The sequence below is a fragment of the Apteryx mantelli genome, chromosome 17, assembly GCF_036417845.1.
Source record: "Apteryx mantelli isolate bAptMan1 chromosome 17, bAptMan1.hap1, whole genome shotgun sequence".
NCBI lineage: Eukaryota > Metazoa > Chordata > Aves > Apterygiformes > Apterygidae > Apteryx > Apteryx mantelli.
In genome coordinates, this window is record NC_089994.1 from 3,810,906 (window position 1) to 4,033,420 (window position 222,515).

The 222,515-nt window shown below is 51.2% G+C and overlaps 8 protein-coding genes and 1 long non-coding RNA gene across 17 annotated transcripts in view; 5 read left to right on the top strand and 4 right to left on the bottom strand.

The window, feature by feature from the left end:
- PRODH (proline dehydrogenase 1) overlaps positions 1–13,557 on the top strand; it is a 14,698-nt gene extending 1,141 nt beyond the window's left edge. The window contains exons 3-14 of the mRNA XM_067307186.1: positions 5,790–5,824; positions 6,202–6,351; positions 6,547–6,611; positions 7,063–7,179; positions 7,594–7,673; positions 7,986–8,067; positions 9,271–9,363; positions 9,470–9,616; positions 9,827–10,002; positions 10,090–10,188; positions 10,594–10,682; positions 12,278–13,557. Coding sequence (XP_067163287.1) covers positions 5,790–5,824; positions 6,202–6,351; positions 6,547–6,611; positions 7,063–7,179; positions 7,594–7,673; positions 7,986–8,067; positions 9,271–9,363; positions 9,470–9,616; positions 9,827–10,002; positions 10,090–10,188; positions 10,594–10,682; positions 12,278–12,465 — 1,321 coding nt within the window. The 3' untranslated portion in view covers positions 12,466–13,557. The remainder of the gene's footprint in view (positions 1–5,789; positions 5,825–6,201; positions 6,352–6,546; positions 6,612–7,062; positions 7,180–7,593; positions 7,674–7,985; positions 8,068–9,270; positions 9,364–9,469; positions 9,617–9,826; positions 10,003–10,089; positions 10,189–10,593; positions 10,683–12,277) is intronic.
- A 6,965-nt stretch (positions 13,558–20,522) lies between these two features.
- SCARF2 (scavenger receptor class F member 2) lies at positions 20,523–59,286 on the top strand. 2 transcript variants are annotated; one of them, XM_067307011.1, is made up of 11 exons: positions 20,523–20,908; positions 32,461–32,519; positions 35,067–35,168; positions 35,846–36,365; positions 36,738–36,956; positions 37,602–37,730; positions 42,549–42,652; positions 42,895–43,012; positions 46,566–46,687; positions 56,307–56,459; positions 57,027–59,286. In XM_067307011.1, exons 1-11 carry the CDS (start codon positions 20,685–20,687, stop codon positions 58,259–58,261), a joined length of 2,985 nt encoding a protein of 994 aa, XP_067163112.1. In that variant the 5' UTR covers positions 20,523–20,684; the 3' UTR covers positions 58,262–59,286. The 2 variants fall into 2 exon arrangements, with proteins under 2 accessions (XP_067163112.1, XP_067163113.1); XM_067307012.1 differs by lacking the exons at positions 20,523–20,908; positions 32,461–32,519 and adding an exon at positions 33,895–33,911.
- A 15,149-nt stretch (positions 59,287–74,435) lies between these two features.
- Positions 74,436–76,320, bottom strand: LOC106494525 (uncharacterized). The gene is made up of 2 exons (XR_001294322.2): positions 75,854–76,320; positions 74,436–75,610 (listed from the first exon to the last, which is right to left on the bottom strand). It is a non-coding gene; the product is annotated as an uncharacterized lncRNA (long non-coding RNA).
- A 96-nt stretch (positions 76,321–76,416) lies between these two features.
- LOC136993558 (protein DGCR6) lies at positions 76,417–84,839 on the top strand. The gene is made up of 5 exons (XM_067307072.1): positions 76,417–76,581; positions 76,656–76,816; positions 77,434–77,534; positions 81,667–81,807; positions 83,674–84,839. Exons 1-5 carry the CDS (start codon positions 76,460–76,462, stop codon positions 83,755–83,757), a joined length of 609 nt encoding a protein of 202 aa, XP_067163173.1. The 5' UTR covers positions 76,417–76,459; the 3' UTR covers positions 83,758–84,839.
- A 4,556-nt stretch (positions 84,840–89,395) lies between these two features.
- Positions 89,396–98,717, top strand: SLC7A4 (solute carrier family 7 member 4). Of its 3 annotated transcripts, none has more exons than XM_067307080.1 (5): positions 89,396–89,443; positions 91,618–92,681; positions 92,860–93,536; positions 94,783–94,891; positions 96,557–98,717. In XM_067307080.1, the coding sequence occupies exons 2-5, from the start codon at positions 91,700–91,702 to the stop codon at positions 96,748–96,750; spliced, it is 1,962 nt and encodes a 653-aa protein (XP_067163181.1). In that variant the 5' UTR covers positions 89,396–89,443; positions 91,618–91,699; the 3' UTR covers positions 96,751–98,717. The 3 variants fall into 3 exon arrangements, with proteins under 3 accessions (XP_067163181.1, XP_013810273.2, XP_067163182.1); XM_013954819.2 differs by lacking the exon at positions 89,396–89,443 and adding an exon at positions 90,447–90,563; XM_067307081.1 differs by lacking the exon at positions 89,396–89,443 and having other exon boundaries at positions 91,615–92,681.
- Positions 98,718–105,528: 6,811 nt separating this feature from the next.
- On the bottom strand, positions 105,529–121,084 carry LRRC74B (leucine rich repeat containing 74B). Its single transcript, XM_067306967.1, has 9 exons — positions 121,004–121,084; positions 120,570–120,712; positions 119,463–119,595; positions 117,457–117,663; positions 115,278–115,387; positions 111,698–111,813; positions 109,186–109,264; positions 107,669–107,764; positions 105,529–106,435 (listed from the first exon to the last, which is right to left on the bottom strand). The coding sequence occupies exons 1-9, from the start codon at positions 121,044–121,046 to the stop codon at positions 106,301–106,303; spliced, it is 1,062 nt and encodes a 353-aa protein (XP_067163068.1). The 5' UTR covers positions 121,047–121,084; the 3' UTR covers positions 105,529–106,300.
- A 104-nt stretch (positions 121,085–121,188) lies between these two features.
- Positions 121,189–140,921, top strand: P2RX6 (purinergic receptor P2X 6). Of its 6 annotated transcripts, none has more exons than XM_067306753.1 (12): positions 121,189–121,388; positions 121,551–121,701; positions 123,417–123,488; positions 127,205–127,280; positions 127,999–128,092; positions 128,417–128,497; positions 129,668–129,809; positions 130,019–130,128; positions 130,700–130,793; positions 131,910–131,975; positions 132,924–133,001; positions 134,003–134,564. In XM_067306753.1, the coding sequence occupies exons 1-12, from the start codon at positions 121,207–121,209 to the stop codon at positions 134,039–134,041; spliced, it is 1,185 nt and encodes a 394-aa protein (XP_067162854.1). In that variant the 5' UTR covers positions 121,189–121,206; the 3' UTR covers positions 134,042–134,564. The 6 variants fall into 6 exon arrangements, with proteins under 6 accessions (XP_067162854.1, XP_067162856.1, XP_067162855.1 ...); XM_067306755.1 differs by having other exon boundaries at positions 129,734–129,809; XM_067306754.1 differs by lacking the exons at positions 132,924–133,001; positions 134,003–134,564 and adding an exon at positions 139,049–140,921.
- Positions 135,757–139,032, bottom strand: LOC106494505 (transmembrane protein 17B-like). The gene is made up of 3 exons (XM_067307061.1): positions 137,943–139,032; positions 136,931–137,073; positions 135,757–136,065 (listed from the first exon to the last, which is right to left on the bottom strand). The coding sequence occupies exons 1-3, from the start codon at positions 138,058–138,060 to the stop codon at positions 135,757–135,759; spliced, it is 570 nt and encodes a 189-aa protein (XP_067163162.1). The 5' UTR covers positions 138,061–139,032.
- On the bottom strand, positions 139,247–202,533 carry AIFM3 (apoptosis inducing factor mitochondria associated 3). The gene is made up of 20 exons (XM_067307321.1): positions 202,503–202,533; positions 188,012–188,225; positions 183,027–183,136; positions 180,439–180,548; positions 179,843–179,887; positions 179,501–179,597; positions 176,006–176,118; positions 173,302–173,388; positions 169,783–169,874; positions 166,565–166,695; positions 163,522–163,637; positions 163,073–163,144; positions 162,245–162,308; positions 160,596–160,672; positions 159,158–159,275; positions 157,842–157,940; positions 155,729–155,804; positions 153,142–153,201; positions 148,529–148,633; positions 139,247–145,808 (listed from the first exon to the last, which is right to left on the bottom strand). The coding sequence occupies exons 1-20, from the start codon at positions 202,531–202,533 to the stop codon at positions 145,769–145,771; spliced, it is 1,857 nt and encodes a 618-aa protein (XP_067163422.1). The 3' UTR covers positions 139,247–145,768.
- Between the last annotated feature and the right edge of the window lie 19,982 nt (positions 202,534–222,515).

A 222,515-nucleotide genomic window follows, 5' to 3' on the forward strand; every position in this document is an offset into this window, starting at 1 on the left:
CCGCTCCCTTCCCCCCCCCATCGCCCGTTGCAGGGTGCTGCCCCCCCGTCGCAGGGTGCTGCTTTCCTTCCCTTTCCCCTCCCTTCCCCCCGCTCCTATCGCCCGTCGCGGGGCGCTGCCCCCCCTCCACTCCTCTTTCCCCCCATCGCCCGTCGCGGGACGCTGCCCCCCCCGCTTCCTTCCCTTCTCCCCCCATCACCTGTCGCAGGGTGCTGCTCTCCCTCCCCCCCCCCGCTCCTTTCCCCCCCTATCGCCCGTCGCAGGGTGCTGCTCTCCCTCCCCCCCCCCCGCTCCTTTCCCCCCCTATCGCCCGTCGCAGGGTGCTGCTTTCCTTCCCCTCCCCTCCCCCCCCCCCCCCCAGTCTCAGGGCGCTGGTGCTGGCAGACTGCTGTGGTAGACGGTGACAGGTTACAATCTCGTTGCCTAGTGTTAAAAATAGACTAGGAAAAAGCATCGGCCTGATTTGCAAACAACCGGTTTCGGGTTAGGGGAGCGATGCAGGTGGCGGTGCCAGGTGTTGGCATAGCTGCTGCCGGGACTGCTGCTCTCCCGGCCCGCAGCCCGCTCCGCCCGAGCACGCGACGCCTGCGGCCGCGCTCCTCCCGGCAAGGCCGTTATCTCTCCTTTCCACTTGGCTGCTGTTTATCCGTATCCCCTTGCTTGTCACGAGCTCAGAGGTGGCTCTGCCCGCTGCGTAAGTCAGTCGCCATATAAGCGCTGCCTCTCCGGGACCTGCCTTATAGTGCTGCAGCTGCATGGGGGGAATGTGATCCGAGCCCCTCCTCAGGCCTTGGAGATAAAGCTGTTAACTTTTTTTTATGTAAAAACTTCAAAATGCACCACTTGTAACCTGGGGGAAAAGGAGGGTGGCTCTTTTCGAGACACCGAGCAGTGGCGTTTTCAAGAGCAGCTGCATTGTGACTGCTTCCCCAGACCTGCGGCAGCGGAGGCAATGGGCACAGTATGTGCAGAAACTGCTGTTCCAGCCCTGCTCAGCATCCAAATGGGATCTGACTCCCCCAGCGTGACCCAGGGTGCCGGCTGGCTGGTAACGTCGATGCTGCCTGCATGTGGAATGAGGGAGTCCTGTTTGTCCTTGGTGCCTGGCTGGCTTTGCTGCAGTCTCTCGGTCTTGCCATGCCTGCGTTTAGCACTTTGTTGGTGATCACCAAGGGCTTTCACAGGCACAAGCTCAGCCTGCACCTGTGCCTTGGACTACTCCACAAGGGTGCTGGTGTGTGAGCAGTGTATCTGGGCTGTGCTGGGCCCCTGGAGCAGATCCAGGATGGGCATGTGCTGGGAACAGTTGATAGTACAGCTGGGCTTGGCAGGTCAGCTCTGCCTGCACCATGTGGGTGTTTCAGTCTGTGTCCCAAGCAGGAGAGCTCTGCAGAGCCATGCACTGAATCAGCAACTCCTTCTGCGCTTGCTCCCTGCATGCCCCAATGTCGCCCTCCCTCAGCCCCAGCAGGATTCACTCAAACTAATATCTCATAAATAGACAGGAAAAAAAATTCCGTCCTGTTGGTCCTCCAGGGATGTCGTGGAGTGGGGACGAAGCCCAGGGTGAGGTGTTTGTGGCACTGCAACAGCTGTGTTGGGCCCTGGCCTGTGTCAAGCACAGCTCTGTGTCTGGTGTGTTCAGAGGCAGAAACCCAAACTGCTGATGCTTTTGGCGGTGAAGCTACTGAACTTGGCTGCATGTGGTTGGGAGGGTGTGAGCTGTCCAGGACTTGCAGCTTTTAAACATGAGGATTCTGCTTCAGCTCTAATGTGAATGCTTCAGGGCTTTACCCCCACCCCCAGTCCAGGATGCAATAGGGTAGAAACCACGTACAGCAGGTTTTTGGCCTCCTGGTGCTGTGTGCTGTTTCTTGAGGCAGAGCTCATGCAGGTAGAGCCTTGCTGGGCTACCAGTGTCAACCTGCTCCTCCAGAGCAAGCTGGAGACAGCAGCATGGAAATGCCTTTTCCCCAGTAATAGGCTGTGGTTGCTCCTCACCAAACCCTCTGGCTGGGAACGTTAATGCAAGGCAGGCACTGGCTTACCTGGTGTTTGCGCACCCTGGTGCCCCGGGGTGCTTTCTACCTGCTGCAGACTGGTCTCTGCTGCCCTGCTTTGGCTGGCACCCAGCGCTCCGACTTGTCCCGGGAGTCCTTGACAATGGCCTCAAGGTGCAAGGACCAGAACTGCAGTGAAGTTGTGGTGACGTGGCTGGGAAAAAGACTCTCCTGCAGGCAGCAGGGCCCTGGCAGGGGTGGCTGCTTGCTCCCTTGGCAGGGAGCTGGGGTGGGCTGGGGTGTGTTAGGGGCTTGGCAGCAGCCCCAGACGGCTGCTGTGGAGGCAGTGCTACCAGAGTGGTGGTGGTGGGGGGGGGCTGGCTGACCTTCTAGGCCTCTGCTGGGCAGATGGAAAGGTGACAGCATGCACGCTTGCAGGGGAAGAGGCAGGGCAGCTGGGAAGGGGCTTCTGCCCCCGTGGGGTGAATGGAAGAAACCCCCACAGCAGGGTCGATCGTGCAGCCTCTGAGCTGTCGCTGGCCTAGGGGCTTCCTGAGTCAGAAGCTGTGTTGGGATTGTGACAGCTGAAAGATCTCTTCAGGAATCTGTGGTCTTTCAGAGCCTGCTTGTGTCTCGGCCTCTGGCAGCATGTTTCACAGCGTGGGTACCGTCCTCCCCACCAGCACTTGCTCCCATTTCAAACCTGCTGAACACTGTCACAGACGCTCTGTGAATGGCTCCACCAAGCAGCACCTGGACTTTGAGCACGCTTTGCTTCCTCTAGAGACTTCTTGTGTGGACACCAGATATCTGCTCCACCACAAGAATTCGTTTGGCTAATCCAGCCTCACAGAGCAGCCCCTGGGGCTCAGAGCAGCCTCCTCCCCTTCCCTCCACCTGCCTCAGTGCTCTTGCCACCTGGAGAGATGGCTGCACAGAGGTGCCCTGTGCTCTGCCTGGCTGTGCTGTGGATGCAGGATGGTTTCTCTTCAGTCTTGATAGCAGGTTGTGTAAAGAGTTGCTGCAGCATTGGACTGGTGTGCGCAAAAAAAATTGCTGTGGGAGGGGTGAGGTTGAGGGACTGTTCCTGCCAAATGCTTTGCTTTATTTTTGCATATATGATTTTATCCACTGTCCATAGTTTAGACCTGAGCTTCCTGTGACCATTATATTTGCCTTGGATGTGATAATTTGGAACAACTTTTCCCTGATGGTTGCTCGCCCCCTCTCTCGGACCCATCTGCTGATGGGCAAAGCAAATACACTGTTCTTGTAAAATAGATTGTTACCTACTTCTGACAAGAGAACTTTGCTTCTCCTGAAACAGCTTATTTGAGCCCGATCAAAGCTTCCTGAGAACCCAAGTCTGCTGTGTCAGCTGAATTAGTCTTTCACAGCAATCCAACAGACTTGTTTTTCCCTCACTGCTGCAGTGATTCTTCCCCACCAAAGCAGAATTGTGCCAACTCACTTTAACACTTTCTCTGGTTAGGTACTGGGAACTTCTAAAGGTGAATGTCTTATTTGCTAGGCTGTGAGACTGAAGTGAGTTATATGCTGCAGTTTGCAGCTCAGCAAGCCTGCTGTTACATCCTGTTACAGCTTTGTTCATCACCTGCTCTGCAGCACCTGGAGGGCCTGATTTGTGCTGTGCTCAACAGCATAGGGCTTTTGCATGTCGTGATACCTGCATGCTTTGCTGTGTGGGTATCAGTTCCCATGCCCTGACAAGACCTGATCATGTCTTGCAGCCTACTAGAAGTTTTAGGGTAGGGCATGGAGCTGCTTCCTGCTCTGGGACATTTGCTGTCTGCTGGCAAAAGGGGTGGCCAGGTATAAGCTGACTTCAGCTGGTCTGGGTTAAGTGGCATATGGATGCTGTAGGAATGGCTTTGCTAGCCAAGACTAATATTACAAATAAAACAGATAATATCCAGGAAGATCTATTTCTTCAGCTGGAAGAAGGAGTCTCCTTTATTTTGCTTGATGCAGAATAATAAAGTGAACACCATGGCATTGCTTTATATGCCCCCTCAGGGAACAAAGGACTCGTTACAGTCATGCAGCAGGAATGCTGCTGGAAAGGGTGTGTTTATCTTCAGGAACACAAAATGCTTCAAGTTCAAGGGTGTTTTTTTGCTAGTTCAGTTACATGCATTTACTCTGCGTAGTTCTGGGAAAGCTTTGCTTCCTGCCACTTGTCTCTAGCATCTCAGATGCTGGATGCAGGGACTCTGCACTTGGTGCGCTCTGTGGTTACAGAGCTGTCCTGCTGTGCTGCACCTGGGACCTGCCTGCAGGGCACATCTCTCCTGACATATCCTCAGAGTCCCAGCAGTGTGTCCGGCTGACGTCTTCCACTGTGACATGCTGCTTGCTCCAAGGGGACCTTCTATTTGTTAGGGCCTCTGCTTCTGCATCTTATCCCTGGATATATAATGTATCCTCTCCTTCCTTTCTTCCACTCTTTGTATTCAGAGGCAGAAAGTTTCTTGACCTGTCCTGGGGGTAGCAAAATCATGAAGAAAACACTGCAGAACATGATAGGTTATGGCACAGTGCCTGCTGCTACTGATGAGCTCTGTCTGCTTCTGCCCTGGTTCAGGCTTTGCTGTGCTGTGAGCAGTGCAGGACAGTTCCTGGCTCTGGGGACCCTCAGCAGGAGGAAGGGCTTGGCTCCGCTTGTTTATGCTTCCAGCGGCCCCTAATCCCTGTCACAGGGTTTCCATGTGGGTGAATTTGTTCCGTGACAGGGTCGCATGCCTCTCTGATCTCCTGCGAGAGGCCCTCTGGCTCCTGCTGGACGGGTTTCCTGCTCTGCTCACGCTGTGCTTCCCTTTAAGGCCCTGTTCTGCGTGTCCTAAGGGAAGGCCAGTTTTGGGACACTGACTCTGGAGTTGCGCCAGATAGATCTCCTGGGAGCAGACAGATCTTCAGCTGCTAGGGGTCGCTTTCTAGGGGCTGGCAGTGTTCCCGTGCCTTGCTCTGTGAGATCCGTATCCGTGGGCTGGATTTAAGGTGTCAGTGAGGAGGCTTAGCTGCTTGAGCTTGAGGAGGAAATCATGACTTGGCCAGCGGCGGCCTGCTGGGACTGTCAGAGCCCTGTTATCTCTGTGGCGCAAAGTTTGGGCTTGAAATGACATGCAAGGTCAGCTGGAGTTGAAGCTGAGTCTTGTTTTGTTTGTAAATTGACTAATGCTTAGGTGAGGAGTAGCAGGAGAGCTGAACTGCTGGCAGGAGATCCTACAGCTTGACAGTCTGGAAAAGCCTTTCGCTTGGTGAATGGCACCTGGTACCCTTCTAGGGTGTGGAGGTGATGGGCCAAGGTTTGGTGTGACTGGTGCTCCACTGCGGCAAGGAACGCAGGCTGCCGTGGTCAGAGACAGGGCACCCAGCTCCGCTAGGGCTGACCTTGTCCTTGCTTTGGGGTGGACATCCTTAACTGCAGCTGGCCTGGGGTTCACCAGCTCTCTGGATCCCTTGCCAGTGTTGTTCTGAGAGCAGCTCTTACCTGCAGGAAGGAGCACCTTCCCTGTGCTGTCACAGGTCCCTGAGTAAAGTTTGCTCAGGACATTGAAAGCCCTCTGCTTCCACAGGAGCATTTGGGGCATCTGACCTGCCAGTGAAGGTTGAAATGACCAGAGTTTAATGTGTTAGTGCTAGGATTGCAAGGGAAGAGCAGCCCTGCTGTGTGGGCTGGCAGCGGGGGAGCCCGGGGAGCTGCCCTGCTCACCGGCATGGTGTTCAGAGGGTTGCTGATGTGGCCCTTGTTTCTGTTTCTTTTCCTAGCTCCTGCACCTCTGCATCTGAGAAGGAGATGGGAGGTGAGTGAACCAGCCTCTCCTGCTCACAGTAGATAGTTCCTGCCTGAAGGTCCAGCCAGTCTGGATGCCAGGGGCTTGGCATGGGGGAAGGACCCAGCTCCCACAGGCTCAAAACACAAGTTGGTTGAGAAATGTTGAGGCTCTTGGCTTTTTGTGCCAACACTATTCCTCAGCAATGGCTGAGCCCCTGCTCGGGCAACAGAGTAGGAAGGACCCATTTTACGACCCACTTTGACTCTTGTATGGTCCAAGCCAGAGCCTCTCTCCCCCAACGCCTGCCCTGAGCCTGTGGATGGGAAGCAGGAACTCGCTGAGGAGGCTTGTAAGAGCTCAGAGCTCTGCAGAGGTGCACAGCCCATTTCTGGCTCCTTCCGCAGGAGCAGAGCAGAGGGAGAAGCAGTACCGGGTGCATCGCGGATTTGGAGATCGCCGTGGCGGAGTCATCAGTGCCCGCACATACTTCTATGCTGATGAGTCAAAGTGTGACCAGCACATGGAGACCTTCCTCCGTTGCATCGATGCCTCAAGTGCGTGCTTGACATGACCTGAGCAGCTCCACTGTGCCTTGGTACTCGAGGGAGCCCACAGGCAGCTGTCCTTGTCCTTTGCAGCCCCTGCCTAGCTGGCCTGTCTGCACAGCCTGTGCCCATATCTCAGATGTCTTTCTCCTGCCTGGGAGCTCCTCTTGTCTGATCAGCTTTGTGCTTTGTGGCTCTGTCCAGGTGGTAGCTCCGAGGACGGCTTCTCGGCCATCAAGCTGACAGCACTGGGCAGACCCCAGTTCCTGGTGAGTGCCCGGGGGTGCCAGGGCTGTATGGTGGTGAGGTGGGGAGAATGCCAGGCCACAGATGACATATCTGCAGGGACAGGTGCCCCAGCTCTGCCTTGGCATGCTTGGTGCAGGTGGTGTCTCTACTGGTGGCAGAGTGGAACTGGCTCCAATAGGCTGTTCCCTCTGTGCCTGAGACCTTCTGGGAGGTTCTACCTCAACCTTTGGGAGCACATGATACAAGAGTTTAGAAATTTAGAAGTCCCAACACGAGGCTGCTAGTGGTCTGTACTAATAGGCTTCTTGTCCAGAGGTGAGGATCCCCTTGACAGAGGCAATATATGGTCTGGGTCTGCTTGTGGGGCCTGCCTCAGGCTGGGCAGGGTCCTGCAAAGCCCTGACACCACAACAGACTCTGAGCTGCCTGTGCCCCAGCGTGGGCAGCTCACACCAAGCTCTGATCCTGCAGCTGCAGTTCTCAGAGGTGCTGGTGAAGTGGCGGAGGTTTTTCCACCAAATGGCTGCTGAACAGGGCCAGGCTGGGCAAGCAGCACTGGAAACAAAGCTGGAGGTGGAGAAGCTGCAGGTGAGCTGGGTGATGTCTGAGGGACAAGGCTGTGCTGCCTGAGGGCTGGAGGGGACCTACCACCAGGCATGAACTGCTGGAGGTGGCTGGTTTCCGTAGGGCTCCTGGAGCAGCTCTGACCTGTGATGCCTCAGATCTGGACTGGTCCCTTCATATCTGGCTTTGTAGCCCAGTGTGGTGCTGTTACCTCCAGACTTGTCCTTGCCCTAACTTTCCCCTGTTGGTTTATTACCATCCTCAGTTGATGGGCTCCCACTCTTCCCTTTTGCCATGATTCCAGTCCTGTCATGCTCCTCCTTGGACCCATTGCCATGTTGGAATGGGCTGCTCCCTGTGCTGGCATAGCTCCCTACACACTGGCTCTGGGTGTCTTCCTACCCCCAGCATTGGTACTGACACTCCTCTTGCTGGCAGGAGGCCCTGGCCAACCTTGGCATTGCGACCAGAGCAGAGAGTCAGCACTGGTTCACGGGCGAGAACCTGGGTGTGACCGGGTAAGCTCTCTGGGTCCTCAAGGTGCTGTGGGATGGGCCCTGGGGGACTTCATTCAGCCTCCCCCAGTTCTTGAGGTGCAGTCAGTGCAGCAGCAGGGGGAATTCTCTGAAGGCCAGCACTGGCTTGGCATGGGGCCAGGGTCTCTCCAAGCAGAGGAGGTTCTGGTGGAGGTGACTAGATGGGTCAGTGGTGCTGTGTGTGGCAGTGGCAGATTGTACACCCTGCATGCTGGTGGGTGGTGGGAGCTGGTAGAGACCTCCTCCCTCTGCCCCAAGTACCCCATGGGTCCTGACCTGGCACTCTGCTCACAGCACTGTGGACCTGCTGGACTGGAACAGCCTGATCGACAGCCACACCAAACTCTCCAAGCTGCTCCTGGTCCCTAACGTGCAGGTGGGTAACCGCTTTGGCTAGGCTCAGTCCCCTGAGCAGCCCTGCGGGCAGGGCAGTGCCAACGCAAGGCAGCTGCTCCCTGTCCCTCTCTGGTCCCTGGCTGCTGCTTCAAGGTCAGGGTGCTGTGAGGACTCTTCCTCATTAGGAATTTACTTTCTTCTGTCTTTGGTCTCCAACCTGTGCCTGGGGCAGGAGCTTGTCCCCCTCCCCATGGGAAGAGGGGGTCCTCCATTTTCCACAGGGACCAGAGAGTGGGTCCAAGCATGGAGAGCTGCTGCAGAGCTTTCTGTGAGCCTTGTGCTAAGGAATGTGAATGAGCCAGCCAGGAGCTAGGCAATCACATACCAAGAGAGGCCTGGGCAGGGCTGGCTGGGTGCTCTTGCATGGTCCTGCATGCACAGCCTGTCCCTCCTGCAGTGCCCTGGTTAAGACAGAGCCAGGACTGGTGCAGATCTGGTGGCTGCAGGCCAGCACTGGAGAGGAGCACAGGAGAGAGGGGAAGCTGGACAGAGGGGCAGCAATGGTATCTATGCTGGCCAACAGCTCTTGAAGGTCTGGGGAGGCATTTTGAGGGGACAGGTTGTAGGTCTGCTGGCCCTGCCTGGCAGCTTGCTCACAGCTGTGACTGCAGCCCTGGCTGGCATCGGTGCTGCTGGAAGCCAGCCATGCTCTAATCTGCAGTTCACAGGCAGCTCTGGGGCACGTGAGCACCTGTCACCTCCCTGTGCGGCTTGTGCCAGCTGCCTCTCCTGGTTGGCCACGTCGGCTGCCACACCAGGCCTGCAGGATGGCCCCTTGCCTAATGGTGCCCCATCAGTGTGGGTGTACATCGGTGTGCTCAGCACTGCTCGCGGCTGCCCTGGGGCAGCACTGTCATTGGGAACCCGCAGCTCGCTTAGGAGGTCAGACTTGCTTAGGCACCTATGTCCAGGCGTCTACCCCAGCTTGGGAAGGGTCTGTCCTGGTCTTTCTGTGCCTTGCCGAGCAGCAGCCAGGCCTGTGGGGTGGGCATCCTTTGCATGCTGTGCTGATTGCTGGGTGCTGAGGAGTTGGGGCAAGCAGCAGTTCTTCAGATGAGTGGCAAGTGTCTTCCTGTGGGGCTTTTCTGCTTCCAGGCGGGCCTGGCCATAGGCAGCAGCTTCCTGCAGCACTTTTTCCCCAGGCGGGGAAAGTGCCATGAGCCCATGGATGTTCTCATTTCAGACTGGTCAGCTTGAACCTCTGCTCTCACGCTTCACTGAGGAGGAGGATCTGCAGATGAAACGGATGCTGCAAAGGATGGATGTCCTTGCAAAGGTCAGGAGGTGCTGGGCTGAGAGGGCTGGGAGCAGGCCCTGCTGCAGAGGGTGACGCATTGGCAGGCAATCTCAGCAGTCCAACCCCTATGGTGTTTGCCTTCCAGAGGGCTGCAGAGACTGGTGTGAGGCTCATGGTGGACGCAGAACAGACCTACTTCCAGCCAGCCATCAGCAGACTCACCCTGGAGATGCAACGCCGTTTCAACAAGGACCGGGCAATCATCTTCAACACCTACCAGTGCTACTTGAAGGTGAAGCCCTGCAGGAGGCTGCACAGGGTCCAGGGTGCGCAGTAGGGGAAAGGACCTGCTGGAGCAGCTGGATCCCATGGAGACCTTGACTCCTGAAACCATGGCAATGCAATGAGCCATTTGTCATTACTCCAGGGCTGGTTCCTGGAGGTGCAGGGCAATGTGGCACTGATATGATGACAATGCACTGTCTCTTCCACCTGGTGGCAGGAGGCTTATGACAATGTGACTGTGGATGTGGAGCTGTCACGCCGGGAGGGCTGGCACTTTGGCACCAAGCTGGTCCGTGGTGCCTACATGGAGCAGGAACGGAATAGAGCTGCCCAGATTGGCTATGAGGATCCCATCAACCCCACCTATGAGAAGACCAATGAGATGTACCACAGGTAGGGGATAGTCCCAGCTATACTCCTCCCATCCTACGGGGCACAGACTTGGGCAGTCTCCCCACAGAGCCCTGTACTGCCCTGCAGGTGCCTGGACTATATCCTGGAAGAGATCAAGCACAGCCGGAAAGCCAATGTGATGGTAGCATCTCACAATGAGGACACAGTCAAGTTCACCCTGCGCAGGTGGGAGCTGGGAAGGTGGTAGAGACACAGGCATGTGCCAAGCCTTGGGCCTGAGGACCTGGGGTAGGTGGGGCTTGGCAGAGCTATGGTGAAACTTGCTGCGTTTCAGGTCTATGCTCAGGTACTGAGATCCTACCTTGGATCTGGTGCTCAGAGACTTGGTGTGGGGCTGGAGCTGGGGCACAGTACAGTAGCCCACAACAATTGCAGAATGAGCCCCATGGCACAACCCAGAGGCTCTTAAAATTCCTTGAATCTTTGGAGCACATCATCTGGCTGGGATATGGTCAGTGCCTTGCTGTTGTGTTCAGAAGCAGTCCCTGTTTTGTGCATGGGATGCATGGGATGCACTACTCCTGCCTGCTCTGTCTCTGCTTTTCCCTAACACTGAGGCATGGCTTGCAGGATGACGGAGCTTGGGATCCATCCCTCAGAGAAGAAGGTGTGCTTCGGGCAGCTGCTGGGCATGTGCGACCAGATCACTTTCCCACTAGGTGAGTGCTGCAGCTCCAGCACCTGGAAGTGGGGGGGCTCAGCAGGCATGCTCCTGTTCTGTTCTCTGAGCTCAGAGACCCCTGAGATCTTACTGAGCAGCTGCTGAGAACTAGAGCCATTGTGGGGTGAGTGGGACTTGAAGGGCTGATGGAGCAGGGCTATGGGTCTGTCCTGACGAAAGCAGTGCTGCCAGGGAGCAGACAGTGGGACTGCCTGAGGATGCTGCTTTGTTGCCTGGACAGAGAAATGGTGAAGCTCAGGGGGAGGCTGGCACTGGGTGAGGGGGATGCCCTGTGTTGGAAAATGCTGGGTGCCATGGGGAGTGGTGAGGGGGAGGCTGAGCAATGGCTTTTGAAGCTCTTGCATGCAGCTACTAGTAAACAGAAAGGCTGTGATATCTGGAGCTGGATGATCCTGTTCAGTAAGCACTTCTGCTCTTCCTTTCCTCACCTGGGCTGGTGGTTCTTGGCAATTGGACCCCGTTGCCCATTGTTTTGTGCTGTCAGCAGGCCCCAGGAAGGCAGGGAGATGGATCCTGGCAGATAGCAAGCACTTTGCTGTGCATCACTCCTTGGTCCAGGAGTGTTACTTTGCTCCTCTGGAGGAGTGTCAGTGCAATGCACAGCTGAGTTCTGGGCTCTCTGCTCTCCTGTAGCCGGATGGGGACCCCAGCCTAGTCCTCTCCTCTCCAGTTCTGTTCCTGGCCCAGGCAGTAGATTAGGCATATTAAGGGACCAGCCTCAGCCCAGACAGACTGAGGCATGTGCAAAGATCCAAATAGCCCAGCCTAGACACATTCAGGTCACTGACTGATCTCCCTCCCTGCACAGGTCTCCAGAGTGGAGACCCCAAGGCCAGGATAGCAGCATGAGGTTGACTGGGCAATTGTCCAGCATGGATACTGCTCTGTCCTGGAGTTCCCCTAGCAAGCTGGGTTTGGCTGTGTGTCTGCAGTCTCCTCTGGTCATGCTGGAAAAATGTGTTAACTTGATGTTTCTGGTTGAATGCTTCTTGAATTGGCTGGGCCCTGGCTGCTGACATTCCCAGGGCTCCCAGTGACCTTGGCCCTCTCCTCTCCGGCTTGTTCCCAAGCTTCCAGTGCTGAGCAGGAGGAGGGACTTGCTTTTGCTTCCCTCTACCCTGGCCAGGCTCATCCACATCTGTCTGGGCTGCTCTCAGACTTCCCCTCTTGATTGCTTGGCTGTGTCTTCCAGCCAGTGAAATCAGCTGCTGCCTGCCCTGCTGCAAAGGACTTGCTCCTGATTCGCTGAGCCCTTCAGAGCTGGGGAGCTGGTCTCACATGTTGTCACTGCCCTGTTCCCCACGAGGTCACATCTCCGTGATCTGTCTGGCAGCAGGCAATATGGAGTGGTCTGGGCCCTTTTGTCTAGGAATGAGTCAAATGGCTCAGTCCCCAGTGCCCAGCTCCTCTTCCCCAGCTGCCTGTCCCACTGGCTTGTTGCCTTTACCCAGGAGGGAGAGATGTCTAGACCTGTGCTCCCATTGCAGCAGAGCCCAAGGAGGATGGGAGAGCAGGGAATTAGGGAGGCTCTCTTTGGCTCAGGGCATTTTCATGACCAGCCTCTCTCTTCAGGTCAGGCGGGCTTCCCTGTCTACAAGTATGTGCCTTACGGCCCGGTGAATGAGGTGCTCCCCTACCTGTCCAGGAGGGCCCAGGAGAACAGAGGCTTTATGAAGAGAGCGAACAGAGAGCGGGACCTCCTCTGGAGCGAGTTCAAGAGACGTTTTTTTGCAGGCAGCCTCTTTGGCCCAAACGACTAACCTTCCTGTCCAGTGGGATCCAGATGCAGCACTTGGCTCAGCCTGGGCCCATGGAGAAGGGTTATTGTGCCTTTGTGTGTAACCACTATTGCAGTTCCCTTTCCTAGTTCTATTGCAGTTTTTCACCCAGAGGCCTTTGCTCTGGGCAGAGATGTGCTCTTGTTGCTGTTTGAACCACATATGCCTTATGGAGGTCACTGGTGTAGGGCTGCCCTGACTGCTAGCTGGAAATGCCCAGAGGCATGTGCATTCTGCCATGTGCCTGGCCTGGGCTGCAGCCCCAGGCCTGGGCTGGGGCTGGAGAGTGCAACTCAGATGCTGAAGATCCCCTGCCTTGGTGAAAGTTGTCCTGGTGCTTTGCTATGGTGAGCTTGAGGGTGGAGGAGCAGCCCCCTGCTTTGCCGCATGTGCTTAGGGCCAAGGGCTCAGCTGTCCCCAGCCCTCTCTGAGCCAGCAGCATGGGATGACGAGGGCCAGGTCCTCCAGCCAGAGCTGTAGCTTGACCTGTCTTCCAGCTACATCAATGCAGATGTAGAAACTGAGGCTGGTGAGATGACCCAGTGGAAGGTCACAGGTGGGGCTGGCAGTGCAGGGCAGGGACAGGGTGCAGGTGCCTCCTGCCTGTCTGGGGGCAGCTGATCCCTGGATACTCACCAGCTTTGCACAAACCTGAGCCAAGCTTGTCCTGGGCAGGGCCAGACTCTTAATGCTATCGTGCTGGGCTGAGCAGAGCTAAAGCTTCCCAGGGCTGTAGGTATCTGCATCCTCCACCCACAGCCTGAGCTGTGCCCTGTTGGCCCTCAGGCATGTGACTGGGGCAGAGCGGGTAGCAGAGCTGGCTTGCAGTAGTCACCACACTGTTCCTGTCCTGCCAGCGGGGGCAGACCCTGGCTGTAGGTGCTGCTGCTCTGATGTGGGGTGCGCACAGTGCTGCAAGAGCAGGTGCTGTGCCAAACCTGTATGTGGGCAGGGGAAGACTAGGGAGGCTGCCTGCTTCCCTGGGGAGCACTTGGGAGCCAGTCTGCATCTGGCTGGCTCTGCCATACACTGGATTTGTGGAGAATAGTGATGATTAAATCACAACTGTTCCCAGCCTGTCTCCTGGATTTATTGGGTGGCCACCCCTGCCTTCTGCCTTGCTCCCCGGATCTCCAAGGTGAGGATTAGTGCTTGTTCCTCAGCCCCCACAAGCTGCGTGCCTTGGCCTGAGCCAGTGGCCAGGGCTTGTGGAACAGAGGCTGAGCTGGACTGGACCAAGTGACTGTGGCCTGCTACAGCCAGGCCAAACTTGCCTGGCCCTGGAAAGGGTGGGGGCTGCAGAGCTCTCTGGGAACCACTTTGGATACTAGCAGGGGACTGGGAGCCCAGGTGCTTCCTCAACCCAGACCTTTGAGGGCTGCTTTCAGTGGTTGGAGGGGTGAGAGCTGTGCTGGGGCTGCTCAGAGTTCCCCACTGCTGGGGGAGGAGGGAAGGCAGCTGTGTGTGCAGCTGGGAGGAGAGACAGTGCCCATTCTCCTTGCACCTGGCTTTTGGGGGCCATGCACCCTGCTTCTTCTCACTGCCATGGGAGGGATGCTGCCTGTACCCCAGGATACACACTGGCTGGCGTATAGTTGCATGCTCATTCCTGCAGTGTTTTCCCAGCCTGGCCAACCTCCATCTGTGCCCTTCAACAAGCGTCCCCTTGGGGTGCTTCTCCGCCACTCCAGTTGTAGGGCAGTTTCTCCTCATCCCTCCTGGACTTGCATTTGGCTCTGTGAGGCCATGAGCACCTCTGGGCTTCCCTCCCTGGCAGCTGAGACACAGTCTGCTTCTCCCCCCAGTATTCTCCACTTCCCCCTGTGAGCAATGGCCTTGGCAGGGCTTACTGAAAGCCAAAGGGGGGAAGTTTGGGCCTCCCAGACATACTTCCCTGCTGCCTTTTCTCTAGCTGACACTTCTATTTAACTCTCCTGTCTTATAAAATACATGGAGGGGCAGGAAGCATGGCTGCAGAGTAGCCAGGACATGGAGCCAGTGGTGTTTGTGCTGGTACAGGCAGCAGCAGGACTCCTGGTATTTCTGGGAGGAGAGTAGATGTGGTCCACACGCTGCATTGCCTCTCCAGCCCCTTCCAGCCATTTCTTGTGGAGTGTCCCTGCAGCCTGTGTTGTGTGGAGAGATGGCTTGGGATGCCAAGTCCTGGACTCAGAAGCTCCTCACGTCCTCAATGCCTGGAGCCTGGGGATCTGGATACGTGGAGGGAGGACTTCTTTGAGTTGTTAAAGGAAGGTGAGTCTGGGTGACTCAAGCTCCACTTCCTCGCCAGTGGGGAGCTGGGGGGTCTGCACCTTCAGCTCTGCAATCCTGATCCTCCACTCCCTATGTGCAGCACTCACTGGGGGAGCAGGAGACCCTAATGCTCTCCCCAGCCAAACTCACAGGGGAATTGGTTTCCCCTCCCTGTGAGCTGATTGTTGGCTCCTGGGTGCTGCAGCAGTGACCGTGGGGACACAGTGCCCAGGAAGCTGCTGAAGGTGTCCACACTGTGTACAGCAAAAGGGAGGAATTGGCATGGAGCGCGCTGCTGCCACAAGGCCTGTTTTTGGCCAACAGTGCTGGACCTAGGATGGGTCCAGTGCCTGAGCAGCCTTTGCCTACTGCAAAGCTTGCGTGGGCCTGTGCGAAGACCAATGCTCGCCTGCCCAGCAGCTAGAATTATTTGTGCACCTCTAGGCAGCTCCACAAGATGTCTGTAACATGCTTGTGTGCTGCTATTTCCAGGGGTTGTCTGTGGGATCGGGATGGAGGTTGCTGCTTGCTGTGTACCCAAAGTACTGTATGGCCTTGCAAGCCTGGGTGCCAACATAACACCCCAGTCCCAGTGCTTCCAGCAGCTTTTATCCATGCTCAGCCAGAAGCAGCAGCCATTCCTCTTATTTGTAGGCATGTTGTCCATACTAAGCCCTCCCTATAGGTCAGGCTTTCCCACCCTGTCCGGTTTTAACTCTTGCTGCTGGAAGCTGTGACTTGCCTACCTGGAGATGCAGGAAGGTGAGGCATGAAATGGCTGGGCTATGCTGTGAGCTGTGCTGCAGCGTGCTTGCTTGCAAGGATGCTGGTTACGGCAGCAGGGGGAGTTGCAAGGGAACAGAGCGCGTGTCTTTGCAGAAATGATCTCTGCAGACTTTCGTGAGCGCCCCAAGCACACGTGAGCTGAGGCTTCTTCCAAGGACCAGAGCCTGGCTGCGTCCCGGCAGGATGGTGATGAGCACCTCATATCAAATGTCTCCCCTACTGACCCATTGTGCAGTTCTTCTCAGTGAAACAGCTGCAGGGATTTTTGAAACATCTACAAAACAGCATATTTTTCCTTAATTTTTTGTTTGGAAATGCTTCAGTGTTTTTTTTTTCCCTTCTCTTTTGCTGAAATTTTCCAAAACACAGTTCAATGGGAGGCAGGCACCTGGCAGAGCAGTTTCAGCCCAAACAGCTGAAGTTTGAAAAAGAAACTGCAAACATTGCTGTAATGGAAAGTGTCGAGACAAGCTTATGGAGAGCTAGCACGGTCCACTCTGCCTCTAGTCATGTTCAAAGGCAGAGGCAAAAACCTTGCTGCTGCTAGAGGGAGAAGCTCCCTCTGCCAGCCGCCAACCCTGCAAGACCTGGGTCTGCTCTGGCAGGTGGACAGCATCCCGCTTCAGGCAAGATGTGTGTGTGCACACGTGTCTCCTCTATAAAGAGTGTGGCTGTGCATGCAGAAGAGGGTGTGCAGATGTAGCTGGCTGTGGTTGCGTTCATAGCTGCGTGGGGTGTGTTGTGTGTGGGCAGGCACGTGTGGAGGTGGATACATGTGTGTGGGCCTGCGACAGGGGAAGTTGAGCCACATTAGAAGGACAAACTAGGGGAGAAGCGTAGCAAGCCAGCCCAGACCAAGCTATTCTCCAAGACACTGTAAATCCTCCCTACACCTCCTTTCCACAGCATCCTCAGCAGCTTCTCCAGCCAGTTGCATCTGCAGAAGGACTGGCTTATCTCCTCATCACAGGCTGTGCAGAGGCACAGCCAGGTGAGCCACATGCTCACCCAGCTATAGCACAGACCCTGCTCTGGCTTCGGTTAGCCCTGGGAAAATGGAGCAGCGCAGGATATACTGCCTGCCGTCCTTGAATCATAAGAAAAGATAAAGCTGTTTATGGAAGCCAAGGTAACAGCCAAAAGGAAATGCATCTTCGCACAAAACAACAGAGCATGGAAAATGTGTGGAGGTGAGAACTTGCTCTGGCAAGGAAACAAGAAAGCATGGAGAAGTGGGAAGAGAGTGAGGCAGAAGAGCACCAGACATGCTCGGCACAGCAGAAGGGTAATGGAGAGAACAGATAGGAAGGGAATCCCGGTCATGGAAACAGGCCGGAGCGAGGCCGGCAGCTCCAGGCTGGGCAGGGCTGCCAGGGGAGGCACGGGGATGTGACCGCCAAGCGTGTCAGGGGCCTGCGAGCCCGGCTTCCTGCTAGAGCAGAGCTGGCAAGGCCATGAGGCCGGCGATGCTCTCGCTGCAGCAGGGCCACGGCTGGGAGTGACTCACCGGCAATCCCTGCCACCGCGAGCCGGAGCCGCACGGGGCGCTGGGCTCGCAGGGAGCAAGGCTGCCTCGAGAGCCGGCCTGGGGCAGACGGCGGCGGGCAGCCCACCAGCCCGGAGCCCCGCTGCGCTCTTCGGGAAACAGGGCATCCGCCCTGGTACCGGGGCTGCTCGCCGAGCCGTGAGCCTTCCTCGCTCCCCCGGAGTCTCACCAGAGGGGGAGAAGCGGAAGAACAGATGTCACAGCCTCTGTGCCAGTGGCTTAATGTATCTGTACCCGGCCTCTCCTGACCACCCTTTTTTGGAGTTAACCCCCTCCCCAGCCCTCTTTCCCAGACAGAAAGTTATGTTAAGTTCAGCTCCGGGCTGAGCAATTGTCCTGAGGGAATTCCTCACGCCTCGGCATGGCCCAAGCCGGCACGGTCTCAGCATTCCTGCCCCAGGTCCTGGGAGCTGAGCAGGGCCACCCTGGTGTTTCTGGGCACGTGCCAGACAAGCCCTCTGAGGAGGACAAGGGTGCACAGGGGGAGAGACACGGAGGCAGAAGAAGCCACGCAAGGGCAGCTGCTCCATGACATGGCAGATACTACAGCCAAGGGTGGGGAAGGAGGCCAGGGGCACGCGAGAGGTGCTGGCTGCAGTCTGGTTGGCTTCAGAGAGGGAAAAGGGGGTGATACCAGACAGTCACAAGCCAAGAGGGAAGCTAAGTCTGAAAAACAAAGTCAGTGAGTTGCATGGGTAAAGATCAGGGAGATGAGAGCTAGTTTCTGGACAGAAAGATGAAGAGAGCAGGAGAGAGCTGAGCGCAGCTCAGGAATTGTGCCCCCCTGCCCCTCCGGCATTTTAGGGCAGTGAGATTTTTTCCCTGCCAGCCACCATCCACAGGAGCACTGCTCTGTACCAAGGGTCCTGCCAGCAGCTGCTCATGTGTGAGACACTGGCCACAATCTGGATATACCTGTGGCACAGGGAATGGGAAAAGGGCAACTCTGTCATGTGCAGTCACCACTATCTGAGTCTCCATCAGTGGCTCAATGACAATATTGCTCAGTGGGAAGGAGGAACATGTTCAGCTTTGCCTTCCTGGCTTCACTGTGCCACAGAGGGGTCCTGATTGCTCCCTGCTGTGGCATCACTGATATGCAAAGGCCACAGGGAGACTGGTCTTACTGCACCTTGGGAGACAAGACATCGGACCAGAACGTTATAAGCCTGGACTGTAAAAACTGCAGCTTGTCAGTGGCTTCTAGGATGGTCTCTGAAAGAGCTAACACAGGGAATGGATTTTTTTCAAGGGACAGTTTTTTAGATTCTGAACCATTTGTGCTCTTTTCACAAGCCACTGCCTATGTTTGGGCATTAGGAGGTAGGCAATACTCCTGCAGACATATTTATTAGGATGCAACTGCAAAAGAGAACTCCCGCCAGTAAGTCCACCAGGGAGTTCCCTGTTGGGAACCTCTTTTCTGTCTGGGCTTGAGCAGGATAGAAACCTTCTGTGCACATCAGCCCCATGTTCTGGAAACACCGGAGGAAGTTGGTGTTGAGAGTTCACCAAACTTCTCATTTATTCTTTGTTCAGTGAAGGAATCCCAAGACTGGGAAGGTGCTTGGGAGACCACCCAGGACTGCCTAATCCACTCCTAAGGGATGCTGTCTAACCTACACTTAGCATGATGGAGACTCCACTCCCTCCACTGGAAACCCACAAAGGTGACTGTGACCCTCAGACATAGCTCTGTATGAGATACACACTGTCCATATGCCATTGCCAGCTTTCAGCAGAAGAGTGAAGCAGTGATTAAAATGGAAATGGGTTCACTTGACTCTGAGAAAGCTGAGCCTGCAGAGAGAGATGATGCTCCACAGTTTTCAAAAGACAATGAGTAGCAAGGGTTATCTTGCTACTTAGCTTCATGGTTGCTACCACATGGCCGATGGTTAGGGTGTCCTCCATGCATGCTTTAAACTCACAGCTAAAGCATGTCCTTGAAGCTCAGACAAGCTTGGCTTTCTAGTCTATTGCAGTGATCATCAAAGTTGAAAAGCCAGCTGGTCTGGGGAGTCTAGGCTTTCTGACCCATACGGTACTGGTGTTGGCTCCAAAGAGGTAGGGGAGGATGGCACTGACTGCCCATTGCATGCTGGGCTCAGTGTGATCCCATACCCTGAAAAATGGGCGACACTCTTCCCCTTGCCCACCTGAGGAGAGGGTGGCCAGCTCAACCCAGTAGCTGCACCGTAGCAAGTGTACGCAAGGCCAGTTAGCCAGGCCTACGGGAGCCTCATCAGCACTAGGAGTTAGCTTGCTCAGCAGCCCTTTTCCCAGTGACAGCCAGCTCAGCCACACTTGCTTGTCTTGAGGACAGGTGTTCTCTGTCACAAGCTGGGCTGGAGGCCACTCCTTGCTGAGCTGTCCCCTCCCAGAAGTGCAGGCACTGGGTCCACAGTCACATTCTACCTTGGGGGGACATTTGGCACTTTAGAGGCTTCAGGTTTCCTGCAGAGCTTCTGCCTTCCTCTTGCCTCCACCTCCCTGGGAGCCCTGGCAACCCAATGGCCCAAATGAGCCCTCCAACCCTGCCTGCAGAGGCTGCACCACTGCCTGCCCTACTTGCTGCCCAGCTGAGGAGGCCTGGTGCCCAGGCTGCCCCGCTGGGCTAGTGGTGTGGGACTGCTCTGGGTGTCCAACACGTCTCTCCAGTTCCTAGCTGTGTCATTACAGCGGGCTAATGAGTGGCTGCCCTGGAGTTCTTCTGTCCCTGCTCCAGCTCCTGCTCCCACAGATTCGCCTGCTGCAGGCACCACTCAGCTCCTACGGGTCCCTGAGAGGGCATGGAGCTCCCAACAGGCTGGCTCTGCCGGTCACTCGAGGCTCTTGGGGACCGGGGCTTCTGGCACCTGGAGCTGCCAGACCCCAGGACTGCTGGACCCCTGGGGCTGCTGGGCACCCGGGGCTCTGCCAGCTCCCCCGGGGTGCTGGGCACCCGGCAACGTCCAGCACCTGGAGCTGCCAGACCCCGGGACTGCTGGACCCCTGGGGCCGCTGGGCACCCGGGGCTCTGCCAGCTCCCCTGGGGCTGCTGGGCACCTGGCAACGTCCAGCACCTGGAGCTGCCAGACCCCTGGGGACAGCGGGACGCCCGGGGGCTCTGCTGGACGCCGGGGTGAGCTGGGGGCCGGGACTTCGCAGCTTCGCCCCCTCGAGGACCTGCCTCTGCCTCCGCAGGGCTCGTCGCCCGCAGAGGCCCCGCAGCCGCCTCCCGCGCTGCCCCGGTGCCCCCGGCCCCGGGCGCAAGCGCCTTCCCGCGGGCAGGATCCGCGGCCGGGGCCGCTCGGCGCGGCGCCGTCGGGGAGCGGGGCCGCGGCGGCGGCGCGGGCCGCGGCAGCGGCGGCGGCGCGGGGAGGCGGCGGCGGCGGCGCGGGGAGGCGGCGGCCCCGCGGCCCCCGGAGCCTGGCCCGCCGTCAGGGGAACCAATGCGGAATTTCTTGGCTGGCGGCGGGCCCCTCCCGCCGCCGCCGAGAGGGGCGCGGGGGAGGCGGCGGCGGCAGCGCGGCGCTCGCACTGCAGCTTCCGCCCGCCGTGCGGCAGCCAGGGCAGGGCAGAGCAGGGCGGGCACCGGGGAGCCGCGGAGCCGGGGCGCCGCGCCCCGCATGGGATGGGCCGGGCCGGGCCGGGCCCCGCGGCACCGACGGCCATGGCGGCCCGCGGGCTGCGGCAGCCCCGCCGCGCCCGAGCCGCAGCCGGAGCGGGAGCCGGAGCCGGAGCGGGAGCGGGAGCCGCGCTGCTGCTGCGGCTGCTGCTGCTGCTGCTGCTGCTGCTGAGCTGCGGAGCCGCGCAGGAGCTGAGCCCCCGCGGCAGGAACGTCTGCAGAGCCGCCGGGTAGGAGCGGCGGGGGGGCGCGGCGGGGGGCGGGCAGGTGAGCCCCGGCCGGGCCGCCGAGGGGCAGCGCGTCCCCCCGCTACGCGGCTCGGCGCTCGCCGGCCACGGGGCAGGCGGCGGGGCTCCGCGGCGCGGCGGGCTCGCCGCTCCCCTCCCCCGTGCGAGCCGCGGCCCTGGGCTCCTTCCAAGACAAAGTCCGTCTTGTGCGGGGTTGAGGTGGGGGGAGCTGGGGGCGTCGGGCCGGGCGCCGGGGAAGGGGCGAGGAGCCCAAGCTGAGCGGGACCGGGGCCGGGGAGCCGGTCCTGCTCCTCTTGGGGGGCCGGTCGTGCTGCCGGAAGCCGATTCTGGGTGCCCTGGCGGGTCGGTCCTGCTCCCCTCGGGGCCGGTCGTGCTGCGGAGAGCCTATCCTGCTCCCCCCGGGACGGTCCTGCTGCGGGGAACCGGTCCTGGGCGCCCCGAGGGGGAGCCGGTCGTGCTGTGGGGAACCAGTCCTGTTCCCCCTCGGACCGGTCCTGCAGCAGGACATCGGTCCTGGGTGACCCGGGGGAGCTGATCATGCTGCAGCGCATCGGTCTGGGGGACCTCAGAGGCTGATCCTGTTGTGGGGAGCCGGTACAGGGCTGACTCTGCTGCCGGGAACCGGTCCTGTTTCCCTCAGGACCGGTCCTGCTGCAGGAGAAGCCTGGGATCCTGGGCTGGCAGGGTTTGGGATGCTCTGGGTATCCTGGTGGAGCTGCCCCAGGCTGCTCAGGATGACAGAGCCGGCAGCTTTGGGACACTTGGGTTTGGTTTCAAAAAGGGAGTGCTGGCACAGCCTGGCTCTCCCAGGGGGCCTGGTGCAGCTGGGGGGCCCCATCCTGCCTGCCTAGCTGGGGGAAGGGCTCTGGGAGCTGGCACAGCCTCGTCACCGCTCCCTCTGCTCTCCTTGTGCCGCTGACACTGCTGATCGCTATGCAGAGCATCACCTCAGGCCAAGCCCAGCTTCTCCACAGCACTCGGGCGTAGTGCTAGCCAAGATCTCCTGGCCAGGCTGGCTCCTGCAAAGCACGGAGCACCCAGAGCTGCTCCAGCTCCTTCCCAGTTGGAAGGGCAAGTTCCCCAGGCCATTGCTTTTGTGGGAGGCCCAGGCCATAAATGCACCTTTACGTTGTGCCCATGAGGTCAGGCAAGTCCACAAGGAAAACATGTGCTGCAAGCTAGAGGGGCCCACATAATGGCTCCATTCAGCAGGGCCGCAGGGCGCTGGTGCCCCCTCCTCAAATTACAGGCTGTTTCCTAAGGAGGCATTTCATGAGCCAGAGCGGCCCGCGGTTCCCAGCCGTGTGCTAGCTGAGCCGCTGTGCTCACAGCCTTGAGCCATTACTGGATGGGGGAGGATGCACCGGGAGAGGATGCACCCGGGGAGGATGCACCGGTTCTCTCACCAGCTGCCTGGTGACCTACAGGGCTGGTTCCTGGCCCAGCTGCCATCCCCTCCCAGTGGAGACAAAGGAAGTTCAGGTCTGTGAGCAGCCGTCCCACCGTTCCCCATGTCCTGGGACTATTCAAGGCCCTGGGCAGGCAGGGAGAGGGCACCTGGTTGTTTCTCCCTCTGTACAGGGAGCATCTGTCTGTCTGAGAACCCACCCAGCTCTGCTGGGTAGAGGTGGGGGAAGATGGTGAGCTCCTACTGATGTTGGGAGAATTGGGCACTAAAAAGCTTTTCTAGGCCTATGGAAGCAAAGGTGAGCCGGGTGAACTGGATTTCGACAGTGAACAAAAGCCTGGGAGAGGTGCTGGAAGGTCCCGCTCTGGGCATGGGGTCTGGGCGCAGCTGGGTTGGATATCCATAGGAGAGGAGGTGCAGGCGTCCCCCTCACACATGCAAGCCACCAGCCAATCTTTGGTTTTCCAGTTCCCCCCTCCCCCAGTTCTGCAGCTTTCCTAAACATTTGAGCTCATTAAAGCTGCTGGTTTTACTCTTTGCCACATGTTTCGCTAGATGGTTGTACAAGCGCTGGGCTCCGCTGTGTGCGTCTAGGCACGATCTGGGTACGAGAGATCCCAGAATGAGTTTGCTCCTTTTCCTGCAAGACTAAAAATGCAGTTGGTTTGGAAATCTGCATGCTTTTCCACCGTAGTGGGGGCTGCAAACCCGGGCTCACCAGCCCACAGCCGGAGGAGCTGTGTCCTGCTCCTGCAGCTCCCCTCGGCTGTGCCGTCCAGGTGGGTGTCTGCAGCTCCGTCAGTCACCCTGTCCTCATCGCTGCAGCGTGGCTCTGAACGGCTTCCATGCTTCTAGAGATGATACAAGCCCTGATGCAGGCGAGAGACCCCTGTCTAAGGGGGAGTGGGAAAGGGTTCAGTGATGCGGGCCACGATTTTTAAGAGTGTTTGAAAGGAGGATTCTCTTTTGCTTCATCGTCTTGTTATGAGCTTCCGAGACCTGGGTAGCGGGCAGAATTTCAAACAATTTAAGGGAGGAGAAAGGGACATATTTGGAGCCGCTTGGTGTTACAGTTTTGTGTACAAAATAGAACTGCACTTCTCAAATTTGATGTTCTTTTGTAATCAGTTAAAAGTTAACAAGACCCTCTCTGAAGCTGCAATTTGAAAATCAGGGATGAAGGTTGGTGAAAGCAAGCCCTACGTGCATGGGAACTGGGAATTGTTTTGTCCTCAGCCTTTTCTCACTAAAACTCTCCTTCAGTAATCTTTTCTTTTTCTTCTTCTTCTTCTTCTTTTCTTTCTCTGCCTGAAGGTTTTCTTTCGAGTGTGCAGTTCTACACTGCACTGAGGAAACTGTCTTTGTCTAGATCCCTAGGCTAGTGGTTTCTAATGGGTTTCAGGTTGGGGAATTACAGCTAACTTAGGATGGGGATACATCCCAGTTTCCAGTCCTGTGTGGGAGGAAGCTGTCTGGGGCCCGGTGGTCCTGAGAGGTCTGCGTGTCAATGGTGTGCAGCATGCTACCAGTCACCAAGGGGGAGCATGGACGGCACCAAGTGATGGGTGAGACAGAGAAAGAAGGAGCTCGGTGTCGGGATAATGCCCCTCTCCAGTTTGGGTAGCACTCTGTGGTACATGGTTTGCGGAGAACTGAAAACTGGGAGAGATGCGTGACTGGGGAAGGTGGCAGTGTTGCACTGGGCTTAGGGGATGCGCTGTGCATCCATAAGGTTCCTCTGCAGCTCCCTTCTGCAAGGTGGATTAGCAGAGAGCTTTTAACTTGAATCTTCTGGCAGCAACTCCCATCTGAACCATGGGTTTTCCCCTTCTGCAAGAGAAGCTCTTTAGGTGTGTGGCCTACTGCTCTTTCGTTGTGGAGGATTGTGTTGGTCCAGATGGGGAACAGTCTCTCCTGTGTCAGGAAACCTATCTGTAGCAGTAGCTCAAGTAGAACCACTTCAAGAAACTGGCACTAAAACAAAGATTATTTTGATTCTGCAAGAAAAAAATATCTGCCTCTCTACTAGAATAAACTGTTGAAAACCTGCAAATTTCTGCAGCTCCTAAGTCCTGCTGTTGGTTATCATAAGTGGGATACAGCATTGTGTCAGAAGCAGTGGGAAGAGTTGGCATGCCTCCCTGCAGGTCACAGCTCCACCTCTGCCCACATCCATGCTCCTTTTCTTCTGGATCCTTAAAATTCCTGAGACCTAGTCACATCCCAGAGACAGTTTCTTCTCTCCTCTTTTTTTCCTGCACTTTGAAGAAAAGAAAAATCAAATGAAGCCTGGAGCCCTTGTTCGTACAGGACATGTCTATGTTAGCATGTTAGTTTGATTGCGGAGAGAGATTTTTAAACAAATCTCCCGACTGTCCCACTTGCAGTGCTTCAGTGTGTGTTGCAGAGGAGTCACGGAGGACGCAAACTGAATCCCCTTTGAAGGGAAGGACAACAAGAGGTGCATTTCAGAAATGGACCTATCGCTCTCCGACTATTGGGTTCAGTCCGCAGGTTCAATCCCTCTCTGCAGCCAGCACCGCTTCTCTGTGGGTCTGACACTGCCCCAAAGCCAGCTCTGCTCTGGCTCTGGTCCAGGCGCTGCTGTGGGACAAGGCACGAAGGCATGTATGTGCCGTTTGGTGGAAAGGCCCTGGCAGGGTGGAATAACCTCTGGGAGGATGTGGGGGCTGAGCCCCATTCTTGGCACAGTCCTGTCTGTCCAGGGTTGACCAGAGTGGGGCACTTTCTGGCCAAAGCGACGAGGAGCACTTGCACTTTGCAATGAGTTGCTGGGAGAAGAGGCCTTTCCTACCTTGCTGGCAGCTCCAGCAGTTGGGCGTAGTGGATAGATAAGTTGAGCTTTGAAGTACAAGTGAGTTTATTAGCTGTCAGAGCAGCTGATAAATGAGAGAAGGACTGAGCAAAGAGGTGTTGGAAACCATCGGCTGGCATAGTTAAATAGAGATTAGATATCTCTTAAAAGATATGCCCTAATCCTGTTTCCAGGAGAGGCGCTGTGTGTGGGCTGGGGACGAGGCTAGATTGTGGTTAATGTCCTGCTCGGCCTCAGCACCTGCAGACCTTCGGTCTTTTTTTTTTATCTTTGGAGCAGCTTGTCTGCATCATCCTCCACATGCCCAAAGGGCCAGGATCTCTCTGTCTGCGGGTGGGTTCAAAGCACATATGCTTCAGGCAGCTAGTGGGCCTGCAAGGCTCAGAAAGGAGCTTTCGTTCCCTCTCCCTGTGCTCTGTCCTGCAGAAATTTGTGGTGCAGTCCGAATTTCCCCCCTTTTTTGGAGAACAAGGAGGTTGGTCACACTGGGGATTGGGTGGATAAGGGCTCTGAGATGATGCCCTTGGCATCTCCTAGGCACTCGGTTCTCAGATGCGTACTTGGGTTTATTCTCAGGGTACGGTTAGTTTTCCTTCCTGATGCTGTGTTTTCATGCCGTGATGGAGGGCCGTAGCGTGACGGACCTCACAGTCGGCCGGTGCTTGGGACTTCTGGAGCAGCGACTCCCAGGACTTTTGGTGCATCTGAGATGGTCCTTTTCCCTCCTGGGCTGTGCTGTTTCGGTGTGCCTGGATGCCTGCAGGTATCTTGGAGGTGCCTCCCTGCAAGGGGAGGGAGAAAAAGAGGAGATCTGTGGTTTGCACTGGAAAGGGACAGGCTAAGAGACCAGATGAGATTTTTCTAGTGAAGTGTTTCCCATTGCAAACGTGTGACTGTTTCCTTTGGGGCATTTAAAAACATCAGGCACTGAATTTCTAACGATAGGAAAAAAAAAGTAGAGGAATGAAAGTAATCCCATGTAAAATAACGGGCGCTTTTGATCCGCCGCGGGAGCGTCAAGGAGCCAGAGTCCCCACCCCAGCTCCTCGCCGAGGCTGTGGGAGGTGAACTTTCCCCGCCAGTGTCTGAGCATCCCAACAGAGGTAATCCAGGGCTTTCCTCTGCCCCGGGCGCCGCTCAGCAGACATGCGTGGCAGAGCCCTCGCGGCTGGGGGGGAACCGCGCGGGTGGCCAGGCCTGGGCCGGGTGCCCACACGGGGCAGGGGGCTGCCGCGGCACGCGGCCGTCCCCCGGGGGAGCGTGCTGGGGCAAAAGGCTTTTGTCAGAAAATTCCCGACCGGCTCCCCTCCCGTCTGTCACAGCCCGTTAAACTTCATCCCGTTCTCCTGGACGGAGCCCAATAACTTGTGTTGGACTAACGTGTCTTGCAGAGAGGAATCTCGCCTGGGTTTGAAGAGCCTCTGGCCCGCCCCATCCCCAGGGCGTTGGTTTTAATGGTTAATCCCCCCTCGCTGCTAACAGAGTGCATCTCCTCGCATGCTCGACCCTTCTGGCTCGGCTCCCAGCCACCGGGTCCTGCAGCACCTTTTCTGCTGGATCAGAGACCCCGCTCGAACCGTGGGTTCCCTCCGTGGAGGTACTCGCACACTGCAATCACGTCGTCTCATAATCTTCTTTTTGATTGACTAAATAGATTGAGCTATTTTGGTCTCTGACTGTAAGGCATTTTTTCCAGGCCTTGAATCATTTTTGTGGTTCTTTTCTGCCTCCCTTCCAATTTTTCAACATCCTTTATGAAATGTAGATGCAGCGTTTCAGTATCAGCCTTGCTGGTGCTGCCTGAGGAAGTGCTGTTGTCTCAGTGCTCCCCTGTTTACATGGCTTTGAAATTTGATTTTGGTCTCCTCATTGACCACATTTTGCCTGCAGCTGCTGTCAGTGCCCCCCCCTCCACCCCCCAAACCCAGGACAAGTCATTCTGGCAGTCAGACATGATCCTGTGACTGTGCTTGGTTTAGACCGAATATTTTCTTGCTGTCTCCTCCTCCTTTTTTGCGTTTGTTACGTTTAAAGAAAAAAAAATGCATTCCAAGCTCTGTCTTTCACTGCTGAACCAGCCTGTGCTAAAGTTTTCCTCGACTACAGTGTCCTTTGGGCCGGTTAATAAACCTCTAAAGTAGCTCCCATCTCCAGCGGTGACCACATAGTTCATGTTGAATGTGTGTTTTCCCTGGGGCTGGCCCTGCCCCTCTGCTGAGGAGATGTGGGACCCTGGTGGGATGTGCCACCAGGCTTTGGCAGGGCAAGTTGGATTCCCACTGGGGTTGCTCATTGCATGCATCTCTGGTTGCTTCCTGGGATGGTGGGCCCTGGGCTGCTGCTGTGCCTTTCTGCTTTGCTGGAACACCCCGGGCAGGGCCGTGTGCTGTTTCCCTGGGAGAGGGCATACATTTTCCATGCGTCCTTCCCAGCACCTGGGTTGCATGAGGACATAGCAGGCTACCTGGCCAGGCACCCTCCACTGCACAAAGGGTTGGAAATAGCAACCGGAGTGGCAAAAATCTCCATCAAGGACGGTGAAGGACAGCTAAGAAGGTGGGGGCTTGGGGGTCTGGGAGGCACCCCCAATCTTGGACTATCGTGGAACCATGGTGGGAGTGATGAACCAGGCCTGGCTTGGAAATGCTGGTGGAGCAGCAGGTGCTGGAGGCTGTCGTCGGTCACTGGGTGGTGGACGCTGGCGCGGGCAGTGGGACCTCATGGAGAGGAGCGCAGGGCAGCTGAGTTCTGGAGAGCAGCATCCCCGCGGCAGGGAGTTGTGTGTGAGAGCTGGGGAGGAAAAGGGAGACAGGTTGGAGCCCGGTGTAGGAGAAAGGACGCTGGAAGGCGGGTGGCAGACGGACAACGTTGGAGGAAGGCCAGGGGCTGCCTGGGCTTAGGAAGTGAGAGGAGCTCTGGTCGGCAGAAGGGCACGGAGATGGTGTGGGAGGGAGGCTCAGCAGGAAGCTGACCCGTGCCGTATGTGTTTGGGGAGAGCAGAGCTGAGGTTACGAGCTGGAGAGAAAAGGAAGCTGGCAGCTGAGATGAGGGAGTTTGGCCGTGCAGAGCTTGGGAGAGGGCAGGCCAAGAGCTAGTTTGGATGGTGGGCCGGAGGCCTGGAGTGCAGCGCGAGCTGCATTTGTGGATGCGTGCCCAGAAGGGGAAGGGGAGAGGGCTGAGGGTGGAAGGGAGGAGGGTCCTGGGGGCCAGACTGTGGCCTCCCACGAGCAGAGGTGAAGGAGAGCCGGGGAGGGTGCGGGGGAAAGAGAAGCAGAGCCGACAGGCTGGGAGGCAAGGGAGGATGAGGATGGAGGGCTGATCCTGGTGTTGCTCACAGTGGAAACCGGTGTGAATCAGCCCTGCTGTGCTGCCGGGAGAGGGTTGTGCTGCTCCCTCTGCATGCAGCCAGCCTCCCAGCTCCTTACGCAGAAGGTCAGCTGGTGCGGGACCGTCCCTGCAATGCTGCTGGGAGGGCCCATGAGGCTACCCCAAGCCTCTTATTGGCGGGGGGGATCATTAAATGAGCGTGTCCCAAGAGTCCCTGCTGAGTCCCCACGTGTCCCACCTGGGGACATGAGCAGGGAGCCAGGTATCCCAGTGCTGCGTCTCCGAGGGAGCCCTGGGCGCCTTGTCCCTGTGTTGGCTGGGCACAGACCTGTCTCAAGAGCGACCTGGCTGACGGCAAATTTTCCAGTCTGTGCATGGTGCTCCCAGGACCTGGGGTCACCAGGAGTCTGACACATGGGCCCTGTCCCAGGACCCCGAAGGGCTCGAGGACCCCGTCCCAGCCACCTGCAGTCAGCAGAGCATGTGGAGGGTATTGCCGAGCCCCTTTGGGAGTCTGGGCAAGCGACATTAGAAGAGATCCACGAAGAAATCCTTCCTGATGTTTCCCAGTGATACGGCAATGCTGGAAGAGCAGGCAGGCCAGAGGAACGCTTTCCTCCCCAGATCTGTTGGGGCAATCCTGAGCTTGGGTCCCCACGTGCTTCCCCCAGCCTCCTCCTCCCCAACCCCAGCCCTACGGGCTCTTCTTGTTGGGGCCATAGCTGCCAAGACATGGCACAGGCAGGGAGGGATGCTCAGGCCGCCCTGCTCTCGTGCTGGCAGGCGCTTTGCCTCACACCTAGGGAGGGAGCAGAGGTGCTGCGAGGTTGCCGCCAGCCCGGGGTGGCTGCAGGTGCATCACTCAGCTGACACTGAGGTTGCAAGCACAGCAGGTCTCTTCTCCTAGCAGACACTGCTGTCTGCTCATTGCTATTGTGGCGTGCCAGGCATCCTGCCGTGATCCAGAGCGCGGGAGAGTCCCTCTCGCTTCCTCTTCTTCTCCAGGGACTCACTGGTCTCTGCCCCAGTTGTGTTTGGACCCGAGAGGTCCTGCTTTCCCTTGCTGAGTGTCATGCACAGGCCTGGAGCTGGGGGCAGCTGGGAAATGTTAGAAAACCCAAAATATCCAGAGAAAATCCTTTTCCTGTTCTGAAGCACTCTCCATTTTCCAAGTGGCTCCACTGGGGACTTGGTCTTGGCATGAGCCTCTTGTCCAAAGGACTCGGGGTGCAGGATGGAAAAAGCCCAGCATTGCTCCGGCCCTGCTCCTGGCGTTCATCCCTGGAAGTGCTTTGGAGAGTGCAAGAAACCCTGCAAACAGCCTCCTGCTTGTGCTGGCTGGGCCGCTGCGTCTAACTGGGTGGCAAAACAAGATGGGGAAGAGAAACTTAGAAAATGTCACTTCAGTCACTTAGAAAACACACTGTTGGCCAGTCTGTGCATTTGGTGGGCTCTCCTTGGGGTCCCAGCAAGGATAGTTGTGGACCTATAAGCTTGCAAGTGCTGCAAATGTTCCCAGCCTTGTGTTGCTATAATATTTCACTGCTATTGTAAAACATTAGTAAACAGGAAAAGCCAGCAGGCTGGAAAAGATATGTTAGTCAAAGAATGCAGTAGAAATGTGCTTGCAGAATGGCCGGAGTGGGTAGAGGGTGTCCCCTTGCCCGCCTCACCACGTGGTGTACCTGCCCCCCATCCCGGCTCGTGGGAGTGATTGCAAACAAGGCGCAGGTCAGAAAGGCCAGGATGCTCCCTGTGAGCTGGAGAAGGAGCTGGTTGTGCAGGGCAGTTGTACGGGGGGGCTGGCAGCCCACTTCCACCTGGGTGGCAAGAGAAGCCCAAGCTCCAGGATGGCTTTGGGGTGGCCCAGCCCTGGGCTGGAGCTGGGGAGCAGAGCTGCCATCCCCCAGGGCTGTCGAGACATGGAGGCCGCTGAGCAACAAACCCAGATTTAGCTCTTCATTAAAGTTCCCTGCTTTGTCTGTGCTCTTCTTTTGTAACTTAATTTCTAAATATTATTTTCTGACGCCTCGATCACGGAATACGTTCAGTTTATTCTATCCTTAAACATTAGCTGGCAGTAACATGAGCTGAGCCATTTCCTGAGAGCAGGGCACTCTTGTTTCTTCGGGAGAGGCAGATCGTAATGCACTGTGAGCCGGTGAACGGCACTCGTTTCACCTCGTGCTAGCTATGAGGTTCCCCACAACCATGCTTCACCTCGTGTGGGTCAATGTGGAGGTCCTCAGGGCCCAGATCCCCTTGCCTGCGTGACTTGCCTCCTTGTGCGGGCCATGACGGGCAGGATCTGAGACCTTCCAGTGCTGGTGGTTTTCATCTGCACTGAGCCTGTCGGCTGTTTTTGGATTACGTTTATTCTTTTGCATCCTGCGGCAATGAGTTCCACAGTGAAACGGGGCAGTGCAAGAAGTGGTCCCATTTAACCGTGCCATCCAGTGGTCTCAGGGAAAGCCTGGGCCAAATGGTGACCCACTGTCCTTGCGCCAGCTGGAGGGGTACAGGTCGTCCCTGAGCTTTGTGGGACATTCCCTGTCTGATCTGCAGGTGGCACGTGGCCCCCATGGGCCTGCAGCCACATGGGGCAGCTGGCACACAGGGCAGCGGGGTACTTGTGCCAGCCTGCGAGAGCCACTGTGGGCTGCAGACCCTGGGAGGAAGGGTCTCCTCCAGGAAGGGGAGCCTACTGCTATTTTTACCCCAAAGTGCCCAAAACATGCTGAGCAGGAACAAATTTTCCCAGACTGAAGGATGCAGAACAAGGAGACATGCAGAAGCTGCTCGTTTTCCCACTCTCAGCCTTGCTGCCAAATTTGGGTGGGGAGAAAGGAGCAGAATAGAAATGGGAGGATCTATGGGTGTGGGACTGGGCAAAACGCCCCGCTTGCGTATCTGTCCCGGCGTAGCCACTTGCAGCTCCCACTCCCAGCGCTGCTTCTGTAACAGAAAGTGGAAGCTGCGAGCGGGGCTGGGGCCGCGATCTGCAGCAGGAGATTCGTCTGGTCTCCGCTTTGTGCCAAAGGCCTGGGTCACTGCAGCGCAGTCCAAGGGAAAGCGAGCCAGGCGTCTCGCTGCGCCGAGCCCGAGCCCAAGCCCGAGCCCTCGCTCCGCGGTGGGCCGGCAGGGCTTTCGCGCAGCCCCGGCGCCGGAGCGGCCGAGGTGAGCCGGGGCCCCCCGCTGCTGCCCGCGCCCCGATCCCGGCTCGCTCGGGAACAGGACGCTTTGCTGGACGCGCAGGGGCAAAGCCATTGTTTCTGCCCTGGGACATTTACAGACTTCCCACGTCTTCAGGTGTTGTTTTGGGGGGTTTTTTGTTTGTTTTTTATTGGGGGGGGTAGACTATAATATTTGAAAATGAAATTTTCATTTGCTTTGTTGCTCCTACTTTGTTTAGGAAGAGACACCAGTATTGAACTGTCCAGACAGAATTAATAACATAGGAAAACTGACAATCTGTGATGTTTCTGAGGGGCAGATAAGATTTTTCTCATCACGCTTGCCCTGGATTTTTCAGAAGGAATGTGTAGACAGTCGTGAGGAAATTGCGTGTGTTTTCAAAAGGCAAATTGGTGCTAATTAGTGATTTTGGGAGGAACTTTTCTGATTCTCGCTTCCTACCTCCTTCCCAGTACTCAAAGTGCCGCCTCAGCTTGCTGGTGTGGCCTTTTGAGCCGGTGCCCGCATGGGTCCCACTGTGCACCCACGTGGGCCACTCTGTGCGCCCACGTGGGCCCCCCAGCAGCTGATCTCTGGCTCAGGTGCCCCATGCAAAGAGGGGGAAGAGTCCGGTGTGGAGGAAGAGTTGGCAGCCCCTCATGCCGGGCTTGATGAGCTGGGAGGCATGTGCCTCACCATCGTGGTGCCACGTGTGGGCTCTTGGCAGGTTTTTGGGAGGGACCGAGGGCTTCTGAGGATTGTAAACCATTTGTGTTTTCTTTCGTGCAGCTTCTCAGTGCTTGTGTGCTGCCCAGGATGGAGGCAACAAGGAAATGAGTGTTTAATAGGTAAGCGTTGGCATTTTGCTTTGATAGACGTTGCTCTTCTGTTCTCCCTTTACTGAGCTCTCTTTGCCTTGCCAAAGGCTGCTCTTCCCGCTGCCGGAGGCCTCCCTGACTTGCTCAGCAACGAAAAGCCTTTACCGAGGGATCTCTGTGCACAGCCGGGCTCAGACGCTCCCCTGAGAGTCTAGAGACTTTCCTGCCTTTCTTCCAGCGCTCAGAGCAAGCTCGGCGTGCGGAAAGCAGATGGAGAGGGTGCTTCCCATGGCTCCTCCGGCAGCGAGTGCTGGGGTCCCCCACATCCTGGGGCCCCCGTCGCAGAGCCAGGCCCCTGCCCTGCCTCCTTCGGCAATGCCGGCTGCCCCGACGGCTCCCTGCTCCCTGCTCTTTGGGGTCTGCAGGAGTCTGAGCCCTGCTCCCAGGCCGGGGCGTTCTCCTCCATGCTGGGGTGTCCCTGCCAACTGCCCCGGGTTCAAAGAGCGAAGGGAGCCGTTGAGGTCGTGGGGACCCTGCTCTCAGACCAGGGGACGGCGAGGTGTCCTCCGGGGCCAGGCAAAGCCGGGGGCATGGATGGGGTGTAAAGGCGAGGGAGAGGGCGGCTGCAGGGACGGGACCCGGAGGCTCCCGCGGATGTTGCTCCAGCGCTCGGAGTCGAGCCCGAGCCTGCCAGCAGTGAGCGGAAGGAAAAAACGCCAGGAACAGGCATGTGTCAGCTGTGGCCCATGAAGGCGAGTCCAGACAGCCGGGCCGGCCTGGAGGGAGCCAGGCTGCGAGCCGAGGGCCGCCGAGCAGGCCGGCAGGAGCAGCGGCAGCGGGCCGGGAGCTCGTGCTGGCCGTCATGGCGCTCCAGCCGGGACTTCTCGCATCCTGCAGCGCCCCAGCGTGCGGGAGGCTGTTTTTAGGTCGCTGCGAAATCCCCCGCAGTTTCGGCCGGCCATGCTGTCTCTCGCTCCCCGCTGCGGTCCTGGGGGCCGCGATCTCGGGGCTGCCCCGGCGGGAGGAGAGGCTCGCTGCGTTCGTGCCGGCGCGGAGCTTCCCTGCCCCGCCAGAGCCGGAGGAGCGCCGCAGCAGCTCCGGCGCCATGCAGCCAGGGCGAGGGCCACGTAACAAACTAACTCACCACGCATGAGCCCCCATAACTGCTCTCTGCATGTGTTTGTGCCCCGAAAATAGGATGTGGCCCCTTCATCTCTCCGCCAGGGAGCAGGAAGGACAGGTCTCCAAGGAGTCGGGGGGGAACAGGCCCGGTAGGAAGAAACCGCAAGCTGTCCCTGTCTCCGCTCTCCCCCTGCCCCACAACCCTGCTCTAACCGTTAGGCTCACTGCTCCTAACCTGTTTAATCTGTCTATTTTAGGGTTTTCTATAGTATCCATCACCGTAGGTCTAAGAACTCCCAGGTAAGGTGGATTGTACGAGTCGGCCGCCCTTCCTCTCGCTGTGGCTCAGGAGGCTCTGCTGGGGGAGCCGCGGGCACCGGCCCCCGCGTGGCCTCGCTGCGGTGGTTTCGGGGGGCCGGCGCTGCCGCCCGCGCGGGGAGGCCGTGCAGCGTGTCCCCGGCGCTCGGCCCTCCCGCCGCGCCGGCAGCTCGCCCTGCCCCGGCGCCCCTCGGCAGGAGGCGGGCGGGGGGCTTCGGCCGGCTGCTGGCCCGGCCCGGCCCGGCCCGGGGACCCAGGTGCGGCGCGAGACGTGGTGTCTGGGGGGGCGGCGAGGCCGCTGCGGCCTGCGGTGAGCGTGGGGAGGGGGACAGGGCTCGTGGCCGCCTGCAAGGTCCCCCCCAGCGCCTCCATCCCGCCCTGGGGCTGGAGACAGCCCCTGCCCACAGCTGCCTCTGCTGGGGAAGAGGAGCTGCCTGGGGAGCCAGGGAGAAGCTGTCCCGTTCCTGGAGCGAGAGCTGCTGCCGCGGGCTGCAGGCTGGTGGCACGGACGGGGCTGAGCGGGGTGGCAGGAAGCTTGTGGCAGGGATGGGGCTGAGCGGGGCGGCAGGAGCCTGGTGGCAGGGATGGAGCTGAGCAGGGTGGCAGGAGGCTGGTGGCAGGGACAGGGCTAAGCAGGGCGGCAGGGATGGAGCTGAGCAGGGTGGCAGGAAGCTGGTGGCAGGGACAGGGCTAAGCAGGGCGGCAGAGATGGAGCTGAGCAGGGTGGCAGAAGGCTGGTGGCAGGGACAGGGCTGAGCAGGTCGGCTGGTGGCATCTTTCTGGTGAGGCCCCCATCCAGTCTGCTAGGCTGGGCTGGGCGAGCACCTCTCTGCTTGCAGGGAACAGGCACTGTGCCAGGGCTCAGCAGCACCCTGAGCATGCCCACACTCCCCTTCCCATGCCCAGGGCCAGCTGTGGCCATCTCAGGTACCTGGGGACCGGCAGAGCTGGTGTCCGCACTCTGCAAGGCAGGGTGGGCTGGGAGGGCAAGGCCAGTGTGGGGCTCATCTCCTTGGGCACCAGGAGATGTATGCGGTGGTACCTGGTGCCCCCAGGCTGGCAGGGGCCAGGCCACGCAAGCCAGCCTTGCCCTGCCCATGCTGCACAGTCACGAGTGCTGTCTGTCCATCTGTCCAGCTGTGTGCGAGGGGAACTTCACCTGCAAGGAGAACGAGGTGTGCGTGAGGCCCGGCGAGTGCCGCTGCCGCCATGGGTACTTTGGCGCCAACTGCGACACCAGTGAGTACCAGTGGGCCCCACGTGGCATGGCATGGCATGGCCCCCTCTCCCGCACCGCTTGCGAGCGAGCGCAGTGCCCGGTCCGGTCTGTGCAAATGTGAGCTGCTCTCCAGGGCTGCCCCGCTAACAGCAGCCCCGGGCTGAGATGTCCCCACAGAGGCACCAGTCCAGCTCCAACGGGGCACGGTCTGCCCCAGGCCCTGGTTATTTTCACCATATAGCCTGCTCTAGCGCCCTGTCCTTGTCCCAGCTCGGGAGCAGCAGTGCCTGCTCAGGGTAGGCAGCTCCCAGGACCCTGTGTGTCCTCAGCGCAGTTAGCTGGGGTGGCCCCAGGGCCAACGCTCTGGATCATTGTGAGATGATGTTACAGAGAAGAGCATTAGAGAAAGGTGCCTGCAAACCCTGCAATGTTCCTTGCCGGCCCCCGGTTTTATGCCCAGGTCGTCATCGCTTAGGAGGGGTCTCCTCTCTGATCCAGTCCTCTAGATGTGGACCAGGAGGGGAGGGGAGGATGCACTGGGTGGTGGGGACCATGGCCAAGAGATCCAGTGTGGGATGGGGGTCTCCATGGCGTGGGGGTTGGTTAGTGGCCAGGATGTGAGGGGTCATGGGGAGGTGCCACGTGCCGTGGCCGGGGTTGCCCACCACTACCTGCTGGTGCGTCGGTTGTTCCGCAGAGTGTCCCCGCCAGTTCTGGGGTCCCGACTGCAAGGAGATGTGCAGCTGCCACCCAAACGGACAGTGCGAGGACGTGACAGGCCAGTGCACCTGCAACCCCAACCGCTGGGGGCCCAAGTGCGAGAACGGCTGCCTCTGCAAGCATGGCAAGTGCGACCAGAAGACAGGCAAGTGCACCTGCGAGCCCAATTGGTGGGGTCCCCAGTGCTCCAGCTCCTGCTACTGCAGCCACAACTCGCAGTGCGACCAGCAGACAGGCAACTGCCTGTGCCAGCCGGGCTGGTGGGGCCGCGGCTGCAACAACCAGTGCTCCTGCAACAACTCACCCTGCGAGCAGTTCACGGGGCGCTGCCAGTGCCGTGAGCGGACGTTCGGGCCACGCTGCGACCGCTACTGCCAGTGCTACAAGGGCAAGTGCAACCAGGTGGATGGGACCTGCACTTGTGAGCCAGGATACCGGGGCAAATACTGCCGCGAGCCCTGCCCAGCCGGCTTCTACGGCCAAGGTTGCAGGAGGCGGTAAGTGTTCAGACCTCGCTGTGCCAGACTGGGCCCTGCTCCAGCCTTTGGCACTGCCTGACCCACGGTCTGATAGGCTGCACTCGTCTCACGTACTGGGGAGGACAGAGAGGAGGGAAAGGGCCAGCATGGGTGTCCTGCCTGCTGGGTCTCTGGGAGGGGAGATGGAGCACCCCGTGCCAGGGTGTGCAGGGTGGCATCTGATTTTGGCAGATGTGAATGATGGAGCGCTAAGCACAGGAGATGGGGCTGGTCAGGGGAAAGGTGGAAGATAGATAACTTAGGGGCCGTGCTCATGCTCCACACGGCTGGGAACGCAGAGCCACCACAGGGATGTTGCAACATGTGACGTTTCCTCCTCGGCCATCGTAGCTGTGGACAGTGCAAGAGTCTGCAGCCTTGCACTGTTGCTGATGGGCGCTGCCTGACGTGCGAGGCTGGCTGGAACGGCACCAAGTGTGACCAACCCTGCTCACCCGGCTTCTATGGAGAGGGCTGCGAGAAAATCTGTCCCCCATGCAAGGACGGTCACACCTGCAACCACATCAATGGCAAGTGCTCGCACTGCAACCCTGGCTGGATTGGAGACCGGTGAGTCCGGCCAAGGGCTGAGGCTACATCTGGGACCCGACTGGCCCAGGCCCCTTAACACCGGTGGGCCTGCCATGAGGCAGCATAGCTGGTCCCCCGCCGGGCTCTGGCATCTTGGCGGAGCGGTGTCACAGCCTCTCTGCTAGTCCATGACCAGGGCCCAGAGGCAGACTTTTGGCTATGGCCCATGTCTCTGCAGCCAGGAGGGGAGGCCAGAGGTGGGTTGAGCCTGCTGACATGGCTGTGGGACCATAGAAAGCCTGCTAGACCCCTTCCCCGTGACCTGGTATACCTGTTTGTTGATCCTAGGGTAACCTTAGGAGATCACAACAGGACTCAGAGCAGTCCTGGCACCACACAGCCCCATTTCCCTCCCTGGCAGCTCCGCTGAGCAGGCAGGAGGGCTGGGTGCCGACCAGCAGCTCTTGGCGAGCAGCAGCCTGCAGCACGGGGCAGCACGGCTGGAAGGGATGCTGCTGGGGAGCTGGCTTTATCCACCACCTGCTGCTGCGCTCAGGACCTCTTGTCCCCTTCCCCAGAGAGGAAAGCTTGTGAAATAGTGGCAGGCGTCCCATTTGCCAAGGAAAGCCCGGTCCCCGTGGGCTCCCAGGATGCTCTAGCTGCCTCTTTTTGCATGCTCCCTAGGTGCGAAACCAAGTGTCGAAACGGGACGTATGGCGAGAACTGCGCCTTCGTGTGCAGCGACTGCGTCAATGGCGAGTGCCACTTCGAGACAGGCAGATGCCTCTGCCGGGCAGGCTCCCATGGCACCTAGTAAGTGAGCAGCACCCGGGCGCGCTTTGGGACAGACCCTGGGCACGCGCACCTCTCCAGTGAGTTCAGAGCAATCTGCCAGGTGCCAGCCAGGCCCGGAGGAGCGGAGGGGTGCTGCCATTCTGCAAGCCCCACTGAGTTCCCAGGGTGGGTGCAGAGCTGGGGGATGCACTGTGTGTCTGCACTGGATAAAGCCCACCATGTACCTGCACAGAGCTCATCTTCACTTCTTGCATGTCAGGAGTGAAAGCTTTCGAGGCCTATTTGGGCAGGTTTCAGAGCCCAGACCCACTGAGCAGATCCATGAATTGTTCTGTGTCTCCAGGGCAGTGCTTCCTAGCAGGGGGCGGTTATCAAAGCAATGGAGCTGCAGCATTTGGTGTCACTTTCAGACCCTACATCAGGGCTTGAGGAGAGGAAGTCTGGCACACTGGTGGCTTGGGTCCTATGCAGTTCGTAGAAAACAGGCTTCTTGCATTAAAAGTTCTTGTATGACAATTCTTGGGAGGTTTGTGGAGCACAATGCAAGATGTTTGCTCCCTGAGTTGTGGTACCTTCATCCTCAAGCATGATAAATCTGCAATTCAGGAAGTAAAATAGGGGATTGCTGGGAATCTGGTCCTATCCCCTGATTGTGACAGATGAAAACATGTTTACAGTGGTGGGGGTGGTGGCATCTTATGCCATTCAAAGTTCTTTGGGCTCTTTGGAGAGCAGGTGCCCTCCTGCAGAGCCCCTGGCTGGGAAGGCAATGCCCTCAGGGCTTTTGGTCAAATACCACCAAGTTGTGGTATAGATCTTGCTCTCCCAGTAATAGTTGGATGGGCCAGAGTTAGTGAGGAATTCTTGACAAAGGGATTTTGCTTTAGGAAATGTCAGCTTGGCAAAAACAAATGCCTTCATCAAAAAGTGTTTTCAAGTTCAAGATGGAATTTCTAGTCAAAAAGAGAGTGAGGGAAAGCAAGAGAAAACCACATCCCAGAATAGCAAATAGCCTCACGGTTATGGCATTCGCGTGTTGTTCCTACTCCGAACTACAGCCCAAACCTGGACGTTCCACATCGCAGGGATGAGCCCTAACCCTGGCCCCTTCCCTTTTCCCCCCTCCCCAAAGAAAGGAAAAGATGGCCCTTTGCTCACGCGCTCGCTTGCTTGCTCCGCGTCCGTTCCTTCCACTGCCTCCGAGCTGGGGAAGGGGATGGCCAAATGCGGTCTCATTCCTTCTCTCTTTTTTTCCAATGTGGAACAGAAACATCTTTTGAAAACGTGAGGAAACTGTTTCCCATCCAGCTCAGGCATGGAAATGAGCTTCCCCAGGGTCCCACCGTGTGTCATTCTGCTTTTCCCGGCAATTAACTGTGAGGCTGATGGCAGCTGAAGAAGCATTTTGGGGCCTGCCTGGCTGACTTCCAGCCCGTGCCAGCAGTTCTCTCAGGGAGCAGAAATGGGGAGCATTTCTATTTGAGAATTTTTCTCACTTTTTTTCTTGGGACTCACTGTTGAGAACCATGATGAAGCAAGGAGGCCGTTCCTGACCTCCAGCCTCCAAAATAACACCCTGCTGCACAGGCAGCTATGCTCAGCCAGGCGAATGGTGGCTTGGTGTTAGGTGAAAGTGCCACTTAACCTCCAAATGCACAGAAAAGCCCATGTTTTGGAGAGGCCTATCATGAGCTCTGAGACCTTTCTGTGCTGACCTGAAGCCAGCAGCCCATGGAGGGGGATTGCTAAGTCCCTGCCTTAGCTTTTCTGTTGGTTTTTTTGGATTTGTGCAATATTTGTGCTCTTCTGCACATGGTGAAAGAACTGCACAGATGATAGTGGAAGCTGCCTGGCTGGAAAATAGCGTTACGGAAACAAAACCAACCTAGAAAGCCCATGCTTAACATCTGTGCTTTTCTTCGGTGCTTTGGTAGAAAAGTAGAAAGTAAGAGATTCCCAGTGCAGCAGGAGCTTTTTTGTGGGGGGACATTGCATGGTGCCACTTTTGGCACAGTGATTGAGGGCAGAACCCAACTTAAACTCTTAAAACCACCCCTGGGGCATGAGAGCTAAAGGCCCCTCCGCAGCACCATGTGGTGTAGGGACTGGGGGTGCTCAGGATGCAGATGTGCATATGCTGCTCTCGTCCTTGCTGGGACTGGCCTCAAGGTGCAGGTGGGGAGAGAAGGGGCAGAAAGCAGGCAGGGAGAGAGAGGTGGCCAGGGCCCTGCCACAGCAGTATCCCAGAGCTGTAATCACAGGGAAACTTGTGCTAAAAGAGGACATGCCTAGTGGGCATGGACACTGGGGGATTTTCTTGGTGGTCAGGCAAATCTCTGTGACTATGTGCAAACTACTGTTTTTTTCAGAAGCTTGTAATTTGGCCAAATATAGGAAGGCTTTTGAAAGGATGGCAAAAGGGATGTCTTCACCATGTAGGGGTGTCCTCTCAGCTGTGTGTCACAAGGACGCTAAAGGGAAGGCTGGTAACATGTTTGTAATGTGCACAAAGCAATTTATTTCCTCAGCATCATTCCCAGAGATGTCTGGACCTGCTTGGAAAAAAATTGCCCCCCTCTTTTTTCCCCCAAAATCTGTTAGCCTGGGACAGACATTTGGATCAAACTGATGGGACAGCTGCAAGCCTAAGAAATGTTGGGTAACTGAAGTAACGAATGGTGTTTTGGACTGCCTAGAAAATATCACTGCTTCCACCCCTCTGTCCTGCCACGTGTTTGCTATCCCAGCACAGCTGCTTTGAGCGGCTGGGGCATCTGCACGGGCTCTGCACCAATCTCCCGTCCACGACTGGCACGTGGCGGCGCGTGGGCACGGGGCTGTGCAAGGGTGAAACTTTGAAAGCCGAAGCAGCATGAAATGTCTTTAGTCGAGCCAGCCCAGCTGTACATCCCGCAGTGCCTGAGGGCAACTGGAGGTGGCTGGACTGTGTCAGATGGAGCAGATGTGTCTGCCGGTGCTCCTGGGGGAGCAGGGTTTGGACTGGGGCCTGGCTGGCTCCTGTGGCATGCAGTGTCTCTCTTTGGGTCGATGCCGCCCAGGAGAGGCTGGCAAGGGGTTCGGCATCCAGCAGTGCCTCTGGTCCCCTTGCGGGTGGAGCTTGTTGTTGCTGCCATCTCTGGGCTGCTGCAGAGCTTTGGAGCAGCACCCCTTAAATCCATCCAAGTCCTCTGTCGCAGTACCTGTCCCACTGCTAGTGAGGTGAGCTTCACCCGTTGGTCTCGCACACCTCATTCTGTGCTCGGCTCTTCCTGCAATTTGAGCCATTGGCAGTGATTTCTGAACACAGGAGAGCTCCTCGGGCAGCGTTCAGGACGAGCTGGCAGAGGCAGGCTGGAGGAGGTGAGCTCCAGGCTGCTCTGCCCCCCCATTTCTGGCAGTGCTGGCTTTGGCTGTGACTTGACTCCGATTCTGCAGCCCTTGGATCATGACGCAGGCTGGTTTTGTTTTGCTTAGTGCTTGATTTGATCCTTTCAAATTATGTCTGAATTCCTTTAATTAAAGCCCTTGGCTACATCTTCTGTGGCTGTTGTAGACACTTAGTTTCAAAGAAAAAAAATGAAAACGTTTTCTTTAAAATCCCAGAGGCTATGGATGTGTAGTTGTGTGTGCAGTCTCTGCTCTGCATGGGCAGCAAACCTGCAGGTTGCTGTTTGCTTTCAAGAGCGTCTTTGCCATGAGGTGACAGGTTTGCTCGTGAGGCGGCATCCCAGCTCAGCCGCGTTTTGGAATATCAACCCAACCACTGTTGAATAAAGCGTGTTAGAAAAGAAAGGTGTTTTGTGTCTCTCAGAGCTGTCGTTGTCCCCCAGAACTGTCCCCTGTCCACAGCAACCCTGGTGGAGGGCCTGCTGGGGTGGAGGCTGGTGCTGCAGGTCTCATCTTACCCAAGAGCAAAATGCCACCAGCAGAGACCAAGAGCCTTGAGTGCTTTCACATGTGTTTAGCACATATTTTCCATGCTCAAGCACTGATATCTGTGGGTAGCTGCCCTGTTTCTGCACAAGCCCCTCACCTAGGTGGAGCAGAGAGCAGATGCTGGCTTCTCCCAGGAGCAGTCATTTTGTCTGAGGAGAACCGATGCCGGGCTCAGCTGAAGCAAGATTTGGCTTGACAGAGCCTCAGCCGTCTCTGCTAGGGGCTGGTCAGTTGTTTTCCCTTCTGGAAGAAAAATTTGGGAGTCTTCCAAGATCGTGGGCTGCAGTGGAAGGGCTCTGCTCAGCACGTGCTTCGGGAGATGCGTAGAGCCAGCCCAGCAGGGTACTGAGACCACGTCACCCGTGAAATAGCTGAGTTAGAAACCATGCACGTGACTCTCGGGACCAAAAGCTGCTGCTCTCTGGGGCATCTTTAAATGTGACTGATGGGCTAATGACCTTTCATAGCTACTATGCCGTGAACCTAATTGCGCAGCCTTGCAAAGTAAGCAGGAGTGGAGGAGGAATCTCCAGCCATGTGGAGAACAGACAGGGCGAGCGTCTGAGCCAGATGCCCCGAGCAGGCAGGGGACTAGAAAAGCCCCTTGGCAGGCGGCCGAGTCGTGCGGGATCGCGATGAGCAGGGTCCCAAAGGAGGAAACCTGCATTGGAGAGCAGCCAGGAGAAGTGTGACCCCAGCTTGGGGGACCTGGGGGGGCAAAGCGGGTGGACAGCAAGGCAATCCTGCTCTTTCCAAGAGCGCAGAGGTTTTAGGAGGGAAAAGTAGCCAGTCAGAGAGGTGAAGGCAGAGCAGCCCCCCAGTGATGCTGCCACCGCCGAGCGGGCAGCGTGGGCTTGGCGGGAGCCCGGACTGCTCCGACGTGGCCCCTTCCCTCCCCAGCTGCAACCTGACGTGCCCGCCGGGCCACTACGGAGCCAACTGCGCTGAGGCCTGCAGCTGCCACGACGACACCTGCGACCCGCTGACGGGCGCCTGCCACATGGGTGAGTGCTGCCAGGCACGGACCGGGTGTCCCCCGAGCCCCGGGGGCCTCCCCAGCCTCCGGGCACCAACGAGAACGCAAAGCTCGCAGCGGGCTTGCGCGTTATCCCTGCGTTAACGGCTGGGCTCTCCCCACGGTTGCATTTGCAGCTCCTGTTTGCATGCACCCCTTGCCTCTTCCTCCCTCCTTCCGCAGCCCCGGGGCCGCGGCGCCGCGGCTAACGGCACCTGGTCTGTCTTGCAGAGGCCAACCAGCGGATGGGGGTGATCGGGGCAGGAGCCCTCCTGGCGTTGCTGCTCATCCTGCTGCTCTCGCTGCTCTGCTGCTGCTGCGTCTGTCGCAAGAAGGACGAAGCCCACGGGTGAGTGCTGGGATCCGGCCGCACAGTGTGGCATTCCCAGAGCTTTCCAGGGCTCGGACCCAGTCCAGCCAGTTTCTGCTGCAGCCCCCGAGGCAGCGGGGAGCAGCTAGGTCCTGCAGATCCGGGGGAAGCTGGGGACATCGCTGCGACCGGCGGGGGACAGCCTCCGTGTGCTGCTGCCCTCGGCTCTCCATGGGGCTTCACAGGTTGGGTGGAAAACACAGTTTCCTTCTAACTTCCCGAAGCTGAACACAGCCGTTGCTCCGGGCTGGCCTCCTTGGCGCACGGTGGGGTCACGGTCTCACCAGGCTGCAGCAGAGCCCGCAAGGCTGGGAGATGCGGTGCGGCCGGGCCGTTGGGGGCTCGACGGTGCTGCGGGGACCAGGGCGGGCAGCCGCGATGTGTCACAGCGAGGACAGGAGGTGTTGCAGCCGGCGAGCAAAGCCAGCCCAGGACGGGGGACCGCAGCACGGTGCGCTGGTGCTTGGGAAGAGCAGAGTCGCGGCAGCTCGCACCCGCCGGGACCGGGGTGCCGGCAGCGGGACCCCGAGGTGTGAGCGGGTTCCCTGGCAAGAGGCTCTCCGAGGGCAGCTTTGGGGAAGGCACACGGCCTGCTCTACCCCAAGGACTGCTTGCCCAGTCTCTTTGGAGCACTGCTTTTTTCCCCCACTGCATGGGAACGTTCGGGCAGGGGAACAACGAACCTGGACCAGCAAAAGGGGTCAAGTGAGTATAACTTAGGAGAAAAAGGGGCAGTTTTACTGCATGCTGTGGAGAGCTAATGCCTGTATCCTGCCATGCGGCCGCATGGCTCCTACTAAACCCACAGGAAAGAAATATTTGCTAAGCTCAGGGAAATTCAGTTGAACGCTCTCTCCCAAACTCACCCAGGAGCGCAGAGTATTTCCAATTGTACAGATTTAATCAAAAAGAAAATTGACCAATTTCTGTGTTTCTTGGCCAAACTGAGGCAATCCAGAGGATGCTGCTGGCACAGAGGTTGTTCGAGCAGTCCTTCAAGGCAGAAGTTCTCAAATCGGTGCCTGCAGCAAAGTCAAGATGTCTGCACTTTTGACAGCACTGCAGAGTGCACTTTGCAGGGTGGTCGGACACAAAATCATTCATTCTGTGGGGTAAAATGAGACCCCCCCGGCTTCCCTAAAATGCTGCTAGTCGAGGCTGTTTTGGCAGTAGGATGCTCAACAGAAATTGCTGTCGCTGGAGGCAGCCCCGCAGACACCGAAGAGCTGTGAACACCGGGCAACCTGCTTGGGCAAATTAAGCCTCCTGCAATGCTGCAACGCTGCAACGCCGCATGGCCCTGCTGCACCGTTACCTCCGGCTGCGGGGAGCATGTGCCACCACGCTGGTGGCCCGCCAGGTTGCCAGCCGCTCCGCTTGTGCCACGTCTCTGCGCGGGGCCGGCACAGGTGCCCGGTGTGGGGACATCACCCGCCGCTCGGGCTCCGAGCTCGGGAGCGACGCGGGAATCGCAGCCCGCCAGCGTGGGAAGCCACCTTGCGGCACCTCCGGCCGCCGTCATCTGAACGGGGACGGGGCCCGGCGGCCCTCGAAGGCTCTCGCTCCGGGTCCGCCGAAGCCCATGACGCAGGTCCGACGGCGCTGGGGGCTCGCCGGAGGCAGAAGGCAGCCGTGCTGCTGGGGGAAGCTTGGTGCTGTCCTGCAAGGCAGGAGGGGGCTGGGAGCGCTCTTGCAGCTCGAATAGCTGCGGAAAAAAACCCTCCCCGCACTGCGGCTGCGCCTCATGCCGTCGGCCGCTGCATGGGAATTTTCCGGAAGCCTCCATTTGGCAGCTGGGCCAATTAAATTCCAATCCGGTACATCTGGTTTGGAGAGCCTGTGGTCTGCATGTAATTATCCTGCAGATAAAAGAAGCCACTTCACAAACACAGGCGCGCTTTAAGAAGTATTTCGTGGGAAATCGCTCAAAATAGTTTCCTTTGTCCGTGGCGTGCTGGGCTCCCCGGCTCCGCGGGGCTGGCACGGCTCCGCGCGGGGCCCCTTGCGCCCAGCGCGGGGCTCGGGCGGCAAATGCCCCCGCCGGGCTGGGAGAGCCCCGCTCCCACTGCCAGAGCCATGGAGCATCAAAACGGAGCTGCCGGCGGAGCACTGCACACGGGACGCGACGCCGGGGCAGCGCTGCAAAGCGACTGCTGTCACCTCCCAGCACAGCGGCCGTGACCCCCTCGTCTGCTTTTTTGGGGTTTGGGGTTGGGTGGTTTTTTTGCATGCTCTGCTCCAGGAGCAGCTTCATCTCCTGCTGCCATCAGAGCAGAGCCTTGTGCTCCTGGTCGGGCCGCATATGGACCTGGCAGGGTGGCCTCGTCCAAGGCTGTCGTGCTTCCGGGAGCTCGGAGCAGATCCGTGCCGCCCGGGTGTGTATTGGCAACTTGCCCCATGTCGCGCCGTGGCCGTGCCGGGCTGCTGGGCAGCCCCAGCTCTGCTCCCGGAGGCTGGGCACCTTCCCTCTTCCATCACCTAGCGCCTTTCCCATCTCCCGCCCGCGGCTTCCCCCGTGTCCTGCTGCACGAGAAGCCGCGGAGCTGGGGCTCGCAGCCAGCATCTGGGCTTACCCCAGACATTAGTGCTAAGCCCCACAGCGTTGTAGGGCAGGAACGTATCGGAGAGGGATTGCCTTCTCCTTCTGCTCCTCCCCGTCCCAAAACATCTCCGCAGCCCCCGGCGCTGCTCGTGCGGCAGAGGATCGTCGGGAAGGCGCGCGATGGCTGCTGCACTGCCGGCCGGCTGCTGCAGCCTCCCTGGCTCTCGAGCAAGCCACCGCTTGGGGCCCCGCGCGGGCGAGCAGTGAGCCGGGCCAGCCGGCAGGCCTGCACCTCCCGCTGCATGAGCAGCCGTGCCTCCCATGGCCGGAGGGGAAAGGCGGCCGGCCCCAGCCCGCGCAGCGTGGTGGAGATGAGAGCATTTTCAGGTTGAATTTAATAAACACGTTAAGCCTCTAGCTCTTGTGGCTGCAGATAATTGCTTGAAAGCTCGACCTCAAGAAGCTTCAAAACCAGAGAGCAAATAAAGAGAGGCCACGTGTGTGTTTGTTTTTTTCTTAATCATATGATTCAGGGTCTTGGCTGGGCCCTGCGGGTGTTTCGGGACAGGACTGCTGGTGTCCTGCCCTCCACGAGGCACTCGGCTCTTGGGCTGCTCCAGGTCCCGGCATGACGTGCCTGGCAGGTGCCTGCTGATACTTCGGGCTGGAAGCAATGAGCGTGTGTATCCTGGGCACGTTCCTGCCTTGAGCCACCGCTGTGCTCGAGTTTAAAGCTCCCCTGGGGAAAAGCAATGTGGATGGTGCTCCTGGGGTCCCTCGCTGCAGCTTGTGTTTTCTGATCTCTCAGTCCCTGTGCTGGCTCTTCTCTGCAGCCTCTGAATTTGCAACAGCCCCGAACCCCTGGCACCAGGACTTGGTATATTATTCCATAAACAATGTTATGGCCTTGCCACCCCCAGCAGAGCAGGTACGGTTTCCCTGGCTTACGTCCTGCCATCTTTCTGATGGAGGTGCTGTCTTGTCTTGCAGTGCAAACCAGGACCCAGCAGCAGCCAAGAAAACGCCAAGACGCTTATGTGGGCGTTTCAGTCGCATCAGCATGAAGCTCCCGCGAATCCCCCTGCGCCGCCAGAAGTTGCCCAAGGTTGTAGGTAAGGTGCTGATGTTTGGAGAGGACATCTAGGCTGGGGCAGAGAGCCAAAGCCGTATATGACACGGAAAGGCAGAAGGTCTAACCCAGGCAGGACAGATTATGCAACTTGCAATGCTCATTCCAGCCCCAAACCCACTGTGGGAATCTTCTCAATGCGGAAGCAAGTTGTGTGCAGTGCTGTGAGCACAGTCTGTGCACGTGGCCATGGCATGAACCTGCTGTGTAGCATGCCGTTGCTGATGAGCAGGCAATGTGCACTGTAGTAGGGCTGTGTTTAATGTGCTGTAGGCTGTTCCACTCCTGTGTAGTGCGTGGCAGATCCCAGCAGTACTGCAGCGCTTGGGGCAGAGCATCACCTCCCTGGCAGCGTTGTAATTTTCGGGGAGGGTGAGAATCAGGTCTCCAGAAATACTCTCCAGTGCTTGGGTAGGTGTAGGTTCCCAGGAGCACTGCAGTGATTGGATGGCTGTCTGGGTCCCAGATGATACTGTAGCCCTCCAGGTGGAGGTGTGGGGCCCCAGCAATACGGCAGTGCTTGGGGTGGAGATGCGGGTCCCTGGCAGAACCTCAGTGCTCTTGCCAGTGGGGATGCCAGTCCCCAGCAGCATTACAGAGTGGTGTTTCCACAGCATGACTGGTCCCCTTGGAGACTCCTGCTTGCAGGAGCCTCGCTGTGCTCTGCCAGCTGGTGGTACCTGCTGGGGTTTGAGCCTTTCCGCTCTCAGCCTGGGGTGTCTGAATCTTGATGGGTATCACTTTGCTTTGCAAGTGCTTCAGTGGTTTGCACGGGTGCCTGGAGCTCTGCTGAGCTGTTTTGTGCATGCTGCTTCAATTTCAGTCCCCCACGTAAAGGAATGGTCCCCATCACAGCAGTGAAACACCTCATTTGTGCGTTGATCTTGGCCTTGCCCTGCCCCAGCTTTGCACACTGGAGTCAGAGCAAGGTGCAGAAGCACATGCCTGAACACAGCACCCAAGTCAGGGCCGGAGCCCACCCCAGTGCCAGGTACAGCAGGGACAAGGACAGAGAGGCAGACCCAGTGCAGAGAATTCATCATCTTATCTCCCCACACTGCCCAAGCACAAACCCCGCGCTACCAGGCTCATAGTGGTCCAGTTGCACTTTATCATCAGTTCCCAGCAAAGACCTTCTGACATGGGCTGTCAGGGACAAATCCAGGTAGCTGGGAAGTCTGCTGGCTCCTGGAAACGCAAGTAGTCTCTTGTTTGCTCCAAAAATCTCCCTCCATTCTCAAAAAAACCAGCTTTCTTTTAGGAGAGCAGGGAGAAGCCCTGCAAAGATCACCGCTCTCCACTTGTCCCGTTGTGAGGAGTGAGGGATTAGCTGGGGAGAGCCTAGCAGTATCTGCTTCATGCTGCCTCTGAGCAGGCCCTTTCCAACAAATCGGGGGTATAAAGCAGTGGTCCCCACCCTGTGCTGGCGTGTCAGACCAGCACTGTATCATGGCAAGCCCATCAGCCCCCTGATGAAGTGTGCACAGGGCCAGTGTGGATGCCACGGAAGACTAGCTGGTGGTCCAGCCTGATGCCAGCATCCTCTGTCCCTGAATCCTGTTGTCACGTTGCTTGGGATTTCATGGCCACGTGTGAACTGTGCGCAGAGTAACTTGTGCTCAAAGCAGGGGGATGTGGAGGAGGGAGGATGGCCCTTGGTAGCCTGTGCAGTGCTTCTTGCAGCCCCCCGTCTGAGGCTGCGAACCCAGCATAGGGGACGTGCCAGTGGTGCTGCTTGGAGCTCCCGGGCAAGCTGGCTCCAGGCATGGAGCAGCAGTGTGTGCACTGCACGGGGCTTGCGCATGGCCTCCTCTCCCTGTCCAGGTTGCAGAAGGGCCTGAGCACCCACAGGGGCAGGCAGGGAGATGTCGCCAGCCTCTCTGCAAGCCATGTGTGAGCTCCAGCAGCCTGTGGCAGGGGCTGCTCCAAAGGTGGCCTCTCTGGAGATGGTTTCTTCTCCAGCAGGACATGGCAGAGCTCTGCCCCAGAGCAGAGTGCACCGAGGCTGGAGAAACATTCCTGCTGCAACGATAACAGAGGCCGTGTTTATGGAAGCAGCCGGGCAGGGCTCGGGGAGGATAGAGGGTCCCTGTGTGCGGCAGGACTGGCCAGGGGTAGTGCCGGCTGGGGCTGAATGGGGCTGTGTGCACGCGTTTCCTGGCACGGCCCGAAGGCAGCTGGCTCCCACCCAGCTGTTCTGTGTAAACAGCGAGATGGGCAACAAGGGCCCCCGCAGCCCCGGCCCCGGCCCTGTGAAATGCTGCCCCTCACAGCTAAGCCTCAGCCTCCCCCGGGCTGAGGAGCCTGCGCCGGCGCGGTGCGGTGCGGTGCGGTGCGGGGGGAGACGCTCAAGACGCTCTCCAAGCCCAACGCAGATGCTCGGCGGGAGGCCGGGCAGAGTTGGGGGCCGGGGTGCCGGTCGGCCGAGGCTCCTGGGGCAGGGGAGGCAGGCTACGACGCGCGCGCCGGGCTGGGTGAGCGGCCCTGCAGCCTGTTTGCGTTGCCAGGGCTGGGGACTGTTATTTCACCGGAATGAAATGCTTTGGTCACAGGCTGCTTTTGTTTGCCTTGGCCCGTGCAGCACCGTGTGTCCTTATTATTACCCAGAGCGAGAGGCAGGCTGGAGGCTGGCCCCCACCCCGTGCGGCATGCAGGGTGCCCTGTCCCTGGCAACGCCGGGATGGATGTGCAGAACCAGAGCCAGCTCTGGGAGCTCCTGGTCCCTCCAGCAGGCACACTGGGTGATATATCCACCCGCCTCCTCCTGAGAGTGTCTGGGGATCCCCAGGGCAAGGGAGACATGCTGGGATGGTGTCAGCGGCTTCTGTGTCCCTTTGACACCTGGTGACCAAGGTGCCGCTGCATGACTCCACCTGGAAATCCAGTGCAAGACTGGCCATTAGGAAGCCAAAGCAGGTGTTACTCCATAGCAAAGTCCTCACGTTCTTTGTGGGTCCTTGACCCTGAAATGGCCCTAGAGGGAAACACAGGACAGGAAGGTCTGTAGGGTCGCTGGAATGCTTTGTCCCACACCCTCCCATGAGCACCAGGTCAGCACTGGAGGAGCCCAGGATGCTGTGGGGATTCTGGAGTGAAATCAGTGCTGTTTGAAGCCAATGAAGTCTGGCAGGTGGAGGCCCTTTGCTCTGCTCACATGCTTGGAGAGCACTGTTGTTACCTTGCAATTGCTAGCACTGAGCCAGACAGGTTTTCCTGTTCTGGGGTTGAATGCAATTGCTCTGCTAATTACCATCTGCAACCACAAACGCACGTGTGAAAGAACTGCCTCAGGAGCAGTAATGTTTTTCTAAGCCCCGCTGAAGCTAGTCCTGTGGCTGTAGGTGACTCACTGGACAGCAGAAAGACCAGGTTGGGAATACCGCTTAGTCGGCTCACCAGACATTGCTCTTATTATCTCCAAATCATATAATTCACTTCCTGTCATGAAAAGCAGGGCTTACACCCTTGCCACAGTAGTCAGAAAGCTGCTTCACAACTTCAGCACTAGCTTCAGATTTGCAGCAGGTCTCTGGCCATTTTGCACCGTTTTAATTTGTGCCAGCAGTCAGTGTAGCTAGGTCCTCTCCCCCAGTAGTGTTGACGCAGCATGCTAATAAAGACTGGTCAGATCCCTTTTTGCCTGGGTTTTTTGAACTAATTCCTTGCTCTCAGTTGCATTAAAACCCACTTTTGGGTTCTAGCTGTTAGTCAGGTAATTCAGATCACCGTGAACAAATTTCTACCTGCTCTGTAATCGCCAGAGGTGGCTCCCAACTCAGCACAGCCTGGTTTTGCTGGGTTCAGAGCAGGGAAAGCAAGACTTGCTGCAGAAAAAGTTGTTTGTGGTGACTCTCAGGTTTGAGAAGGTGCACGCAGGAGGAGTAGGGCCAGGACCAGCTGCTCTGTCCCATCAGATAGAACTAGAGGGGGAGACCGGAGGGAACCAGCATCGCCATAGGAGCACATCCGCTCTCCAAAGCCCGGTATCAGATCATCTTAGTGCAGTTACATCCTGCTTCCCCATGCACCCACCTCCAGCTATTCCTAGCTGCCAGCAGAGAAAAGCCTCTTGCCTGCTTGCGGCCACAGCACCAGGTGCTTGGGATCTCCTTGTGTGCATGGGCTTCAAAGGGCTCGCTTGTCAGGGATGTGAGTGGTACTGGCACTGGGATGCCCGTGTGGGTCTTGGTTGTGTGTAGTCCTGCAGATGCCTGGGCTAGTCTGAGCTCTGCTCCTCGTAGGCCTTTGCATGCTCCTGCACCACACCTCAGTGTCTCTTTTCCAAGCTGCAAAGATCAAACACCCCAAGGTTAACAACGACCATTATGAACTGTCATTTGCTTGGGATGAGCAGGATGGGAATGACCAGAAAGTAAGAGGACCTAAAACTCCCCCAGTCTTGGTTGGTGACTTCTCTATCTCAGTGCTGTGGCCCTGCTGGGGGAGACCGCTCCCTGCCTAAGGAGGAGGAAGTTTTTGAGGAATTCAGTTCCCTAGCTGCCAGGAAAATGGGTCTGTGTCCTCAGATCATCCACTGGTTTTTGTGCACATCAGCCCTCTGAAACAGGACCTTTGAGGACCTCAGAGATGGAGATCTGGGAGAAATAAGGGGATGATAACAGCAGTGGTTCTTCTGCACCCTGAAGGCATGCTTGGAGCAAAATGGAGCTGGGCTGCCCTGCACTGGGGAAGCAGGCCAAGACCTGTGCATGGCAGTGATCCAAGCCACACGGGGTTGGCCTCAAGCAACAACCTGTGCCTCCCTTCCAGTCCCAGTGCTGGGCTGGCCTCTGCCCAGGGAGCACTGGAACCCAGGGTCAACAGCCTCTCCTGGCCATAACTCTGACCGAGCAGGTCAGGAAATCCCAAAACCTCATCTTCCCTGCCAAAATGTCCTGCCATAAATAGCAGAAGCAGGATCTGGTATCAAAGTGCACGAGGAACCTGCCTCTCCTCGGTGTGCACACAGTGTCCCTCCAGGCATAAGCACTTGCTCACCCAGTGGGGTCCCCCATGCTGCTCTCAGGGCTTTGGTGCAACCAGGCCAGCCCTTGCCCAGTCCTTCTCATGCTTCTCAGTGCTTTGTCCCACTCTTGAGACCAAATGTCAATGTCCCTGGATACACGTAAGAAGTATATTTAGAGCTAATATCACCTGCCACTCACATGTGGCCATTTGAGAGGCGTGTAAGGCAATACTGCTGTTCGGTTGATACTGCAGAAGTTTACAGCAGACCGCCTGGGTGAGTTCTTGGCAGAGATGCTGTGTGGCACCCTGAGTCCGGCTGCTCCCTGGACCAGCCCCAAGCTGGCTGCTGCAAAACCTCTGTGTGTTTCTGCGACATGCAAGCAGAGGAGTTTCGTGCACTGGGTGCTGTCAGAGACAGGAGCGTGTAGCAGGACTAGTGCCCCTTGGTCAGATCCATGCTCTGGACTTGCTCTGAGCGGTGGCAGTTGGGTGTCCCATCTTCTGTCTTCTGCCCCGTGCATGTGGCATCTGCACTGCCCCGAGTGGGGACGTTTCCGCCAGCGGGGAAAGAGTGCAGGCGGCTGGGCTCTTTGTTCGGCAAAGGGAGTTCAGCTGGCGTTCGGCAGCTCCGGCGGCGGGGAAGAGGCCCACAGGAAGCGGCCAGATTTCTCCCAGCCCCTGTCAGCTTGTGATTTATCTGCCGAGTCCCCCGAGCCAGATGTTGGAGCTGAACAGGAAACGCCGTCCCTCGGGGCTCTGCTCCGCACAGCAGCCTCCTGTTCTCGGAGCTGGCACCGCTCAGCCCGCGCTCCCTCCCAGGGCTCAGCCTCGCTCTCCTGCACGCTGCGCTCGGCTCAGCCCGCTCCGGACAGGCTCCTGCCTGCCTGCCGGGGGCTCTCGGCAGCGATTCCCTCCTTGGTCCGTCTGGCCTGCCCCAGTGCTTGGTGTTCCTTGCATGGGCTGGGGCAACGTGCTGTTTCTGGCCTGTTGCAGCAGCCATGCTCCTGGGGGTGTGGAAAGCTGGCAGGGCTCAGGTGGAAGTGGCAGAGAAATGCTCGGGGCTCTGCTGGCCCCAAGCCTTGCCCCTAACGGCTTCTCTGCTTTCTTGCTCCAACTGTATTTTTAACACCAGTGAGCCCCACTTTCCAACAAGGTCATGTAGGAGCCTGGTTGCACAAAGACAGAGCCCCCGAGCCCCGACCCACAGCTCCTGACAGCATAAAAACCCAGCAAAGTCCTCTGCAGCTGGCAGTCCTGCGCTGACCATCCCCTGTCCCACGCCGTCCCCTCCTCGCCTGCCAGGTCTGCTGGGCTTTCCCCTGGAGCAGGAGGACTCGCTCTTTCCTGAGTCCACGTGGGGGCTGTGTTGCTTTCCCCCTTGCTGTTGGTGTTCTGGAGATCCTTTTTCTTCCTAAGACACATCCATATATTCTTTAGTCTTTTCTGAATCCTGTCATCCTCTCAGAGATGCCTCATGGCTGTGAGTCCCAGAACCCTGTCATGCCTTCTCTTAGGAAGCATCTCGCTTCATCTGCTTCCAATGGTCTGCTTTTGATTTTCCCTTTTTGGTTTTTATTGCAAGAAAAGTCATGTTGAAGCTGCTGCTTCCCCCACTCTGAATGCCAATTGCTCTTTAAATATTGGAGCCACTTTTGTTCCAGTGTTTCTCCTCTGAAGTTCATTATCTCCACTATTTTAGCATCCTTCCCCATTCCTTTAGCCATCCATGGTACCCAGCTCAATCTCTTCTGTTCTGTGATGCCCCTGCAAGGCAGGGTACTTGGAGCTAAGCAGGCATTGGCTGATGAAGCTCCCTCATTTCAGGCCATCCCAGTTTCAGTTTCATTCTCTTACGCATTCAGTCATCTCCTTTGTCCTCTTGCTCACCTTCAGACACGGAAGAGTCCCTGTGAGGACAGCAGGTCTCTCTCCTGAGCAAGATGGCTCACTGAGATGCGAGTGAGGAGTGTGGGTGGTTTAAATCATTGTTCTTGCTATGCATCCCTAGCGTTTATCTAGTCTGCATTTATATATCTGGTATTTGAGACGTCTGCTATTTCTCACACTCTTGTCTTCTCTTAAGAGCCTGAACTATGTAGGCCAAGCATACATCACTGCTGTAGTTTCAATGAACCATTTGCCGTCCTATAGTTCTTCTGGTTGTTTACATTTATGAAGTTATGCTTTCCAATCAACAGTAAATGTTATGATGCCACTGGGGATCCTACCTGGACAACTGGCAGCGCTTGAAGAATTTATTTATTATAAAACATTAAATTGTTGCAAGAGTTAAAACGTCCAACCAACTGCTCAGTAAATTACAGCACAACTTACCACATGGTGATAAGCAGTTGTTCTGCCCTGTCCGGGAGAGGTGATATCCTTGGGAAGAGTCTGGTGTCTCACAATCCGGCATTCGGCCAGCTCCTGGGCCAGTTGCTAGCTATAGGCCTTGGCTGGACCGAATAAAGACAGAATTTGTGCATGCTGGCAGAGACTACAAACAACTGGAAATACTGACTTAATATAAAGCTATCTGCCAGCGAAAACCTGCTGGTTGCTTCCTTTCCCACCCGCGCACTGTGCAGTGCCCTGCGTAGTAAGGGATGGTGCTTTCTTGGTGTCTTTGTTGCAAAAGGACACAGTTCTGCATGCACTCGGGGCCATGTTTAATGAGTTACTGAGCCGAAGGAGAAAAATGACCATGCAGAGGTCTGTACATCAGGAGAGGAGCACAAAAAGCATCTCTGTTTCTGCAGCTGGTAGTGCCGGGCTCTCCAGGAAAAGTCAGTTCAGGTCTGCCCCGCGGCTGCCACCAAAGCTTTCCGTCCCCTTCGCCCAGCTGCGTCACTCTAAGCGCACATTGGCAGTGCCCTGGGGGGCAGCGACCCTGACCAGCAAATTCCTCCCGGCTCGGTCAGCCCGGTGGTGATGCCGCTCTCCCAGCGGCCCCTCACACCCCAGGCGTGGGGCTCGTGCCAGCAGTAGGGCAGGGAAGCGCCCTGCATCCCGTGCCCCGCGGGAAGGGGGCTTGCGTGCCCGCACCCTCCCACCGCTGCTCGCTGCAGCCCTCGGTGGCTTGGCCTCAGGCCCCGGCGGACAGCGCAGGGCTTCAGGGTGTTGCACTGGCTGCTGGTGTTTCCAAACCTGCTGGGGTCCCAGCGTGGGGCGTGTGTGAGGGGTGATGGCAGCATTTCTGGCAGCAGCTCTGAGGCGGTGCCAGCGCACTGGGAAGCACTGCGTGGGGGCTGTGTTTAGCGTTGGCAGAGCAGGATTTCATTGCTGGTCATTCTCAGGTTTTTTTCTGACTTAAACTTTTTCAGTGAAAATACTTAAAAATGATCAAACAAAAATCCCAGCCCTCCTACCCCCCAGACCAGACAGCTGTCATTTTTTTTTACTGTTGAAAATGAAAAAATATTTTTAACAGCACGTTTTTCTTCTCTGGTGGTTTTCCCTTGTCTTTTTCTTTTCTGTGTTTTGCCACCAAGTGCAGAGGAAACAGTCCCTTGGCCAGCAGGGATGTGCTCCTCCTTGTCATTGTTTCTGGAGAAGCTGGTGAAGGGATTGAAAAGTGGCAGAATTGGTAAAAGATGACGCTGAAAGACCTAACCGCAGGCATTTCTCCCTTTACCTCCTTTTGTGGAAGAAGAAAGAAAATAAAAATACAGATCATAAAGTTAAAATTAAAACTACTGCAATTAAAACTGGAAACTCATTTCTTTCCCTGGGAGGAAAATTGTGCCTCCAGGCACAGTTCAAACTATGAGACTTTCTTTGCAGGATTGTTGTGCTGGGCTTGTCAGCTCGCTGTTGTCTGAGCCTGGGTAAATCCCAGGGCTGCTGCTGTGTCCTTGCGGGACCTGGTGATGTCCTCTCTTGCTCAATACCAGATGTGAGACCTGCAGATACAGGCCAGCCATTTGCACCCAGGCTTTTTGATAGCTTGTTTCTCCACACTGTACATCCTCGATTCTGGCACCTGGAGACCTGCCACGGAGGTCCAGCGTGGGAGGAGAGGGAGATGGTTGTAAGGCTCGCACCAGCTCTGGTGGCCACTGGCATTTCTCCTCAGGCATGGGGGGCTTTGTCACTGCCTGCCTGCCTTTGCTGCGAGCCCATCCCAGGAGTGTGGGCACTCGGCGAGGGCTCCCGGAGAGGCTTGGAGACTGGGCAGGGCTGTGCAGTGAGTCTTGCCCCACACCCGGGAACCTAGCTCCATCCTCCTGGTGTGTCACACCATGCTGCATGGGGAAGCACTGCGTGGGGGGCTTCCAGATGGTCCTGGGTTGGATCAGGTGCCAGAGCCCACCTTTTGTCCGCCTTGCGCAGCTCCAGTGGGGACGATGCCAGAGCGCCTGGGGCAGCAGTGGCAGGCGGAGTGGTGTCCCCTTCCAGGGGCTTAACACAGCCTTTCTGTGGACTTGGTCCAGCTTGCATCCAAGGGCTGTGCAGGCTCCCGAAACCCGCAGGCAAGACGGGCAGAGGGCCTGTCTGGCACCCATATCCCTTCCAGCAGGATGAGGAGGCAGGAGCGGGGGCAGGGGCGAAGCGGAGGTGGGGGTCCTGGGAGGGAAGGCGGAGCAGGCAGGGCAGGCAGCAGCTTGCTGACAGCCAGTTCTCTGCCCTTGCAGTGGCTCACCACGACCTGGAGAACACCATGAACTGCAGCTTCATCGAGCCACCCTCTGTGGTGGAGCAGCCCTCCCCATCCTGGTCTTCCCGTGGCTCCTTCTCCTCATTTGACACCACGGACGAGGGGCCGGTGTACTGTGTCCCCCATGAGGGTAAGCAGGGGGACAAGGCACTTTCCAACGTGGCCATGGGGCTCCTGGAGCATTTTCTGCTCTGTGGAGGGATAGAGGGAGGAGAGGTGTCACCCTTGCATGGAGAGGGCCATACACGTCAGTCCTGCTCCTCAGGAGCATGCCTTAGTGCCCTGGCTCCAGGAAGGGGAACTCGAGCCTAGTCTGTCCCCATCCCTGTGCCCCAGGCTCTGCAGTTGCTTCCTGTGGGGTTTCAGAGCTTCCTTCTTCCAGAGACACCGGTATTGTTTTAAGGTTTCTTGTCCGCCGGGGCCCCTGAACAAGCTCCCAGAAGATTAGCTGCAAGGATGGGTGGACCAGAAGGTAAAGCAGGCCAAAATGAGCCTCTTGGAAGGCAGAGACAGACTGGGTGGGACAGCCTGGTCTCTGCCCCACCATCCTGCACGTCCCCCACTCTGCTTTGAGAGCAGTTCAGTCTTTCCCTTCCCCTCCTCTCTTCTCCTGCCCTCTCCTCAGGGACATCCTGGCAAGCCCCTCATGGTGCCCAGCCTCCTGCCCGTGTAACAGCTCCATGCTCTCCTTTTGCAGAGAGCGTGGGTGACAGCAAGGACAGGGGAACATCCTGCAGCCTAGGGGAGAAGCTGGTGCCCCCAATCGGTGCGGAAGAGGCCGGCGAATACACCTTCCTGAAGGAGACGGGCTCCGTCAAAGCTTTCCAGGCCGACAGCAGCGAAACACCCCTGCTTAAGTCCTCTGACAGCGAGCGCTCATCCTGCGGGTCAGGCTCCGCCAGCGCAGCACTCTACGCCAGGATCGCCCGCCTCTCCAAGCAGTCCAAGGATGAGGAAGAAACCACCGCAGAGCCCAGGAGCCCTGGGGCGGGTGGGAAGCCACCCTCCCCTGAGAGAACCAAGCCCCGTCCCCCCGACCCATCCACAAAGCCCAAAGTGTCCTGGATCCACGGCAGGTACAATTCCAACCAGTCCAACTCGCTGCCTGCACCCAGCCGGTCCCCGGAGAGAGCCGCCACCCAGCTCAGCAGCCCTGAGCATGGCCAGGGCTTGGCCAAGAGGAAGAGGAGTCCGAGCGAGACTTCGGCCAGCGTGCACGGTAAAACAGACGAGAAGGGGAGCGCAAGGAGCAAGGAGAAAGCGCAGAAGCATCCGAAGGAGCCAAGCTTCCCTGAGGGCAAAGCCTCCCTCCCTGCAGAGCCCCAGTCACCATCCAAGCCCAAGCAGAGGAGCAAGGCCAGCACGGAGCAGATAGAGAATATCAACGGGGCAGTCCAGAACGCCTTCAAAAAGATGGGCGGTTTCCACCCGGAGAGGCGTGCTGGGGACAGCAAGGAGGCTCCCCGCAGCCCCAGCGCGAGCAAGCCGCGCTCCGAGGCCCTCCACCCCCACCTGACCTCAGAGGCAGCCACGCTGCTGGCTGCCCAGCTGAAGGAAAAGACTCAGAGCCTCAACAAGGGAGACGGCAGCGCCCGGCAGAATGGGGTGAGCGCCCTGCAGCCCCAGCGGGAGAAGCCCACCCCGCCCCAGAAAGCCAAGCGCTCGGTGGCCGCCAGCAGCCAGAAGGCCAGCAAGCCTATGCTGCCCACCTCTCCCAACCTGCAGAAACTGATCTCCCCCGTGGCAGAGCCCACGGCCGGGGAGCCAAAGCGGGCAGAGCAGCAAAACTCCAGCAGCAGCCAGGAGCAGGCTCCCCCGAGCGACCAAGCCACAAAGAAAACGCCCATTAAAAAGCCTCCCAGAAAGAAAAGCCGAGAAGCCACCCTGGAGCAGCCCAAAGCAGCCCTAGTGCCCTCTCAGACAGTGCAGTAATGAGGACCTGGGGGGCCCGGCCTGGCGCTGGCCTGCCGCGCATCAGACATTTGGGCAGGAGGAAGGAAGTTTGCAGGCATGACCAGTGGAAATGGAGGCCTGAACTGGGCAGGGGGCACTGGAAGAGCCTCCGAGCCACCTCTTTCCCTCTCTCTCTCATTCCCCTCTTCTTTTTTTCATCTCTCTCTCCCCTGCCCCGGGACCTGGTGCTCCCCATCCACCAGAGATGCCCTCCCCATGGCCGTGCCCTGCTCCCTGCTTCTCCTCTGCGCGGTTCTGGCAGCTCACCTTCCCTGCCAGGAGAAGGACCTCACAGAGCCATCCCAGTGTGGCCCAGCAGCACCACCCTCGCCAAAAACCTGGGGCCATGCGCGGCTCTGACCCACGGGTCGCCCCTTTTGTAGCAGTATTATCAATCGCATAAGCAGTGCTTGTTGTACTAGACGTGCCCATGTTATATTCTGCAGTAACGGAGTCACTTGCTTCCTGCATCCTAGTCTGGTCTATCAAGTTTTCGTTGCATGGGAAATGGCAGCTGGAGGGCAGGCTCGCCGCTCAGCCTGCGAGGGGGCAAGCCAGGCCATGCCTGCGCCGGTGCCCGCATCCTCGGCGGTGGCAGGGCCGTGCCCCCGCACCGGCGCAGCGTGCGGAGCAGCGTGCCGCGGGGCGGTTGCGCTCTCCCAGCGCTGCGCGGTGCCCCGGCTCCATGCATGTCTCCTGCCATTTCAGCTTTTCCCCTCCTGGAGATGTAGCCGCCCCAGGCGCCACCGTCCCTCCACAGCCACGCTGCTCCAGTCAGTGTGAGGTCGAGCTGGTTTCGACTGATGCCCCCTCCGCACCTGAGGCTGTTTCTGCCAGGGGTGGCTGGGAGGAAAGCACTATTTATGGCCTGAGCCTGGACGCTGTTCAGAGAGGCTGTCCCGGCTACGAGGTCCCATCCGGCGGAGTTGGACGGATTCGTTTGGTACGACAGAGCCTGGCATCTCTGCAGAAAGCTTTCCTAATAAAAGTGTATTTCTCCTGTATCTAGGTGCCGTCTCTCCATGTCACAGGCCACATGCTGGGCATCGCCTGCCCTCGCTTGGGTACTCAGCAGCATGAACCCCCTGAGGGTCCGAGCTTTCCTGGAGGCACAGGGAGGGAGATGGTAGGGCCTCATTTTGGCACAGAGCCTTTCTTCATGCTCCTGGTGTAGGTGGGCGTGGGTGAGCCCACCCCTAGCACCACTGCGGGTGCATTTGGTAACTGCTCCTCCCCAGAAATGATGATGATGATGCTGCTGTAATGCACCAGCCCTAAAGCCACTAGGACAAGGATTGCAAAGGCATCTGCACTGCCGGGCAGGTCAAGCACAGCCCTGCTGTGGCTGCTGTTAGCGCTGTCCTTTGCTGGGGATGTGGCTTTACACCTGGCAGCAGAGACCAGCTTTGGGGGCAAGATTAGGAGCACTGCTCCCCCCGGCATCCCAGCATCTTCTCCCTGGCCAGGCAAGAGCCCTGGTGGGACCAGGGATGTGGGTGCTCCCAGTCAGACCTTCTCCAGCACAGTCAGGATTTGAAGCTTTGGCCACTGAGGAGAACAGAATCACAGTCCCTGGCCAGGTGCTCTGGGGAACCTGAGTCACAAACTCATGGAAAGATCCATCCCGTCTTCAGGCAAGGGGCAGGAGGGCCTAGGAGCACATCCTAACGGCACACAGCCCCAAGGATTCCAAGGATAGGCATTCCCGCTCTAGGGACCTAGTGGAGATGGTGGGTCCAAGGTAGCTCCAGAGCAAAGGCAGTGCTCTACTGACCAGGGAAAGGGGCTGGTCCTGGATTACAGGGGTCTGACCCCAGCTTTCGAAGCCCTGTCATGACCACTGAGCCATCTTGCTGCTGCCAGCACCCACCAAGCATGCCAGCCTGCAGCACACCTTGGCTGTGCTACCTGGCCCCCCAGCAAGGTCTACCATGCTGCTGCATCCTGCAGGCTCCTCTCTCCAGGGAGCAGAGACAGCAGGATGCTGAGGAGATGGAGCACTGCAGCATGGCATGTCTGGGCATACCCCATACCCTCCTTGCCAACTGCAAGCTGTGCACATTTCGGCCATCTGCATGGGCTGCAGGAACCTGCACATGACCAGGCTGGTAACCGTCCTCTGGACCTCTCCAGTTTCTTCACATCCCTCTTGAACTGGAAGGCCCACATCCAAACGCTGCTGAGGTGCAGCAGTTAGTGGAGGGGGTAGCAGCTGCCGTCAGTCTGCTGCCCATGCTCTTCCTAATATAGCCCACTACGTGTTTTGCCTTATTCATGATGAAAGCAACTGCAAACTAATGAAAAGGTTGAAACCTGACATCCACCTCCACGTCCTTTACAGCTGGGTCTGTCCAGTGTGGACAGGTCAGGTGCATCTCAAGGAAATCTCCTGTGACGCCACAGGACATGAAGGCCATTACCAGTGTAATGAATGAGGCACTGTCACACCACAGCATTAGAAAGGACCAGTCTTTCCTCATAATGTGACTGAATCTCTTTTCCAAGTCTGCTGCCAGGGGCCTGCAAGCTTTCCTCCCACAGCTGCACTTTGGTTTGTCTCTAACAGACAATGCCATGTAATAGCCACAGTGTGTGGACTTAGTTTTATGGTTTTCAACCTCGATTTGTGGACCCCTAAACAACTTCCCCTGCAGTTGTGAACCCCACTAGAAAGTTCATACACAGCATAAATAAACTTGCTTTTCTTAGTCCTTCTTCACTGATCTCTTAGCCAGCTGTGTTAGATCACAGGAGGAACTCCTAATGTGGACAGGTTTTCTGCTCCCATGAGCCATCTTTCCTGATAGACGAGTCAGGGATTGGTTTCAGCAGCAACACGAAGGCTTGTGTATGTTGCACGGCCTCTCTCTGACTGAAGACTTAGTGGCTCAGGCTGGAGGGAATTTCAGTGATGGAGAAGAACCTGCCCAGCTGCCGCCAGCCCTCCTCTTCCGTGCTGGGCCTGGCTCACCGGTCTGGGGACCAGGTGTCACTTGTGTCCTGAATGGCGTTGATGGGCTTGGTGCTCAGCAGGCTGCACAAGTGCTGGTGCTAGATAAGGAGAGGCAGGACTAACTGAACCTGCGACCAGGCAGCTGCAAGCCACGTTTCAGGCTGGGTGGTCTAAGCACACCACTACCCCCAGCCCAGGAGCTCTTCTCCCCTCCATCAAACCTGTAAAATTAATATTCTTCCCATTTCTTCCTAATTTTCAGAACTGAAAAAAGGAGTTGGTGGGTTGGAAAGCAGCACATTTGTTTTGGCTTGGCCAGATAGCTGCGATAAAAATGAATCTGTTGCCAACAATTCGTTTCCTATTTCAGGCCCTACCAAAAATAAACTCTAAAGGGAAATTCAAATAAGAATGAAATATGCATGAGACAATGAGCTCCCAAGATTATATAAGAAAATTCTCTCTAAACATTCTCTGGAAGGGGGAACGGCAGTGCCAATGGTATTTAATATTGTGGGGGAGAAGTTAATATTGCTAGGGGTTCAGGGAACTCCAGCAAAGCAGAAACCAGAGTAACTAGATACAGAGATATATATAAGCAGCCTGCATTTCATGTAGCAATGCACGTGTCCTTATACTTCACGTGGATATATGCTACACATGGGGATATGACCCCCTCTTCCTTTCCTCCTTTACCCCCCAAAATAGATGTAATGGCTCAAGCAAGCAAATTTGGACACACCAGTTCCAGGGGAAATAAGCCAGAGAAATGTGTGCTTTCATCCATTGGCTACTTCCAAATCAGGATCAGCCATGAAAGGGAACGGGGCACACCGAAGGCCACTTCTATGCCCTTGGAGAGTCTGTCCAGCCATTCTGCAATGCCAGAAGAAGAGGCAGTGGCCGGAGGAAAGCACATGGCCTGGGGAGAGCCTGCCTGGGCTTCAGGAGGCTGAAGCCCAGCAGAAGCTGAGGGGTAGATGCCTGGCTGCCTTCCCCAAGGACACTCTGCTCCTGGGATATCCAGAGCCTAGGGGCTCAGAAATGACCCCCAGCCACATAAGTGTCCTCCTTGCACAGACAGTATTTGGCTCATAAGTGACTCCCTGCAGCCAGGGTCAGCGGATCACCCTGCGGGGAGTCATCCCAAAGAGGATTTGTCACAGCGACGTCACCAGTTTCATTTCACATTCATCACCATAGCGATTGGTGACCTCAGCAAGGTCCCTGGAGGATGCCCCATGCATTTGAGTCTAAATAAACAGCCACAGAGAAGCCCTTCTTGCAGGCCTTTGCCTCATGCATGCGCTTCCACGCTTTGCTCTGCAGAAACACCGGGGCGCTGCCGCCAGCACCCACCAGCTCAGCTCCCCACGAGGGGTTTCGGCGGGCAGCAGCCGGACTGCCAGCCCCAAGCACGAAGGAGCCCGTGCCACCGTGAGCGCAAGCAATGCTTTCCTTTGGGGTCGCCCCACATCAGCATCAGCCCCATCTTCCCCAGAGGAAAGAAGCAAAGTGTGTGCGGTGCTCGGGGGTAGGAGAAGCTCCTCGGGGGTCCTGGCGTCCCCATGAGGATGGGCTGCGGTTCCGGGACCTGCTGCCTCGAGCCCTGGAGCTGCGTGAACACCTTTAACCAGCACGTACAGCGTTCTCCTGGGAGGTGGCAGAGCCTTTTTCTGGCTGTTTACACCCAGTCCTGTGTTCTCCCTACGTGGAGAACTGCTGAGGGGTTGATTTTGTTCCTGCAGTCCTTCCCCACGAACTGCATTCAAACAGGAGGCACGGGGAGGGTTCAAGTTTCCCATTTTCCCTTTTCCTGCTCCTCAGCATTCTGAAGTCAGAGGAGGTTTCTCAGAGCTCCAGGGTAGGAAAAGTGAAAACAAACCCAAACACCACTGAAGAATCTTTCTGCGGCACTTGGTAGAGAAAAGGAGAAATGAGAAAATGCACAATTCAAAAATCTTGAAATCTGAAACGAGGAGGGGAGGTCCAGCTTGAGAAGAAATATCTACCACACTCCTCAGCAGGAGAATATTGTCTGCCGTGCTCCTTTCCTTAGCTCCCAAGTCCTTGTTCTGTTAACTCCCCACTCCAGCTGACAACCGAAAGGGGCCATTTTTCCACCTCACACTGCTCTCGGGACTAAAATACGGGATCTGAAGGTGAGTGTAAGCAGGCCAGGGTGGCCAGAGCGCGTGCGGGGCTGCCCTGCCGTCCACTGGGGCTGGTCACTGCAGGATGGGGCTGAGCCCACCCCAAATCCGCAGCACCCAGGCTGCTTTTCTGTGCAAACCTGGCCACTGCCAGCCGTGCCAGCAGAAATATCCAGCTGACGCGCTCCCAAGCGCCTCCTGACTCTATGCCGACGGACTGAGTCTTTTTGGCATTTCATCCAACCAACAGAGTGTTGTTTAGCTCACTGGGAGCTCTGCAGGGACTGGGAACCACAGGTACCGGGAGAGCACAGGGGTCCCACCACCACGAAGCCAGCAGGTTCCCGTGCCCTCCCGAGTTCACCAGCAGCCCCACACCACGCAAGGGAGACCTGGCAGCAGACTAAAGTTGTTTCGTCCTTGCTGACGGCTACCCGGCGCCGGGTAAAGGCTGGCTGGTTCTCGGGACCACCTAGGGCAGCCTGTTGGTCACATGCATTTGATCCATCCATTCACCTCTTCGCTTTAGTGCAACATATTAGCGCCATTGGGGCTGAGCTGAGGGAAGCACTTTGAGTCTGAGACACGTGCTTTGCTCATCAGGTCTAGAGGGTGCCTCCAACCTGCTGCTGTGGCAGCCAAAGGGCAGGGTGTGTGTGGATGTGGCGTCCTGGGGGGGACGGTACTGTGCCCTGAGCAGCCGGGTACCCTCCTGGGGCACTCAGGGGCAACACTGGGCTCCAGCCACTGCTGGAGCATAGCTGCTCGGCAAAATCTGGGCCCATGTGTCCACCTCCCCCAAAGGGCGCAGGCAGACAGTCCACCTACCAAACCCACTTCAGCTCAGCTTTAAAAATGTCACTCACCCAATGGAGCACTGGAAGTGTTTCCATGTGATCTAGGTGACCAGTTACTCCCTGCCCACAGCAAACGGCAAATAGCAAATGCACAAAGCATGGCAGCTATGGTGTTTCTGGGCTGAAAATGCATTTTTAGTGCAAACCGTGGGGAGCCAAAGGCATCTCTGAACGGATCCAAGTGCCTGAATACAGTTTCTTGAAGTTCTGTTCAAAACTGTGTAGGAACCCCCTGATTCTGCCTCAGAGAAAGCACGAGTACGTTTGCGTCCAAGCCCTTGAAGCAGGAGAGGAAGAACAATTAGAAAGAACAAGGGCAGGCAGAGGCATCTGCACTGCCGCTACCTGATTTATCCTTGTGTCTGTGCTGGCCTGGCTGCAGCGCTGCACGTTATAAAGTGCCTGTGCTTGTTTAGTCTGTATGGGAGCACAAATCACAGCGCTATGTCATCACTCTGCCAGGGTCTGGATTTCATTAGGAGCCACATGATCAGCCTCGGCTGCTGCTCACGGCTGGCCGCGCGCTCTCCGCAGAGCACAAACATGCTGCACAGGATACAGGGGCGACGGGGCCCTGGCGGCAGCACTGAATAGGCTCCTTGTCCGCAGGTGAGGACCAGCGGTGGCCCCCAGCTCCAGCCGGCTGCTCCGAGCTCCAGCAAGGAGGAGTGCTGGGGGAATGCCAAGACAAGAGCCTGACGACCCTGCCCCCAAGATGGGCTCCATAGGGCTGATTGGTGAGAAGCTGCTGGGACACACCAGGAGGATTTGTCCCCCTTCAATTTTTGAAGACCCTGAAAATACCCTTAGGGCAGGGCAGCCTGCACTGTCCACACAAAGCAGAAGCTGAGGACAGAGCAGGATGTGGCCTAAAGCTGTCTCCTGCTAGTATGGCAATTGCTGGGCCCAGATGATAGGACCCACAAGTTAAGGCTGACCATCCCCTCCCCAGCTATCCCCAGATGCCAGGCTGCCTAAAGAGAGAGGCACAGCTAGCAAACAGGCAGCCCCGGGCCAAGGAGTTGGAAGGGGATGGCTGCAGAGCCTGCTGCATCCCTTGCAGCCCACTGCATCCCTTGCGTCCTGCTGCATCCCTTGAGTCCTGCTGCATCCCTTGCAGTCCTCAGCTGCTATGCATAACTCCCAGTCAGGATCATATACTTCCCTCACACCCCCGTTCCCTCCCAGGTATGAAGTGCCATGCAGTGACCCAAGAGCATCTGCGTAAGCTGGCTGGGAAAGCAGAACCACTCTAGGAGAATGCAAGGGAACTGGCTCCCATTTCTTGCTCAGAGCAAGCCCGGGCTCTCCAGGCAGCGCTGTGCAGGCTATAGGCTCACCTGCAGTGTACACAGTGTCCCCAGCATGTCTGGGGTTGTATAAACCTATCATCCAGTGTCAAAACGGACCTTCTGACAACTCTTCTACTCTGTAGGGAACAGAGACACAAGTTGCTCCTGGGCCTGGAGCACCATGTTGGGCTGCTGAGTCACAGCTAACATGAATTTCATCCTGGCCATGCGTCCTCATCTCCTCCCTTGGAAGCAAGCATCTGGAGGGAAGTCAGGATGCATGCGTGTAAAAGGCATCACATCCAAGTTCTGATGGTTGCTCAACTCAGAAAAATCAAAGCATGAGCATGTTTTCTGACAAGCTTCTGATGACATGTTGCTCCTTCCTACAGGTCAAATCCAGCTTTTCCAGGCCTGATGTTTGGCAGCCCAGACGATCTCTGCAGTGAGGGAGTCCTTGCTCTGCATACTCCATCAGCTTCCTCTTCACCTCCTGCACCAGTCAAGGCTGGGCTGTGGCCTCCAGCTGAGTTCACAGCAGGTCAGGAAGGAAGCGAGGAAATTTCACATTCACAAATCATTCACAGAGCTCATCCTGGGAGAGCTGGATGGGAGATCTCTGCCGTGAAGACTTTTTGCTGTCTTCCAGTCACACTTAGACATAGTGAGTGGGACCACCTGAATCCAGATCTTATCTTAGCTACAGCTCATGGGTGAAATTCCTGTTCAGATGTTTAGCTCCTGAGGCCATAGTGGGGGAACAGATTTACTACATGATGTTTGTTAAGTCTGAATAAATCTGGATGAGTCTGATGAGCCAGACTCCCTCTCCTGCCTGGATACACACTCCTCTTGCCTGGTTTCTTGCATTTCTGTGGCATGGAGTGAACTCATCCAGTGTTTGATTTGGTCATTTCCCATTTTCGGATGACCGTCAGGTTTCATTCCTGAATCAGTTTGCTGGGAAGCAGTCTTCACTTGGTCCAAAACTAATGTTTCCAAATTTGCTACATGCCTAGGAACCCTTTCTTGCAGAAGCTCTCAGGCTGCTGGCTCCATGGCAGCACCTGGAAGCAGATGCAGACAAACTAAGGAGAAAAGGCTTCTTCCTGCGATGTGCTCAATACCCAAATCACATGGCTGGAGCTCTGTGCAAAGCTGAGACCCTCCCAGGGCACACTTGCTAGGATTTGGGAGAGAAGGCAGGAGCGAGGAAGGGTTTGGCTTGGCCGTGTCAGGAGCAAGGAGACGAGTGTTCATGCAGGCACAAGGAGAGGCCGAGGCTAGACAAAAGGTGAAAGTGAATCCACCGAACTGGGGCTTGTAGGACAGTGCTGTGCAGAGGAAGGGGCAGAAGGAGGAGGGAAGGAGCCCTGCGAAGCCACTACGGACAGATGAGCGGGTGAGTGCATCCTTGGAGGAAGGAGTGGGAGGAGCGTCCAGCACATGACTGGGAAAGCAGGAAGGCAGCGATCACAGGAGCTGCAGAGGATGGGGACGAAGGGCTGCTGCCAGAGCTGTTTCCACAGGGCGCAGCGGGCCGGCGCCACTTACTCAGGGTCTGAGGAGAAGCTGGAAGAGAGCAACTCTGGGAAGTCATCACAGACATCAAACCCTTTTTAAAAAGATGAGCCATTGTTTTTGAAGAAAGCCTCCACTTTCCCACTTCCCGTCTGGCACTGCCTTCACTCCGAATCTCTGCGTCCAATTATTCCCATGACCGTCTCTCTTGCTGCAAACCAACGTGCTCAAGTGTGCCCGCACGTGAGACGAGATCCGCCGAGATCGTGGGGCCAGGCTGGGAGGGCAGGTCCCGAGGAGACGGGCCACCCTAAGACCCGGCCCCGCAGCAGCTCAGCCCTCCCGGCCCGGCCCGCTGGGGGTTCCCTGCTCCGGCGAGCACCTTGGCTCCATCCCCAGCACGGGGCAGCCGGGATAAACTGAACCACCAGTGGCAGGCGAGCACCTCAGGCGGAGCTGAGTGCCAAATCCATGCCTCTGGCACGGCAGACCGAGTGCGTAGCTGTTCAGCCACGCTGCCAGGACCAGACCCACGGATTCTGCGTTTGACCACTCTCCTGGCTCCTGGTCCAAGCACCAGCCCGCACCGCGCTCGCAGGCCCGTGGGGAGGGACCCGGCTCCGCTCCCCGAGGTGCTGCGGGAGGCAAAGCCCGTCGCAGGCTTCCCCCTAGTGGGTAACGTGCTCCGAGGACACCGGCTCCACGCCAGAGGTGAAGGGCTCCAGGTACAGCTCTGCACAGCATTACACCAGGCCTCCCCGTTCTCTACCCATTTAATATATTTGATGTTGTGGGAAAACATCCCCCTGAGGGTGCTTGCCAATGACAGCCACCGTAAGCGTTCTGCTGCATGCTGGCTCGTAGCAGAGCTGGTGGCCCCCGCACCAGGCTGGAGGAGCACCGCAGTCCAGCCACAGCCCCTGTCCAGGTCCTTCGGTGGGACACATGTCTGCAGCACTGCACATCAGCCCCTCGTCCTTTAATGTGCCATCGGCCGGTGGACAGAAAGTCAGGCTTCTCGTTTACAGCTCCAAAGCCACATTTTGTGCAAAAGCTGCAATGCATCAGCCTCTTTTGGCGCTTGCTGGCTGCCTGGTAAAACCGCACGCCCTGAGCGCTGGGCTGCTGCGCAGAGAGCTTGAGTCTGGAGCCGGTGACTCAGAGAGCCGTGGCGACATGACCACTCTCCTTTGGGGACACCAGGCTCTGGCAGGAATCTCCTGTGGGATTGTTTGCGCTCAGATTTCTCTGTAGGATTATTCCTGATTGAAATGTGCTCCAGTTACAAGAACAAGCGATTTCTCTGCCTGCATTTATGTGCCCCACTCCTTTTGCCTTGTCTGTTTGAGTCAGGAGGCCAGCAAAGTTATAAAAAGGCTGAGCTCCTCTGGAAGCCTGGGGTATTTGGGGATGGGTAAACGTACTCTTCAGGGCACAGAGGGAAGGAAACATCCAGGCTGCCCTTCCCTAAGTGTGCAGTGAATTGTCTGTTGCTGGCTATCTTTGGAAATCGTCTGGTGACCTCTCCATCTCAGGAGGTCTTTCCTGCAGGTGACCAGCCTGCAGATCCCTGCCACCAGGAACCTGCTCTTGGCAGTGCGGCAGTTCACATGGGGACCACTCGTCCAGTTCTGCTTCCCACCAGAGCCACTGGATGACTCTGCAAACCCTACTACAGGGCACAGGCTCCAACCTGCTATCTGCACACTGTAGTGCTCGCTCCCGGCACTTCTCACCGCACACCTTTGCTTCAGGTTCGTGTAGCATTAGCCACCAGCTGTGTGAGGAAGGGCCTGGAGTTTGTTTGGGGGTTTGAGAAGAGGCAGCAGGCTAGGATCGGCTCCTGGCCTACTGCCTCAGCAATCTCCCTGTGTCTATGTAAGGAGCATCTTGCTTTCCCAGTGCAGTGCTCCCTGGCCATGAGTACACTGCAGGGCTGAACGCAACTCCCCGGTCACACTGTGCAAGGCCTCATCCTGCCTGCCCAGACACTGTGGTCATATTTCTGTACAGCTCCATGCACATCGGCCAGCAGCAGCCGGAGCAGGATGACAGGATGGATCCAGGGGCACGTCCCATTTGGCTCTTTCCCAGCGCTCTAATCCAGGTGAGCTCTGAAGCATGGGTAGTAGGGCAGGGGAAGGAGAGCAAGAGCCTTCTCGTTGTGTTTATCCCTCTGTAGCTCAATTCAGACAGGTTAAGGCCTGGACCTCATAAACCAACTGTGGGACTGTTTTTGTTGTAACAGCTCTAGGTCCAGCAGCCATGAGCTCCCCTCTGGTGCTAGCAGGCTTCAGGGCATGCAGGAAGGGCTGCACACACAACCACTCCAGCAGCCCTTCTTCAGGCTCCATTGCACCATCCGAGCTCCTCAAATCTTGCCCCATGCAGGATGGTCCATGTGCTGCTTGTGACACCACTGGCTGTCATGGCCTCCTCATTGGGGACTCCCCTAACCCCAACTTGAGCCCACATCTTAGAGCCCTCTCTGCCTCATGCACACCCCAGCACGTCATCACATGTACCCTGCATGGACTGCCCTGGAGCAGATGGCACACGATATCCCCCAGGTCACCAGTGCTCAGGGCTGTCCCTGCAGCTCGGTCCCCAGGTGTGCCACCCACCAACTTCCACAGTGCTCCTGGGCAAAGTCTGGGGGCAGAGAGGGGTGGCCAGGGCAGACTGTTCCCGATGGGCGACCCAGTTGCTCTTCAGCTCACTGGGTTCGTTCCCTCAACTCAGGGCACTGGCATGCTCATTCCCCAAGCGCAATGCCATCCTCTCCCCACACTTGTGCAGCTCACCAGAGGAGCCCAGCCCCCCCAAAGATGCTGGACCTTGGTAACCCTGCTGCAACCCTGCTGCTGCCTGGCTGCACCCACTGGCGAGCAGCCCAGCTCCATCCACTTATCCTGCGAGTGCCCTGCATTGCTACAGGCATCTTGAAACATCGAGGCCCAGCACAAAGGCAGCATTAGCTCTATCCATCTGGGGCCAGCTACCCAGCAGGCCCTGTTGCATGCAGACCAGGTTAAATAAGTGTGCCAGTTCCCACAAGAAGCCCAGCCTGCCCAAGACTCAGCCCACCGAGCCTGGAGAAGGCAGTCTCGAGCCTGCCAGACTAATGAGAAGCGCATGGGACCCACATCTGGTAGCGATTGAGCAAGGAGCAGCGTTGGGAACAGAGGAAGCACATATTTCCTGCAGCACAAAGGAAGCGAGAGGAATGTCCGCGTTGCAGCGGAGGCCTCAGGGCACAGGTCTCTCCCGCACACAGCGAATTCGGCCAGAATGCAGCCCTCTCCCTCTGCCTGGCTCTGGGCACTGACCGCCCCATCAGGTGCCCAGGGCACCAGACTTCCTTCCTACATGGCTTGTGGGGCAATCAGCCTCTCTCCAGGAGCCAGCAGGCAGGGCCTGGCACCTCCTGTAGCCACAGAGGCATCCCTTGGCCTCGCTAGGAGTCTGGGGCCTCCACATGCTGAAATGTTGCATGTTCACTGCTGCAGCTCCCCCAGCACATCTCGTTTAGACTACACTCCTTCGGTAGGGGTATAAAGGTGTGAGTGGTACCAGATCTGGGACCCATTACAGGACAAGAAGCAATGGGCTCAAACTGAAATACAGAAAATACCACTTGAACACAAGAAAACTCTTCTTCACTGTGAGGGTGGTTGAACACTGGAACAGATTGCCCAGAGAGGTTGTGGAGTCTCCATCCTTGGAGATATTCGAAAACCAGCTGGACACAGTCCTGGGCAACTTGCTCTAGTTGACCCTGCTTGAGCCAGGGGTTTGGACCAGATGATCTCCAGAGGTCCCTGCCAACCTCAACTGCTCTGTGATTCTGTGATCTGAACAGGGTTGTGCAGGTTGTTTGCTGCTTCGTTGCCAGCACTGCTGGAGCTGTGTCCCTGGAAACAAGCCTCCCCCTCCCTGGGTTGAGACCTTCCAGTCCCCGGCTGCCTTTCCATTTTCAGGGATGCATGGGCAACTTACAGCTGCTGTAAAAGGCAGCTATTTCTCATAGATATGCTGGCCCTCTAACAGGCTCACACAACAGGTCTCCTCTCCAATTTGGTAATCGATTTGTTGTTCAAAGTTCTGCAAGCAAGAAAATGCTCTCCAGGAGCCTGACTCAGCATTGCCCAACCCAGACACATGCAAGCTTAAGCTCTCACTACAAATGGCATTAAGAGAGCAGAAAACCTAGAGACCTGGTGGAAGTGGCCTGTGATGGATTATAAGCTGGAGAGCTCAAAGCAAAGTCTGCTCTGTGCTGTGACAATTCTGCAGTGACTCAGAAGGGAACAAGACAAACACATGTAGGGTTGTCCTTACCAGTGCAGGTGGCCATATGGTATCACTGCAACCCCTGTGCTGTGTAAGGGGGCAGTCAGCTGTCCTGGTCTGGTGCTGATGACATGTGAAGCCTTGGCCCAGATCCCTGAACACCCAAGCCTGCCGAAATGCTTCCAGATTGCATTGCTGAGGGAATACCCTGACACAGCTGTAGCTACATATAGTGAAACAGGATGCTAGGACAGCAAAGTGTTGTCTGTTTGGGATCCAGTTCACGCATAGGGATAGGCAAAGATCAAGATGTCCTAAGTTGCTGAATTCCAGTTGTGTCTTGTTCCGTGAGGAAGCCAATTCAAAAGCTCAAGAAATAGCCTTACACCATGTTCTGGGCCTTCCAGGACTGCTCTCTGCTGCTTCAGTGTTGAGGTGTCCAAGTCAGCTGTTGCACAGTGTGAGCCCTGCTCTGTGCTCAGTCATCCATGACACCCCTGCCTTACGGTGTGGGGGGAAGCTGGGCCACAGGCATCCAATGGTGGCCCCAACCCTTTGCACAAGCAGAGTGCTGAGCTGGAGCTATGCTGATGTGAGGCTCCAGGCCAAGCTCAGCTGTCCCCTCAGCCAGGGAAAGGCACTGTGAAAGACTTGGGGACCTGCTCCTTCCATGGGATTTAGAGCAGATCATCTGCCAGGAGCCTGCCCTCTGCTCAGTTTGTTGGTGCACAGCAGCTGCATATCAGAGATCTCCAGCCATGGCTAAGAGCCATGCACATGACAGGTCCCATGCAGCTCTCTGTGCTGGGGAAGGTATGTGGCTGAGCACGGGAGGTCCTGGGTAGAGCCAGAGGGGCAATGGGATGAGGGTGGCAGCTTGTGCCAATGCTAGAAGCAATTTCACCCAAAACCTCCAGCAGAGAGGACACCACTTCTTCCCTGTGTGACACCAGTCAGCTAGCAGTAAGGGCACCCAGACTGGGCCAGGCTGCCAGCAGCAGAAAGAGCTCCAGTCCCTCCAGAGTCAGCACCAAAGGCACATCCCAGCTTGGGAGGAATCTGAAACTCATTCCTAATAGGAATTATTTGTAGTCAACAAGGTTGTGGGACAGGCACATGGCACAGAGCCCAGGTAGCTGTTCTGCCAAAGCGCTAAGGAGCTGGAAGCCAGGAGAAACACTACAGATGTGGCCAGGCAGCTGAAAGCAATGCCAGGCTGCTGCAAAAGGCATGACCACAGCACGCAGGGGAAGGAGCTACGTAATGGCCATGGGGGAACCAGGAGACTACAAGGATTCAGCGCATTAGCTCTGGTGATAACAAAGCACAGCAGGGCCCCAGCTCCCTAATATGGCCTGCTTAAGCTGCCCAAATTCATGTAGGTAACAAAAGCTATCATCAAATCTTCATGCCAAAGGATGGCAAAGGTTTGGGGCTTGAGCCAATATACTTTTAATGGTGCTTTTATGCTAGTCTTCAGTATTCCCCCAGCCAGAACTGGCAACACCGTGGCTAATACCTCTTAATTAAAAGACCTGTTTTCTATTCCCTAGAACCTCGCCAGACTGAAACCACCTGGGCTCTGTGCCACGTATCTACTCTGGCAGCTAAATCTCGGCAAAATGGTTTGGCTGTTTCTGAGAATAGAGTTAGGAAAATGGAGGTTGATTTGCTCATTAAAAATGTACCACAGACTTTTCATGCAGACACTTCTGGAGAAGCTATTGCAGTATGGCTGGGTGCATCTGCAGTCAGGACTGAGCCTTCCTGCCACCTCTACCATGGTTATGGGCCAGACCCCCTGATACAGGTGCTGAGTGGCAGCAGCCAAGGTCAAATTCAGTTTCTAGAAGCCTGTGTTCAAAATACTGAAACAAAGCCAGTTTGCACCATGACCCACAATCCAGGGAAATCAAATGATGCTGGTTTGAATGCTCAGGGCTCCTTGCCTCCTGCTCCCTGCAGGGTCATGCCCATCCATTAGCAGTCAGGCTGCTCCTGCTGAGGGTGCTTGCCACCTCTGTTCCCAGCAGTGAGGCTCCCTGCTGCTCCCTCCCAGCACAGGACCTTCTCTCACACTGCACAGGATTCAGGAGGCCCCACCTATGCCTCCTTCCATCAGGATGACAGCCCACATGATGTGTTGGGCACAACACCACAGGCTATGTTTTTCAAAGCACAAATATGACATATTTTCCCACTCTTACAATCTATTTTCAATATGAACATCCCCAACTACTGCAAAATGTGTAGACTATATCCCCTAGTTGGCACATTCCAGCCAGCTCCTGGTTCTCTATCACAAGTTGACTGTCCCTGCAGTAGGTCCCTCCAGAGCTCCCAGGGAGGCACTGCTCTCCTTGAGGCTTCAAGACGCCAGGCATCAAACCCCTGCAAATTGTCTCTCACCCCTTTGCTGGGCTCAGGCTCTTTGCAGAGGTGAGAATGGGAAGCAGGAAGATCGCTCATCTTCCAGCTCTCTCTGGACTTCGGCATCAGGAAAGGAGGTGGAATATGGTTGGCTTAAAAACAGGCAGGGTGAGAAGCAGGAGAACAAGGACCACAGTGAAGGAGGAGGAAGAACAACAGCCATGGGATGAGCAGGACAGAGGCAGACATGACAGGATTAATTACAAGGCATTGGTCTAAGCAACCCAGAGGCAGAAGGCTCTGTAGTCAGCCTACCTAATTCCTCTCCAGGACCTGGGATTTGGGGATCACCTTCCTTGGACAGAAGTATGAGGCAACCATCTTTAAAAAAGGGACAATTTATAGCAAGAGACATTTTAGGGATGTACCATTTCCCTGGACATGTTAAGTATTCTTCTCTAAAGTGGACATTCCTACTACCCTCAAGTATACAATAAAATTATTGTAAGCTTTGAAATAATATTAAAAATGATACTTCTTAAGCTTTTTAATACATTTCAGTGTATCTTTCTTTTTTCTAATTCAGTTTTGGAATCTTTTTATGTGTATCGCTGAAATTAATTTGAAACTTAGCCTTTGCAGAAACCTGCTAAATGTTGATCTCATTACCTGTACAAAAGTGCTTCACGAAAATATTTTCATTCCAACAATGCATTTGAAGTAGAAATGAATTTAATAAATTCCATGTGTTGTACAAAAATTAAAAAGAGTAAGGACTTGAAGACAACGTTTCCTGGTGTTCTCAAAGCATGGCTACAATGTACAGAATCTCTCCATTCTCAATACTTCCCCAATCAATCCACAAACAGCTTTGTTGCCCAGTTTGCTCCAGCCAGCAATGATAAAAATTCCCCTTAAAGTCAGTATTTTTTTCAGAGAAGGTGGCTGGATCACGTTAAAGTATGTTTTGTATGTGCTGAAATCAAAATGTGAAGTCAGTTATTTGAGAGCTAAAGCACACCTAACTGAAGTATGAACGCTTGGAGGTGACTGTCTGATAATTGCATTGGGAAGTAAAGTTTAGCACATGCAAGCGTGTATTGTCCTAGTTTGGAGGCTGGCAGAGAAAACTTTTAGCACATTTTGAATGAAGCAGGAGAGTGTTCAGTTGCTACCTTCTTCCTTCTGACAGAATGTAAAAAAAGTACAACTGAGCATTCATCCCAGAGTGTGGGATTCATCTTACTTCATGTGAGACACCTAATAGTCGTCTAAGTCCAAACTAATCTTCTAGGGTTTAGTTGTCCAGTTAATGGTGAGGAACAGTTAGACATTATTCTCAGACTGATGAACTGCCCTGCAGAGGCATCCATTCCTCTTCATTTATTCTAGGGAAAACCTAACAGCTGTCTAGAAATGGACATCTCCCTATGAGACATCTAGACTGGGAGAAGAAGGATTGCACCTCTGATGTGCAGTAGTAAGTTCTAATAACTGAAACATCTTTCAAACGCTTCAGTTGCAGGAAAATCATCCTGTATGGACAGGCCTCAAAACTTCCAGATATTTAAGGATGACAAACTAAAATGCCTACTGTAATTCTGAAACTCTTTTGACACATAAAGGAATTAAAAACATTTTAGCAGCCTTCAAGAGCAAATAATGATACAATTTGAATGTTCCTTCCTGTATGACGCAGTATGTGAGACAAACCACGACCTAGAAGAAAATATTCATTTTCATTTTCATGGATTTGTAGACTCTTCAGTTGCCCAAAGTTAAGATTAGCAATGTCCGTTGAAAACACATTTCCAGAATTCAGATCCTTTGAATTGACTGCATTAACTCTTTGCATTTTCAAATACTCCTAGCGCAGTATCATTGCTGCCCTGAAAATAATCAAGCAGATAATGGATTATTTCCATGTCAATCACGTATGAACAACTCTCAGAGAAGTTTTACTATTTCCGTGGTTTGAAAACTCTGCAGTAACAGCTGAAAAGGACATATTTTTCTGTAAATCCTTAGTTGTTTTCTCAGTCGAAGCAAAGGCACTGCTTTGCAGGAAGTGTATTTGTCTTCTCACAACGTATCATTTTAGCTGTGGGTGAAACCCGGAAAATAACACTCACCTACTGTCACAACCGCACTGTGCGCAAGTAACCACGCGCATTCCTGCGGCACTGCTGCCGGTTTTGGAGCTGCTCTCCGCATCTCCGCTCTCTGAAGCAACGAGAAAAGCTGCAAGAGTTTTATTCTGGAGCGGTGCCAGAATTTGCTTTCGCAAACCCCGCTCCCTTTGCCTCTCCGCCTCGCGCGTGACAGCTCCCCTTGAACAAGTCAGAAGTTCCTGCCTAGACCGCGCTCAGCCCATGGCAACGCGCGCTGCGATGCCGCTGCTGCGCTCGCCGGCACGGGCACGGTCCCGGTCCCGGCCCCCGCACCGTCCCTCGGCCTAGCAGAAACGCTCGGTATCACTTAAGCTCCGTCTCAGCCCGAAGTCACCGTCCCCCGCCCGCCCGGGAGCCCGCGGAGGGGGAGGGGGGGGCGGGGAGGCCCAGCCCGGCCCTGCCCGGCCGCAGCCGCCCTGCCACTGCCGCTGCTGCCGCTGCTCCGCCCGCGGCTCCCGCCAGGGGGCGGCGCGGGCGGGCGGGGCCGCGCACGCCGGGGCCGCGGCGGCGCGCACGTCGGCCGGGCCGCGCCGTGCCGGGCCGGGCCGGGCCGGGCCGAGCGGCGCCATGGAGCGCTTCGGCGGCGGCTACGAGGAGGTGGCGGCGGCGGCGGCGGACCTCTCGCGGCAGCAGGAGCGGCACTACCAGCTGCTCTCCGAGCTGCAGGCGCTGGTGAAGGCGCTGCCCAGGTGAGCGGCGCGGCGGCGAGCGGGCCGCGGCGCGGCGGCGAGCGGGGCGCGCTCACGCGGCCCCTCGCCCGCAGCTCCTGCCAGCAGCGCCTGTCCTACACGACGCTGAGCGACCTGGCGCTGGCGCTGCTCGACGGGACCGTCTTCGAGATCGTGCAGGGCCTGCTGGAGATCCAGCACCTCACCGAGAAGAACCTCTACAGCCAGCGCCTGAAGCTGCACAGCGAGCACCGCGGTGAGGCGGCGGCGGCGGGGCCGGGGGCGGGGCCAGGGCCCGGGGAGCCGGCAGGGGGGCAGGGCCGGCGGGGGCGGGGCCAGGGCCCGGGGGAGCGGGCGGGGGGCGGAGCCGGGGGAAGAGGGCGGGGGGGCGGGGGCGGGGCTAGGGCCCGGGGGAGAGAGCGGGGGGCGGGGGGCAGGGCCGGAGGCGGGGGAGTGGGCGGGGCAGGGGGCGGGGCCATGTCGGGGGGGGGGACGGGCGGGGACGGGGCCAGGAGCGGGGGGGGCCGGGCCGGGGGAGCCAGGGAGCGGGCGGGGGGCAGGACCGGGCCGGGCCGGGGGGGATGCGGGGCCCCGGCGGGCGGGAGTCGGGGCCCGGGGAGCGGGCAGGGGAGCAAGGCCGGGCGGGGGGGCGGTGCGCGGCCGGGCCGGGGGGTTGCGGGGCCCCGGGGAAGCGGGTGAGGGGGGTGCGGAGGGGTGCGGGGCCCCGGGGAGCGGGCGGGGGGGCAAGGCCGAGCCGGGCCGGGCGGGGATCCGGGGCCCCGGGGAGCGGGCGAGGGGCAGCGCCGGGCCGGGGGGGGGCGCGGCCGGGCCGGGGGGCGCGGGGCGGTGCCGCTGACCGCTCCGCGGGCGCAGGGCTGAAGCAGGAGCTCTTCCACCGGCACAAGGAGGCCCAGCAGTGCTGCCGGCCGCACAACCTGCCGCTCCTGCGCGCGGCCCAGCAGCGGGAGATGGAGGTAAGGGGGGGCCGCGCCGTCCCCGCGGGGGTCCCGCGCCCCGGGGCTTCGCCGCGAGGCCGGTCCCGCCTGCCCGGGCCCGGAGCCGGCCCTGCCCGCGGGCACCGCTGGCTCCGGCACCCCCGCAAGGCGCAGCGAGCGCTGCCGCGGCTTTGCGGGCCGCCCCGTCGGGGTTTGCCTGCAAACCCGCCGCCCCGGCTGGGCGCCTTTTCCGGCACACCGCTCTTTTAGGGACCCCTGTCCCCTGCAACGCCCATAGCGACTGCCCGGGGCTATTGCCGTCCCGTGGCACTTGGGGTCCGGGCGCGATCAGGGAATCGTGAACGTTCGAGGAACCTGCTCCAAAAGCGCTCGGGCCTCTCCGTAATACATTAATGAGCCTTTATATGTTATACCATGGGCTTAAGCCTGTATATGGATGGAGAGCAATGTAATACAAAACACGAAGAACACACATAAAATTTACCATTATGCGGCTGACGTGAGGCAGCAGAGGATATTCAAAACTCGTATTTTACTTAGTTAGGCTACTAAGTAAGAAATAACCTGAAATACCTAAACTCAGATATTGTTTCTTAGAGCATCTTAAGGCATTTGTAGAAAGGAACCTCACCATGAGTGACAGGTTCGGTCCCAGAGAAATATTTTCTCTTTATCTTATCACTAGTGTAGAGATAGGATAACTGTATAAGGTAAGGGAAATTACAAGTAGCTAGTTGTCTTTGTCAATGTAATTTAAATATATGTGTGAAGTTACTTTATTCTATATAAGACAAACACACAACTCTTTGCATACAGGCTGTTTCCTGACCTTTGGTCACGTGAAACACTGTGTTAGAATCATTTCTGGTTCTTTTGTCTTCCTGTTTTCCGCTTACCCCATTTCCTATTAAGATGACTAAAGCCAGGCTGGGCCTGTATTATCTATACCTTTTACTTCTGTGTCTAAGTACTGTACACTTGCAGTATAGTAGTAAGTAATAATCTATACTGCCAGTGTTATTTTCACTCATTAAATAGACTTTATAATAACGAGATGACATGCATACCCATGTATGTCCATCTCTTTCTCCTTGTATTGTATCGTGTATAACTTTTTACCTGCTTCCTTTTACCTTCCTAATGCTTTTTTGTGTTCTGTTGTCCTCTGTCAGGTGTTACTACATTTACTGTTTTTCCCTTTTTTAAATTCTAATATTTCTGTTATACAGCATTTTGGGAACAGATTAGTCATCTTAGTAACAACTGTTACTTGTCTAATTAGAGCTGCTCTCTGTGGTTAAAGGTTTTGAAGACCAGTTCCCACAAGGCAGCTTGGGGCTGGACTCACAGGAGGGATAATATAGTATGTATTTTTTAGAGGTCCAACTTCCTAATGGAATCTGCAGTACTAAAAAAGCTTGGCCCAGCATAGTGGGTAGCCAGTCATCCGTGCTGAAGCAAAAGCTTGTGTGTAAGCCTTACTTTTCTCCAAGATTTGGGCATTTTCCTGGAGCTCAGAAACAAGGGCCTATCCTAAACTGTATTTAGACACTTAAATCTGTTTTTTTCAAAAGGAAGGACAGGAAAGTCACTCCTCCAGCACAGGAAGTGGAGGAGGAGATGGTATGGTACCTCCTCTGTCCCCCAAGTCAGGCAGGAGGTAAGAAAGTCTTTGGGAAATGTGGGAGCCAAAGGATTTGAATCGTTCGTTTCTTCCATAGACAAAAAGCCTGAACCTCTAGACTGGAAAACATCTAAGGATAGAGCTCTGTTAGGTTCATAGGATAATTTGTGTTGGAAGGGACCTCAGGAGGTCTCTGGTCCAACCTCCTGCTCAAAGCGAAGTCAGCTGTGAGGTCAGACCAGCTTGTTCATGGCTTTGTCCATTTAAGCCTTTAAAATTTCAAAGGACAGAGACTGCACAACCTCTGGGCGATCTGTCCTACCGTTTGATTGTCTTTGTCGTCCAAAAGTTTCTCCTTCTGCCTTCTTCTTGGTATTTCTTATTGGAACTCTTCCAATTTATGTGGCAATTTAAATATTTATTAGAATAGAAAGCAGGCAAGAGAGGGTGAATTTCCTCTAACGAGGAGACATTTTAGATGAGCATGGAGGATTCATTCCAAACCCTGATCCAATTAATACTTACTGTAAAGCGCTGAATGTTGTCAAGGCTAAGGCAGGAGTGAGAAAGCTGTATCTGCTTGCTGTTGTCAAGATACAGGTGACTACCTATGCTGCAGCCACAAATTCAGGCATCTGCAGAATTTTACTAGTAAAAAATAGGTGGTAGAAGAATTCTGATGTTAAGGCATTTGGGTGTTTTTGAAAACCAAAGGCACTTAAAAATGGATTTTATTGCTTCTGGCCTTTGACACAAATAATTAGTTGTGTGTCACTCACTCTGTTCATATTCTGTAGCATCCCATAATAAATATGAGAAAATTAGCCCCTCCACCTTACCTTTTATTGAGGTTTAAACTGTCTTGATTTACTTCATATTTATTCCAATAAGAGCATGCCCCCAAGTGTTTGCTATGGAGAAGCTGAAGTATGGTAATTTTTTGATGCATCAGTGCTGCATCCTCCTTGTCATTTTGGTTTGAACATTTAGGACTTTGCATACTTATTGGTGCATTTCTCATAACGTCTTAGTCCGTAAGCACATTACTGTACAGTAGGAAAAGCATAATGCTCTTTTTAGTAAAGTATGTTTTGTGAAGCTTAAGTTAGCTTTCCCAAATCTGTGGAAATAATTAAAAATTTAAGACACTGACTGCAGTACCTTCAAGAAGGGTTATGTGAGGTAGCTCCTTCTGCATGTAAGCAATAATTTATCTTTGTTTGGGTCAGGCCTTTTTCAGATAGCCTGCGATACTTTTATGTTGCAGGGAAACCTCAGCCTTTTTCCAGACCATTTAGGACTGAGACCTACATCATTCAAACTCTGGCTTTTCCACAGGAATTAAAACTGCGCGCAGACTTTTCAATATCCCATATAGAGGAACTGTCTAGGTCTTCTAAACCACCAGCCGTTGGTGTAGGAAGTCCTAGACTTCACGACTTCTCCCTTTCTGTGCAGTGAGGCTAACTTACCCTCTTGAATGTTTCCAACTAAACGCTTCCCGTTATTTACCATGTTATGAAGGGACAGTGTTGGATGAGTAATATGTTTAAACTTGTGTCGTGTGATTCCTACATGGGAATTAGCTTTCCTTTGTATTTAGATTGGATTTGACGTTTCCTGACTTTCCCTGAGGCTCGTAAAGAAATTCTTGTGTTCAGTGCAGTGCAATAATGTGTAATTTCATATTGGCACGATCTTACCTCCCCAGTGTTGTTCTCCTGATAGGACTGTTTGGGGAAGTCCTTATATGATAACACTCTCAGCCTCCCATAAATAGAGTTCCAGCTTACGCAGTTCCAAGCAAGACTTAGTTTACTGTTGTCAATACTGGGCAAAATAAATTGACTTTCCTTTTGTAAAGTTAGCAGTTAGAGGAGTTCAGCTCAGTGGATAAGCTGGGAGTGGGTCTGATTTACAGGTCTAGCTGTCTTTGCATGTTAGCGCTCAGAGAACGTGGAAGCTTTGGGAGGCGTTTGAATTGGCATTGCAGTGAGCTTCAGTGGCCCATGTTACTTGTCTGAGTCTTTCTTCAGCTTCTCCAGTGCTATGAGGGATATGTGATTCTTGGACCACTGACTTCTTTAGAGCATGTACTGCTGGAGTACTTAACTACAGCCTCCTGGTCAGATGTTGGCTCATCTGGATAAGTCATTCAGATTGTGATCTGTTTCATATGGCTGCTTTCCTGTGCATAACTCAAAGATGCACAGAAACCAGGCTGTATGAATTGTTCTGGTAATGGCAGCAGACTGTTCCAAGCTACTTCCCCGTCCTTTCTTGAGTGGTAATTTGCAGTAAGGCATGGTGAGTGCCGTAACTGGACAACGTAAGGCATGGGGCTGTGCTTGCTGCCCTCTGCTGTCTTTGGAGGAAACAAAGTTGTCAGAGCTTGAGCACTTTAGGATCTAGCTTTGGGGCTTCAGTAAAGGACGTAGAGATGAGGAAAATAATAGTAGGCAGGAGGATATTCCACTTTTTCTGTTAAAAAACAGAATATTAGCTTGAATATTATGTTCTTTTCAGGCTGTGGAGCAACGAATTCGAGAGGAACAGCGAATGATGGATGAGAAAATAGTCTTGGAACTGGACCAAAAAGTGATAGACCAACAGAGCACCCTGGAAAAGGCTGGGGTGTCTGGGTTCTACATCACCACAAACCCCCAGGTTAGTGTGTAAGCAGTGAGTATTGGATGTGCTAACATCTTTTAAAAAAAAAAAAAAAAAAACTCCTCCTTTCTTAGTAAACTCTGAATGGTTGTCTCAAAAAGAATGATCGGTCCTCCTGCTCATTAGCTGATGGGCAGGGTGCCCTGGTCTGATCTGGTAGCAGGTTCGTAAATAAGCGGCAGAAACCCCCTAGACAGGACAACATCCCCAGCCTTCGGCAGTTTTTTTCATACTGTGGTGGGAATAAAGGCTATGCCAAGAACCTGCCTTCCCATGACTCTTGGATGCATATGTATAATACTAAAATGAATACATGAGTAGGTTTATCACTTTTATACCTAAGTTACTTCTATAAATTGCCTTCAGGAAGTCTTTTATTGTTTTTTTTTTAAGGCATCTCATTAATTCTTGCATGTGTCTTGTTGGAGATGATTATATTGGGTTGTGATGAGAGAATTGTTCTTGGTTTCTCCAGTGCATGTATTCTTAATACTTGAGAGCAATAGTGTAGTGTCTTTTTCTGTTTTCTAACACCATCACAGGAATGGAAAAATAAACTTCCAAAATCTCATCGTAATGCCTCAGAAGTTTGCAGAGAATGCAGAAACAGACTATTCCTAACTCTGTTTTTTTCAACTGATTGGATTTCATTTTGATAAAGGCTTTCCTACCAGAGAGGAAAGATGGCTTAAACCAAGTCGGTTAAATAGTCGTTTTCTAAAACCAAAGCGATTCCTGGTTGTGTAGCCTTGGACAAGTCCCTTATTTTTGCTATGCTGCTGTTCCTCGTCTGTATAATGAAAGTAGCTTTTCTGTCCTCTCTGCCTTTTGTGTTATTTCCCAAATAATAACTCTAACAGGGTTCCTATTTGTTATTTTTATTTGTTTGCTTTTATGATAGGTGGAAAATAGGACCCAAACTTTGACTTGTGTCTGTGAATGCTGCCATAATACAAGAAATTATTGCTAGACCCAGTCGCTTTCCATACATTTCCTGTCAGCCCATGTGTTTTCCACAGTTTGTTGTATGAAATGCCTATTTATATAGTTTTTATATGTTTACAAAAATAGATTTTATTTCCATATGGTAATGTCTACAAGTCTGAGTCACAGGACAAGGGTCCACTGAATTAGGTACTCCCACATATGCAGGGCAAAATACAGTCTGTCCTAAATGGCTTGTAATCGAAATGTGAGTAAAGAGCAAACAGATGGGTAAGGAGAGAATAAGGAAACAGTAAGCTGATGTGGGTGAATATAGGAGACGGTGATATCAACTCAAGTGCAGTCATGGAAAAGGGAATATTTGAAGGAGAATGAAATATCTAGGAAGAATTTTATACAGCAGCACAGCAGACTACAATTGGAGAGCACCCACAGCAATTCTTCCTGCTTCCTTCTCTTCTGTCCTGGAACAAAATCAGGGCATTGAAGATGCTGTTTGAGAAGAATGGGAGGGAGCTGTGCCTATCTGGAGAAATTGCTCCAATGTGTGTGGCATGTGCATGTGTAATGGGACACTGCTGCTCCAATCCTGTGGAGGCCGTGTGGTTAAAAAGAAAAAACCTGCAAAACCGACTGGCCTGATATCCGTCACTGGATTTATTGATAAATAACTATCAAGAAGAAAGAACCTTTTTGAATCATTAATGATTCCTAAAGCCCTCGGATTCTATAACACAGCTATGATGTGCAACAGATCTCGTAAGATATTATTGTCCTGCATTTTGTAGAAATGCTTAAACTAGATTGAGCCTTTGTTTTGAGATTACTAGCTCTTGAGTGGGTGGTACAAACCAGTTCTTTCTGCAGAAGGGAATGGAATCATCTTGTTCTTGCAAAAATGTCTTTCTTCCTTTACAGGAGCTGACTTTACAGATGAACTTATTGGAACTGATTCGGAAGTTACAACAGAAAGAATCCCAGTCAGAGAAGGCTTTTTCCTGAACAAGCAAATCTGCTGTTTTCTTTCCAGAGCTTCCTTCCGACTTCCCTCTAAAAAATAGACTATTTAATGCATTTGCTCTATGATACATAAGGCAGAGGCTACTAGCAGCAAGCATAGAAGAATTAGCTGAGGCCTGTAGATAACCTTTAGAGAATGGGGGAAGTGGACCTCCAGAGCAGAGGGGGTAGTTGGAGAGCATCAGACTGCTTTCCAGCCCTCAGAGCAAGATGCATGTTGCAAGTCCTGCTGTGTTGCTGCTGATTATAGCTGTTGGGGAATTCCCGCTTACCTTCACGCAGAGAGTTATTCAGAATTAGTAATTCATGGGCCTTCCTGAGGTGGTTCTTTAGTGAACAGCATGATCTCTTCCATCCCCAGAGTGCAGATTCTGAGGTGATGGTGACACATGAATGATATGCCAACAGGTCTGGAAGCGGCAGCTCCTTTCACTTGAAGCATGTCTGTGAGGCAAGAGATGACAGAAGGCATTAATTTGTTGCGTATCGTCTGCAGTGTCAGCAAGGGGTTTATGAAGCCAAAGGAGACTAGGCCAGACATTGAGTCAGGAAACTCAACCCAGTACTATATTGATGATCTTTGTGTGTGTAGCTGAATCAAGCTGAATTTGTGAGCAGTACCATCTGCTCCAAATTACAATTTCTTCTGACTCAAGGAGAAGTGAGTGTCTCTGATAAGGAATGGAAGAGGTGAATAACTGCCATATCAGGCAGGAAGCAAAGTGGATTTGCCTTCCGGGGCAGGCTGAGTATGGCAGTTGGCAGCTGAAAAAGATCTCCAAGGTTTATCTATAAGAAGATGCTTGTGTATGTGGTGAGGCAGAAATCGCCTCTTTAAACAGGCAGACCCTTCCCAAAGAGACCTTTAGGCAGATAACAGCATAGGCTTCTCCTCCGAGTTTTATTAAAGGAGAAATTCAGGCCTCTGTCCACCTGCACTGAACTATGATATTCAGGGTATTTTTACCTGAGTGGGATAGCAGAGAAGGCTGAGAGCATTTGCTTTGTTACTTTAAGGTAGTTTCCAAATGGAGAGAAATAAAATATTCTGTTCAGCCTTCTGAGACTGCAGCTTTCTGAATGTCAGTGATCACGCTTCTGGTTCTTCCATGCCTGCTTGATGAGTATGGGTTTGAGGGGTGCACTAAATTAAGATCGGTAGGCTTGAGTTGTTTCTAAGAACTTCCATGGCAGAGCTTATAGCCTTGACCACCAAGAGCATGAGTCTGTTGTTCCTTCCTGAGGCTCAGTGTAGGGAAGGAATCAGAGTACCTGCTGCTTCCTTGTAAAAAGAGGTTGCTGCAGATACGTAAGAAATGTGTTGTTGCCAGGTAATGTGCAATGCACAGCCTGCTCTTAGGATGCTGCAAGGGAGAGTCTGTAAAGAAATAAATGTGTCCTCAAATCTGAGCAGCTGTTGGGGTTGGAGCAAAGACTTTAGCTTTTAACCCAGTGTGTTGGAGGGCTTTGATTACACCCGGGTCACCGTTTAAAGGTTCTCTGACATTCCCAAAGCAAGGATTATATTTGGGAGACATCTCCTTCATGTTACTGTTTGCTCTTTCCTGCTTTCTCTGCTATTGATGTAACCATCTCTTTTCACAGCAGAAGTAGTATTAGAAGATTCAGTATGCTGTTAATCGCTGAAACTGGGAGATGGGTCACTACTCCTTATTCAAGCTAATGTACGTCCTTGTGTTCCTATGAAAGCAAATAACTGAAGCTGTAGAGGTTTTCACTAAATTGGGGGAGAACATAGAGAAATGCACTGAAGCTAATTTTCTACAGCACTACAAGGAGCAAAGAGGCTTTTGTAAATCCAGGGCTGAGACAAACTCCTGATTCCATCACCACTTTCCCCTCACTGGAACATGCCACTGCAGTTCAAAAGCTGGAGACAATTGGTGTATGTCTTGTGAGGTCTTTCCTCCCTGAGGAAAATTCCCAACTGGAAAGTGGGGTGAAGTGGCACTTGCACCATTGCAGGGGATCCTACTTTGAACTCTGTGGCCACTTGACCCTCAGCTGGGATCCTAGGAGCCCTGCACTTGACTGCTAAAATACTGAGGGGCAGGGTAAAGTTCTTGGACAGTTGTTTCCTCTTTGGAGACATCTTAACTCAGCCGCTGAGAACACTTAGAGGAAAAAGTATTCTCTGAAGCTGAGCAGATAAAGAATTTGTATTCCTCTGTGGGTGGCCAGAGCTGTTAATGAGGAGATCACTTCCTGAGTTGACTAGTGTCAATGAGGAGGGCAGGTATTAGGTATGGGTCCTATTACAGGAAAGGAGGTTAAGTGCATGGGTGTTAGGGGAGTACTGCTGCCTCCTGAAAGGACCCTCCGTTCTTTGGCACGAGCACTCTTGCACTGCTGGAGCAAACACTTCAAGGCAGGGAACTTCCTGCAGTGGGAATCTGCAGGAGCTGGTAGAACCCACAGCTTGCCTGGAAAAGCTGGAAGTTACCTGTTGGCAGGAACGGCCAATGCGGAAGCTCAGGATTGCTGTGGGAGGGCTTCGCTCTGCTATGCTGGCTGTGGTCAGGGGCTGTGGAGAAAGAGCAGAGCCCACCTTGTGCAGAGGCTGCCTACGTGCAGCAGGAGACACGGTGCCGGCCACTGACATCCGCCCTAATGCCGCCTCGTGCTCTTCCGCAGCCCCGAGCGAGTGCTGCAAAACCTGGTCCTGGCCCTCCCTGCAGCACCATGGCAACGAGGGCCAGCCGCCGCTCTCGAGCAGGAGGTTTTCTCATTCTTCCTGCTCCAACCATCTGGTTTCAGTTGCTTATAGCTCTGCCAAGCAAACAATCCAAGCTGAAATTTTCCATGCCTACAGTCTGCCTCAGGTTGTATTTGAAAAAGGCTATCCGAGTGAGGCAGAGAATTACAGATCAGTCAGATGCAGTTAATTGGTTGAAAAGATTATTTAAAATGAATAAAGCACCTGGGATAGCTCATGATCTGGGAGGGTTTCATCAGCACGATTTCAGTGAAGAAAAAAAAAAAAAAAAAGGTCAGCCCCCACATGAGGCACTGCTAGAAAGTACACAGTTGAGGATATGCAGATATTTTTCCAAAGAAGTTGTTTCTGCAGCAGGTTTTCCTACCCTTTCCTGCCAGCACCCCACATCGGTGCCTTTATATCACTAGAGGATAGATCCTGTCTTCCTACAGGACTGATTGTGGCCATGCTATTGCAGTTGTGCTGTTATTGCCGATAATGTTTAGGATAGAGTCAGATCTTATGAGGGTGATTCAAAGGAGCTGATCTGGCTGGAAATGCTACAAAGGATTACAGGGTTTCAGCAGACTCAGTTCATTGCTTCCACTGACTGTGCAGTCCCTGAGCACTAGAGCTGGCCCCACAGAGGCAATAGGAGCACGTGGTTGGAGCATAGGCCTGCTACCCCTTTGGTGGCAGCTCAGACTGCCTTTAACCACATGTGGAGCTGTACCTTAAGTTACTGCCAAAGTCTTGTTGCATGCCAGAAGCAACGTCAACAAGGAATGCAAAAAAGGAGGATTGGGTTACCCATTCCCATCCTGGTGAAAGGTGACCAAAGGAAGAGCTACAGCTCTGTGCCAGTCTTGTGTTTACTAATGGACTCGAAAGGTGAATGAGCAGGGATGTTAGTAAGGGCCAAATCCAGTTTCCTGCTTTATTTTTCTACTCCTTTCTAAGCTGGACAGGAGGCTATCAAGGTCTCCTCTAAGTAAGGCAGTAGATTCAGTGTGGATAAAAGTGAAGTTACGCACATGGGAGAACTTAGTGTCAAATGACAGACTCTGAGTTTACCATTACCACTCAGGAGTGAAATTTGGGGTGATGATTGAGGTGCATGGAAACATCAGCTTTAATGTTCCATAGTGATCAGAAAATCTAATGAGACATTAAGAAGGATTAGGAAAGGACAAGAAAATGGAAAACGTTATGCTACTACAAAGTCTTTGATAAATCAGCACTTGGAACACGGGTCCCTTAATACGCAAAAGGAGAGCTGGAAGAAGTTCTGAGAAAGGCAGTAGGGAGACCAAAGCTCTGGACCATCTGCCATGCCCATGCAAGAAGGAACCAACTACCAGGAACCAGGCTGGATTCTTCCATGTGGAAACTGCAAGTGGCATGGAGAGGGTGAGTAGGAACTTCACTCTCTTCAAATGCAAGAGCTGGAGTGTTATGTGAAGGTCGTAAGAGCCAGGTTCAGAAGAAACAAAAGGTGATTCTTTGTGCAACAGATAGCAGAGCTATGACACTCCTTGCCATGGGATGTTGTGGATGTGAAAAATTTAAATTGGTTCAAGAGGAAATGAAGAAGTTTTGGAAGAGAAATTCATTATGACTTAGTAAAAGGGGATCGCATCTCTCAAAATCTCTGAGCTGCAGAGGCTTGGAGCCTGGTGGAGCAAGGTGGAAGTATTACATACTCAGTTCTTATGCTCTTCCCCAGGCACCTGCTTTTTGTCACTCTTGAAGGTTGGACCTTGAGCTGGACAGACCTGTTCATGTGTTCCACAGGTCATCTTCCTCTGTTGCCCCTCTAGCTTTTTTTCTTTTTCTTTCTTCTCTACACTTCTACTTTTCATGAGAAATATCTGAGCATGGAGGTGGTCTCTGTCCTCTAGCCATGAGCTCTAGAACCTAGGTGGAACTCCTTAGATTAAGGAAAGGAGCAGGGTCTGAGTCCTTCACTCCATCTAGAACTACCTGCGTCCATCAGCCTGGATTTGGGACAGCAACTTCACCGTCTACTGTTTCCTTTACACGTTAATGCTCATGCTGCAGCAGTCAAGCCCTGTACACCCATGGCAATCTGTGTCCAGCCTGCAGATGCTGCCTATGAGCATAACAGGACCCTATGCAAAATCCTGACATTTGCTCTTGCCAGGGAACGCACAGTCACGCACTGCCCACTCCACTGTAGTGGTCTTCAACATTTTGGGGCATTCTCCAACTATCTGAAGCCTTGCCCCTAAACAAAAGTGTTCCAGCTTTGTTCAGCTCCACAGTTTCAAAGATAATCCTTTAACTCCGCTGGCACTAGCGCAGCCTGGGTTTCTCTTGTAGCATCCCAAAACCTGCGGGCTTGGAGCCTCGGTGGGGTTCTTCACCCAACCCCCATGCCCTTAGCGCGGTGGGAAGCCCTGGCCTAAAGGGGAAAGGGATGGTGCAGAGCTGAGGCGGTTCCCCACCAGCACCCTCCGGTAGCACAAGGGCCCTTGGGAGGCTCTGCCCCGCGTGCTGCCTTGCACGGGGCTCCCCAGCTGCCCACGCGCCACCGGGGCCTCCTGCCCTGCCGCCCCCGGGGGAAGGCAGGGCCCGTCCCGCGCCGCGCCCCCCTGCCCGCGGCCGCCCCTCGGGGCCAGCGAAGCCCCACGCTGCCCGCGCAGCGCGGCCCCGGCGCTGCCCCGCGCCAGGCGCAGCGCAGCGCGGCGGCCCCCGCGCCGCCCCGTCCTTCCGCCGCCGCCGCGCCGGGCCCCGCGGGCGGGGCCGCGCCCGCCGCCACCGGGGGAGGGCGGGGCCGCGGCGGCGGCGGCTCCGCGGCGGAGCAGGTGCGCGCCGGGGCCGGTGGCGGAGCCGGGGCCGGGGCCGGGCGCCCCTCGCCGCGCCCCCGCGGAGCGGCCGTGACGCAGCGCCGGCGGCACCGCCCGCCTCGGCGCCGCTCCAGCGCAGGTGAGCGCAGGCCGCCCCGGCGGCACCGGGCAGCGGCGGGGAACGGGCCGGGCCGGGCCGGGCCGGGCCGGGCGGCGGGACCCCTCCCCCCCCCGGGGCCGGGCGGCGGGACACCCCCCGGGGCGGGGCGGGGCGCGGCCGGGCGGCGGGACCCCCCCCACTGGGGCCGGGCCGGGCGGCGGGACCCGGTCTGCGCGGCGCGGCGCGGCGCGGCGCGGCGGGGGGGGCCGGCGGGGCCGCGGCCGCGCCGTCGGGTGCCCCCTCGGCGCTCGGCGCTTCTGCGGGCTCGGGGAAGCCGGGCTGGGGCTCGGCCGCCGCCCAAAGCGCGACGTGTAGGTAGAGCCGATCAGGATTTAAACTTTCTCCTTTTCCCAGTAAAGGGGCAAAACAGCACAAATAAAACGGGAGGCCGGACCCCCGTCCCGGGAGAGCACAGCCAAGGGCCCGCTCGTCCCGGGGGCACGGGGTCCCGCAGCCCGCCGGCGACCGCCACCCCTAGCCCACCTGGCCGCAGGACGCTGTGCGGAGCCCTGGCCCTGCTGCGGAACTCCCGCCTTGGATAAATAACTGCTCAAACAAAGGGCGCAGGCACCTGCAGCTTGATGACGGGTTGAGGCTCCGAATTCCTGGTCCAGGAGCGCTTTCGTGTTTGGGGGAGCCCGAGCGGCTCCGGCAGCATGGTTCACACCTCCCCTCTCCCTGTCCGAGCTGGGGGGGAGGCAGCGCTTGAGCTGGGAGCTCAGCTCAGAGGGTGCAGGAGGGGCTCGGACGTGGGTCTTCTCCAGGTGGGTCTGTATGGGGCCACGGGTGCGCCACCCCCTCCACGCTGCTCGGGAGTCAATCTGCACATCCTCTTTTTCTGCTGAAACTATCTGGTGAATTTGGGTCAAGTGCACAAATATTTCTGATTTTTTTTTTTTTCTTCTTAGCAACACAGATGCAAGATTTGCGCATGTATCGCAGTGAGCAGGGTTGGGGGTGGCTCAGCTCCCCTCCTGTAACACATAGCAAATGTAACCGATACAGGCAAAGCCTTTTTTCCCCCCGTGGACCAGGGATTGTTGCCACTGGCTCAGGATGGCTGGGGTCTTTCTGCAAGAGATGGGCCCGGGAGGACTAGGTAATCAGAGCCCCCTGCTATGCAGACCCACGTTTTGGCTCTGGGACCTCTAAGTAGGACCTGTGGTTTGGGGACTGCAGGTGCACGGAGATGTGCCCCAGTGCACAGCCCTGGATTGTGGAGGAAGAGGAAGGCAGCTGGAATGGGAGAGCCTGTCTGTATGGCCTCGAACTTCCAGACAGCTCCATGGAGCAGCCATGAATTAGAGCCCTAACATGGAAGGATCTGCATCCTCCCACCGCCTTCAGCCGTTCTGAGACGGCTGCCAGCCCCCTTCGCTCTGTGTCTGTCTGGTACCCGAGTAGTTGATACGTTTCCTGTTCTGGCAAAGGACGCCCACATTATCCCTGGAGTGGGTCTGGAGTTCCCTGTGCCTGGCCTCTCCACGCTGTCTGCTGCACACCTCTGTGCCTGGGTTTTCCCTGCGGAAGCAGCGAGGTGCTGGGTGGGGAAAAGCCCTTGATTTGGGCTTTAATGCAGCTCCATTTTAAAAAGAAAAGCCAGGGAAATCCTATCCTGCGGATTTTGTGATTTCCTCCTGGCCCATCCTCTGGGCCAGCACCGCAGCACAGGTCTCTGCTGTGTGAGTGTGTAGGTGGCCAGCAGGGACGGCTGGCTCTCCTGTGCCAGCTGCCCTGGAGGAGGACAGGCACAGTTTGAGGCAGAGCCCCGCATCTAATTGCTAAGGACAGAGGGACACTTAGACCCAGGAGATTTCAGTCTGGGGAAATGTGCCCCGGTGATTTTTTTGCCCTGTCCCCATCACTTGTGACCTGGCGCGTTGAGGCCGTCTTCCCCTTGAGTTTCACTGCACTCACCGGGCTGCCCGGCTCCTCAGCTCTTTGCCAAAAGCAGCTGAGGTGTGGGATCAGGGTGATGGAAGACAGGGCAGCTTAGATGAGTCTCCGCAGGGTTGTGCTAAGGTGACTCAGCCTGGCTCAGTCCAGTTCAGCAGAATGCAATTGGAGCGTTTTTGAGCTGAGCGTTACTCTGAGCTGGCGTTCGGGTTGTCTGTGTGAATAGGCTGGCTCACACCTTCCTACTTCCCCACTAGGTCTCTGAGCAGGGATATCTTGAGGGCCTTGCTGCTGTGTTCCCCCTTGCACTGCTGGAGGGCAGGGCCCTGGGTGTCCAAGATGGCGAGATGGCTGCCTCGCTCTGCAGACCTGACCCGCTTCTGCCAGAAACTCAACCGAGTGAAGACCTTGGAGGACGACATGATGGAGACATCCTTCAACAGATGCCTCTCCACCATCGACTTGACACTGCTGGGCATCGGGGGCATGGTGGGCTCTGGGCTGTATGTCCTCACTGGCACCGTAGCCAAGGAGATTGCTGGCCCTGCTGTCATTGTCTCCTTCATCATTGCTGGCTTTGCCTCGCTCCTGGCTGCTCTCTGCTATGCTGAGTTTGGGGCCCGGGTACCCAAGACAGGCTCTGCCTACATGTTCACCTACGTGTCTGTAGGTGAGATCTGGGCCTTCCTCATCGGCTGGAATGTGCTGCTGGAGTACATGATCGGAGGAGCTGCGGTGGCCAGGGCATGGAGTGGTTACCTGGACTCCATCTTTAACCACAAAATAAAGAACTTTACTGAGACCCACATTGGCACTTGGCAGGTGCCATTCCTGGCGCACTACCCAGATTTCCTGGCAGCTGGTATCTTACTAGTTGCCACTGCATTCATCTCCTTTGGGGCCAAAGTTTCCTCCTGGCTCAACCACGTCTTTTCAGCCATCAGCATGGGTGTCATCCTCTTCATTCTCATCATGGGCTTCATCCTTGCGCAGCCCAAGAATTGGAGTGCTCAGGAAGGAGGTTTTGCCCCATACGGGCTGTCAGGCATCATGGCAGGAACAGCCACCTGCTTCTACGCCTTCGTGGGCTTTGACGTCATAGCAGCCTCGAGTGAAGAAGCCAGGAACCCCCAGAGGGCAGTTCCCAGAGCAATAGCTTTCTCCTTGGGGCTGGCCACTGGGGCCTACATCCTAGTGTCCATGGTGTTGACGCTGATGGTGCCCTGGCATACGCTGAACCCCGACTCTGCCCTGGCAGACGCGTTTTACAGGAGGGGTTACTCCTGGGCAGGATTTCTGGTAGCTGCTGGCTCCATCTGCGGTGAGTACAGGCAGGCTGGGGGGTGGCGGTGGGCAGGAGAGGGTGGGAGATGCCTGCCCTTCTCTCTCCGGGTTGGTATGTTGAGTTTGGGGCTGCAATGCTCTCAGCTGGGATCCTGGGGTGGTTTGGGCCATGCGCCAGGTCTGACATGGGGGCCTGCTCTCTGCCTCTCCCTCAGCGATGAACACAGTCCTGCTGAGCAACCTCTTCTCCCTGCCGCGCATCGTCTACGCCATGGCGGAGGATGGACTCTTCTTCCAGGTGTTCTCCCGGGTCCACCCCCGCACGCAGGTGCCGGTCATTGGCATTGTGGTGTTCGGGGTGCTCATGGCCCTGCTGGCCCTCATCTTCGACCTGGAGGCCCTGGTGCAGTTCCTGTCCATTGGCACACTGCTGGCCTACACCTTTGTGGCCGCCAGCATCATTGTGCTGCGCTTCCAGCAGCAGAAGGTGGATGTTCCTGCTCAGCCGGCCGGCAGGCAGCCGAGCCCTGAGCCCAGTGACGGCCCCGCTGCCGGTGAGCTGAAGGAGTATGAGTCCTTCTCTGACAAGCTCCAGCTGGTGGATGGAGACAAGAGCAAAGAGCAGCGGGAGCCGGGGCAGCTGAAGGCAGCTTTTGAACCCTACCTGGAGTTCCTCAGCGACTTCTACCCAGGAGAGGTGGTCACCGTTGCTGTGGTTACCCTGATGGTGTCTGCCATCTGCCTGTGCTCCATCTTGGTGTTTGGCAACACCCACCTCCACCTGCCAACCTGGAGCTATTCCCTGCTGCTGGTCCTCTTCAGCCTGGGGTTCCTGCTCAGCCTCCTCCTCATCTGGGCCCATGAGCAGCAGCGCAACACGCAGACCTTCCAGGTATGCACTGGGGGGTGGAGGTTGCGCTGGGGGAAGGCAGGACTTGCCCCTCTGCCAGGGTCAGGAGGGTGGAGCAGTTCTGATAGACCCATGCGAGGCCCCAGTCATTGCTGGGTAAAATCACTGCAATAACTGAAGAAGGGACAAGGAGGAGGAGAGTGTTAGTGAGCATGGGGAGGTATCGGTGAGTAGCTCGCAACTGTGTACAGCTGGATGCCAGGGACAGAGAGTTAAGGACCAGTTAGGGTTGGGCAAGGAGGAGCAGTGACTCTGAAAGGGACTCAGTGTTCTGGGCAAAGCCGGTGGGATATGTGCGGTGGTGCCGTGCTGTGGCTAGGAGGACAGGCATGATCCTGGGCTACGACATCAGGAAGGCGGTGCTGGAGAAGACCTGAAGAGGTCCTGTCCCCTGATCCAGGGTGTGATCCCCTCTGCTGAGACCATCCCTGGCGGGTGTTGGGCAAATGTGTCCATCAAACCCTGTGGTGGTGGCAGCCACATCCTAGGAGCAGATGTCCCCGAGCACCCCAGGCTGTGCTCTCAGCATTTCCTAATGTCTCACAGCAGGTCAGGACTCCATCCTATCCTGTCCCTCAGAGAGCAGAGTATTTTGCATTTAAGGATCACAATCCCTGGTCCTCCCTCCTCCACATCAGACAGGCCCTGTTAAGGGCAGCTTGTTGGGGGGAATCAGCTACAAGCTTTCCTTCTGCCTGTCCCCACTAGTTCTGCCTTCAGGACTGAACTCTTTTCTTTGGCCTCCAAATCATTTTTGTACCTCTCTTATTCCTCCTGCTCCAATTTTCAACACTTTTTGGTCCTAGAAGAGTCCTACCATGTGCTAAGGTAATATCACCTCTCTGCCGTGCTCGCTGCCCCTGTGTTTGTATGAGGACCATGCTATTGTGGATTGCACTAGGAGCTTGTTTGGTCCTTGTCACTGTGACTCCAGATGTTTCTGGAGCCCTTGCTCCCGAGTGCCCCATGTCCACCCTGTTGGCTTGGCACTTGTCCTGTTGTTCCTTTTGGCTGTCTTGGACCATTTTCAGAAAGCCCAGGTGACTGGGGTTCAGGTCACTTTGTCCTTAGTATTTACCATTGCTAGGTTTTCTCTCTGTAATTTTAAGGATAAGTAACATTGTCTTTCAGAATGGTTGCCCACAGCTGTGTCTTATATATGTGGGAGGTGCTGCTGGCTGCTGTGGGGCAAGTCTCTCTCTCATCACTCGCTCTGTTTTTCTTGCAGATACCCCTGGTGCCCCTGTCCCCAGCACTGAGCATTGTCCTGAATATTTATCTCATGCTGAAGCTCAACTACATGACATGGCTCCGGTTCGCTATCTGGCTGATGCTAGGTGAGTACTTCTACAGGGGTATAAACTCCTGGGAAATCAGTGGCTCTTTCAAGGAGGAGGGAGTGAAATGTCCAGTGCCGAGCTTGCATGGGGAGCTCTGGAGAATGTGGTCAGAGCAAGCAGAGAGCAGGGAGAGAAGGTCAGTAGGGATCTCCTTCCTCTCAGCTCAGGTGTGTGCATGTGTCTGTTCTTATGCCAGCAGTGTCCAGTCGCTTCAACAGCTCTTTTCCCTACTGTTTATAAAATTTATAAAGTGCATCAGACCCCCTCTCTGCCTTCAGTTTCCATTCAGAGGCACAAGCCAAGGTCTTTTGGGGGTCTCCCTGTCACTCCTTGGTTCCCCTCACTGTGCTACATCTTTGTTCCTGCTTCAGTTTGGGTCCTCCTTCATAAAAGCACTGGAACAGAGCTGCATCTTATCCCAGAGGCAGTTTGCCAGTGCTCATAAAGTCATTCGGAGCTCCCTGTCTCCATGCAAGGTGCTTCTCCTGATGTACCTGGGAACTGGGTTTGCCTCTTTGCTGTAACCCACTGGAAGATTTTCCTTCTGCAGTCAGCTGGTTTTTTCCTCATCACATCCAGCCCCTACCAGCCAGCAGAAATGCTCAGTATTACCCCTTAGATGTATGGCACAGTCCTGTTCCATCCCTCTTTGATTCCGGCCCTCGAGGCCCTTTGGTTCTTCCCATACAGCTTCCTCATCCTCTCCTGCAGACAGCACTAATTCTTGTTCAACCCATGAGCATGTTCCCAGGTTTTGTGACAAAACAGATCTTTGAGGTGCTCCCCTTGGAGTCTCCCCTGCATCTTCTCTCTAAGGACTGCTATGGTCCTCTTCCCTCTGAGTACATCCTTCCCCATTTGCTTCATCCTCATCCTTTCCAATTCAGTTTCCCTTGGGCCTTTGTGCAGACAGATTGCTGGAATCCAGACGGAGGAATCCCTCTTTCCTCTGCTCATGGCAGAGAATGTCATCAAGGAGGGCAAGGCTGTCAGATTAGCTGGCACAGTCTACCTTCAGGGACCACCTTACATTTGATCCCACGTCTTTGATTTTTGTTCTCCAGCACTGGGTCTAGCACCTTGAGTGCAGCTGGGATCAGGCTCTCAAGCTTGTGTTTACCTGGAAAACTGACTTCTTCCTCTGTAAATCTTCTGACCGCATTTGACCATCTCCAATCCCTACCTGAGCTGGTGAAGATCCTGGCTACCCAGGCTGATTCCATGTGCCAGTTCTACTGCTGGTTGGGAAAGAGATAAGCTTTTTCCCCTGCCTTAAGCACATCTACCTCTTAAATGATGTGTGCCTGAGGCTACTCCAGGACCTTGCTGAAGAACTGGCTTCCTGGAGAGGGACAGGAAGAGGCAATGGCCTCTGCGGTTCAGTTGTAACCCTCTGAGAGGGCAGATACCACGTCAAAGGGGCTGCTCTGAGGAGATGGAGCGTGAGCTCCTGTGAACAGAGAGCGTGGAAAGGCCTGTGGAGAGGGGGCTGGGGTGGGAATGGGGCAGTGACCAGGCCCCCACAGGCACTGTGGTACTTGCTCTCTCAGGATGCCTGACTTCTCTTGGCTGCATCCGGAGGAGCGTGCCAGCCACCGCAGGGCTCCTCTGACCTCTTCTACAGCGGTTTCTCTGTTTCTTCTGCTCCCCTCCCTGCTCCAGGCCTCCTTGTGTATTTTGGTTACGGCATCTGGCACAGCAAAGAGAACCTGCGGGAGCCCAAGCCGCAGCGCGTGAGTGCCCGGTACGTGGTGTTTCCCAGCGGCAGCCTGGAGGAGACGGTACAAGCAGTCCAGCCGAGCCCCCAGCCTGCCGTGGGGCTGCCGGATGCAGACACTGAGGAGTCTAAGAGATGATGTTGTAGGGGACGGGGCATCTGGGTCACCGCGGCTCTGGGAGCATTTGCCCCCCTCCCTCAGACAAGGCCCAAACCCCCCACTCTCCCCAGTCTCTTCTGCAGCGAGAGCCACCAGGGCCAGGTCTGTCCTCGGTGTGTGGCTCTGTCCGGGGGGGGACCGTGACACTTGTGCATCCCCACCCACTCCCAGCAGAGCATGGTGGGGGGGAGCTGGCTCCCTCCTTTCCTGTCCCCAGCGCTCGGGAACCAGCTTTCATCCTCCCAAACCCAGTGCCTGGCTTGGTGACAAGGAGCCTCGTCCTCACCAAGTTCCCTGGAGCCCCAGGCCAAGCCTGCCCAGACCCCCAAGCAGCCTGTCTCATTTCTGCTGACCCAAAAGTGCAGGTCCTGAGTTGACGGGGATGCGGAGGACCCTTGGGGGGCTGGGGCAGATGGCCTGGGGGGCTGTCCATCCCGGCCGCAGCGCAGGCTTTTTCTGCAGCCCTGATGAGCCCTGTCCGCAAAGACAGCGGGCACCTGGCTTGCTGCTGGCCGTCCCCTCGGCTGGCTGGTCTGCATTGCACTGGTCTCCTGAAAGTCAGGCTGAGTGGGGCCACAGGGTAGCTGGGGGACTCCAGGCCTTTGGGGAGCATGCGAGCTGGAAGCAGGACAAGGCCTGGATGAGTGGCTGGGTGCTCACAGGATGCAAGCAGACAGCTTGTTCTTCAGCAGGACTGCAGGAAATTCAGTGCGGGCTTACGCTGTAGGAGCCTGCCTCCCTCGCCCAGGCCACTGGCAGCAGAGGACGGCTGGTTCAGGGGTGTGTGGAGTCTGGCACATGGCTGTACCCCCTGCCCTGCTGTGACCATGCTTGGCCAGCCAGAGGCTGGTCCGCAAGGTCCTGAGGATGGCGCAGCCATGGGGCCCAGACCTGCTCCTGACACGCAGGCTCCAGCAACCACCAGGGCCAGCCTCTTGCCTCAGCCCTGCACTAGGCATGGGCACTCAAGATCCTGGATTTGTTGCCTTGTCCTCTGCAGCCCCCAGTGGCCTTCCCTGGGCTGCGCTGAACTGAGCGCAGCCGGCTCTCAGCCCTTCTCCTTCCCCCCTGTGCCCCAACAGCTCAGCCTGTGCCACAACCTGCAGGGGCCAGGAATGCTCAGCCCACCATGCCTGCTTCTGCCAGGCTGTCGGTTGCCCAGCCCGTGCTCAGGACAGGGCTCCACAGGTGCTTTTTGGTGTCTGCCCCTCTCCAGCAATGCCCCTTGCAGTCCAGGGCTCATGGTGACGTGTTTGTGGGGTGATCCCCAGGAGCTCCTGCTCAGCAGCTCTGTTGAGGTGGCCCCAGCAGGGATGCTGCAACTGGCCACTTATGCACATGGACAGCCCCTGCCTAAAGTGCAGGCCCATGTGGTTTTAGCACATTTCGGAAGAAATACATGGAGGAAACAATCACTCAAGCACAAGGTTGCCTAACTGCTAGGCCTGGCAGCATGGACACCCCGGTCTCTGCAGCCGTGGTGCATGTGCAGCAGCCTCTGCATCTTCCTGTGGGGCTGACCGTGCCCCGTTGAGGAGCTGGGAACAGGCAGCAGGCGAGCTGGTCATATCCCTTCTCCTGCCTGGCCCTGGTTGCTGACTGGTCCGAGCCTGCCTGGGGGCCTGAAGACCAGGGCGCACATGGGGAGAGCTCCGTACGATACACCAGCTCTGGGGTGAACCCACTGCGGCTCTTTGATGGCGTGCTGTCTGCAACCACCGCTCCTCATCCTGCCTTGCCCTTGCGCTGTAGCTGCTGTCTGGCCCCCCCACCCTGGCGCTTGCACTGCGTGGCTGTCGTGTGTCGAGAGACGCGGCGCAGCGGAGGCCGCCGCTGCCAACAGAGCGGTACGTTCCTGCCATGTTGCGGCCCTGCTTGGCACCTCTGTATAACGGCTTGTAAGAAGAGGGCTGTCTCAGCCACCCGTATAAACACTGGTTCTGTAATGGCTCTGACTAGTTGGTGGTTTGTGCTGTCACCCCCCCCCCCTTCATAACCCACACGTGGAAGTGGGCAGCCACCTTGCTGCAGCCACCTTGCTACCCCAACAGATGCTGAGGAAAGGCCCCAAAAGCTTGGGGAAAGGGAGGCTAGTGTCACCCACTCCCGCCCTGGAGCCGTGACCTTCCTGTGCTCGGCACGGCCAAAACTAGCTGGTGCCCCCCAGCCGTGCACAGGGCAGCTGGCTGCTCTCCCAGGGCCGGGGCAGGCAAAGCCCTGCTCACGGCTGCTGTCCCACAGCCGCAGGCCAGGACCTGGGCGCAGCCTTTTACGGGTCTGTGCAGCTTCCCAAATCACCGGGGAGAAGCCCGTACCTACACGCGTGCTTGCACAGCAGAGCTGGAGAGCGTGAGCCGAGCAAAGCCCGTCCCGGTCGGCAGGGCACCTCCAAGAGCGGATCTGCTGCTCTGGAGGGGGCGTTTCATTTATGGGTGCTGTGGGAGAAGGGGCCCCGGCTCGTCCCACAGCAACTGGGGTGCCCAAGGGGCTACGGCAGCCGAGCAAAGGTAGCCTGGGACTTAGGACTTACAGATAGATAAATATAGCCCTCTCTTCTCAGTCAGGCCTGAACCCCGCCGGCAGCAGAGGGGACAACACCAGGCACAGAAGTATCTCAGTACTGGGGCGGATTCTCTAAAGCTGACATGAGTTTTGGGCAGAACTGACCAGAGAATTTGTGAGCCACTCTAAATAATGTGAATTAAAAAGTGAGTCACTTGAGTTAATCCATCTAGATACCCATCCTCATCCCTGTTCACCAGAGAAATTTCTTTTCCTTGATAAGAAAGTCACTCTGCATTAAAGAATAAACATATCCAACAGCTAGACAGGGAGGCAGATAGATTTAACGCTCCTTATCAATTGTCTGCATTTAATCTCTACTATAAATCTATTGTTGGCAGGATCAAGGCCAGTAGAAAGAGCAGAGCACAGGTTTGTCTTACTGGAAAAGAAGAGTAAAATTATTAAGAGAGCAGAACATGCTGAAGTTCAAAATAGTTTTCTGTTCTTTTGGGGGGGAAAAAAAGTTGATATATTTGAAAAAAATTACTTTCAGCTGTAACTAGGGCTGAGCTTACCCAGCATGTGCTACAGTTCAATATTTTAAATTGGCAATTCTGCGTGGCTTCTACAATGGAGACTTCAGAATTGTCCGATGAGTCTCTTTATTATTGTTATATTTAATCTATTTAAAAATGTTTATTTGTATAAATTCCAGAGAACTTGCTTATATATGAAAACCAAGAGTAGATAGCTGGGGCTCTACCAACCAGGGTAAAGAGTTGGGACTGACATGTATGCAGCTGGCAAGGAATTAAAGGGTTTAACATAATTAATGCCAGCCTGGGAAGAGAATGTGCCCTCTCAAGCAAACTTGATTTTATTTTTATTTTTTAAAACACAGAATTACAAAATTGGTTCATTCATTTGTACCACACAAAATCCCACTGCAGTAATGTGCCCTACGCAGAAGTGAAGGGAAATATGTATTATTTCATTTTAAATTGTTTACCTATTAATGCTAAAAAAAAAAATTAAAAAAAAAGAAAAAGAAAAGGTATTGTCAGCAGCAACTGTTACCAAGGGAGCCCTCCTAAAATTATTTGTTCCTAAAATTGCATCAGCAGGAAAAAGATTCAAAACAGACACTGTCAGTAGTGTTTTAAGATGATAGCATGGCAACACCATAAGTAGTTGTACAGTATCACCTGGAGAGCACATGCAGCTGGGTTGAGTGGAACAGCATCTGTGGCTCTAAGGGTGAGTGTAATAAAATTAGATCTGGTTTAAAAAAAAAAAAAAAAAGAGTCAGTTCTCCCTCCCATATGCCCCCGCAGGCATGCACATGATACAGCCAGATTTAAAAATCAAACCACCCCCATGTACAACTGACAAACTTCAATTTCTTGAAGAACAGGGGGAGCTTGGTGTTTTATAGTGGCTAATATTGCAATGATTTTTCATAGGGATATCTTTCTCCAAATTAGTTTCTTTAAAAAAAACAAACAAACAAACAAACAAAACCGCACACATTTTGGGGGGTTCATGGAAACTGTCTAATCAGGCTACTGTCTAATCAGCCTAATTAAAATGCATTGGAGCAAAGTATGTAGGTCATAGTGATATAATGACCGGTGATGGGGCTCTGGAAAACTGCTCTCTGAAAGGGATTTAGAGGTCATGGGGCATAAACAACTGAACATGTGCTCCCGGGGCTGTGCTGTGGCTAAGAGGTTTAATGTGATCCTTAGATGGTAATCCCCTACTTACACAAGTAGGAGTGGGAAGGCAGCGGTACTGCTGCACGCAGGAGACAACGGCCAAGGATGGGTCTGAGCTTCACAGAAGACACTGCCGAGCTGGGGAGGGCTCGTATGAGAGCTGCTGGGACAATCCAGGTTTGCAATGGACGTTAAAGAAGGCAGGGCCATGCACCGGGATAAGAGTTCCCACAAAGAGGGCTCTACTCAAGGAAAAAAACTCAAATTCAGACCGGAAAGAACAATGGATTTTTTTGCTGGGGGAAAAACCTGACACCTAGGATGCTTTTACCTGGAACGTGGTAATTTCTCCATCATTGACATGATGGAAACACACGACTGAATTGGCCCATAGCCCTCCTCCTAGAAGCATGTCTCATCCAGCCACAAGATTCATGAGGCACAAGGAAGGGGTGTCATATCCCAGCCCCCCCTGGCCAGGACCAGAGATAGCTGAAAGCAGCTGCTCTGATGATTCTCTCTGAGGCCTCAGGAGATGGGAGCTCTGCTGTTGTCAGCACAGCCCAAATGACGCGAGCCTGCGCTCTGCGGGAGCAGCGGGGACCCTGCAGTGCCTTGCAAACACGGGCAGCTGCACCGGGAGCCTCTGCAAACCCTGCAGGGACATCGCCTGGCTCTTGCATGGCAGAGCGTGGGAGTCACAGGTGCATCCCCAACACTGTTCCAGGGACAGTTTGCTCGCAGACATTAAGTTGGAATAAGAGGCATAGACCAAGTTAAGTATTTGAGCCCTTTCCATGCTTTCGGGAGGGGAAGGGGTGCACAGAGCAGTGGACCAGGGTGGGCTATTCCCCAGAGAGCGGGCAGTGCAGTTTCCTGATTCAGACACTTCCCAGCCCTGTGTTTCTAAATTATCCTCCTGCCCAGACCTCAGCTCTGAAGGCAGCACAGACTATCTGCAGGGCTCGTTTAAGGCTCGCTGTAAGTAATCCTCTCGTCATCCCATATGATCCTCCCCTCCTCCTCCTGCAAATATCGCCAGAGACTGACGATCATGAAAACAGCCAGAGCTCTCGAGAGGGTGTTTTGTCTCTGCGCTGTTCCTGCCTCCTCTCATGCCTGCACAGCAGAGCCACGTCCCCTTTCCCAGCCTTCCCCAGCACCGAGGGGAAGGCACCAGTAGGCTGATGGGCTGAGCCTAGGCGTACACAGACTATTACAACAAGGCTAGCATTTGTATTTTGCAAGTGTTTTAGCAGCCTGTATCTCAGAAATCCCTGAAACACGTCTCTATTTGGACCGTAGCTGTTCCGTGTCTCACCACACGGTGCAGGCATTTTCAAGACAATTCATGTAAGCGTATGCAATACAGTCTGATCCCGGTGATAACAGAGGCTCCCTTGCTGAAAGCAGCCATAACAGTCTTCAAATACACAGCCACAAAATTAAAGAGAATAAACATTCACCATGTGCATAAGAGAGAAGCGACAGGCTTAAACTGTGACAAGAGAGATTTAGGCAAGGGCCTGGAAATATTTCCTAATGCTGACAACAGACTTGCCTGGAAAGGCCATGAAGTGTCCATCATAGTTCCAAGGTCTGTCAGGAACAACCTGTGCTGAGCTGATCCTACTTTGGGGCAGGGGGTAGTCAACTCCTTATGATCCCTTTGCCTTCATGCCTGGATTCCCTCATTAGACTGGAAGCACTTGAGGGCAGCAGCAAACAGAGCAGGCCCTGATCTTGGCTGGGACATGAGCCAAGGTGCCTTCGTGCATGGCAGCACACCTGACACTAATCCCTCCTCCCTCAGAGTACTTAGAAAAGTACATTGGCAAGTAATTATCCATGACTGGATAAAAATACCAGACTCAATGATGCAAAGGAGATGAAAGCATTCAAGAAAAATTGCTCTTCTGCACTTGGAAAAAAGCCAGAAGTAGGAGTTCATATTGCAGGATGTTAAGACACTTTCCACTCCAGCCCTAACTCAGAATGATGCTTAGTAGTGACTACTAGAGCCAGACATTTTGCAATCACCAATGTAACTTACACCGAAAGTTTTTATGAGGAATTAGCCAGTGAACTTTCCCAGAGCATTAATACTTATTCTCCAAAACAATCAGATGGTTGGAGAAGTTCCAGAGGACTGGAAGAAAACAAACCTGCTGAACATTCAAAAAGATGAAGAGGAGGAGCAAGGAAGTTCAAGGTCTCAACCAGACACTAATGAGCCAAAATGAGAGCTGCTCAAGAAGTAAGGAGAAAATATCAATGCCAATCAATATGGATTTGTGGTAAACTCTTTGCTTTCACCCGGTCAGGAGGTTTGAAAGAGGTAGCAGTGCTGATGTAATACACAGTCTTCCATGAAACATTCAGCTGTGGACTACCTGACAATTTTGTAAAGAAACTAAAAAGGAACAACATGGAAATAACACTTAAATGAAAAACTGGCTGAGCACTGCAAATAGCATTGTAAACAGGAATTCATCAACAAATCTTCTTGTGAGTCACTCAAGGATTAGTTCCCAACCTGAAAGAAAACACTACTGAGTTCGGAGGAAAGAGAAATAGTGATACAAACTGGTGGGATTGCCAGGTAAACTGGGAACAGCAAGTACTACAGTATAACTGAAAGCCATACTTCAGCTTTTCCCATCCTGTAACTGATCTTTTTAACCTACCCAGCTAGTTACTACTTGCATTCACTTGCTGTAAGTTAACTAACAAAATAGATGTTGACAGTGAAAGAATGGCAGGATGCCCTCCATTCAGCTACTTTGGGGACCTAAGAAACTGTATGAGAAACCTGAAAGTATTTTTCCAGTCCTTCCGTCTCCGCATGTTAATCCTTACTAACCTTTTGTAACAAGTGCCAAAGCACAGCACTTCCTACAACTTCATAACACAAAACCTCCTGCACTCCAACTTCAGCAGCCTCTGCAGGCTGCAGGCTGCATCCCCGTCCTCTCCCTGCAGTGCTCTGGGGAAGATAATTCTGCCTGAGCACAGAGGTCAGTGTTCACTTTTCCACAGTGATCTGTTTTTCCTCATCAAACCTGCAAGACAATTCAAATAACATTTGACATATATATCCCAATTACATCACCCTATAACACACCACCGGCTTACCTGATACTTTTAGGTTCTCAAATGGTACAATGATAGGTTTATTGAGCTTAATTCTCACAAGAACAACAACAACAAAAAAAAGCTGTGTCTAACTCCAGTGAATAATGAATTGATGTGATAATGCCAATGTAAGTGGATCTTCTCTAGTTACACCGGCTGGTAAATAAGAAAGGACTTGGTGTGCATTAATTCTTTAGCTACCTTACTCTTTATACAATTTTAACTTGCAACTCTTTTGGGGGAGTATAGGAAGGGCTGGGGGTAAAGGAAGTAAGAGAAACAATAAATGATGACTAAATACTTTAAAATATAAGTATTTATACTGATTTAAATCCAGGCCTGTTAAAGCTTCTGTGTTAACACATGAATTTTTCACCTAGAGATTGAGAGGGAGTCAGGATGGTTTTGAAAATCCTGAAAATAATCAATATTTACAGAACATATAACATGTAAGGAACTTTTCAGAATGGTGTGAACAAAGGGATATGAGTTCGAAGCACAGAAATTATTTATTAGATATATAAAGGTAAGATAATTTGCACAATTACAGGTCAGATTCTGTTTGGCAAATCATGATTGCATAGAATTATTTTCAGATAAAAAAGTTAAACCTCATCATTTGCTGAAAACTGATGCTAAGTGAAGTTCCACTTGTAGGCACATTCATTAGCTAAATGAAACACAAAAGTGAAGAGGATGATTGTAATGGTTGTGCTCTAGGAAAAAAGTATAAAGCAAAGTACAGGCCACCAACCACCTGGAAGGAGACTGGCAGAAGCAGTCTTGAATTTTGGTCCTTCCCTTAGTGAGCTGCCTCCTCAGAGAGGTGTCGTCATTGGTTTCCAGGAGAACACTGCCTGGATCTCTCCAGCCTCTGCCAGCAGTGTTAGCTAAAGAGAAAATCAAACCCAGTGCACATTGGCACATGAGGTGACAGACCAGGCTTGTCCAGTTTGAGCCACAGATTGATTAAAAAAGAAGATTATTGCATACACTTTACCAGCAGAGTTTGCATATAAAATATTAAGAAAATTCCTGCAAACCTTCAGGAAATGAAAGAAAAGAAATTTCTTCACACTCTCAACTACGTTACGGTGGCACTCCAACATTGCTGGGGTTTGCTGCCCTCTGGTTCAGGACAGAGCAGCTGGAGCCTCCAGCCCAAGCCGGACACCACCAGTTTCGTTTGACCATTCTCAGCTCCTCTCCTAGCCTGGCAGAAACAGCTGCAAGAATAACCTCTTCACATGGATGCCAAGAGAGGAAGAGTTAAGATACACTGCTCAGAGCACAGCTGCACAGCTGTGACTCCCATCTCCCTCCTCAGGCTCCCAACCCCCCCCCAAAGAATCCCTTGGGAGGGATCACGATCTCTCAGCCTCCCCCCCAACCCCCCCCACCTCCAAGAAGCATGGCCAAATACCAAGGATATTGAGTTACCACTGTCCCATTTCCAGGAAGCTTGTAGCATCCATCCAACGTAACATTGAAGAAAGCTGGAGTGCACATTCAGGAAATAAGAATGCCAACCACGTTTTTGGGAAGGGGCTCCATCATGGAGAGCATGGCCTCCACATAAGGCTAAGGAATTCTGGTAGGAAGCAGCTGAGAACAAGTCACCAGTGCCATGTGACAAGCCAACTGTGCAAAGGCAATCCTGACTGTCTAATAAGTCAACAAGTCTAAGGCAGGAAGCATATGTTCACAGCACATCTCTGGACAGGACTTTGCTTCCTGTGTAAGTGCAATCTCCAGCTGCATCGACTCTACCATAGTTGTTCAAGCACCATCAACTACCAGTGGCAGCCGCTGCACATGGTGTTCCAGCCACCCCCAGCCCTTTCAGACAAATGTCCCTACACACAAAGCTGATGATCAAAAAGGAGGCAGTTACACGGGCCTCTCATCCACAGGGATGCTCCTGCACCTCCCAAAAGAGATTGAGTGCTGGTCATTGCAGAAATCTTAAAGTGAATAGAAAGAAAAACTTCTAATTGACAGCAATGATGAAACAGCCAGTATTTCTAGAGATCCTGCCCTTGGCACTGCCCCAAGGTGTCCCCATGTCAAGGGCTTGGTCAGTAGTAGTAGGTTGTTATGCAGAGGCACAGAAGAAGCCACCCTGAAGAGATTCTTGCTAAGCCATTCTGGGAATTGGCTGCCACTCTGGGCTAAGCCTGAAGCTCAACCTTCGACTGACGTTTTCTCTGCAACATTGTGTTTCCGCCATGTCTGATAAGAAGATTTGGGTAAAGTATTTTCACAGCATCACACAGGTCTGCAAACTCTTTGTTCACAGGGATGTCCTAGAGGGGAAAACCACTACAGGTGAGCAAGCATATGGTATGATTTACCTTCCTTCAGACAAAATTTATCACGACATATTCTGAGCTCTCCCAACCCAAATACAAAATTTCTGACACAAGCTTGTGAAATCTGGGGCTATTAGTGAACAATGCCACATTACCAGTAGGAACAAGATTCAATAAACAGCAGTGTCCTACTCCCAGGAGAAGAAACAGAAGAGACAAGATGATGAAGAACAATGTAAAAGTAGCACATGAATCAAAGCAAGATATGGGTTTTCACGGAGCTGAAGTGAATAAAGGTGGAAAATACCCTGTCCCAAGAAAACCCCCAGAGAGAAAGCCAGGACAATACCAGAATGGACAGTAAGCTCAGAAGAATGGTCTACAGGAGGAGAAGTTACAACAGCTAGAAAGAAGGAGGTAAAGTGGACAGACACTGAATTACAGGGGAAGGCTCAACACTTCAGGGATCATCCAGTCTCTCTTTAAGGCTGACATTTGAATTGGTCCTAGCAAAGCGTCAGGAAGGACAAGATTCATCTGATTAAATGCAGGTGACTGAAGCGAAACTGTCTCCTCTGAGTTCATCACCACAGACTCCTTGTGTAGTCCTTGGTGATATATAGTCAATACAGTCAGCAGAGTCAAGGTACAGTTCTCCCCATCCTAAAGCTGATCTCTACACTTAGTTGTGCTAGTTGTGCCTTATATATCGACTAAATCTCCATCTTTTATGAATAGATCTTATGTAATTACCTCAGATGTAGTTGCTTACATTGTAGATGAGTTAGGCAAGACAAATCCCTCCTCAATAAACAACTAAGTAACTGTCTTCTTTTATTAGAAATTAAAAGTAGTTGCTAACTAGTTGATCACAAGGGCATTAACTGGCTACTGGTCTGAGACATAGCCTCTATTTGGCCCAAATTTCAGAAGTGATTCCCCTTGGTAGGGCACATGAGATATCTTTTGTTGATGCCTACTTGGAGGCAAAGGGCTGCCTTCTCAGACCTGGCACTGTTCATAAAGGGGGTAGATTTTCTAGTGGAAGTTCTTGCGCCACTTAAGGGCTATGCAGTTCTAATAGAAACAGGACAGAAATTTTTCCAAAACTATTTGCATCTTCAAAGCAGATAGCACCCAGAATCCCTCTGGCAGCACTTTGTTATTCATATATCACCCATTCAGTCTCTTCCCTTCCTTCCCTCTTCCTTCTGGTTTAACACTTACTGGCAAGTCCAGGATCTCTACACTGGTGTCAGAATTTGCCTGTAGAGCTTTGAGGACTCCAAAGCAGCCTTCACTCTGCATGGGATTTCTGGTCATCTGAAGTCAGGAAAGAAACAACAGGAGAATATGTGACATGTCTTCCTCTTCCTAACATTTCTTCTTTGGCACCATGAAAGTCTGCACTTGTCTCTTCAAACTGGGGACTGTTTAGCAGAAAAATGTCATCCTCCTAAAGTGGCAGCCAACCATCAGCCACACGCTAAAACCTCCTAATGACCAAGGGCCAAAAGACACAAACTGCATATCTCAGAGAGGATGGGCTGTAGGAGTGGTTCATGGCTGGGAGACATGGACATCCTCAGGAGTCCCCACTCGAGCAGCGCAGCTAGGCTCAGTGGGAAGCAGTGTCCCAAAGCATGCAGCAATGGTAGCCACAGCTTGCTCACTGCCACAGCCAAGGACATGGATTGTCCAGGAGCCCCTGCATCAGCACAGCACTGCTGCCGGTCCTGAGACACAGCCCAACAGAGAAGCCAGGCTTCCACTGCCTGCAGGATGCACATGGCTCAAAAGCCACAGTTTGGCCATCCCGAATCAGGAAGATCTCCAGGCCACAACACACATGCAGGGAATCTGGGTGACCTGTACTGCACGAGGTAATTGCATGTTCTTATCAGAACCATCTTGTCCACCTTCAGTTCAGCAACTTGGGCCTTTAAATTCTCTCCCACACCCTCTTTCAAGGGAGTTCCTCAGATCCTATCACCTACTCCTTTTCTCCTTTCATATGTCATCCCTAGCTCTCCTTGCATGCATCTACTAAGTGACTTTGATCCCAAACTCTGACATCACATTTTACACAAGCAGAATCATGCAACAGACACTGCAGGCATGCAGGTCCCATTGGGCAAAACGGAAGAAGAGCAAACAACATGGAAGCTGACTGGGACTCCAAGCTTTTTTGTATGATCCTCTCCTTGGTGGTACCAGTGGTCCCCCATGGGTGACATACCAGCTGGGTTTATCTCAAGTGCCAGGAACAGTAGGACGACATATGTAGGGGTTAGCTCGGTGGCCAACAAATCTCTGGGAAGATGACTGGCCATGAGCCAACGCTCCCTCAGAGCTATTTGAACAGCAGAAAAAGGGAAAGAAGTAGAGTAGTAGGCCAAGAACCCTCAAATGGCCATCACAGTGCCTCCTACCATGCCTAGGTGCACATTGTTGCTGCAGAAAAAGGATGCTATCCATGCTGAAAGAAATGGCAGGACAGGCTGCGGTCCATACAGTGGCAGGGACACAGAAATCTATATTCACAGACAAAACTGTGCAAGTGCTCTGTCTTAATGAGAGCATACTGCAACTAGGGAAGCATAGGAGGAGACAGGCTGGGGCAAGTAGCTCCCTGATCTTGCTCTGGATTTGCTCTTAGAGGTTCCAAGCCAGGACAAGATGTGTATCAGTGATATTTAAATATGCATAAGAGGTTCCAATACCTTCCTTGGAAAGTTACTCACGTTTAGGTTTTTCAGAGTCTTGTTTTCTTTCAGGCCTAGTGCAAAGCGCAGAGCTCCTTCCACTGAAATGCGATTATTGCTAAAAACAGATAAAAGTACAGCTTATACACTAAACTGCAGGTTTTCTATATTCACACAGCCAGACTGATACTTAAAAAGACACTGATTGCATAAATTGCTCAGGCAGAGGATAGGCAACTTCCTGTCTCACCCAACATTGAAAAACTGTTACATCCAGAGGAAATTTAGGACAGTTCCTTCCAACTAAACAATTGTATTTGGGATGTGGAAACCTGTTAGGGGTTGCCAAATCTGGTAGCCTAAGAGAGGCAAGGCTGCTGCAGCTCCATGAGCCCAGGTCTAACCAGTAGCAAGGCTAAGCATATATTCCCAGTAGGCACAAAAACAAACACACATATGCAACACATCTGTACATATACACACAGCCAAGCACACAGATCAACATAGACAAGAACATGCAGCACTCACACCAACACAGAGAGCACCAACAGCCTCATCCTGTTCCCCTCTCTGGCTGATCAGGATGAAGGTCTGTTGCTGGGAAATACACACATATATACAATGTGGATCCCTCTAGTAGCTGGGCTTAGACATGCAGTATATCCAGTAGCTGGCCCTCAGTCTCCCCAGCAACCCGTTTACATGCCTTATCGCTTTATAACTTTATTTTCCCACATTGTTCCTCCCCAAACCACCTTGATTCTTCCCTTTCCCCACCATTGGTTCCTCTTCTAAACATCCCATAGTAAGTTTTAATCCTGAAATGCTCTTTTCCTGCATCCCATAATGTGTCCCATACCCTTATGCAGGAACACCTCTCAGTCTGAAAGGTGATCTAGAGAGCCTTTCCTCTTGACTCACTGGGATGGGTGACAACCCTGGCACATGGGGCCAATTGCTCTCCTTTCACAGCCCTGGGAAGAGCTGGGGTGGGGTGTTCATTTCTCTGACTGGATTATTGGGATTCCCTCAGCCTGCTATTGTGCCTCTGTGCTCCTCAGTGTGCCTGGAGATGAGCTTTTTATCACACAACCTAGCAGAACACATCTCCCAGGGAAGGTCCACTCCTTTCCTCTCACAGGACGATCTTAAGTGCCCACAAATACCTATGGCCACTGCTTTCAATCTCATCTGGAAGACAAATGTGAGCAACACATGGTCATTCACAACTCCCACATCCTACAGCATACAAGCTTTCCAAGGCAGTGTCCCAGCACAGCACAGCTATGGATGGCTCGTGTTTAGGTTCTATTTACCCCAAGCATATTCTTCTGCACTACTGCACCACCAGTTCTGGTGGGAGTTTGCCACAAATCTAAACAGTGTCTAAGAGCTAATTAGTTTCTCTAGTGCTGAAAGCTGATATAAACCTGCAAAGACTGAGGAGCCTGCAGGTGTTCATGCTAAGCAGACCCGACCTCTCTGGGGCACTTACTGTACAAGCACAACCTCATGCTAACACCACTAGGCACCTGCCTGTGCAGAACAGCTTGCAGGACACACAGAGCCCAGATGCACTGTCTGCACATTACCATAAACATTTCAGTTTCATGAGGGAGGCCAATTCACTCCTGGCTCACTAATTCAGACATTCTTTGCTTTCCAGGAGCCTGGAAGTACCTGCTAACCTTATGCTCTGGCAAAATGATAGCTATTGACTGATTGCAGGATTTTATACTGTGCACAGTTTATCCTGCTTCACCCTTCTTGCCAGTCTACCCATGCTCTGATCACTCCAAACCATTTCTAGTTCCATTAATTTTCGCCATAGAGGCACTATTCTAAAACAAGCTTGTTCCATGACTTTTATAACTACCATATCTGCCAGCTTTTCTGATTTTTTTTTTTTGCTGAGATAGCTGTCATCTGCCATATTCATCACTACAAGCTTGTTGAGATCTGTTTCTCAACTACCATGCTTCCCTTGTTGCTATTCAGTTCCCAGCCTGCCTGCCTGTAGACCATGTTTTGAACAGAGGCAATGGTCCAGTTCTTGCTCCAAACACAGATGATAGTTTTCTCTCATATTCTAAAATCTCATTTCTGGAGGTTCTAGCAACTTTGTTTCTCATAACTGATCATCCTCTCACCAGGCCCTTCAATCACTTCCAGCATTTCCTTCTCAACTTATTGTTGCAAATTTTGGCAACTTTGTTCTTTGATCCCATCTTTTTTCATTGGTCGCAAACTCTTCTATACCAGCACTTCTTTTAGACTGCAAGGACAACACAGAACTGAAATATGTAATCAGGGGAATGGCAGAAAGTAATAAGGATCAAAAGATTTTATTGCACTCCAATTTTAAGGAGAGGAACTGGGATTCAAGACGAGACCAGCAGCACTGGTATTTTATGGCATTCCCTCTATGCATTATGCACCCACCACTCTGTGCGGACAGGAGATATAAATGGTTGCTGGGGGCTTTGCCCACCATGTTTGATCTCACTATGAAATGGGAGAAAACATGCAGTGGGATCAGAGCCTGACTCACCCTATGTTGAGCTCTTCCAGCACATTGTTGGTTTTAAGGGCTTCCCCCAAGGCAGCTGCTCCACTGTTGTCAAAGCCATTGTAGGAGACATCCAGCACTTTGAGGTATATGTTTGCCTGTACAGTGACACAAACACATGACCGGAAATCTCCCTGTCATTTGGTACAACATTGAAGAAACATCCTTTCTGCAGACTAGGTGAAAAATCCATTTCGTTCCAGCTGGGCTGCTATTTCACAGGCCTGTGAAGACCTTGGCATATAGGATCGACAGCTGCTGGAGCTCATGCAAACAGAGATGTGGTAGTGCTAGGACCCATGGACTGAGAAAGAATTAGCCCTTCATTGGCAGCTCACCCCAAGGGCCCGCTGAAGATCCTGAAGGATGTGATCTAACCTGCTGAGTCTGAGTCTACATCCACACTGTTTTTCTTATCTGTGTCTCCCCATGGGCTTGAATTGTCCTGCAGTAACTGGTTGGAGCCGTGTACGCCCTTGCTATGTGCAAAGATATTGTTGTGGTTTGAGCCCTTTTCCCAACCTATGCCTGAATTTCCTGCTCAAAAAGCTCTTTTCAGGCTTGAACAGAGAGCTAGGCACTGTGGACAGTGAGGGAATCTGGGCTTATTAGAAGCTGGAGTGCAGAGGTAACACAACAGCACAGACACACCAAAAGGGACTGCCTTTCCTGGGAGCTTCAATGACATGGTGAGCTCTAGTCCCACAACAGGAAAAACAAAGGAGAAGATTACAGTCTTGCTGACTGCTTTGAGGATTTGGAGTTGATTGTGTTTAACCACCCCGAGCACAGAGCCAGGCAAGAGAAGGGAAAAAAGCAAGAGATTCCAACTCAGAGTTGCTGCTCCCCATCTCAGATGCCTGTGTTTAATAGTCAGGACTGTGACCCAAAAAGTCATGACAATAACACAAAAAAGAAGTCACAAAGATTTTCCAAGTGCTGTACTGAGACAGGAGTTGTGGTTTACTTCAGCTGTCCAGAATACCTACTTTTCAAAGGGAAAGAGACAAAGATTATTTCATACAGTCAGAAGCTTAATAAAAACATCCACAGATCTGAATAGTCAGATGAAGAAATATTTCTAATCATTTATGTAAGACAGGCAAACGTGGCCTACAGGAGAGCATTTCTTCCTGTTCGTTAGGCAAACTGACTCTCCAGTTACTGGTGAGCAACATTTTCTCAGTGACCAGACAGTTTAGTTTAATTTTTTTCAGATCTCTGGGTGGGAGCTTGAGCCAGAAACTACTCACTCTCCCTAAAACTTGAACACATAACTTGCTGTAGATGATCAAGGCCTGGAAGAAGAGCTCAGTTTTACACTTGTTTAGCATTATTTTCTCAAAATGCTAATCTTATTCTCCTCTCCAAGGAGCTCTCCAGAAGAACTGGGGAGGCAAGACATAAGATTTCTAATGTAATAAAAAAATAAAGGTAGCAGGTAATATATCTCTGGCAGAATAAAGCAAAATAAAGTCCTGGGGGGCTCACCTTTTTATTACTGGCTTCTTGCCTCAACCAATTTGCAAGATGCTGTTTATCAGACTGTAAGAAGAATGCAGGATTAGGTTTTGTATAAGCTATAAAATGTGGTCACTCAAAGCAGTGTGAGAGGGGATGCAGCAGTGGAAGAGATGGCTGCAGATGGAGCCTCACCTCCTCCACAATTCTATGAGAGACATTTTCAACTGGCTTTGAAACAACCTGGTTTCTGTCTGCCTGAGCACCAAGGGCAGCTCAAGTGGCAGAGACACCTACATCAGGCACTGGGACTGTTTTCTCCCAGACAGTAGGCAGTGCGATTTAGTATCACCTTCTTGAATTCAGCTGCTTTAGTAGGCTCTTGAACAGCCTGCCCTTCACCAGCTAAACAGCAAGAATTGCCAAGGCTTCAGGAGAGCCACAGTTTTTTCCCCCTACTCCCTTCAGTGGGTCTTGGATTGGGTTGCAAGTTAATGCTGACAAAAGGCTTCTGATGCACTGGAGAACTTCACGTCTAGGAGCACGGAGCTTTCAAATGCACTGTCTCAGCACACAGGGATCTAAAGTGAATTTTAATGGGTGAAAAGAGGCCAAACACTGAGTACCTCTAGATTGCCTAGCAGTTATCTTCTAACTGAGGAGTTCTGGGACTCTGCTGAGGGTATAACTAGGGAAGATCTCCTTCACGGACAGCTTTGACAATCTTGCAAAAGCTTCTGGGTGAAAGGCTGGTAGTAAGTGTAATTTCAGTCTCAGCACAAGACAAACCAGTTTTCATCAGACATCTTCTCAGGGAGGATCTGTCCTCGCTAACTTCCACTTCCATTCTAGGGTTACTTTAAAAAATATTGTGCATCTAATTCTGTTTTTGTAGAGTGGGGAAAAAAGGACCCTTCTTCTTGTGCTCAACATTTAAGTTTGAGCTTTCCAAGCAACAGATTCCTTTGGATATGGCCAGTGCAAGGCCACTTCCCAGGATGCATTGGGAAGGGTGAGGAAATGGAGATGGCAAGGTAAAGACCACAGAAGTGTGTTCTTGAGAACATGGTGAAGGGGTGCAACCCAAAATCCTGGTGGAATGAATCCTGGAACACACACAGATGGATCGGTAAGTGATAGGAGCTGCATTAGGGCAGAGGGTAGCGGAGTAAGGAGCTTGAGTAAAAAAAGATGCAGCCATCAAGAAGAAAGTGAGGGTGTGGAGCTTATTAGCTTCCAGAACTAACTGAGATGATGTAGAGAAAAAAAATCAGTCTACGGATTTGGGACTTGTTTTTGTTGCAGCTGAATTAATACAGTATCATCCCTTTTCCATACAGGAACAAGAGCGTCTCTTTTGAAACCTGAATAGTCTTCATTTTTACTTTCTGCCAGTTTCCCTTGCCAAGTTTGCCTTGAGGCTCCAGGAAACATTAGTGCGAAACAACCCCCTGAACATTTGAGAACTGAAAGGTAGATTTCCAAAAGTTAAAATCTGGACAGGTTGAAATAGAGAATGTTCTTAGCATCTGGAACTGCCATCAAAATCTTGATTATAAAGACCATATTCCTTCCTCCCGAAAGGGGCATTTCAGACAGGACACAGTCACTTAGAAGCTGTAGGTCTGTAAGAAACCTGCTACAGTCCAAAAAGCAATTGTGAGTTTGCTGCACAAGTCCTTGGATGACATGTGTGATTTGCATTATACAAAAGATGAAATTAGATTACTTTAATGGCCCCTTTCAGCCTAAAAAGCCAGAAAAATTATATTTTAATGGGAAACTACAATCATTAGTAGAGTGAAAGCTGTATATGGAATACAAAACAACATTCTGAATCAGAAGTGAAATGAAACAATTTAAAACATTCATTATAGTAATTTAGATCTATACAGGGAAAGAACTAGAAATAGAGAAATGAAAACATATTCACATCTTTACTCCCTTAGTTCCAAGGTGCATATGCTCCCAGATCATAAAAGGCTGGCAGACAGGCAACCACTTAAGGCAAACAGCACATCATGACATCCATGCCCATTCAAACAGATCGAGCTTCATGTGAGTTTTCAGAATTTAGAAACAGGAGTAAAATCTTTCCTACCCCCAAGCCTTTGGCTAAAGCAGCTGCCCCTTGGCTACAGAAATGGTTCCAGCTGATTTTAAGTTCCTTTAATCCCATGTTTTCTGCTATTGCCATTCCAAGAACTTCACCTTAAGAGAAATACACAAAGCAAAACAGTTTAAAAGGGTTAGCTGCTCTGCAAAGCTGGAAGCTCAGCTTAGTTTAGGTATTTTTCTGCAATTCTCTGCATTACCTCTAGGCAAGCAATTAAATATATAAATATATATATATATATATATAAAATTTTCTTTTATATCTCCTTCATCATACACAGAAAGCAGAAACTGCCAGAAAATAAAGTATATGTGTCCTCTGACCACAGAGAGCAAATGTAGCAAAGAGGGAGAGAAAATCCAATAATCACAGAATGAAACCGGGGCTTGCTGCTCCTGCCTGAAGAGCTGTCTGCACAGGCTCATTCTCTGGCCCAATGCGAGTTTGAAGGTTGACAACAAGCAACAGGTAGCTTCCTACAGTCTTTTACTCTTCCTGAGCTTTGGCCTTCAGCCAGCTTAGGTGTGCTCATGGTAGAGAAGCCAAAGGCTACTCCAAAAGCTACTGTGCCATTATGAAATCTGAAAAGGTTTTCTCGGGAAATATCCTCTAAATTTCCAATGGAAGGAAATGAGGTAAGCCAATAAGCACAGGAGTAGAAGAAGCCATGGCCACACTTGGAGACCAGAAGACAGAGAAGAGTAGTTTGACTGTAAAGGCAGCAGGAGGTCAGCAGGAGGCCTGCTGGAGGATGGAGAGAAAAGCAGCCTTTGCAGCCTTCAAAGGTAATAACAAGAAAACATTCAGAACAAAACTGGGAAGGAGCCAAATGAAGGACCTGGTGTCTTCCCAGTGGCCAGAAGAGATGAGGATTATGGTTGTTTCTTCTCTTGTGAGCTAGAGAAACCTACTGGAGACAGGGAGGATCTTCAAGGAGGAGGCTATAGCAGTTGAAATGTGTGATGATTAATGGTTGGAAAGCAGTGGATGGGGAGAAGATGGTGGATTTTTCATGAAAGACACAGCCAGGTTTGAAGAGGAAGAATGTAAATCTGCCAGGAGGCATGGGATATGGCACAGGAGAGAAGAAATTCAGTATGACCTTTTGGAGTGTGGATTCATTACAAACCATATTGGAGGTGGAGGGATTTGGAGCATAGCTGTAGGATGAGAGCAAGAATAGGGAGAAGATTTGTGAACCTTCAGCCTAAAGATAGTAGCAGAACACATGGCTGGGATTACCCATGGACAGCCACAGAAAGAGAAAATGAAGCACGTGCCAGCAAGGTGCAAAAAGCAGATGAACATAAAGGGTGAAAAGCAATGACAACATAAGGAATGTCTGGCACAAGTGGACTGTTAAGGAAGAAAGGATGGGTGATTTCAGCCCAGCACAAGTGAGCTTGGCAAAACCAGTACAGACTAAGGCCTAGAAAGCAATAACTGGATTGCAGAGCATCACAGGAACACTGCAAATGCAAGGATATTGTAATTATGATTAATCATGCTTAAAAATCAGGAGCCAAAGAAAAGGAGCTATATGCATTAATTAGGTCGAGGGAGGGGCATGTTCACTGGAGACCAAAAAGCACATGGAAAAGAAATAGTCAAAACTATTAGACAAAGGAAATCTCCAAACCACAAATTGTCAGAGGTGACAGAGTTTAGAGAAGTATGCCTGCCTGCTTGCTCTACTCTTACTTCCTTCCCTTGGCATCTGTAATCACCTCTCAGCTACAGGATGCTAGACTAGGACTGTTGGGCAAACTCACTCCTGCTATTTTTTCTGATCATGTTAAGCATTTTACACATTTGTGAAAGTGGGACTGAAATAATCACAAAGAAAAAAGGAAATGATAGTTTAGTGTAAGAAAGAGCATCAGAACTTGGGAAGTAGGAAGAAAAGGGGAAAAGAAATAGAAGAGGTAAAGCTTGAATGCTGTAAGAGAAGAATGAGAGCAAAGATGCAGGAGACGAATCATTGCAGCTGACACTGGTTTTGTCTACAAACACCCAAAAATACTTTTCGGGAAACTGAAAGTATTAACCATCCCTGCTCTGCAAAGGTCTGAAGCAAGCAGAGCACTAATGCAGCTCTTTAAGCTGCCTTGCTAAGTTCTGCAGAGCCCCTTTCTTTATGCAGGGTATACAAACAGCACCTTACCCGCTTTGTCACCAAGCATGTTGTAACTCAGATCCAGAATTTCCACTTTATTGTTTGCTTTGAGGGCATCTGCTAAGTACTTAGCTGCATGGTCATCAAATTCATTTCCTGAGAGCTGAAGGGATACAATTGTAGTATTTTCTAGAAGCATAGCTGAAAAGGCCTTGGCTCCTTCAACTCCTAATTTGTTGTCAGATAAATCAACAGCTGGGAAAGGAAAACAAAAAAAACACAACACATTGTCAGGTCATCAAATCATTCAATCATTTAGCCAAGGGAGGTGTCTGACTTCTATGCTGCAATGGCAGAAGCACTTCCAGGCTCACAAAATAAGCATGGTGAAACTGGCCTAACGTAGTATCTTTTTCTTTTAATAAAAAATAATAATTAAAAAAACAGAACTTGATTTTTGAATTCACAGCCTGTCTTTAAGATGTAGCCCTCATTCAAGTTCTGCCACAAGAATATGGGACATGAAACAAAAATGCTTCTTGTCCATCTGTGCTTCCCACTCCAGACACAGCATACACCCAGGAAAGTTATTGCAGGTTTCTTGGTTCCTCATCATGGCTTGAAAACAGAGTGTAGGCTGGTAGAAAGAGACAGCCAAGCTAAGTGTAACAACATGAATGGATGTGAAAACAGGCTCTGAGATCCCACATATAAAAGCATGAACCTCTCTACCCACCTACATACAGAAAGAATTTTCCCAGCACTGAAGTAACACAACTGTAAACCTCAAACACTGAGCCCAATCACTAGAGAACAAATAAGGAAATCCCATGTTAACAGGTGTTTCATAGCATCAAACCTGACACTCATCTGAAAAGACTCTCCAGCAAAGCAGATAAGGGTTGACTTGGTTATATTAGAGAGCTGAGTCCTATTCTCAGTTGTCTAAACTGACCTTGTTCTGTGAGCAAAATATATACTTCAGTGCAGCAACCAAAGAGTTTGATTTATAGCAAAGTTCTGACTATATCCTAGCAGAGGCCTGGGAGATTCAGACAGTGAAACACAAGGGTAATGCAAGTACCGGAAGACACAACACAGAGACATGACAGGGCCTCCACACAGACTCATGCTGGATCTCTGCTCCACACTCTCCACAGAAACACAGCACAGAGACTCCTGAACTGTCTCTGTATGTAATGACCTCAGATCTGGCAGGGCTTCTTAGTGCAGCTGCTAGCGGGTGTGAGCTAGCACAGAAAATAGTATCTCAGTTAACAGTCCTTGCTGCACATCAGCTCTGCAGAGCCAGTGTGGGTCCCTCTCTTCCCATGCCATGTGTGATCCACAACCCAGATGAACAGCCCATGTATAGCTAGGAGTTGCTACTTAAGTTATGAAAGTTGGAAATACTTACACTGGAAATGCAGGGACTAAAACCATGGTCTCTAGACCCAACACTGCCTGAGACTTAAATATCAGGAATCACCGCTCTGCTTCTGTTCCCAAATTACTACAGAAATATTAGACATGCGAAATGTCCTTGGGAATAGCAGACAAGTGCTGCCTCTAGAGCAGATGCTTGCTGATTCACTCGAGATGGGGTTCAGTTCCACCCCATCCAATTTAGAAGCCCAGTTTTCCTAGATGCCAGTCCTGCAAATTCAACTTACAAAGCTTTATCCATTATCAACAGTACCCTCTGAATAGTCTTAAGTTTCAGGTGGATGTTTTTGATCCCCAAACCAAAGCAGATTCCTGCTCTTTCTTCCGAGTCTCCATTGGCTTGGCAGAAATAACAGGATTTGGCTAACTGTAGTTAGTGAAATCATAACTTCACAAAAGCAAAGGCAATGAACACAGATGGAGAAAGGTCAGTGGGACAGCACAATTTTAAACATTTGCTGCTCACAGCATCCCAATCCTCTTATCCTTTTCACATAAGCAAAGTCACTGTGACAGTGGAGTTGCTTAATTCCACAAAGAAGCCAGAACAATTTTCTCCTCTACAGTAAAGCTTCTACTGAGAAAGATAGATGGTTTATAATACCAACCTGAAATGTAGCAGTTTTCTTTTAGCATCTCTGCAATTGCAGCTGCTCCTTCTCCCTGAAGCCAGTTATCACTCAGGTTTAACTTGATGATGGAAGTATTCACCATCAAGTAAAGAGCTAAAGCTTTGGCACACTGCAACACAGAAAACCACAACGGATCATTCAGAGTTTCATTGCATTCACAGAGCTCTTCTAAATGCTTCTGTTTAAGCTCTCCTTAGCTTAGCAAGGTTCAAGGGGATGTCATAAAGCAATCAGCAGTATCTTGCAAAAAGACCACCTTTACAAACTCATTCCATAGACTGGAAAAGCAAACACTGAATACGGTTAAAGTTCAAGAGGTTTTACTTTAATTTAAGTTATTAAAGAACTAATTTCTTCTTCCATAAAAAACAATGAAAAATACTCCCTTTGTCAATATTTCTGATGCAGAAGAAGAAGAAACGCTTCTGGTCCATTGTGTCTGAAGGTGTACCTCTCTGGGCATCATTTCTACCTGGCAACCTATGAGTACAACTAAAGTGCTCCTTTAGTTTACTTCAGGCTGCTTTGACTCCTGACCTCTAAATTTAATACACTTGTATTGAGTCAATACACTGGTCTTTGCCAATGGAAATTCTTGATTTGATAAAATATTTAGAAATAAACAGTAAAACCGCAATGACATTGTCATTACTCAACAGATACTGCAAAATCAAATTATTTTCTAGGGCCCTAGATATCAGGCACAGGAAAAATGAACAGGAAGGGACCTCAGAGAACTACTCCAGGTATAAAATGCTTAACAGAACAAGAAGATTGATCATTGAAAATAAGTATTAAAGGCTGTGGCATTTGATGGTCCGAATGACACATTTCCAACACACCATGGAAACAAAAAGCAGCTATCACGGATGGGACTAGAAATGATTAAGTCAGGATGCTCACGCCGGTCCCTGGGCTTGGCGAGCCGCCGCAGCCAAGCTGCAGCAGTGGCGTGATGTGGGTGCTGTGACAGTAACTGCTGGCAGCAGCCATCCGCGCAGCTGACTAGGGGCTCGTCCTAGGAGCTCCTCGCGCCCGCCGCGGGGCGAGGGCCGGGGCAGAGCGGTGCCTGCGCCCCCTCACCTGCGGGCCCAGGCCGCGGTGCCTCACAGTGAGCTCCGGGCCCGCCATGTGGCGCAGGACGTGGGAGATGGGGGTCGCGCCGTACCGCTGGCAAGCGGCCAGGTACCAGCTCTCGCCCGGGGGGCCTTCCGGTTCCCTCTCGTCTGCAGGCGAAAAGAGCGGGTGAAAACATCTGACTGAGGGTTCGAGCCTGAGCCAGGCCGCCCAGAGCCTCGAGCAGCTCGGGGGAAGGCGAGAGGGCTGAAGCCTCCCCGGGCCGCCCTTCAGAGGGGCCACGGAGGCACCGAGCAGCGGCGGGACACGGCCGGCGCCTCCCTGGCGACCCCCCGCCAGCCCCCTCCGAGGCCGGGCCTGGTCCTGGGCCAGCCCCAGCCAGCGGGCCTAGGCGGCGCCCCCAGGACCGGCCCCGGCCCGCCGCCCCCTCAGCGCCGCACCGTCGCTCTCCGTGTCCGCGCCGCTGCCGCCGGCCGCCGCCATGGCCCGCGCTGCCGCGGCGCTGCTGCCCTGGCGACGGCCGCCGCGGCGGGGCGGGGCGAGGAGAGGAGAGGAGAGGAGAGGAGGGAGGACGGCGCTGGGCACGGCCCGCCCGCTGCCCGCCGCCGCAGAGCCGCGGAGCCGCGCCGCCACGGGGGCCGCCATGGGAGCCGCCATGGGGGCGGCCATGAGGGAGGCCCTGGGGGCCGCCATGGGGACGGCCGTGGGGGCGGCCTGCCGCGGGCTGCTCGACTACAAGACGGCGAAGTTCGCGCTGACGCGGAACCGGCGGGTCGGGCTGCTGCACCGCCTCCTGCAGCTCGGCGTGCTGGGCTACCTGCTGGGGTAGGGGCGGCCCCCCGCAGGCCTCGCGGCCCCTTCCCCCGCCCGCCCGCCGCGTCCCCGCGAGGCGGCGGCGCTGGCGGCTCCGCCGCGGGCGCCCCGGAGCTGGATCCCGCCCGCGCCGCGCTCCCCGTCAGTGTCCCTTGCCTCCTGTGCCGTCTCCAGGTGGGTATTCCTAGTAAAGAAGGGCTACCAGGAAACCGATTCTGCCCCCCGCGTCTCGGTGATCACCAAACTCAAGGGGATTTCGGTCACCGAGGTCAAGGACGCTGGAAACAGGCTGTGGGACGTGGCGGATTACGTGAAGCCGCCGCAGGTACGTGCGCTCCGCTTGCCGTCGTGCATGCCGAAGGCCCGGCGTCCTCGCGCCACGCTGCCAGCCCGACGGCTTCCGAAATGCGCGGCAGAGGGACCGGTTTAGCTCCCTTCCACCGGTGAGACTGGCCCTGGTGGCAGGGGGAGGCAGGTGGCTGTTCAGAAAGGAGTCAGCAAAAGCATACGTCTCCCGCGTGCCCGTCGGGGTCGGGGCCTGTGTCCCACCACGGACCAGCCTTGTCCCAGAAGCATGACGGGAACGGAGCTACTCGGACTGGAGACGGAGCGATCAACGTGGGGTTTTTGGCTCCCTGGGCGCGTTCTCTCCAACGGCAGCGCACAGCCCGTTTCAGATACCAGTGTGTCTTGCAACAGCCCTGGTGCCAGTCTCAGAGCTGCTGGCATGCCCTTGCCCGCTTTCAAATGGCTGTCCCCAGACTTTGAAAGCTGTCAAGCTCTCTCCTTGCTTTGTACTCTCCAGAGGGCTTTTTACCTCCATATGTTCTGGCGTCTACCTGCCCACCCGCACACAGCCCTAACCTTGCTCCACCAGGAGATCCTCTATGGCCCACCATAGAGGTCTTCTCCTGCATCAATTCACCTGGAGACCTCCAAGCCCCTTTCCACCCCCATAAGCTTGTCTTTACCTTGGACAGATTTTCCTAGTACTGCTTCTATGTCCTCTGGAACGTATCCCTGACACCAAGTCACGTGGCTGCTATAGCAGGGACCTGTTGGTCTTCTCTCTGAGGTGAAGGTGTCTTCTGGCTCTGTTTGGCAACTCAGGGGATCAACAGGTGTCCTAAAACAGGCCTTGATTACAGAGAAGTAAGGGGTCACTTGTGGCTGTCTCATCTCCTGCTGAGTCCAGAAGAGATGAAGGGAGGTAGGCATCCTTTATGGAGGTGCCCAGATACACAGGAAAGGTCTCACATGTGAGGAGTTGCAGAACACCCTCCTGGAGAATGGGATGGTATCGGGGTGCATGACTGCTGCAGCAGTTAATGTTCCCTTTGTGCTGGTACCACATAGGCTGAAGCCCATGTTTCTGTGGTGGCCTGGATGCCTGGTGGGGCCTGATAGCTTTGATCCGGTGTAGCCAGAATACGGAGTTCCTGAGGCATCAGCATAGCTTTCCTTCCAGCAAGTGCTGTGCCTACCTCCAGCCTGCTGCCCAGTTCCCAGCCTTGCTCTGTCCCCTGTTGCCACCATCCCACTTGTAAATACAGAGGGGCTGCTCCAAAGCACTGAAATCAATGATACTCTCTTAGTAGCCTTCTGACTTGAGCCTGAATTGTGGAAGCTGGAGTTAGGAGGTGGTGCTAAAAAAGTGTTGCTAGGTTCCTCCTTTGATTTCAGTGGGCTCTGCCACTGAACAGCATGTAAATAGAGCCGAATTGGGCTCTATTTCCTCCTGTTCTGTAGTGCTGTTAATGCTTCAGCTGGTTGTCTTTCTGCAGGGGAAAGTTTTCATGGATGCTATTTACTGTTTAATCCAAGCTTCAGTCAGTGGAATGGCGAGTTTTGTAGTAAACAAGTGAAATTGCTTATAACATTTTATAAAAGGATATGTGATGCTTCACTAGCTATAGAATAAAGAATATAAATTCTAAAGCAAAAGTAAATGCAAATTGGGATTGAAGTTGGGTTTGTTCTTCTTCTGGAAAAAATGTTACAGTGTAAATTAAATGCTAAAGATGTTTTCTTGCCTCCTAGGGAGAAAATACGTTTTTTCTGGTGACCAATCTGATTATTACAACAAAGCAAGCCCAAGGCACCTGTCCTGAGGTAAATAATGCTGTGCTGTTTGTTAATTCAGTGTTGTGATGGGATTAAATTTTTAAAGTCTACCAATGTTACTATTTTGTAGCAGAATAGCAACTCTGCAGCAAAACTCAATGCAAGACCAGATAGAAGGGAGGAGAGATTTTTATTTCCAGAACCTCCCCCCCCCCAAAAAAAAAACACAACAGATTTCCCTCATTCTCATCGTTCCATAGATTTCACTTGCACATTCTCACTCTGTCGTACTTGCTTGTGCCAAGGCATGTGTGTCCAAGTGGACTGGCCAGAATTGCCCATGGCAGTCTGAAGGACAAGGGGCACTAGCTATTGGGCCTTCCTCAAGTCTCTGGGGTTCTTGAGGGGTGATAACACTGCATAATCTTTGCTGCCTTTCTGCTATTTTTGGACAAAGGCAGCTCTGGAGTGTTTGAGTTGTATTGCCCCGTTGTTATTCCCTGTCTGCGTTGTGGCCCTAGTGCCATCAGCACTCCCATCTCCCCAGCACCTGCTAATGCCTTTCTGTTACCTATATACTTTCCTTGGTTTCACAACAATTCTTGGTCTCTGAACTTACTGCACCATTCTCTTACCTCTGTTTTGGCAGTTTTCCTGATGCTTTTCCACACACACAGTCTCACTCACACTCCATGAATACCTGTGTCATGTTTCCTTTATATCTCTCTAGTGCAGGACTAAGTATCCTCTCCTTAGTGTCTTATTTTAGGAGGAATGGAGCATGATGTCTAGGCAGCTTCCCAGTCAGCAGACACTTAGTGGTATATGTTCTTTGAGGGAAATCTTCCCACTGAGGCTGGATTCAGGCCAACTTCTTGACGGAACTCTTCCAGACTGAACACTGTTTGGCAGACAAAAGCAAATAGGTTTTAAGCTAAACCAATATTGGCCCCTTGTGCCTGAGCCAAGCACTGTTTGTCCTAATGGTCCCTTTGGCTTTCAGTGTGGCTTGCTGTGCTGTGCCCAGCATGATCCTGCCTCCCAGCTTCCTGTTGTGCTGCAGGTTCCCAGGCTGGGCTGCTCTCTGAACACAGGCTGCAGCTTGTGGAAGAGAAGGAGCATTTTCAGCTCTGAGAAAATGATACTAATGGTCCTTCTTGGTTTTAGAATGTTGAGAGCTCCTAAGCCACTGGTACCTGCATAAACATTCCCAGCAGAAGAAATGTCCCATAGAACATTTCAGGGCTGTGACACAGGCTGTCCCTGACATCTCTGGATGATTGTTTTTCCATGAGACAAGCCAAGGAGACAGAGAGATCAGAGTATTTCATCCCATTATAATGCTGTCGTGTGTCTCAGTGCCTGTCAGGGCCTTCGCCCATGCTGCTCTCCAGTAGCTGTGCAGTTCCTGGTTCTCAGGCACCCGCTGAAATCAATGTTTGGAAAGTTTTGAAGGTTTAGCAGTGGCGGCTTTAACTTTGCAGGAGGTTTTGATGTTCATAGTTATCAAAGTGTTCTGTGCTGGGGAGACCAGGAAGCGAGTCTGGCTGGGTGTAGGGCAAGTTAATACAAACATATGTTCCGATTCAGCCATAAGCATTTGGCTACATATACACGTTCCTGGGTGATGTTGCAGTTGGCACTGTCCAAGCTGGAAGACCAAAGGGGACTTCTTAGGGTACTGGCTCTGGCCTGAGCATAACACAGGCTAGGTTGTTTTACCAGCTGGTGTCTGCATTGAACATAGATCTGTGGCAAAGCTATGACACACCTCCTAGGAAGACATTCAGTCTTGATTTTGAAGACTTTGAATAACTGAAAATCCACTGCCTCTATTCGCAAGGAGCTTTGAAGGTTAATGGAGATGATCAAAATAGACTGAAGAGCTAGAAAGCATTAGTCAGCCAATGAGGCTCTGTCCAGGTGCAAGCTGTGGGCCTAAGGGAACATTTCGCATAAATCATTGTCTTTAGCACATCCAGCTGTGCTCAGCTCTTTCAGGACCAGATGCTGCTGATGGATGCGCATGTGAGTGTCACTGGTCTCAGCCCCAAGCAGTGCAGGACTGTGTCCTTGGGGGCTGGCGGGGGGGGGGGGGGGGGGGTTAGCTCTTGGGAGAAGCCTCATCCCTCTTTGTTCACGTTATGATGCTACTGATGTTTCTCTCCAAGCAGGTTTGCTTTGCTTTCTGGCCCTTCTGACAGATGTTGGGAGCAAATGGAACAGCTGAGGCTGTACAGCTGTTGAGAGCTGGGAATCAGCAATTGTTTCTGATAAAGTTTCAGAATAGTCATCCTCTAGACACATAGATTTACTCTTCTGCAGTTACAAGTAAACCTTTGAGTCAGGACTTCAGGAGTTTCAGGAGTTTATGCACAGAAGAACACGTCTCTCCACACAATCGCTTCTTTTCTGCCCCTGTGTGAAGTCATACTTGTCCCAGGAATATAAATGCTATGGACACTGAACAGCATCTGAGCTGCCACACAGAAGCTGAGCTCTAGGTTGGGGAAGAACTTCAGCCAGGTGCTGTGAGCACTTCAGAGAATGTCTCCTGAAAATGTGTAGTAGTTCATCTGCTTGTCAAGAAATCTGTTCTAAATGCCAGTGAACTCATAAATTTCAGTCCTGTCCCAAATGTGCAATTCTTGAGTAGGCTTCTAGAAAAATATGCTGCTCCTAATTTTCCCAAGCTCTTATACCCTTTCACAATGAAGATTCAGCCATGGTTTAGAGAGCTTTACAAGCACAGATCCAGGGCCCCATGATGCCTTTTAACTGAGTCTAATCTCTTTTGCTTCTCTCACGATGGACTCATGGCACGTGTAACCTAGCTCCGATCATGCCTGTGGAGAATGTCAGCACAGACAGATTTTCGAGGCTGGTTTCCACTAAAAGGTAGTAGAGGAGGTGTGTTGAAACCATCTTGGCCATGCTTTAGGCTTTCTCTAGCACCATCACAGGGTTCAAAACAAGAATTTCTACTAAGGTTTGCAACTGGCGTGCCCTGAACACCCAGAAGTGTCTGTGTCTGACAAGCAGCACTGTTACTCAGCATGTTTCTTGTTATCTGCACTTGGGAAGGGACTGCCACACTCACCTGCAAATGTCTGTTGTCTGGGTCCTCCTGGAGGCTGAATCCTTGACATCTGGATATGATACAGGAAGAGGAAGTCCTCTCATGAATAAGTTTTTCTTACAGCCCTGCTGTGGGTCCTGCAAGCTACGTGTGGCCCACAGAGCGAGGGTGAAGTTTTTAGTTTCTCCTTTAAAGCTTGTGTTATGCCATATTTAGTGACTTTTCAGCCCTTCGCCAGGGAAACTATGATGATGCTTTACAAGGTGTGCTGGCTTCTGCCCATTAAGGTCCTCCAGAACCCAACCATGGTTGTTGCCAGTTCCAGCTAAAAGGGTTGGTCTGAGCTAGCTGCTGAGGCTTGCTCTGCTGCTGACAGAGTGGAGGTGAGCACTCCAGAAAGAGTGGAGACATGCGAAAGGGACTGCCCTTTGGAGATACCTCTCTCTCCACTGACTGGAAGTTGCCCAGGATGCTGTTTTGGACATGATGGGTGCCTACTGTAAGTGACTGAGACATGCATGGACAGATAGGAGCAGCAGCACAGAAATGTGGGTAAATGACCTCATGGCCTTTAAGCCATTGTGCAGCAGAGTAACAGCGCTTCTCTCTCTCTTCCTCTCTTCCTCTCTCCCTCTCTCTCTCTTCCTCTCTCCCTCTCTCTCTCGCTCTCTTTGCTCTCTGTTAGAGCCCCTCTGTTCTAGATGGGATTTGCAGAGAAGATGCAGACTGTCCCGTGGGAAACCCAGTGGTTCGTGGCAATGGTACTGGATATTTTACTAAAAAAAAAAATCATTTTGTGTCCCCGTGCTTGCTAGCAAACAGATACAGAGATGCCTAAACTGACAGAGTTCAGTATATTTGTAAGTGTGCATTGAAGTGCTCTCCAGAGATTATTCTTGACAAAAACTTAAAGCAACCTGTCACTGCAGGGAAAGCTGGTGCTGATGGCAAAAGGTGCTGTCAGCAGCAAATAAAGAAGTTGGTTGTTTTTGATGTTGGTTGCTGAAATCCAAATCAATGTGCTTTGCGATTGGCAGGTTTTCCTTTTTTAATAAAACTTGGGTTTATTTCACACTGATTAATATTAGAAGGGAGAAGCTTTAGAAGGTCAGTTGCCAAAGCCTGGTGTGCCAGATTCCCCCAGCTTGTTTTATTTCCAACCAGGGAGTGGGTGGCTTCAGCAGCCACCAGCCAGGAGCTGCTGTGCTGGACAGACAGATGGTGAGCCATCTGAGAGACCATAGCCACAAGCAGCTTCTTGTCTTTGTAAAACAGCCACTGTTGTTTGGCCTTGGGGGAGGGTTTCCCAGAGAGTTTTTGGGTGGGGAAAACACTGAAGATGATCCCAGGGTTGTCTTTGTGCTTTCTGAGAAGGCCAGAGCAGCAGGACCATGGCCAGGCACTATCCCAGGAGGGGAGCTGCAGAGAAGACATTCAGAAGGTAAAAGGAGTAAATGAGATGCATTGTCTCTTTTCCAGGGATAAAAACCGGGAAATGTGTGATGTTCAACACCACCCATTCTACCTGTGAGATCTACAGCTGGTGTCCTGTGGAGAATGACACCCTGCCCAGGTATTGGCCAGGGTCAGAGGATAGCAGGCATCCGAACAGGCTCTGAACGGCAGTGGAGTTGTTGATTCCCTTTGTGCTTTGTGTAATCAGTGTCCTGATTCTACTTGCCAGTGGGGGGGCAGCTGGGCTCAAAGAGATCTTTGACTTTGACATTGACCTACTGATCAGTTAAGCCCAGAGAACTTCAGGCAAGAGCATTTCTTGCGACTGTCCACAGTATTTTACATCCCAGAGTAATGGAAAAGATTGCAGGTCAGGGGAATGGGCTATACCTTGGCCACTGTACAAAATTTGAGTTCATCAATTTGAGTGGTTGTTTTCCAGGAAACCTCTTCTGGCTGAGGCGGAGAATTTTACCCTTTTTATAAAAAATAATGTGAACTTCACCAAATTTAACTTCTCCAAGTAAGTATGAAGCTTCTCCTACTGGAACCATGTGTGCAGCCTATCCTGGCATCTGTGCTGAGCTTGTCTGCTTAGACACTGAGTAGCCTAGACATCCAAGAAGCAGTATCCCATCAAGGACAGCCAATGGCTTTTAGTTAAGATTTCAGTGATGCATTCAGGGAGAACATGGTCTCTTTGGCTGTCTTTGTAAGTGTAATAGCAATGAGACTGCAGAGGAGGGGGAGGCAGCCATTAGGAGTGTGATTTTATGAGTTATCTGAGACCTTTGCCTGGCTTGAGTAGAGCCTGAGGTACTGTGTTCTTCACCCTCTCCAGCAGTGCGCTGCATAGGTTACGACCTTGGCAGCACAGCAGCTCTTCCTTCAGAGATGGGCAAAGGCCCCAAGAAGGCTTTGCAAGTAGAGAGGATTGGTGCCTGGAGAGAGTGGTGTCTAGGTAGAAGGGAGGGAGGGAAGGGGTCAAACATTTTCATAGAGGCCAAGTAAATGGCTGCACTGCCCTCATGGCCCCAGGCATGCAGATTGAGCTGCCTTCCTCTGGCAAGAAACAGGACCTAGGGGACCTGAACTCCCCTTGCCGTCTCCTCTAGAGCAGTAACTCTAGAGCTGGGTCATTATGTCTCACAGCAGTGACTGATGTTGTGGGAAGGAGATGTAGGGGGAAGAAAGATGAAGCACAAAGGCAGAGGAACTGGGAGAAAAAGGAGCATGGCAGGTTGTACTGGTAGGTGCTGAAAAGGGTGATGACTCCATTTGTGTTTCTTCTGGGCCAACTTCCCTCCATCCTCACACAACCTGAGGACTAGAGGACACTTGTACTATAAATGCATGTCCTTGGGCTGCTGGGTGTCCTGGGGGAAAGGTAGATCTGGAAGGCAGAGCAAAGGAGCCTGGGAAAGAAGGGATAGACTGGGCCCTGATGCAGCCAAGTCTAGAAGAACATGAGCAGACCTTGAGACAGGCCTGTGTATCTGTGCACCCCATGTGGTCCCACTCCGTAGGGACAATAGGAGAGGCAATGACTGTCCCTTCTCAGCAGGAGCAATAGTGGTCCCACTGCTTGGGGATCATGGGAGTAGCGGAGGATGTCCTCTTCAGTCATGCAGAAGGGCCCCATGACCTCCCACGTTCCCCAGTACTTGTGACAGCTCGCTCTCTCCTGTTTCAGGGACAACACTTTGCAAACCAATGACCCCACCTATTTCAAGAGCTGTACATATGATCCATTTTTCAGCCCATTCTGCCCAGTCTTCCGTATCCGTGACATGGTGGAGGCAGCTGGAGAGACCTTTGGGAATCTCGCATTGCTGGTATTTGCTTTTACTTTTGAAGTATGAAAGGTGACTGCAACTTCCCCTAGGGGCATGGGCAGGGACAGGGTGGGATTGTCCGCTGAAATACTAAGGGAATGGCCCAATCTATCCAAGTCAGTAGCTGTGAACACTTGAACAGTAAAGAACCCAACAAGTCTCCAGTCCAGTGCTTCTCCTCGAATAAAATGTGTGTTAACATGCTGCAGGGGGGGAGCATTGGAGTTTACATCAAGTGGGACTGTGACCTGGATCACCCTGCTGCCCTGTGCCAGCCTCAGTACTCCTTCAGCCTGCAGGACAGGAACTACAATTTCAGGTGCGGACACCAGCCATGCTGGGACAGTAGCCACACAGGTCCATGGGATAGGCACTCACACAGAGATCATTTGAGATCTCAGTTCTCCTAAATGAAATATGATGCTCTGAAAGGAGCAGCAGGGCCAACGGGACATGGTAACCCTGGCATGAAGTCTCTCAGTACCCGGGTGCCGTGGTAGCTCCAGCATCTTGTAACTCTGGTCTGTTTGAAGCTGTGCAGGGCATTACCTGCGTGACGGCAGGGATGTGTGGCTGGCCATGCCCATCTTCACCCTGAACTAGATGCATTGGGAGCTGCATGCAGAGCCTCTTACTCTGGGCTTTGGTGCTGAGCAGCTCCTGAGGCCCTGCTGCTGGTGCCCAGGTAGTGAGTTGTGGCAGCATGTGCATCATCCATGTCCCTGCCTGCTGGAGGAAACGAAGTGTGCACAGGCATCTGGTATCCACAGCAGTCATGTGGCACTGACAGGCCTTCTTCAGGCTGCCAGCTTTCCCAAGCCCTTGTCCCTCACCCTGCTTGCATAGAGCTGCAGCATCTTTTTGAACTTTGTCCTTTGTGTCTCCCTTAGAACTGCCTCCTACTACTGGGATCCCCAAAAAAGGCACTACCGGAGCCTGCTGAAGCTCTACGGCATCCGCTTTGACATCTCTGTGCATGGCCAGGTACTGTCTCCTCTGAAGACCCCACATGCATTGTCCTGTCCCCCTTGTCATCAGAACTTGTTCCTCACACCTGCTCACTGCTGTGCTGTCTTCTGAAGCCAGCCTCATTGCCTTCCTCTGGCATCTTTTCTCCTTACCTTGATGAACTCTTCACCTCTTTCCAGAGTTTTGCTTTCCTCAAAGCAGATCAAGGGCGCCAAAGAGAGCAGGAGGAAATGGTCTCTCCCATTTGAAATGAAAGCTCTTGGCAATGCCCTGAGCAATGAGGTTTCCCATGTTTGTCAAGCATCTGACATGGTTGGGTATTGTGAGATGCTAGACCCTGGAAGTAAGGTGAGCTAGTCCAGTCAGAGGGGTTTAGGGCATCTCTGAGGGACCAGTGATGGCTGGGAACACACTGAAGATCAACCTGAACTTTTCTGAACTTGAACAATCCCTTCCTGATTAATCATACCTTTGGGGAGGAAGGCATGGGCATGATCGTGGCTGATGTTATGTGTGCAGCATGACTGACAAACTAAATACTCTACTGTGCAAGATGGGGCCTGCACTGAGAGGACTCGTCACCCGCAGAGATGTTCCATAGCTAGTCCACCATGCTTAGCAGTGGCCTTTTCACCTGAAGAGAGATGAGCTTGGAGAGCAGGACAGGGTGCACGCTTCTGGGTGGTGAGACCAGGATAGAGAAGGTATGGAGCAGGAGATAATAGCACCAAATGTCTCTTCTTTCACACCAGACTCATTTGGGTAGTGAGGAAGGCATATCACACTAGAGAGGGATATGTTTGCTGTTCTGTAGGGTGTAGTTCTATGGAGTTGCCTGGAGCTTTGAGGTGAGACAGAGTCTCCAGCCATGCCTGTAGGAGTAGGAAGGTTGTATGTGACCTCACCTGCCACTGAGCTATGAGCTGCCTGAATTCCTTCTTTGAAGGATAAAGGAGATAGCAGTCAAGTGCCTAAAACTGAGCATGAAGAGATGATCCTTGTTCCATCCAGCACCTCCCCTTTGCCCATGACAGCAGGCTTTAAACATGCTGCCCAGCAGGGCTTTTTGTCACAACCCTCTCACTGATACCTGCCCACTATCTTTCCTCTCCACCCACTGTTTTTCAGCAGGCTGGGAAGTTCAGCATAATTCCTGTTGCCGTGAGCCTCGGTGCCAGCATCGCACTCCTTGGTGCCGTGAGTACTCCAGATGTGCCCTTTTCCTCTGATCCATGGATTGGGACTTGCCACTTATCTAGCGTTTCCCCTTATTGACCTGCTGTGCAAGGCTTCCTTTTTCACAGCCAGCTGGGTGCCTGCCAGCCCAGGAGATTGTTTGGCAAGAGTGTTAGCTCCCATTTGCGATCATTAGCAGTAACAAGACTACCAGTGCAAGGATCTTGAGAACTGTCAGGGGCGTATATCGTGCAGGCCAGGTGTCTTTGTCAACCCTGTGGGTGCCACGCATTTGCTGTATAGTCAGGGGAGACAAGTGAGCATTGTCGGGGTGCTGCTGGTTGGTCTGCTTCAGCTGTCTCCCCCAGCAGGAGAGGACATGTCCTCTAATTGCCTTTTTCTCCCCTGACTTTAAAGGGAGCCAGTGGCTGGCTCCAGTGTGGATACTGGCATTGCAATCATTGAGAAGGGTGAGTCCCTTCTAAAGCACCTGTCTTGCACACTGTCATGTCCCTTCACCTCCTGCAGAGTAACAGGGGGGTTGCTTGCGCTCCACCATCTGCCACCTCTTTCCTACTAGACATGGCATCCCAGATAACTGCTCATCCCCCTCCCTTGTGTGGCTGTGACAGTGACATTCCACTACACCAGCCTGGACCCTTGGTCCATGCGTTGCAGCTCAGATGTTCATGTCTAACATCTCATGCTAGACATGCAGCTACTGGGAACAGGTTGGGCCTGAGAGGTCCTGGTAGGGCTGTCTGGAGGGCTCAGGCTGGCAAGAAAGGATAGAAAGCTCCCCCCTTGAACTGACCAGATGATGTTTGGTTCCAGGATGGAGTGAACTTGAGATGGCAGGCTAAACAGGTTGGATAGGTGCTGTGAGCAGAGATCCTGGCTCTCATGCACTGAGTCTCACCACTGACTGAGTTCACTTCTGACTGCCATGCTGCATTTGTCCATCTCTAGGTCACAGTGGTCTGTGATCTGGTTCTGCTGTACCTGGATTCAAAGGCTGACTTCTATCGGAAGGAGAAGTTTGAGGAGGTAAGGACAGGCTGCAGGGTCAGTTTAGAGAGCTGAGGTTGGAGTGAAGTTTTGTGAGGTGATTTGATTATCCTGCCTTTTGTTTAAAACTCAGTGCCTAAGATCTCTCATCTGGGAAAACCCAAGTTGGGTGGTACTGAATTTCTCCTCCCTCTAACGTCTTGGGCTCAGTGGCTAGGTTAACTGAACCTGACATAGAGATTAAACTCTCACAAGTTTAGTGACAATAGATGAGTGAGTGGGAGAGAGGGACCTGGAAGTGGTCCAGTTTGATGGAAAAGCTGCATGACCTCAATTACTTTTATACAACAGGGAGTCCACATGGGCATAGCCCATTGAGCTCAAACTGAAAGGGAACAAGGCTTCCCTGAGTCTCCTGCACAGGGAAACTCACTATTTTAAAATTGTTTCTTGCCTGTACCAGCTTCACAATAAAATTCACCCTCTTAGGACTGAATCTGACCAGACTCTGGGTCAAAAAAGAGCAGCTGTTTTAGACTGCATACTGGAGCTTTGTCAGTGTTCATATTCTAGATCAGCATCATGTTTTGCTGGCATGTGTGATGCTTGCTTTGGTACTGCCCAGCCCGGGTGAACTGTAGAGACATAGAAGTGTACGTTGGAAGGCTCTTTCAGAGGTCTGTCATGCAACCCCCCCCATCAGAGCAGGACTACTGCCAACCCTAGCATATCTTTGGCTTTATCTAGCCAAGTCTTAGAAACTTCCAAGGAGATATCCCCCAGCTCCCTGGTGACCTGTTCCAGGACTCCACCATCCTACTAGGGAAAAAAAGGTTCTCCTGATGTACTGCCTGAATCTCAAATGACAAATCAATTCAGAGGCTCAAGCAATAGACCCATTTGCATGGGACTGAGCAGAGCTGAGCAGGCTATACCACAGTGTGCAGATATTGCCTGTTCATCACTGACCATCTGACCAAGCCATCCACTAGTCTCTAGTATGCTGAACAGACTAACCAATGACCCTGTTCATTTTGCAGGCAAAACCCCCGAAAGATAAGGCAGAGGCCTCAGTGTAGCCACGATGGGTTGGCCGGGACATCGGGAATTTTCAGCAACAAACACCGTTCCATCTAGAGTGACCTCCAAGTAGATGTGATGGAAGCACAGCTGAAGTGCAGGTGGAGGCGACCGCTAGTTCTCCTGGCCTGAGTGTGCACTGCTGGGATTGAGATCTGCCCTTCCTGGAGAAACGCTTGTATCAGCAGAAGTTCTTGGCAAAAGGAGCACAAAGCCATCCCACCTGGAGAGCCCTCACCTGCCATCCCCTAGCACAATGCAAAGCCGTGCAGCTCCCAGAACAGACCAGCCAGTGCCCAAGTGCAGCTATGCTGCAGAGGTGCTGTGTGAACTGGAGCTTGCTGTAAAGTCGCTGGTCCATGTTCAACACAAAAGGCTTAAAGCGCTTTGCTCTTCTTCACTTCCTAGATTGCCCTGGGGGTTTGATTTCACGTGAAAAAGAGCAATGAAATGAAATAAAGCTGCTCAGAAAGGGGGGGTTAGCTCTGCTCTGTCTCCAGCCCTGCAGGTGGCTGTTTGAAAGTTTTGTGGCACTGCTCTTTTCTTTGGAACTTCTTGTCCTTTGTCTAGTCGTGTACAGAAAGGGCAGCCAATACCAAGAGTCCAGAAAGCACTGAGCTGCCCACCCCATCTTGTCCCATCCTGGTGCTCCGGTCCCTACAGGCTCTGCCCTCTGCTAAATCCTCTCCATGTTTGCCCCTAATGTGTGCAGAGGTTCAGCGTGGCCTGGGCTAGGCAGAAACACTTGTAACCAAGCAGCACTGTGCACGTGGCAGTCCATGGCTTCCAGTTGGGATAGCATATTGCAGAGCTTCATGTGAGCCACCAAGCTGCTTGGGAGCTCCCTGGGCACCACAGCCTGGGCCCTCTTTTCAGCCTTTCATAGACCAGCAAGGACTGGAATATCCCTGAGACAATTCAAAGCATTCCTTCCTCCCCAGCAGGCAGGACCAGGTCCTCCATGGTGTCACGGGTGCTGGTGTGGTTAGTCCAGCCAATGTGTTTCTGGCTGGCTGTGTGGTAGCCCACCCAGTGCCACATCTCAGTATGTTTCTGTTGCTAGAAGAGGGGAGACTGGCCTGTTTTCTTTCAACAGCACCTGCAACCCTTGCTTTTGCTTGTAACACTCCATGTGTTCAAGCTTACCCTCCACAGCCTCTAGGTCTGATCCCATGCTCTGCTCAGACAGGGTTTGAGAGCTGAGCTTAAGGTGGTGGCCCTGGGCTGGTACTTGCTTGCAGAGGGTAGCCTAGTGGCTCCTACCCTGGCTTGGTTCCTTCATCCTGCTAGGATCCACACTCACTGAGGACAAGCACAGCCCCCAGGAGAGCTTGAGCACCTCAGAGGCTCTTAACTCCCTGTACCCACTGGCACTTGCCACAACAGGAGGTGTCCTGCTGCAGGAGAATGGCTTAGTTCCCCTTACATACTGAGCACCCAGGCTCATCTGCCCCACAGACATGGGTGGGCCTCAAATCAGCACCTCGGGGTGCTGAGCACCTGGTACAAAGTAGGACAGGGACAGGCCAGTTCAGTGCTTGCACTTGTGATTTCAGCCTTTGTTCAGGGAAACCCACAAGCCCCAGAGCTGCCCTGCCGGAAAAGACAGTACATGGAGATGCACCAGAGATCTCAGAGCTCCATTTAATGCTCCTTGCTCTTGGGAGGTCCCCGAGCAGCTGAGGTTGCCTTAGCAGGATGATTCTGCCCCATCCTACAGAAGGACTGTTCCTAGAGCATCATCTGTCCTTGACCTCCTGGCCTCCTGCTCCTTTCTGCCTTCACGTCGTGGTCTGTCCCCGTCCTTGAACTGCTGCAGGTAGAACTGCATCGCAAGCTGCTTGGTCATTGCCCTCAGCGCAAAGAAGGCCACTGGGATCTCGGAGGCCAGGAATGCTAGGTAAAGGATGTGGACAGCTGTCTCCAGGGGCAGCCGGATGATGTTGTTGTCTGTGAGCAGGAAAAGCAGGAGGGGGAGCTGGATCAGGAACGAGAGGAGGAGGAACCCAGCGAGCTCAGGCACCTGTGTAAGCAGAGGTTGCTGAAGGGAGGACCCAGACGCCCTCTGTCGGGCACCACCCCAGGAAGCCTGGCTCAGCAAATGGAAGTGTGAGGCAGGGTGCTGAGCACTGTCTGGAGAATGGGACACGGGCCTGGCAGCAGAGGCTGCCTGGGCTGGCTTCAGCTCTCCTGCCAGGGCCCCGGCTCTGCTGCTGATAGGCAGCAAGGCCTGCACGAGCGGCCAGCACCTGCTGACTGAGATATCTAGTCTGGCTAATGTGCTCTACAGTGTGACCAAGCCCTGCTCCACCTGTGTGGGGTTGAGCCCCTCTTGGGGTCTGTTTTCCAACCCAACCAGCTGGGAAACTGTCCCCAGATACTGGCTATGCAGTGGAGTATCCAGCAACATACTGTTCCTGCTGGACTGGGAGGCAAAGAGGGAGCTCCTCTGTACAGGCGCTGTGGTAGAAGCCAGAAGGGGCTAGCAGCCCCAGGAATACCCTGCTGCAGTCCGTGGATGAGATGTTTTGCCAGACTCAGCATCTGTGTCCCAGGGCTGTCCACCTTGACCTAAGAGCTGTGCTCAAGAGGTCAGGCGCTGCAAAGCCCAGCACTGGAGAGGGGCGCGCTCACAGCATGGGGAGGGGTAAAGCAGGACGGTGAGCTGGTCCCCTGCCTCCAGGTCCTGACAGCGCCTGTGTTTCCCTCCTTGGAGAGCTCCAGGAAGGCCCAAGGAGGGACTGAAGGTGACAGTAGCGTAAGCCCAGGTAAAGGGGACATATAGAACAGCCACAGCTTCTTCCCCAGCGCAGCCTGTCCTGTGCTGCCCATCTCCTGTCGCACTGAGCACAGGGACCGTGCTGGAGCAGCATGGAGCTGGCTCTTACCTTCTCTTGTAGGTTCCCTATGTAGCCCAGGTAGAGGCGGAAGCCCTCGGCCAGTGAGAGGATGAGGAAGGCAGCAACCAGGAGCAGCTGGTAGTACCGGGGCAGCAGGCTGTACTGCAACAGGGCGGCAAGTGAGAGCGTCACTGAAATCACAGCCTCGTCCCAGCCTGCCCCGACCGCTGCGCCCTGTGCCCTGCACCCCAGGCTCCTGCTTTGCGCTGGTGCCCAGCCCTGCAGGTTCTGCTCTGCCCTGGCCTCCCGGTTTGTGCAGGGATTTCCATTTCTCTGAGTGGGAGGTGATCCATCCTATGTTGTGGAAAATGGGGTGCTCTGGTCATGATTGTAAGTGTGGGGGGAACCCGTTACTTTTGAAAAATGGTCCCCCGCTCCCCTGTTTAACGTGGCCCCTTTGGTCCAGCCCCTCTGCACTGCCCTGCAAGGCAGAGCAGGAGGAGACTTGCCTGCCCTGCCCCAGCAGGACTCTCCCCACCCCGAGTCCCGCAGAATGGTACCTTCAGTTGGAGCATCGTCCCCTCGGCCAGGCACCAGAACGGGAAGTAGCAGACATTGAAGTACAGCATCATCTGCAGGGGCAGGCTGGCCAGCACCTCGCGGGCTAGGCAGGGGGAAGGCAGGAGTGGGCAGATCTCCCCGGCACCGCCCAAGGCATCGTTCTCCGCAGGGAGACCCTGCCTTGCAGCTTGCCAGGGGAAGAGAGATGGCCCGGGCCGTGCTGGTGAGGCTGCAGCAGCTCTGGAGGAGCTTTGGCCATAGGGCAGCCTGGCAGGGCCCAAAGCCAGCACAGGGGACACCTTGTAACTTGCAAGAACTGCTGTTTGCAGCAAATGCATTTATTTTTGCTCTCACCCATCACTGGGTAGGTGCAGGGGACCCATCACCCCTGGCTTGGAGGCACCTGGCTGCTTTTTTGAGCCAAGCAGGCTTGCAGTGATGAAGCAACAGCAAAAAAACAAATATCCTGCTGCACCCAAGCCTTCTTCCAGCACTATACCTGGGTGGTAGATCTGGGCAGATCCGCTGTCCCGGGTCTTGTTGTTGATGAACAGGGAGCCGCTGAGAGTCGTCAAGCCCCAGCGGATGTTGCGGGGCAGAGGCGTGTGCACAGCCATGGTTAGCAGCTGAGCTCTGCTCACTCCCAGCCTGGCTCAGATGGGATTAGCCAGAAGGTGATTAATTAAATGACAAGACGGGCTAATGCGTGGGACCACCCAGCCATTCATTGGCTCCTAAGGGACAAAGCTGCTGTGAGCTGGGAGGAACACGCAGGGGTCGGGAAGCCTTTGGCTGGGACACCAAGCTCCTGCTGCCAGCGCACATATGGTTGTTTGCAGGGGAACAGTGTCCATCCCAGACACCCTTCTCTTGCCAGCTGATTTAACTGCAACAGGCTGAGCTGGCCCCGTGGTGACTGCCTCGTCTGTGCTGTGGTGGCTGCTGCCGGGAGGATGGGGTGTGTGTGCTGTGCTGACATGACCACCCCAAGCAAGGACAGCCGGGGGGAACTTTTGCAGCATCTCGGGTTTATTCCTTATTGACCACAGCCCATAACCTTCCACAGATCTGGTGTCCACAGAAAAGTGCTCAAGCTGAATTCCCACCATTCCCTATCCAGAGGGGCCTCCAGGCCAAGACATAATATGGATAACAGCTAATAAATTTGGTTAGGGGCTGTTGAGATTTGTGCACCTGACTGGCTAGAGCAGGAAGCAGTGGGAGTGGGGAGGCCCTAGCAGTACTGCCACTAGGGCTGGTGTGTGGGACCGGCATGTGCTGCCCCTATAACCTCGCAAATCCCTCAAGGGCAGTGTTTAACCAGCTAACAAATAAATTCATTGATTTTCCTGGTGCCTCTAATGATGAGGAGGGAAAAGTTCCCTCTTTTCTAACATCCCTGCCAGTTGCTAACTTGTTCCCCCAAAAGTGTTGTTTCTATGGGATGTGCTAGGCATTGAGCTGCTCTCTGTGCAAGACAGCAGGTTTCTGACGCGGGGATTCCTGCAGGCAGCCCCAGATGCTGGGGCTGATATACAAAAAACTGATTGCTCTTTAACTCTAGTGGTTCAATCCAGTATTCCTTGCTCTGCCTTCTGCTTGCAGGGCCTTATGATGGCAGCATCGCACCTAACCTTGCCCTGCGTTGAAGAGGGGTATTCTGCATCCCTCACCAAATGGGTTTTGGCTGAGAACCCCTTTGTGCAAGATCCAGTCTGATCCCACCCTCTCCGGCAGGAAAACAGCAGGACACAGGGTTTGGGCAAGGGACCAAGCAGGGAAATAAACTGCAGCATTGCCAAGTTGGGTAAGTGGCCTTTATTTCCAAGGCGAGAGCTCCCATTCAGCCATGCAGGAGCTACAAGGATATGCGGAGTCTCCGCTCCATGGGGGGGAGCGCAGCATGTTGCACCAGCTCCTCCATCACTGTGATGGAGACAGGGCAGTGCTTCTCTCTGTGCACCCTCTGCCACAGCAATCTGCTCCTGTGCACCCTCTCCCGCCACACTACACCCTGTGCTCCATCAGGTGTACAAGGCTGCATTTTAATCAGTGTAATTATTGCTTACTTAAAAATCCCTGACTGGACTGTGAGGACGCCCGGGGAGGGGACGGCACGTGCCAGGGCCCCAGGGTGCATGCACGCCATGTCTAGCCCCTCTCTCACGCCCTCCACCCTGCCACCTCCTGCAGAAGCTGCTTTCGGAGTGCGCAAGCAGGGAAGTGCTGGGGTGCAGGATCATGCAGGGGGTAGGTCAGTAGCTGTGCAAGGGGTCTGCTTTGACCCGCAAGGCTGATGCTGGCCCTGCCTGAAGCATCGGAAGGGCAGGAGGAGCGGGCGGGAGGGATTTGCTGTGCGGTGCTGAGCCAGTGCCGGGGCACGTGCAGCCCACGAGGGAGGGAGCGTGCCCAGCTGCATCTCCCTCTGGTGCTCACCCTCCCGCCGTGCTCACTGGCAGACCCACCACGGGACACAAAACCCAGAGTTCACCGAGTCCAAAAGAGCCCTTTGGGCTGCTCTGGAGAAAGTCATTACATGGCAAGGCCATCTGTGTCTTATCACAACTGGGGACGCTGTTGTGCCAGAACCCACGGTTTCTGTGGACAACTGTTTCAGTGACGACATTGAGGTGACAGTGACAGAAACAGGAAGTCTCAAAGCTCCCAGACACACAGAGCATTTCAACCCCCAGCACTCTTCACCGTGAACTTCCTAGCTAACAGGCCTTTCTGTCGTGGCCAGGGGGCCCAGCCCTCCTCCAGGACCTCACAGGTCCCCCAGGCAGCTCTGCTCAGCACCACCGCTCCCACCAAGTGGCATCCTCAGGCCCTATCCTGAGCTAAGGGAGCTGCCCCCGGGGCAGGTACCTGGGAAAGGTGGTGGGGGATGCTGTGTGTGAGGAGGTGATTTAGCCAGAAGCGAACTCCAGGGAAAGGAGATGATTCTTTATGGTCTTCACAGCTGGTCCTACTCAATGGGCATCTCCTCTTCTCATCATCCTCAGACTCCAACTCTGCCCAGAAGGGGTCTCAGACAGACCAGCTGCTGACATAGCCTGTGTCTAGGTCTTCTACAACAAATACTGAGAAAGAATATTTTAAACATGGACCTTAAGGGCCTGGGACTGTCAAGTGACATGATAACAAAATAAAAGGAGGATTCTTCTTTTTGATAAAAGCCAAAATTAAGCTGTGGAGCTCATTGCCACAGGACGCTGAGAAGTTAGAGGGACTCAAAACATGTTTAGAGCAATTCATGACAGGGGGAAGACCATCAGGGGCTTCTAAGCATAAAGACACAATCTGTATCTCAAGACAGTTCCTACACTGTGAGTACAGCCCAGGATAATGCATATGTGGCCTGTTTCTCAGACTCTTCCCTGAGTATCTGTGACCGGCCAGTGCTGAAGATACCACAGCGTGGTCCTGCGCCTCAGCTCTGGCCAGCCTCTCTCCTGCTCTTACATTATCAGTGGGGGGAAAAAAAAAAAAAATCTATGCTAAGCAGATTTCACAGGAAATCTAACCAGGTATGGAAAAAATACATCCTGCTGTAAGTGTTGCTCTGTTATTGGATAAGGATGGAAGGATGGTGAGTTAATCAAGGATGATGAACTAGCATAAAGGTCCACTAGGTCCTTCTAGTCTATATTTGGGAATGTCTGGACAGAACATCCAGAGATTGCATTGGCAAGGAAATAATCTCTACTGCATTAGGGAGGGTATTCAACAACAACTAGTAATGCTAACCACCTCAAAACCTCAGAACTGGCACCAAAAAGACTTGTCTGGAGACTGTTGGTCACAAATGTTCAGTGAACTCCAACGCATTAAAAAGCAGTGCTCATCCAAGCAACTTGCTTGTAACAAAACCGAAAGCAAGGTCAGACATTTATGGACAAAGGGTGCAAGTCATACTTAAAGTCTGGGAAATCACCCTCTGAGAAGCAGCGATTCTTAACAAAGGCTCAGGGCATTAGGGAACTAAAATAAACATATTGCCTAGCACAATACCATAGCTAAAAGTCTAGAAGGATTCTTGGATGTACAGGAAGGAAACCTGTGCTGAGAGCAGGAGGGAAGCACAGTGGCACTGCTGTGTGGGTCCAGCTAGTTTACAGGCTGAGGTGCAGACAGGAAGCCAAGGCATGGATGAAACAGAGCATCTGCTGAGCAGGACCTGGTGGAGAGCTCAGAGTCTGTGGAAAGCTCAGGGCCTGCAGGCACCATGTCTGTGTGTGAACAGAGGGGGCATCTATGGGAGACAAACAACCCAGAAAATACCTGGGCACCTTGGCTAAAGCTAAATACAATGGGACAAAACACCTGGGAAAGCTGTTTCCCAGGGAATGAAGCATTTTTGAGGGTCTGGCCGCAGGCTGGGGATGGACCCAGAACACAATTGCATGGCAGAACAACTGGCATATGGTAGGAGGATCTCTAATAAACTGTATGTGCATCAAAAGGGTTTAGCTGAGACTAATGTTGCTCATTCCCAGCAGGAACAAGCAGTTTCATAAAATGATCTGGAAACCTTCTGGGCTGGCATGGGAGGTTACAAGAAGTGCCTGGAGAGGTCACACAAAATGAGACAGGAAATCCTGTGCTTTGCTGTGGCCAGCTTTGCCTCACTGCAGCAGGACACACTCACTAGGGGATAACCACTTGCCCACGACTGGGACAGGGGTCCCAAGTTCAACACAACCCCATGCCAGGCAGGGGACAGTGGAGACCAGCCCATGGAGAGTGACTGATCGGTGCTAGGAGTCCCAGCTCCATGAAGCAGCTCTGGCCATGATTTGGCACGTATCTTTAGGAAAGCTGGAGGTGATGTCTTGGGTTTCTCATATTTCAGGGTGGTATTCCCAGCTCTGTCAGAAACAGTCCATCTGTAAAAAGGGGGAATGGGACACTCCCCTGACTGTGGGCCATAAGCCATGACCTGAGGTCCTTTCTCAACCACTGCACAGCCTCCAGCACAGAGAATGTGAGGGCGATGCCTCCCATACACTGTCTCATGCCACCACTGAAGATGAGGCCCCAGCAGAGGTGGAGGACTCAAAGGAGACATTCCTGAAACAAAACATCTGATCTGGCCTTGCTCATCTGTCTACAAAGACTCCCACAAAGGATGCCAAGTCTTTGGGTGGCCAGGACATTAGAGGCATTGCAAAAGCTCAGCTAAGCTCCCATCCCATGTAGGAGCTTCCTGGGAGGGCTGAGTTACTGCATAGTGATTTAGGACCTGCCAGCCTTATTCAGAGTGGAAGAAATGATGGCCCCACAGAGAGAAAATCACAAAGCACAACCAGGAGTGCTGCACTTGTGGCACAGCCATGCCTTCCTCACCCACTTTAATTAGTCAAGGGTGTAATACAAAACATGGGATAAAGGACTTCAGGTAGGTATGAGATAACTGGCATTTCAAAGAGCTTTGTACAGAGCGCTCAACATAGGCTATGGAAGACACTAGCTTGTCACAGATTGAGCAGCAAATTATGATAGACAATAAAAAGAAGAAGAAATCATCAGCCTTTATCTCATGTAAAAAGGTGAAGAGCAGATGTAGCAGGCTGTGCTAGGGCCACTGCTAGAACACAGGTTTGGGAAGGCAGGAACAAAGCAATTGGAGATGCTAAGGATAACATCAAATGCTGTTGGCTGGCCAAGAGCAGAGAAAACTAAAAGAGTCTCAGAAGGATTTAAGCAGCATGATGGCAAATGAAAGCTGGTACTGACAAGTCAGAGGAAGAAATTACTCAAATGATGCTTGCAGGCTTTCCCTGAGCCAAGAAAATGCCTGCCTTTGTGCTAACCAGAGGATGTGCCTAAGTCCCCTTGACTGCAGCTGTCCTCACATTCCTCCACAGCCTGGGCAGCCTTCCCAGCAGGCAGCTCTCCTCTGTCGCAGGGACAAGAAGCTAAAGCTACAGCAGGAGCTCCAACTGGTAACACTGCGTGGTGTCCCTGGTGTCCCCAGAGAGCAAACACGCACAGCCAGGTATCTTAGAGAGCAGCTTCTGAGTGAGGAGCTGCCGAAGCAGAATCTGACCATCCCACCCTGCAAGACACATGCAGGACGTGAACCCACAGCTCCCCAAAGTGTGTGCAAAAAGTGGGGGAGCAGGCCAGATGGTTGCCTCCCCACTGTGCAGCATGCAAGGCTCTCGTTCCTCCCATGAGGTTGCTTTGGGGGCCTCAACCTTGCTGCCCCATAGCATTAGGAGCAGGGCAGCCCCAGTGCTGAGAATCCCAGAGAAACCAGGGGGCCCTCACTAGTGCTGCAGTGGGAACAGGGCAATCTACATTTGCACCTTGGGGCCTAAAGTAAGTCTGCGTCCCTTTGCGGGTCCAGCACTTGCTGATACATCACAGTTCATTAAAAAGACCCTGTTCATCACCATGAAGAGAACCAAGGAGAATGACACTGAAGCTGAGCATGCTGTGAGTCCCAGGTACATCCCTGCCTACAATCACTTCTGGTTATACTGTCTGGGAAAATTCTTGCAGTGAAAATAGAAGAGACCAACAGGAAGCATGACAAATGACTGGTGACATTTCTATCCAAGCAAAAATCATGAAGTCTGGTAATAAATAAGGATGAGCTAGACAGAGGATACAAATGGACACCCTTCACAGAAGAGGTACGAACATCGCACAGCTGACCTACAGACCTCCTTTCCAAAAGGCATTACTGACGCCTTACTCCGGGTAAAAAATTAACTGATAAGGAACAGACTTCTGGGGACAGAACATCAGGAGCTGTCCAAGGGGGTTCTCCTACTGCTTCCAGGCCCTGCTAGGCTGGCGGACACAGGGCTTGGGACTGGCCAGACCCACTTTTGAGCTAGTGGCAAGGCCTTTCTTCCAGTAAGGGACAGAAAATGTGACAGCAGAGCATTGACATGGAAAGCTGAGATGAGAAATGCAGACTTGTCACTAGATGACAGGAAGAATGTGACGAATGACAGAAGACAGCCAGAAATACTCCTCCAGTCACTACTCTGCTATTTTTTCTTGAGCAACATTTTAGCAGCATGGTTGATTATTCAGTAATCTTTTAGGAAGACAGCAATTATGAGGCTGATTTGAAGGACAGACACCAACCCCATGAGCTGCAGTCCTGCAGTGTGGCCTGGTAACACTCCTCCTAGGGCACTCCACAGAGCACTGGCTCTGCACCCCCAAGGCCTGGCAATGATGCCCGAGATCCCAGGGTGCTTGCAGGGCTGTGCTGCTGTCAAAAGCAGCCAAATGAAAGCTTGAAATGCACAAGCATAAATGAGGTCAGGCTGGGGCCAGAGAGATCTGGGGGAGACTGACAGTTGCTGGTGTGCTTAAGTAGAGTGAGATGGTGTGACTGGGTGATGAAGCCCCTGGAGAGGGCTCTGGGAAGGTGACACAGAGCCATGAAGAGGCCATATGATGAACTGCTGGAGTCCTTGGCTTAGGCAGGGACTCATCTGCACTGGGAGACAATGGGAGCTAGATGGGAAGAGTAGTCCAGAGCAGCTCAGGGCCTTTTCCACCAGACCCCTTCAAAAACCCGGCAAAGTCTCTACAAATCTTAGGAAGGAATTCCAGAGCACATATTGGCATGAAGCATGGTGGGATGTACTGGAGCCACATGTGAGGGAGCATAGGTGCAGAGAAATATAAACATGGGCTTTACAAAGGCTGGGGTAACCTGAGGCCACTCGGCATGGTCGAATGCACATCCCTCCTACCACCCCAGCATGCTCCCAGCTCTGAGGGCTGGGTGGGAGGATGTGGGGTGGGCTGGAGATAATGTGCTTGAGAGCATGGACTGGTCACAGGGAGCAATGAAAGGCACTAGTGCTGTTTATGGGAACAAGAGATGTGCTTGGGGTAGCGGCTCTCATCATGCCATCCAGAATAACTATTCTGCCTGGTTTCATAGGTCATTCCCAGGTAGAAAGAGCATGGAAGCAGGCACCTGCCTCGTCCCCTGGTGTCCCACAGTCGGAAGAGGTCACAGCAACACCTCACCAGCCATGCTGCACACATGCTTGCTGCGAGTATCAAAGCTCATTGTCTCTATGGTCCTGCTTTCTTGTGTTTCCACAGGAACTTAAAATGCAGAACCCCAGCATAGGCGGCCGCTGGGATGCAGGAGCCAGCAGCTGTTTGCACGCAGACAGGAATTGCTGGGAATGTAACTGCTCAGTGAAAGACACTGGGTTCATCCAAGTCTGAGAAGGGAAATGACTCAGCTGCATTATTTGCATTTTGCCGTAGAACTTCAGGTGATCCACGTTTCCTCAAGGCGAGTGCAGCATCTGGAGAGAGCAGCTGTATCCCGCATTAGGAGCCTTTTCCAGTTAGCCAAGACATATCTCCAGTTCTAACAAAAAGACAAAACCAGAACTACTGTGAGATGTTTCCTTCCTTAGAGCAGGCTTAACCAACTCTATTCAGTGTGCTTTATGATCTGCCACCATCACAAGTCAGGGTACTGTTCTGCTGCAGTGCTGCCCTGCAGAACTGCAGCCAATGCAGGGCAGCACCAGGTTCAGACAGGCAAGGCAGCAGCCCCTTCCTCTGCCTTAGCTTACAACATGTTACTAAAATGGGCAAAAACATATGTGCAGACACTTGATTCCACTTAAAACTGAGTTCAGATAGTATTCACTTAACTTAAATCAACGCCTCCTGACATTTAGCTCACAATTCATGAAAAGCCACGGAACAGAAGGCATCTGCATGGGTTGAGTGAACTGAACTGAAAGGCAGGCGCATGTTCCTGGCATATCTGTGCACAAGCACCCTGCAATGCGACGTAACACCCATGCGCTCCCAGGCACAGGACTCCTCTGGCGCTGCTCCGTGCCAGTGGAGCCACCTCCAGTCCCACCGTGCACTCCCCACCACAACACTGTCGCCTATGGAGGGGCCGCTCCGGGTCATAAAACAAACATGCAACTAGAGTCAGTGATTCCATGCAGGAACTAGAGACATTGCCCGAATGGGGGTGAGGGGGGGAGGCTGATTATCCCTGCACTCCTGTCCTACCAGCGTGCCCAGGACCCAAACCGGAACATACTTGCCGTGACGGACAAACAGCCTAAAAGGTGCGAATGCAGCAGCAAATAGAGAAAGAAAAGACGGTTAGGATTAGGTGGCCTTGCTTCCTCCAGGCTTGCCAAATCATCAGGACCCCTTCCCTGGGCTCACAGCGAACTGACTGGACCCCGGCAGCATGAGCCCTACCACAAAGGGCCAGCAGCTCTCTGCATCTGCTGGGCTGCCCACAAGAAACGGCAGCCTCCCTCCCAACCACGAATCCCTCCCGTGCAGGGCGGCCAGGACCATTTCATGAGTTATATGGAGGCGGTGGGGGCAGGCCTCCCCCAGCCACCCCGTGTATGATGGGCCAGTGGCTGGCCATGTTTCCAAAATATAGAAGACTAGCCTTTAAGTTCCTGGTACTTCTCCCAGGTGGTACAGGCGTGTCTGAGCTGGGCTCATGGCTGCCTGGGGCCTGGCAGTGCATCTCTCCCGGGATTGTTTGAAAAGTTCTGGTTTTCCTCCAAACGCGAAACAGAACTATTTTTAACCTGTGTAAATTCTTTTGGGACAAGAACCCGCATTCCTCCCACAGCTCTAATTTCCACACAAAAGGCTCCTTCCAGGATGTTATAACTTTCCCCAGTGTCTACCTTTCAATGCAATATTTTCTGCACCTGATTTCTGCACATTGAGGTACATTCTTTTCTGTGAGAAGTCTTAAAAACAGAGAAAACGAAAAAAAAAAAGTACTTTCCCTATGAACACCCCCTCCCTAAATACACTATTTTGTAAATGTTTGCCCATGATGGTCTGGCTCAGGAGCTGATGTTATCTGAGGAGATAGGATGTTCTAGGGGACTGTCCTTTATGGGTTTCATGCACTGATGGGACTTTCTTCGGCATTACACAGGCAACGTGTGGAGCCTATTTGGTATTGGAGCTTGTAACAGGACAGAGGCCCTGAATGTGTGCATGCCAACTCCAGCCCCACTGTGCCAGGGCTGTCTAGGGAAGCGTAACAGGAAAAAAAAAAAAAAAATCTCTGTTGCAATAGCTTATAAACTAAATAGAAAGACAGAGAAGGTGCAGGAGAAATAAAGGATTACTACCTCCATTTAGAAGTAAGGCAGAGGCATCCAGGGCTGGATTCCCTGAACTGTGAGCTTTCCAGGCTCTGTTCTAGCCAACAAGTGCAAGTCTAGTGCACAGACTGCAAATCTGGCACTTCCCCTACATGTCCTACCCCTGGGTGTCCAAGTACCTACTGCAGGCCTAGCATGGGGCTCTGAGCAATAAGTGATACTGTCTCGGTGACATGTCTGGTGGCAGTGTGCGCAAGGCAAGCCCAGGATGCGACCATCCCATTTTGGCCTCCAGGTCTATGCAATTCTCCCCCCTTCTCCATTCAGACCTGCACAGTGGTCAGTCTCCTAGAGCTCCTGCCAACTCCTGTTGGGGGCGGGGGGTCAATGTGTTTTTTTGTGATCATTTGTCACCTTGTCTTCACAAGCCTGGAGGTATCATATAGAATAGCTACAAGAGGAACTCACTGTTATCCATTTGAATCTTTGCATCCAGGCCTGCACATCTATCTATCAGGAGCCCAAAGTTAAGGCCTAGAGTTGATCTCTAAACCCCCACCACCAGGATTTTTACACCTAGAAACTACATCTGCCCTCATGGCATGGAGCAGGTTGCCATGCACAGGAGACTGGGCAGCTGGAGGGGCTTGCACAGAGTGCAGTGAACAGGAGGAATCTGGATCCTGATCCCAGCGTTCAAGACACCTTCTCTTTGCAAATTCTGTGTGTAAATGCAAGGGACAGCAAACCAGGAAGGGGCTGGGAGACAGCAAGTGGGGTGGAGGAGTGAGCAGGGCAGACAGTGGGGCAGGAAGGGAGATGCAAGTGGGGCACAGAGTGGGGAGCGGTGGGAAGGAGCTGCCCTGGACCCTGCAGGGCCCTGCCCCAAGGTGCTCAGCCTTGCCCTGCAACTGGCGGCTGGGCTCAGTCCCCAGTCTCAGCACTGTTGGCTCCCCACAGCGTGCCTACTTACTCTACGTCACGCTTTCGGATGGTCCTGCCAGCAGCCAGGACCTCAGCCACCTTGGACACGATGGGATCATAGTTCATGCTGGCCACAGCCACCACCTCGTCGCTCCTAGGGCCAGGCAGAGCAGAGCAGTTAGGGTAGTCCCAGGTGGCCACTTCTCCATTACCCGAAAAGCAACATGCTGGAGAGAAGTGGGAAGCAGAGAGAAAGGACCACTGCTCCAGGGTCAGGACCCATCCAGAGGCACAAGCACTGCTGTGCTTACACTAGTGGCGTGGGACAAGGGATGGGGGAGCGCCCTGAGCCATCGTTCTGGACTGGCCCCACTGTGTTCTCACTGGTGCTCGTGTGCCAGCAAGGGGCAGTGAGATGGAGACAGCTCTGAGCACTCTGGTACCTGCAGGCAAACAGCAGCAAAAGTGGATTGGGTGGCAGATAAAAGCATGGATGTTAGGAAAGACGCCCAGTGGTTACTGCCATTTGTGCAGGCGATCCCTGCATGGCTCTGGTGCTCTATGCTAAGGGAGCAGATAAACGGGCATTAGGAATTTCCCTGTGTGACACTCGGTTGTGTTGCTCCACAACCCCTTCCTAATCCCTGCCTCCGAAACAGGCCTCTTTGCAGAGCAAACCACCTCTGAGCCTGTGTCCACAAACAGTAACAACTGCACGTGGGGTCCTGCATCCCAAAGAGTGTGGGACTTCTAGCCAGACACAGTTTCTGAAGCCACCACGACAGCTGGGGTGGCTGACACCAGGGTCTTGCCAGCTGCAGTGATGAAATCCCTGTGGGACTGTACAACAGGTACAGCAGTGCGTCCCAGTCCAGCTCAGCATCATCCTCCAGAATCCCAGTGCTGATGGCATAATACAAGCTCAAAGGCTGAATGGCATACAAGTGGAGCGGAAGGGAAGAAGATGTAAAAATGCTGGGAAAAGGTCACAAGGCACGAGGCAAAATGAGAAGGGCAACTCCGCTTGTTCCTATGTAGTAACAATAGGGAGCATGAGATTGTGCCATTTTAGCACAGCTTTGCCTGGAAGTACACTTAGATCCAAGTGTGTCTTCAGAAAATAAACACCTCCCACAGCTGATAAACACTGGGGGCAGATGCCGCGGTTTCCTGTGACATGCCCTAAACTTGTGGAGCTAGGGGACTTACATACTGAGACACATTGCATAAGTCAACTTGAGCATCAATCTTCGAAGACTGAACTTATGAGATGACTCATAATTAGATAACTGAATAGATAAACAATTTAAAGATCAGAAAAAGTGCATGGACAAGATAAGAAATACTGATGATATTGTTGAGTAAGTTGAAGAGTAGAAGCACCCACTAATGAGAACAAATTACTGTCTGCTATTCAATCTGCTCCCAAAGAGCCTTGTGACCAATGCAGTAAAGAGCTGCATAGAGAAACAAGTGTCTGATTCCCAAGTGTGTAAGAGAAGAAGCCATGCCTCAGAGCAAACTTCATCTTCACTGGGGCCACATCAGTTGTGAAGTCATCTCTCTTCGCTGTCCCACAAAACACAGAGTAATAACATCACAGAAGGCTACTTATTTCTGAAGTCTTATATTCTTAAATAAGCCCACTACAAATAAGTTAGAGCAAATCTGAAATAGAGTGCCAATCTGACTTCCCTGACCAAAAAGGGAGCATAGGAGTGTAGTGAAGACCCCAGAATGTGGCATCCAGCCTTGCTTGTGTCTCCCAGCTCTGCTTTTTGGGATGCAGTGATGGGAAGACATGAGGTACCTCTGCCCATAATGCCCAGTGTCTCTGAGCGCTTGATGCGGTGACTCATGGCCTGAGCTCATGGCCTTAGCGAGTGCACGTTCCTCCTCCGGAGATACTATAGTTCTTCCAGAACTTAGTCAAAACCAACCAGGCCAGGGTGTCCCTGGAGATGGACCAACACCAGCCACTTTCCTTGAGAACCTGGACCTGCAGGACCTGCCCTAACATAGGAGAGTCCTTTGGAGGTCGCAGTGGGCACTGCTTCGTCAGTCTGGCACTCCAGTGGGAATGAAGGGAGAGCCACTGCATTAACAGGCATACAGAGAGACTTCAATGCTGTTGGAAATCCCAGCCTCAGTCTACTCAGCTCACTGCAGAGATGTGTAATTACAACAGAGGAGATTTCTGACAATATGCAGCTGTTCCATCAGGCAGACAAGGTGAGAATAGGAAGTAATGGATAGAAGCTGATGAGCAAACCATTCACACTGGAAAATGGTTGTCCATGCCAGGCAGCAAGGATAATTAACCATCGGAAGAGATAATCAAGAATGTGCGTGTTTAGTTGAATTGCCTGCTGGGCTGCCATGTTTGAGACCTTTTGCTGTGATTTAGAAGAGCTCTCCACTTTCTGAGCCTGCACCTTTTCTGTTGTGATGCCTGACGTCCTCTGTCTAACACAAATGAGGTCCTCGACCTCTCCCCAGGAAAGGACAGCCTTCCCTAAGGACTCTAATTCTGTGACTGGAGACTCAGAGTTTTCTTTACAGAAGGTAGCAAGGTAAGTCAGAAAGGCAACCTGTCTTCTGCCCATCTGCGAGCTGCCTTTTCTTCCAAGAGACTTGCTTGCAGTATTTGACTGCACTACAGTGCAAATTCCCTCTTACCCTGATACCCCTAATTCGGAAACATAAACTGCCAGTGAGAACACTGTCCCCATCATGAATCACTGTTTGGTGTTCCCAGAGACACTACAGTCTTTCCAGGTTGTGTTCCTATTCCACGGGGCCTCAGTCTTGATTAATTCACCATTGCTTGACATCTTCAGTGCTCACCACACAACAGGGAGATGAGAGTTCAGGACTTCTGAGAGGCTCTGCACTAGCTCCATTCCACAACACATGTTCTCGAAGCTTCTGTAATTTCCTTCATGTGTCTTCATGTGTAATTTCCTGTGTGTACCTTCTCTGTGGGCACTAGTGTTGTGAACTGACCTGCTGACAGTACTCTTCCTTCTTTCCTCCTTCTTTTGTCCTTCTTTCCTCCAAACACCATTTGTGCCTGGATGCAGGAGGCAAGCTGCACAGGGAATAGTGACAGCACTTTACCCAACTGAGTAGCCTCAGTTTATCAGTTAATGCATGAACATAGGTAGCACATAATGGCTGAAATGTGCAAGGAGAGTCTGGGCCCTCACATCTAGCCTAGATGCTACTTTAAATTACATTCTGTACTCTATGCAACCATGTGTGAAAATCATTAATGTCCAACACACTAAATCAGCCCCCGGAAAGAGCATCCTGGCTGCTGGGGATAGCAGATGAAACATTACAAACTTGATTACTATTGAATCTTGCACAGATAATGAATCCCAGGAGATTCTCTCATGACAGTGAAATGCTGTTTCATACTTAAGCAGACAACCACTGCACACTGATCAGCTGCAGAATTTTCAAAGTTTTGCACTTCCTGAGTGCAAAGAGCTTCCAGCCATACTGCTGGAGGAAGGATAATGAAAGGTGAAGCTTTTTGCTCCCAAATGGGAAGCACAAAGTGGCGAGAGAGAGACCTATCAAAAGATGTACTATTCTGAGGAAAGGCATAAACTAGCTGTGCAAGAGAGAGAAAAGGAAGACGTAATCCCACCAGCTACCCAGATATGAAGCCTGCCACAGATTCAGCCTCAAGCCCAGTCAGGATAGCTTATACAGCCTAAACACTTTTTTTAGTTGAACACATCAGCAAGAAAAGGGACAGTTGGTCCTTTTGCGGAATAACTTTCAGGGCACTGATAAGCAGGAGCATCCCACATCATCAATGGCTTTTGAACATCTTGTCTGACAGATAGAAACTTGGGGGAATACCTCTTAAAAGAAACAATGAGGGGTACCATTTCTAACACTGGGATTTGGGGCAATTGGAAGTCTTGGCCCAAAGATTTAGAGAAGATGAAACACTGTGGATGAGCACCATGTCTATAGGGTCTTCCCTTCCTCTGCAGGGCTAAACGCAACGGGAGTGGGCAACTGTAAAGAAGGCAACCACAACAATTCACTGCATCTCCCAATATCTCCAAGGACTTAGGGACTGGGACGACACTGGTCTGTTCTGAGCTCGTGAGGTGAACTCAGTGTCCCATGGGGACAACTGCAAGGAGCACCCTATCCTGTATTCTTCCTTGCATATGGCACTGTGCTGATCCCTCAATAGCTCACATCTGGCTCTGAGTAGGGATAAGTGAACAGCTTTCTTCTTTGAACTCTGGGAAAAAGAGAGTTTTATTGTGAAAATGAATGCTAAGAGCAGGGTCCAGGAATTAGAACCACCAGCATTTCATGCAGCGACTGAGATAGCACACACCAGGAGAAAAAGAGGCCCTTCCAAATTACCAGTTGGGTACGGCCTCCCCGGTGGCCAAGGAAGGCAGAAGAAGATGGCCAATTTGGGATAGTGTCCTCAGTCCAAAAGCATCAGATCAAACAGCAGAATTATCACCAAAATGAAAAGAAAAGGAAGAAATGTTCCCAGCTGCCTCTCAGAGATGCAGAGATGCAAAGATTGGTCCTTGATTGCAACTGCAAAGCAGCAGGAGAGAAGGCAACTTGAATACTCAGCCACAGTTCCTGAGAGCCAGCGCTTCCCAACATTACCTCAGGGTCTCTACGCAGGATGTCATCCTATTATATAAAAGCCATCTCCTGGAGCCCCTCCTGGGTGGCAGAACAACACACACCACTTAGTAGCAGATCCCTGCTAACTGGGTGCCAGGGAGTCTCCACCCGCTGACATTGGCTTTCATGTGTGCCAGCAGGCTCTGCTCAAGCAGCTCTCACCCCTGTGACATTCACTGCCAGCAAACCTGGGCCATCGCTTTGCTGAACAGTGCATACCATGAGAGGCATCGTTCATCCCAATATGCGGTGAATTATTCACATGACTCAGAGCTTTCATTTTGAAAGGGCTCTACAGATGTTTAATTAAAATGATTTGATATTTCCTTTCTAATTAAGATTGGGATAAATATCTAAATCTGTTCTGCTCTTCTACTGGAAAGGAAGAATAGGAAAATGTTTCAAAGAACACTTTATGCTAGAAAGAAATGTGGGCCAGTGTAGCTCTCACATGCCCAGCTCCATAATGCTGCATTTGCTGCAAGCAGCTGACTGCCAGCAAATCCAGAGGACCTGAAGCAGGGCAACATAACGGTTGTAGAGCAATTTAGGAGGGGATGTGTGGGACAGGCATTGAAGCAGTGGCTAAAGTAAATGTAACTCTGCAAACTACTGAAACAAAACTGTTAAAAATGGTTTTTAATCTTCTGACTCATGCTCACTGAGAAACAACTGTGTATTTTAAAATGTTACTTATGCAGTTATGTGATTTAAATACACTTCAGAATGTCGGGTGGGGATCACAGCTTCACGGCTATGTCCATAGAATGGCAAATATCCCTACGCATCAGCTCTCTCATCCACAGGCTTATGTCTTGGCACAAACCCACCCTTTTGGGTAGTTTTGGTCAATGCTTGAGAGAGCTCAGAGGGGTGCCTAAATATAAGGGACTTGTGGTGCTGGCAGTTGCAGCTGGAGCCGCAAAGTCTGCAGGTCCAACAGCAAGTTTTGCTTGAGGATGTCACAAATGCCAGGAGCAGAAGGGTGAGTCCCTAGGACCAGGACCCGGCTGGCTTGTGCTTGCAAGGTGACAGACCCAGCTGGTTTGTGCTTGAGGGGTGACAATATGAGCCCCACAGCTTTTTGAACCTGGCAAGTCCAAGAACTGCAAGACCTTGCCCTGAAGCGATGTGGACAAGAGGCCACCCTTGGAGAGAGGGACATGGAGGGGAGGCAATCAGGGATGTCAGGCAGGGGACAGAGTATTAAGACAATATCTTTACAGGGCAGGAGCTGGCTCCAGCCAAGAGCTCCTTCATGATGTTTGTATTGGCATTTGCCCAAACATTGATGCCAGCTAGTCATATTTCTGAGCCAGGCACCATAAGCCTCTTCCTCTGTCTTCTTCTGTCTTCCCTGGTTTCACTCTTTTCATCTTTAATATTAGAAAGCACTTGAAAAAAATCCCCTCTCTCTCCAGATACTAGAAGGCTCCTTGGCCCTGATTTCAGATCAGAACAGAACAAAGACAAGAAAAGAATATATGACAACAAATATTCTGGAAATAAATACATGGTGCAGTCTTTAACAGCTAGGTGGGATCAAGAATAGCCAAAGCACCATATAGTAGCTTTCAACAGATCTCAGGAAAAGCATGCCCAAATCGACTTCTACCCTTAGGGGAGAGCTTTTTTCATTATATGTGTAACAAAAACTCCTGAACTCTTGCTAATCTCCATAGCTTGTTAATAGACAGAAGATTTTGCAAAGCTCAATTTGTCAAACCAGAAACAGAAAGACTGATGCCTGATCTCACAGTGCAGCCCTAGTCACAAATCATTAACACAGAGATCAGTTGGGAAGGAAATCTTTGATGAGAATTGCACGCAACAGCTTAACAGAAGCCATTATTTGCTCTCAGACAATAAATGAACAAAGTGCTTACATCTGGCAGAGATATTAGGTCCAAAGAACAGTTTAACTTGCTTTACACTTAGCACATCCTTTCCCTTCTATCCTTTTCCCCTTCCCCCTTGCATTCAAATATCACATGATTTAATGATTATTAAATGAATGAAAAGCATTTAAAATATTTTCCTGGAGCTCCTTCAACAATTTGTGGTAGGGAACCACATCATCAAATCATCACCATTACCTATAAGCGCAGCAACATTATTTCCTACCAGCAGGGAGCAAGAGCTGAGATAGCTAATGAAAGGGTGTATAGGGCTTTTCCCCATGTCACGTAGCGCCCAGTTCTGTGCATCCACACAGGCCTGGGCTGTGTTCAGTCAGCAAGGGAATGGAAAGGAGTGCTCTGCACTGTGCTGAGTGGAGGGTGGAGACAAAATGTGGGGTTAGCCTCCTGTGCCCAGTTCACTTACACAGTCTGACTTCTCCATCATGCAATACGCGCACAAGCCCCAGGCACACACTCTGCCTAGAGCAGGCTGCGCCTACAGCTTTAATGCACTTTTATATGCAGTTTTATTAATACCCAGTAACTTCAGTGTCCAGATAGGAATAAAACTGCCTGAAAGAAGCTCTAGCAAAAATATTTTCCAGCCTAGCAGAACCAACTTAGATGAATGCACATTTAAGGACTTGGAGGAGAGAAAAACTTACTTGGTGTAAAATGCCACAAACTTCAGTTCATCTAAATCTCCTTGAATGACGACATCATCAAATCCTTCTCCATGGCCTGAAAGACAGAAAGCCAAGGAATGGAGGGGACATGTTCCTGTCATGTCAGCCTTTACTGAGCAAGCTCAGGCATGTGTACACACTTACATCCATCCATGCACACACAGAGCAGGTGAACTGGTTTGCACTCTCATCTGTAGTCCCACAGTTGTTATTCTGGACTGCTCATATTGCACGTTCAAACTCAGACCTTTCAGCTGGTACTCCGCACCCTGCCCCCTTTCTTTGTGTGGCACCATAAGGTAAAATCTCCAGCCTGCTTCAGTGTGACCCCATGTGAAAAGACTAGGATACAAAACCTCAATCTCAGCATGGGGTAAAGGGGAAAAGGGATGAATTCACATGATTACAAGGAAATTGCAAAGAAAACCTTAATTCCCATAGCAAATATCTTGTTCTAATTAAACATACACTTATGATTTAGTCTGTGCAAGGAAAAGAAGCCTGGGTTCATTTCTTTGCTTTGGATTCAACCCTAGCCTAAAGAGTGTTTTGATACAGAACTACATGAAGAGCAAGTCACCATGCATTCACTAGGAGATCAGCATTGGAAGATACAGGTTTTGCCCTGATATTTGTGACTTTTGTTTTCCCATATAGAGGTCTGGAGTCATCAAGGATTTCTCAACTCTGCATATTTTTTTTTGCTGGGATGTTTTGGCTTGGACTAAGGAACAAAAATGTGGCCAGCTTTGACCTCCCCCATCCCTCAAAATACAAAGACCCCAAAAGCAGAAAGCAAAGCTCTAGCCCATCTGCCATTATACTGGCAGATGAAATGTTGTGTAATTGCTAAGGCAAGACCATGGCATTAAATGCAAATGCTGCTCTGCTTGTCCTGCTTGGCTGTGGGGTCTCCAAAGCTTGGAGGAAAGAGGCAGCAGACAGCCTCAGGGTATCACTAGGGGATGGATCCTGGCAGACCAGTCAAGGCAGGGCTCAGACAGGGAAGGAGAGTGGGTGTCACCCTGCAGGTGAGCACCTCATTGACATCTAAACAACAATGCCACTGACATCCATGAGTGTGGTCTCCTAATATGCCTTCTTCAAAAGGAAGCTGGCTTAAAAAGTTGTTGCACTGGTGTCACAGCATTCACTCCTTCTGCCTCAGCAGTCTCAAAAACAGAGGCTGTGGATGATGCTGCAACCAGGTCGTTAAAATGATCCAGGTTAAAAAAAAATCCAAACAAGGGGTTTTCTTTTTTCATTTTTTCCCCCAAAATACCCATTCTTGCTCAAAGAAGTGTAAGTTCAGGGAAACGTTCTTGTCTACATTGGGCCATCCTCACTGACCACAGTGGTCCTTCAGGCCTTGTGAAACAAGAAAGATATTTTCAAGGCCTTTCTGGGCCATATGATGTGGCTGGAACATGAGGCACTGAAAAGTTGACCCATGCTTGTGAGCAAAGAGTCTCAGAGGAAACACCAAAACCATCAAGTGCTAGCAAGGAAAGCAGATTTGAGACAAAGGTTGGCTCAGACGGGTCACAGAATAGAGGACTGCAACTTCTGTATCCCAGGACACTATCTCCACCAGCAGAAACTCTACAGCAGCCTTGGGGAGACCCTACTCCACACTACAGCCCTAAATGGCCTCTTCCCTTGCTGAGGATGGTGAGAGCAGAGGAACCTCTCCAAGGTCATTTGTGCTTCCAGGCAAATCTAGGTCCCTTCCTCTTCCATTTCCCGCTGATGCCATGGGTAAGTCCCTGTGTCAGTCCCTTCATTTAGTTTGGTGCCGATCACTCCCCCAGGCCCTAGCTCTCCCACTGCAGTTCAAGCCCCATCTTTTCCCCCTGCAAGGTGAAGTTTAACCCTCACTGCTCTCACTGTCTGAGTAGAGCCAAACTCTCTACAACTTCTAGGTTCATCTGTGCTCCTGTTCCTGCATTGTTTGGGCATCTTATCCTAAACACAGCGCACTGGCTCCCCAAGCAAGGCTTGGGAGGGAGCTGTCAGAGCACAAGTGACTGTAAGGTCCTCTCCGGTTCAAAATGCCACTTGCTCTTACAACTCACATTTATCCTTCTCTTACCTGCATATCGAATGCTTTTTCCAAACATAGCAGTCCACAGATATGGGACAGTGCTGATTTCCATGCCATGGGCCAGCATGTTCAGAGCCGCTATCCTGCCTGGAAGTCAGAAGAAACAGAATGAATGAAGAAGCCCTGAGCAAGCACTATGGCCTGCACTGCAGGCTCAGAACAGCTCAGGCCCCTTGGTATCAATTTCTCTAGTCCCAGTGTACCTGGAAAACAAAACCTTTTGCTTAGTCTAGAAAAAACACAAGCATCTCTGAAAAGGAAATGTATCTCATCCTTCAAGGCTGGGCTTAGAGGAAAGCAGTGAGCTCCTACTGACTCGTCATCTTCATTTGCGAGAAACCTTCATTAGCAAGAACAACTTTTTAATGAGCTTATCTCAACATAGCATCTGCAATGGTGATAGGGCTACAGCTTGCTGAACTCCTATCACAAAGTGGGATGGGATGGATAAACCCCCCTTGGGGGCCTGGAAACCATTACGATACAGAGTCATTGCTACTTCAGATTGGTGCTGGCACCTAGGCACATGGTGAGCCACTGCATAAGCAGACAGCATGACTCCCAGAAGGCTGTGGGAATGAGCTCTTATTTGGGGTCTTCATATGTATTGCTGTAGCATTTTGCTGTTCTTGTCACAAGTGCATAGTTAGACCAGTATTAAGCTGGGTGCTGTGTTCAAAGGGCAGGTTAACTTTGGAGGTGCAGTTCCAAAAACGCTCACCCGGGGCACCTGTTGGAAGGCTACCATCACCACAGTGTTGTGGACTCGGAAAGCTCAAGGGCAGCCAGCCACACTAGGACTTCCAGGCTTGCTATTGTGAAGGGCAGAAAGGTTTTCAGTTAGCTGCAACAGGCTCCTTGGTCAGCCCATAATTCTGGGCATTCCAGGTCCAGCTGGCAATGTGGGCCTGCAGCTACAGACCCCACGAGCTGCCAGGCTGCTAAACAAAAACGCTATTGACTGTCACAAGGCAAGAAGAACATAAGCTTCCTGCGGTGGCTGCAGAATGTCAGGAAGCACACTGTGTTTGGGAAAGCTGTGTCTCTGGGCACCTGTGTGTCTCTAGCAAGTGATCGTTAGTCAATGGGCAAAGGCTCTGAACATCAGGAAGTCTGACAAGTGAAGCAATAATGGACAGGATAAAATATACGTTTCAAAATGTTTTGTATAAGTTCCCATTTTCTCTGTTCTTAAATGTCTTGTTCTCTTGTTAAAGTGGCTTGAAATTTCCTGAGGATCTGGAAGAGGCTCTTGCCCCTAAGCAATTTGCTGTTGTAAACCAAAGGGACAGAAAAGCACCTACCATGCATGTGGGCCATCTGCCAGTGAGGGACGTTTACTTTCTTATTATTTCGAAGGGCCAACGGGAATGTGACAGCATCACCTGCTGCAAAGACTCCTGGGATGTTGGTTTGCATCATCTGAAGGAGGGAAGCAGAAGTGTACGTTGGTGGGGTGTGTGCTGCACTGGGCTCTACAAGAATAGTGGATAGTTTGACTGCTCTAGACCCAGCAACATCCCCACAAACAGCTGGCACATGCACACGGACAAGCTGCTACTCAGCTGTAGGAGACCCTGGACAAACTTTCATCCCATGGTATATGCAATGAAGTTCTACATACCTTGTCCTACCTCTTGTGTACAGGATGTATGTGAAGGTAACGTGTCTGTCTCAGAGCATGTCAGTGTAAGTTCACCATAGAGGAACTACTGTGATGGCCTAACGAGCATCTCTCTGAGAGCATAAGAAAAGCACACACTAAACCACAACATATGCTCTCACAGCATCTGGACAGGGACACACATGAATGTTACCCCAATTGCCTGAACTGTGATCTGTGAATTGAAAAGGGATTAGTTAAACTGTGTTAAAAAAACAGTTTGGGCACTTCTCAGTAGATGTAAGGTGGGAATGATATGATTTAGGATTCTTCACTTTCAAAGCAGACAACCCAGATTGGGGTCTACAGCACTCCCTTTGCCAGGAAGTTACCTGATAAAGGGAGATACACGCTGGTGTCCTGGATCCTTCTCCTTAATTAGAAGATTAGGGTCCTGATGGTGTTTACAGAGAAAACATTGCTTCCACCTAGCTTATTGTATGCATGAGTCCAAATTGTCAAACATCTCTAACATAGGAACTGGTGGCAATGAGCTCCTTGGACTAGAGGTAACCCAGTTTTGATACATTCCTCACTTAAGGCATACCACCTGATAGTGCTTGTGTGACCTAAGCCAAAAACCACTACTGCCAATAGCATTCCTCATTGGCATCACTGCAGCAGAGTGGTTGCTGGCAAAGGTTTTGTGTATCCCTGCCATGAACTACAGGATTTGGTGGTGGAGAGGCTCCATCTCCATTTCTTTCCTGCAAAACTATATACACAACTTTTCAAGTCATTCTAGGACTGCTTAGAGCAGAAGCGCAAATCACAGCATCCAGTGATGTGCCAAAAGGGCTGAGAACAGTGTTAGGGCTCTGGCACTTTGAAAATCCATCACCTGGAGGACAGTGTGTTGGCCCACACATTCCTACTTTGCACTTCCCATATCTTAGCATCTCTGAAGATGGACTGCCCATGCTTCAGTAGTTTAGAGCACAATGAAAGTTTAGCTCTAAAGAACATGTTTGACAGATTTAGTTGTGAAATTTTTCCTGTATGTCCTCATTCTGGGTGTTACCCACCATCTGGCCCTGGAGGGAGGCTGCCTGCAGCTCTGGGCACACCACCAAGCTCACCTTGTTGACAACGATGAAGCCTTTGGAGTCAATGTTGATGCCACTCTGCTTGAGAAACCCCGTTGCTGGGACTGCACCTGCAGGAGAATGGAAGGGGGATGGTGTAAGTGATAGCTCTGAATCCCAGCCCTGTGTCTTTGATCAGAATGGATTATAGCAGGACAAGGAGCTGCCTCCAAGCCCACAGAGATCTCTCTTCTGCCAATACGATCCTACTTCAGAAAGCAAAATGCAAAGGTCTGCTCTTTTCATAATCACTGCTCTGGATCTAAGACCCAGATCCTGCAGATCAGAAGGAGAGCACGGCTGGAGCTTGGGCAGGCACTGGCGCACACTGCGCCACCCCAGACAGGCTCTGCAGGCACGTGCGAGCCGGGCGGCTGGGGCACCCAGGCAGCGCCGCTCTTCGGAGGCACCTAGCAGAGCCCCTCAGCCCTGCAGCTGCCTAGGGATGGATTTGTTCAGCTGATTGAACAATGTCTCTTTCCAGTAGAGCTACTATGACCAAATGCCTCTTTTCCTGCTACTAAACGAAGGGGAGGGTTTGAGGAGCCTGCTAGCTTGGCTAGGGTTAAACTTGTGAGGGTACCTGAGGGAGGAAGGAGACAGCCTCTCCCACCACTGCCCTGCCTCCACATTGGGTGTGTTTGCAGCTCCTGACCTTGGCCTGGAGGGTCCCCATCATGGTCAGTCCTCTGTATAATTACCCGAGTAATGACCAATAGTCACAAAGCTCTAGGATTCATTAATTTACAGATTCCACATCCCAGATAATGAACCCTACTGCTCTTCAAGTTATATATATGCCAGTGTAACCTGTCCATCACATCTTTCTAATGCTTAAAAGCAATTTTAAATCCATTTCTCTTTCTCAGATATTTTGAAAAAAAAAGAAAAATTAGTCCCCTTGTTTTCAAAGACAATGCTCCTCTCTGCCTCTCCAACAATCTTCCCTTTTTTTCATCCTTCTTCATTTTCATTTTTTCTTTTCTTTAGCTTTCAAAAATCCTTCTATTTTGGAACAGTCAATAAAACAACAGAAGGAGAATGAAAGTATTATTCAGTGATTCTTCCAAAGTTTGCAATGTTTTGCAAAGTAACAGAGTGAAAAAGGAATTTTTTTCCAAGTGTAAAGGAGAAAACTAACTTCTATGGTAGCAGCAGCAATAAAAAAAGAGGGAAATAAATACACAAAAATTTCAATTGGGGGAGGCTTTAAGAAAAAATAAATTAAGAGGCTGAAACTGGTTGAAATTATTTTTTTTCTGGAAAAAAAGAAAGCATTAATATTTTCCAAATACATTTTCAGTTGTATTTGGGGCTGGGGGGTTGGGGGGGGGAGGGGGGAGTGGGTAGAGGATCTAGAAAGGCATTTTTTGGTTTTTCTACACAAACACAATCATAACCTGGAAGCTGAGCACAGCTAGCCCACCTCCACTGGCATTTTTCAATTACCCTAGAGGTGTGAACCATTACTGCCAAGTCTCTGTCTTTTTTTTTTTTTTTTTTTTTTTTACTACTAGGTTTGGAGGCAAAGTAAAGCAGCCACCAGCGGTCCTGTCCCAGCTGGGAGTTAGTGCCCCATTTCCCCCAGCCCAACCCCGCCGCTAGTCTGATTGGCTCGGCACCCTGCGGTGAGGTCCCCTTACCTATACCAATGACACAAACGTCTGCACGCAGAACCTTCCCGCTCTTCAGCACAACCTCCTTCAGCTTTATGGGAGAGAGGTGAAAATTACAGTTATTTTATGGACAAAAAAAAAAGGAAAAACCCTTAGCAGCAGCCAGCTAAGCTGGAATCTTCCTTCATTTTTGACATACACGTTGACTGTAATTTCCTACAATGCCAATAAGAGGAATTTCAGAACTCTCCCAGGTGGTCCTGCAGGTGTTTTCTAGGGACAGTGTTAAAATATGAACCGTGTGCTGCTGCCCCCTTCTCCCCAGCTCTGCAATGCCTCAAGGCTCCCTCCGCTCCTCCGGCTTAACTCCTGACCTCTGGACAGAAAGTTCTTCAAAGCAATAAAACCAGTCCCAAACACAGTGGCTGGAACATGTTTCCTCCAGGGGGCTAAACCCAGGGATATGAATTTCAAGGACTAGAAGAGAGATAAGACCAAAAAAAAAAAAAAGAAATGAAAGAAATGAATCCCAGCACTGCTGCGCCCTCCCGTCCCGCTGCTGCGGCATGCCAGGCACACTGGCTGGCCAAAGGCACATTGGGACTAGCCACTGTGGGTCTCTGGCTGATGCAGCCACCTGAGCCATCTCCTGACAGCACCTACTGCAGGCCCACTAAGAGCAGAAAGCCTCAGCTTCACCCTCTTCACGAGAAAAGACTGATCTTCACACCCAGCTCACTGCGCAGGCTGTTGCATGGCGGGGCAGGTTCTAGGCAGGGTTGGGGCTGCCTCTGCGCTCCCACCCACAGGTTACAGGTAGCAGCCATGAGCTCTGCCCCGGTGCCGGTGCCGTACCTTGCCCTCCTGCTCCCGCAGCTCTGACACTTCAGTCTGCATGTAGAACTTCACCCTGTTGTTCTCGAACATCTGGGTGAGGGGAGAGAGGAGGGGACATCACAGATCAAAACCACCTGACTTGGTGTCCCTGACCTGCCCACTGGCCTCTGCAATGCCATCCCCACCCTTCAGGTTCATTTCAACACACATTGGAAACAGGCTTTTCATGCATCTCTGTCTCACACTCAGAAAGAAGAATGTTATTTACAGCAAGCAGGCCACAAGAGGGAAGACACAGCCCATCCTTTCTTTCTAGCGACAATTATTGTGGAGCACCTTCAGAGCTTTGTTAATAAATCATCTCATCTGATAAATACATCAATAAATGCAATAAATCAAACACACACAAACCACACAGCCTCTTATCTGTCACCAGAACAATCCCTGGTACAGGAAAGCAAAGTCACCTTCATGACAGCACGGCCAACCCTCTCCCCAAAGAACTTCTTGAAGGGCACTTCCTCCAGCTCGACCACGGACACGGAATGGGCCCTCTCTGTGAGATAGGCGGCCACCTCCATCCCTGGGAAACAGAAGCATGTCCAAGTGGCCATGTGCCTCTCCCAGCACTGCCCCAGGGACTGCAGAGCTGGTGAGTGCCACAGCCACTAGTGGGAGAACATCACTTTGCCCTCTCTCAGCCTGGGAAGCTGGAGTTGCTCTATTTGGACATGTAGGGCGTAACTAGAGTGAAGAGAAACCAAACTCATGGTCACAAAGGGCCACACCTTCTTATCTGAGATTTATCTGTTCTTAGAGATGGAAGCCACAGAAAGGCCTTAAGACTGAAGCAAGGAACCTGCCATAATGAATTCTCAAAGTACCTTAGGAAACTGTAGCATTTGGAATAAAAGAGCTCGGCTATAAGAGAGAAAAACATATCTCTAACGGCTGGGACTGTACTAACTTTCTTAGCACTGGTAATGAGTTACTGACTGAAAACAGGCCTTGAGAATTTAGACTTTTTCTTCCATTCAGGACTGCCCAAGCTGGTGCTGGTAATTACATGGAAACCTTCACCAAGACATTCATCCATGGGCTTTTTGGAAACAGTTCTTTTTGACTGTCTGCAGTTCTTAACTGGTCTCCGAAAGCATGTGTTTCTTCTGTTTGCAGATTGTTCTTTTAAAAAATGAAATTGAAAAAAAAGAGAAACAAATCCTGAACATTTTAGAATAAATTCTCTGACTAATAGTCATTTATGCCTAGAGACCTGCAGGAACCACAATAATTTTATTATACACATAACCAAGCAAAAAGAGGAAACATCAAAGCAATTGCTAGATTTTTGACAGGTATATTAAAAATTTCACAACTCTGATAACAAATAACAGAGAAATAAACCCACGGGCTCTCACCTACCAACAAGATTTTCCTGATTTAACCCAAATCTATACTTAGGGAGTGTTTTTGAAACCAATCAATGGACAGTAGTGGACTCCCCATATGCTTTTCAGAATGGGATAGCAATGCTCTTCGACTATGTTTCCCACAGGCCAGTAAGCTAAATTGTCCATTCTCTTAGTGTAAGTAAAATTACTTTTTTCAGAAAGAAGATGTCCTTATGAACCTACTTGGAGCAGGAGGTTGGGCCAGATGACCTCCTGAGGTCCCTTTTAACCAGAACTATCCTATGGATCTTATAATTCAGGGAAGATGGTTTCCATTGGCAAGGACAGTGCAGTTCACACACACAAGATGGCTGAAGACCATTCCCTGGATAGCAACAGCTCAGAAGAGAACATAGGAATGCTGTAGAAATCTACTGAACATGAGGTCTTGGTGCTATGCTCTACTCTGCATAACTTAATCTCAAGGCGTTCCAAAAGGAGAAAATGGTATAGGAGCAACAGAATGAGATTTGCAGTGCAGGAAAGACATTAGAAAGACTTTGCTGGACACTGTCTAGTTTTGAGGTGACAACTTCAAACAGGGTAACGTCAAACTGGGAGGGGTTCTGAGAAAATTTGCAAGAACATGTGGAAATCTGGAAAACTTGCCTCAGTGAAAGATCACAGGAGCCATAAAAAATGAAGATTTAAATTTTCTAGGCTCATATTCCAGCAACCTTGTTACATCCAGAAAATCTGCCCACTTTCCACATACTAGGGGTGAGATGCATCTGAGCAAACACAGGCATCCCAACAGGAGACACTTTGGGAGCACAGCTCAGGTCATCACCAGTTTGCATCTAATCCATGTCCCAGAAGTGCCCATTTCCCCTCAATGACCAGAAAAGCTACCCAGCAAAACTGCATCTGGAGACACCTACGCTACACACAGCTAAGATCAGAAGAGAGAGATGCCACCATAGGATACTGCAATTGACTCATCTTTTAACTTTCACTCAGATACACTACATAGGTCAAGTATGTGACATGAAGACACGTCAAAGTGAATCAGTATTGCAGATGTCCCCAATGCCCACTCTGTGGTCCTTCACTCCCACTATAATGGACAATGTAATATCACTGTAATTGTTTCTCTTGTTTTTTTCTGATCATTTCTTAATTTTAAAATCCTTTTAGAGGAGTAGATGCTAGAAGGGAACTAAGATATCAGAGGTGATTTTACTAGTGCCTTAAGTAGAAGTAATATTAGGCCTGTCTCTTATTCAGGATACCTTTGATTATAACAGCTATGTCTAATATTGTGGTGCAGCATGTGGTTGCTACTCCAGAAATTCATCTTCTTGCACCATGATTAAGAATCATTGATATTCAGAAGCTACTACACAACCAGACAGGATACAATACTACCGATACTTTTCCATTTAAAGGAAATCATATTGTTGCATCAAAGCAAAGAGCATCACAAATATTCCTTGGATTTGTGAACTTGCAGTGTATTAGAATGACCTACAGTTGATTACTTCAATCAAACTCAAGATCATGTCACAGGGCAAGACATGATGAGCAGATTTTATGTTCCACAAGAACTGTTGCAGTCTGGTCTGGCCCCTTGAATGCTGCACAGAACTGAAAGACAGATTCCCTAATTTCTGTTTGAGCTTGGGTAGATGCTGTGGCGAGATGCTTGAAACGGAATTCACTTCCCATGACTGTATCTGTCTGAAGTGTCTGATCTAAGCTAAACAGATAGACTCCCTCATGAGCCAACAGCCTCCACTGTGTCATCCACACCAGCTGGTGAGGTGTCTAGGGGAGGGTGATGAGCCACCCTCTGGAGCCACTTATCCTTTATTGTAGAGGACAAAGCCCAGCTGACTAGCTCAGGCTACATGCCTACCTTCTGAATTGCTACAGCTAGGGAAGGTGATTTCTGCCCTGGAGTTTGAGTTAGAGGGAGGGGGACCTGCTGCACCTTTAGGTAAAATTTCAAACTATGCTAACAACCGTAAAGAAAACTATCCCGATAAGTCTGAAAGACAGCCATGCCTGAAGGACCTGTCTGGGATGCAGGCAGCACCAAGCCAAAATGAGAGCTCACCAAGGAACGAGGCTCCCACTATAACTACATTCTTGCTAGTGGCGAGCTTCACTACACGGTTAGCATCTTCAGGAGTTCGGATGTTAAACACATTTTCCACTTCTTTGCCTTTACAGCTGAGAGCCTTTGGCCTGAAAAACACAAATTGAAGGAAACATAGGTTCAGTTCCTGTTTCCCTTACCCAAACCCCTTCTTTGAGCCAAGCACCACTGCAAGTTCTGCACATGGTTCCTGCACAGCAGCATACATGGTCCTGCCTCACCAACTGCCTCTGCTGGCCCACAGCCAGCTGTTCGCAGTGGCCATGGCCAAAGGGTGGTGTGCTCATCCTGGGGATTGGCTGCTGTTCTGAAGCAGGAGACTGGGCTCTTTCAAGGATCTTTTTTCTCTTTCAGCAGAAGCTTTGGAGCCAGATTTTCAAAGATATATATATATATATATATATATATATATATATATATATATATGCCTCTGAAGGTGCAGGTTCCACTGTACATTTCTAGAGGCACTTGGCTGTAATATTCACTGTCACTGTAATATTTTAATCTTGTCCTCCCTATGCATTTACTGGTGCTTATCTATCTTTAAATATCGGTCCCTCCATACCCGACTCACATCTGAAAAAGTTCCTCAGTAATTTAGGTACCCTAAGAACATTTACCCAGTGTTCCTGGAGCTTGTGCATAAGGATTTTGAGAGTATTTCCAAAGGTTTAGTCCTCTTTTGAATCCTATTAGGTAGCTGGCATAGACAGCATTTTGCTGCAGCGTTCCGCATTCCCAGGCACTAGCCTTTAAACACATGATGCTGTTATTGCTGTTGATGACGTGTTGTGTAACAGAGTATCTGCTCTGATCATCTTGCAAGGCAGTCCCAGGCTTCTGCATGTTTTGTCTAATTAATTCAGGCATCGGTTCCAAAAATGAAGCAGCACCAAATATTCAGAAGGACTGCTCAGTCATTTGCATCTGTTTGTAACAATGACATTGGGGGAAATATTTACAGGAAAACAATAAAAATCTAGAGAATTCAGTCTTAGTGTCCATCTGCATTGTCTCTCCTGCAGCTGTGCCCAGGCAAAGGCTGGAGAGCTCCTGTCCTCCAGCATGACTGTCACAGTGGCTCTTGCCAAGAAGTTATAAGCTGGATAGAGTGCTCTCAGGGTGCATTACCTGACCTGAATGAAACAGAGGGGCTGGTCTGAGGATTAAAGCATCCCTTCCAGTCTTCACAGCTCTGAGTGTCTGATAACACTAGTTGGGCTGTGTTGCTGTTTCCTGGTGACCAGAGGGATGCAAGGGAACTGTGGTACGCTTAAACCTGCTTCATTCTTCTCCTGTTCCCTCCTGGCTAGGGTTGCAGCTCCCTGCTCAGCTGGCTTCTAAGGATCCCTCCTCCAAGTGATAAGTTTTGCAGGGGCTGGATTCAGCCCACTTAATTTTGTGCATTTGTGTTAGGAGCACAAGGAAAGAGGCAGGCAAGCCCGGGAGTAACTGGATCTGTGGTCTGGATCTGATCTCAGCAGCCTCCTTCTCCAAGGTACAGCTGCTCAGAGCCAGAAATGAGAGAGATTTAGACGCTTGCATTTGTTCCAAAACAGGGCAAAATTTGAAGTAGTGAAAACGTTCAAAGGGCAGTGAGGTTCAAAGGCATTGCTGTAGAAATAGTCAGTGGTATCTAAGATATTTGACATTTTCTGTGAAAATGTAATATTCAGAGTTGACCGTTCTGAATGTTTTCATTAAAAAAGATCAGGAAATGTCATCAGTGCCAACATTTTCCCATTAAAATGGCAATTTTGACAAATCCCCTATTAAAAAGAAACTAACAAACCAACCATTTTCAGCACAGTAAGAATGATGCTAATCTCAAAAAGCTAGCAGGCTAAAATGAAAAGGAAATATTTATCACCGTAGAAGCAGCAGCAGCTTGTGCAGAGCAGGATAGATAAATCAACACTCTGTCTTAGGAGACAGGAATCCTGTTCTTCAACTGTTTTATCTGAAAGAGTGTTATAGCTTTCTTTGTAAGATTTGCAGCTATTTCCTGACAGAAGGGTTAAATTAGTTCAAAACATTTGAATTTGAATTACTGAGGGTTTGGGTTGGGTTTTTTTTCATGTTTTCAGAGGACACAACACAGCACCTTGTCCGTACAAACTGACACATGGCCAAAGTGCTTCTATTCCTTCTCTTGTTCGTTTATATTTTTCTCAAAAAACACCATGAAGTGCACTCCATGCAAGAGATGTGTGTACAGTTGCCTGGAAAACTTCTGCTATTTTTTGTGTCTGAATCAAGTTTTAGTCTTGAAAACTTCCCTCTTACAAGTAATTCTCACAAAAGGGATGCTGTTGTGTTGCAGTGACAGCAACATCTAATTAAGGTTACAACAGACAAGCATTAAGCTTTCACTGTCAAGAAAAAACTTAATGCTGACAAGAAATGAAAGATGGAGATTTAAAAGGATGTATTAGTTGACTTTCAGGGTTGTTTATTATTGAGGGGCAAAAAGAACAACAATATGCCAAAAATGACCACTAAAAACATTCAGGATATCTTAATTTTGGAGGCTTTTGTTTAAAAAAATATTCAAAGTTCTGGACATTAATTTTTCCTCTCCCCATGTTCTAAACAGGCTTCAAGGACAATAAAATTACAGAGCTATCATTTCTGTTTGCATTCTAAAAAGAGGATTTCAATGGGAATTTTCCCAGTATCCCCTTCAGATTCCCAAGCCAGCCCAGAGGGGAGACAGCATTAGGGTGCTTGCTGGCAAATTATTCCACCTTTTGGAATTTCATTTTCCATCAATTTCTTTAGCATCAAACAACTCACGAACCCAAACTGTTCCAATATGTAATTTTTGTTAACACTGTTTTGACCTTCACACTGATCATGAAATACAGAGGGTATCAATTCCTTCACCAGTCCTTCCAGGCTCAGCCAGCCCCTCGTGTCTGTTGGTTACCTCCTTTCTGGGTGAGTCTTGGGTGATACAAAGGCTTTTCTGCTTTGGCTGAGCAAATATATCCAGCACTGCTGTGCAGACATATCCACCTGTGTTTCTTGCTTTTTCTGCAAACACTCTTGCAGACAAAAAGTTCCTGCTCCAAATTCAGTTGCTGTGTTTGATCCCTTATCCCTAGGCACAAGCTCCCTACTTTCTAAGATAAAATAGTTTCTCTGGATCTTTAAAATGTCTGTTTGTAGCTTACGTGTTTCCAGTCGCTATCAGCAGTTTGTTATATTCCATCTTAAATCCATCCTTGAACACGGCTATCTTGTTCTTGATATCCACAGCCGCAACCTGAAATCATTTCTAAATAATGTTAAGGGATGAAATCTCAGATGCATATTGAGATACCATACAGTGAGCCAGAGGCTGACTACCTCAAAAGGCATAGGCACTACACAGCCCACCTCAGAGCACTCTAGGTTCCTCCTCTTGGCTTCCATACCCTGGCTTGATAATTAGTGTAGTGCATGCAAATCCTTTGTTACTATTTTCTAACTGCGAATTGCTTTCTTACTGACGAAAATCAGGGGATGATCAGCACCGGCTAAAGCACACAGGCTTAGAAGGGAAGAGGTCTGTACAGTCCCAGGGCATCTCCGACATGGGTAGCTGCAGCATTGTTCAGATCTGAGTCCACTGTGAAATGTGCAATTAGAAGCTGAGCACCTGGTGCTTGTTACTAATTTTAGAGTTTAAAAGAAATTGAAAGCCAGGTCTGTGAGAACCTGTCATTCCTAAACAAACAATCATTGCCCGCATGCTAAGCATGAGATTTTTCTAAAGCCTGAAAAGTGTGTCCCCCTGCCTGCATTGCCAATGGGCACAGAGAGCCACATTCCCTAGGCCATCATTCCTCCTTCTTGCCCATGATGGCTGCTTTCCCTATGGCACCCAAATGTCCCAGAGTCAGGAGAGACACATGCAGATGATCATATTCATGCCTCCTACCAAAAATGTTGCTCTGTCCCCACTTATTTACTTCTTATTGTAAAGACAAGTTTGCCATCTGCCCTACTGTCAACATTTCTCTCATGTCACCCAAAATGGCATGCTTTGGCTGGCTGTGAGGAGGTGTGGCACTCGTGGTGCTCCTCTTTCAAACTAGTTCCAGATTTTCTAGGCAAGCCTTCCTCCTCCTCCATCTCCTCCCACTCTGCCTCTCCGTGACATCAGGTTGACAAACCCAAGTATTTACAAATGACAAGGACTGACTGCTCTTAAAAGAAGACTGGTGTTTTCACATATTCATGCAACTGCAAGAACCTGTCCATCTCCTGGCACAGACTCTCAGTGCTTCTGCCTTTGCATGCTAATATTAATCATAGCGATATCAGCCCACAGCAGACACTACACATGGGTTTCATCTCACCTGTCTTTAGATGTCAGTATTTCCCCTCATGCTCCTTCTGTAGTCAGTGGAAAGAAAGACACTTCTAGGGCCTAATCCATCTGTCATACTTCAGCCATCCACCACAGGAGGAGAGCATTGTGCCTTGGGCTCCACTGACTGCAAAGTGCAACTCCTTGTAGCCTATAAAGGGAGCTAAGAGCCATTCCTCAGATGACAAGGTCTGCATTTAATCAAAGGGATCCCATCCTGTTTGGCTGTGAGACACTGAAGGACTGAATTGCCATGTTATGAAAAAAGCAGGATTTGATTGCTCCTGGGATGTCTCAGAATCTGGTATCATCATGAACTCTGATCATAATTTTATGGCAGATTCTGTCCTCTCACAGTGGAAAGAGGTCCAGACCCACATGAGACTTAAATCTGACTTCCCTCCACTGTCTGTCCTACCCACCGTTTCCATCCCTATCCTTGCCCCTACATGCTGTGCTGTGTGAATGTGCAAAGGCGAGAAAGAGGACCAGAGTGGAGAGGCAAGAAGGATCCTATAAAAGTAACAGATAAAAAGCAAGCACATGAATAACAAGGAAAACCTAGTGATTGCAGATTGCTCAGCAGGAACACCCATGTCCCAGTGTCTCAGGCAACAGAAAAGAACTCATGACACCAAAGAGCGAGACAATCACGGATTGTAATGAGGAGGCTTTGTACGTCCTCACTGACTTGGGCCAGTGAGTGTGGTCATGCTCTGCAGCCAACAGGCCAAGGCAGGACCCAGCTGTTGACTCTGGAACGCTTCAGAGCTTGAATTCCATTTCCAAATGGCACTGCCAGCTGGGAGAATGGCTCGGCTCCCACATAACAGTGGGAGCAATACCATTAGCATGCCAGAGCTCATCCCTTCACACGAGAATCAGTTCCCAGAGCTCCCTCCTTTTCCAGGAGCACCTCAGGGTTGTACGTGCCTCCATGGAGAAGCTGTAGTGATGTACTTGGGTGAGCACTTGTCCTGCTCCCATAGCTTAGGGAAACCGGCCACCAAACCACCACATCTGTCAGCACTGTGCTGAGCACCCACAGGCAACGACAGCTCATCTGGACATATGGGGACCATGCGGAGAGGGAGACACCCTTACTAAGGAGGACAGACAAACACAAGCAAATGGAGATGGAGCCTGGTAAAAAATAATGAGTCAACTGGGAAGCTGCAAGAAATCAAAAAATATTTGAGGGGGCACAAATGAAAGCAAAGGAGAGGGGCAACAAATAACACCTGATTTCACATGCCCTGCACAGGGTGGTCACGTGTCATTTGTTTTGGAGCACTGTAACTGTCTGTCCCTGTCACTCCCTGTTGGTCCCCTCTACAGGTGACAGCATTTCTGAGTTTATCCTCTGCTTCAGCTTTATGTCCATTTGGTGGTTTTGTCATGGTTTATAAATAACTTATACTACATTTGTTGTCTCTTTCTTTCACTATAAAACACCCCAAACCTCCTGGTCTGCCAGACTAGTAGCAGGTTTGGGTGTTCCTCATGGCACTGTCTGGGATTTCATGCCTAAACCTGGCTTCTGCAAGCAGCTGTATTTCTGCAGCCACCTCACACACTCCAGACTTCGGATCACTTCTGTCTGAACAACCCTTCATCTTGGTGAAGCTCTCTTCTATTTCACCTCAGACAAGCCAGTTTATGTAATTTAACAGACAGGTCCTTGAGGAAACAGTGACGCTCTGCTGGGCCTAGACAGAGCATCACACTAACTTCCACCCTCTTTTTCTACAGAGGTGTCTTCCTCCGTTGCCTCTGTTCCTTCCACAAAAATGCTTTTAATTTTTAAGTCTGAAGTAATTCTTTCATTTCTAAGGCTTTAGTCCCCTTGGTTCCTGTCCACATCTCAGCCAATCCAGACCTTTAATCATCTTCCTTGCCATCTCACAAATCCTTGAAGATCTCCCAGTATAAAGAAAATAATGGGGAGAGATGTTTAAACAAACGCCGCTTGCACTGCTTGCAGACAGAATATCTGGATTAGAGGCCAGCTGGTCAACCCAAATGCACATGAGTGTTCAGTAAACGGCAGATAAGAAATCATCATCACAATGGAGTTTGTATAGGATGTTTTTCCTGCCACAGGTGTAATTGTATTTAATTGTGGTTTTGAACAACCACAGGCAACCTAAGCTCCACAGCATAAAAGAACACGGGAATTAAGGGAGATGTTTTTAACATTTCTGCAAAGGAAATCAGTATGCCAAGAACAAAGACAACTGCTACATTTTCTAAACACAAAGTCTTTGTGTGCTAGCACTTGCAAAATACATTCTGCAGGCACACTAAGACTGCACCATATGAATGCTACTCTCCTCACCTGCATTTCAGTCAAGATTTCGATGTCATATGTGCAGAAGAATTCTTTAGGGCGCAAGGCAATCTGCTCAGGGTGGGAATCCATTGACTGCAGAAAAAGCAATTTTCCCATTAACAGTTGTGAGTTGAAAAGGGAAGCGGAGAAATGCCTGTTACCAACACATGCTAGCAATAGCCTGAAATCTGTCTTTACAGCACTGGTTAAGAGATTTTTCTCTATAGAAACTAGAATCAAAGCTTGTTCAAGTAAAAGTCCTCATGAGACATTGGATTGGGTCCTGATTCCTTTTCTGTTAACTCAGTGCAACAGTGGCACTGACCAGCTAAAGCAGAACTGAATAACTCTAAAGAAGAAGCTTTAAAGCTAGCTTCTCATAACATGCAGAAGTTCAGAGGAGCAAAAGAAAAGCCCCATTATTTGGAAAATAACCAGTTACTTGTGGAAATGGAAGCTAAAAGAGCAATAGGAAATTATTATCATTCTTTAACAAAAGCCCAAGAGCAACAGTTTCAAAAAGATGCAAGTTGAGCAGCACCACAAGTTCCCTCAAAAGCCAACGCAGAGATTTATGACACATATCTGCTCACCTATAGCTGAAAGATAAAGGTTCTTGCTCTTCCTGGCCTTCACTAGTCAGGCAAGAGAAATCTACATTATCTTTGCAAGCCGGGCTGAGATCATATTTGAGCCCAAACTCATCTCTCCTCTTAACTCTGTAGACACAAGCTCTGATGTGGGCTAAAGCTGAGACTTAGGACTCAGCAGAGCACTAAGTGACCCGAGCCCATGCTACTCCAGACTCCAGTGCATCCCTCCTGACCTGCAATGTGGAGGGGATGGGCATGGCCATACGCACTCCATTGTCAAGTGCTGCAACATATCACATAGGACTTGCAGCAGGATCATCTACCCACACAGGCATGACATTTGGGTGTGGCCCATGAAAGACAGGGGCTGCAGGAAACAAGGGTGTCACCATCTGCCTCCAATTTGCCTTGGAACCAGGCACGTATCAGGGGCTGAAGTGCAAGTTCCTTATCCCTGGAGATGGCTTGGTCAGGGACTAGGGTGAGTGGAGGCACAGCAGTGCATGCCCTTAATGTAACTTCAGATAATGCTGTATTCAGAAGAGGGCAGTATCCTAGGACTTGAGGCAGAGTTTAGTTGGTGCAGGGTTATAGGGGTTTTACTGCAAATTCTTTCAACACCCAATGTTTATCAAGAGAGGAACTTTCAACCCCCATGACTTTGGAGCAGTGGTTCCCATGCCGGTGTGCAGCGAGGGCAGCACATAGCAATACACAACTAATACGAGTTTCACTGCATTCCACTGCTCCTGCAATGGGAACAAAGAAGTCAGCACACCAGGGAGCAGGTCATGGTCCAAAGGGCTCAAAGAGGAACACAGTCCTGAGAGAGCTTGGGATGAATTGATAACAGATGTTCAGCAAAACAGAGGAAGGACAATGCTGGAGTTTCAGGAGACAAGAAGTCCATTGCCCACAGCTTTACATATTCCTCCTTTATTGACTCTTTCCAGGGTAAGTCCCACTCACAACAGGATTAAGAAAAACCTACTTTTTTTCTATTCTGTTCTAGAATATTCTACCTTTTTTTTTATATGGGCTTTACACACCTTTCAGAAGCAACTGCAGCCAGAGGTGTTTAGTGGGGTGTTTAACAAGTTATAACACATCTGTTGTGTGCAATGTTTTTACTATTTAAGGGAGAACAGAACAGGTAGATTAACACCTATACAAGGGGAAGGAGAGTTTCAGAGAGTTGCCTGGCTGGGACCATGACTGCAGACTTCTCAGAGCTCACCTGCACAACTTCTGTGAACCCTCGATTCAGATTGAATCAGCTATTCCTCACCCCACTCCAAGTATATCTTGTCCATGCATAGCACTGACTTGAAAGCTCTCAAAAAGCCATGTGCATATTTGCATTCCTTTGACAATCACTTTGCCTTGAGGCTTGAAGGGGAGTTAAATGCTCTGGTTGTAGAGTACCAGTCCTATAGATAAGCATCCCTGCCATAAGGGGGAATACACATACTGCCTGTTCTTACGTTATCTCCGTGCTTCAAGACCAAATGCTGCTGTTCAGCATGAGTTACTGTCTGATATCAAGTAAGATCCAGAAATCAGTATTAAAAATGATATTAGAAAATCATTCTGTCTCTGCAAATTGGCATGCAAAAAGAGATGTATGCCAGAGAAAGTGACCTGTGTAATGCAATCAAGATGTGATGATAACCAGCAGTGTGGATACTTATAACATGGAGCAACACTGGGCAGCAAGAACCATGTGCTAATAAAAACTTGGGTAGCCAACACAATTCTTTTTGTTTAAGAAACAAAGATTTACAAGTCCCATTTCATTGTTCTAAAGATTTTGTTCTAGAAACATAAGAAAGAATTGAAGTTAACAGATCCATCCAGGCATGAGCTGGCTGAGTTAGCTGTTATTGGACCTATGCAGAATGCCCTTGTTTCTGCACTGGTGAACTCTTAGTTAAGAGTTTGTACAATTCCTCTTTTGAGTTTCATCTTTCAGTCACTAACAGAAAATTCAAGGAAAAAGAGAGATGGGATGAATGAAGAAGAAGAAACATGTTGGTGCAATGAATAATGGTGGTATAAGGTCCTAGAGCAAATTTTAAAAATCAGGAGGAAAGTGACATACTCAAGGTGATACAAACCTTACTGAGCTTTGGTCTGTCATAGGGCAAGTGTCTGTCCATCGTGCACATTACAATCCTGTCTGAGAAACCCTCCTGGCGCAAGGTCTCTGCACAGACTAACCCAGCTGCACCTAAGAGAAGACCAGTGTTAGCTATATATATGTTGTATTTGACAGATGAAAATACTCAAGTGCTAAGAACAGTGATCCTGACACAGTTTCTCAACAGGAAGTGCAAGATGTCATTCTTGGTTTGAAACAGAACTTGATAAGTTAGAAAACAGAAGATATGGCATTGCACCTGCAAAGGCAGAGGCCTAGAGTTAGCAGTGCTGCCGGACCTATGTCCTTTGTGTCCAAGGGTCTGAGCCCTTTGCCCCCTAAACCTAGCATCCCACACAGAGACTGATTCTAAAATCACTGCTTCCATAAGTCTTGACCTTACTTTATGGCACTTCCTAAGTCAAATGGCATATGGCCGCTTCTAAAGAAAGGACACAGCCATTTGCATGGGAGACTATCTGTATTTCCATGTCCGAGGCAGGAAGAGGAATCCTCTGTCCATGCGAATGTTACATTAATCATCTATGGGACTTCTTGAGCAGATGCTCAAACCATTACATTCCCCTAGTTTGAGAAGAGTCATTCACCTGCAGCCTCTCCCTCTGCACCCTAGAAGTCCTTGTCCCTCAGCTTGAGCATACAGCTGCAGCTCTGCAATGTGGCAGGACCAAGATATCAAACAAAATAGTCCCTGGTTCTTCCAACTTTTTTCCAAAAATCATTTGTTGACCAAGTTCCTGATGAGTTTATAGCCAAATACCAGGGCACAAAGTTCTCCAAGAGCCTCAGTGGCAAAGGGCCAGCAGGTGACTGTCGGTAGCTTCTGCACATGTATGACTATCTCCAAAATGGGCTCAGACCCTCCATCACAGTGTGCCCCCATGCAGGCCAGAGTGCTGGTCACACACTTTCCTATAGAGGATTTTGTATGTAATTTCTTACCAGGGGGAGGGAGGTTGTTTTTAAACCCAGAAAAAAAGGTGATATGCAAGCCTGATCTCTAACATTGCTCCCTGAATGAGAGGCTTGAGACAGAGGATGATAATGTGAGGGCCCCATTCAAATAAGTGGCTACCTGAGAGTGTGCTATCCCACCTGTAACCAAGCAGCCTGATGTGGCACATCCCTTCTTACCTGGCCAAACAGATGAGATATGAAAATCCAAGTTAGAAAGACTGAGTCTCTTTTCAGCCTACGAAGCCCTGTTCAATAACAAAGATTCTAAGAGCCACAGTTTCAGTAATACCAATGAAGAGAAGATGAACCTGGACACTCTATCCTGTTTTGGTTTGTCAACACCATGCTCCTACTGATGAAGCCAGGGAACGGTGGAAGAAGAGAAAGCAGGGTGCTCATCTTGTGCATGTGGCCTGGAGAACACGCTGAGCAAGGACTGACTCTGCACTGATTCCAGTATTGAATCTCTAATGAGCCCTTCTCGCACATTCAAATTTTTGACAGTAAAGAACTCATCCAAATGCAAATGGATTTCAACATGGATAATGGAAGAGGACATTTCTGAATCAAGTACTGCAGGGATGCAATTGATAGCTTTGAGCAAACTAAATCAATGGGCTGCTGTTGTTTGCCCTCAGCTCTTCTGGGCAGGGCTACAGCTCACTCCTTGACACAGGGTTGGTTAGGCAGTCCTTTCTCACCACTTCTTCCTCATGCACCCTGGTTTGAAATCTGCTCCTGTTGACCAGAATTAGATCTTGGTCTTTAAAAGAGCTGAAAATTCAGCTGTTCAAGCCTGAGAAAGCTCTTTCAATTACTGTTAACATTATCTGTTGGGTAACTTTGCTTACCGCTGGTCTCATTTAGCCACATCTTACTCCCAGGATAGGCTCACTGACTTCAGAATGCATGAGTGTCAGACTCCAGCTTTTATTCAACAAAGAGCAGGATCACAAGGAAGATAAAGATGCTGCCCAGCAGCAAGGGAAAAGCAGGCCAAACTGGTTCTTCCCATCTCTACTCAGGCTTCGGGCTGTGACTTAGTTGGAGTGGCAGATCACAATGTGCTCTGCATTTCCACAGCTTGGATTTGGTGGTTTAGGGGCTGTAATCTAGTGAGAATAATCCACATGCCCAGAGCAGCTGTTTCCTCCCAGCCCCAGATCTATCACAGCACAGCTTGTTTCCTCCCAGCCCCTTCCATTTCACCAAGTGCCATTTCACTAAAGGACATGATCCAGCCTAGAGTTCAACCAACTCCAGAAACAGACAAACTCTAAATGGGATTCACTCCATAAGTCTATCCACAAGAATTGTATTGTGTAGTGCTGCCAGGTTGCATGGAATTATTTCCAGTTTTAGAAAGAAGTGTCAACTCCTAAGCAGCTGGGCCCAGTTGTCACACATTGCAGTTGCAGTGTTGTCAGGGAATCTGCACATCTTTGCATAAAATCTGCATGGCAGATGCGCTTGAGATGGCAGTCCCACATTGACTCTCAGGTTCCTGGACAAAAACTCCCAGAATTTGCTCACTGCACATTGGTTCAATATCTTGGTCTGCAACCTGTGTTCTTTACAAAAAATACACCACATTAGCACCAGTACATGGTGTCCCTCCAGCCTCCCCTCTTCCAAGCTCCTCTATCAAATTTGGATCTCCAGATTTGGTTACATGAGGAGGACTCCATGAAATATTTCCATTATTAATATCTTGTTGCTTTGGGTAGTAGTTGTTAAATGGAAACTCCAGCAACAAGGAGCTGATGTAAGCACAGAGCTGGTTGTACAAGCTCTCACCAGGGGAGAAGGACAGAGTGCCTCCAAGGAATACAGAAGACAGAAGCTCCCAGAGCCTGGTCCCCCAGCTCCATGAACTCCAATTGCACAAAAGTGGTGAAAGAGCCCAGTTTTATTAACAGTGCATTGGGACAGTATGACTGGAATTCCAAAAGGAGCTGGGACAAGGGCTGGAAAAAGATGGCCTGGCAGCTTTGCTATTCCATGCAGGGATTTGATGTTTACTGGGAAGATGGAAGAAGTTATCTTCAGAGAACTGGCTTGAGGTGAAAGCTTTGCAGTAGGCAGCTGTGATGGGATTAGATAGAGGTGTGCAGGCCCCAAAAGGCAAATGTGTATTTACATCACAGGAACATTTGAGAGCACTTTAAATTCATCAGTTGTAGAAATCAGGAGTTAGTAATGTATCTAGGGAGTGTGTAGAGGGAATAGGGTTAAGTGTGCCCACCATGAAGGACTGTGACAGGGAACTACAAAGCTACACAGACCAGGAGCACAGGGGCATCTTCAAAGGACTATCAATGTCCAGGTCAGAAAGCCCCAGAAGATGCTCTGGTCTGATCTTTTGGATAGGCCAGGCCAGGAAGGGAGAGAGAAGGTGAACGGCACACAGATACCAGAACAGATACCATGTTCTCTGCACACCGCCCCTGAGAGAGGGACACACACTGGTCTTTCAACATATGCCACTCGATACCTGCACCGACGATCAACACGTTGGTACTGCTCAGGTTATAGTTGCTCAAGGAGATGCACTTTGCCATCATCTTTGTCCTCCTCTGTGTCTGCAGGGCCTGTGCCATGATCAGTGAGAACAGTCATTATCCATTCACAGCTTTAACCTGTGTAACCAGGTAGGAGTGGGGACAACTACCAGTGTTGTTATAAAAGAGCTTGGGTAGAAAGGGAACAACCACATCCTTTTGCCCAAGGAGGTCTCCAAGCCCGTGCTCAGCCAAATATTTTTCCCCCTCAACATGCACATAGAACAAGTCACAGGCCTTGTGTTTGGGATACCAATGGCAGCTCTGCCTCTCACCTGCTTGCTTGCTCGAATGTACACCTTCTCCTTCTCGATCTTCACCTGAGGGTGACAGAAGAGCAGCAGTTTGTAGGACAGTGAGTGTGTCTGGTTTGAAGAGGGTTATTTTTCCTTCTGTGCAAGAACTATTGAAAAGAGCAGTGGTCTCATCAGCTCAGCTACACTGCATGCTTTGTGTGAGAGCTGGAGAGGCCCTCACAGCACTCACCTCAGTTCAAGGCCCTGGCACGTTTCCTGTCAAATAACATCAACCATGCAATGTTGTTCAATGTAGAATCCACCTTTCTTTACTTGATGTCTATCTCAGACATCTTTAACCAGGCTTACAGCTGGTTTCTCAGCACCACTGTATTCACACATAAGAAACCTCCTAGACTGAACTTCCACCCTCAACTTCCCAGGAAGTGTCTGATGCCTATGGATGGATGCAGGCAGAATGGCAATGGGAGCTGTGGGGAGAAAGCAGGGATGGGTGATATGCTCACCATTTGCCATCCCACCATGTGCTTGGGAAATGTTTGCTCCACACCTTCAAAGATTGTTTACCCCAATTCAAACAGTCATTCTCTTTGCTTCAAGAATGAAGCTCTCACCTGGAATCTGGGTAAGCTGTCCAAGCCAGGAAAGTCCTCTATATCACCTGTGCTGATGTTGAAGCAAGCCCCATGCCAGGGACAGCGGACTCTTCCTTTGGACAAAACCCCTGCATGAAATATGGTAGAGCAGAGTTAGCAGTTCCCTGTACCTGCCTCCTTCTCTCCCTAGAACCCTGCTGAGATCTAGCTGCAGTGATCTGGCCAGGCCATGGGAGGCAGAGGTCAGGTTTCTCTCCTGCTATCTCAGTGCTGGAGTGCTCCTGGGCTTCTTCACAATCTGAGTGCAACTTGAAGGACAGAGGCTGCTGCCCAGGGCTTCCTGCAGCAGCAGGAGCTGTGCTACTCCACACAGAGTAGTTTCAAAACCCAGATTTTACAGTCATGTCTCTATGACACTCCTCTATTCATCCATGAGTGTCACTGACCTGCAGGACACACAGCTGTGCTCCTCTTTGGATCTGGACCAGGATGGTGAACTGCATCTTGGCTACTTGACATGGGCTTCTCTAATTTGCATGTGGGACTGGTCCAGCAATTTGGGATAGAGGGTGAACGTAGTTACCAACCTGGATCCTGTATGAGGGATCCCTTTTAAAATGCCCTAACTGACAGACCCCTTCTGGTGTCTCTGAGCACAGCTCCACAAAGTGTCTGTTGAGTTCAGAACATCATTTCACTCTCTGGCAGGACCTTGGGCTGCAATCTCCTGGGACTTCTAGTCACCTCTACAGGTCTCAGTACCACCATCCACTTCAGGAACAATGGTACTACCCTGAGCAAACAGCTGCCTCAAGTAAAGCATAATTTAATTAGAGCAAGCATATTTCAGAACAGATCCTGACATAGCAGAGACTGTACCCTACCAAGAAAGGACAGGTCATGTCTGAAGCACAGAGTTTTGCTCATTGTAAATGCCTCCAAGTGTTTGCTCAGAGGCTGCTACTTTAGACTTTGGAATTTGTGCCTAAAAGATCTCACAGGCAGAGTGAACTGCTACAATCCTGCCATGCTGGGCATGTCCTGAGTTTGCACCTTTGTTTGCTGAGGTACAACATTGCCAAGCCTCTTCATTCAACGCGCATGGGGATGCAGGGGAAGCCCCTGTACTTACTTTTGCAGCATTTCCTAGACTCCCCAGGAGAGATTCCTGGGCAAGTGGCACTGTTTCAGGGATCAACCTGCAGGATTCAGACAGGCAGGCAGGCTCTCACCTCCTTTTGCCACAGGAAAAGCAGCATGGGGATCTTCTATCTTGGTCAGCTGGCTGCTAGCCCCAGACAGAGATGTCTAAACAAGTCTGAGAGCAAGACAGCCTGCATCCAGCATTCCTGCTGGGACAGCTGTGCAAGGAGGGGATTCAGAAGGATGCATAGGTCTGTAAAGTGGTCCACTTGTCCATATTCAAAAGGGGATATGCACAAATCAAGAGAGAAAAAACACTCCCTTCTGAGAAGCTGAGAGCCCTGTCCTGTCATTCCTCTCCAGAGAAGGCGGCCACTCTCTGTGTCACAGCAGCCTTTACTGTAACTCAGATCTTGTTTCTGTGAGACAGCTTGGCCAGCTTGGACATGCTCTGGACCTGGCTGAATGGCACCTAGAGTTGCCAGCACCAGTAGTTCTTGCTTCACACAGATGTGAAACTCTTCAATCAGCAGATTGGATTCCCAAAGAGCAAGCTCCTCAGACCAGCAAGCAGGCTGGTCCCCCTGCATGTGTCCAGCTGATTGAAGAGCTTCTCTGCTAAATCAGCTAGCCATCTTCCCCAAGATCCATCCTTCAGCAAAGTACCACAGTTTTAGTGAAGTACTTGTTGTGCACATAGCCAGGCTGGCACCACCTGCTGCTGTTACTCAGGGTTTTGGTTAGTGGCCTATTTAACTTGAAGCCCATGTTGTGGGAAAGTGCCACGATGCATATTCTTAAGTGCCAAAATGGTAAACCATTGTACATCATCCCACTCTGATCAGTAAACCAGAGACACTTCTTTTTGTTACAGAAAGTATCCCATCAGTCCAAAGAGCTTCCTCCTTCCCCTGTGAACAGGATTTGATTTATAGTGGGTTTGTGTTTAAGACTGAGCATCCTGGAAAATTATAAAACTCAGAAAGTGATTCTTTTTCTTTTAAAGAAAAATTTTAACTCCTCTGTGGAAGAAAATCAATAAACAGAACAATATGAAAATCCTCGTAAAACCAAGCTTTGCTTGGAGACAATGAGCCGGGGCTGTTTCACACAGTCAAAAAAAGGTTCAGCTCCCACTTGAAGAACAAAACAGAAGTCAACTTTAATGATACTAGTGCAGCTCTGTTCTTCAAAGTTACCCAAAGAAACTTCAGCCCTGCTATTGAGGAGTGACAAACTGGTGTCATCAGCAAACCAAGCTTGAGGCAAAGTGCTTAAGGAGGCTTCTACATCCCAGCTTTATGAACATGAGTTTCCCTCACCAAGAAGATGCCTGTCCAAAGCTGACAATGAGATGCTGCACTGACCCATGCCCAGGCAGCTCAGCTGGATGAATGCAGGGTTGTCTTTTGCAGATGCTTTGATTCCTGTCCTTAATCTCATATCAAGTGACACAGACTGACCTTTCACCAGCGGGGCCCCATAGTGAGGACATTTGTGTCCCATTGCATAGAATTCGCCATTCTCCTTTATCAGCAGAGCCTTCCCACAGCCCAGGTCCACTTCTCGCATCCTACGAAGAAAGAGCAAGGAAAGCACATGGGACAGCATCCACCTGGCAGTAAAAGTCATTCATCTCACTATGTACCACAGCCTTGTTCACTGGTCTGGCCAACTCCTGCTTCCCTTTAACTCACTTACTGGTGTCAGTCGCTCCTGTTATATAGCTGATTCTGGAAGTCGCTCTGTGCTGTTCCCAGCCTGGGTCTGATCCAAAGCTGGTTTCCTGAGTGGCATCTTCTCCATCTTACAGGCAGTATGGTTTTTCCCCTCAGCACCCTCCCTAGGAGGTAGCTCCAGAGCCCCTACTTAGCTGGTTAGAAAGTGGCTGCTGGGTTCCACAGGACTAATGGGAGCTAGAAACCAAACTGGTTTTAGACTGGCATTACATCTCTTCCTGGTGCCTGCAGAGCAAGAGGTGGGTTGCAGTAGCTCAGCAAATCCTTACCAGGCCTCCATTCACCCAGATAGTCAAAGCAAAGACAGCATTTCTGAAATTAGAAAATCAGGTAGTGCCCAGGAGAGGAATCTCTGGCTCCTCTGTGTACTTTGGCCTTCGGGTATGTCGGTGCCTCACTCTTGCTATTTTCTGTGCACTGGCAAAGCATGAGCTGCCCCTCTAACACACAGAAAGAGATGCCAAGTTAAAAGGACAAGACTAGTCATCAGGTGTTGCTGAAATCTTAGTCAGCTTTAACAAGTCATGCCCTGTTGAGCAAAGGTGACTGGTTCTGGTCATGTCACAGCATCAACGATGCGAGTCACATTTTTCTGTTAAAAACCTCGGGACAGCAAATACCTACACTTGACCCCATTGCTGATTTCCTCTGCAATTTTTGTTCACTAGAACTCACAAAGCAACCTCCTTTCCTGCTCTGGGTTTGTTGGCCCTTACTCTGCATTACAGATGGGACTTACTTTCCCTGCTGATGCCTGCATCCAGAGCCACATTTGCATATGAGCCAACTTAATCACCACACAGTTCTCCAGTAAACAGGCAGGTGCGCTTTGAAAGCTTGCAACTGCAACTGTTTGTAGTCATAGCCTAAACACATCATCTGGACTTAAGTGTGATTAGCACAGCAAGAATCCTTTATACACAAAATTCACAATTTTCAGGCCTTCTGAGTCCCCCCCACACACTGTGGAGTGTATTCACCTGACTATTTCTAGCCATAGGGGCAGTGCAGTCTACCCAAGGATTCTTAGATGAGACTGACTTTGCCCAGCACTGAAGAGGAGTTTACTCCAGCTCTCTACTCTCCCACTATGTCTCCATCAGACCTTCATTCCAACATGTCCTATCCTCACCTCCTGTTCTCCCCATGCTGCTACTCCCTTTCCAACCAACAGCCCACAACACCCAATACACTCTGCCTGCCAGTGCAATCTCCAGACCTGTGTGAGGTGCTGAACCTCTTCACAATCTGATTATCAGAAGCTATTTCCCTAAGGCAGAGTCTTTCAGTTAACAGTCAAGGAATGCAGAGGAGAGACACGGAGTGAGTCCTCCTCTTGCAGGGAGCTGGGCATAGAGCTAACACAGATCTCCTTTTCCCTGGGTGGAAGAGAGGAGGACAGCTCCTCTCTTCCACCCAGAAATCTTGTCCCAGCAGAATCTGATGTTTATCTGAAAATCTTGACTGTTCCCATTGCACTAAGTGGATCATCAGTACAGCAAGCCTAGCATATAGGATGTACTGTATACACCTCTGGTGTACACACATCAAATTTTGTGCTCAGAAAAACGTACCGGCCATATGCAAGCCATGAGCGCTGTACATAAATGTTAGGTCTCTAGGTCTCAGATGAATCAGACTCACTTCGCTTGTGCAACAGAGCACACTTGCTTATTTCTGTTTGGGTAACATGGTAACTCTATCTTGTCACCTGCACCCAGGCTACAGAGGTACTTCTTTCCACTGTCTCCTTCACTGCTGTGGAGGTGAGACCAGTGTTCAGCCTACGAGCTCACCTGCAACACCCAAACCTACCTTGAACAAGTCTTCAAGCATTTGCCTGCTTCACCTGCATGAATTATCCCACTACAGTAAAGGCAAATGCTTAAGCTCCTTGCTACCTCAGGCCAAAACAGCAGCACAGTTCATCAGACTTGCCCTTGGGAGACATTTTGTTCAAGTAAATTGCCCTGGAACCCCTATCCCTGAGCGATGCAGCTCTGCTCTCTCCCTGTGTAGGATACCTGGCACTTAGGCATCCTTCAGTCAGCACAATGTGAATAAACCACTACAAGTCCTACTGCATTCCTAAGTTGTGCAGTAATTCAGATAAAACCTGTGGTTCTCGTTAAATGACAACCACAACCTTATAGAAAGATAAGATAAGTGAAAGAGTTTACAACTTACCTAAGGAACTGCATGATCTGAGAGAGTCAAAAGCAAGACCTGGCACCTTGAAGGCAATACAAAGCAAGACACCTCATGACATGCTAATTCCAAAAGTGAGTGAGGCAGTGATTTATACTGAGGTGTTCCCAGCTGAGCTATTTACTCACTTGGGAAGTCGTCCTGTTGCCCCGCTCCATTCTCCACATGGGAAGCACCAGCTAAAACTCAGCTATAACCTGTGAAGGACATCTGCAAATGAGGTGAGGGAGCACTATACTTTCTTTGTGTATCTGACCCCAAAACACCCACACTGTGTTCTCCCCATCCCATTCCCTGCTAGCCTACTTGGAGACTTTCTGGGTATAGCAATGGCAAGAGTTTTCAATCCAGAATCTTTTACTGGTTCTGCAGAGACCATCCAAAAAGTTAGCAAGGGTGAGCAGAAAGAGTACCTTATGCTTGCAACTCCACTAGCACAACTTAGAGATGACTAAAACTATATATGGGGATGCCCGCACAACTGCTGTGCCCCATACACACCTGTGCTTCAACACAGTCCTTAAAAAAGCATCCCAGAAAATCTGAACTGCAGAACAAGAAGGGACTGGCGCTCCTCCAGTCTCGCCCACTGCTTGCACAAACCACAGAATCTTCTTGCAGTTATCTCTCTTTTGAACTAGACTGAATCTATTAGAAAAAGAGCCAATCTCTATTTAGAAATGCCCACTGATGGAAAATCCACTGCAGTACTTGGTAAATTTTTCAATGGTTAACTGCATACATGATTGCAGTGTGAACTCGTTTTCCAGACTGACTCCAGCTTCTAGCCCTTGCTTTAGCTTTTGCCTGCTAGACTGAGACGCTTTCTGTTATAGCCTTCTGGAGGTAGGTACTTACATATTACAGTCAAATCACTCTTCATCTTCTCTGTGAACAGCAGCGTAGGCTAGGCTCTTTTAATCTTTTAATCTACTATACTGTCTGCTTTCCAGTCCATTAATAACTGAATGTATTTATCTAAGCCCTAATTTTCCAGCATCCTTCTTGCGCAGGGGCAACAAAGCAGAACACACTCTTTTAGTGACCAGGACCAAACACAAAGTCAGCAGAACCTCCTCCCAAGAAAACTTGATACCTCCTCATTGCAACGATCACAGAAGCCATTTGGCTACATCCTGACACTGGAAACTCAGTACAGCAGATTAACCATCAGGACTTGCACTATGCAATTAATATTTCCCAGGATAGTCTCCCCTTTTTGCTTCATTCCAGCTATGAGGCAATCCCAGTAAGTGCCTGTCCTCTTCCTGAGATAATGCTCCCCTGCCTTGGTATTGCTGCTCACTTGAACAGTAGATGGAGGGTTACCCGTCATTTCCCTCCCACAGCCCTGCGTCCGCTATGTTTTCCTTAAAGTTCACTGCATCTTTACTGACTCCTCACCTCAACCTCTCAGCCAGAGACTGTCATTCACCAATGCCAGCTGGACCACCAATACTTCTCTCTGAGCTGCAGCAGAGATTTCAGAAAGTCAGCCAAATCTCATTCAAAGATTTAAACCAACAGAGAATCCAACACACCCCTATGCAGAACATTCTAATTCTAATTCCCATCATAATTAAAAATCATAGTTTATTCCTGGGTAAATTTATCTAACAAGACTGATTTATAGCCCCTGAAGCTCCTTAAATTTAGCACAAAGTAGCTTGTATTACATGGGGGATTCTAGAATATAGTTAAATGTAATAGTTTAATTTAAAGCAAATAGCTCCCAGAATCCTACTATTTCCCACACATCTGACATCAGTCAAAGCTCTTTGGAGCAAAAGGTTATTTCAAACTATGCTTTATTTCATGCAGTGACAGAGCCAGCTTGAATGTTAGATTAGATCAACGGAACTTGCTGTAGAAAAGGCACATCTACCCCAAGCAAAAACACTTGCCTGTAAAGCATAGTGACTGAGATATACATTTCTTAGACTTAAGAGAACGCTTAAATCAGGGCAGTGAAATTGTACACAGCAGAAGTGTGATTCCATTAACAAAAGAATTGGAAAATTCCATTCTCAACTAACAAAGAAGTCGAAATAAATGAGTTCAACTAGAAAAACAAGGCACAGAAGTACTCCACTGCAGTACATGATTTACTCCATCAGCTTGATGCATGGTTGTTCCGTTTATGCTGTTTTGTAAAGCTATTAAGTCTAGAACACTAAATTTAAAACCAATCAACAGGATTGTCTAAAGCAAGCTAAACAGAGTCTGTTGAGAAGTCATGCTACAGACCACCACGTCTTTCTAAGAAGAGCCTCAGGGCAGACTGGGCAGTTTGCAAAAGAATAGCAGTCACTCTGGTATAAAACAGAAGTTGTCACTCATCCATTATGTTATTTCATTAATAGGAGAAAAAGAACAAAAATCATTTTACTAAATTAAATTATCATTTCCAGAAGTTGTAAAGAACAAGATAATGGGTACAGTTCGGGTTATAAGGCCACCAGAGTTTTTACAGATTTCCTGTAAAGATTTTAGGCACTTACTGTCCATTCTCAAGGTCCTTCACATGGCACACAGATGCTTCCACCACATCCTTTGGATTGTGGTAGGGATTGCTGGCAATGGGATGTTCCTCAAGATGATAATGCCGGGCAGTCCCATTGACTTTGTAAACAAGTGGACTGGCTTTCCCATTGGGTGACATCTCTTCCTTGCTTCTCTCCTTCTCAGGTATCACAACTTCAATTTTCACTTCAACTGCAGGAACAAACAGAAATCTTCACTAAAATGAAGCAGGAGATTTTGCTGTCATTCTGCCTCTCCTGACTTCCTTGAACTTCTAAAGGAGCTGACACATGCCATGAGAACTGACATTTTTGTTGGCTTGCTTGGGAAGCTAATACATTTAATCTCAAACTTGACTTGATTACAGAGTCCATTATCCCATTGTTCTTCCTCTATCATGCACCTTTGCATGCATAAAGTACATATTCTTGCAAGTAGGCATTAGTAACTGGTGGAAAACAATCCATCAGTCAAAACTCCTGTCTTTTTTAATGGAATATTGCTTTAGGCAGTCAAATGTGAGCAGTGCCTAGGCCTGTAGGGTTCAAACAGACTTCAAAAAATTCTTCTATTGCTTGCAAACAAAATTAACCAAAAGAGAAAGCCAAAACTGTATGGCAAGTGCTGTATACAGCTGCTTTGTTAGATGGAGATCAGTTAATAAGAAACTGATATTAGAAATGTTCAACATTATTACTATGTGAGGTTTTCAATTTAGAGTGAATTTTCAGCATGAAATGGGAGAAGCAAGAATTGTCTTGCTAGCCTGGAACGCTGCATGGAGAGCTGCCCCCACCTCCCTTCCCCATAGATTTTTCTCCTGTTATTGCTTCTCCCCAAAACACGTCAGTTTGCTTAGGGTCCTCCTGAGCCTGCAGGTCACAGGTGCCTCAGGGACCTGCGAGTCAGGATCAGAGGACCCATCAGAATAGCTTGCATGTGGGCCAGGAAGAACAGAGGGTGAAGAGGAAACAGGCAGCACTGCAGGCAGAGAAGGGCAGCACCATCCTTGTCCTCATCACTAGGGCAAACAGGAAATTGCTGGGACAGCAGTGAGGAACTGTAAAGAAAGGGCTGGTGGGTGCCTCTCACATCAGCAGAGTCGTGGGGATGGAGGAGATAGGGCTGAGCAACATGATGATGACTAGGCCAGCACACATGGAGGACTCTGAATGCAGAGATAGCTGCTGTGGAAGTGCAGACACTCAGGAACACATGAGAGCTGCTGTGTGCCAGTGCAGCGGGACTCCTGACCTACTGCAAGAGGACACAGACAGCTGAAATTCCAGCATGCCAGTGCCCTACAAGTAGGACTGGCCAAAGGCAGCTGGCTCTAATCAGTGTTATCCACAGAAATTTGTTTCAAAATGGACCTTTCAAGGCTCTGCAGTACCTTTGCAGCTCTCTTCTCAACATGTCAGATCTGGCTTCCCACCCCAACACAGGCAATCTGTGCAGTAAGGAAGGAAATAGGTTAGAGATGGAAACCAGAGCCAGCGGGTCTCTGCCCTCTCACAGCTCCGTTGTCATGCTGCTTTGCTACACGTTGTGTCCAAGCTGCAACACCTACGCAACAATCAGGGAGTCAGTGATGAAGCAACGTGGCCTCTTGAAATGGCACAGCCAATGATCTGCCCTTCTCTACTGCCACCAGTACAGTCATGCTCATAAACACAGGTTGTGCTGTGGGTCCTCCTCCTGGCCCTCATCCTTCTGACCTAAGCAGAGACCATGAGGGGAAGACACAAGGGTTGTTCCAGGCCACAGTAATAAAGACACACAGAAACAGTTCCTCTGTCTGGGAATCAAGTCGTACTTGCAAAGCAGTAACAGAGTAAAGGGAATCCCTTTTACCTAACTAACAGTGCTTGGAGACTAGCAGGAGCAGAGAGAGGTGCTTCCATGATAGGGGGACTGCAGACTGCAGTGGGATGCACCAACAAACATGAAGACACTTGAACTTGTGTTATATAAAGTAGGAGGAACTTCAGCTGCAGCAAGGGCAACTAAATAAAGGTCCTCAGGAGGTGAGAAATACAAATTAAGGGAATTCACTTGAGTATGCTGGATATAAGAACATGGGGGCTGAAGGGAGAAGATGGGGAAATGTCCAGGATGGAGCTGGGGGATCAGGCCTTGATGGCAGGGGACTTGGACAGTGAGTCCAAAGAGTCAAATCCTGCTTTAGAGGGGCACATGGACTGGAAAGAGGAACCCCCATTGTGATGGGGCCAGCTGGGGCAGAAAGGGGTAAGATTGACAGGGAAGCGTTGAACAGTCTGGGTCTGCTGGAGCATGCTCCCCTCTCCTGGCAAGAGAAGTGTGGTGAAGGCATCTCAGCCTCTGCTTGGGCAGCACTTCCCAAAGGATGGACATGCAGGAAATGCCACCACTAGCACTGCTAGAGCAGTGGACATCAAACCTTGCTGTGCACCTGCACTGGAGGGAAGCCTGAACCTACATCCCGAACCTCTCGTACAGTGCTGGATGGGAACAGACTGGATAAAGGACTATCAGAGGAAGCTGGTCCACATGAGATATCATCTCAGTTCTTGCAGAAGCTGGAAAACATGCATCAAATGAGGAGGCTATTTCATCACAAGAAAGGACAATCTCAGACTAATGGAAACTGCTCCAGAGACCCGGATTCTCTCCCACAGGGCTTCTATTTGAGGCTAATCAATTTACTTAAATGCAAATGTCCAGAATTGGTCATTAACGGTCCTGCTCATCAACCACTTCCTTGGAGACTGACTAGATACCCTGAGTCTGAGCATTGCCTGGGTGACCAAACACCATGGGAGCTGGGTGGACAGTAACACTACATGCCAGGGCCTCTGAGAAATCCAGATCTAGCATCTAAAACCAGGCATGCTAGATGACAATTTTGACTTTAAATACTATATTTTGGTCCACAGCTGTAAAACAAGGATAAAAGATCACTTTATCTCCCAGGGACCTCATGAAACTAAACCTATTAATATTTATAATAAACACCAGGGGAGTTTTATAGTGAGTCAGAAGATAATTGCCAAGAGCTTGAAGAAGCGTCCCAAGCAAATAGGATATTATTTAGCTTTGCCAGTCTTGTAAATGTCATGAACAGGAAAAGCTATACAGGAGATGATGAAAATTAAATCCCACAAAAGAAACAGGTTAAGGAAAGGCAAGGGGAAGGGAAAAGTGTGACCCAAAAGAGCATGAAGAGCCTTGCTCGCTGTGTTGCCACCTCAAGAGAAAGTCTCTAGGTATTTTCAGCTTTGCCTATTGCAGCACAACATTTATTTCAAGTCCTAAGATGCTAGTTCCTTGGAAAAGAATCAAGAGGACAATAAAAGCAAAGGACAGAGAAGAAAAGCCATTCATTTAGGACAGGAGAAAAGGAAGTGGCTAAGACAATCCAGCAGACAAGGCAATCCAGTAGCCACTTTAGAGAAAGAGAGTGGCAGGCTACAAGATCGGATAACTCACCCAGCCCAAGACAGATCTATGAATGGCCACTATGGCAGCAAACCCTTGCGCTAGCAAAGACAGGGAAGGATCTTTGGCTAGAGGACAGAAATGAAAACAGAAAACTGCAGCCCACTAGGGGAATGCCAGTGCATCCGTCCTTAATCTGAGTATGGAAGGCAACCTACAGGGACTGCTGGGGACACTGGGCAAAATTTCAATTAGCAGCAGCCACTATGTTTCACTATTGCATTTTTTTTTTGGACATTCTCCTTCCACAAACGGTATCAATATTTAACTGTTTCCTTAAACTAGTCATAGTCCTCCTCATCTTTAAGCTTTGTCCAGCAATAAGCACAATCTCTGCATAAACTGACATTCTTGACACTTTGTTCTGTGGAAACAGGGAGTATTTACACCAAGCATACTCCTCAGGAATGGGGGTACATGACCCCACTTTCTGCATAACCTAATTTGGGAACTGCTCACATATGGCATCAATGGGGAGAAATCTCCCCTGGCGGACGCTAGGTAATACTCACTTAGCAAGCAGCAAAAGCAGCATGCAAACTGTTCATAGCTCAGAGTGCACCCCATCCCTGCTCTTAGGCCTCCACCTTTGAGAGCTGCCTAATGAAGCAGAATGGAGAGGCGTTCAGGCACATCCTTCAAGATGTGCAGCCCAACACACCAGTCAAGCTCCCCAAAGTGAGAGCTCCCAACACCCAGAAAACATCGACACTGAGAAGACTGGGAGAGAGATGAGGTGAACCACAGAACAGCGTGCTATTTCTCCTGAGCCAAGGCTGCCTCATTGCTCTAGGATTATCTTGTCTTCTGGCGCAGCTAGATGAAGATTCACTGCTGACAGTGCATTTTGATATGGGCATGCCTGCCTCCCAAAATATTGCAGATGACTCGAGGGAAAGCAGAATGGCAGTGGAAAGCAATTAAGGCCAAAAGGTCAAACTGTAAACCAAGGCAGACAGCAGGGAGGAGATCTAAGAAATGAACCCCTTGTCAGAGAGGTGGCACAAGATAGAGCATTTGGAGTAGGACACTGTGAGGGTGTGACACCCTACAGGTCAGCCTGGGAGGAGGAGGACACCTGGGAGGAGGTCAGCCTGGGAGGAGGAGGACGCCTGGGAGAGGATGGGGAGTTTTCCTCCATGGGAGTTCCCCATCATCCTGGTCAGGGGAGCTATGACAAGAATGACAAACATAAGAGGGTGGAAAGGGAAAGAAATGAGTAGTTGGTCGGTACAAAATAAAGGTACCAAAACCAACATTAAATTAGGGCACCAAAGACTGTGAGGAGAAGACAGCATTCCACTGATTGCTGGCAAACTGGCCCACCAAACATGCTTTCTTTTTAGTAGAGCCAAGAGCAAATCCACACATCTAGCAAGGAAATAGTAGGGCAAAACAACAGAGCCAGGGGCCAGATCAATGCCTGCCTCTGGATAGGAGTCAGAGAGCTGAGTGGACAAATCCTTTACCATACATTCTCAGTGCACTGTCAAACTGGCTAAGGGAATCCCAGCTGCACAAATAGGGTGGTAGTGAGGGGGAGCAGGGAAAGGACTTTTACATCAGCACCTGACATTAACAAGACTGATGCAAAAAGGCTTTGGCCAGATCTAGTGCCCAAAGCAGCCAGAGTATTGAAAAGCGAATACAAAAAAAGGCAATAAAAATGAATGCTGGGCAAAATGCCTTGAGGTAAAGGACTTAAAGTTTTGCAAGGAACGATAGTTAGTTCCAAAAGCAAATACTCAAAGTGACAGGCAGGTTTGGGGGGCAAGGGCAGGAAAGGTGGAAAGACCAAGGGACCATTTCTACAGGCAGGGGAGACCAGAATATGCTCCTGTGAACATGAACATGGAACAGGCACTAACAACAATGACATTTTGATGAGAGCCGAGGGAAGGTATTGCTATGGGAGCTGAGGATAAGGTAAACATGGGATGACTGGGACTGATGGAGAGAAACTAGAAAACCACGAGTTTATGAAGGGAAAGAAAGCCCGGGGAATGGGAGCTGTTAGAAGATTTTGTTCATTTTCTCTTGATTCAAAAGCTAAGAAGAGGAGAAGGCTGGAAATATTACCATGCTGATAATGGTGCCAATTAACGAGTGGACTGCAGGTACAAGACAAACTGAGGAAAACAGATATTTTTCTCAGCAAGGAAGATGTCAGACCCAAAACAAGAGAGAACAAGCAAGTGGAGGAAATCAGAAAGGTCTGGAAAGATGCTCCAGACACATTCATGAGGTTGGAGCCCAGGACTGGGGCTGGCAGCAGGGCAGGTTGTTGGGGAGTCTAACTTGGGCGCCAGCATAGAAGGGCACCAAGTCCAGGAGAAGAAGTGAGGTCCTGCCCACCACGGACAGGACAGCCATGGCAGGAGAGCAGCAGCAGCCACAGGCAGGCTTGACACTGGTGAAAGTCTAGTGGGATGACATAGCTGAGCAGCTCTTAGGGAAAACAAATCTGAGGCAGTGGCAAGTTTGGGGACTAGATCCTGGTGTTCACAGAAGAAAGGGATAGTTAGTTAATCCAAATGGATTTCCATCTATGTGGAAACAAAGCTGAGGATGACAGTCATATATTCACTTTGGGATGCAGGGAGTAGTAGCACCAACAAGTGACCTGCGGGGTCTCCTCCTTGATAGGACCATGCATGGCCAGATCAGACTGACTGTGCCCTCAACAGGAGTGAAAAAATACAAGACTTTATCAGGGAGATGACTGAGCAGGGGAGAATACAGCCCAAGGGAGCACAGCACGGCAATGGGTAGCCAGAAAAGTCTGCCATGCCTGCACGCCCTTGCAGGTGCTAATGCTACATACAAGGCATACATATTTATATATATTTATATATAAACACACACATACACACACAAGGCCATATGCATATATGTAGCCATGCTACTTATATGGCCATAGTCATCAAAAGGCATAGGCAAGATAAGGCTTGTAGCCAAGGTGGTTTCTTCTATCAGATCAGGTGGTCAAATTGAAATCATCAGACCTGCCTTGGAGCACAGAAGCCTTCCTCAGCCAGGTCCAAAGACTTTATAGCTTTTCGAGCTATTCCAGTCGGCCTAATAAAAGATATTATGTCTACCTACAAAACCTGTCTCAGATGGCGATAGAGTGAAAGCATCCACCAATACTGGAAGACACTGTTCTTCCAATCTGATCTCTGTCTTTCTGCTTAAGGGTCTGTAGCTGGTTAGCCCTTACTTCCCTTTAAATTCAATGTTTCCATCCTGAAGGAAGCATATTTTTCCGACAACTTAGTGGGAGTACCTGATTTTTCGGTTACTCCACCATTAAAGAGGGTAAGGGGCTAAACTCTGCTGCCTGCTCAAGGAGTCCAACTCCAGCCTCAGAGCACCAGGGTCTTGGGAAAAGAGGAAGCGTGTGGTGCCAGCAATGAGCCGGTGGTTTGCAGCACAATGCGGCCACCTCTTTCTGAGCAGATTTTCTGCAGCCGCCGCCGCGTGTGCAGTTTGCCTTTCCTTTAGGGGCTGTGTGGGCACTGCCCCCATGGGGTCAGGGCTCCCCTTCAAGCTGGCTATCTCCTGCCTCAGCAGGGCTATGCAGCATTTCTGAGGACGCACAGCAGGTCTCCTATTTAAGAAAAATTTGCTTTTTCTCTTTCAATTAACTGGAAACAGTTGTTTGTCTCAAAAGGTCTGTGAGTTTCTAGTTTCTGTGCTTTTCCATCACAGGAACATGGGATCACTCACTGCCATTGCAGCTAACAAAGCTGCAAGAAGCAGAGGAAACACTTCAGCCCACAGCACGTCGCCTGGCTGTGGAATTTGCTGCCATGAGAGGTCAGAGCCTAATGCTGTAATTTGCTTTAAAAACAGATTTCGCTTGACAATAACATTTTTAATCATGCCTGATTAGACTGGATGAATCAAACCTCCTGGGCATCTATTACTCCTGTAGGGCCACAGAAGCAACTTCGTCTCCTTGACAGCCTGGCAGTGTGTGAGAAGGGACTACTTTTTGCTGAAGTACCAAATCCTAGCAATCAAGCAGAGGCAGGATACAGCCCAGATGCTCTGATGGATGGCTCTAGTAAAGCAATTTTCTGTGTACCCATGCTGAACCAATGGAAGACACAGAAAATGTGAATTTCTGTTGCATTATTGTATCTGACAGCTGCAGCAGTTATTGCAAACAAATATGCCCAGCTCTACACATTTTAAAAAATCTTTGCTGCGAGCAAATTTCTTCCTAGAGCTCTACAGAAGCTTCAGTGATGCAACACAGCTCTCAGCGGGTGACCAGCAAAGAGACTGTTTTTCATAAGCAATGTTTTCCTAAAACATTTGGAAAAGCAGGCATGGATTTTCCAGGACAGAATTATGAAATATAATCAACATCAATTTATGTCTTTTCCAGTCAAAGAAACAGGCGAATCATTTATGATTACATATTTGATCAGTGAACTATCTGAAGATAATGCGGTTGCATTTCCTTAAGGCTAACAACTGATTATGCATAATAGGTGAGACTGGGGTTGTTAGAAATCCAGCATGGAAACAATACATCTTGGTTTGCATGAAAATGAAGTGCCCTTGAGTAGTGCCTTCATCTGAGCCTGCCCAGAGCAACAAGATGTCACCAAGTCAGGCAGTGGAATCCTGTTACAGGAGATCACTGCACTGGAAGAGACCAGGCTGGGACTGGCAAACTACAAAAAACTACAAGCCCTAGTAATGCCATTAATGCTGGTAAATTCGTTGTGCGTGGAATAAACACCCAAGCCTGTCACTTGGGCTGTTTTCTCAACAGTTTTCAAACTACACTTGAATCAAGCAAGCAGAGGACCCAGAGAGCTTGGTAATCCATGGGTGTATGATCCTCCACGGACAAAGATGGAAGTTTAGCTTCCCCTCAGAAGAATATATGCAAAAAAGCAACACCCATCTGGCCACGTGGTATGTTACAGCATTCACAAGCACTGGTTCATTACTCAGTGAGAGCGATGACTGACATACCACCCAGCTTCGAAATAAATGTCCCTCGGAAAAGAAAAAAAAAAAGCATGAAGTCCTGTCCCTCCGTCCGATTTCAGGCCCCACGCTTCACCCCTTGTCTCCGTGCATGGCTGCTCCGACTCCCCTCTCCCCTCCCCTTTATCGCCATCCGAGGCTCCTGTCCCCACTCAGTGCCTTCTCGCCTCCGTGCCACCAGCACTGCCCTCCCCAGCGCTCCCCTGCCTCCTCCGCCTCCTCCTCCTCCCCGGGTTCAGCCTGCAGCCCAGCGTGGGGTGGCTCCCTGGCCAAAGACCTGCATTCCCATGTGCTGATCCCTTCTGGAATCCAGGGCTCAGCAGCACCTGAGTTTGTCCAGGAAACTGGCTCTATTTTGATCAGAGAAAATGACACTTGCATGAAAGACATTTATAAAAACAAGTTTAACTTTTGAAGTCACCTGGCACTATGCAGCTGTGCTCAACCTGCTCCATCCTTTTGTCGGTCTTTTAAAAAGCTGCTAAAAGAGATTCCACAGCTTAAAAAGTGAATTGTTTGGGAAGTGTTAGGCACATGCATATAAATCTGTTGCTGTCTGTGTGGTGGTTGACTCCTCCTGGACCAGCCACAGGCACTGCTGTAACACAGCTTGAGATCCTCAGAAGTGGGAATGAAGATGATGGTTATCTTTCAGGGCAGAGCAACTGCTATTCTGCATGTGTGTGTGTGTGTGTGTGTGTGTGTGTGTGTGTGTGTATGTATGTGTGTGCATATGTGTGCATTTAGGTATATACATATATATGAAGCACATTAGCAGCAGGCCAGGGCTGGAAGTATTTTATAAGAATATACAAAAGAGTAGATGAAACAGGTTGAGTTATTTTATTTGCGGATGCTAATACTGCATATCAACGTATATCTCATGCAGTACTGCCAACTCTTAGTGTTTGAAAACCCTGAATCAGGTCTCTAAAATCATAGAATTGCCTAAAATGTGAACATTTGTCAAGACTATACATTGTGAGCTTTTTTTGGGGGGGAGGGAAGCTCCCAGATTTTAAGTCTTTAGGCCTGAGAGCACTAGTGGGACACCTATGCACATATCCAGAAACCTCATCCCAGCACTGGGCAGCCCCTTTCATATCACAATTGACTGGTTTTTTGCTTTAACACTGCAAACATGATGTTTTCATGTGTTTTCTCCTACAGCCAGTAGTCATTAAAACCTGGGAGCTAGTCATTAATACTCCATTATACCTCAAGTAAATTAATTCATTCTTAAACGTTATTCCTAAGAGATTCTTAAATCTCTTGCCTGGGACAATTCAAAGCCTCCTTGCCCACTTTTAGCCAGGTACCTGAGCCATAAGGTTGCAAGCTGCAATAACCTAGTGAGTGGGAGAAGCTGTGAGCGACCACCCGCTGCACTGGCAGCACGGGGAGCCTGATGCCCCAGCCTAGTGGTTAGGGATGTTCACTGAGAGAAAGGCATCCGGGTGCCCAGCCCTGCTCCAGGGACTTTCATGCTTTGTATTCAAGAACTGTTTCATGTGAAATTCATAACTCCAGCCCCGGGAAGCATCTGAGCCAACCAAAAAAAAAAAAAATCAAAGAAGACTCAATTACTTCTACGAGGAAGATATGACATTCTGATCAAGTATCTGGATACTAATGGATCACAAATGCTAATGCTAGATCCTGAATTTTTGGAACTAAATTGCCCCATGCTGGCTCATTGCCCTGTTCACATCACCTCCTTGGCCTGGCAGCTTTTGCCCTCTCCCTTTTATAATTGTCCTTGTGGCTTCCACGCTGCACCTTCTCCCTAGCTCAGTTTGTGCAGTTTGTGGGCAGCTGATGGCCTGTGTAAAGAAAAGGGTGCTGGAGAGCAAGAGGAAGAGGAGTTGATGAAAATAGGGGGAAATATTGGAATCAACCCATAGCAATGCAGTGTAAAGTGGAGGGGATGGCTTGGCTGGGCTGGGTTGCATTGCAGAGCTAAGGTTAGTATTTTAAAAAATTAAGGCAATTAAGGGACCCAGGACTTCCACAGCACAGGATTAGATGCATGGTGGTGTTCAACGCCCTGCTAGAGGTTAAACTTAAACTATAGATATCAGGAGATTTAAAATATCATACTTAAAATGTGAAAACAAGGAAAATACTAAGTTAATATGGCTATGCCATGGAAGACAGTATTGACAGGAGCCAGCCGAGGGAGCTGGCTTGTGTGTGGGCTGGGTAAGACGAGAATGCCTGCCCTGAGACGGGAGGGAGGAGTTCAGCTGAAGGACGGGAAAGCTTCCATGTCTGGTGTACCAAACCACAAAATCATGTGATGCACGAGAAGCTGCTGCTTACAATGAGCAGGTACCAAGCAAATGAGCACCAGACAGCAAGAAACAACCTTTTATCAAAAGCAGCTTCTAAAATGCTAACTGCTTGGTGAAGTGGGAGGAGGTAAACTGAAAAATTGTTGAGGGTAGATTAAGGTGCAAGGAATAGCAGGGGATGAGAGGATAAAGAGAGAGGAACCCCAGTGTATTCCAACATAATTTTATTTACTGCACCCAGCATAGAATAAAATTGTCACTGTGGACCATGTTTGGGATCTCTCCCTTTCCCCTGCCAGAATTGCACTTTCCAGACATCTTCCAGGCTCACCCAAGGTGCATGGCCCACCAGAGATCCCTCGGTAGTCCCATAACGTTCCTTATCTTTAATTAGTTACACTGACACTGAAAATCTAGATGACAACTACTTTTAGCGGCCTGAAAGAGACTCAGAACCATTTCTATTAAAAATGGTAAAGTTAATGACAAAACCTAGAGGTCAAATGCGCCTGGTTCTATCCTGTCTTTCCAGATGCCAATTTCAGCAAAAACCACATTCATAAAAAACAGGATGTGGAGCGCTGAAGGGTCTGCCAACCCAGTTGTGACTGCACTTGTGGAGCAAAGCTCAGAAGGACTCACAGTGCACAATACCTCCTCAGGCAACATATAACACTGAGGAACAAGACCCACGTTCCCTGCTCAGAGCCAAACGCATTCTCTGCGCTACGACAAAACTTTTATTCAGATCAGCCATACTGTCCATAGACCACTGTCTACCCTACCCAATGGTCAAACTCTAAGCCTAGGGAAAAGTGCACAGAAAAATAATTAAATACATTCTACAAGCCTTTCTTCTAATTCTGGTGTTTAGACTGCATTCCTGTAGACCATAACTCTCCATTTCCTCACTTTCCAAGGTTGGAATTTCACCAAACTTTACATTCCGGAAGGATAACAGATGCCACAGACAACTTTAACTACACTATAATGAGGACTTTTGGTGATGAATAATCTGTGAACTGCCCTGAACAACCTCTAGAACAAAGGTCAATATTGGAAGGAGTTGCAGAAAAGCCAACAAGCAATCATGGCAGCTAACACAGAATAGTCTTCTATGCAGGTGTTGGTGCACGATGATCCCCTTTGCCTATAATCTTGCCTTGTGATGCCTCTCCTGTTGGAGTGGGAGCTGTGATCTCACACAGATTGCCAGATGGCAATGTGAAGTTCATTACATATGCATCATGCACCCTGACAAAAATGGAAAAATTATGCAAAGATTGAGAAGGAGGCCTTCAGAATAGTGCTTGGACTCGTGATTGCACCACCAGAGAGAACAAAAGATGACTCCAGTACTTGAACATAACATTTTAACTAAACACTTAAATATCAGGATAGGGTTGGGTTCTGCAGCAATATTCACACTTGTACTGGTTATCTGTTCAGCAAAAGGTCCTTCTAGAATATAGTAATATGTGTGTAATTTCAAGGTTATCTTGAGAAATGCTGAGGGTATTCAGAAAGACTGAGAGTCTCTCTTGGAACAACAAGATGGGAGCAGATAAGAACCTCACATGCATCTTTCAAAAGTATCTGAATAAGTTAAATCCTATCGACTTCAGGATGGTATCTACAATATTCCCTTCATGTCAAAACATTACTGATAGAGAAGATAGCTCCATTTGGTCCCCTGCCTGGCCTGCTTCTCATTTTCACAGGGGATAGCTGGATTTTTAGAAATAGGAATGTCGACTAGCTAGCCTTACATTCACTGTTCCTGCAAGAAATGTGAACAGCAAATATTATAAAAAGTTTGTGAAACCTCTTGGCCAAAACAGGCAGTAGCTGCAAATGTATCTCTGTTTATCTTATTGCATTTGGAGGTTTTATAATCACTGAGATGAAGCATTTCCAGTCAGTGGTGTGCAAACAAGGGGCTGGGGAAAGGCTTGTCAAAAGCTTTTGAAAAGCGCTAAAAACAGAGTTACAGAAAGAGTGTTACATTACAGTAGGGCATTTTCAATCATTTGCCCTGCTATGCAAATACAGCTCTACATGAAAATATGCACTACAGGAAATATGCCTGCAGAGCTCTTATTCCTGCATTGGTCTAAGATAAAACAGAATTTTGCTGATGGTATACAAAATAAAAAGGAACTGCCAGCAGAGTTTGTTACAGGTTTAGTCAGTGATGACATTTATTCCTGGATGTGTTTTCACTCCTTAAATATTTCAAGTAAGGACATAAAACAGTGTGGCTTTTCCATAAAAACTTACAGTTCAGCTCTGAATCTGAAAACATATATTTGACTACAGTATCCAATGCTATAGTATCTGGGCACTATAATGACCAGTAAAACACCAGTAAAATAATCACAGTATAGATGAATCGCAGAAGCCAAACTTTCTTTTTCTCTTTGTGTCTCAGAAACCACCCGTCACCATCTCAAAGACAAATTGTACGTCAGTGCCTTGCAGAGCAGGGGCAGTGGAGCAGAGGACTCCATTTAGTGAATACTTGGTGGCTTGCAAACCTGCACCACCAAACTTTCTGAGTCTTTCACCCTGTCCCTCAGCTCCCAAGCACACATCCCGAGAGGACGATCACAGAACAGGAGCAGGGAGCCCATACAGCAGAGCTGCAGAAGGGGAATGTCCACAGAATACTGCAGGAGTTTGCAGAAACAGAGGAACTATCCTTGAGGTCCAGGTGCCTAAGGCTAATTTACATGCCAGAGGTAACATGCATGGACAAACTTCCTGTGTACTGCTGCTAAAGAAAATAAAATTCACAGAACACAGCACCATTCACAGAACCTAGCACTGGCCTAGGCTATAGTGATTGAGAAAACAACAAGAAATCAAGTAGATGCTCTTGCTCCCTTCCAAAAGAGGCAAAATTCAGGGCTTGTCAGTGACTGGCAAAGTCACAGCATCAAGAAAGGTTCTTGACAAAGAGTCACAAGCATCTATACTAAGACAGATATCACACAAACTCACCCCAAGACATGAAGGGACCAGTTGTGTCCCCATGAACTGCGGGGAGGCAGAAAGTGGCACCCAAAAGGAAGCACAGAAGCAGGATAGGTCATTAAGTGGATCAAGACACGGGCCAGGAGCTGTACGAGAGGTAGAGGAGGCTCAGGCATGGGAGGGAGTGCAGTAGATGTTGTGGGAAGGCTAGGGAAGATCACACAATACTTGTTTGGATGGGGTCACAAAGCAGCTGAAATGCAGTTCATGGCCATCACAGCAGATGAGACAGTGAGGACTAATTAAGTGGGAAACATTCCTATAATTTTGGATTTGTCTTTGAGCTCAGAACAGCTTTGGACAGAATGCTTGCCCTTGACTCATACCATGACTGACTCCCTGCTCAGCTTTCTTTCCTCCATCATTCACTTCAACTCCATCCTTCCATCATTCACTACAACTCCAGTTCACTGTATCTCAGAGCCTCCCCCAAAAGCACTGCTAAAGCTTTTGCATGATTCCTTGCAAGTGAGTGAAAGTGCAAAGGAATTCTGGGGGGATTAACAGGTCCGTAATCCTCCCCGCAGGAGCAGAGAATTAACATTCTCCAAAGCTGGCTCCTGTGGAGACTGCCGCATGGCTGACCTACTTTAATCCGCAGCTGCAGAGGCTGCCGTGTGACAGGAGCAAAGCGCTGAAGAGCAGTCACCTGGTTTGGGCTTGGAGAAGCATCCTCCCATGGCGAGCCAAGCAGCCAGAGCGGTGCACCAGGAACAAGGGGCAAGGCAAAGACAGGCTGCAGCCCACGTGCCGGCCAGGAGATGCAGTGGGGCACAGGCTGAGCAAGCAGGTCAGCAAGGGTGCAGGCACATCCTCTCATGATAAACTGCCAGCTCATGCCATCCTGAATTTCAGTCTTCCATCACAACCTGTATGGGATAGAAAAGCTCCATGAGAATTCATATCTGCAATAAATCTGTGTATTACAAAGAGGATAGAGAAACCCAGCAACCCAGCTGTTGTTTCTCCAAACAGCTGCACACATGAGCTTAGGAATACAAGCACTTAAGTTGCAGGAAACACAGGGGCAAGTTATACTGAACTCACAGTATCACAGAATAGTTGGGATTGGCAGAGACCTCTGGAGATCATCTGGTCTAACTCCCCTGCTCAAGCAGGGTTAGCTAGAGCAGGTTGCCCAGCACCATGTCCAGTCAGGGTTTGAATATGTCCAAGGACAGAGACTCCACAACTTCAGGACCTCCAGGTCCTTCTCTGCAAAGCTGCTTTCCAGCTGGTTGGCCTCCAGCACGTACTGGTGCATGAGGTTATTCCTGCCCAGGTGCAGGACTTTGCACTTCCCTTTGATGAACTTCATGAGATTCCTCTCTGCCTATTTCCCCAGCCTGTTGAGGTCCCTCTGAATAGCAGCACAGCCATCTGGTGCATCAGTCACTCCTCCTCAAATGTCTCCAACTCAAAGTCTACAAATATCAGGCATCTGTTTGCAAATTATTTAATTCACTGGGACCTGGAGCCCTCAATTTCAAGAGAAATGCTCATTCTCACACTATGGAATTAGTTTCTCTCGTACAATTTCTGCCTGTATCTGTCCCACAGTCTGACATGAATGTTACTGAATGCCTTCTTTGCTTCAGTCTTTACTGCTCAGGCCAGCCCTCAGGAACCCCAGATCCTGGAGGCAAGAGAGAAAGTCTGGAGGAAGGAAGACTTTCCCTTGGTGGAGGAGGAGTGGGTTAGAGATCATTTAAGCAAACCTGACACCCACAAATCCACGGGCCCCGATGGGATGCACCCACGAGTGCTGAGGGAGCTGGCGGATGTCATTGCTAAGCCACTCTCCATCATCTTTGAAAGGTCATGGAGGACAGGAGAGGTGCCCGAGGACTGGAAGAAAGCCAATGTCACCCCAGTCTTCAAAAAGGGCAAGAAGGAGGACCCAGGGAACTACAGGCCAGTCAGCCTCACCTCCATCCCTGGAAAGGTGATGGAGCAGCTCATCCTGGAAGCCATCTCCACGCATGTGGAGGAAAAGAAGGTGATCAGGAGTAGTCAGCATGGCTTCACCAAGGGGAAATCATGCCTAACCAATCTGATAGCCTTCTATGATGGAATGACTGGCTGGGTAGATGAGGGGAGAGCAGTGGATGTTGTCTACCTTGACTTCAGCAAGGCTTTTGACACTCTCTCCCATAACATCCTCATAGGTAAGCTCAGGAAGTGTGGGTTAGATGAGTGGACAGTGAGGTGGATTGAGAACTGGCTGAATGGCAGAGCTCAGAGAGTTGTGATCAGTGGCACAGAGTCTAGTTGGAGGCCTGTAGCTAGCGGTGTCCCCCAGGGGTCAGTACTGGGTCCAGTCTTGTTCAACGTATTCATCAGTGACCTGGATGAAGGGACAGAGTGCACCCTCAGCAAGTTTGCCGACAACACAAAACTGGGAGGAGTGGCGGATACACCAGAGGGCTGTGCTGCCATTCAGAGAGACCTGGAGAAGCTGGAGAAGTGGGAGGAGAGGAACCTCATGAAGTTCAACAAAGGCAAGTGCACGGTCCCGCACCTAGGGAGGAATAACCCTGTGCACCAGTACAGGTTGGGGGTTGACCTGCTGGAAAGCAGCTTTGCTGAGAAGGACCTGGGAGTGCTGGTGGACACCAAGTTAAGCATGAGGCAGCAATGTGCCCTTGTGGCCAAGAAGGCCAATGTATCCTGGGGTGCATCAGGAAGAGTGTTGCCAGCAGGTCGAGGGAGGTGATTCTCCCCCTCTACTCAGCCCTGGTGAGGCCACATCTAGAGTACTGCGTCCAGTTCTGGGCTCCCCAGTACAAGAGGGATGTGGCACTACTGGAGCAAGTCCAGCGAAGGGCCACAAAGATGATTAGGGGACTGGAGCATCTCTCTTATGAGGAAAGGCTGAGAGAGCTTGGCCTGTTTAGCCTGGAGAAGAGAAGGCTGAGAGGAGATCTTATCAACGTGTACAAGTATCTGAAGGGAGGATGTCGAGAGGATGGGACCAGACTCTTCAGTGGTGCCGAGCGACAGGACGCGAGGCAATGGGCACAAACTGAAACACAGACACTTCCATCTGAACATGAGGAAAAACTTTTTCACTGTGAGGGTGACAGAGCACTGGAACAGGTTGCCCAGAGAGGTTGTGGAGTCTCCTTCTCTGGAGATATTCAAAACACGCCTGGATGCAATCCTGTGCAATGTGCTCTAGGTGACCCTGCTTGAGCAGGGGGGTTGGACTAGATGATCTCCAGAGGTCCCTTCCAACCTCAGCGATTCTGTGATTCTGTGATGAGCATGAGTTGTGGTTCCAAGTGATCATACCCCAGCAGTTAAAGCCTCATGGTATGGTTTTCAAAGGAGCCTGGGGAGGCATCACCCTTGCTTTCCAGGAGAGGTAGGTTTCAACCTACCCAAGTGATTGGGAACACACCTTTTGGAGCAACTTTTCCAGACACAACCAGGTCAGCAGCTTTCTTGTAACCTTGCTAGAGAAACAGCATCTAACTTTACTTTAGGAAACACTTTCACAGAATCACACACTCACTGAATGGTTGAGGTTGGAAGAGACCTCTGGACATCACATAGTCCAACCCCCCTGCTTAAGCATGGTCACTTAAAGCAGGCAGCTCAGGACCATGTCCAGGCAGCTTTTGAACATCTCCAGGGATGGAGATTTCACAACCTCTCTGAGCAACCTCTTCCAATGTTCAACTACCGTCACAGTGAAGAAGTGTTTTCTTGTGTTCAAGTGGAATTTCCTGTGTTTCAGTTTGTGCCCATTGCCTCTCATCCTGTTCCTGGGCATCACTCAGAAGAGTCTGGCCTTGTCCTCTTTACATCCTCCCTTCAGATATTTAAACACATTGATAAGATCGCCCCGAGCCCCTTTCCTGTGTTGTCTTAATGTTATTCTAGCAAGTTCCAATTCATTATCATTTATGATGGCATGCTAGAGCCCACAGTGGCATTTTTCAGTGCACATTTAAGAAATGGCTCCCACTCAGAACAGACGATGTCAGAGCACGGGATGGAGGAAGGTGTGCAATAGATCAAAGGGTGACTTGAGTGACAACTAGAAAACATGATGCCAAGGTCACAGTTCATAGAGCTGCTGGTAAACACAATTATAATTCTAAACGTTTAAAATTACAATACTCATATCATTTATGTTCAGATTTAATAACATTCCACAGCCCTGCCTTTGGGAGTTAAATCTTTAAGCACTTAGGCCTCAGCCCAAATACAATGATTAAACCATAAATACATTTCAGACAGGGTTGGTTTATTTTTTTTTTTTTTTTTAGTATCAGGTGATGGGGAAAAGCTATTTCACTGCTTGGTCCTGAAAGTTCTTACTCCTTTCAATAACACTTACTCCTGCAGAAATCCCGTTCATTTTGGAATGACTGTTCATTCAAGAAAGGGTTTTCAACATCCGGCCATTTGCATCGAAAACCGGTATTTCATATTATTAAGTCAAGATCTTTTAATTTTAAGTAGGATGGGCAAACAATCCACAACAATTAAAATTCATCTCATTAGCTTTGAACAATATTGCTCTCAGATTTATGATAAGCCTGAAAATAGCAAAGATTTCTGCTGATGCACGCAATTGCCAATAAAAAGTAGATCATTTATTATGACTTCATTCTTTACAAAAAGGAGAAGATGTTACCCATTTACACCTGTACTTGAACTGGTTTACTATGGTTTTGCTGTATATTTTTCACAAAGGCTTCTAGTCTGGACAGGAAGGTAAAACTGCTTTTCAAAGAACATCTTTACATAGGTACATTATACTTCTCTTTAGTTTCGAATCACAGAAGTGTCTAAATACCTTTCAAATAAGAAGAAAATAAAGAAAAATAAAAACTGCATTGCAATTTCTCCCCCAAGAATGAATACTTTGCAAAATTATTAAAAAAAAAAAAAAAAATTGCCAGAGATGGGCCTATCTGTGATAAGGAAGGCTCCTGAGATTAACAAATGCTAACCGCTCATGTCTGGCTAATCTTTGAATAGGTGACACGTCAGATACAAATGCCCTTCATTACCACCAAGCTGAGCACTTCATGCATGTTTATCTTTACAAGATAAGACAATAAAATAGTACTCTGCAGAACATGCCCTGTCAGGGAAGTTAGCAGCTTACACCACCACTCAGCTTAGTTAAACAGCGGGAATCATAAAAAACTTCCAGGTAATTCTGCCAACCTCCAAGCTAAACCAGCAGCTTCAGTACACTGCCGGAGTCAGCCGGCTAAAAGCACAGGGGAAGCGGCAGTGTCCCGAGCAAACTTTATACAGCATGAATTAGGGAGGCATGCAGCTTCTCTGCAGGATCTGCTGCATTCTCAGGAGGCACAGTCACCACCGCCGCGTCATATCTCCACACAACCCATAACCACACACACACCCTGGCTGCTTTGCCTACACAGCATTTCCAGAGGGCATATGTCTTCCTCAACTATAAACTGCCTCAAAACATCACAGACTTATCCTTTAGTTAAGCAGGGACACAAAATACCAGGCATATCTTTCCTGTTTAAGCTATATCCCTCCAAAACATACACACTCATCCCTGCGTACCTGCTAACTTCCCTTCTGCTACATATTCTGCTGTATATCTCATCTTTATTTGGCTTGATCTGTATAAAGTCCTAGGTGCATTTCAGGAGCACCTTCAAAGCCTAGAACATGTTGAATATGTAATTGAGACTACAGAGAAGCAAGAAATAAGTGCTTTGCCAAATGGCACAAAACATATTTGTGCCATTATCAGAGATATAATAATTTGAAATATTAATAGGACAAAAAAACGCACAGGCTTGTGTGTGAGAACTTGCCTGTGAGAGCCACACTCACTTTGAAAGAGCTAACTGACCTGTGCAGATCTACCAACCAACTTCATTTACAAAGGGAGAACTTTAAGTGGAGCAAGGCAGAGCCCATTTACTGAATGGCAAGGATGAGAACATCCAAGAAAAGCAGCATGCGGATATTTGCGAAGAGCAAATACAAACAATGCCAAGCCAGGAGGTGTACAAACGCAAAGGAAGATTTCCGGATATTGGGGAAAAATGTGATAAAGGAGTCACACAGGGAACTCTGTACAGACCTTTGCCAAAACGTGCAGGAAGAAAGGGAAAAATGGTTTGTATCAGAAGCAAAGAGCTTCTGAGCCATCAAGGTATCAGTGATACAAAACAATAATTTAATGTGAAACACTAAAAATAAACACCACATAAAGGCTGGCAAAAAAGGAGGCAGGAAGTGAGTGCCAACGAGAAGGACCAGCTGACAGGGAATGACCTGGGTATCCAAGGCTTCCTTAGCATCAAGTCAGAAAGGAAAGTGAAATTGCACCTAAGTTCAAACTGAAATGGGATGCTGCTGCTAGCATAACATACGAGTGAGACAATGTAAACTGCATGCAGAGTGCAAAAGAAAGCATACAGGCTGAAACAAAGATACCATCAACTGCACAGCAGCTGAGCTTTCTGCTAAAGGGTATCTAATGTACCACTAGGCATAGGACAGCTGATTCATAGAACAGACCCATGAGCAAACTAAAAACCCTGCTAATCCAGAGCAACTCGCTGTGGTTTTCCTGCGGTGGACCAGCTGAAAGATGACGATGTATTGAGAAGACTAGGATATATTCTAGGCAGGTGGGACCTGCAAAACAGCCAGCATGGGACCAGTCATGCAGAGTGGCCCCTGCACTCAGGAAAGCCCAGAGGAAGCAATACAACTACCTGGACAAGCCGTGTGCTGCACAGCAGAACTGTGGGTCCCATATGTGCCTTACTGCAGTAAGCCCAGCTCCCTCCAGTTGGGCTGCCATGCGACTTGTTTCCAGCTGGTCTGGATGGTTTTATGAGGGACTCTGTGGGTGCTACCTGAGCTCCTGCCCATGAGCATCAGCCATTTGTCTGACATGACTTGCTCGTTTGGTCTTCAGAGATATAAAACAATACCCTCAGGTCCACTTCACTTTCTAATTCCCCCACCAATGGTCCCGTCAAGCCCTTTAGAGGTGACCTGGCTGGCTGGGCAGAGACATACATGCAGTGCTCAGGCTGGCCGGCCAGCCAGCCACTACCTCTTGGAGCAGGCAATAGCAGAGCAGAGTGCACACTTTTGGGTCTCTCTCCTCTACCCAGCCATCTTCACAAAACTTGTAGGAACTTAAAGGCCAATAGGTTAAAATGTACAGGAGACTGACAGAAAAGCAGAAAGAGAGCCCAGCCACAGACATTTAATTCCTGTAGGCTATAAAAAGGCATCAGTGTTGAAGTCACTTCACACACAAGTTAAATATGGAGAAGGGAAGCCACAGAGAATGAGGGCAAGCCACATAGATCCAAACAGTTTAAACAAAAATTAAAAAGAATGTTAATTTCCAGAGTGCTGGCATCAACCAGGCAAAAGCAAAATGATTCTTGGTAGGATACCAGCTAGAGGTACCAGATAAGAAAACATCTAGCTCCCCACAGCCTCAGTCCCGGCAAGCACATGCAAATGTTTCAGAAAATCACTTGAGATCCAGTTTGTCGTGGACACATTTCAGCCTGCTACACAAGACCAACTAACAAGACACACTGAAATCATGCCACCACTAGTGACACTCAGAGGTACAGATCTGGAATCAGCATGATACAGTCCTGCAGGAAATCATGGCCATAACCTCCTCTCTGTTAGGAAAAGGGAAATAAACTTATATAAAATGAGATGAAACTGTAACTCACTGCAGGACCATCCATGAAACCTTGATAACTTTTGAAGGGCAATGAACTGACCTAGAGAAGGTAAGGGAGCAGATAGTCTTGTCTCAGTAAACCATTTTCTAAACTGCTCTCTGAACAAAACAATCTTCTGTGCTACACAGTTGCACAGGAACACCTTAAGCATCTGCTAGAAAAGGGCAACGAGAACATGGTTACCAAAATATAAGGCAACTACTGTGGTATTGAGGAACATACTATAGCATTTTAAAATACTTTTGTGTGAACAGAGAATCAGCCTTGCAATATGCTGTCCATGAAATGGGTCTCCAGCATCATCTGTCAGAGAGCGTATCACCAGAGAAACTATGATGTTCCCAAATAGAAGAAGAAGTGTGGAAAATAAGCTAGTGTTACTAACCCTAAGCACCTTCATTGCACAATAGCTAAACTGCAATATTGCAACACTGAGTTTTTACTGCGAGAAAGGGTTATAAAAACAAAAGAATTACTGTAGAGGTCAGCCCAAATGTCCATCCTTCCCCTCTCTGACAGTGGCCAGCAGTACTTATAGGCCACAAGCATGCAAGAACAAGGCAGACATACAATGATACTTCATCCCACATTTCTTGCCTGGTTCAGGTAATCTATGCCCAGTTTAGGAGCCAGAGCTTGCACCATTTTTGAGAGAAGGAACTAATACTGCCAATGGTATAATTAGCATTATATTTACCTCTCTGATTGCTGCTGAGCCCCAGGCCGCTATTTTAATTGAACATTCTTCTGTGACTCCAAAATCTTTTCCAAGCAGTAAGTACATATGTATACAAGTATATTGTATATTGTAGGTATAATTACGATTTTTCCCCTGAGCATTAGTTTGTGTCTACTGAAATTGAATGTCATTTTATCACCTAGCCACTCAGTATCATGATATCCAATTGCAACATTTCACAGTCAGCCTCTGTTTTACTGCTATGAATAACTGTATCGCCTGCCTAGAAATCTCACAGATGTCTGCTTCAGTCAGTGCCTGAGTGCTGACTTCTCTGTGCTTAATGATGTGGGCATCTCCAAGACATACTGTTTTGTAAACCAAGCTAATACCATGGCCCACTGGGGATATCAGTTGGACACCTCTCCATGGAGCACTGGACATGGACACATTCATGACAGTTGATGGGGTCCCCTGATTCTTGATTAATCTGTTGTGAAAGGGGACCCTGATGCACAAGTACACCAAGTGCCCCTGTGGCCCCTCTCTGGGCTCCTCCAGAACACCTTGTTGAAGTTCTGGCTGCCCTTCTCTCCACACCTTTTTATTGACATCGTCCCCACCCAAGACTCCATCAAGTCACATGCTGCTCAGAAAGCAATTTCTTTCCATAGTAACTTTTGTGACCACAGATGCAAGCGCTCAACAAACCTTAAGAAGCTGCTAAGGAAGGACATGATCTGGTTCTGCAGGGTCCTTTTTCCCAGGATTGACTGTCCAGACTTCTCCTCCAACAGGCGTAAAGACTTTGCTAATTTTGATCTGCCTTCCCAGCTTGGATTCCTAAACTCTGCAGAGATGCTACCAAGCCTCTCATGGGTAAATCTCAGCCTCCCTTATTCATCTTCTTTGACCAGGACACTGAAAGAACTGAGAACACTGCCAGCTGGACACCAGAAGGTATTTCCCCAGGTGTTCCTGAGAAGCTGCATGTCTATGGCATTTGGCTGTACTGGGCACAGTTGTAAGCCTCTCCATTTGGAGATCAAAGAAGGGTAAGACATTTCTGCTGAGGATTGGCTTTGAAAGATAATATTCTGCAAGGCATCTTCCTCCTGGTTTTGGCAGGTCTTGCTCAGGCTTCACTGGAGGAAGTTTGTTGTGCCAGTTTGTCTAGCCATCGTGTTCTTCCAGAGCACTGCCCTGCTGAGTGACCCACAGGGGATGGATGTGCTTCCAGGGGACTCCTAGGGAGTGCTTCCAACTCCCTAGGGAAAGCTGTGATCCACCATTCTTCTGAAGAGGGCAATGATCCCCTAATGTCTGCTCCATAGAGATAAGATCTATGTTATTGTTTTCTGAGCCATTTCCTGGCAACTGTTCCCATCACTGGAATACAAATTCCAGTGCACAGGAATCTTCTGTTAAATTGCAGGAATAAATCTGCCAGCAGGAATCAGCAATGGGTATAATGCTAAGTGTAGTGATGGCTCTTGATGCTAGTGGCATGTAGCCACGACCTGGTCTGCAGCAAGTACCCTGTGTGCAACACAGTTCCTGGCATGCTGGTCAAAATGGCCCTCAGTGTTTGACCTCTGACAGCAAAGATGTTTCTCCTAAGGAGTCCCAGGGAATGGCTGTTCATCAGCATGATCAGGATATTGTCATTGCCTCCCCCGGATGATGACTGCTGAGGGGCTGATGAAGATCGGAGGTCAGAGCTCCCTGGCAAAGCCTCACAGAACCACTGTAACTGGGAAGCTGGCGGACCCTCCCCATCATGTCACCAACGTTCCCCCTGAGGACAAGGGACTCTCAGAGGTGCCAGTTCTCCTTGCCTGTGTTTGATGTCTCAGGCCAGTCTATATCGGGTGGTAAGTTGTGGCAGCATGAGGATAGAAGAGGTTCCCTGCTGATTTTTGCATTGTTTCTGCAAAGGAAGTACTTCCAATGCAATGAGATGAGGTCCTGTGCCAAGAAGGCTACCACATACTTGGAGGGAGACAGTCCTGCTGCACTGCCAAGCACCGGCTCTAACAGTAGGCCTTTGGGTTCTCTGAGCCTCAGAAAGACTGTTGATCCTGTTCCTCTTCTGCCTGGGACTCCTCCAAAGACACAGACAGCAACCCCAAGTGACAGCAATGACAGTGTTTTTACTCTCAGAAAAGCAGAGGAAGGTCAACGTCTTCTAACTCCAGGTCTCTTCTAAGCCCTGTCAGCTGAGCTGACCCAAAGAGGCCAAGGCAAGCAGGCTTGCAGGGTTTGTTCCTGTACTCACATTGCACTGCTGGGCACTGCTGACCTGCGCATGTCTACTGTGGGAAATGAAGGTGACACCTCCCACCACTGTCAGCAGCCATTCCTCTGGGAGCAGAGACTGTGCCCAGGCATTTCCTGATGTGAAGGCAACGAGTTGAATCTCATACCTGAGAGCAACACAAAGGAGTGTTATTGTGTAGCCATAGGATCATGGATGAATTTAGGTTGGAAGAAACTTCTGGAGACCATCTGGTCCAATTCCTAATCCAAGCAGGGTGAGATTCAAAGCTGGATCTAGCTTAAATCCTGCTTTAGGCTTTGGAGAATGGACCCAATGTCTTGGTGGCATGAAAAGACCCACACACACTTGGAGGTCCCAAAAAGTACCAAGCCTTTTCACACAGCTATTAGTGGAAAAAGTTGAAACTCAATACCCTGCAAAGAACAAGCAAATCTATTTTCAGCAGTTCAAGACTTATTCAGAGCTCCCATCCATATCTTCTCCAGAGCCAAATGCAGCACCCATAAGAAATGGAATGTGAAGATGTTCAAAATGGTACATCTTACCCAACTTACTTACTGCTTAGCCAACACTTGGGAGCACTCAGTGGTCTCCTGCAGGGCCCAGGAAGGATTTTTCTCCCCAGGTATATCAGGTCTGGGTTTTTTTGCCATTCTCTGAAGCCCCTAAGGTGGATCCAGGTTGAGAGAGGAAAGGGGTCAGGCAGTACTGGTGTCCCCTGGTGGGCATGAGAGCTCCCACAGGGCTGGCCAGGAGGCAGGTCTTGCTCACCTGTGCAGGGAAGAGTCAATTGCCAGCTTTGGGGTCAGGAAGGAATTTTCCCATGGGACAGACTGGCACCGGTCCCTGGGGGTTTTTTGCTTTCCTCTGTAGCATTGAGCAAGGCTTACTCATGAGGCTCCTCTAGGCCATTTCAGGTCAGTGATTCCCTGCTGCTGTAGAACCAAGAATCCAGCTGTGCCCTTGATCTCTCCAACTCTCTTCCCTGTGGCAGTTTTGTTTTTTTAGCTTTCAGTCATTTGTAGCATAGGTCTTCTAATAAATGTCCTAGAGCTCCATGCTCAACAGGAGCTGCTATTTTTTAAGTGCCCCTGCATATAATTAAATTTTCTTTTTATCATATCTTGGTTCCATTGTTTGTGTTATGCATACGCCTATTTCACTCTCAATAACTTTGTCCCTCAAGGGAGGATCAGTGACTGCACATAATTTTCAGACTCACGATAATGTTAACACCATCCGAAGAACTCAGCACTTTCTTCTAGGGATATCCTTCTTGGATGTTTCTGAAGAGTCCAAGTCAGAAGATGTCAGAGTCATTTCCTTCCTGCTCAGCATAAGCATGTCTAACATGGGTCTCATCAACACAGTGTGCTCCACATGCTTAGATCTCATTAGTCACATTGGCTCTCTGGGTATCTAGTCTTTCTTGGAGTCACAATGCACCATGCTGCTCTAGGTCTGAAAGAAGGCCCTGTGTTTGGGAGAAAAAGTCAACAGAGGTACCTTTATCCCAGGAATACCTTCCCAACAGATACCTAGAGTTTTAGGGAGGTCCCAGATATCTATCAATAATGGATATTTTTCTACTGCCCTCACTGTTCAGATGAGAGATTCTGGCCTTCAAGAAACAACATGCAGCTGGGACTTGAGGGCAGGCCAATGGGAAGAAAACAGTTCGATCTGATCTGCCTCCCTGGACAGTCAAGATAGTGTTCAATGTACGATGTTGTTTTGCTCCCAGCTCTCACACAGATGCTCTGGCTAAGCCTAGATCTTAGAGCCAGAATGCCTCAGAACTGACTTTGTGAGACAGGAGAATAAAGGCAAAAGGATGAACCCAAGCTGCTGGCTCTTCTCCAAACGAGTCTGCATGCACTCCTGTTCTACAGTTCTCCCCCTACCTTCCCTCTTAAGGCCCACCAAATGGTTCATGCAGCAACTACCACAGACTACATCATCTCTTGGCCATGTCTTTCATATAGCCGTGGTGCCTTCAGCTCTGTCTACTCGGTCGTCCAGCAGTCTGGGCTTTCTGTAATCACACAGTACATTGTGACACACATGGCTGTTTTCTATCTGAACTCTTCATTCAGAATAGAAACCTTATTCAAAAATAAGATAACAAAACTTTGTTATTTATAACCCTGAGCACATGTTGCCCTGTGATCCTCAGATCCTCACCCACCAGCATGCAATGCCACACTCATCAGTCACATAAAGGAACAGAGGATGCATGGCAGCTCCACATTTCCTAGAAACCTTGCTCCACTGCAAACTGCCTTTGCAGTTTTAATGATTGTCCTATCTACATCTGTCAGCTCAAACCTTAGTGTCTGTCCTTCCTGGGTGGGCAGTGCCTCCTGCATGGTTTCTCTTTCCCTTTCCGAAGCTGGGAATCCAATGCTGGTCTGACTTGTGTCCCAATAACCTCATCTGTTCTGAAGAGGAATGGCAACCCTGTGCATCAGAACAGTTATCTAGTAAGAGACAGAGATATGGCTTTGAAGCTTAAGCTCTTGAGCAGAAAAGCAAGAGGAGCAGGATTCTTTAGGCTCAAAAGCATCTGACTGCATTCTGGTGGCAGTGTTTGTATAAGCAGGAAAGTGCTGGCTCTGACTCTGGCTCCTGCTGTGGAAAAAAATAACCCTTGATCCTAAACCACACCATATCTACTGCAGAGTTACCTCTCTGCCAATTCTCTCTACATACACAATATTGTCTTTAAAACAAAACACAGTGGGAATCGCTGAGCAGTTTCAGCAAGAGACCCATTTTGGGCACACCCTACCCTACAAACAAAGCTAAGCAAAAACTGCACAGCCAATGCAAGGGTCTCTCTGTGGAGCTCTCCTGGAATCACTCAGCGTGTTCCACAGTGCAGCCTGAACTCTCTCCTCCGTGGCAGACTAGCTCTGAGACCTATTGATTGAACTCAAGCCAGGCTGTGCTGTGGCAGGCCTGATGCAAACACAGTATAAGGAGGAGGAGGAGGACATCCCTCCTCCAAAGGCTGAGAGCTGACCCAGAGCCCAGGCATTGGCCTTCCTGAGGCCTCTTCCCCTGGCGTCAGGCCCAGGATAGTCCCCAGACACTACATCCATCCTCTACTAACCTCAGGCCTACTGGCACCTCACTTAGCCCCTTCAAGTCCAGAATTTCACTGGGATTCACAGTCCTTGTGTCCCACCAATTTCCTCACCTCACAATACTGCAACTCAGCAGTGATCCCAGGCTCCCAGTCCCACGTGCGCTGCCCAGCACAACTCCATCCCAGCCGGGCACACACCCACCCTGACCCACTAGGCCAGGTATCTGCTCCACCAGCACACTGCCAGCACCTACCTACCAGACTCAGTGCACGGGAAGGCCCTCTCTCAGAACAGCAACAAACCCTCTCTGATTTCCTTCCTAAATACATACCCCTTCCCTCTGTATCTTGTGCCAACACTGTCCTTTATCCTCAACAGCTCTTTTCCCTCCGTGGTGTTTACCCCAATGTACTCACTCATAGCAATCAGATCTGCACCCAGGCACCATTTTGCATATGCCAGTCCTCCTGGTGTCCTCCTAAGACAAGGGCTGTCCATTCCTTTTATTTTACTGGGGACCTTCTCTGAGCCTGCTCAAGTTTGACTTAAATAGAGGTTACCAAAGCTGTAAGGGCCACCACCTTCCACAGTGTCCTCCCATGTCTGGCACAGCAATATTAACACTCCTGTCTGCTGGAACATTTGATGGTGGTGACTCCATGTCACCCTGTCACTGATGAGTACACCCAGATTTTCCTTCCTCCATCGCTTCCTTAAAAGGAGCTCCTATTTTGCAGCAGAAATTCTAGTTATTGGTGCCTCAGTGCATAGCCTTGTGCTCCGTTCTGTTGAGCTCCATTTCTCTTCCTCTCTCTCTCTGCTCTATGGGGCAATTCCAGCCCTGTCCTGCACCAGCAATGCAGACAGTGGTGGGATAGCACTCAAACTCCCACTCTTGCTCCGGCTCTGTCAGTTAGTCCAGGCACAGCTGAACCTACAGTGTCACATACTCCACAACTGCCTTCCTTCTGTCTGCACATGTTCTTGCTGCCCTGCAGAGATGGACTCCACCAAAACCAAACCAGCTGTTGGCACAAAGTCCTGCTGGCATCCTAAGCTGTCTGCAGCCTCCCTTTCTGCTAGCCCAGGAGTCTGTCCTCCACCCAGTGTACCACCCTGGGCGTTGTTAAGCTGCCGAAACATGCGGAGAAAACAGGAGTGTCAGAAGCTCCAGGTCATGTTCCCTGGAAGGTCTGACTCCACTGAGTCAAGCGGCTCCCCAGGCCTGGCTTTTGGCTGTCTCCAGAATAACACAGGCTCTGCTGCCAAGGAAAGCACATCTCTCCTCTGGACGTAGGAGTCTAAACACAGCACAGGTGTGGCTAGAGCATCAGAGGTTGAGAGGCTCCTCTCAGTGCCCCAGGGATCATACTGTGCACCCTGTGTTAGCAAGACAACACACAACAGACCATGCACTGACCCCGGGGAGGTGCACAGAGCCTGCCTGCCACAGGAAAAGCATGGAAAGAACCATCGAGAAAACAACCAAATCACTCAAAACAGCATGAAAGAGGACTACATTTTCAGAGCAGGTTGAACATGTATTTTTAAAACTAAGTTGGGAGTGAAAACAGATGGGGCTAGATACTGAAACTTAGGTATCATTGACTTCAGGAATTGTACTACAATTGATACATACAGGGCCCCTGCAACCCTCCCAAGCCTCCAGGCTCCCAGCACTTATACAAATCAGCCTCCCATTGCAGGGTGCATGACTGGTAAAGGAAAATGCCCTTGTTTGTATAACTGGATCCTGCCTCCCCATCCCTAGGATGTGGCACTCGTGATATAACCACACTTTTTGCACAGAAGAGCCGTGTACCGTCCTGGCACTGCACAGTGGCTGGTTGAACAGGCCCCCCTGCCTTGCACTGCGGATGAGTGGGAGCTAAAGGGGGCTGATGGGCAGGAGCCAGGCAGGGGAACCCACTTCTCTCCTCTCTGCCTGGGTCCCAGGCACCTCTGGCTCCCTGTGCTCAGAATCTCACACCTGTCCCCCCCTTTAGCACCCCAAGTCTTCACCTCCTTTTTTCCCCCCACTGCTTAGCCCTGATTCCTGACAGCCCTCCGGCCAGCTCCCCCTCCCCACTGTCCCAACGCTCCCACTCCCAGTTTCCTGCCATTCTCCTTCCCGTCCCTCAGCTCTGGGGAGTCCATCTTCTCCTGACTGTTTCCAGCTCCTGGGGCTTCCAAGCCCCTAGAGTCCAGCAAGGCCTGTGGGGCTTACCCTGTCCCAGTGTGCAGACACCACCAGACCCTCACTGTTCCCTTCCCTTCCCTCCTGCTCTCTTGCCAACTCGCCTTCCAGGAACCCCGCAGTATGTGCCCTCTCTCGCCTCTCCTTAGCACACCCTCCTCTCCAAGCTTGTACTTCCCCAGCTGCTTCCTGCCCTCTTCCAGAAAGCAGTCTGGTGTAGACAGAGAGATTTGCTTTGCACTGGCCTAGAGAAAACAGTGGGTTCGGGTTTGCCAGATAACTGCTTTCTGATGTCCACAGGAAAGAGAAGCAAATCTCGCACTGCAGTACACTCTGTATATCTTGTGAAGCCAAATAGTCCTGTTGATGAGCTGAAATGGCATGAAGCACGAGAGATTTGCCTGGACTTCTGTGTCTGCCAGTGAGAATTGGGATGGCAGTGTCCTGGTGCACTTCATCATGTCACTAGAAGGAGGTTTTGTCAGTGGTAATATATATAGCTACAAAGCTGCCATTTAACATGTCCGATGGCTCTTGACGAAGTGCAGCAGGAACACTGTGTCAGACTACAATTAGCTACAATTGTTTTACTGGCTGCTGCTTCAGCAGTTTATGTGCTGCAGGTTAAAGGCTCATTCAGCAGAGCTCTGAGTGCCACAACTCTAACACGTCCTTTGCAAGCTGCATTGGAAATGTTCTGAAATTAATAATTAAACAAGACATTTGATTTCAGATCTCAAAGGTACACCAATAAATACTGAAATGCTGAAAAGTCTCCCAGGTACAGACTGCTTGATGCAAACTCAAAGCATTTCACAACACAAAAGCGTTCCAATTCTTCTTGCTTTCTACTGTTAGCATTTTACTATTGCACAAGAGAAAATGATGCTTCTTAGAGAATCTGCAAACAGTGCAAAAGAAGTTTATCATGGTAACAGTTTCCAAGACTAGCAACTAAGCACAGCACCGCAGAATTTCTTCTTCAATCCACCATGCCCAGAATTTCATGTTAACCTTCAGAAAGAGGAGATCATGCAGCTACCCACACTTTTGCCAGTATAGTTTCCCCACTCACTCATGCAAAGGCAGATTTGTGTCCACAAGTATATGAGTGGATCATATGCATTCCACCAGTCTTCTAGATGCTGGCCTATGAAACCATGGCTGTTTGCCCAGATGGGATTATGGTCCCCCAAACAGGGGACAAACAAACTGGGTGCACTCAGAGCATTAGGCTGTTTCAAAAAGGGCAGCTTGGGAGCAAGCACTGCTAGTAAGAAATGAAGCTTGTCTCCGTAAGCCATCACGGTCCATTTTCTTGGTGCTTTGATTTCTCAAGCGACTGCTGTATTTTAAGATAGATAATAAAATACCAGCAGTATTTCTGTACTGCTGAGGCAGCCGCAGAGTACCGCTCTTCCCCTGGCTCTGTCCTTGCAGGGAGCTCGCAGCAAAGAGGAGCATCAGGGTCGAGCAGGGAGCGCTCAGCGAGCACGGACGCGCACAGCCTCTGCACCCCCGTTATTCCCACGTGCGGAGGATAGCGGAGGGTCACGCCGGGAGATCCCGCCCGAGCGCAGGCACGGCGCTCGGCCCGGGCAGCTGGATGCGATGCCGGGCGGGCCCCGGGAGCGGAAGGCAGCGCCTCCCGCCCTGGGAGCGGGGTCCCCTTGCCGCCAGGGCAGCGCGGCGCGGGGCCAGGGCCGCTCGGGCTCCGCCGCGCCGGGCGGCTGCGGGAGCCCCGCGGTGCCGGCGCCTCGGCTCGCCGCGCTCCCGGCCCGCCGCCCCCCCGCTCGCGGCTCCGCGCAGCCCCGCTCTTACCTGAGCAGCAAGCGGCGGCCCCGGCGCGCGAGTGGCGGGCATCGCGGCGGGCCGGGCCGCACCGGGCAGCACCGGGCAGCACCGCGCCGGGCCGGGGGGCGCGCGGCCGCCCCCGGGCGGGCGGGCCGGGGCGGAGCGCGGCGGGGCGGAGCGGGGCGGCTGCCCGGGCCCCGCCGCGGCAGCTACCTGCGGGCGCCGCGCCGAGCGCCGCCGCGCACCTGCCGGCAGCGCCGGGGCCGCGGCCGGGGCCGGGGCCGGAGGGGCGGCGCGGCGCTCCCGGCCCGCGGGGCACCATGGCACGGCGGGCGCCCGCCGCCGCGCCGCGCACCGGGCACGGGGGCCGGGGCAGCGCGCATGCACCGGCGCGGCGGCGGCGCCGCGGAGCGGGGGCCGGGGGGGGTTCTGCCGCGACCGGGGCTGCGGTGTCCGTGCGGGCCCCGGGTACAAGGCTCCGGGTGCCCGTGCGGCTGCCGGGGCAGGCGCGCACGATTCGGTGCCATCCCCGGGAACAGGGTGCGCGTGTCCGTGCGGGTCCCGGCACTGAGGTGCAGCCATCCTTGCCATTCCCAGGCACAGGGTGCGGGTGTCTGTGCAGGTCCTGACACCGAGGTGCCCCTTTCTGTGCCATCCCCGGGGCACAGATGTGTGGATTTCTGTGCCATCCCTGGTCCAGGGACTGTGGGTGTCCATGCGGGCCCTGGCACTGAGGTGCGGGTGTCTGTTCCATCCCCAGTGTGCAGGGCTGCTGATGTCCATGTCATCCTCGGGTACAGGGCTGCGGGTGTCCATGTTGTCCCTGGTACCAAGGTGTGGACATTTGTGCTGTCCTGGGATTTAGGGATGCAGTTGTCTATGCCGTCCTGGGGTGCAGGGGTGTGGTTGTCCGTGCCATCCCCAGGCACAGGGGTGTGGATGCCCGTGCCATCTGTGGGGTGCTGGGGTGCAGCTGTCCATGCACTCATCTGGGAGCAGATGTCCATCCCCTTCCCAAGGCACAAATAGTATGGGTGTCCTTGCTAGCCTAGGGCACAGCTCTGTATCACCTTGTGATAATGGGGCAGCTCTGTTTGCCCCATGATATCACAGTGCCTGTAGGGAGAAGTGATGTCTTTTATCAGACCAATGTAGGATGTAGTGGATGAGGACAGTGATGCTTTGGGGTATGAGGAGGCTCCTCTCACCAGGGAGACCTCTGCTTTCCACCTTGGCTCACGGGAACTCCTCTGGGGTGAGCAGCCTCCAGCTGGACCATGGGAAGTGCAGAGCAGCCATGTCCATGGGCTGGTCTCAGGTCTGCCACAGGCAGGGTGGGCTGTGCGAGGCCCAGGCATGTGCTGCCCCACAGATGAGGTGTTCAGGGCAAGCTCAGTGAACCGCTGTGCCTTCCTTTGCTCGTCCTACCCACAGGGCACTCACCTCTGGACCTCAGCCTCTCCCCAGGAATAGTCCTTTTCACTTCATTTCCATAAAGCAAGGCTGGCTATTGCCATCTGCAACCTAGGCAGAGTTATTCCTGACATCCTGGAAATAATCAGTCCTATGCTTTCCCATATCACTTATTTTACATTGCCCTTTTGGATTTACATTTTTCTGCTCTCATTTTGGAGACAGAGATCTATTCTTCTCCTGCCTACCTGGCATGTTTTCTGTTTCTCCCAATAAAAAGCCTATTTTCATTATCCATCATACCCTGCCTGGGAGGGTGTCAGTGTCTCTCTGTGTCTTTTTTGATTACTTTCTTATTACATGCCCCAAATATGTATTTTCTTTTGCCTCTCTGGCTTTTGAGACCACCTTGATACATAGTTAGGTTTCTTTGCAGAATACAGGTTTCCTGGGGTTACTGCTGTCTTACATCTGGATTATATGACTCCTTAATGTTGTCTAGAACCTTCACTTCCTTCTGATACACAACTTAGTTTATTACTCCCTGATCCAAATGATATGACAGGCTTAACTGGGCTGTCAAGCTACAGTTTTCATTGTGGTTAAAAAGACCACTCAGGGATGGAGTAACCACTATCACACAGGCGAGGGAGTTCCTGTGAACTGTATGCTTCTGTGGCCACATGAAGAGGCATATCCTCCAGTCTATCCTCATGAAGCTGCTTCAATTTTAAGACAGGAGAAATGACACCAGGTCTGTGGGATTTATCTGCAGGCAAACAAAGCCAGAGCATTCACACGCATGGTGCTGTGCCTGGATGGGATGGAGCTCATCTCTGTGGGATGCTGTACCACCGACACTGGGGACCTATGGCAGCCGCACCCAGCCACACTCCTCCCAGCAGACCAAAGGCCACTTCCATTTCCCCAGCAAATTAGATCTTTCACCCCCAGTCATGCAAAATAAGAGCCAAACTTCTCCCACACAGCCACTAAGCAAGCAGCAAGGACTCCTTGGAAGGAGTTGAGTAAATCGCTTTGCAGACAATTATCCCAACAGTAAGCATCATCTGCAGGACACAGATTACCTAGGCTCAGCTGTTAATACAAACGTACAGGATTTGGAGCTGACTGTTTTGGTGTGCCATGCAGAGATGACCAAACTGTCCCATGGGAAGGATGACAAGATACCAACAGCACCTCATGGCCATGCTGCCCCTGCTGCTCTGCTCTCCTTGGGATGGGGTGGCTCAGCTCTGGCAGGGAAGTGTCATTGCAGGACATGTGGGCAGCCTGCCATCCCTCAGGCTGCCAGACCCCATGGCTATACCACTTTTAGCCCCCAAGACCAGGATATCTGCAATGCCAGGCTGGCTGTAGGCAGCATCACCCACCCAGGCTGTACTGTCCTGCCGGTGTCAGCACAGCAGCCAGTACAGTGCCAGACTGCTCCACCACTCCAAGCCCCAC

Bases quoted from the DNA above. Each gene is read 5' to 3' on its own strand.
- SCARF2 (XM_067307011.1), top strand. From the start codon at position 20,685: ATGGGCCGGGCCGGGCCGGGCCCCGCGGCACCGACGGCCATGGCGGCC. The intron at 43,013-46,565 runs GTGAGTGCTGGG...CTTGTCTTGCAG, and splicing joins AAGAAGGACGAAGCCCACGG to TGCAAACCAGGACCCAGCAG. The intron at 46,688-56,306 runs GTAAGGTGCTGA...CTGCCCTTGCAG, and splicing joins GAAGTTGCCCAAGGTTGTAG to TGGCTCACCACGACCTGGAG.
- LOC136993558 (XM_067307072.1), top strand. From the start codon at position 76,460: ATGGAGCGCTTCGGCGGCGGCTACGAGGAGGTGGCGGCGGCGGCGGCG. The intron at 77,535-81,666 runs GTAAGGGGGGGC...TGTTCTTTTCAG, and splicing joins CCCAGCAGCGGGAGATGGAG to GCTGTGGAGCAACGAATTCG. The intron at 81,808-83,673 runs GTTAGTGTGTAA...CTTCCTTTACAG, and splicing joins ACATCACCACAAACCCCCAG to GAGCTGACTTTACAGATGAA.
- LRRC74B (XM_067306967.1), bottom strand. From the start codon at position 121,046: ATGGCGGCGGCCGGCGGCAGCGGCGCGGACACGGAGAGCGACG. The intron at 120,713-121,003 runs GTGCGGCGCTGA...TTTCGCCTGCAG, and splicing joins CGCGGACACGGAGAGCGACG to ACGAGAGGGAACCGGAAGGC. The intron at 111,814-115,277 runs GTAGGAAAGATT...GTCACTGTACAG, and splicing joins CTTTAGCCAAAGGCTTGGGG to GCAAACATATACCTCAAAGT.
- SLC7A4 (XM_067307080.1), top strand. From the start codon at position 91,700: ATGGCGAGATGGCTGCCTCGCTCTGCAGACCTGACCCGCTTCTGCCAG. The intron at 93,537-94,782 runs GTATGCACTGGG...TTTTTCTTGCAG, and splicing joins GCAACACGCAGACCTTCCAG to ATACCCCTGGTGCCCCTGTC. The intron at 94,892-96,556 runs GTGAGTACTTCT...TCCCTGCTCCAG, and splicing joins CGCTATCTGGCTGATGCTAG to GCCTCCTTGTGTATTTTGGT.
- LOC106494505 (XM_067307061.1), bottom strand. From the start codon at position 138,060: ATGGCTGTGCACACGCCTCTGCCCCGCAACATCCGCTGGGGCTTGACG. The intron at 137,074-137,942 runs GTATAGTGCTGG...CTGTGATTTCAG, and splicing joins TGCCCAGATCTACCACCCAG to TGACGCTCTCACTTGCCGCC. The intron at 136,066-136,930 runs GTAAGAGCCAGC...CTGCTTACACAG, and splicing joins TAGGGAACCTACAAGAGAAG to GTGCCTGAGCTCGCTGGGTT.
- AIFM3 (XM_067307321.1), bottom strand. From the start codon at position 202,533: ATGGGAGGATGCTTCTCCAAGCCCAAACCAG. The intron at 157,941-159,157 runs GTAGGTGCTTTT...TCTGACTTCCAG, and splicing joins GCAGATGGCCCACATGCATG to GCAGGATAGCGGCTCTGAAC. The intron at 155,805-157,841 runs GTAAGAGAAGGA...TCTGTCTTTCAG, and splicing joins AAAAAGCATTCGATATGCAG to GCCATGGAGAAGGATTTGAT.
- P2RX6 (XM_067306753.1), top strand. From the start codon at position 121,207: ATGGGAGCCGCCATGGGGGCGGCCATGAGGGAGGCCCTGGGGGCCGCC. The intron at 128,093-128,416 runs GTATTGGCCAGG...GTTGTTTTCCAG, and splicing joins GAGAATGACACCCTGCCCAG to GAAACCTCTTCTGGCTGAGG. The intron at 129,810-130,018 runs GTATTTGCTTTT...AACATGCTGCAG, and splicing joins TTGGGAATCTCGCATTGCTG to GGGGGGAGCATTGGAGTTTA.